Source organism: Strongylocentrotus purpuratus, unplaced genomic scaffold, assembly GCF_000002235.5.
Source record: "Strongylocentrotus purpuratus isolate Spur 01 unplaced genomic scaffold, Spur_5.0 spur5_scaffold_2, whole genome shotgun sequence".
Classification (NCBI taxonomy): Eukaryota; Metazoa; Echinodermata; class Echinoidea; order Camarodonta; family Strongylocentrotidae; genus Strongylocentrotus; species Strongylocentrotus purpuratus.
Window position 1 is genome coordinate 14,172,911 of NW_022145605.1, and position 261,660 is coordinate 14,434,570.

The following is a 261,660-nucleotide window of genomic DNA, read 5'->3' on the forward strand; positions in this document are numbered from 1 at the left end:
CTCACCACATTTTTGCATCGTTAGAATTAAGTTTTTTTGTTGACGTCATATACGCGCAGTAAAGTATATTATCGTACGTCACAACTTTTTGGTCGAGCAAGTTAATACTTAGTTCGCTCATATTCTTTCGGAGTTGCATTTGCCACAGAAGAAAGCACATATGAATGAGACCAAAAGAAGATTACTGACTTGAAAGGAGGCAAAATTGTGGTATAAAGGACATCCCATACCACCGAGTATCAGTGGAGGATCCAGGATTCCCTTAGGGGAGTGGGGGCCCGAGTCTGCAAAATGTAAACAAGATTCTCACTTTTTGAAGTTTTTTTGGCATGTTCGGGCTATCGTAATAAGCCGCAACGAGAAGGTGGGGGGGGGGGGGATAACATTTTCTTTCTTCTTTTTTTAATACTCGATGGACTTAAGATTTAGTGTGTACGGGGGGGCACGTGCCCCAGAACCCCTGGATCTGATACTGTGTTTTCGTAATGGAAAGGTAGCTTTCATAGACGGTTTGAGATTCTAATATACCAGGGACATCCCTGAGCATACCTTCTATTGTTTAAAATGCCCTATTCTCGACTTTTGCAAAACGGGATGAGGGGATAGGGGAGGGGTAATTCCCCTTGTCTCTCCATCGTCAGATCCGACGTGCATACGCTCGCCTGGCCTAATTTTCTTTTGTACGTTATATTTGGAGTCATTATGGTTTTACTTAAGACCATTTATTATACATGAATTGCAAGACTTTGCCTAATGGATGATCTGATCATGATGATCATATCCAGCTATTCGATGACTTCCAATAATATAATTTTGAGAAATACAAGCATATCGATTTCTTAAGTGGGTTCACTTTCTAAAAGATATTGAAACTGAGTAATGGCATTCATGAGCACGTTTTTATACATCCTAGATTCTACTCCATGGTTCCTTTTTAGAATTGCATTTGAATGTGTTTGCATCATTTAAAAAAAGGAACCTTATACGCATAGCTGCTATACAAGCCTTCAAAAAGCTTTTAAAATACACGCGTCTCATTGGATGAGAGAGAGATGTAAATATTATAGAAATATTCAATATCAAGCTATATTATTTACTTTGGAACCTTGAAACTGATATCAAGAGGACAAATTATTTGTAGAGAGATATGAAACTTCACAATCTGAAGTCGAAATTCTTATTTTTCCTATTTTATTTCACGCTTTTTGTGAAATTTCATATAATTCTGTTTGTGTGCTTTCCTATTACCAAGATTACTTTCAGAAATTAATGAAAGTAAATTCAGTACAGGCGTATATGTAATTTTGACCATGGAAATGTCAACATTTTCATGATAGCAAATACATTTTCCATTCATATCATGGACCAGCACAAGTTACTACAATATATCTTTAATACAATAATGTTACCCTCACTTTAAATCATTAATATACGACTTCAAATAAATGGAAACCCGAAGCTGTACTGTCTGTTTAAAAAAATAGACGTAGTAAAATGTAACAATGTTATGATAAATGTATAGTCATGTTAATGGTACCATGGAGCCATTTCGTGTCTTGAGTAAGTGTTAAGTTTCATGTGTCCTAGATTTTACCTTGATCAAGGCTTCTATCCCGCTTCTATACACTGTGTCCCGAAAAAAACTATACACTTTTGAAATGGCTGCCGAATAACAAATATATGATTCTAGGGGAAAAGTTATATATGTATGGAAAGCTCATATACTCATCTTTCATATGACACCAAAAGTTGCGAAAATAATTCATGCTTGGGTGAGCACTGCTCACTTTTGTAAAGGGTATGAAAATTAGGTTGCGCAGGAATTAGCCTTCCAATGTGTGAGAGGTAAATCCTTTGGAGCTTACGGAATTGAGGATGATATGACCAATTTATGATCAATTGTGATGAGTTTGGGTTTGCTGAGTGAAATGTTTGGTTTATGGGATTAACATTTTATGCATGAGTGAACAGGAATTGCATTTTTTATTGTAGCACTGTAACTTCCCTGTTAGACTCAGTGGTGTGTTCATGGGAGTCAGGATGGGGTGATGGTACATGTTGTTATTTCCATGTTACAAACTGTTATTCTCTTACATCTGTGACTTTGAATAAAAACCTTCACCCCACATTTCAATTATTGCAAGATTAGTTGAACATCTCATTGATTTATTCAATACCCGGGTAGGGATAATGTAAATCGAATATTCAAATACGGTTTGTTGAAAAAAGGAATGTCCAAGATGTCGGCTACTTATTCTTCAGGTAAATGGTAACTGAAATGTGGGGTGAAGGTTTTTATTCAAAGTCACAAATGTAAAAAATAACAGTTTGTAACATGGAAATTACAACATGTACCATCACCCCATCCTGACTCTCATGAACACACCACTGAGTCTACCAGGGAAAGTTACAATGCTACAATAGAAAAATGAAATTCCTGTTCCGTGCATAAAAGTTTGGTTTAATAAACCATGGAATTCACTCCGTCAGCAAATCATGAATTTATCATATCACCCTCAATGTTGTAAGCTCCAAAGGATTTACCTCTCACACATTGGAAGGCTAATTCCTGCGCAACCTAATTTTCATACCCTTTACAAAAGTGAGCAGTGCTCACCCAAGCATGAATTATTTTCAAACTTGTTGGTGTCATATGAAAGTTGAGTTTATGGGCTTTCCATACATATACAACTTTTTCCCCTAGAATCATATATTTTTTATTCGGCAGCCATTTCAAAAGTGTATAGTTTTTTTCGGGACACACTGTATAATTGAACTCTGATGACTTCTAATTGTGCTGGTACTACTTAAGAGCAATTTTTTTTTATAGTGAAGATTACAAGCGGACGTACAACGTCTGGGTAGATAGTTTATTCCTCAGCACTACATCCTGACTTATGGATCCTGCTGAGTATCGTCGTAGAAGTAGAAGTAGAAGTACAAAATAATTTGGAAGCTTTCTCAATTTGTGTGTGCCAGGGAGAATATATTATAAACGTTTTCTTCGTGTAAAGGATTGCTCTTCGAATCCACTCCTTTCGAAGTAATACAAGAAAAATTTAAAAATTTTGGACCCAACTGTTGTGCCACATGTGTTGGCAGTCCCATATATATACTCATTTCTGTATAAAGCACAGTGTGATTTACAATGGGAATGAGTCATTTTTTGTCATTTTCATTACCCCCAAACCTCACAAAATTCACAAATTCCTCTATGCAACGGAATCAACCTTTCTAGAAAAACTTCGAGACAGTTTTATTAACCTGTTGACTCCTAAATTCTCTCATTCCCATAGACTTAATACAGGAGTCACCCGGTTCCCGTTAGCAATGGGTTAAAATGCTTGACCAGCTCTCAACTTCATTAAGCTAACAAGACCGATAACAGACCGAACAATCACCTACATTACACTGTTTTGCCAATATTCGGTTGGTATGGGATGGGTTGGCGGTTTAATTAAATTCATACTGAGACGAGTTACCTAGGCTTAGGAACGAATCCATAATTTTAATACTCTGTTTTGTACTTCGCATGATTCCCCCGCAATTGTTTCCTTTTGACATCTGATTTTCTTAACGTTCTTTTTTCGTTATTTACGTGACCCAGAATTTAGTAAAATTATTCCACATATCCTGGAAGGTTTAAACCGAATTGGAGCGAAAAATTACAAAAATTACAAAATTATTTTTTACTTAAAGGGATAGTTGAGTTCTGTTTTCAGACCGTAAATACCTTCAAAGTGCATGGTTATTGCTCTTATTCTTATCTATGACATTTATAGTGCCCTTTTAGAACCTAAAATTGCTATGAAGGTAATTTTAGACCCCAAAATGTTTGAAATTTAGCCAATACCGTCATACCAATTCAGCTCCACTTAAAAAAACCATGGTGACCGTTAATTAATTATTTAATTAAAAGTAACAATACATGAGCCGGCTAATTGTGAGTGATATAAGCAACACGAAAATGCCAACAAGAAAGCCAACATAGGCATTGGCTGAAATACGACGTAAAAGGCGTTATTTCGTTTTTTTCTAACGGTTTTTTCAAATTTTTCAAAATATCTAATATTTGTGGTGGTACACAAGTATTAGAAATCGTAGTATTTCAGCCGTCTCTGAACCGATTTTGATCAAACAAAGATGATTTTGTCATTTGAATATTATGTTCTTTTAAATTTGACACTCAGTTTTTCATTATCTCACAACAAAATTATTTTGTGTAGCGCCCTCTGCAACAGAACTCAACTACCCCTTTAAGTGTTGTTTAGTGACTGTGACGTTAAATTCTGCTGAAGTGACCCCAACAGTAGGCTTAAAGAAAGGACGACGACATCCAAGTTGAGATACGTGCATAAAATGCAGTTCATCTGTAATATCAATAAAACAAACAAGCAATCATAAGCATGTGTACAAATTCACATGAATAAACAAACATCTATTGTATCGCACAACTAGCTTGCCATAAATGACCTCAATATGTATAACTGAGTAAAGAAAACCTTCAAGAATAAACTATGTGAGTAAAGCTCACTTGTGCAAACACAAACTGTATAACTGCCTCATTTATCTTATTCTAATGAACTGTCTCAAATTCTACCTTTGTTTACAAATATAACCCTTACAAATCATACCTCTCTATCTTGTAGGTTAACATCATACACAAATAAACCCTTGACCAGCCTTATTTCCTGCCTCTATCTTACACTCTTTACTTGGTTCCTGAACTAAATTTCTATTTGCTTCTACACCCTTGACATTCTTTATAACCAAGGAAAACAATTCATACTCTTGTTTCATGTCAATTATCATCACTCATTACACACAAATCTAGATTATCCTCAACACAAACTGATATATGCACAAATTGTGCATTCACACACGTTATCCTACGTTTGTCTATATGTGGTGCTACATGCACAGACAACATTTTAACGTACTTTTCATCTTAAAATTACAGAAAACTAGATTTATATCTTGTGCCATTTTTGGCCTCATACAAACAATTAAAGATTGATTTATACAAATAACAGCTTTATAGTACTTACAACATTGGGCTTGTCTCGATTGTCGGGGATTACTGATGGAATCACTGTCCACAAAACATTTCAAATTTCGTGACTTTTAGGCTGGCGAACTACAAACGCCCTCTTACGACCAAATGAAATTATGGTTAATCTGAACCGACGTCATGACAGAAAACTTTCTAAATCTTACATCCCGGCCCCTTAAATGCGTAGCCACAGCAAAGCATTTATCCAAATAACTTCAACTTCCATTCAAATTGTCTAACTTTTCTGTTAATAAAACACAACTAAACATTTAGAATTTACACTCAACTCTGCATAGCACATTCCATTAATTTCATTTACACAATGTAGTACATTACAGTAAATGCCTTTAGAGTGAATTTATAGCCTATACACAACAAACACTTGTCGTCTAAAAATGTATACCGACAGGTCAATTAAAGTAACATTGGGCAAAACGATCAGTTGCCTTAATAGAGTACACATTAACTAAATCTCAACACAATTGTTGACACTCTGTAGCAAATAACAATAACAAGGATTGTTAAAGTCCTTGACATTCCTTACACACTTTGAGTTATCTAGTGAATTACCAAAGGAAAATACGAAATATATCAGCTCAAACATAATGATTCTACATGTACCTCTATGCACTAGAGCTGCTAACTACTCAGAACTGTGTATTTCAGTACTCGATTCTTGAAACTAAACCCCCTTTTTTGTGAGTTTTCAAGCAAAATTCAGTAGCCCACCACTAAGTACAACAGGGTTACACACAAAAAATGATTTTCAAATTCAGAAAATGGTGCTTCTGTGATTAAACTTTCTCATCATTCGCAATCTTGAGTAAATTGTCAATTTACTTCCGGTATACAAAACTTTAGTTCAACTATCCCCTTCATATCAAATATCCTCTTTTGGGTCTATGCATCAAATATCAACACAATTCGGTTCTTTAAAGTTTCAACTTGAACTAGACACTACATATTTGTATGCTCATGCATTGACCAAATAACATGTTATCATGACAAATGATTCTCATTTGTAGTGGTCAAATATTTAACTCCTGCTCTTAGGAAAAAACATGTAAGAAATTACGTATGAATATCGTTCGAACAAAAAAATCTTTCAGCAATAGTCTCAGTTCAATACTGAAATGAATACATGTATTCTGAAGTCCATTATAGTCTTTCTTCAAGTATTGACTAATAAACATAATATGACATAGTCTATAACAAGGCTGAAATGTTTATTACTCTTCAAGAGTAGAGTTCACTGTCCTCAAATATAACGTGCCCGATTTACCTCAAGGGCACAATGTTACCGCAAATAGTCTTGTATAAAGTCTGAGGACTGTTTTTATCAATTTCTTGCGCTTAAACAAGTTTGTTGCTGTAAACGAGTTCTGTCTTGCGTCGACGTCAGTCTAACTTGAATATGATGATCAGGATCTTTCGCTTGTCACGGATCAGGATAATCGCGACATAAAAAATTCACAAGAGGCGGCGCTAGGCTCTCACCTCGCACGTTTAATTCATCGTGCATCAAATATAATTATCTCACATAAGAAACTAATGCTCCAATTTAGTCGTTCTTCGCTGTGGATCCATTTAAATTGAGATCGCTCTCCACGGTTCACCAATTTACGCTCTTTGCTTCTTCCAAAACTGAAACATGATGATCAGGATCTTACGCTCGTCACGGATCAGGAAAATTGCGACACAAAAATTCACAAGAGGCGGCGCTAGGCTCTCACCTCGCACGTTTAATTCACCGTGCATCAATATAATTATCTCACATAAGAAATGAATGCTCCAATTAGTCGCTGTGGTTCACCAATACGCTATCTGCTTCTTCCAAAAGACATAGTTTCTGCACAGGCCTGACTAGGATACCGGTGCTATGTTTCAGCTTCACCGATCGGACGAGCTTGTCCTTCCCAGGATAGGTTTCGATTACTCTTCCCGTCAACCACTTGTTCCTCGGCAGATTGTCGATAATCAGCACGATGTCACCTTCCTCCAGATTTCTCGTCTCTTTCAGCCACTTCTGCCGCTGTTGTAAGGAAGGTAGGTATTCCTTCACCCACCTGCGCCAAAATAAGTCTGCCAGGTATTGAATCTGCCGCCAGCGTCGACGTCCATACAGATCATGTTTCTGGAACACATCAGGTGGTAGAGCATTTTTTGACCTCAGGAGCAGCAGATGATTTGGTGTGAGAGGCTCTGCATCCCTTGCGTCATCAGATGTTATGGTGAGTGGACGCCCATTGATAATTGCCTCTACTAGACACATAAGAGTCGTTAAGCCCTCATCATTCAGAACCTGCTGCTTCATGACTGCATTCAAGACCTTTCTCGTAGTTCTGATTTGTCTTTCCCATGATCCACCCATATGGGATGCTCTCGGTGGATTGAATTTCCAATCAATTCCTTGTTGAAGGAGATTATTGTGGATCTTCTCCTGGTTCCATCGTTTCAATCCCTCCCTCAGTTCACGTTCAGCACCTATGAAATTTGTACCATTGTCGGATCTGATAATCTCTGGTTGTCCTCTGCGTGAAATAAATCTGTGAAGGGCATTCAGAAATGAATCCGTCTCCAATGAATGCAGTACCTCTATGTGTATTGCTCTTATAACCAGACAAGTGAATATACATCCATATCTCTTCACAGAGCTCCTTCCTTGTCTCACCATGTATGGGCCAAAGCAGTCAACTCCCACGTTACTGAATGGAGGTTTTTCTGGTACCACTCTATCTGCCGGCAAATCTGCCATCTTCTGTTCCACTGGTTTTGCACGTTGACGTTTACATGTGAAACACTTGTGTAGTACATGACGAACTGCTAACCTCCCTCTGATTATCCAAAATCGTTGTCTGAGTAGGGATAGCACATACTCCTTCCCTGAGTGACCACACATAATGTGGTAATGTCTCACCAAAAGCTGTACTACATGATGCTTGGAAGGCAAAATCACTGGGTGTTTTGTCTGCTCTTCTAGTGGTGCATTGTGTAGTCTTCCTCCAACACATATCAATCCTTCGTCTGTGAGTTTCACGCTCAATTTAGATAGTGGGCTGGATTTTGCTATTCGAGTGGGTGACCGTTGTGTAGTCTTATTTTGCTGTAAGACTCTGTACTCCTCAGCATAGGTCTGTTGCTGAACGTATCTGACAATTGCTTCTTCAGCTACAGTCATCTCATCAACTGTTACTGGCTGCTTCATATCCAGTAAATTCATATCTTTGCGTGCCTTTCTTCTCAAGCACTCCTTGACCTTCAGGATCCATGCAATACCTTTCTTCAGCCGGAACCAGGACGAGTAACTTTCAAGGAGTCTATCTGTCGCCTTGACTTCAGATTCGGCTGCAGCAAACACTCCAGTCTTGTCTTGCTTTACCTCTGGGTCATGCTCTAAGCTAGACTCATTCACTGTCAAGCTTTTAGGCCAATCGCATTCTTCTGACCACAAAAATTTTGGCCCTTCTTTCCATCGTCCAGTCAATTCCTCAGCTGTCAGTCCACGCGAGGCATCATCGGCTGGATTGACATCAGTGTTAACATGTCGCCACTGCCTTGGTTCAGATCCCTCATGAATGGTTGTAATTCTGTTTGCTACAAACGTATGGAAACGTTTATCCTCATTCTTCACATAATGAAGTACTATTGAACTGTCAGTCCAAAACACTGACTCTTGGAGCGGCAGATCCAGTTCCCGTTGTATCATACTGTCTATAGTGACAGAGAGTGTAGCCGCCATCAGTTCAAGCCGTGGGATTGTCATCCTCTTCAGGGGTGCAAGACGTGACCTTGCAAATAGTATGCTGCAGTGCACCTGACCCTCAACATCCTTCATCCGCAGGTAGGAAACGACTCCATAGGCTTTCTCTGAAGCATCTGCAAAGTGATGTAGCTTATACTCTGCTACCTTGCCAAAGTCATGTGGTTTGATGCATCTGTTGACCTGGAATTCAGTCATCTTGGGTAGTTCCTGTAACCATTCATTCCATCTCTCTATTTCCTTGCTTGGAATCTCCTCATCCCATGCAAGTTTAAGTCTGGTTAGTTCCTGCAAGATCATCTTAGCCTTTAGGATGAAAGGACTGGCGTAACCGAGAGGGTCGTAGATGGAAGATACAACACTCAAGATACCCCTCCTGGTTTGGGGTTTGTCCTTGGGTCTAAGTTTGTACAGCAAACAATCAGTTTCTACATCCCAGCTGATTCCAAGTGCTCTCTCGACTGGAAGAGCATCATGATTGAGATCCAGACCCCTCACATCTTTAGCTCTCTCTTCTTCTGGTATGGATTGCAGGACAAATGGGTTGTTACTGACCCATTTGGTTAATCTGAAGCCTCCTTCACTGAGCAAGACCATCAAGTCCGCAGCAAGTTTCACCGCTGTTTCTTCATTCTCAACTGACACCAGGCAGTCGTCCACATAGAAGTTCTCGAGAATGGCCTTAGATGCTTCCACTTTACCATTACCATCACCGTTTCTTGCTGTCTGACGAAGTGCATGGCTGCACACACTTGGGCTCCACGTACCTCCGAAGAGGTGGACGCACATCCGGTAGACCAGCGGTTCCTTGTTGAAGTCTCCGTCCTTCCACCACAAGAATCTCAACACGTCTCGATCTTCTGGAGGTACCCTCACTTGGTGGAACATTGCCTCTATATCTGACATGAGTGCTACTGGTTGCTGGCGGAATCTAAGCAAAACTCCCATCAAATTGTTGATAAGGTCCGGCCCCTGTAACACTGCATCATTCAAAGATACCCCTTGGTGCTTGGCCGCACAATCGAACACGATTCGCATCTTGTCAGGTTTTTGGGGATTCAAGACTGGATGGTGGGGCAAATACCAAACAGGGGTGTCCTTGGGTTGCCTAGTCTCCTCACTAACTTCCTCTGCATAGCCTTTCCTGAGGAGATCCTCTATGCCCTGTTTGTAGTTCACATACATTGCTTGATCTCTTTGCAATCTCCTTGCCAACGATTTCAAACGCTGTTCTGCACTCCACTTGTTATCAGGCAAGTTAGGTGGTCTCCTTCTGAAGGGCACCGGTAGTTGGAAATGTGCACCTTCCCGCTGGATGTCCCTCTCCCATATTTCCATTACCTTCTTGTCATTGACTGACATTGCCTTGTCTTTCTTAAGCACATCTGTAGCTTCGATCTTCCAGAATTGGCTGACTTGTTCCTCCAGTCTATCATTACTGTCAATGAAGCTAGATGTAGCTTTGGGTACACCATCTGAACTGGAACCTACAGGTCCACTCACTGACCAACCCAATTTGGTCCTAACAGCATAAGGGCCATGCTGTCCTCGTCTCACCTCGATAGGTATCAAGGCTTCAGGTGAATCCTGCCCTATCAACAGTCCAACTTCATGTCGTTCAATGATCGGGAGGTTGATTCCTTCTAAGTGATGATATCCTGAAATGTCATCCACATTGGCAATGTGTGTGTCTCTGATATTAATGGCGTCTCTGGTATACACACAGGGTAGCTTCACACAGTCTGTATCTGGTCCCGTGTCTGCAATCAGACTAATCACTGAGGTCTCTATGGGGCTATTACGCTTCTCCAGTGTTGTCAGGCTTAAACTTTGCTTCCTTCCAGTAGCATTGAGTTCTCTGGCCAAAGTGGCTGTACAAAATGTACTGGTTGAACCAGAATCCAACAGTGCATATGTATTCACAAATACATTCTCTCCTTGAGCTCTAACCCTCACTGGAACAATGGGAAGCACACACCTTCCGGCCCCTGTGACACACTTCTTAACGAACCCATTCTGGACTTGATGGACTTCGTTGTTCTGGGTTTCAACTGGAGCCTGTGTCGTTGTCATCCTTCCTGCAGATGAAGATGCATCCTGTGCAAAATGGAGAAATTTTGTGTGTTTTCTCTGGCATCCTTGTACTGAGCATCTTCTATTCAATCTGCAAAACCTACTGGTGTGGCCAGATTGCAGGCAGTTGAAACACAGTCTGTTGTCCTGAGCAAACTGAAATCTCATCTCGGGTGCCATGGATTTAAAACTGTCGCACCCAAACAAGGAATGTTCTTGCCTACACTTCAGGCACTTCAGGTTGACTGCTACTTCTGTTACCTCTGTAGCGTACATGTAGTTACTTCTTGTACTCTTCTTGTTGAAAGCTGGGTTTGAAGTTTCAACTCTTTTTGTTGTTGCTGTCAGATCTCCAAAGACAGGATCATTGGCTTCCTCAGCAGCGTTGGAGACAAACCTTGCCATGTCCGAGATATCGGGAGAACGCTCCTGCTGTCTGATGTCTCTCACCAACTTTAACCATCTACCTTTAAGGTAATATGGAAGTCTCTCAGCCACCTTCAGCAACTCTCTCTGGCTACTAATTTCCTGCAGTAGATCCATTGCTCGAAGAGTTTCCATGCTGATCTTCAACTCATCTGCAAACTTCTGCAGCCCCTTCCGGTCATTCGCATGGCAGATTGGACCAGTGGTTATACGTTTGATCCAGGCTTCTCCTATCTTGTACTTGCTGCCAAAGCGTTCCACCAACAGCTCTCTGGCTCGTTGGTACCCATACAGTGGTTCCATGACCATACAGCACTGTATGATGCCCTTAACTTCTCCTTCACAGCAATGATATAACTTCATAAGTTTTGTCCCACTATCGAGTGAAGATCGACCAATTAAGTTGTCGAACGACATCATAAATTCATGGAAGTGCAAAGGACTCCCATCAAACTTCATCATCTCTACATTAGCCAGACTGATAGCTTCCAACCATCGTTGTTGCTGAACTTGGGTCTGCAGATAAAATTCTCGGTCGTCTCGTGGTTGATAAGCTTGACCTGAAATGGGAGATGAAGCCATTTGCTGAGCTGGAAAAGGAATAGTCTCTTGTAGGAGCGCAGGTTCCTTGACATCATGATTGCTGACATGATGATGATGTTCCGTAGCATGCTCTGCACTTTCATGCACCTGCTTGACATTCTGCTGACTGGAACTCCTATTCCCTATACTCGACACCTTACTGCCACTCCTGTGTTGCTCATACACGTCTTCTTCTGCCTCTGCTGCGCTGAGCTTGGCACGTAAGAGTAACTTAGCCTTCCTTTGCTTAAGGCGTATTTCTTCGAGTTCTATCTCTTGTTCTTCCTGGAGAACTGCTAATTCTGCTGCTATTGCAGCCCTCTTGGCCCTGGTCCTAAGTCCAGATGACGTGGTGGAACTCTTCCCAACCTGACTTGCAGAATCCTCTGGATTGACATCATCAACACCTACTTGACTCATGGTGACGAATGCTAAAGCTGTTATGAACTTTGTGTGACGTTAAATTCTGCTGAAGTGACCCCAACAGTAGGCTTAAAGAAAGGACGACGACATCCAAGTTGAGATACGTGCATAAAATGCAGTTCATCTGTAATATCAATAAAACAAACAAGCAATCATAAGCATGTGTACAAATTCACATGAATAAACAAACATCTATTGTATCGCACAACTAGCTTGCCATAAATGACCTCAATATGTATAACTGAGTAAAGAAAACCTTCAAGAATAAACTATGTGAGTAAAGCTCACTTGTGCAAACACAAACTGTATAACTGCCTCATTTATCTTATTCTAATGAACTGTCTCAAATTCTACCTTTGTTTACAAATATAACCCTTACAAATCATACCTCTCTATCTTGTAGGTTAACATCATACACAAATAAACCCTTGACCAGCCTTATTTCCTGCCTCTATCTTACACTCTTTACTTGGTTCCTGAACTAAATTCCTATTTGCTTCTACACCCTTGACATTCTTTATAACCAAGGAAAACAATTCATACTCTTGTTTCATGTCAATTATCATCACTCATTACACACAAATCTAGATTATCCTCAACACAAACTGATATATGCACAAATTGTGCATTCACACACGTTATCCTACGTTTGTCTATATGTGGTGCTACATGCACAGACAACATTTTAACGTACTTTTCATCTTAAAATTACAGAAAACTAGATTTATATCTTGTGCCATTTTTGGCCTCATACAAACAATTAAAGATTGATTTATACAAATAACAGCTTTATAGTACTTACAACATTGGGCTTGTCTCGATTGTCGGGGATTACTGATGGAATCACTGTCCACAAAACATTTCAAATTTCGTGACTTTTAGGCTGGCAAACTACAAACGCCCTCTTACGACCAAATGAAATTATGGTTAATCTGAACCGACGTCATGACAGAAAACTTTCTAAATCTTACAGTGACTATTAATTTTTAAATACATCATCATATATATATATATTTATATACCTCACTTAAGTAATCCAGCCATCTGATTGGTCGAAATTGCATTCATAAACTTCAACTGTTCCTGTAAAATTCCCGGTAACCATGCTTAAAACATTTAATATTTTTAATAACCATGGTTATTAAAAAAATAGGTCAGTCTCCATGGTTACCCCATAGGTTTACGTGTTAAAAAATGGTTTGAGCGATGGAGGATACCGTATGTGTGCGAATAATTGGTCGGTAATTTCAATACAATTGAATCTCGATCGATCTTACCGACAATTTTATCTTGCATTGTTGACATGAAGACGAAAATAAACTTCCAAAAACAAAAAAACAACATCTGCCGATAGATCTTGATCTAAGTTCGTGCCAATATGCATTGCAAAAGTAAAAGAAGAGTCCGTATATGGAGCTTTTGCGAAGCATTCATCACACGCGAAGCCGGTTTCAATCCATTTTAATGTATATATTGTACAAAACTGCCATGCATGTTAATAACGCGCGATGGCCGAGAGGTCTGAGGCGCTGACTTTAGATTCATCACCTTTTGTACGCAAGAGTTCGAATCTCATCTTCGACCAAAATTAAAAGTATTTTTTATTTTTTATTTTTTAGTCTATTTTTTTTCGGCATATAAAAGTATTAATGACTGCTTTAATATTCGAGAAATAGTTGTTTTTATACGCTCTCGGGAAGGTTACAATTGGGCTATTCCCCTCGGCACGCCTCGGGTAATAGCACAATTCTAACCTTCCCTTGAGCGTATAAAAACAACTATTTCTCTCAAAGCAGTCATTAATACTATAATATATGCTACGCAAATGTGTGTATAATAATGAATGAATGTGTATTATGAGTACTAGATTTACACCACACATGTGTGTGGGTTTGACGTGTGTGTGTGTGTGTGTGGGGGGGGGGGTTGCTTGTGTGCACGTTGGTCACTATACACACTGAGTTCACAACTAAATTGTTCATACCCTTACCAAGTTTTTTAATTTTAGATGTATGTGAAAAATCAACTTGGGCTGATTTATATATCAAAGCTTACATCTAAAAGTATTCAAAAATGCCCCAATTCAACCAGTTTACCTTTCGTTCCTGAGTTACATAAAACCGAAAAACATCATTTACAAGGGTATCAACAATTTAGCTGTTAACTGTAGGTCTACGGTCAGATGAACCCCCCCCCCCCCTCACACACACACACACACACGCACGCACGCACACGCACTCACGAACACACACGCACGCACGAGCACCCACGCACACACGTACACACCCGCATGGGCAAACAAAATAGGTTTTATAGACATGTCACCTTTTATTGCAAATTTGTTAGACATTACAACGATACATTATCATTATCAGTAGAAATCAAAGCTATGTCTCTCTCTCTCTCTCTCCCTCTCTCGCTCTTTCCCTCTTTTTCTTCATCTGTCTATTAACTTGTAAGCGTCATAGGCTTCGTTTCTTTGCAGATTGATGTTACAAATCTGATGCAGATTGATGACACAGTTGATATAAATAATAGCGTGGACAAAAATCTAAATTTGCCAAACGGTGTTGAATAATATGAATAAACCATACAATCTGCCTGATTGAGGGTACAATCAGAATCGAGTGGTTATATTTTATGCTTGTATACAACAGAAGTCCGAATGGTATACTGGTTAAGTAATTACTTTGCGAAAGAATCTGGAAGCAACTGGGAAATTATGATCACGGTGATTGATGTAGGCCAATACTGTGAGATTTTTGAAATAATCAAAAAGAAAAGAAATCGATTCAGTCTTGCTGCAAATCACATGAAATGTCTGGCTGTATTAGACAAACCACCTCTGGCCTTTGTCAGATTTTTTTCAGCTATTTCTTGCCATATTCCAAATATGAGGGCAATTGAAGAGCAAATATTTGCGGGGATATTTTCTGCTACAACATTCTCCCCGACTGACATGAAAGGGATAAGAAGGATCCCTAATTATTATTTTTCTTCATCTTTCACCAATACTCAACCTCAACTGAAACTCGATGTCTTTAAACAGAAATTCATAAAAATTATAACAAAAACAACAACAATGATAATAATGATGATAATAACAATAATAATAATAATAATAATATCAGTAACATTTACAATAACAATAACAATAATATTGATAGTAATAATTGTTAAAAACATAATGGGATAGGAAACTGGGATTGAGATTTAGGTTACAATTATTATGTTAATTAGTAAGCTCACGATGTGGTTATTCAGGGGAGGGGACTAATCTACGGAAGCCCATTAGTGCTACTAAATGATTTAATATTTAAGAGGAATTATCTGGCAGCGGCAAGCGCCGACAATTCCTCTTCAATTAACGGCCGCCGGATAATTCCTCTTTTAATTCACATGATGGCACTAATGGGCTTCCTTACTAATCAAATGTTGAGATTTTTTTTTCTGCGGAGAATTGCCTCCTTAGCAATTGCCTTACAACCTTTTCGTTATAATCATTTCCGTCATTTTTGTCTGAGGTTGGACGATCCATCGAGATTCAATTCACAGTACAACGTCCACGTTACATCCGGGACAAAAATTATCCGATGACGCCTTATGACATCACACAATGTATCTCTGTTTGCACATGCAACAGATTCTGTTTGCATGTATTATGGTATAAAACCATTGATGGGTAAATGTGAAAGAACTAATGAAATCCTCGAGGTACCTTATATCTGTATGAACATACAAACAACTTATTCATAAACACAGTCTATCTGTCGAAACTTCAGCAGGTCAGTAGTTTTCTCCCTCTTTGAATTTGTCTCAATTCTCAGGGAAATGAATTGCCTTCATCATTTAATTTACTGGAGAAGAGCATCATCCTCAAACAAAAAGAAAAGTCCCCGGAAGCTCGGGTTTTTTAGGTATTTAATTATGGTCAGATGAGCATCCAAGGGAACGCCCTAGGGCCCTTTGTGGGGTCTTGGGGCGGAGCCCCCGTAAGCTCTGTGGTTGTAGGAATCTAATTACGGACAGATGAGCATATTTTGATACCTCATTTGTGACATTGGCAGGTCACTAAGGTCAATAAATAGATAAATAAATAGTATTTATTTTTATATTTATTTATATATTTATTTACACGTCATTCATTCATTTATGCATTTATTTTTTCACCTATAATAACATAATGTTTGCAGCTGCGACATTTACATTTGCCTTATTTGAAGAATGAGACTAGAAAAGAGCCACACCCCAAAACTCATAGAAAAAAAACGATACAAATACATTCCATGAAATCATATTATTCTTGACACCTGCCATGACTACTTTCAAAAAATATTTCTTTGCTATTTTTTTGTTTAAAGACGTATGGTGTTAAACAAAACTTACTTTCAGAGCTTCGTTCCTAGCGCACAATAGGCATAATGTGGAATGTGGAAAAAGCCCCGTGATATATTCTGACTCGTCATTCTACTACTATATCACGCAACATTTTACATCTAACGAAAGGACCATTACCCTAAGATAAAACAGGCATGGCAAGAGGGCTACATATAGGTTTGGTACACGGCTCAGGGTCAGCAAATAGATTTCACAAGTTTTCACATTTGTTTAAAACCTGCAAGGGTATTTACTCTGTTTAAAGGTAATACAAAGTTTTGGTATTGGGTCGTGAATTTGGTTCAAATGAACAAATTGGAAGCATATGCGACCCTACAATATTCAGTGATCATCGTCGCGGTTGAAATCGAGTCTAAAGTTATGAAATTGTAAATAATAAACTCTTTATGTTGTATAGCTCCCTCTCAAGGTCAAGCCATTAAATTAGTTTTTAAAACAATGTTTCTTGACTAAAATCGACCGATAAGCTATTCCCGTTTGGAAATTATATATCACAACTACATATTCTGAGATTTTCATGGTCGCAGCTACCATCGTAGGGCCGTAGACGCTAATTGAAATGTATATCAACATTTACCTGGAGCACCGGTAAATTTTTATATTCAATTTTTCTCGAAAGCAGAAGTGTTTTAGGGGCTAAATTTTCTACTGCTTATATTACATCCACAGGGGTATCCAAATACATCAAAATTGTAAAGAATCACTATCCACCCATTTCCGAAATTTCCCAAAATTTTGTATTACCTTTAAAGGTCGGTTCCCAGACGTAAATAATCCTATCTGATTGACACACGTCTGTAAAAACACAATACACACACACACTCTCAGATTTTTTTTAGAAAGAAACTCGACAATCCGGCAACATCTCATCAATAATTAAGAAGGATTTGTTCTTCCATACTTTACTACCTTTGTAATTGATACAACGTAACCGAGGTCATTATATTATGATTCTAAACCCATGAATGCCAGCAATTTCAAAATCAATGAGAGTGCAGTGGGATCTATAGTAGCTATTAATCAGAGTAATGAATGGCCCAGCTATTGTTCGTCCTGTTCTATTGTAGCTAATTACTCTAATATAACTTGTGAAGCTTCAAACACGACGAACGATGACTAAAGGGAGATAAAATCAGTCCCCCCACACATGACTTTCTCTCTCTCTCTTTCACTTTATATATATATGTATATTTGTATATATTCAAACAATATTCACGTCGTTCTTTAAACGTGATTACATATTTCTGTGTACGAACTACCTTTTACACTTCTCATAATGAGAGTGGGCTCTAGTTAATCAGAGTAATAACTGGCCCAGTCATCTAGCCTCATTTGTTTGCTTGTGCCATAGTAGCAAATTAATTACTCTAATATAATGTGAAGGTTGCAACACGACGAACGATGACTAAAGGAATATGTGGATCAGTTCCCCCCAAACCTCTCTCTCTCTCTCTCTTTATATATGTATATATATATATATATATATTTATATTAAAACAATATTTACATCGTTCTTTAACGTAATTGCAGATTCCTGAGTACAAACTACTTTTAACACTTTTCATTTAATACCGTTCTTACATATGCATGAAAGTATCATAAAAGACTTTTTTTATTTTAAAGGAGGCAATTGATATTTGACAGCAGTACGAAAATTTTAACTCGACACAAATCGTTGTTCAAATTATTCATGGGAAAAGTCGGGTTTCTTCTTTTAAAAAAATACACTGTTAATCGGACGGCCCCTCACAAGAGTAATATCACTTGAACGCCTGCACCTTTGGGAAATGAAATGTATGATTTCGATTTGTTTTAGCCCTTTCACCAATAAATAACTTTCACGGCTTTTACACGTTCTTCAGGAACTTTCAGGTCATTGATAACATTGATAAATTAGATTTTCCAGGGTTAACTGAGCACTTTAATTTGATTTGATTTAAATGATATTCTATTTCTTTCCTCATAAAATTTACATTTCAAAAAATAATCACAGTTAGTAATACAAAACAAGATCTTCAATATAAAACACTACATAAATTACATCAATCAATAAATAATTAACATAGAAAAATCTCAAATTATACATTGTTATTAACTACTACATGAAAGAAAAAATGTACAATCAAAATAACATTTGAGGAAGGTATAAATGTCACAGTCCCACCCAATCACACACTCGCACAACCTCAACTCGCACCACACTATGTGACACCCCCCCCCCCCCCTCTAGCCCACCCTCCTCACACCAACATACACACACACTGCATGCACCCTGTTCCGGTTCGTACCCCTGTACAAGAGAGAATTATAAAAATAAAAAATAAATACCCACATCCATTAAAGTAAAAATGCATCGATTTGTTCCCATGTCTGTAAGTGCATCCCCAGTTTTCCCTTTTTGAAGGCTATTGTGTATTCCTCGTCTCTGTAATCTTGAGCATATGTACTACTTTCTGTACAGATGGCAGAGTTCCTTGTTTTCTAGAAATAAAAATGATATACTTTACAAGAAATATGATACAATTTATTACAAGTATTCTAGCAGTATTGCCGGATATTCCCATAAAAATGGGTTTCCAACCATCACTGTGATCTTCGATTAAATGTAACTTTTTAATTACCTCCTGCCACAATCTAAAAATAAATGTTGGAATGCCTCTACTTCCTGTCTACAAAAAGAACAAAAGTGGTCCGACTCAGAACCAAATTTAAAGAGCTCTCTTTTCGTATACAGCCTCGATACAGTAATTCGATAACTATTACAAAATAAATATGGAGATAGGGGGTCACCTTGTCTTACCCCTCTATTATTACGAAATATCCTGTTGAGTGTCCCCAGTCCATGACGCAACTGCTAACATTAGTGTAAAGGGTTTTAACCCAATTAAGAACACAAAACTTTACCGAACCTAAACTGTTCTAAAGCTTTAAATAAACGTTTATGGGAAATGCAGTCGAATGCGTTTGCAAAATCTACGACAATTAAAAATCCTACAGGCTGATACAAGGATCCGTTAAAAGATTGTATCATCAAGTAACCGAACCGCTTCGGATATTCCGATTTTTAACATAGCCCACCTGATCATTGTTAGGCAAATAACTACCGTTGGTGAAGGTGGTAGTTTGCCATCGCCTGAAACCAAAAGGTGATTATTTGCTTTTTATAAGATGATGACGTAAATCCTAATCAAATGATTGGTTGAAAGCGTACACGTGACCAGGCATTTATTTTGCCTAACGCGTAATTTGGGTAATGACCAATCATACCTATGGTAATGACCGGTCATTAACACATCTAGCTTGTTGTTGCTATCGTAACAAAGATACTGGCGAGAATGGCTGCCGCGGCATTTAAAGTGCCTACGTTTGAAATCCTTTCAACTGCACAAATGCAAGATTTATTTGATGGGACTGATTCTGCTAACTAGAAGAGCATTAAATTTGAAGCCTTTTTAGATGTAGACTGATTAATGTATGGACATTGGCCTGAATTTACAAAGGTTTAAATTCAGTAATAACCCATGGTCTAAAATCTGCGCAAAATAAGCGCAACACAAGTCAGAGGTCTAATATTAGACGCGCGCAAGGCAAGGTACGCCTCAATAGGCGGTGTCACACAGAAAAATCCCGACCCATCTTGAATAAACCAGATTTTAGAAATCTAGTTTTTTCTTCGCAGACAGAGGACTAGATGCGAGAACCAACAGCGCAGCTAGGAAGCAGCGAGTTGCGGGACCATAATGCAACAGCAGACCATGCAGAGATGGCGCTAGAGGGGGTAGTGCTCCTATTGCAGTATGGCTTTAAGATGAACAAAGGATTTCTCCACTCAAACAGATTAATCTCAACATTATATATCCTACAGTGTCCCCTCGTTTAGAGCCAAAGCTAGTTGAATAAAAACTAGTTATATATGTCTGTAATGTATAAATCTTCTGGCGCTCTAGAAATATTACTCAAAAGATGTTTAGCAGCGGTTAGATCGGGTAAATAGCATTCAGAGAATTTTTTTCCGGAAAGGTACCCAATCACACACTCAGGTGGAAAGTGGTAACATGAAGTAGTTTCTTGCTAAAGGACATTTGTTGCGATTTGAATCCTCAACCTCTTGTTTGAAAGTGATATAATTGAACCGTTTACCGTTATCCACGGAATGTCCCATACATTTACCAAGTATTATACAATTGTTTTATGGAATTGTGAATATTATACTTGGCATAAGGATATGAGTGTATCTGATGTTTTGTCTGATTCAAGCTCTAGTGGGGCTATCAGTTTGATACAGTCATCAGATACAATGAAACCTTAGATGTGGTCGGTAACACATGGGACCAAGTAGCTTGGACTTACCCAATACTGTAACCTATTTACGACGACATAAATATATTTGTGTTTATTTATTAATTATTTTGTTTTTCTTTTCTAGACTGGGGCGGGAATGAGCCAAACGGATATTATGGACTTGATAAATTACTGTCTTCGGGTAAATTTCGAAGACACGTCATTCATTAATAAGTGGAGAGATCGCGGATGTGAAGATTTCACCTTCAGATCAGTGTATCAGAAAGATCGTTAGTTAAAAGAAAGATTGTATGCAAAACCTTAGAACTTCATTTGTTGTTATACAATTTGCTAGAAAGGCTATCGAAATACATGAACGATAGGCCAACTATTAAATAATAATAATAATAATAATAATAGTTAGCTCTTATATAGCGCATTTAATTACCGAAGGTAATACCAATGCGCTTTACAAACATTTCAAAATCAAGATACAAATGTAAAAGACAATAGAAATAAAGACATGTATAGACATAATTACATATATAATCAAAAATTGCAAGTAAGTAGGCATACAGTATACATTAGAAAAATCTTTATAGTACAGCGGATAAGCTCCCAATATAATGAAAATTGTGCACTTTTTGAGAAAAGCATGAAACTTCTAGCATAGTTGGTTTAGACCATAAGATTTATTTTCAGATGTGGAGGGAAGTCAGATTTGACCTCGGATGACCCTGAGAGGTCAAATCCAAAATGGCCGCTATTCCTCATGGTCTAATGTACAAACACACTTAACTTTTGAACCAAATAGTCCAGAAAAACGTTTAAGGTGTCATTTCCAACTAACTTGGGGATGCCAATTCATTTGGTAATACTTTTGAGATCGCTTGAACTTAGGGTTTTGCATTTAGGTCAAGTTCATGGTCAAAATTGACTAAAAAATAGCAAGTTTTGAATGGTTACAAAAAGTTTTTCCATTTATTTGTCATTTGTTCTCTCCTATGTTCTCAATTTTTTTTAGGAATTTACGCATCTTAATCCTTTTCAGTGAGTTTATTTCACATTTTGATTTGACCTCTGATGACCCTGAGAGGTCAAATAAAAAATGGCCGCCAGTCCGCCGCATGGTCTAATAATTGTACAAACACGCTTAACTCATGAACCAAATAGTCCAGACGTTTAAGGTGTCATTTTCAACTAACCTGGGGATGCCAATTCATTTTGGTAATAATTTTGAGATCGCCAGAACTCAGGGCTTTTGCATTAAGTCAAGGTCAAGGTCAAAATTGACTAAAAAATAGCAAATGTTGAATGTTTACAAAAAAGTTTTCCCATTTTTTTGTCCCCTTATGTTCTCAAATTTCTTTAGGAGTGGTTCCCCTGCATAGTCTCCATCGTAATCAGTTAGTTTAATTCACTAATTATAGCACCAAACCATTATTTGTCTTGTAACTGACCATTTGCATATAGCATGGTCAGTGGGCAGCTAGCAGCGCTCAAAATAAACGGGGCGGTGGGCGATTCGCCCCCGTGAGCTACATAATCGCCCCCGTCAGGTTGCTCACGGGGGCGATTGCAAAATTAAAAATCGCGCGATTATAAAATAAAGATTATCTTTTCTGTTATAACTTATAGTTTAACACCATATTGAGTTTCAATTTTCAAACCTTAAACCAATGAAATGGAACTAAGATTAGCGTGCAAGATCTCTCGTTTCATGAGTAGGCCTATTATTACCGATTCAGCTCGCAGTGCAGTGCCGCCGTCAGCAGTGGTTATAGGCCTACTGCGCCGTTAGTAGCGGTGCGTGTGCACGCTGCCGCGCCATGTCTGCTGGAGCTGGAGGCGATCGCGCAAGGGCAGAAACATGGTCATGGCCTGGAGAAGTTTTTCGTTGTCAGTAAATAATGAACCTCGACCAGTAAATCAATATTAGGGACTTTTAGATTTGCACGTTGAGAATGTGGACTGCAACGTGTGACCTCCTTTTAAGGCACTGCCAGTGCTTAAAAGGACGTAACACGTCCATGTCCACGTCCACGCAAATCTAAAAGTCCCTTTTGAGGAGAAGAGGAAGATCAAAATGTCGTGGAATGATATGGTAACATGGGCAGATCTGCGGGGGGGGGGGGTTAGGGGGTTTAACCCCCTCCTCCCACCCCCCCCCCCCGGCCCCCTTGGGCTGCCAAGTGAAAATGTGATATTAAAGCGGGGGGGAGGGAGGGGGATGCTGGAGAGGAGGACTACTAATCTATTTTATTTTTTTTTAGGGGGCGGGGGGAAGTGAAGCGCCGTTTTAGCATGACTTTCTTTTTAACTCTTACTTTCACCTATCTCAGATATAACCCTAAGTTTTTGGTTGCTGCTTTATATGTAGTTGATAATGCATGATTAAAATAAAGAGAGAGAGAGAGAGAGAACCACCATCATGTTGCAATGGTTCAGGGTTCGTGTAATGTACATTTGAAACCATTTCTTAGCGTCTCAACCCTAAAAAAATAGCAAAACTATTTTTGAGGAAAAGCATTATACTGAATTAAATAAAGAATAATAGCTTTATATTGGATCATACTTATACTGATACGGGCTAAAGACAATGTGGTATTTGTATAGAGGTATTCCAAAATGACATTCTGATAATCAACATTATTTTGTTCTGGTATCATAATATACGCATAATACAACTGATCTTTATGATTTCTTAACGTGACATAGCTTCTCCTCCCTCTGCAAACAAAACAGAAAACAAGGTTATTTAATAAAAGGACCATGCGACAAATAATCATTGTGATTCAAATTGATGCAAGGATTTTTTTTTGAATAAGCAATGCTTTTCACCAGAATCTTCTTTGTAAAAACGACTTTTATAAATCTCAGCCATGCAATTCTGCCACTGTGCTGTAAGATCACTTTGAGATTAGGAGAAGTGTATTATGTAATGGGTATTTTAAATTGAATGGAACGTCTCAACTCAGTAAGCATGGCTGAGATTTGTAAAAGTTGTTTTTACAAAGAAGATTCAGGTGAATAGCAATGCTTATTCAAACAAATATTCGCATCAATATGAATCACAATCATTATTTGTCGCTTAATCCCTTTTATTGACCTTGTTTTCTTTTTCGTTTGCAAGGGGAGAAGAAGATATGTCACGTTAAAGACATCATAAAGATCAGTGTTGTATGCGTATATATTATATACACAGGCTAGTAACAGCTATGTAGCAGCTTGTAAATTTGTAAGAGGGAAAATGCTGATTGAAATGATAATGAAGAAATAGCAAATAATTGAGGAGTATCATAGGTACCAATTCAATGGATATTTGTATAAAAAAGAGCCCCCGTCAGTAATAAAAGAGCCCCCGTGAGAAGGCTCACGGGGGCTCTTTTTTTTTGGGGGGGGGAGAGCCCCCGTGGACAAACAATTAATTTGAGCCCTGGCAGCTAGGCAGTATACGGCAAAAATCTCAGTTCAAGGCAGGAAAACTGCTCCTTTCAATTACTGCTCAGTAATACTGGTAAGATGTTCTTTAAGTTACTTTGTGTTTTATTTGGTTCTAAGTAATTTAAAGGATCCCTACAGAGTTTGAGGAACAGGCCATAAAGCAAAATAACGGTTCTGCTAACACTAGACAACATCAGCATGACCAGCAACCTGGAGTGCAGTTAGCATTCTTGAGGATGGGAACTTCTGACAGTACTGAAAGAGATGGGGAATCCATTTCTAGAACAAAGTCAAGACCTACTAGTCATTGGCATAAGCGACATATCATGGACACCCAATTGGCTGAAACGGGGAGAAGGATTGAGACCCTAGGTGAGGAGCAGTACACAAAGTTTGTGACAGAAAGGCTAGAGCAGTGTACGACACCTGTCACACAAACACTTCATACGAACAAGTTGCCATTTTTCAGTCGGCAGCCGGCGAAGGTTATGTTAAAACAGAAGGCACAGCTTGCAGCACCTAATAGTGACTGTACGTGGTCTCTTTTTCAGGATGTACATCTCGTGTCAGACAAGGGATGGAGATATCTTCTCTCATGAAAACCAGGCAGCCCCGCCAGCTTTGCATGTTAACTGGAGGAAATGCGATTTGGAGTTCAAGCAGATCTACTTCGCTGCCTGGAATCAAATCTGCTCGAAAACAATAGTGCACCTGTGGCCCAAGCAATAATTATTGATGGTGAAGCTGTGGTTCAAATGCTCAATCCTGGAACATCAAGAACACTTCAAGAGTATGGAGAAAGAGTGTTTTTCCCATACATCTTTGCTCAACTCGAGAAAAGCATCCGCATCGACCTTGACTAGGGTGTATACTTACCTGCTAGCCTGAAAGCCTCAATAAGGCAGGAAAGGGGAAAGGGGACCAGGAAAAGGGTGGCTCCTTCTACTTTGCTGCCAAAAAGCTTGAAGGACTTCCTTCGAGTCAATGAGAACAAAACCGAATTGTTTGATTTCATGTCATGCGAAGTCGTTCATCTTCCTCTACCACAGGGCAAGGAACTGTATAATATGCAACAGATGGAAGTGGAGTACTCTGCTCTCCTGCTGAGTCACACTTAGCAGGCCTTGCCCCATGGGTGTAAAAGGGTAACCATAAGTACTGTTGGTACTGATGCGGTTGAACTGGCCGTGGCTTCATTCAGCAAGACAGCTCCTGATGCTGGATCGCTTTTGGTGTCAGATCAAGCTTTCGGTACATAGCTTTTCACAAAATCATGATGGTCGCCACCATGAGTCCGACACGATGTATGCCTCTCCCAATCTTTCATGCGTTCACCGGGTGTCACACTGTTTCTGCATTCAGAGGAAAAACTTAGAAGTCTTTCCCAGAGGTGAATGATTCCTTCAGTGAACTCCTGTACATGTCTAGGGCGGTCAGTGAAGGATCAATGTTACTGCCAGAGCGATTTGTGGTGCTGATACGACCGAACCAGTGAGAGCATACCTAGTGAATGATGCCAGGAAACAGCTCTTCGCACAGAAGTCTAGAAACCTGGAGAACATTCGTCCAACCCAGGCAGCACTCAAGCAGCACTTCAAGCGTACTTGCTACCAGGCCGACTGTTGGAACCAGATATTGGCCAAGAATCCAGAGATGCCAGAGCCATCTGACTTAGGCTGGACAAACGAAACTGGGTGGCAACCTCTTTGGACCACTCTCCCGGAAGCATCAAAATTGTGCCATGAGTAATCCACTGTCGCTGCAAGAAAGGATGCACTGAATATTGTGCTCTTGTTCTGGAGACTGTTAGATTTTGATCGTTACCATTAGGATATTCATAAGTTGTGGACAGTGCTAAATACATGTGGATATCTATACTCTATAGCTATGGTAATGAACAGGTTTTAGGTCGTATTTGGAATAGCTTTTTTGTAAATTTTCGTGCTATAACTGTAGCAGACACATTTGGTTAGCAAGAAAACAAGGCGTCCACCTTGTGCGTTCACAATGAATGTGCATTGTTACAAAATTCATTTTCGTCCAGTAAGCAGCGTAAGGTTAATCCACTTTCGTGTGCTTACGGTTAGCAGTGCTATGAAGTAGAAACTCATACGTAAGCACAGGACCAGCCGATAAGCAGCTATATACAATTTTGCCCTGGATAATCAAAGTGGTGGTACACGGGTCTTTTTATTAATTTATAAAATAATGGCCCCTTAAGTCTCAAAATAGAGGCAAAGTTTATTTTAAAAAAAGAAAACATCACTTTATTGACCTAATATGACCTTGAACTTGTCCTTATTGCAAATCCCTGAGTTTTGGCGATCTCTTAGTATTACGTAATGAATTGGCATTCCCAAGTTAGTTGGAAATAACACCTTAAACGTTTTTCTAGACTATTTGGTTCAAGTTCACGTTTGTACATTAGACCATGCGGACTGGCTGCCATTTTGGATTTGACCTCTCAGGGTCATCAGAGGTCACATCAAACTGTGAAATAAACTAACTGAAAAGGATTAAGATGGAGGACTCGGCAGGGGAACCATTCCTTAATAAATTTTAGAACATAGGGGAGAACAAATGACATATATATATAATGGGGATTTAACCTTTTGTAACCATTCAAAACTTGCTATTTTTAGTCAATTTTGACCTTGACCTTGACCTAAATGCAACACCCTGAGTTCTGGCGATCTCGAAAGTATTACCACATGAATTGGCATCCCCAATTTAGTTGGAAATGACACCTTAAACGTTTTTTGGGACTATTTGGTTCAAAAGTTACCGCGTTTGTACATTAGCCCATGCGGACTGGCGGCCATTTTGGATTTGACCTCTCAGGGTCATCAGAGGTCAAATCAAACTGTAAAATAAACTACCTGAAAAGAATTAAGGTGGTGGACTATGCAGGTGAACCATTCCTAAATATATTTGAGAACAAATGACAAATAAATGAGATTTAACCTTTTGTAACTATTCAAAACTTGCTATTTTTTAGTCAATTTTGACCTTGACCTTGACCTAAATGCAAAACCCTGAGTTCAGGTGATCTCAAAAGTATTACCAAATGAATTGGTATCCCCAAGTTAGTTGGAAATGACACCTTAAACGTTTTTCTGGTGTATTTGGTTCAAAAGTTAAGCGTGTTTGTACATTAGACCATGCGGACTAGCGGCCATTTTGGATTTGACCTCTCAACGTCATCAGAGGTCAAATCTGACTTCCCTCCACATCTGAAAATAAATCTTATGGTGAAAGCAAACTATGCTAGAAGTTTCATGCTTTTCTCAAAAAGTGCACAATTTTCTTGCTAAGCCGTATTCCAGAAAGAACACAAGACATATTTGTCAACATTTCATTTTAATTTTGCACTGGTTTGTACCATCTTTGTGACTGACTGAATGCGTAGCATAATGCCATGAAGAGTTTTTCAATGAATCTCGCAAAAAGCAGGATGTTTATTTATCTATTTATTTTTATTTATATTGTTGTATTGGGCCTTCCTCACCACTATAATAATTTTCAAATATTATATTACATGTATCACCTTTAATAGAAGCTACTATTATATGTTTGACTGAGCACGGAGAGTGCCAGGAAGAGAGTTCCAAAGGGTTGGTGCAGCACATTCAAAGGACCTGTCACCGAAAGATTTGGCTCTACTCCTATTTACTACTAGCAGGTTTTGCGAGGCAGATCTGAGTAATCTGGTTGGTAGATATTGGGCTATCAACTCGGATAGGTAGGCCTAAGTAGGAGCAAGGCCATGGATTGCTTTAAATGTGAGCAGGATATCTTTGTAGTGGATGCGTGAGGGAATAGGGGGGGGGGGGGGGGGGGCTGGTGGTTTTTGCCTGACATAGATTATTTTTTCTAACTCATTTCAATATGAAAATTTACAAGCACTAATTGTTGCCCAAAGATGAGACTATTCAGTCATTTCGCTGCTTAAATGTGGATATCTGTTCATGGGAGCCAAAATATTTGTGGTTGCCATAATATTGGAAAATCCGGGAGTGGGAGGGGAGGGGGGGGGGGGGCTGCGGCAGTCTGGCCCCATCTCGTCCACTTATATTGTCAATAAAAATCCAGGAATAAAAGATTTGCATATTAGTGAAAGTTTGATGAGAATCCGAAACGGACTAAGAAATTCACGACTTAAAAAAAAAAAAAAAAAAAAAAAAAAAATCTGAACGCAGATTGGCAACTTTGTGATTTGTCTTTCGAGTATTATTCCCCTTTCTTTTTACTAAAACCAAAAACTGGGGCGTTCATTATGATTATTGATGAAGAGGGGTGTGATGTGCCAAAATATGTATTTAGGAAAAGGTCTGATAACAAATTTTCTTGGAATATCTATTTATATTTTCTCATAAACTGCAAAAAAAAAAGGGGGGGAAGACTCTCGCATGGAGGCTAGATTAATTTGATAAATTATATTCCTTTTTCTTTATCGGATCGTTGAAAAATTGTATTTCCCCTTAAATTGATAATAATGTGTATAATGCGTTAATTCATGTGAAGCCCCACTGTCCTACTTGTAGCTACTTGCCTCCCTCTATTATAGAAAACTTCCCCAATCGGTGCCTGTTGGTCCCCCATGATCCTCTTTTTCTTATGTTAGTTGAGAGCTGAGTTGATGAGATAGCCACCTGTCAGTGACGTGGCTGGGTGGTCTAATCCCTTCTAGCTCGTGTAGCTAATACAAAATAGTAGCCATGTGTTCTAATAATTAGCTATTGTTTGCATGATTAATAACTATTTTGGCCAAATCAAGCATTTTGTGAATAAAATTGTGCACACATTTACTCCACGATCGACATTGTCATGCTTCTTGATTTACCAGTATTATTAAAATTGGAGAGAAGTATTGGGAATAACTTAAATGATATGTTGACATACAGAGTGACACAAAATCAAATACAAAAATTTGTAGGAAAAAAAAAATCGCGAATACAACTTGAGATGCAACGTCTTCTTAGTCGCGGGAAGGGGAGGATTATTCCCCGAGTTGTGTTATTGTGTTCCTGGTGCTTGAGAATATTATTACTATAGCTCAGGCCCATCAAAATGTCTGGCTAACTACACCACTGACTACTGCAAAATATATCGTTAAGATTCTTCATGTATCAAGGTTTTAAACTGAAATGAAGGCCTATAGATATAAAGCTTAAACTGATGTTTATTTCTACTAACTGATGAACAATTTGGAAGCATTTATAACATTTGAATTTTAATGAGATCTAATGAATAAAAAAAATGTTGACGCTCTCAAATGAGCCAAGCACTTCCTTGTTATAAACGATATGCACCCTTCAGATATTATCATTTTATTTTGTACTGTGGAAGACACCATAAATATTTTTGTTCGTCGCCGTCGGTTGAAAATAAAATAAAAGTCGAAAAGCAAGTGAAGGTCTCTAAGAGTCAACATGGCTGGTGATTATATGAGGCAGAAACTCACGACTTTTACAGAAGCTGTATTTCCCACACGAAATGCTGTAAAACGTCAGCATCACATGTTAAGACCAGGTGAGAAATCATTTGTTACGAAGCTGAAACTTTACGATTAAGCCCCATGCACTGTTCATTGTGTTTGCTGTATGAACTATGATACTTGATAGGTGACTAAAAATCTCGCGCTCTATAAACTCGGAGCTCCAAAGCTTGCATAGGAAAACGATTTGGCGCTTGTTCAGAAACGTATCCAAAAGTTGACCCTTAATTCCGGCGTGGAGATACCCGACTAAAACATACCCAAAATGAATTAAATAATCATTAAATGTCCAGATAAAGATCATGAGTTAAAAGTTGTTATAAAATGGCTCTAGTATTTTAAGCATCGTGATTGGTCAATACGCGTCACATGACATTGACAAATTTTGGATGCAAGCACTATTTTGCAGAAATGAGTGCAGAAAAAGCGCAACAAAAAGTTATATTGCACGGCGCGTACGTGACCATGGAGATCCAGTGCGCGCGCGTACGTGTAGTACGCGCTCCCTCGAGTGCATTGCAATTATTGTAGGCTACGCGTAGCTAATATTGTACGCTCCACCATGATCCCCAGCGCAACGTACGCGTAGCTTAGCTCTAGCTAACTAGCTAGATCAGAGCGGCCAGCGCCAGCGGGGTATTATTAAAAAGCAAATTTTTATTTTACTTTTGCCTTGGATTTAGGCCTGTTTTGACTTTTGGATTTTATAATGAAGCCAGGAATTTCAGCTGTCTGATGTAGACTCGTCTCTAGACCCACTGTATGGATTTTATTTTTAATCAAGGCAATGAATCCCATTGACTTTTTGGTAAGCCTGCAAGGTCTTAGTCTAGAAGTAGAACCAACATAACTCTAGATCTAGATCTAGATCGAACTCTCGTAGACTCTAACTTATTAGATCTAAAGTTTCGTTTGTTGCTATTTGTGTCGCTATTTTATAAAACAAATAACGCACTTGACCCTGTTGTGCAAAACGTAAATGCAGTAAATGCTCGGTTTCTTCAGATGGTTCGCACTGTCAACTCGCCGCAAGCGGCTCGTTGCACAGAGCGGCACCAATCTAAAGAAACCTCGCGCGTACTGCATTCACCGCTATTGCACTCTGGGCCGTGCGTTATTTGTATATTATGTTACCTGTTTTGTGTCAATTTTATTGTTATTTTTGGAGTATTTTTCGGAAAAACGATTAGGTCTATAATAGTATGGTGGTGTGACCCACACATAGGAGCATCACTATATCCTGGCTGTGTAGTAAAAGCTGTGCTTTTGATTCTCAACATATCAAACACCACTGTACAAAACTCAACTGATTTCACTCAAAATCAGTACTTTAGTGACAATTGATGACACCTAAATAGCAGTAAAATACATTTTTTTAAAACTTAGATCTACTGATGTTAAAAAGAATAATTTAAAAATTCAAATTGTAAGTCTAGTGTCAAACTTTGCTTACACTTACAGCTGCATCGACATGATTGGGTACAGTCCATGCAATATTGTGTGGTGTGTGTATTTGTGTGTGGGTCTAAAAATACCCGCCTCACAGCAAGCATGCAGTGCTAGAGGTTAATACGCATTGGCATTGACTCTCTGTGCTTTGCTGGAGTGGTGTGACCAAAGTTTGTGTGTGACCAAAGTTCACGTACTAACACTAAAAGTGCGTATAACAGGAGAACGTTACACGATGCCTGTGTGGGACTGAGACAACAAAATCTTTGAGCACCGTCGACAACTCCGAAGGTTAAAATGCGACATAAAAATGTGATAAGCTAGCTTTTTCACACTTTTTATCATAACAATTTTTTTTTTTTTTTAATATAAATGCCAGTTTATTTGAAGGATTGACTCTAAAAAAATAATGATAAAATTCAAATTTCTTACACAAAAAACGGAACCTGCGCGCCTGCTTCCACCGTACTTGTAAATTTCAATGAATCTATGGGTTTCGTAAGAATACAAATTTAAAACGGGACAGTGGCGAGACAAAGAGAGAAAAGAGCGAGAACTTGTGTATGGCTGACATATAAAAAGGAGACACATGATAAACTTTTTAAACAAACAAATAACATGCAGATAGAGACTAGTCTACATTGTCATGAACACATAAAAATGAAAAGTATTGTCTTTTATTTGCAAAATTTAACAAGGGTATTTTTTTCGAGCAAAATCTCAATGATAGAGAGAAATTATTATCTTTTTAAAAGTTTTAATATAGAGTTTGGCTTCTGATTGAAATTTATGTCCCTTTTTGGAATGTTTAAATATGTAACGCCCATCACAAGAGGGCAGTAAATATCATGCGTGAACTTAGGTCACACTTTTTGACAGACTTCGATAGTGGTAAGCCTTCCGATATTCTCGTCCTATCATTGGTTTGAAGTAAATACAGCCTTGGAATGTTATATAATCTGATTATATGATAAATTACGATTCTTATGACGTATGGAACACGATATATGTTGATCTGGATGTTTTGTAATGTGCAAGAAAAGAAAAATATCTGCGAACTTTGGTTACCCCTTCATATAGACATTTTCAGGGTTTCACGGCAAACCGCTGCAGAATAGACTTCTACGACTAGTAGTATTACAAGTGCATACTGATCCTGGGTTGAGGGGTGCAATTGTGCAACCCACCCTTGGTATGCACTTGTATTGTGCAGCGGTTTTCTGTGAAACCTGTGAAAAAGTGTATACTAATATCAACATTTTTCCAAAAAATACTAAAAAAAAACAACATGAAAATTGACACAAAACAGGTAATGAACATAACGACTTTTAGTCATGATCTTTATTTGGACATTTAATGAATATTTACTTCATTTTGGGTATGTTTTAGTAGGGTATCTCCACGCCGGACTTACGGGTCAAATTTTGGATAGGTTTCTGAACAAGCGCCCAAATATCAAGACTCACCGATGTTTCTATCAAAAGATACAGCCCCTCAAAAACTCTGCAATATTCATAGCATTTTGGTCAGAATGCACAAAAAAGTTGTTCACGCAGAGGTATAATTTTGCTCAAAAGCTGCACAGCTAATGCACAGCACGATATGCAAAGCGTGAAGTAAGGGTATTTTCAAACTGAAACTGCTTGTCATCCCTTGGGACTAGAGAAAAAATAAGTGCATGGATCAGTGAAAAAAATATGCTGGGGCTCGGGGCAAAATAGCCCCCGAAATGCCCAATAGAGCCCCCGAAAATCAGAAAAGAGCCCTGTAAATTTGCATAGAGTTCAATGTAAAACAAATTTTAGAATATTATTTTCATGCAGGCAAGCTTGAAAAGTAGCCTCAGAAAAAGAAATATTGATTTTTCCCTGGCATGGATATATTCTTTACAGCTGGCCCAACTTATCCCTCGTGGGAGCACTTCGTGAAATTGGTAAATCTTCGAGTTACCATGGAAACAATGTTTAAATCGCTGTTTTGAGCAAGATATTTTTAGAAATGTGGGGGTGGGCTCCTATGGGGAATATGGAGAAAAACCTGCTCTTTCATATGACACCTCACTTATTGAGTATCACCTTCAGGATCACGAGCAATATTGGTTTGAATCTCATTTTGGTAATAAAAACATCGACCAATTTAGCATGAGCACGCAATGCACATGGACTGCATAGGGATGTGTGCAATCTCTATGGGAAGGATTTTAGCACACAAAACAGAGTGCGCGATCAGACACCCTAATAATACTTGGGTCTATTTACATTTTGAAAGAATATGACGCAACCCGCTGTTTCGCTTTTGTATGCAGGCTCTGGAGCTCTGTCACCTTCTGCGGTGGAGCTCCCTAGAGTTAGCACTCTATGTGTTTCTATGTGTGTTCTGAAGGAGCCTGTATAGGGTTGAGAAATATGAAGAATTTAAAGATGATGGGGTGCCAAACTTTCCGCCCACTTGTACTTTTTATCTTCATATCATTCTAGGATCTACTTAAGGATTGCAAAATTTGATCCATGATTTCCTGTAGATGTTTTTTACAAAAGTTTATTCAAATCAATTAATACCATGCCAAATTGAAAGCAAAAATCATGATTTAAGAAAGTTCTAGTTGGCGTAGGTAGACATTTTTTTAAGCTATGATCACAAAATATTATGTCAGAATGCAATGCACTACAAATTAAATAAAATTATATAAACAACAAGTCTAAACGTCATTTTACAGCAGATTTATCCCAAATATTGACCTATAAAAGTCAAAGGCAAGTTAACTGCACCAGATGTAAAATAAAATATCAAACTGTCAGTTGGTAGGTCTATCATACTTTTCTTTCAGTTTTGAATTTTCGAAATTAAGATTTCCTGACCCTTGTCATTGAGTTCATATTTATTCAAAATAAATACAAAATACAGAAAGATATGCTGATCTTTTGTCAAAAGCTAATTTTTGGTGCCTCTTTGCCTTGATGTTTTTCAGATTTTCAAACTCTTATCAATTTTTTTGAGATATATATGGAAATGTGCATTTAGCATACTAAATATCAATATTTTTCTATTGTTTATTGCAGGAAATGAGTTAGTATCCAGCTTGCCTCTCCAGGTTTCTCTCTACTTCAATGCCTTCTTCTTCCCGATCTGGGTTGTAACCTGTGTTGTCATGCTGCAATTAAAGGTATCCATCTTAGTGATCTCTCCTACCATCCATAACTCGTTGGCTCAAAACTATACCAATAAAGGTTCTGCTCACAATTGCTGCAGTACACAGTAGCTGTTTATGGGTAGTTTGCGGGCCGAAACTCTTGTTAGAAGTTGGGCGTAACAGTGTCTGCAAAATGAGACTGCAATAGGCCCTGTACTTAACCTGCTCTGGACAAGGCTAGAGACTGGAAGATCTAGGCTCTACTCAAGGCTGTAGGAATTGTGGTAAAGTGTCAAATTAGAATCTGTGCTTGCAGACTATTTGATGGTGAAGAAGGAGGTGGGGGGGGGGGGGGGTGGCTTATTGTACTAGGCTTTCAATTTGTGCATCTTATAACACACATATCAGTGAGTATACATAGGACTTTTGTTGGGTTCAGCTACTTTTTTCAACTACACTTGCCATTCATTTAATACACAAAAACACCCATGGTTTTACTGCTGCATGCAAATGAGCCCAAAGTCACCTTAAATTTCTTGTACAACTGGAAATTTCAAACTAAGCTGATAGCTATATTTTGGCCAGGAGGGATTAGACCTCCCTGCATGGTCATTGGTCACTGACAGGTGGTTATCAATTAACATAAGAAAAAGAGGATCATGGGGGACCAATGGTCACCGATTAGGCATTGTTTGCTATAAAGATGGCACAAGTAGCTAGGCACAAGTAGCTATAAGTAGTGTAGTGGGGCTTTAAAAAAAATATATGATTTATATCCCAAACTTACCTAATTTTTCCATGTCTCATCCCTCTCTCTCCCCCTCCCTCCCTTTCTCTGACTCTCTTTCTCTTTTCCCATCCGTGGCTTCAGTTTGCCCATCTGAATCAGATCTATCAGTTTATCAGCATCACCATGTATGTGGTACTGACCGGTGTGGAGGTCATCAGACTCTACCTTGGTTACCTAGGCAACCTACAGGAAAGGGTAAGCTAATGATTGGGCGATCTGACATCTGCTCTAGCAACATTTCTCTCTGCTCTATTCGGTCAAAAGTTTAGGGTTAGGGTTGCATGCAGGTTTTTAACCTTTAGTTAGGTTTTGGGTTAGATTAGTTACACATACTATTTTGTAGGTAAAGTTTTGGATCCAGGGTTGAAGTCAGGACTTGGTCAGTGTATGACATTTCTGTGGAGCAATTGTCTTAGGAGCATGTGTCGTATGACCATTGATCGATGCCATGTGTATGGGTGTATCCAGGATTGATTGGAGCGGGGGGGGGGGGGGGGTAATTTTCCCATAGGAACATGATTTAGGAATCTATCTGCACTCCCAGACTTGCTCAATTGAGAAGGGGGTGTCAGGATAATTAGCAACAAAATTCCTGAACTTTTTTTAAATCTCTGCGTACTTATCCTTTCCTTTTTTTCTTAAAAGAAGGGAGAGGTAGCTTGGATGTTCTGCTAGTTTACACATCCCCCTACCCCAAAATCCTCCTTGCACTTTACACCACTAGATATTAGGGTTTGCTATGAATTGTTGTATCCCCTGTTTTCAGAGATCTTTTGATTTTACAAATTAGATATAATTACTTCGATAATGTAGCTTTTATGTATATTTTCAAGCTTTAGGTTAACTGCTCATCTCTATGTGTATAAATGGTTGCTTTGAATGTACAAATCTATATAATTAACATCAAGTTGTTATAAGATGTGTTGTTGACCCATGTTCAAGTAAAATCCAGTCAATGTTAATCCTATTTCATTTTTGGTTAATTAAATATCGGATCAGATCATGGCCTCCAAAAAACTTACCGTACTCTTATTCTTTCTTTTCTTACGCAGGTTCCAGAGCTGGCAGGTTTCTGGCTCCTGACGCTCATCCTCCAGTTCCCGCTCATCCTCTACCTCCTCATCGACTCCCGAGCGATGCCGTTTCCCATCGAGCGAGCGGTCCACATCATCTTCCTATCCTTCCTCGCCTTCGACGTGGTCGGGGGCTACTTTGCCCTGAAGCGGATGACCCACCACCAGGTGATGAAGTTCCATCTGCAGCAGTTTGATGACATTGAGTTGATGGAAGATTCGCCAGGGAGGTTCATGAACTCGCCTAACCTAGCAACGCAAAGATACAAACCTCTTAGATGACCTGACCTGAGTGTGAAAAAATGAACTGAGGAGTTTGATGACATTAAGTTGATGGAAGATTTGCCAGCGATGTTCATGAACTCGCCTGACATAGCAACGCAAAGATACAAACCTCTTAGATGACCTGACCTGACCTGAGTGTGAAAAAATGAACTGAGGAATGTTGGGGTTCAAGAGGTCAAAGATGAAGCTCGCATATTATTGTTTACCTGTCCCGGAAATACATCTTCTCTTTAAATGACAGTTTTAAGTGTAAATTGAATTTTTATTGTTTGATAGTTTAAGTTGATTAATTATGCACCGAACTATCAAAGTGTTTCAAGCACGATGTTATAAAACGTCAACTTCATTGCGTATTTAGTTTTTTGTCAATTTCTCAATTTCACCTTGCTAAAATGGCAATAATAAGGTAGTATACATTTAGGAGAACTGTATTTAGTGTTCACTTTCGGTTACTGTGCTCACTACAGTATCACAATTTTTTATTCATCTAGCAAGTAAGCAAAAAATTATAGTTACATGTATGTTATCGTTTTTATCATAATTTAAAACACATCATAAGATACATGATCTATTTGTGCCAATTAACTGTTCTTGTAATACATAGAGTGGGTACATGTGACTGATATTAAAAGAGACTTTTATTATGGCTCAAGGTAGGGTTATGCCTTGAAAATTTAAACATTCCAATGAACTATCAGAAATAGTAATGTAAATATGCGTGTAAATATTTGTAAGATTTTATAGCATTTATTTATTCTGTCGTTTTGTGAAATTTATCATCAAAATTTTTCAGTGTTTTGAATAAAGGCCTTATTTAACAATAATCTGTTTTAAAATGCTTTTGTGTTTTTTTATTTCAAACATACTTTAGATGAAGGACTGAATTAAAACAAGGTCAAAAGTAAGATAAAGCAATTGATAGAAATATATAGCAGGTTGTTTTAGTTACAAAGTGACAAACCAATGACAAAATGCACTGATAAAGTCAAATGGGATTCATGTATTGAAGATATTTAATAGATTGATATTTGAAATATATATTTATCGACAGTAATTCATTGTTCAGCTAAGAGCCTACTTCTATATGCACAAGGTTATGAAGAATTATGAGAATAATATAATAATAAGTGACAAACCAATGACAAAACGCACTGATAAAGTCAAATGGGATTCATGTATTGAAGATATTTAATAGATTGATATTTGAAATATATATTTATCGACAGTAATTCATTGTTCAGCTAAGAGCCTACTTCTCTATGCACAAGGTTATGAAGAATTATGAGAATAATATAAAAGGGTGATGGGAGAGGGAGAGAGGGGAGGGGGGGAGAGAAACAGAGTGAAAAAGAGAAAGGGATAGAAAGGCTGTGAAAGAGAGAGAGGGGGAGAGGGAGAAAGGGAATGGAAGAGCCAAAGAGAGAGGGAGTGAAAAAGAGAGACGTCTTGAACAGAATTGCAAGGACAAAACAAAAATCAATTTCTATACACTATTGTATTGCCGTTAAAATAGAGACCATGGTCAGGCAAAGTAATGCATGTATATCGCTGTTACGTTCGCCCTTCGCAAATTTTAGTATGAAACAATGTTATTTGAATTGCCTTGGGTTGGTTTCTTAAGATTCATTTGATCGTGCTCTGGATTGACTTTGCAAAAAAAAGGTAAATGTGCAAATGAGAGAGGAATATGGAGAGTGGGATTCAAAGGTGAGCATTTTTGCAGAGAGATATGCCTTTTCAGAAACAGAGCATATTACGTAAGCGCCGGTAAAACTCACTTAAAATACTTAGAATTTGACAATAAACCAACGAATTAACAATATTTTTAAATATGTCATATTATTAAAATCATTGAAGAGAAAAAAAAAGGATAAAGATGATGAAACGCTCTAAAGTCTGCTGCACTTTACTTTTCTTTATCTTTCTCTTCCTTACCCTCTCTCTCTCTATCTCTCTTCCTCTCTCTATCTCTATCTCCCCCTCTCTTTCTCTCTCTATCCATCTCTCTCCCTTCCTCCCTTCCTCTCTCTCTCTCTCTCTCTCTCTCTCTTCTCTCTCTCTCTCTCTCTCTCCCTCTCTCTTTCCCTACTTCCCTTTTTATCTTACTGAATTCTCTGGATATATCGTTGGACTAATCAGAAGTTTGGAGTAAGGTGTAGGTCCATTTTCATTGCTCCTGTTCGTATACAAATATTCGACCATGAGCCCCACTAAAGTGTTCTTCTGCAATGAATCCTCCCCCCCCCCCAAAAAAAAAAAAAAAAAAAAAAATGTGTTTGAAGACAAATAGAAATATTGATGAAAGAATACAAAATTTAGGTTTTCTGGGTATATAACAGAAAACCCAAATTATGTATTCTTTTATCTATATTCGTCTTCAAACACATTTATTTTTAAAATGCTTGCAGAAATGTGTTTTAAATGACATCCTCTTTCACATTATGATACAATTAACGTGAAATTTCGCCATCAAATTTGTTGGGGCTCCCAACACTTTAGATAACTTTTGAATGTACGTGAGTAATTACTTTTCTGAGCTGCAGATCGTATGTAAGCGTCAGCGTAACAATATCACTGCGCAGTGTGATAAGGCGCGCCTTTCTTTGTGAGGACTAGCTACGCGCAGAAAAACAATGCCCACTGCGCTTAATTTTCAGTGTGATCATTTGAGTGCGAAAAATGATCAATGAACCTTTCGAAATCATGCTGAAAAAATAATCTGCAAAATAAAGGGAAAATCATCAGCGTTTAAATTAATTTGCAAAGATGGCGGCAGTTGCATCAATGAACCGCCGTCGAGTGGAAACTCCAAGCATGAACGGGGATGCTGAGGCGGATTACGTATTGGCCGAGCAGGAGCTGGGTAAACTGCACCGGGAATATCGCATCCTCAAGGGCCAAAAAAGGTCATATCTTGAGGAGTCGCAAAACATCATCCGGAAACAAAAGTTAGTGATTACATTCATCATAGTTAGATACGATGTGGGGGGGGGGGGTGTAGTATGAGCACTAAATAAAAAAGAAAAAGAAAAGAAAAAGATAAATTTGTTGTTACCATCTTTATTTTAAAACTATTTTTTGGCACCTGACACCACTAGGTCTAACTTAGACCTATGAATGGGGTGACCAAAGTTCGCGGAGATATTTAAAAATATTAGGAAATGTGATATTCGATCAATGATTTCTCATATTTTACACGAATCTTGTCTATTATAATTAGATCAAGGCCTAGTATTACCAAATGTACGGCAAAGATCTTTACTATTGGTGCAACTAAAAAAAATCATATTTTTTCGGAAAGGACGCAAAAGACTGCAAAACTTGCCGATCTTTTGTCAATATTTTCATAATTTCACCCAACCATTCCATACAAAATTTCGACTCTTAGTAATCTTAGGTTCGTATCAGATTTTCGATTCTCACCTATTTCTTGAGATAGTGAACTAAGGACTAAGGTCACATCACCATATTATATTGAGAGAGAGAAAAAGACAGAAAGATAGAAAGAGACGGAGAAAGAGACGGAGAAAGAAACAGAGAGTGGGGCAAAGGATCTCCTTTGTTATGCTTTGTATCTCTCATTAGATTATAAATTGTAAGACTGTATCACCCCCTCCCCCCCCAAAAAAAAAGGGGGGTCTAGTCTAGTGTCTAATGAACTAATAATCATTAAGGGACAGCGTCAAGGAGATGGGGGAGGGGGGCAAGAGACGTCACCCCTGGATAAACTGCATGTAAATATTTTTTTCTTCTTTGTCATGTACAAAAGTGGTCACATCAAATCATTAAAGGATGAACGATCAGAAATGGACAAAATATTTTTTTTCTTCTTCTTTGTCATGTACAAAAGTGGTCACATCAAATCATTAAAGGATGAACGATCAGAAATGGACATGGACCTACGTCTCGCTACCAGCACTAAAGTGTGTGGCAAGGATGGTATTGACGAAGGGCTCATGAAGACACTGTTACAGAACTACATCGAGTATAAAACGCTCTGTCTCAGTGAGAAGGAAGAGATTCGTATGTTAGATAAACAGGTATGTAGGCAAAGTTCTAGAATAATGATTTTTGGGGGCTTGGGAAATTGTGGTTCTTCCTTTTTTTTCTCTATATGTAGCCTGCAAAACTTTATCAAAAATCCTGAACTACCCGAAGATATGTAAAATGAGAGTTATTTCTTATACCAATTTATTGTTATCCCATAATGCTAAAAAATAGATTTATTCGTTAATCTGTTCTTATTACCAAATTCGTGAAACTTATCAAATACATCTTCCATGTATTTTATTTATATCAAATTTTGATCAATCGAGTAAGACACGTTTTTAAAATGGACGTTATTATACTATTCTTACTGAATAACTATACCATAATCATGTTGACCACATGTATCTTTGCTTTGACATTACGTCTGTGATATAGCCAGGCCTAATTTCTTTTAAAAGAAAGAAATTCTGCTCTTCGATTCACAGGCTGCGAATGAATTTACGAATAAAAGCATTTTAAAAGGAATAAGTAAGTACATGTACATTAAGTGCTATTCTGTTGCTATGTCGGTTAGGCACGGATCTTTGAAGGAGCCCAGAGGAAGTACCATATGGAGACTAAAGGCCGATCTGAGATGATTCGTTACCAGCTTAATGCTCCCAAGCGAACCAGAGTTATGGAAAACAGACTCTACCGGGTAAGCTAGCTAGCCGCATACAAATTTCCCTTGGCAAGGCATCAATATGCATTTCCCACTCTAGACCCAGGTCAGGTGAATCAGGATAATTCCCTGCTCGCTTGAAGGAGATGGAAGCTGGATAATAGGATCGGGGTCTCGTCTATAACGTAGATCAGACGCTTTATCTCGGGGGGGGGGCAATATAAATCTGCAAATTGTTAATATGCCCGTTATTTAGCAAGCACATTGTTGAACGAATAGGAATTGCGACCCGGAAAAGATAATTTAAGTAAGAGGAGAAAGTCTTTAAAGTTGATATCTTACAAAATAATATGCACCGAAAAATTTGCTAAGTAACTTGACTCCGTTTCACTGGAGTTTGTTATTCTCTGCATGTGGCTGGACAGAAATATCTTTAATAGCAAAGAATGAAAGACAATCAGATAGATTGCTGTGTACAGATAATTGGCGAGTTTCTGAGTAATAATAGTTAGTGATTGCATGGTGAGACTCAACAGACTTTGTATAAATTAGTCCACAGTTACCTTCAACAAGGCGCTCCGTAAGAACAGCGATCTACGAGACAGGATCGAGGAGCTGAAACGGGAAGGGAGGTCCTACGACGGTCTCTACCGGAAGATGTGCTCTGAACAGAGTGACCTCAAGGTCGAGATGAATGACATCATCCAGCAATCTACCTCGGCATACGATTCAGGGTAACATCAGAAACACCTTCATCCGTAGTCCGTAGTAATGAAACAATAAACCAGGGGGCGTTTCATGAAACAATTAGTCCGACTAATATCATGTTCACCAACAATTTAGTCAGCGCTGACTAAATTTGACCAATCACAGGCCTGAAAAATAGTCGGTGACAAAAGAATTGTCGGTGAACATGATATTAGTCGGTGAAAACCACCGACTAATTGTTTCAAGAAACGCTCCCCAGGGCGTCGAGCAATTAATTATTCAGACCTGGGAAACTCCAAAAGAGTACTGGTAAATTGAAAAAAGCTTTGGTAAAAAATTTCATTGCAGCGAATTTTACCTTTTTTCTTATTGTCAATAAGAAAAAAGGTAAAATTCGCTGCAATGAAACGTCAACACAACTATTTGAAAAAAAAAGGCTTCAGTAAAAATTAAAAATGTTTGAAATGACTGATTTGATCTCAGTACAGTGAAACATCAATTTATGTAATACTCTCATGTCTAAAATCATATGAAAATTTACTTCTCAATTTCTAATCGCAATCGTAGCTTAATTAAGAGCGTTCGATGGCCACGAAAAAAAGTATTTTTATAGAAGAAAATATGCACTGAGCGATAGATACAAAATCACTATAATATTATGTATAACTAGAAATAACGAATTTAACTCGCGATTTCTATAGTTTATTAGGATTTGTGTTGAATAAGATGCAACTTCGAACATCAAACACAAGCGAAGCCCTTAATGCCCGATTTTAAATAGTTAAAGTCTTGGTCCAATGCTGATCACGTCTTAATCAATTTCTCTTCGTTTGGAAACGTCCATGCAGAGACGAAGCTCAAAACAAAATGGATGCTCTCCGTGAGAGGAACGAAAAGGAACAGAATATATTCAACGTCGAGATCAAATCTCTTCAGAGAATTGTGGATCATGAGAAGAAGCTGAAAGCGTTCAAGAACGTCAAGGCCCAGGATAGGGCTGAACATCTCAAGGCTACGAATAAAGAGCTTCAAAGAAGAAAACAGAGTAAGATAGTCATTCTGTAACGAACATGCTCTTGTGGTATCTTTTTAAAAGATGAATACGTTTAGGAACGTCTTCGGATGGTGACGTTAAAGGTCGGTCCTCAGACGTAAATAATCATAATCTGATTGATTGATACACGTCTGTAAAAATCCAATTACACACAAGGGAAAATTAGACAAAATTGTTATAATTACAAATATTTTGTATACCACTAATCATATTTTGATTACTGGTACAAACATGTTATTTTTCGAATGGTAAAACTCATTTGTAAAACTAAGGATTAACTATCATTTTATAATGAATATAAAGAAAAATTACAAGATCCTGAAGGAAAATTTATGAGGGAGGGCAGCGCCGGAGCATTTGGAAACTGTTTTAAAACCACTATTCCTCTACATTTATCCCCGAATTAGAGTTTAAATTTGAGAAAATTGTTTTCTTCTTATTCCCTTAATTTATCCTCTCTATTTTGTGGTGTTTTCACCTTCTTCAAGTTCGTATGCCAGTTTCTGTCCCCATTTAAATACGCTGCAGTTGGCGAACAAATTCCATCTACTTCTATCTCTAATGATGTGCCGAGGTAAAAAGAGTTTTCACTATTAATAAGAAGTCTTTTAAAACAATAAACCTTAAGACTTACGTCTAATAATGTTCCTTTTGTCTCCCCAGCGCATGGGCATGTTGACCCAGACGAGGCGAATATATGCACCCTGGAGCTGTCTTTTATTCGGCTCCGAGCGGCTACGGGCGAAGCAGACCTCGACAAACTCGTCCGTCAATTCATCTACCGAGAGGGACTCAATTTCGCTCTCTTCAATTACATCAACGAAGTCAACGACGACATCGAGCTTCTTCAAGAGCAGATCAAGAACACCGAGAATTTTAGGAAGAACTTTAAGAGCCACGGTATGACGTTGGTGGGAGAAAGGCTCAACATGGTGAAGCGATTGGAGGTGAGGTGACAAATTTTGGCTTTAGGGTCTTATAGGTCTTTTTTGTGAGTGAGAGAAAACGCTAAACAAGAATATGTTCATACAGTCAAACCTGCTTTAGTGACCACCTGTCTACAAAGACTGTCTACAAAGGCCACATTTTTTGTTTCCCTTGAAAATGGTTTCTCATTGAATCATGACTGTACTAAAGGAACCTGTCTACAAAGACCACTTTTTGTGTTTCCCTTGGGTGGTCGCTATATACAGGTTTGACTGTATTATATCGAGTAGTGAGACACAGTAACATTGCTAACACCGTGACCCCTCCCCTCTTCCAATCGAATCGGAAAGAGAGAGAAAGAAAGGGACACGGAAAATGCAACATGAAAAGAAGACCCACTCCCCTTACTCAACTGGCTTTTATCGCATCATGATTATGGCCGATCCCCCAATACAATCATGATTATGGCATTTTGTAGACTTGTCATTATTTCAAAAGAATTTTCACGTACTAAGAAATGTATGCTTACGGTTTTTCTATCAACTCAGTCATATTACTTGCATTTTTATATCAATTTCCTTTTGGGTCAGGAGAAGGCTAATTCTGTCACCAAGACGGCTAACGGTCTGGAAGGGAACGTCAAGAAAGTTCGTAAGCGCCTTCACCACCTGATGTCTGCAGTTGCGAGCATTGTCCGAAAACTGGGCTGCGACCAATCGCAAGTCGCCAGTCGGCTAGGAAGCCGAGACGGCATAACAGCGTTCGATGCCATGGCCTATCTGGGTCTGATTGAACAGACTATGAATCATTTGCTGCTAATCGAAAAATGCAGAGAACATAAGGCATGTTGATTTATTTTTTATTTTTAATCATTACAATATTAAGAATTTCGAAAATAAGACAAATCGTATGCTACAGACTGTGGGATTGTCATACAAGATTTCAAATTACATGTCATAATTCTAGTGTGGTCCATTCAGTTGATAGACTTTACTTTACTTATTTTTTTAAACAAAAATAGTACTTATATGATTAAATTATGTGCAACCGAAGCAACAGAAGTGCGCATCGGTAGTAGGACAATTAAATCAGCAAACAGTAAAAGGCAATATCAGGTGAACTTCACAGCTCGTATAATGATGTGGAAAACCTCAACTCTGTGGGTCTACATTAAACGATGATAGAAAGAAAAAGAAGTTTAGGTATTAGTATTAAAACATCTCGACGTGAAAAGATAATGAAAAGAATTTCTAAAAAATCTATGTTTGTATACTTCTAGGCCTATACGATTTATACTTTCGCTTTGATTTCACAGATATCCACCATGCCTAAACCTGACGATAAACCGGGTGGTAATCAAGATGGTCCTAAGGCTGCTGGGAGTGTGATCATGCCGAGGCGTGAACCCGTTCAGACTGTTGAGGTCACCATTAACCCACCTACAATCAGGTACATGCATGGATCATAATTATTTCTGTAAATTCACATCCGATTCCCTGTACTCAACAAAGAATAACAGCGAATACCATAATAATAGATTGTCGGCAAAGATAGAACTTGGCCTTAAAGTTATGTAAGTGAGCACAACAGGCAGTGGCGTAATGAGCAAAATCTTTTGGGGGGGGCAAACAAAATCCGGTATCATAAACAAGAATGATTTACAAAAAAGTGAGAAAATTACCCCGGAATATCATGTCATTTCAGCAACATAGATAACAGACCAACCAGGATCCGCCCCCCTCCCTGGATATCCCGACCAGGCACAACAAAGTTTATTTGTCAATTCTAATAATACTTAACAACTACATCTAACCCCCCTCCCCGAGCGTATCTTCTAGTTTGGGAAGTTGGGAAAGTATAACCTGAAAAAACCTCTTTATCCATGAAATGGACTCTTAATTTCAGTGGTGTGGCCCCAATTGAAAGGAACGAAAAAGAACGAAAGGTGATAACGAGATAAGAGAATGGGAAAATGACGGGACATTAAGACGATAGAGCCCCATCCGGTGCCCTCCCCTCTCACCTATATGGCCTTTTAAATGTGTTTAATTTTCCAGGTATCGGGCCGGTGCCCCCCCCCCCCATGATTCCAGAGGCCCCTCAGTGGCCGCCGGGATCATTCTACGCCAATGTTTAATCTGATAACATGATCAATTTTATTTCTTTTTATTTCAACAGAGATGAGGTGGACACGGTCGAGTGTTCTTCCTCTGCCGAGGTACTGAATACAAGCGATCAACCTCTCACTTTGGAGCAGGTTAAGAGGAAGGTCACCCGCAGACTGCAGAGGCTAGAAGCCCAGCAGAGCCGGACCAAGAGCAGCAGGAAACCAAGCCAACCAAAGGCCACACAGAAATCGACAGATGAATCAAAGAATGTCGCGTCGGCGTAATGGATGTCGTCCACATTACAGTGGTGCCTTTACAAAAGCTTTTACTACCTAGCAAAACATGGAGCTCGAGGGGGACTGGGGTGGGGGTGCATGAATGAGTTAGCCAGGAGGGCCAAGACTTGGGGGAAAGGGCCAAAGGGGAGTACACGATTGGTACATCATAGGAACATGATGAGTACATACGATGATGGAGGACCAATCTGCAAAACATGGAGGGCAGGGCAGTCGTGTTACTGTTTTATAGATCATGTGAAAATCAAGCATATCATGAACCGAATCATACATTCAAATGAATTCGACTCTGCGTTCTCTGCATTGTTTATTGAATAAAGTATATTGAATGTCAATGCACTCACCATTGCATGTTGTATTTTTTAGCTTCCTTGTGATTGTGGCGTTTGAAAAACAATTTTTGTTTTGTTTGTCCAGAGGAGGAGGGAATTGATGCCCTTCTTTCGATCATTGACATTCGCATCATTGAGAGAAAAAGAATAGTAAAAAAAGAATAAATTCGAACAATAATGATGTCCTCGATCATGAATGATGACATCAGGGGTTTGGAGTATCAAATCGGTTCATCGCTCGCAGTGCTCGGCCATTGTGGACCTTGATATTTTAGTTTCTCGTTATTAGAAAAAATGAATTCTGAAGAAGGAAAAAAAATCTTCGAAACTTTCAAAGGAAGGTAGATGAGATCCTTCATTGTATCATTAACCTAAAAGAGAGGTCCATGTTTATATGTACAGTGCGTCCCAGAAAAAAAGAAACCGAGAATCATCGATGTTTCATTATACCTCAATCACAATTATATTTAATAAATGACATATATTTGTAAAGCTTAGATCCCCTCTTTCGTTTGATGCAACTCATATGATGCATATTTCACGCATGAGTGATTAAAACAATTTGAAGAGAGGTTACCAAAAAGTCTTTTTGGCGGGTGGTATCTGAATTTCAAAGAGAATATTACATTTCTAGAAAGTTCATTATCTGCCCTTTCATAATTATGACACCTCAATCGAATTCGTTTTCACTGGCTGCCCGCCGTAGCGACAAACAGCGTTGACAAAAGACTTAACTCCGTGTCGTTAACGACCAGCCATGCATCAAGTCTTTCGTCTTCTTTGTGCATGGCTGATCGTCAACGAAACGGAGTTAAGTCTTTATTTGTCAACTCTGTTTGCTAGCATATAAGGTCACAACCATTACAAAATAGGATTGGCAAATAGTTGCTCATCTTCGCAAAGACTGTCGCTAATATTTGCTTACAGTCGCTAGTAGTCGCCAACTGCCTTTCGCAAACACTTTCGCCAACATTCGCTCAACTTTGTTGCTAATTGTCGCAAAACATCGCTTAAAGTCGCTAAATGTCGCAGAGGCGAACCCTGACCCTGACCCTGAACCCTGACCCTGACCCTGGCTCAGCCGTACATACACTACGTGCATGTTCTGTAATATTTACATGACTTATTCACATAATTGCGACTTAATTAATATTTTCCTATTGACATTACTGTTTACTAGGTTAATGATTATATTTATTTTGCAAACGAGTATTATTTCTGTAACTGTTCTGTATAAATGTTTTAAACGATGTAAATATGTTCATTCAGGGCCCCATGGAAGACCACTACTTGTTGGTGAATGGGCTACCCTGTCAAAATATTAGAAATAAATAAATAAATAAATAAATAGTCGCCAACATTCGTCAGAAAAATTGGCGAATCCAAAATCGCAACCGTTCAAGCATTCGCCGCTCAGTGAGATACCCCCCCCCCCACGTGTTCACATCAGAGAGCACAATTGCCCCGAGAAAACGAGTCAGTTTATTAGAGATGATAGCAACGATACAACTTTGTAGAAAAATATGGAATGTGCCGACTGATTGGTAAGCGTTATATACGTCATTCATATAATCAGTGATTGGTTACAAGTGTGTCACACAGAGGCAGCCCTCCCGGGGGGCTTCTTCTTCTTATCGAGTCACTACACAAGTCCCGTCCAGTGGTCCACACAGGCTTTGGCACGGCAATTAACGGCTTCCAGGTCATCTTGGGTGCATGGCTCTGGCAGGAGTGGGCAGACTAGCAGGTGTTCCATTGTCTGTTCCTGGCCGCATTCACATGCCGTTTGTTCGTCTCCTAGACCCCACCTCTGCATTAGGACTCTGCATCGACCGTAGCCAGTTCTTAGGCGGTTGAGGCTAAGCCAGGTAGGCCAAGTCTCACTGGAGCCGGTTGCGAGGGATTCCTTCGGGCTGAGGGAGAGTTTATGTGGAGTTGTCTGAAGGTGGTTAGACCACAAAGTCATCCTTTGGTTGTGAGGGCTAGTATTAAGAGGCTCTACCGAGTGCAGAAAGCTGTGTCTGGATTTGAGCCGCTTGCCCACTGGCTGTTGTTCGAAGAGTGGGTGGAGTGGATTGTTTTCTTGTTTGTCCTTTTCTTTCTGGGACAAGACCAACCTTCTGACGTGTGGAGGGGCAATACCGCAGAGCAGGTAGATGTCTTCTACTTTAGTTGGCCTTAGGCATCCAGTGATCGCTCTACAAGCTGAATTTAGAGCTGGGTCAATCTTGGGTGCATGGGCCGACCTACTCCATACTGGTGATGCATACTCCGCAGCAGAGAAGCAAAGCGCGAGGGCTGTCGTCCGGATTGTTGTGGCATCAGTCCCCCAGTTGGTGTTGGCTAGCTTCTTGAGGATGCTGTTGCGGGCTCCAACTTTTGCCTTTGTGTTGGCAATGTGGTTCTTGTAGGTAAGGGAGCGATCGAGTGTGACGCCTAAGTAGACTGGGTTGGGAGTGTGCTTCAGCCTTTTCCCATACCAGCTGATCCTTAGTTGATGGTTGGCATCCCTGTTCTTGAGGTGGAATGCGCTTATCTGAGTTTTATCAGGGTTAGCTCTCAGGTGGTTGGTCGCATAGTATGGGATGAGACCGGCCAGGGCATCACTGAGGGACTCCTCCAACTTCACAAAAGACTGGTTCTGGGTGGCGATGCAGAGATCATCGGCGTAGAGGAAGCTCCTGGTGTTTGGGTGGATCGGTTGGTCATTCGTGTACACGTTAAAGAGTAGAGGGGGCAGAGGGGGCAAAATGCCCCCCCCCCCCACTTTTTCAAGCACCCGAAAAGTGCCCCTTTAATTTTGTAAGAAGTGCCCCTTTTTAAATAGGAATATTGCCCCTTTTACTTTGAAAAGTGCCCCTATTAATTTGTAAAAGTGCCCCTTCCCCTTTTCACCTCTGATAAGTGCCCCTTTTATTTTCACACGTGCCCCTTTTCCTTCGACAAGTTCCCATTTTCCTTTGACTATTTATTTACGGTTGGGTAATGTTGGCCGCGTGATTTGACCTTTCGCGCAGATTGTTATGCGCAACTTATGAGTGTGCGCATGATTGTGTAAGTGTACGTGTACGTACGTGTGAAGGATTTATGAAACTTGAAACCAATTTGGAATTTTTAATGTTAATAATGTTAAGTGTTATATTGTTGAAATATTTATTTTTTAACTGCTGAAGATTGGAACTTACCAGATGATTATTGTTTAATTTGAACTTTTTGGACTGTTCAAGCACGAAATGACAAGGCGGCAGGAATGGCTACAGCGGGTAAGACAACTTGAATTCTTTAACTTTTACTGCAAAATCTTTAAACAATCAATGAATATGATGATGATTCACAGCATATTTTGTATGGCGCCATTTATCTGTTTCATAAAACATTCAAAGGGGCGAGCTCCTCCAATAAAGTTAGCATTTAAATGTCTGTAGGAAGATGTGAGTTTTGAGTGAAGCTTTGAAGTGGTCAAGGTTGTCAATTTCGCGAATAGATGATGGGAGGGAATTCCACAGGCGAGGAGCAATAGAGGAAAATGAATGAACTATATAAAACAAATATGCCTTTATTTGAGTCTCTGGGTTAAATTAAAATTATAATGGTCCCTCAACAGTGAGTGCAATAGTGCTATTTTACTTCGGGGCTATGCGCCTCAGCAAAATAGCACTATTGCAGCTCACCTTGGGCCGATAGAGTTTTAACCAGAGCCTCTCATAGTTATATAGACTCTACACTCTGTTTTTGCTCTTATTCAATGTTTATTTGACTATGCTAACCCTGCATGGTATAGTAACATAAACAAGTCAGATCGAAAGAAGTTGAAGATTATACAGAACAAAATGGTGAGATTTATCAACTGTTCTGGTCCAAGAACTCATGTTGGCTACAGCGAACTTTCTAAAGCTGGTTTTCTTGAAGTCGACCAAAGATCAAAACAACTCGTATTGCATCATGTGCATAAAATATATCATACTAGGTCGAATCATTATATTCGATCCAACTTCGATCTTGTTACTGACGTACATGATTATAATACAAGAAATAGACGATTCAACTTTAACTTACCTGAAAGAGTAGGTAGTATTGGAAATTCGTTTTATTACAATGCCATAAAACATTGGAATTCCCTTCCCAATGGTGTAAAAGAAATAGGAAACTATGATCATTTTAAGAGGAAATTAAAGGAATACCTAATACTTGACAGTCAGAGAAGAGAAGTGAATGACATGTTATATGATTGAAATTTTTATTCTTCTGTCGGTTCATACTTTTTCATGTTGTATATACTTATGTTTTCGTACGTTATAGAAATTCTACAAATTCATCATTATTTTCCTCTCCTTCCTTCTCCTCTTTTTCTTCTTCTCCTTCTTCTTTTTCTTCTTGTACTTAATATCATTTCTATCATCAGTTTAATGTTGTTATTATTATTATTATCTTTAATAAGTAGTTCTTTTAATTTTCTTATCTGTCTGTAAATATTACTATTTTAACTTATTAATTTTATACATGTCTGTAAGGGACCCTACTGGAAATAAGCTCTCGAGCTTTCGTGGGTTATCCTGTTCAAGTTGACTTTTTTTGGATCTGTTATTATTGCATATTGTTGTATGTTGGAAGCTTGTCGAATAAAAATCAATCAATCAATCAATTTGTATACAATGAGGTAGATACTGAAACAAAACAGTAGAATATTTTGATAGACCTATAATATCATCTTTTAACTAAAATGTATAGTTTTCCACAACGTAAAGCGGGTTTTTATAAATTATTAAAACGTAGCATATTATTGTAACAATATAGTTTGGTGGTTATGTTATCATTCATCTCTCCTCCCCCCCCTTGATCCCCCCCTCTCTCTCTCTCTCTCTATCACTCTTTTTTCTCTCTCTCTCTATCTTTCTTTCTCTCTCTCTCTCTCTCTCTCTCTCTCTCTCTCTGTCAGTCTGTCTTTTCTTTTCCCCCTTTTCATAAACAGTTTCTTCTCCTCCTTCCCCTTCTTAGTGCGCTGTCTCCTTATACCCTCCCCCTATTCATGACAAAGAAAACTATGTCCCTATGGTCCCCCTCTTTTAATGTCCCCCCCCCCCTTAAAAAAAATCATGTGGGCATCAGAAGGGGGCATCGATCCGCCGCCCTAGCCATCCCCTTTAAAGTGACTCGGTAACATTGTTGAAGGTTTATGAAAAAACTGCGTAATTTTTGTATGAAATGTTACTTATTATATTCCTTCTAGGCTTCTACTCTACTAACATGCAAACAATTCTCAAACCACAAAGATATTCATGGTTTTCTTTGAAGGCGTCACTGTGCAACATCCTTTAACAGTTAATTCTCCCAACCATTTTTGAATTTTCCCAACCGTTTTCCATGAAAATAAGACATACGACAGGCTTTTGAAAAAAAATTCAACACTTTTCATTCATCGCTATAATGTAACGATTTACATTCACCTAAAATGTAATTAAATTGTAAAAATACAGTTGAGAGAATTAAGGAATCGATCAGATCAATTTTCTCCAATTGTTATCATTAATAATGGTCTGTTTTCACTTGAACATTCAAATTATATTTAATTGTACATCTCCATGGATCTTGGAATGTAACAGTTTTCAAACACTATACCATATAAGTCCGTAACTCCATTTTATCCTTTCACCTCTCAGGGGCGGATCCAAAATTGCAGGGAAAAAGCTAAGAAATATATATATTTTGTTGTTGTCATTTGGTTTGGTTTATTGAAAAATCATATCAAACAAACAGCTCGCAGGTTGAAAATGTTCAATTTACAAACAAGTTAAAAATATAGAGAGATATAAACATATACAAAACTAAAATAAAATATTCACATAAAATAATGTTCAGCTTACGCATTCAAAAATGCAGAATGTACCACAGAGCATTTTAAGGTTCAAATTGTTCCCGTAAAGGCTTCGCGCTCGTAATTTCGTAAATTTCACGCCCCCCCCCCCACCCCCCACCCTGGAAAATCCTGGATCCTCCCCTGCCTCCTGACGCACTTGTATTTGACAAAACTTTCTAAAAAATCACACGCTGATTGGTCGAAAGTTTTTTGCATTGCATGTCAAATCTGACTCACCAAGGATATACAAAAAATGAACCATAACCCAAAGGAAATCATATAAAATCAACAAAAGTAGATCTTATTTTTATACATGTAGGTATGCATTCATCTGCAATTAAATTTCCTATAAATTAGGTGATTTTTTTTAACCTTTTAGAAATTCGCGAGCTTGCTAGCTCGGGCAGCGAGCGCCGATCTTTGCTCTCGATCGCTCGCGCATTTTCGCGGAATTAGAATTTTGATTGATTGTAATCATGGCGGACGAGGAGACGAAATCCCGAGACGATGTTGTGTCTCCTGTGAACGACAGCGACTTAGAAAGCCAAGATGACAAGGAAGAAGTATTTCTCCTGGAGAGTGACTCCGAAGATGATTCCGACAGTGAAAGGAAACCAGTGGATTCGGTGCAGGCGGAAAAAATAGAGCGGAAAATGCCGGGGATAAATCCGAGAATCGACCAGTCATTGTCAGACATAGTGGTGGGTATTGTTTTTGACATAACGTGTCCCCACATATCGCTATCTGTGTCAGTTCAAACAAGGAGTAACTCCTTGGTTCAAATCAACGTTTAAAGGGAAACTATGAAGTTCAATTTATTACTGTCCCGTTGATTTTTCTGACTCTTGATGTAAATGTGATTACTGCAAGATATCATTGGATTAAAGAGTACCATACCATAACATACATTTGATTCAGATCTAAAGTGAAAAACTTGAGTAGAGTAAAGGAGCCCGTAATCGGCCAGCTCCCGTTTTCGGCCGATTGGTTGGATGCAAGGTAAAATCACTCTAAAATACATCGCATAATAGCGTAACACATATCCCACACATACCATACCATGCCAGTGTCACTGAAGAACCACATTTGCAATGAAAAATATATCCTAAAATATCACATTTTAGCGATGTAATCGCCGGTCCCGCTACCCGAATCTGAAAAATTGAGTATCTTACGCGTGTCTGTAAGAAATATGGGTACCATAAAATGAGCTTTATTTCAAGTATTTTTCAGATTTAGAGCCCGATTTTGTGCTGGTCGCAAGCTCAAAAGTATCTCATCGCATGTATTAAATCAATGCAGCCGCACACCGCGACGCACACACGATATCTCTGTCTAATTCAGATTCCAACTTCCGATCACCGCTGTGCCTGTCTTCGGCCAGGCGAGCACCAGGGAGCTCAGGCGTGGGATACCTGCTCCGCCCGCTTGTGCTGTACATCAGCGCGGAAACGCACGGCGCGCGCGAGCGCTTCCTATTGACTTTGTACATGCGGCCGTAAACTGAAACGCTCGGCCGATAACCGGCTCCAAAACAGTGAAAATTGAAATGAATATTGTCATGGCAATTCGTGATTTTTTTCTGGGATTCTTTTTTTGTTTAAATAATAATAATATTTGCTTCATGATTTGAACAAGAAATGATAATAAATAGGAAGTAAAGAGTCCTAAAAATAGGATTTTGTCTTAAGTGGCCGAAAACGGGCTCCTTTACTCTAGAATCTAGAAATCTAGGTCTAGTTCTAGGATGATTATTCAGCATGTAGAACTTTCGGCGCTAGTTTGTAGTTTAGTTCCGTATCCATTTTTTTAGCAGTTTAATATCCATTCTTAGCAAATGAATTTTAGCCCAGTTTTTAACTAATTTAAATCGTAATCATATATTGCATTTTCCACCTGAATTTGGATCACATCCGACATCGGGAAACCTTCGTTTAGGGCTTCGAAGTCGACGTCGTCGCTCAGTACCATCTCTACGCTGTAGTCCTGCACCTCAAACTGAAGCTATCAGTCCAAAATTATGCAGACTTCTCTTATGCGCGATACCATAAACCATACGAGAAGTTTGCATAATTTTGTACGGATAGCTTTAGTTTGAGGTGCATGACTACAGTGTTGAGACGGTACTGAGCGACGACGTCGACATCGAAGCCCTAAACGAAGGTTTCCAGATGTCGATTGTGATCCAAATTCAGGTGGAAAATGCAATATATGATTATGATTAAAATGAGTTAAAAATTGGGCTAAAATTCCTTTGCTAAGAATGGATATTAAACTGCAAAAAAAAATGGATATGGAACTACACTAGCGCTGAACTTTCCGCATTGAGCGCTGTGCAATTAGTTTATGCTCTCCCTTTGGTTGAGCCGCTCGAGGGGCTTCAAATTTAAGTGAGAGAGATCTCTGAATTTAATTGAGAGAGGGCTCACTCAAGGCTCACACTACGAACATGACTGACAAAGAAAGCGGACAAAATATACAGTTCCTTAGGTAGACAAAGGAACATCCCTTCACTGCTATTATGTAAACATGTGTAGAACAGGTGTCACTTGCATATTCACCTTTTTACACAATAGCAGTGAAGGGATGTTCCTTTGTCTACCTGAGGAACTGTATATTTTGTCCGCTTTCTTTGTCTGTCATGTTCATAGTGTCACTTAATAAAGAGCGCAAAGCTGACAATGCCATTACGTAAATCATGTCATGCTTTAAACGGGCGACGCACTTCACACATAATTAACTGACGCACACTCACTGACTCAGCAAGAGAGCATACTGTAGGTACACACATAAAATAGAAAAATCAACCAACATTTCAGTACAACTTGCAAGTTTGTACCTTAAATATGATGAAAATGAGAATATAAATAGGCCTTGTCAGTAGTTTTGGGGTGTATAATTAGCAGACATTGGTCCAGCAGAGAACATTCCTAAGCAGAGGCTACGGAGAGGAAACATGAACATTTATATTTTGGATTATATTTTGGGCTAGTGACAAGTGTGCTTTCACACAGCCACTGCACTGCTTCATTCTGTCAAACGCCAAATGCGCCATTTTCATTGGTTTTTCTCATACTCACTCAATGGGCATAAACTCCACACATATCTTGCGTGCGAAGGAACGAAGCATGCCTCTAGCAACCCTTGCTCAAGTTACTGTCAGGAGATTACTCAAACCAGATTTGTTTTCCTTTTCTTGTGGGTCTACTGGGACATGTGCTGTGTGATTTTGTCAAACATTATTTTCAGCATTAAAAAAAAGTAGAAAAGGTATAAAACTGTAATGTATTGGCCATAGATGGCAGTATACATCTATCCTGACTTCACTGCTTGCACAATACTGTGATGAATTTGGTATAAATTCTCTTGTTCACCTAAACCTTGTTTTTAACCAGGATTCCACAAACTGAAATACAATAGTTTATGGATTATTCTGATATTTGTGGTAATTCTTGGAAGCCTTTAGTCATTTATTCATCCATTATAACAACAGGCAATTATGCATGTGGATTTTAACTTAATTTAATTGTTAAAACTTTAAACCTACCAAAATCCTAGGAAATTTAGGAGACTAGTGGGGCGTTGCAAAAAAGTTGAGTTACCATCGATTGCAAATATCAATTGCAACTTGCAATCAATCGCAACTTTCTTGCAATGCCCCATAAGAGTTTGCAATCATGCTTTGGTTCCAATCTAGAATCCTATATAATTATAAATAAATTACTACAGAGTTTTTACCACTGATAACCCTTTCTGAAATTCATTTCTTCTTCCTGAATTTCTGATTTCTCAAAGCTTTCATTTTTTATTCCCGGGAAATGAATAATATCTTTCCTTTTTGTATATGAGGTATAAGACTCTGAAATGTTATTATTTTTGTACTTTTTGTGTCATTTTCAGATCTAAATTGGGCCACATTTGGTGTATAAATTACAAATAAAATGTAAGAATTGTAATGTTCGCATTCATTTTATCTTGAGGCATACTGCCAGTTAATGTATGTGTTCATCACTGTACATTTAATGTACATGTAGGTCATGCTCCAAATGATACGGCTATCGGTTGTTTCATTATCAATATAATGCCATAGCTCACCAGCTTCTAACATGGATTGACAGTTTAGTGTACGATATCAGAAAGTTTCAGATATCTCAGACTCAAAAAGGAAGGAAAAAGAATGTCTACTGGAGAGGAAAGAGAAGATCTGTTAAAGGGGGGATAGGCTGATGGTTTGCTGCCCTCTCATGCTTGAACAGTGCTGTTAGTAGAATCAGAGTTAAGTGGCATGGACAAGTAAATTCTCTGAAGGGACTTGCGGTACACAAAGCTGACTGATTTGTGGGAGCTGTATTTCATTAGACTCTTCTCTAACGCGGCAGAACAAAATCAGACCAGCTGTTCTTCTCAGAATTTCAACCGATGGAGTTTTACTTTCACTTCTTCAAAAGAATAGAAATTCATGATATTTCTCAAACAGCTGGCTGTATATTTGTGGGTTTCTCGGCAAGGTTAATGGTCGTGATTTAATTTGTATGATTTTTTTTAAAACAGGAATCGTGTTGAAACAAATCTACTCATGAGTTTTCTGGAAATTCAAAAAACATGACCTGACCAATGTTTGCTTGGAAAATCAATTTTCATTGTCTTTAATATGATATGAATTTGGCAGCTGCCTAAACCACTAATTAATTAAAGCACACTTAATCAGTGAATTGTTCCATGGAGCCTACCGCTACAGTATCTAGTCAAATATAAAATCCATTAGTACGAAATTCAAATTTCCATAAACCATAGAATTAATGTTAACTTAATGATTTTCCATAGATTCTACAAATCTAACATTTCAGATTTCACAAAAAGGCCTATTCTTTGTCACTTTTTGTCCTAATCCTAATCCTAATAGGAGAATGTATCCCATTTCATTGAGGAAATATGAGTCATTATAGTGATAGAAATGGCTTGGAAATGCCAGCAACATCCAATTACTTGCGGGGCGAGACAGATAATGAAAGGAAAGAGGATGACATAAAACTTTCACATGTGGGACTGAGAATTGAATCTATTGAATGTGATTGGAGAGGATGTTTGCATTTTATTAAAACCACTCAATTTGTCTGCTATGCCTCAATGAGACTTGGCAGTCTGTGGGACAGTGGACAAGCTTAGAGAAAGAGACTATTCTCTATGTGCTGTTCGAATGAGTTTCAAAGTTTAAAACTTTCAAAACATTCATATGGATTGCTGATTTGTCCTCAATCTGCTTGATCAACGTAAGAGTGTTCCTCCTGACTTTAAAGTTATATTAGTATAAGTAGCAAAACAAGCTAAAAATGAAAATTGTAGATCATAGTCTCAATTGTTCCACATTTATTGCAAGATATACATGTGCCCAAAATTTCGACATTCTGTCCATAACTTTCAATATATCCTAGTGTATACATCAGAATGAAATTCCAATTCTATGCTCCAATTGCCATTCTGACATGCCGAAACATATCGTAGCTGTTATTTCCTCTGGGGATCGTGTAATTACAAACACGACAGCTGTGCATTTCTGTTTCACACATGCTAATTTACATCACAGCCCGGTATGTAATTTTTTTTTTTCTTCAAAGAGGCAAAACTTATAAATAATGTACAACGGCTTGAAATTGTTGAAAGAAACTTGATAAAAGGTTTTCAGAGGATCACCAAAACTCTACTCTGGCTTTAAAGGCCATCTGTAGTAGTTTGGCTAAGAGAGATTAGACCACCCAGGGTGGTCACTGACAGGTGGCTATCTCATCAACTCAGCTCTCATTAACAGAAGAAAAAGAGGATCATGGGGGACCAGTGGTCACCGATTAAGCATTGTTTTTCTATATAGAGGGAGCAAGTAGCTACAAGTAGTACAGTGGGGCTTTAAAGTACACATTTGAACGGTTGACTTTATCCTCCTTGTTGTATAGCGTTCAACATATACAAACAATTGATGTCCCCCCTGAGACTCGACCTTAAGTAATTGATTGTATGATGTGTATCTTGTCATGCACCCAAGGTATCATGAATGGGTGTCATCATGACAAAGGCTGAGTGGATGTTGGAAGGGAAATGAAGGTGTTAAGCTCTCGTGGGTCGAGTCAGGAAGCAATTGGCAGGATGGGTTGTCACACACACACACACACACGCACACACACTGGCCTAGCTAGAGCCGATGGCACCGTTGCTGATAGCTATGTTCACATGTGATTGTAGCAGTTTTAACTTTTAGTTTGCAAAACCTTGAACTTATATACAATAATCCACAATGGAGGGTTCACATTGGACGGAAAAAACCCTGAAGTATCCAACTACAAGTCGGACAAGCAGTCATTTTTAACTACAAGCTGGTGTAAACTCAAAGTTATTGCATCCACACACTGAACATAGCTTTGAAGTGAGGACCCCTCCCCCTACTTATAGTTATCACACTATCCTTAAAGCCTACATGTATATGCACTAGTTTGGCGAGGAAGGATTTGACCTCCCTGAGTGGTCACTGACAGGTGGTTAGCTCATCAAAATAAGCTCTCAGTTAACATAAGAAATCGGGGATCATGGGGGACCAACAGACAATGATTAGGCATTGTTTGCTATATAGAGGGCGCAAGTAGCTATAAGTAGTGCAGTTGGGCTTTAAGATCACACATGGTTTGTAACTTTGAGTTTACTTGCAAAACTTTCTGTAACCATGAGTGCATCTGCACGATCCCTAACTACAAGATAACTTTGAAGTTTAAGGCCACGACCTAAACTTAAAGTTAATTTACTTGGCTGTCGTGTTAACGTATCTATTGTTGTATAGCACACAGCTGGCCTTACTTTGTCGCAACCGCATCATGGGACTTACCTTGACACTAGGCAGGAATTCCTCTCGCAATCTCAGTCTTCAAGATTCAAGAAAGGAATGCGTTCTCAAAATATTGTTTTTGGTGGTAATAAACAGAGGAAGATAAAGATTAAAAGGATTAGACAGGATGAAAAAGGTCCTCCATGGTAATTGCAGTTTTAAATTTGTGAATTTATTCAAGGTTTAGTTATTTGTTATGTTTAAGGAAATCCAAAATATTCTTTATTTTGGTATCTCTTATAGTCTTGAATAGAACCACACCTATAGATTATTAGCACATAGCACTCTTACCCTGAGGTGAATTAAAAAGGCGATCAACTAATCAATTCCACTTTAATTTTCATTAAAAAGATAATAAGGCAAATTATAAAAAATGTCACACTACTGCATTTGCAAATAATATTTAGAATAGCAAAATGAGGCTGTGGTCAGTCAAAGATGAAAATAGTACAAGTACCTTGATATCATTTGTGTTACCTATGAGTTGAAAAATCAACACTCGAAACCATATTACTGCAGTTAGTGATTTCTTCTAAGACTGCCACAATAAATGCAAGATGTGTTCAAAATATGAATCAGGGAAGTACATGCTGTAAATTAGCTCATCTTTGATACATATGTTTCCAACAAAGTCGTAATGAGTGCTGTATGTTGTTTCCTCCTTTTTCCCCCTTTTCTCCATTTTTCCCTTTCTTTTCCCCTCCGGAATGATCTTAATACTGAAGATACAGCTGTAGATGTATGTTGTGTATAAAGTTCAAACTCTTGATGTGACCTCCTGGAGACCTGCAGAAAAAAAGAGGATGGATAGATTTCTCTTTTTAATTGATACAAAAAGAGAAAAGAGGACAGGAGGAAGGGAAAAGAGTATGCAATAGACTTGAAATTGTACTGTTAAAGCATCAGTTTGAGATACATGTAGAAAGAAAGAGAGAGAGAGAGAGGAGGGGGGGGGGGGAGTGGATATGGAGAATGGGGATATGTATGATTGGAAGGGGTTGAATATGGTTGAGGAAAAGATAAAATTATAAAAGAGTCCGTGTGAGAGAGGCAGAAGTGTTATACAATTTAATGATAACAAAGAGAAATTAATATAAAAAAAAGATGAGAGGTGGGTTAAGAAGAGCAGGGGGGGGGGGGGGGGGCAAAGAAAGAAAGAGAACAGGTGAGAGAATAAGAGTTAGAGGGAGATACATATACACTGTATGTAAGGGTAAGAAGGGAAGAGATCATGGAAAATTGAATTTCAGCGAGAGCGATAGGAAAGAAAGAGTTGTATAATGATGATACACCTGTCCGACGATCATCCCGAGAAGTGACAGCTTTCGAGTGAGTACGACTTCCTGCCAATTCTTGCCAAGATGTCAACTCCATGTTCTAGTTTGAGTGTTATATGGGCCTGAAATAGATGTCATTATTGGTATGTGCTGATAGATATGCTACTCACATGCATTAGTCATCTTGGACCCAACCCTCCATTCTTTGTTCATTTTTTTGACTTTTAGAATGGTAATCCAACATTTGCTGCGGCAACATTCACCTCAGGATTTTTTTCGTCAAAGATACAGGGTTAGGGCTAGGGTGTGATGGTTGTTATAGGGTTTAGGATTAGATTGGATTGGATCATTGGAGTTTTCGTTAGGACTTGAGTTAGTCACTAGTGAAAGAAGGATCCAAAATTTGTTCCCACATCATTCACAGTAGAATTTGTCTTGTCAAAGGTATGATGTCAGGGCTAGGGTAGCTGGTTTTGGGTTAATAGGTTTAGAGGAAGGGCTAGGGTTAGCTACCCCTGGACCTAATACAGTGTTTGATCCAGGGTTGAGCTAGGAATGTGCTCAGTCGATTAGAACATCAACCATTAGATGCTGTACAGGTAACAAAAAGTTGTTATAACAAAGTTGACACTTTTGATAAGAATTTAAATGTTACTGTCGTTATTAAGCTGAACATGGCACATTAAACACAATTGAAAGACGTTTGAGAAACAAACTCAAGGATAATTTTAGTATCCATTGTATTGCCTAGGTAGAAATAATGTTTGGATTTCGTAATATGTAGTGTTTTTTTTATTCAAATGTGTGCCCATTTAAAGAAGTGATGCACAAGACTCTTGATATTGTCTTTGGTTGATTTCTGAAAGTTGTGGCTATAATGTTAGTGCTGTTAAGTTGAGAGAGTAGAGGTCATTTGGAGTTAGTTTTATGACACAAATCTTGTGATTTAAAACATATCCTTTCTGTGACACATATCTGGTTATTATTGAATGATGTGTTTCCTGTCAACATTTATCACTAGTGAAGAAAGAGATGTCATAAAATGGTACAATGCAGTTTGATCTAATATCATTCTCTTCTGTATGTGAATTCTTTCTCAAATTTAAAAGTTCTTAAACAAACAATTTTTGTTATGCCTCCATCCACTGTTTAATTGTTGCCCAGTAATTGGAAATTGGTGATGCAGTCATGTTTATTCTCTCTCTTTCTGTAATTGCTCTGTTTAGTTTATATCAAAAAGGAAGAAAGGTAAAAATATTGAATTATTTTACATTTTGGTGCAGATAAGCGAAGCAAACTAACATCCTTAAAGTTTTGAATAGTTTACAGCTCACTTCAGAAAAAGGGAACATATTATTATTATTCTATTTAATGTTTGTTTGTTTGTTTGTTTGTTTGTTTGTCGTTTACTTTTAGCAGACACAGTATTGACCTGTAATTCCTTGTCAGTCCATCACTAGAGTGTGTGGGCTGTGCTGTACAACCAAAAAATAAGAGTTTCATTTGTGTAGGCATGGGCTTTGAAGTGGGAAGCCGTGAGAAGGCTCATAGGAAACAGGGTTTGCAAGTTTGCAATTTTATTTCATCGTTTGCAGATGGAGATTCCCTGGCTACTGCGCTCTTTAGCGTTGTGATGGAAAGATCTGATCTCTGACGGGAGTGATTTCATTAAATTGTGGTGATAGTGATCTAGGGAAGACAAGATATGTTTGGTTCATGCAAGTCAAAGTTGTTGTAGGTCTGCGAATCAAAAGTGATCTTTGTCACCTCCTCGAGACCTATGGTTTTGCTCAAGGTGCGTTTCCATTAGTCTGAGATTCCAAAGGAACCTACATTGTAATTCAGATCTTTGGACAGTAGTGTGCTTCCAAATTAGCCTACTTATTTGAATTAAGATGCAGTTGATGATATTTCACAGCTGACTTCAGAATGCACATAATCTTGGTCTAGTTTGTGTAATAGCCCAACATTTATCCAAACTTTGGGTCAATTCGTGGTAAAGATGCATACATTAGGCTTATTCCATTTTCCCAGCATGCACTAGCATCCACATTTGAAAATCGTGTCTATCACATGACATGACACAACAACAAAACCAATAACAACAACAACAACAACAACAATAATATTAACACTATCTTATTTCCCAATGGGAGCCTCATCATCCTGACTGCTGTTTTTCATAAGAGCCTTGCCATTATTAGTACCCCTAGCATGGCTACACCTTTAGGTACCCATTTAATGCCCCTGGGTGAAGAAGGGTAGATGTGGGTAAAATGCCTTGTCCAAGGATGTAAGCACCAAGCAAGGATTGAACTAGGGATTTCTTGCAGGCATTGCTCATCTTATGATAATGAAAACATGGAAGTTCAACTATAAAATGAACTTCATGTGAATGCAAATTTCATGGGAAATGCTGGATGGTCTAATTTCTCAAGCTCTATCTTGCTTGGACTAATGAGAAAGTACCTGCATAGGCTTCTAAACTCCTATGGAAAAGGTGGGGGCAGAGAAGGGCCTGTACAGAGTGAATGAGGGGGAAGTAGAAAAGATGGGGAGGAAAAGAAAAAGGATGGAAATTTAGGAGGAAAGGAGAGAAAATGGATGGCATGGAAACAGTAGAGAAATAATAAGAAATAGATAGAAAATAATATGGGAATGAGGAGGGGTCTGCAAGGACGGAACAAGGAAGAGAAATAGGGAGGAAATGAGGGCAAGATCTATAGAGACAGAGATAGCAAGAGATGGAGATAAGTTGAAACATCTGTAATAAAACCATTGGAATTAAGGAGATCTAATACCTCTTACTGTATACCAAATCTTTTTTTCTTTCTTTTTTTCTACAGAAGTTCAAAATGTTTTCCTTTTGTTAATTTGTTATATCTTTTTTTCATTGCAACTGTTAACAAGTACAAAACTTTTTTCAAATATAAAAGACATTTAAACCACATGGTGATATTATTTTTTTTCTTCTTAGGTTGTAGTGAGGTGTTATAGACTAGTAGATTTGAATCAATGACTTCCCTATCATACTTGTTGCTGAAACTTTAACACCATGTACATGTACATTTACATACAGGTATACCAACAGGGTTTAGACATTTGGTGCAATGTTGATATACTGTTTTGTTTCTGAGGCCAATGTATTGGGGGAGGGGGTATATGTTGTGAGGTGGTGTTTTCACTGTAATGTTTTGTTTCTGCTCTTAATTAGATTTCTGTCCTGTATATGTCTTTATTACAGAAGATAAAGACTCATCTTCAGGTATCATAGTTGTTTAATTAGACTATTTTAAGGTTCATGATAAGAATGATTCAATTTTGATATGAATTACCCAATAAAATATCAAAAACTTGGGGTCTGTTTAATTAGGGCAACTCTTGAGGGCTCTCTTACTACTCATTAGGGATGGTGGCGAAGCACCGCAAATTAGATTTGGCTTCACCAGAAGATTGCCTTCTCTCGAGAGAGCTGTAAAAAAGTCACGACCATTAGGCGGAGATTTCCTCCCATGATGCAAAGCAGTCTTGCATGATTTGATTAGTGTCTTGATGAAAGTGGTTTGTGATTTGACGGCTTGTTCAGAGGTGTGAAGAAACAAGACGCAAAAGATTACGCTAAGCCTCGCGTCCCCTCCTTCATGAGTGTGTGCTCATGAGGCCTGTCCTCATCAGCTCGAGATTGCCAAATATCCCACTATTTGAACTATCCTGATCGCAAATTATCCAGTTAATTTGCGTCTTCATCAGCCCAAAGTTGCAATTAGCGGGATATTTGGTTGAGATAATCATTCCAAGATATCTTGGTCTTGTTTCCAGAATATCCCGCTTTTTCCAAAATAGCGGGCTAATTTGCGCCCATCCGAGTTACCGGTAGTTTGTGATGAGAGTATGGGTCTGGTGAAGACGCAATTTCGAGCTTTAGGATAATATCCGAGTCTGAAAATAGGGGGTTATTTGGCAAACTCGAGCTGATGAAGACCGGACTATGGTGATCCAATATTTGACTCTGGTGACATTTGCTCAGGGCTTCACTTAAAAATAAAAGTTTGGTTATGGCTTGAGATTTAGGCTACATTTAAGGTTAGGGGATAGTGTTGAATTAGGTCTTAGGGTTTAGGGTAGGCCTAGGCCTAGGCTTATTCTTAGGCCTATAATGTTGGTTTACATTTAGGGTAGAGGGTTTGGGTAGGGTAGGCCTATAGTTAAAGTTAGGGTGAGAATTAGGGTATAAGTTGGATGAGGTTAGAGTTAGGGTATATACAGTACAATGTACATGTATAGCGTTGGGTCAAGAGTCAAGGTATGACAGAGCAGAGCAGTTTTTGGCAAGCGTATGATGTACAATCTTGTATATACATATCATCATGTATCATAGAATGTATTTATCGGTTTTACAGGCTTGCCATCATTTTTCAATATCACTCTTCGTCTTCCATGACGTAAATGCATTTATAGCACTTTGTGTTATCTCTTGACTGAAATTACCAACTGCGTGATTACGATTTGTTTATCTTCATCTCAATCTCTGGCAAAAGGTTAAAAGTGCATAACAAATTAGAGCAGTATTCTGTACATGTATGTAGTGTTTTATTAGGCGTAGTTAAGTTGATAAAAGCTAATTCATTAATGAGGAGGAGACTATGTAATGTACATTAATTAGCCTGAAATGATGATTTTCAAATTACAATGTATGTCTTACAAAAAAATGGATAGCTATACAATAAGTAAATTCTTTCTTTCTAGTCTAAACGCCATAAATGAAACAAAACATACCACAAAATACATGTTTGAGCACCATTTCTAATGAAAACTCAATAAACAAAATCAGGGTCCCAGGGATGTCATAACAATGGTATAAATGGGCAGAGCTTATACTGAGTGTGCACTGGTGATTGGCCAGCTGTCTTGTCAACTGACCTCTTCAAAACTTGCCCTTTTGTATTAGCTGTTGTTCTCCAGTCTGTATGCCTTTTCCGGGATACAATGTTTAAAAAACAATATTTGTACACGTTTTTGAACAGGTACATAGTCGCCCGAAGACAATTTACCACAATTATGGACAAATTATATATATATACATGGATGGAAAGATTTTCTCATGGAAAACATGAATAATTTGCTGAAAAATCATATAGATATTATGGAAAGGCGGAAAATGCTTTGTGGCTCGCTGGGTCTCGCATATGTGACGTCACAAATCATGACATTCTACGGAGGACCGCTGATGGCAGAAAATCTGGATCTCAAAATTCACATTTTTGAGAGATGATTACTGCGGGTGTGGGCCCCAAACATATTTTGAAGAGGGAAGTTGTTATATTTGATCAGTAAGGTTTCCCCTTTGCAATGATATGAATTTTGCATCAATTCAAAACACTTTTGGTTCTTCAGGTGACTAGTTTAAAGAGTATGTTATGCTTTCTATCTAATCAGTAAACATACTGACCTTTCATATGAAGGTAAGAGAGTATGATTCCTCCCCTTCCCAAACTAAGCAAGCACTAGTGATGACCTCATGCGCTGGAGCTATCATCACTCACATAGAGCAAGGTTTGTAGCCATAGATAAGCCCTATCAGCATGCCGTGAGGTCCCTCGATCTAGATCAGAATGCTCAACACGAGACCTAAACTTGCAGTACACCATCCTCTTTACTTTAAGGCTGGTCTTATGATACTTGCTCCTCCTATAATTGCTCTGTTGTTATTTCATGCACTATTAACCATATTCCTAACTTCTACCCTGGACCCAAGACTATACCTAACCATAGCCCTAAACCTAAACTTAACAGAAAACCCAATTTCAACCCTAACCCTAGCTTACTCTTTTAGTTTTCATGAAATATAGCCCAAACCAAGTGTTGCCTTATTACAAAAGTTGAGCCCTCTAACAGTATTTTCACTACATGGTCTTTTTAAAATGTTATAGTAGAGGTAAATTAGGTTTTTTATAGAACATTACCATAATTTTGTACATCAATAAAACATTCAGAATGGCAAAAGTGAAAACAAGATGTTACAATATAGCACATTATTTTAGAAATAATATTCATGACCTAAGGATTCAATAATAGTTTACACTTCTCAGGATAACTGTTGTGATAAATACTGGGCTCCCTGTAGCAAGGGTTTGGCCATTCAGAAAATCTATCATTTTCAGGTCATTTCAAATGCATATATCCTTCACGATGATGATTGATAAACATATCCTGTATTAAGATGGGGAAGTATTTCATACAGACATTTTATTTTGAATTCTTTTGATTAGGTAGATTAACACAGTATTTGAAGCCGCTAACTTGCGTAATTGTGAGGAAATTGAGCATGGGGGTTTGAAGTGGGAAGCTTTCATTTACTGTCTATATTTCTTTTTCAATGAAGGCAGCCTTTATAATAGATAAAGCAATACATCTTCTCAGAGTTAGAAGGGCATTTAACACAAGATTAATCCTCTTGGCTCTCAACAAATGATATTATGAAGACAAATTTAGCATTTCTCTTCCTCATAACAAAAGATTCAAATGGAGGACTCTTTATAATTCGAACAAATGAAGGTTAGAATCATATTGATCATGGAATATTACCATTACACTAGCATTCCTCGTCCTTATCACAATTACATTGTCATCATCATCATCATCAAAACAGTCCTCACCGTCATTAGCAACTCCAACCGCAAAAAATTGTCATCATCATCACCATCCACCACCACCATCATCAATTTAAACAAGAAATGTCATTCCTGAGAATCCTGACCCAATCCGTGGAGTGCCCCTTTTTATTTTGAAGGCCTGTTGAATACATCTAATCCTTCTTTCAACATTTATGTACATATTCTGAGTTACCTCCAGCTACTCAAGACCTGCTTTTAGAGCATTGTCAATAATAATAACATTAATAATGATAATATGTCTTGTTTACCCAGGGTAGCCTCATCAGTATAAATAATGTTCTCCCTAGGGGCCCCGCAATCATATAATTACCCCACTTTAATATAGGATGAACTTAGTTTCCCTCGAGATTTCCCCCCTTCCCTACTGCCTTTAGGTGTTCAATAGTTCGTTTACTGCTGTTTACTTTTACCATTCTAAAACCTAATACTGGTATGTCGAATATTGGACCATCTATTTCAAACCACACTTATCTGCAGTTGATCTGATTTTTATCATTGCACTTCTATATTTATTCTTGCTTGATTTGAAGGATGATGTGTTATCAAATACATTATTTCAAGTGATATTTTTGGAAGGTGTTTGCCTACTTTTAACTTTGATTTCTTGAGAATCTCTTGGGATGTCTTTGTTTCCTTTGATTTGTATCGTGTAGGAATTGAGATTTGAGTTAAAATGGGATAAATGAAGTCTTTTTTTTCTCCTTAGATGCAGAGGGATACTGATTAAAGGGATTGATAAAGTATATATGTGTATATTTATATATACCTTACAGCGTTACTAGACGGATATACATGTATGTAGTGAAAAAATGTGTCATTAAGTAGACATGGTCATTAGGAGGACATTTTCGTGTCCTGTTAACGATTGAACGATATAATTACTGCCCTCTACGAACGTTTGCAGGCAGAGAAAACTTAAAGGCCTCTCAAGAATCAATAGGTTTAATCGTTAGGCATTAGTTTAATTAGTTATATTGTTTTGAATTCAGGGTTAGGGTTAGGGTAATATACCAGTTTTTGTGATGTCCGGTTAATACAACATGTAGGGTTATATATTTTTAATGTGTTATTTTTTAAGGTGTTTTAACCTTTTGATGTGTTTCTTTGATTCTCTCTTTCTCTGATGAAGTAGTAAACAACTATCTGAAATTCCGAATTATACTGTTTACATCTTCTCAAGAAGATGCGTGTAAAAATACGATCAGCTGACGCTTTCGTCGCACTTGGAATATATCCCCATCAGAAAGTTTCGCGAGAGGGAAAAAATAGATCTGGTAATTCTGTTCCCCAGAGACTGGCACCACGCTAATCAGATGAGAAGGAAGATAGGGATTTGAGCCCGTATGGAATCAATGAAAACTGTGACCCTCATCCAGCTTAGCTTTTATTCCTTCCCGTTCCTCTTAGCCCTCATCTTCAATTGATAGGTTCTCACGGCAGTTCATTAACTGTTACTTTAATGTAGCGGTTTTAAACTCTGAAGTTATCTTGTAGGTCGGGACTGTACAGAAACTGTTAGTTTACTCAAAGTGAAACAACTATCTGAAAATTCAAATTTTTAAAATTCAGAACTTATCTTGTAGTTTGGGACATTACAGAAACTGTAAGTTTACTGTTACTCAAAGTTATAAACCACAACAATTTTAAGGCTAGCGCAACAAGTGCAAGCAGCTATGGATCCTCACTTGAAGTTATGTGGCGTGCTGATGCATTTAACTTGGAGGTTATGCCAGCTTGTGGTTAAATCAACTGCCTGCCCGGCTTGTAGTTAAATACTTTTTAAACACTTGTTCTTTTCAGTCCCGTGTGAACCCTAATCGTAAATAGTGGATTGATCGATGTTTCAAACTTTGAAGTTTTGTAAACTGAAAGTTTGAAAGTGCCGTGTGAACATGGCTAATATGACATCTTTCCTCTCTCTCGATCCATACCCTCTTACCCTAGTTTACTGTCCCACCAAGATCCTAGTTAGTCTAAGGAATAGTGTGAGTTTCAAGAAATGAAGAATTACCCTCAGGTTACAAACACATCTCATGAATAACAGGTGGGTTAACAGCTCAGAGGATATATTTTGTCGTTTTTAATGATACTTAATGGACGTTTTCTCCTTAATATGAAGTAGTATATGAAGTAGTATATTCCTTAATTTGCATACACTGTAAGTTTCCTTGCAGAGATTAGGCTATTAGCCTTTTATTGTCAAAGGATTCTCTCATACAATGTTGTATTTTTTGCTAGGACAATTACCACCCCCTCCCACTCCACCTGATAACTACCCTCACATTAAAACACACTTTACCTACATGTACATGTACATTTCAGAGGGGAAAGTTAACGAGTAAGTTAGTTATCCGGGGTGATTGCCGAGGGTTTGGGGATAATTGTCCGTGATTGATATTCTGGGGGCGGGGGTTAAGTCCTAATGATTAACTCATTAAATTTGTATTATTTCAAATGAGTGAATTTCTATATGAAAACTATGCTTAAACTAGTGATTCTCTACTCATACTATTTAATTTCTACTGTATATAATAAATGCAGCATGCTTTAAAACTATTTCATTTACCTACATGCATTGAGTCACATGGGACTAATAGACAATTAACCTTTACCACCTATCTTCTCTAATCTGATTTGTTGGATTATAGGTCACATGGTCCCCTTGTGAGTCTGTGGTGGTCTTCTCTTGCTTGGGAGTGTATTAATCACAACCATGTTTAAGGAGATGATAAAAATGGTTTCAAACTTCTCCCTTAGGATATCAAACCCCCACCCCCTGGTAATCTTCCGGTGGGTAATCTCTCCCCCCCCCCCTAGCCTCCAACCATCAAAACCATCACCCCACTCTGCACTCCACAGACAATATATTCACGGGGGGGGGGGGGGGGGGGGGGGAGGAGGGGAATTGCTGTAGAGAGTAGTAATTTTAATAATATTGGATATTTTTATAGCACATATATATCCACAATGCAAGGTGCTCAAGGCGCTCCAATATTACCCAGGCTCTGCTAGGCTACTGAAACCGTTGCTCACATCTTCAAGGAATTCATTCCTACCTGTACTTTTTTAATACCTGGGTGGAGAGAGGCAAATTTATATTAATGTCTTGCCAAGGGACATTAGTGCAGCGGCAGGACACGTTGAGTGGTCAAAACAAGACAACGAAATACATGACAAGTTTAAACTGATCTAGAAATAACCCAAATCATGTGAACCCTAGTAGAATCTAGGGAAATACTACCATCCAGAATGCCCTTCCCAATGTGAACCTCTTTAACATTTACGTTTAATGGTAAACACTTTCATGAACTCTCTACAGAAATCAGTTATATCCTAAACTGACAAGTCTTTCTCAGCCTCCTGTGAGTTGGAAAATAGTGGGGCACGTTCACATTCCGATTCCAACAGCAGGTCAGAATCGTGAATCGGGAGTGTGGACGGGCCTAACATGTTCACATGTGAGTCTATTTATTGATTTCCCTGGAGCGGTGAATACTGTCTGAATGAGAGGTGACAGCCACTGGGACCTCATTATCACACTTCCTAGTCCTATTACGGCTGGCACGACAACTCACTCATTACCATAAGCATGAATATGCATGAGCCAAGGTCTCCTAAACACGTTGGCACACACATGCTAGGATAAATGACTCATTGATATATTCGTGACTATGTATGAGCCAAGTAAAGTTCGCAGAACTGCACTTGTGTAGGTGAGAAAGACTCTTGTTCTATTTGTACCTATGTAGGGCCTTAAAGACTGAAAATTGCAATCCATATTAATTTTATTATAGTTGTTCCTGACAAAAACAGAGACAGCTAAAGTACTGTAAGAGGAGGTGCCTTGGCGTAGTGGTAGAGCAGTGGTCTCGTAACTGGAAAGATTAGGGTTCAAAACTAAGTGGATGCATGAGGGCCCTTTGCTAATAAATGCATTAGCCCTCATTACCAAGTATCTCAGTCCCCTGAATCCTGAAACATGAATCAAACGTTGTGGCGACATTTTTTTCAAAATATGAAACGATAGTAATTACAAATTTGAACTTGCAGTGTTTTCGACTCCTCTGGGCATCCCGGCCCACACTTGAAATTATAATTGGAAGAAGTCTTCGATGGGAAAAAGGGTGATTCCTCATTCTAAACCAAGCCATCCATGTTGTATCGTTGATTCAACATGGCGAAGAGAAAGTATGTATGCGCGGTACCGGCGGAGCAAATATGAATATTCATGATATAGAGCTCTGTTCGCTTGAAATTGCTGAATATGCAAGAGGTTGAGACTAATGTTTTAGATTTGGAATTGCACTTTGATCAATGTCATACTGAAATAAATAGAGTGGTTTCTTTCTTTCTTCCTCTTCCCTTCCCCCTCACCCCCCCCCCCCCTTTGCCCCTATTAATTATATTTATTTTGTTTTATAAATTGAAATATTTATTTATTCATTATTTATTTATTATTCATTTATCTATTTATTCATTTATTTAGTTAGTCATTTATTCATTTATTTATCATTCTAGTGTTAATTGTGAGTCAAACTGTATCACACATTTCCCAATAGTTCAGTGACAAAGTTGAAAAAAAAATGAGGTGAGAATGACAATGATCACTTCAGAATGTCAAACAGACACATTTATGCAATCCATATGGCAATGTTTTTACTCCATTCACACTCATAATATTCCAGACATCCGACTAATAGAATGGGGAGACTTATTCTCTCAATAATTATGAATATTCATGAGGTATGTCAAGGTCAGCCCAAACATGAATATTGATGAGTTATTGACAGGCGTTTGTCCATCGTTGAGCAGTGCAAGGAACAGGCTTTCAACTAGAGGGGGGAAGTGATCTAATATTCAAGAGAGGAAGAGAGGGAAACACGCAGGGCTTAGCAGTCCCCAACCCACTGAGGGATATGATGGCTTTACTATCTTGTGAATATTCATGAGCATAGGTAGCTGATTGGTTGGTTGCAAGAATGCAAGTGGTGGTGTAGTACATAATGACTATTCATAAGGACAAATTACTGATTGGTTCTAAGGGGTTTATTGCTCTATGAATATTCATTATTTAGGGAACTGATTGGTTCAAACTGATGTACTGTTGTATGACCACTAATGAGTTAAGCATCTGATTGGTTCAATGTGCTTTCTTCATGACTTTTCGTTGCCATAAGTTCTATTAGCTGATTGTTAGTTTTCATATGATGTAATTATCAGCTTAGTCAATGGATACTTTTTAATCTTATGCAGAGTTCCATTTACCCCCTCCCCCTTCACAGTACAACTTGAGATTCAAACAGTATTTTTTTTCTTTTTTTCTTTTCCAATAAATTACATTACTATTTGATTTGGTGAGAAGGAATACATGTATGTGGCAGTAGTACTAAGATTTCATGGTGTATTTATCATAATCACATAATGGATTGGTTTAGTCTGGGTTGATTTGGATTTAATTCAATTTTGGCGAAAATGTCCCCTTTTCCCCGAGCAAAAATTGCTTATGAATAAAATATTTACAAATTGAAATTTACTTTTTGTTTACAGTCATTATTGTCAATTTGTCAATTTGATTAATTTCATGTTGGTGATTTCAAAATTCTGCCCTCAATTTTACTTCCAAGTTCAAATTGTTTCTCTCATAATATGGGGTGAAATAGAAATGTAAATTGATTATTTGCATGAAAATCTGGAAACAACAGAATGTTAAAGAGTTTAAAATGAATTTATTATTCATTATGTTTATGGGATACTTGACCTTCAACTGTTTTATATTGACTTTTATTTTGAGTTTGTACTTTTTAAATGTGGGATGGAGGTGAAGGGAGTTTAATCAAAAAGAAATATGTTAAAAATACTAATAAAGAAAAATGAGGATAGAAATCCATAGAGATGGCTTTATTGATTTAATTATTTTCTCTAAAATAGTTTAATAAGCAGAACAGACAAAATGTTATGATAAACCAAAAACAATATCTCAAAAAACTATAAGTGTTTAAAGCTTGGTTTTTTTCCCATGAATATTCATACAAGATCAGTTTTACGCCTATGGGGTATAAAGGCAGGGAGTGATGGCCAAAGAAAAGAAAAAAAGAAGAAGATACACAAGACTTGAAAATGGAGACAGGAATACACATTTTGAAAGATGTTAATAACTGTCAATAACATTTGCACACTAATAATCAAGAGCAGACGAATTATCAATGTTATGATAAAAACAAAACAGTATCTCATAGAAGATCTACGAGCATGTTAAGCTTGCCTCATGAATATTCATGAGCTTGTAAGCAAGCCTATGGGATGTCAAGACGCACGGGGTGATAGCCAAAAGACTCTCCATGCGGGAAGGGGATAACGTCAACAAGGGGAAGGGGGCAACGTGACGCCTCTCAAAGACAGGCTCTCAGGATTAAGCCTCCCGCTCATAGATAGTCAGTCAGTCAGTCAGTGACTAGTAGTGGTGTCAACCTGTTTTCTATCCTTCACTTATTCTCTCTCTCTCTCCATATATATATCACAATTAACAGAAGAAGCAGAAGCATGTGAAACGCTATGAGAACAAGAACAGTGCCAAGTTTGTGACTGGACTAGATATAACATCGAAGGTAAGAATCAATTTTTTAAATCATTATTTTTAAATAACTGAGTTTTTCTGTGGTGTTTACTACTCGCACTGGTTTGGATGTGGGGCTTATAACAGCATGTAACTTAATTTTGCCAAAATGCCATTAACATTGAACTTCTTTTATAGTACCGTGTAAGTTTGAATGGAACTTTTTTTGTACACATAGGTCTATGATTGAAATGATAGGTTCTCTTGCCAGCCTACTAATCAATTTATTTTCTTTTGAGTTAGGAGGTCAGTGATAATTGGTAATTTTTTAAGCATTGTTTTTAGATTAAACATGTTTTGAAACTCAATGAAACATAACTGTTAAATGCACTTATGTGAAAACAACCAACTGTTATTCTTTATTGTATTGATTTGTCTTAATAATCTGAGCGTGTTACTTGTTAGTTTGCGGACAGAGAGTTTCCACCTCTTACCTTTTGATTCTATTCCACGTATTACTGTGTTAAAAATGTAAATTGTTGTTGGGATTTGAAAGAATTTTTTTTTCTATCAGAGTGCATTATAATAACAAAACACCACTGCAATATGATGGCTTTATATTTTCTCTGTTAATTCAGGGTAATTGGGTTCTACCATCAATAGCTTTTAATATTTTAATTTCAAAATTAAATAAATAACCTATGACTGAAGTTCAAAGTGAAATAACATATAAATACAGACCCATCATCTAAATAAGATAAATTGCCTTTACTTCCGTTAAGTTTGTGGATATTTACTGCAAGTTTTCTTTTCTATCCATTTGAAATTGTTTGAAATTGTGAAAATGAATTTAGTGCAGGTATAAATTTTCAGGCTAGTGCTATTTTTCAAGCTCTTTTCTGTATATAAGGAATCTGCCATTATGTTGGTTATTTTTTCAGGCACATTGGGTAGAACCAACTTGTAGCCCTTATAAAAGTAAAGTTTACTAAGTATGTATTATGTCCTTTGCTAACAGTAAAGTTAATTGGAGATCAGATACCTATTGCAGGGATCACAGTCACAACAATGACAGAAACCCATTAAGTCATAATCAAATAAAAACATTTCAAGTGTAACTGAGGATTTCTTTTAATCGTTGTAAAGATTTCAGGCTGACAATGAGTATTGTATTTATTGTACATATTGACTTTTTTTAAACCAGGGTGCCATTGCATAAAGACTTACTATCATAGTAACTTTGCCATCAATGGTAGCTACCATGGTAACGTTGCTCAAGAGCCAATCAAAATCCAGTATTCCATGAAAAGTTACCATAATAGCAAAGTTACTATTTATAATAGCAAGTTGTATGCAACGGCACCCAGAGGAGCCTTAATTGATGCTGTGTAAAAGTATATGATTAATATAACTTCTTGCTTCTCACCTAACAACTAACTCAAACGGTACAACGTTTTGCCCTGTGTGATTAATTAAGCGCAGTTCTTTGCCATGTGGAGGCATTCAAGAAAAAGAAAAAAGAAGAATAAGAAGAAGATTTAACACCCTTCTGGGTCCAAACAGACATTAAATAGTATATCTGTAAAGCGCTATATAAAAGCGGAATATTATCATTATTATTATTAGATACATCTTCTTTTTGATGATATTATTTCTAATTGATTATCACATGCAAGGCTTGTAATCTACTACATGATCCAAGTCATTTTCTTCAAATCCAACATTTGAAAATGAAAGTACAGGGGAACAAAGTTGTCAGCATGTCAACATCTAGCAGCACAGCAATCACAGCGTAAGCAGGGAAGGTCTAGGGCTTCTTGATGAGCTATTAAAATCTGCTAAAACAAGAATTAGGGAAATTAGATTAGGAGGTATTAGCTGTGGTGCCAGTGGGTCCGTCCCCAGCTACTACCAGGGAGTTAAGGTCTGTCATCGCACCACAGATCCGTAGAGCTAGCTGAGCTTCAGAATGATGTCAACTAGGTTACACCAATTGTTTATGGTTGTATGCGTATAGTTGTTGTCGTACATGAAAGGGCTTGCTCGTAATTTTAAGGAGGCTGCAGTGATTGTTAATGGTATTTCATTTATGCTTAGTGGCAGTCTACATGTATGTAAACTTTTTAAAATCACATTTTGGTTAATTACTCACAGTGCATGAGAGGCAGTATGCTTATTCGGCAAATAAGTGGAAGCAAGAAAATAATTATGTAGAATGTCTGTGATATGTATTTATATCTTAATTCTTGTCAAACCATTCAGGTAATGTTTTAATGAGGGGGGCTTGTGAACTTGGGAAGAAACATCTTTATAAATGAAAAAAATTGTTTTAAAAATTTGACAAAACTTGAAGATGTTCGTTTTTGAAAATCATAATATTATTTTGTACAATGTACATGTAAGCACTCTGGTTGAACATTCCAAACCTAGTAGTGATATAATAATTTTTCTGTCAATCAATAAATGCAACAAGTTATGGCATTGTTATCATGTAATTACTACTAAAATAAACATTTTTAAATCTTATGAAAAATGTAGAATAGTAGCCTGTCCCAAAATGGAATGTATGGAATGAACAATAAGATATACAATACAGTAAATGTAAGTATTATATTGAGCCCCCCTCCCCCAAAAAAACATTCCCTAACAAAACAACAAGCAGTTACCATAAAATGATTTTCCAGTTTTAAGTTTTTAGATCAGTCAATAAACTGTTTTACAAAGGGAAAGTATCACAATCTTACCCATACAATTGTTTTTCTTTTTATGCATGTATTCCTTTGTATTTTCTAATGTATAGATTGTACATTATTTTGTTTTTGTATGTTTTTTAAAAATTGGAATGGGGAAAAAATAGATAAACTTTGAAAATATTAGACCAAGCCTTTCCCTTTCCTAAGCTATAGCACAGAAACGTGGCAGCGCTTGTTTGATAACTGTATCAAGTAAACTCGACCGTATCCTTGCCATGAATCATACCGTGGAGGTCCATGATCATACAGGCAGGCAGGGTGCCTCATGTCTGCGTCCAATTCTCCAGGCTAACTTGTCAAAAATGGATGATTTATAGAATTCTCAAACTCTTAACAAGATGAGGAAACAGCTGCTTGAAGTCGGTAACGAGATCGGACCTTGGACAATTTTCCAATAATATCGAAGACTGGTTCATAGATTGTTTGAAATGTCTTGATTTTCTCAGAAATGAAATTATCCCAGCATGACGTCTGAAATTCATGTAGGTTTCTTTCACACAATTGTATCAGTAGTATGTCGAGTGACATGATTTATTTATTTTACTTCATTTATTGTTCAATGCCAGATTACTATTGGTAAATAGAGATTATTACTGGTTACCGGTAAGATTATTTTCATAAATGTACATTACACATACAATTCACTTGATAAATGAATGCATATCTGAGTAAATCATGCATTTAAAAAAGAAATCATTGTATAACTTGAAGAAATGATACATTAAATTCCACAAACAAATCAGTATTCTGTAAGCCTTTTATCCTATCTATTTTTCTTAAATGGCAAGATGTGATGTGGAAATAATTTAGTGTGCCTAATGATATTCCAATTGCAATCTCAGTTGTTCATGTATAGGTCTGTATTGTTAGTTGTTCCAATGGAAATTGCAAGAAGCAGAGCGAACAAAATCAGATAAAAAGAAAATATTAAAGTTAACTAAATATTTAAAAATTTGAGATCACTATCACATGGAAATATCAAATTGACTAGTAGGTAACACGACTGTGATGTAGTATCAGACAACTCTCTCAATTGCTCCTGTACAAGTAATTAATATAAAGTATATGATTTTTCTTAATTTTATTGCAGAACAGGATCCTTTAATAGGAGGACATCAAATGATTTGTTTATCCATAGTACTGTCTTGAGTAGATTATGAAAGTCACATAGAAGATGAATATAAATTTCGGATATTTTGATGAAGAACAAGCTGGAGAATTATCTAAAATAATGTCATTTTCAAAAGGCTGATTTCCTAGTTTGAAGTTCACATACATTTAATAGCATGTTCAGCTTTCAAACATGAACTTTCTTATCATCTGTTTTTAATATTCCTTTCAAACTTTCACCACCCTCCCCTCTCTCTCTCAATATTCTGCTTTCACATTTAATAAAACATGTCATAGTAGTTGGATTGCCTCTGAAACAAACCATACCCCATGAAAAATACAATACTGCTTAGCTAAGATAAGAAATCATGAGCTAGCTAGCTGGCAGACACGAGTCTAGCCTAGTCTGGCAGCCGTAACTCTGGCAGAGCTAGAGCACGGCTAGCTTTAGGACTCCTCTGTCAGCCAGCACAGCGGCACTGCTGCAAGGCACGGCAGCCAGGTCGTCTGTAAAACGAGATAGACAATCAGACTTCACCATGTCATCTGGGTGATACTTTGCAGGTTGTATCCCCTGTTTCTCTCTCTCTCTCTTCACACCAAATTCAAAGGAGTAAAATGATCCAAGTAACACTTACATTATGACATACCTTTTTGTATGTCCCACAGAAATCTTATTTGTATTTATGTAATATGTCGTTGTAATTTTCACACATTTCCAAAACATATGGAAAAGGCTATTGAAATTGCTTCTGACTCACTGTAGGAATATCGATTATTCAATAAAAAAATCTGATCTTGTTACACAGAATTTAAATTAGCATGGTAGCCAATATCCCTTCATCTTTAGATAAGTAATGTAATTATTGATCATGTGTAATTGGCCATTTCTGTTGCTTTTGTTGCTGTTTTTAACTTTTTGTTGTAATGATGATGATATTGTGGTGAGCCTAGCACTCATAATCACTAGTTAGTCTTTAGTGCCCTTCAAGGATTACCACCAATTCTCCAAACTTGCTACAGTTGTTAAACCAAAATAAAATAACTTAATCAATATGAACCTTTACCAGGTACACTAAGTTGAGACAAATTTTATGTACAGTGCTTTTTTTAAAATGGACATGAGTTTGATGGTTGATCAAAGTGAAGCTGTCTGTCAAGTGTGACATTCAGATGAAGTCAGTTTTTAATTTGGGATATTTCTTTGAAAATCCTCAAAAGAAATAGGAGCCTGTGACCTTTTCTGTAACCATTCCTCCTGACAGATGTTCAAAATCAAATACTCTAACCTTTCCTTTCTTTGTCAAGTTTCGAGACTAAAAAAAGATCATTGAAAGCTCTTTCAGCATCATATGACTCTTGTAGGTGTAGAAGGGAACTGTCATGAGATATTCACAACTTTGAACTAATTCTTAGTACTTGCCATGATTTCAGTTTTCATTAGAAGTTTTCCAAGAACTGTAAGTTCCACAAAGCTTTCTTCTTGTACTGTACTTAGTTTCTGTATAGCAATCGTTTTGTTTTTTAGTGCTGAGAGTTTTGTTCATTTGCAGCAATAGGGGAGTTTGGTCAAAAAATTTGTATGTACATGTACATTGTATAATTCATGCAAATCATATTGTTGTTAAGATATTTGATAGGAGTAATACTTCCCAGAAGAATTCAGAAACACAGACATTTCTTATTTTCTACAGCATAACTTAAGATTATCAAATATAACAAATTATTACAAATGATCAAATATCTTCATTTTTATGGATTCACAAAGAAATGCAAATTACTTTTTGTGTAACGGTACCAAAAAAAAATACATTGTGGGTGTTAGTCTCTGCGTATGCCTTCTGAGGATCCAAAGTGATTGTGAATGTTCTGTTCTTTGTGCTTTCATCATCCAACAAATTAAGTCGTAATTAGAAAAGCAGTGAAATGGATCTTATTTCATCTAATTAGAATTATCTTTATTGAGATCTAGATCTAGAAGTCATGTCTGATTTGTGTCCAATGTACCCCTGGGAAGTCCCAAGTTGATCAAAGACGTATGATGTCTAAATAAGAAACATATAACGGGCTGGAGCTCATTAATGTGATGAAATGAGAACATGACTTGGGTAGGGCAGCCTAAGCTTTACTACTCCATCTTGATTAGTGTTAGTCCAAAAATGAGAGTTCCTTATGCAAGGGACGAGGCCTCATTAAATACCATTTATATCGGTGTTAGAGCTTACAGTTGTCCCACATAATTTGCATGGTAAGCTTTGCTCAATATTCCATTGGCACAAATTTTCTTCTAAAGAAAGATGTTCTTGCTCCGGAAAGTAGTTGGGCTTTTCTCAGAGATGTCGGGCCATATTCTGCATTAGAAAAATTCATTCTAAGGTTAGAGTCCAGATCAATATTAAAAGAATTTGAACGAGGTCTATAAAGTGTTCCCTTTGACTTTCTTTCTCACATTGGGCTTCAATGAATAGATCTGTTCACTTATTTTATGCATACATTTTTAACATTAGTTTTTTTTTAACAATTAAAAAGCTTGCCAGAGGCTTGTTTGACATGGCAGCAACAATTGCATGCAATGTGAAAAACATTTGTTAGTATACCATATTGCATAGCAGGTAAATCAAATAGTTGGTCACCAATTTCACCAAGGGTTTGGAGAAGAAACACTCATAAATTGAAATACATTAGTGAACAGGTCTATAATTAAGAGAATGTAGCCCAATAGAAAATGCTAAGGGCAGGGCTTACATAATAATATTCATATTTCTCACGAGATCATTATGATTCATATCAATACCAAAAATTGCAATCTTGTTAAAAAATTATTTTTATAAAAACAATATTGTTGTTTGATATCAAAATATTTGCAAGCTTCAAAGAAACTTGTGACCCCTTTACTTCCCGGCAAAGTCTGGAAATGGGTAATAAAGGACATCCACTTCAGAGGGAAGTCCATCACAAAATCAATTTACTTTTAATTGTTTGTGAGAAATCTGATGAGATCATAAGAAAGTTATGATTTCTTATCTTGTAATCTACATCTAAATCTAAACTTTAATTGACAGTTCTTTGATATTCATGGTGAAATGCTCTCTTAATTTGTTTCTAACTGAGATTTTTGTATAAATATACCCTATTTCTGAATTGTGGATAAAGAATTAGATCTAATTCAGCAGGATGGGTATATGAACATGCCTCCTTTCTATTTTAAGGGTACAGACTTTGATCAAATAATATATTGAGAGAAAAATAGAAAGTTTAGTATATAATTTGTAGGGTAGATATATACATGAAGAGCACTGTTGTGCAAAAGTTTCTGGTTGTATATCGTTCTTACTTTTTCTTAGAGCATAGAGACATATTGTGATATGCGCTATATACATGTAAGTATGGTATATTATTATTATTACCAGTCTGTTATGGCTCTTTGTTTCAGACAATGATTTTATTTGATTATCAATAGAGTCTGTTTAAAGTTGGGATATTTGGCTCTGTCCGACCACTTAGTTTAAGAAGTGAATTTCAGATTAGGTTGAAGAGACTTTCTCAGAAGTTTCCATGTGCAATATTTCACAGTTCGCCTACACCAGACTTGTGGGAATAACATTTACGTGTACAAATTTCACAGGCAGCAAAACTCCTGGCACACTTTGAAATTACTCAGAACTTGCTGGAAAATGTTAAGTCCTGGTTCTGGTCAGGAATTTATGATGATGAATTTTCTTACGAGTTGGTTCTTCTGGAGTTGGTGGAGGGTTTGCGCATTGCGTAAGATTTGTCGGTCACTACCGCCAAGTGCACTCTTGGTGACCGATAACATCTTATGGTGGGTCAATTATTATATGAACAATGTCAAATTCCCCAAGAGAACACTTAATTGTATGTCTCTAGAATGAAATGCTGTCCGTCTTCCTCAGTACTGTGATCTCGGCATACATCCACAGCCTGAGGTCTCGGGGGCTCTTTAACCTTGCGGCAGGCAGGGTGAGTGGGTTGATGCACTCAGTACATGCACATGTATATCCACCTTTCTAATAATAATACAATCGAGAGTGTGAAATCTCACCCTCAGGGTAACATGTCCCAAAAGGCTTTCTTGATTAGTTTCTAATAATTTCCAACAGTTTTGGAGAAATCTAGACACTCTGTAGACAAATTTGAGATAAGAACCGTAATCTAATTTTTGGGTTTATTCGGAGCAGATGTGGTGAGAGGTGTGTGATGTCAATGCTGTGCTGTCACAAAGCTTCAACACTTGTTGTGTGTGTTGTGAAAGTGTGCTCAAGGCATGTATGCTGATTAAGAAAGAGATCTGGATCCGTTTGAGATTTCTGTTTCATTGTTTCATACAGCTGAAGATAGTTAAGGAAATGGGGTCAAGAAATTTATTTGCTGGATATTAAATACTTTTGCATCATAATCAGTTTGGCCAACTTTCAGAAAAGTTTCAGGATATCCAAATTAAATTTGAACTACATGTAGGTTGAATTCTTATAACCAACTGAAGTTTGTAGGCATTAAACACTTGCCAATCATTGTAACAACTGTCCTGCACAAACTTTTACCTACCCCTTAAACCCTGTCCTTTAAAACCCAGTTTGTTCTACAATGTGCTCCACCAACAATTAATCTGTGGTGAAAATAGAGTAAATGGACTCTGACCCCTAACTCTAACTTTATTTCTGAACCTACCTAAAATTCACAATCGCAAAATTAACATTAAACTTTGCCTTTAGCGAAATAAATCCAGAGCAAATGTCATCAAAGCAAAGGTTATAGAACTGCAAATCCTATAAAATCTGTGATGAAATAAACCTAGCGAAAATTATGTAATGCTGTACAGGGGTAATAGTGATTCTGTGCATCATATCACAACTTTATTAAAATATTATCAGTTAAAGATGGTTGTTTCTTACACAAAATAAACGTTAATGTATCAAGTGTGTTAAGAGCCAGAAAGGTGTTAATTATGTACAAAAATGACATGTTTTTGCATTCTTCTGACCCCAAAACAGATGTTCAGATAGAATTTCATATAATTTCTTTTTTATAAAGAGCTTTCACCAATTTTTCCTTTCATAAAAAAGATAGCATTGATTACATGAAAATCCTTTTGCATCGTGGATTACGTGAATTTCCTGACTGACATTAGGATGAGCCTGAGTCCATCCAAAATGACAAACTGATATACAAAAGACCTGAGGCAATAATCATCTTTGATATATCCTACAATGAATCTTAATTGAATTTATATGTTTTACTACTTGTGCTACTCCGTTGAGGATATGACAGCCCCTGCTGCACCCTGAAACTGAAACTATAGCACCCCAAGAAAAAAAAGATTGGAATATATTCACGTGACGGAATATTTCCCAAGGAAAGATTTGATTCACACCAGCCGTTATCTAATTTAGAGCTATCAGAAGACGCGATCGCAAGGCTTTAAAGCTTGTAATTGACCAATGAAAAGAGATTGGAATAATATGAGTAAGAGTGACTGAATGAGTTACAAGAGAGAGAGAGAAATATTGGGCTTAATTGTGTTCATTTTGGTAAATAGGTGAAATTATGTTATCAGGAAACGTCCGTACAAGCACAGCCGCACGCTTCCCTGCTACTCGGTACGCCGTGCCTATGCAATGTTTGGAAGTGTTTTAAGCCGGTAAATCTCGAAGAAATTAAGATTGTCATGATAACTTAAGTAGGTATAATAGAGAAGTTAAGGAAGCCTGAGGCAGATAAGTCGTGATGATAAGTCTCTCTTTGTAAAGGGAAGCTATTGATTAGCTTACTTTTACACCTCAGCACGCTCTGAAAGCGTTCCCACTCACCCTTAACATGGTAGCAGTTGTTCACACTCGTTCAAATTTACTTCTTCCCTAGTTAATTGTGCTTGTTATGTTTTTATTGAAATTCTTTAAAACTATATTGCATTTTTCAACCACATAACCATTTCAAAACAAGCCTTTTGAAAAGTGCATGTCAGTATTTAAAAAAACTATGCTGTTTATTGGTTTCTATTGAATTTTCGCTTTATGAGCTTAGAAGTGAGCAGTCAATTTAGCTGAAGAAAGTAATCCAAAACTTCACCTGATGCAGAAGCTTTGATTTTGAAAACCGCACTTTTGTATACTGTACGTGTGTGTAATTACAATTGTATCATTTCTTTGTCCCTTTTTAATAGGTGTTAGTTTTTGCATTGTGTGTAGGATCATCTATCTATAAGTTTTTGTAACTTTTTGATGATCCAACCACTTCGTAATTACCTTTAGAGCACTTTCGATTTTATTGGCTTATGCATATCTAAGAAATATTTGAATTGTATTCTTTGACTTTGCATGTTTTTCTGAAAGTTGTGAATAAATTCAATTTAATAGTGGTTGAATGTATTTTCACAACTTTGTAATCTTTATAATTTTTCTTTCTTTTCAGGAAGCCCGTAAGAAGAGAGAAGACAGGGCCAAGAGGTTTGGTGCATCAAGCAAAGATAAATCAGGAGAGAAAGAGGAGGAGGAGGAGGAACAGGAAGATATATCAAACGTTGTACTAGCCCCAGGATCTAAAATAGGTAACATGCTCTCTCTCTCTCTCTCTCTCTCTCTCTTTCTCTCTCTCGCTTTCTCTCTCTCTGCCTCTACCCCCTTCCACCCCCGTCTCTTCATCTTTCCCTTTCTTTCTTTCTCTTTCTCTCTCTCTCTCTCTACTCTTCTATTTCTCCCTCCCCCTTTTTTCTGCTCCTTTACCAACTCTCTCTATTTATCTGTCTTCCCCATTCTCACTTTCACTATAATGCATTCAAGTATTCTCTCCACTGCCTTTTCCCTTTTTCTTTCTCTCTCCATCTCTCTCTCTTTCTCTCTCTCCATCTCTCTCTCTCTCCCTCTCTCTCTCTCTCTTTCTCTCTCCATCTCTCTCTCTCTCTCTCTCTCTCTCTCCTTGCCTTTTTTTTTTTATTTTTTTTTACTCATTCCTAGATGCTAACTATGAATACATAATGAAAGAAAGTGAGAAACATGCCCTTCAATCGTTTATTCCCTAAAACAGAATTATCAAGACTCAGTAAAAAGGGGAATATGTCTTTTTGAACGGAACATATATTTGTGATATGTTTTTGAACAGGTAGGAAGAGACCAGAGGGAGACGTACTTACAAGTATTAATCATCATGAACAGCACGACCCGATAACATATTCAAAATAGCATATCTCCCTAACATTTAAATGCTTGATGAACCGTAACTAAATTGTGGATTCAGATTCTAGTTACTGATAAACGTCATGTTTAATAAGCTTAGTCTTGCAAGAATCGGGCAGTCTCTGAAAAACTTCCAAAAATGGGTAACATGTTAAGATCTTCAGAAGATAAGGAGATCTGTCAAATTATGAAAGGAAAAAATAAATCATATGAGTCAGTTTTTATGGGGTATAACAGAGATGAATATTGACATTAATGCTGTGACAGTGATAGGTGGATGTGCATAGAAAACAAATATTATTTCGGTTTGATCCAGATTAGAAATGACATCTTTCTTTTAATCCTTCCCGTTGTACCTCAATTCACCAACGCATCTCAAATAAAGGCATGTTCCCACTTGATAGAGTAAACTGGTGAGGCAAAAAAGAAAATATGTAAATTTTTAATAAATGGAAAGTGGGGATGAGGGAACATTACCTGCATGAAACAGGGCCCTCAAGTTTCTGGTAGATTTAAACTGGGCTCCACACTTTACTTTTTGTGTCAGTGACTCCAGATGACATGAGTCCCCTTTAAAAAATATTTTTTAAAAATTTAAGAGGGGGGGGGGGAGGGGCATGTGTTCCATGTACATGTTTTGATTTAATGGAGACCTTTTGTTTGTTCTTGTCCTCAGTCTTAAATGCATAAACAATTCTCTTTCACTCTTTTATTCATGATTTGGGGTTCTTGTCAAATGTTTGTGAATGACTTGTATTGTTTTATGGATTTAAATTTTGTTAATTATGTAGACTTTGTATTTATCAGTTTTTTCTGGGACTGTTTTTACAAACAGAGATGCCCTCTTTCGGGCTTTTTCATGCTTCATACTGTACAGAACATATCCTTTGCTTGGAACCAGAAGGGCATTAACTCATATACCGAGTTAACACCCTTCTGGCTCTCAACAGACGATAATCATGAGGCTCCAACATGCTTGGGTCACCTTTCAGGTCAATTGGATAAAGTTAAATGGCATCCTTGCACAAGGATATTCTATCAATGAACCAAAATAAAATGAATTTAAAACAAAACACTCTTCCACTTGTTTTGAATCAGATGGTAGTCCTGTTCGTTTTGAAGCACTTCATCTGATAGGCGTTGACGACATGAGTACCCAGGATATCTTCAGCTATTTCCAGAGCTATGATCCGTCCTCTATAGAATGGATCAACGACACATCATGTAAGTATACATATGTACATGTACATTTACTCTTTAATTTCACATACACCGGTAACAGCATTTATTATTCAATTCAACAACTCATAGTTAAGAGGTTGGTAACACATGTAGTAATCACTCCTTGAAGAAATTTGGATTCCAACTTTTAGATTTGGTGTTTAGTAGCCAAGGCTGAATTTTATAAAGTCAGCTGGAAGATTTAAAGGTATAAAGTTTAAGGTATAAATTCTTTAAAGTTCATAACAGATTTTGTGAAATGTCATGCACGCAATATGATACAAATCATATAACCTGGGCAAAGGCATGGGGAAATCAAGTTTTGGGGAATAAAAAGGGGAACTTGATGGGATTAAACTACATAGAGCGATTGGTAATTAGTGAGGACATGACGTCACAAACTAATAACCATCTTGGCAATTTGTGTTGTGATTCTCATTGTTCTATAGTTTTACATACTTTTTCAAAAATTCATAACTTTCTTATTAGGTATCCGGTTTTACTCAAACTTTTTCTGATTGGTTTGTCTGATTTTTCTGCTTTTATTGAAAGTAATAAGTTATTTTTCGAGTGGACTTGTCCTTTAAGTTTTGAGGACAAAGTGAACCTATACTTACATAAGTTTGTAATCCAAGCCCTTAGCACAAACATTTGACATAAAAGGCCCGAATTCACAAAGGAGGTTTAAATTTAACCCATGGTTTAAATCTTTATTTACATAACCCATTGTCAACAATTGGCGCAAAATAAGCGCGACACACTCAGAGGTCCAATATTAGACGCGCGCAAGGCAAGGTACGCTTAATATTTTGCGCTAATTTTTAAACCATGGGTTATATAAATGAGGGTTTAAACCATGGGTTAAGTTAAACCTCCTTTGTGAATTTGGGTCAAAGCCTGCAGCAAGTGTTCCCAGAGCAGATGCTAGATGAACAATGAAGTAGAAAGAGATACATGTATTAAGATCTATTAAAAATAGCCCAACTTTAATTCCTGTTGACAATGATTGCGAGGAGCAGATCTAGACTGTAGTAAGAAGGGGATGGGATGAGTAAGATGGAATGATCAATTAAAAGTGACGAGTGCGAGTCTAATTTTAGGCGGAGTTTGTGGAAGACGAGAGATTGTCATGCTGGGTTATATCCTGATAGTGAGAGCCTATTGACAGGTGGATTGGTAGAAATAGATTGACCAGTATATCTATGCTTGTCCCTGTGTTTAGGTTGTAGCAGGTGCGTACAGTACAGAAAATGAGAAGTAAACTTCATAGTGTTCATACGATGTTTACATGTAGCATAAAGCTATTGGCAATCGGTCAAGGTTATAATCTGTTAAGAGATTTTAGATGTAGTAAGCTGTGGATAAATTTTAAAATGTTACTCCTGTAAAAACCAAAAAAATTCATGGCATGTAGCTTTCACAAATTATTATGGATGGCTATTTTTTTAACGGCAAGAAACTTTTGTGAATTGCAAAAGTTGAGTGTTTCGCCAATTGTGATTCAGTCACTTTTGCAGCATGAATTTTTCATGAACTTTCATAAATTCATATGAACCACTCACAAAATGTTGACTATTTCATGCATATACAAATTTTTGTTTTTCATTGTTAATTTTAGTATGAATGACATGGCTCTATGTTGTAGCTATTTATGAAAATGTTAGCAATATTAAAGACTGTTAGATTTCCCGGAGACTATTTTCTCAAGAGTTGATTTCTACGAAAAATATTTTCTGCAGCTTACAGATTGGAATCATTATTTTGTTTTTAATTGTCCATTTTATGGGGTGGAAACGGCTGATGCTATACCTTTAAATAAACACCTTATGGATAAACATAAGAGTCTGAAATTATGTTGTAGTCGTCAAGTAGGAAAATGATACATGACATGGTAGTGCAACTGTTGGATTTTCATCGGGGGTAGAAGAAAAAATAATTGAATGTCTTCCGTTTCTCATCATCTGTGGTTTGTGTGGCTGAGCAAGCGTTCACTATTAAAAATAGAGAAAAAATGATAAGTTAATTGTGTGTGAGGAAAGTTATCTCTCTGTTAGCTAGAAATGCAGGGGACCCTACTTGTCTATGAAGGGGATGTATTCTAGTATTTAACTAAATATACCCTAAAACAAACAATGGTATGATCCTCTGATCATTGTCAGTGGTGGAAACAATGGAAAGTACATTTTGCCTGAGGGGATGACAGGTTCTTGCGTGCCAGTGCCACCTGTAGCTTCTAATGAGCTGTCAGAAAGAGTTTTGAGTTTAAGCCCTGAATGGCGCAAGACGACAGCCTCTAGAGGAAAACCGCTTTTGACGTCATCTCGGGGAGGAAACAATGCTTTCCGCAATGAAACTTGCTCCAAGAAATAACCTCTTTAGGATAGTAAGCAGAATAAAGGCATTCTATCTATCGTGAGATTAATGTTGTATCGAGAGATAAAGAGATGTGGAGGGGGACGTGGGGAGAGAGAGGGAGAGACAGAGAGGGGGAAGGGAGAGACAGAGAAAGAGAGGGGGAGAGGAGGAAATACAGAGAGGGGGAGGGGAGATACAGAGAGGGGGAGGGGAGAAAAGAGAGGGGGAAGGGGGAGACAGAGACAGAGAGAGAGAGAGAGGGAGAGGGGGGGAGATACAGAGAGGGGGAGGGGAGATACAGAGAGGGGGAGGGGAGAAAAGAGAGGGGGAAGGGAGAGAGAGAGAGAGAGAGAGAGAGAGGGAGAGGGGGGAGATACAGAGAGGGGGAGGGGAGAAAAGAGAGGGGGAAGGGAGAGACAGAGAGGGGAAGGGGAGAGACAGAAAGGGGGAAGGGAGCGACAGAGACAAAGCAGGGGGGGGGGGGAGAGGGAGGTACATACAGCGAGCAAGCGGGCCAGAAAAGAAAGAAATCTTGAAAGAGGGGGAAAAGGGAGTGAGTGAAAGCATTGCATGAACAAGAAAAAAGAAACAATCTGAAAGAGAAATAATCTGAAAGAAAGAATAAAGTCTCTCTCTTAATACTTGTAGTCTCTTGTAAAAAAGAAAGAAAGAAAAGAAAAGCAGTTGATTTGATTATTAGAATAACATCATTTTTATAATGTATATGATGATTTTTTTTTTTTTTTTTTAAATCAAGTTATAAAACAAATTCCAAGTATTGATTTAAATGAAGGCACACTGTATCTCTCAGAGTATATAAAAGCAACAGGTTTTTTTTTATATACAACTAGATAATTTGCTTACAGACTACCAGGTAGAATGTTGATATGTAATTGATGAGAACGATATACTCTACAGCATAAACACCTGATTTGAAGAAAAAATTTGAGCATTAATGTTTGAAGGTGTGTCCCTCAAAAGAATATGAAAGCACTGCTTTTTTAGATCGTGCAACTACATGTAGTTGGTTTATTCATTACGCTTATTTTGTTATGTATTTGATGAGAACGATAGATTCTACAGCATAAACACCTGATATGAAGGAGAAAAAATGTTGAGCGTTAATGTTTGAAGGTGCGTCCCCCGAGAGCATATGAAAGCAGCGCTCTTGTAGAGCGTGCAGAGGTCTCAACACCTGTCACCAGGGTGCATTTAGGGCTGTTTGAGTGGAACTTTGCTCCACTTGCTGCTCACTTCCAAAAACGCTCTTAGCTCTTGTGTTCATTCCTTTCATTACAATTAGTCAGTCATGTAAGCAGAGATTTTGAACGATGTCTCAAGAACCTTCCTATATCCTCCTTTAGTAGAAGATTGTATCTCAGTTCACCCTTCAGACCTAATCGTCATGGGGATGGCTTGTGACATTTTGCAAAAGTGCCCAGCTCCATGTTTGAATGTTTCGTGCTCCATTTCGAAAAACAATTTGTTATGTATGTTTTATGAAACTTCTCAACTTTGAATGCAAGATTTATTTGATAGACAAATGATGAATCTATTTCACAGTGTATAGCATACTTGCTTATTGAAAGTTGATACATACAGTCATGTATGCTTTTTTAGTCACTGGAGGTTACAATTGAAATTTGTTACTGCTTAGAGCCAGAGGGGTGTTAACAAATATACTTCTACAGTAAATCAACATCGTTCTAGCTCTCAGGAAAAACTTATTTTTCAAGGTCATTGATTCGTAAATAATTACTCGGTTGCAATCACTCTTTTGGATTTACCAACAATCATTTTAGGGTACACTTTATTTTAATTTCGGGGTAGATTCACCCCAGGTAAAATGTATGTATTTTTGCTCTTCTAACTTTTTGAATTATGTTCCTTATTCCTAAACAAGAGACTGCGAAACATCTGATATTGAGTTTGGAGTTTGTGTTTATCTAATTGAAAAGTCAGTTTTTCATTTTTAGTTTATATGTAGAAAAGTTCAGACCTTTGCTTACACTAGTTAAGTAATGCAATGTTTAGGGAAGAAAACTTGCAGATCAACAAGTTATATATCAATTATTTTAAGTATAATTTTGTTCAAACAACCACGAAACACAGCAGTAATACATGCTAATTTAAATTAAATAAACAACACAGGACATTGAACTTTTCAGGGCCAGTCCAATCAAGATGTTGAAGCTTTGACCCACCTTCAAAAAATGAAAGGTGTGTTGGGTACAGAAATCAAAGTGTGACTTCCCTCGTATGTCAGAAAGCAAGTCAAGTGCATGATGGGATTGAAAGGTCAAACATATCAATGTCGATCGGCGTAGAGCAATGAACTTATGTTTAACTTACCGAAAGAGAGGGGGGAAAAATTGTTGCAAAGATAAGAAGTGAGTTCCAAAGGCTTTTTTTCGACAAAACAAATAATGAATTGGAAAGTATCGTATTGCGCTTTTCTACGAGAGTTTGTTGCCATCAGTGGCGTAGACAGGGTGGAGATTTGACACGTTCTGTCAACAAAAAAATGATAGCATCAACTGGGAATGATTAATCCCCTGAATGTACATCATGTTTTGGGACCGAGAAAAGACGCAAACGTAATCACGTCTGTCATGAAATTGGATTTTCCTGTGTCATGTGATGTATAGATTGAATCACCTAATTTTATATACAATGCTTTAAACTGGGATAGTATGTGAATATATGACATATAAAACATATATACTCTTTTCAACTGAAGCACTGTAAAAGTGACCTTATGTAGCTTTGCTTTGGCTGTGGCTTTAGATTTTTATTGTACATTTACTTTGTGGAGGAAAAAATTAAAGAAATTGTGAATAATAGTACTTGAGACCTAATAACATGCCCTTTCCCAGAAGAAGTTTCAATTAACCCCCAAATGTAATACAACTTCACATCCGGCAAATTTTCATGATTGCTTGAAGTAGACGCTTGTTGCTATTTTAGAAACATACGCACCTCATGCAACTATATTCTTTCACAAGAGGGAAAAATATGTTTTATGAACCAAACTACACACTACATCTTTTTAGGGAAAGTTTATTTCTACAGATAGATTACAGGTCATGTGATAAAGTGGACTTTTTACTTTTTTACTAATTAAAAGTGGAAAACCACTACTTCAGGTATTGTGGAAAAACACTCTTCAGTCTTGAATGACATGGGAGTATGTACCGGTAAGTTTTATTAAAAATCATTTTAGGATGGAAAGCTCTGACGATAGACCCTTGAATAGAATGTATCCACCTACACGTATAGCTACTAAACCCATGATCTGTTTAGGCTAAGTTTGTAATAAGTGCTAAATGTGACTATCTCCGTGTGCAGGTATCTAGGCGAAGATTCGATTGGGGATTTCAGTGTAGATCGCGACTCCCAAGCCTATATACCCCAGTGATTCACACAGGGTCCCAAATTCACCCTCTAATTTTAAACTTTTGAGCAACTGCCTACCGGTTGTCTGATGTCATTATCATCTCCAATTGATTCTTTCCCATTTGGTCGAAGAAGAAGAAGCCGCAAGAAGAAGCCGCAAGAAGAAGCCGCAAGAAGAATGTGTCTCGCGTCTCGAGGTATCCAGTCTCCAATGTGAATTGATTGTGACATGTGCTCCAATGTGACTCACCTTTGCAGCTTAAAACTTTGCTCTTTTGATTGACATTTTTAATTCTTCAGTTCAAGCTCTTCATCTCTCTCTCTCTCTCTCTCTCTCTCTCTCTCTCTCTCTTGTTCTCTCCCTCTCCTTTTCTCACATTCTCCTTTTCTCACATTCTCTCCGGTTCTTTCACTCTGACTTTCAAACTCTCTCCTCTCCTCTGCCCATCTCTTCTGTCTGTCTGTATTAATAAATAAAAAAATATTACCACAAACATGCTTGAAAATGTAAACATTCCTATTCAATAAGCTTTTAAAATTGCCATTTGCAGCACATTAAATTTTGTGTTAATTTATTTATTCATTTCGTGGTTGTTGTTGTTGTTGTTAGGGGGGGGGGGGGTCTTTTCTAAAACTAAAGCTCTTTTTTTCTTTCTTCCTCTTTCTGTTTCTCTTGTGACAGACTGGCATTAAAACATGTTTTATTCTCTAATTGTCGGAAACGTTTAGAGTAAAAGATAATTTGTTGAGGAAGAATAAAGAAGTCAAGACCTGTTAGTTGAAGACCCGGTCGATCAGGTGGGTCTCTGGGGAATGTGACATAGGGGGGAAACAGGAAATGTAACAGATTTTAGACAGGAATTGTAAAGTGGCGGAGTGGGTTTCGATAGTCGGTTTGCGCCTGATAGGGGGTCGACGACACGGGGGTACTGGTTTTTATCTCCATGTTGACGTCAAGCTTGACATGTACCAAGCATGGTCTGGTGTATAGAATTGAGAATATTTTATGGGCTCCACACTGACTATTCTAATCCAGAATATGGATTTAAACTTATGAATTTTATATGTGCCTGGGTTCTCTATTTAAATTTTGAAATATGGGGTACAGAGTTAAAATTTGGGGGCCCATGTGATGCACTGTCAAATCCTGATTGCTTTTAAAGGGGAAGTCCACCCTGAAATTAAGTTAGTTTTAATAGGAGTAGAAAAATGAGAGAAACAAGTCAGTGAAAGTTTGAGCAAATTCCGATTAAAAATAAGGAAGTTAGGATTTTTGAAGTTGTGATCAATCAAACACAAATTGGCAACTCTATGACGTATCATGCGAGCTCAACTTCCATTTGCTCAGTACTAAAAAAATCTAAAATTTCATTTCCCCTCAAGAAAAATTTCAACCATACATGCACCCTAAATATAATAATTGCAAATATGTTTCTATACTCCCCCTGCAAGGAACAAATATATATTCCGTCATCAATAACGAAGAAAACATGATTTTATGGAATATTATGCACAAAGCAAATGAAGGAGAGCTCGTATGATAAGTCACAGAGTTGCCAATTTGTATTTGATTGATCACAACTTCAATAATTCATAACTTTCTTATTTTCATTCAGAATTTGCTCAAACTTTCACTCACCTGATTTTCTTATTATTCTGCCTCTATCGAAACAAACTTATTTTGGGGGTGGACTTTCCCTTTAAGCTTTGCAGAGTGAAGGATATAGAACAAATGAGAACGTGTATGGATTAACATGGATCCATTGAAGAGGAAAAAAAGACTTACAAACTTTTTTCTTTTTCTTTTTGAAGCCCTTACCCCTCCCCCCAACATAAAATAATAATAACAAGTTGCTGTATTGCTAGTTGTTACTACATGTAGACTCTGATTACATGTATATACATGTAGGACAATACTGAGAAAAGTTCTGCGCGAGTTAGGGTCCAATTATTTGACGGCTGGAAACTTTCATTAACCCAAACCACTTGTGAAATTTGCCATGTTTCTAGTTTCATAGTATGAGATCAATCATAGTTCATCCTCCAGATAAAGATCACAGTCTGTGGTCATCTGTGTATGAATTAGATATGACACTCACAGACACCATAATAGTATTAACAACAGATCATTGAACCTTCTTGACCATGTCCAAATCGTAAATCGTTCATTGATATCAAGCCATGAAGTAGTAAATGGCATTGAGTATGACATTTTGTAGTATGGCATAAATCTAGTTCATCCTCTAGAATCTAGATAAAGATCACACTCTGTGGTCATTTGTGTATCAATTAGATATGACACTTCCAAGACACTATGATAGTTTAAACAAATAGATCTAACAATTAGGTTATCTTCTTGACCATGTCAAAAGGGTAAACAGTACCTTTAATATCATGCCATGAAACCTAAATCATATCGTACAGTATATGAGACCAGTCATAGTTCATCCTCCAGATAAAGATCACAGTCTTTGGTCATCCGTGTATGGATTCGATATGACACTGCTTGAAGGCTTGTGGTCCTCTGGGAATCGGTCTGTAATCAGCAGCTCATTTGTACATGACATCATTACGATCTGGACATGTGTGTTGCATCGGGTAGAAGATGAATCACCAAAGATTGGTGTGATGATTAGGGGAGATACCAGACAAAAAGAGATCATTTTAGTAGAACTGATTCATGCTGTATCGTCTGCTGACAGCCAGAAAGGCTTAAGAGGTAGTATTGCTCATCTGGTTCTTAGCAGATGATTATTGAGAGAATGATCACCAACTACAAGAGATACCAAACATGAAGAGATGATTCTAGTATTACTGATTCATGCTGTATCCTCTGCTGAAAGCCAGAAGGGCATTTAGAGGCAATATTGCTCCTCTGGTTCTTAGCAGCAGATCATTATATTGAGCGAATGGTCACCAACTGAATCTGAACATCTGTGTTGCATCGGGTAGAAGATGAATCACCAAAGATTGGTGTGATGATTAGGGGAGATACCAGACAAAAAGAGATGATTTCGTAGAACTGATTCATGCTGTATCGTCTGCTGAGAGCCAGAAGGGCATGTAGGAAGTACAGTGAAACCTGTCTATATAAAGACCATCGAAGGGAGACAAGAAAAGTGGTCTTTATAGGCAGGTGGTCTTAATGTACAGGCTCCTTTAGTACATTTTTCAAGGAGAAGCCATTTTCAATGGAAACAAAGAATGTGGTCTCTGTAGACAGGTAGTCTTTCTATACAGGTGGTTGCTGAAGCAGGGTTGACTGTATTGCTCATCTGGTTTGCAAAAGATCATTATATTGAGCGAATGGTCACCCACTACAAAAAGTGATGGGAAATAACTATCCTCACTAAGTCGATATCGGGGCAATTATTTTCACAAGCCAATGGCAGAAGACTATTACATTATGTGATAGTTTTTACAATTACTATGACTGCCAGGATAGGATATATACATTAATCTGTCATTTGTCATTTGACCTCACTTTGACCTCCCTTTGACCAATTTTTTTGCAAGATTCTCTGTATGTGAGATATGACATACTTTATTCTTTAGTCTCTTTCAAATTCTTCTTTATTTTCATTCTACTATTCCTAACTTTTTCTCTTTCACCCCTTATCTCTATTATATCTAGTCCTCTCTTTTCTTCTCATTCCTTTTTATCTTCTTCTTCGTCATCTACTGAAGATAATTCTTGCAAACTTGTTATTGCTTGAATTTTACATTACATTTAAAATGACATTGTAATTCAAGTAAAATTCAAAATGTGAATTGAAGTTTTCAAAAGAGAATATAACAATGCATCAAATTAAAAACTGTTATCTGCCTCCCACTGAAAGCCTTGGCACATCACTAAACCAACTCCAACCCAACCAACAACATGGCTATTCTGGCTAATGTAATCTCTTTGTTTGTTGGGTCTGTTGTTAGGCTGGTGTTGGTTCCATCAGGGTGACTGGGACATAAGAAATAGGGATACTGCTGTCATGGATTTCAGCAATATTCATCCAGTTGAGCTATATTCTCTCTGAATAAGCCCTATAAGGCTATTACAATGACAGATACAGTGATTCCTCAGACACGACTCGATAGGATCACATCATCTGCTGAGGGCCAAAGAGGCATTAGACTCTGTCTTTAAGGATATGAGTTAACGTCTTTCTGGCTCTCAGGCGACGATATACGTTACATGATATTCATCTTTGTAGGTCAGACAGACAGACATCATGTCTCACATCCATTTGCTTAAGGACCTCTCTTTTTCTGTCTAGTATCCTGTGGCTTCTTCGGTAACATAGGACTTCAGATGGTTTTTTTAAGTTCTTTTGGTTGAAAATTGTATTCAAGGCTTCCAGTGATGGGCTCTCTAGACTAATTTTTCTATATTTGATTGTTGGGAATATATTGTGAACCATTAATTGTTTGAGTGTTGTCTAAAGCCCTTGAGACAATGGGCAAACAATAATCGGCAACTGGCAATCACATATACTCTAATAGAAAGGTCATGGGACAGATCTTAAATGGTTACAGAGAGTTAGTTAGGTCTTGCCAGAAAAATTTTCTATCGCTTATTTCATTTACATGACCATTTGCAACAGCCCAAGACCTTAATGCCTACCATACTTCTACAACTTATCAAGTCTTGCCTAGCAGTAATTCCCGAATCGCCATAACAGCACAGTGATCACATACATGTACTTATAATCGTAAACCTGCTAGTACAGAAGTTTATTGAATTCTTAGTCTGTATGCTATGTATTCTGAGGTATTTGGCTGACTTAGGTTATGTAATACTATATATGCAAGAAGCTGATAATTCCTGTAATAATATTTGACCGCACATGGATCCTGCGGGTGTTTACTACATAACGAGACCTGAGAGGGTGCAGAATGATTTGTTAATCTAATTGACACAAATTAAGTCATGATATGTCATTATGTTTCACAATAAACGATCAAGGAGAAAATCATATCCCTTCCAATTACAATCTGACACCGATTCCGCCAAATTTATGATTGCATTGAGACGGTGGCTTCCCCATTGTCTGATGTCGTTGAGAGACCTTTCTATTGATGCGATGTGGTGAGATAGAGTTCTCCCCGTGCCATCCTTCCGTGTGTTTAATCACAGTCTCCTTCGGTCAGACCTGACGACAGACATAAACAGGGCTACATGTTATGTAATTTGTTATTTTAGAAATGAACAAACAAACTTTAGGAATATTAGAAATGAACACATAAAACCAACTCTAGGAATACTAGGATCGAACATCTCTCTTCAAGAAGGGGTGATGGCCCATTTGTAGAGCAGTGGTGTCATAATCGCGCGGTCCCAGGTTCAAAACCAAGTTGATGCTCTACCTCATTACCAAGTCACTCGAGGATTACTTAAAGACTTCAATTCTCTGGCTGTTTAATGCAAGCATATATACACAATTGCTTTCTTAACAATCAGGTAAGACAAACCATCAGCTAACCAACCAAATAATAGGAATCATTCCTGTTTGAAAATTATGTTGTTGCTCGTACAAGAAATTGACATACACTTTTAGTGCCATAGCCGCGGCTTGATTCAGTGATGTTTGCATTCCTGTTAAATGATCAAACACTACTTTGCATACAATTACTAAAATATAAATGACAGAACTCAAAAGGACAACTTGTTGTCAAAGAAATTCATTGTGAATTTGAGTCATTGCCGAAAAATAATGTTTAATCAAAGTGCGAATTTGTCATTGAAGGTGTGGACATGTGGGGGATGGCGTGATAAGCAAATATTAATCGACTACGAGGGTAATGGTAGCCCCGAGATCACCGAGGCGATGATAGTTTGTATCCATTGCGCGAGTAAAGGAGGTTAATATTTGTTTTATATCCCACATCGGCAATAAGGTCTATTTAAAGTGAATTTTACATAACAATAAGAACTGATTCTGCAGACAGTTTAGCTTCAACTAGATTTTACAAAGCGCAACATGCATACATGTAATACAGTCGATGCGCGCTCATTTGACATTGACATTGACTTTGACATTTCGCATAACCTACTTTGCTATGCATATTCAATGGGCAACGGTGGGCAAGTGGGGTAGCAGCAAAAAATTACTTTACAATAAGTACTATCTCAGGTAGATAGCACTTATCTATACCTTTTTCGTGCTCTGTACAATCGCAATGCAAACAACTATACATGAGGGATATAATATTGTTTATGTAATGGAACTATTGTAGTCCATCATCTTTTAAGCACTCCTTTTTTAAACTACTGTATACATTAAAATCTGTATAGGTGACAGGAAAAGTGGTCTTCATAGGCAGATGGTCTTTATGTACAGGTTTCTTTGCGAAAAGGTTGTCAAGGGGGGAAATGTGGTCTTTATATAAAGGTTGTTGCTAAATTAGGGTTCTCTGTAAAAGACACGCAGACATATGTTTCCTTATCATTTCAATGATATACAGTATCTATAGCTTTACAAACATATAAGATAACAAAAAGTATATTTACAGTATGTATTATATCTCCATCTAAATCTAGGTATTGTTATCAGGGTTTTCATCGAAAATGCAATATCATGATGATTATCATTTTATAGGTCCAAGGTCCATGCTTTTTATTAGAAGTGGGAGTGACATGCATCAGTAAACATGCATTTTGTGCGCTGTCATGATAGGTATTTTGTTTATTCCATTTTTGTTTGTTATACTGACAACAAACTTTTTCCAGGTGACTAGTTTTTGACAATGAGGGCTATGTGCCTGAATTTATAGGAGTCATATGATTCAGGGAGTTTGGATGCTAGGTAGAGGATCAAACTTTATTGACACTCAAAGAGGTTGTCGGCAGCTTGGAAACGCACAGTGATTATAGATCAAAAGCTCTTTTAGCTCAAAATGTATGCTGTTTCATAAGAATAGACTATACAATGGTATCTGCAAGGATTATTTGTCTTTTTTTACGGACAAAATAAAATAAATCATCTTGTGTGTTTCTGAGTTGAAAATAATGTTGGTCAACCTAGCTGTTTGGAGGTACAATGTGAGATAATCTGGCAACATTTTTGATGTGGTGTTTTTCTGAATTTTCCACCACTGTAAACGTTTTCTAGAGCTCTTTTAGTATATGTTATTTTTTTTTCTTCTTTTTTTCAAAGTTATTTTTGCAAATTGTTAATAATTTTGTATATTTTTTTAGATATTTGTTTTTATATGGATGGGTTATTAATTTGTTTCACATGTTTTATAAAGAGTAATTTATGTATGTTTAATAATCCCTTCTTGTTCGTACAGGTAATATAGTATGGATGGACCCGCACTCGGCCGCCAGGGCCCTTCTAGGCATGAGCAAGCCTAGAGAAGGCTACTTCAAGCTGGGCCTGAAGAACCTAGCCCAGTCCAGGCATCTGTTAGAGCCAGAACCAGTCCAAGAACCTGAACCTAGGATAGAACTGGAATCAGAGCCGATGGAAGAGGGAGGAGGTAAGATCACCCTCAAACCCTGCGGAGGGGTCCATACTAATTTGTAATTTTTAAGGGTCCCTAGATTGAAATTTATTGGACCTTTATGCATGCCCAAGCCCCCCCCCCCCCCCATTTACATTTCAAATTTAGTGGTCCATATTTGAAATTTGTGGCTTATGAATAGCACCTGACCCTGTACTATTAGCCAAATTACTTAATTCCATACTTAATTCAATAGCTACAGTAAATGAAAAGAAACCAATCCAAAGTTTGTGTTTTTCATTTTGTCAGACTCAAATTCTGTATCTACAGTTATTTGCTCTAAAATATTTAAAATCTTGTCTGCGTGGACACATTATACATGTTAAGAAGTCTTTATCAAGATTTCTTGATAAAGTACATGTAGTTGGTATGCTTAAATATTTGTTCAACCTTTGTACTACATGCAGTATCATCTAATAGAAGGATTTCAATGTTTGTTTATGAATTGGGGAATTTACTGACAAAGATGGATATCAAATTTATTAACAATTTTTTTTTCGTTACTGCTCATGTAAGCTGTTTAGTTCAAATTGTTTGGATTGGAAGATGCTAAACATATCACTAAAAGCTGACTAATAGATCACTAAAAGGTGACTAATAGATCACTAAAAGGTGACTAATAGATCACTAAAAGGTGACTAATAGATCACTAAAAGGTGACTAAAATATCACTAGAAGGTGACTAATAGATCACTAAAAGGTGACTAAAATATCACTAGAAGGTGACTAAAATATCACTAGAAGGTGACTACAATATCACTAGAAGGTGACTAAAATATCAAAAAGATGACAGAAGCTCACTTAAAGGTTACTATAGAAATATCACTAAAAGTTGACTGAATATCACCAAAAGGTGACTAAAACATCACTAAAAGATGACTAAAATGTCACTAAACGGTGACTATAAAGATGTCACTTAACGGTGGCTAAGATATCATTAAAAGGTGGCTAAAATATCATTAAAAGGTTAAACTAAAACATCACTGATATGCGATTAAAAGATCACTAAAAGTTTTCATGTATGCTCATTGAGAATGAAATGTTGATACATGTACCGGTATTAGCATTGTTTAGTAAGGCTCGGTTTCATTTTTTCTCTTTAGATGAAGATGAAGACGGTGTAGATTTGGTTAGTGATCGAGAGACCGGTGAGAAGGTCCGACCACCTGCCGCCAGAATCATCCCCACCTCAACCACCAATTCACATTCAAACTATGGTAATTAAAATCCTTCTTTTAGTATTTTCCAGCTGATGGGTGGTACATTTGCTTTCAAATTTGTGTCTGAGTAAGACTAAACTGCTTTCTAGTTTTACTAATTTCATTAATTTTCATGAGAATGATATTCCCCATTATAATAAACGGAAATTCTTTTTGCCCAATTGATCGTGAGCCCGGCAGCCACTGAGCAGCGCCAGATCGACGTTGCTCTATCCCTTATTGTTGAGCGCCAAACAAGGTAGCAACAACTCCCATCTTTTAACGTCTTTTGGTATGACGCGGCCGGGGTTCGAATCCACGACCTCCCGGTTGTGTGGCGGACGCTCTACTGACTGAGCCAACACTCCGGTGTTTTACATTATGTAAAAGAATAAACAAAAGAATAAACACTTCATTAACGTTTTATTATTTTTGTAATTCTTTAATGTTTAACTTGTTAAATTTCTAATCTTTTAAGATTACTTCACAATCTACATCCATGTGAGTTACCTTGCAGTCTACTCTGCTCATGTTTGTACAAAAAGATTTCATCGAATTGCATATTTCTTAACTGAGATTTTGTCTCCAACCAACACCTAAAGTATATCATTGGAAATAAATTCTGACATGTCCCATTGCGAAAAATGGTTATTCTCCTTCTTAGAAACCTCTTTTGGGTCTTCATTAAAGTTCCTTTTCATTTCAAACTACACATCACATAGTATCAACATAAATTATAATGGATCATATAATAAAATATAAATGACGTGATATGTACACATGTCAACAACAAAATCAAAGGACTAGTTGTCAATCGTTGGTATTAAGAGATTACAGGCACCTGGCCAAATAAAAGAACAATATAAAACGCAACCTCTCATTCCTACCGACCTTTAATAATATTCAAAATGCTTGCCCACTTGGCAGCATGGATGACTAATTTGCGACTAAAATTTTGAATATTGAATTTGAATTTTTAATTTTTAATTTTTAATTTTTAATTTTTAATTTTTAATTTTTAATTTTTAATTTTTAATTTTTAATTTTCAATTTTTAATTTTTAATTTTTAATATTGAATTTCGAATTTTGAATGGATAATTATTACTATATTTTTGATGTTGCAGCAGGCAGAAGAGACGAAGGAATGGAGGGCATTCAGTTAGGAGACGAAGATCTGGGTCCAGTAGACATCACACACGAAGAGGCTCTCAGGAGAGGGAGAGATGAGATACTCATGCGGTATGCTACGAGGGGTAAGCTATTATCTCCATATTTCTGTTTGGACTTTATATACTGGAATTTGGCTCAGTTTGATAGCTTAGCAAATTGTATTCAATTCCATTCAATTCAATTCTTTTATTAATCCAAAAATTCACAAGAATATTGTACATGGAAACTTATTTTGGTCACACATTGTTAAATTACGTAATGTATATATGAGAAACTATTTTATTTGATTTGAATAGTGATCTATTAAGATTAAAACAATATATCTCTGTAATAAAAAAAAATGGGAAATGAGGATCCCCTCATCAAATAAATCTGATGATTTTATACCATCAAAACAGATCACCTTTTTTTCTATCCCAGATCCATTCAGCTGGCTTTAACCATATTTTATCTTTGTTTTTCAGATGATGTAAAAGAGAGCGGAGCCTACAAACACAGCCAATATTACATCAAGTATGGCAATCCTAACTTTGGTGGAATGAGGGGGATTATTACACAGTCGATGTAAGTAGACAAACACTCACTCAAACTCTACCACCCTTTCTCCACCTCCCTCTCTCTCTCTCTCCCTCTCCCTTTCCCTTACTCTCTCTCTCTCTCTCTCTGAAACTTATTCTCGCACACCATCTTTCACTCCCACTAACTCGCTCTCTCTTTCTCTCTCTCTCTCTCCCTCTCTTTCTCTCTCTCTCTCTCTCTCTCTCTCTTTCTATCTCTGATTATTTACATACGTGAAATGCTTGTGGATGTATACTATACACACACATACGTACATTTAAAAGAACTTTATTTACAATTTTTGTTTGTGTTCCTGCTTATTTAAAAGAATGTCTACATTTCTGCCATATACACGTATTATCGTACTCGTATGGTTACACATTAAATTGGATATTTAGTGACCCTTAAAGCGAAGACAAAGAAGTCAGCTATCATCCGAGTAATTCATTGAGCTGAGTTAACAGCTGCTGCCCTATACTTGGCACGTGGCACGGTTGATTCATTAACTCGCGACACAAAAATCAAAGTTTGCCCAAATTTCTCCCAAATTCGTTCCAAATGGGAGTTTCCTTCAATTTATCAAAAGGGATGATCCGATGTCCCATTTCCAGACAAAGATGCAGTTTGTTTCTGTGCCATGAATTATGGATGGGGCTAATGCATATACCCAAGGGATTATTGAGAATGTAGGGTGGGTGAACAAAGTTTATCTTGCAAATTGTCAGGCATTTGATGGTATTTTGACGGTATGATTTAATTGCTTTGATTCAATCAACCTTCATATCTTCAGTAAGTTAAAGACATGTAATTAAAACAGCACCATGATGTATTGCTCAAAAATGCCTATTTTAAGATATGTTCAAATACAATAAATTAGAGTTTTAGTCAAAAGGTGGGTTGCTTTTTGATGAAAATGTCCTTGGTTGATTAAATGGAATTTCTTAGTTTTTTCTTCTGATTGATAATTTGTTTTTTTGTACGTGTTCTTGTCCCAACAACCAATATGATGAATAAGACAATCTTGTGACTGATGTGCTACTTGAATGTGTATCATGGATACTGCCAAAACTAGACTTGATGGAGGAAAGATATATTTGCCTTTTAGGTAGTATTGAAAGACTGTTACACTTTTGAAACTGAACATGTAACCCTAGGTGTCTAACCTCAGATAAGGCAGAAATCAGATAACAGAGAAAATGCTGAAAATAGGGTTCTTCTTTACAGTAGAACTGTAGAAGCTAAGTAAAACATAACATCCAAGGTGGTTTTATTGGAGTATCCCTAAAGCGTTACATATCATTTAAAAGCTTGGAATCAGTAGTTTTCAGAAAAAATATTCCAAACAAAAATGGATCCCGGTGGTTTAGTGTCGGTTTCGAGCTGAGAGGCTGTTTTATCATCTGATACAAGCCAGGAGGGTGCTTGGAATCTGTAGTTTCCAGAAAAAAATATTCAAAACAAAAAAGAATTCCGGTGGTTTAGTGTTGGTTTCGAGCTAAGAGGCTGTTTTATCATCTGATACAAGCCAGGAGGGTGCTTACTCATACATGTTTGATCATACATAGAGTGAGTGCCCTTCTGGCTCTGAACAAACACTGCGGAAGCACCTTGTTTCAGAATGCAATAATGTACAGGATGAAATGTATGTTTGTATCTGTAGGAAACAGAAGATCCGGCAGGGCAAATACATCCCAGGACAGGCACGGAAGAGAAGGTACGAGGACGACTCCGATGGAGAGAGGGAGCTCGAGGAGGAATGGCCTAGGAAACGCAGAGTACCTGGTAAGTACCTGCATCATTTTCCGTTGTAGGAATTGCAGTATCCCTGGTTAGTTGATCGTGTCCCATGGTACCGTAAAAACAGGATGAATAGTCATGGATGAATACAATAAAACATTGAAAAAAGTTTGTTAACATGATGTTTGTTCATTTGGACCCAGAAAGGTGTTAACTCGTACTCTTTTACGCCCTTCTGGCTCAAAAAGATGATTTTTTTTTTTAAATACCCAGGAATGATGCATACCCTTTTCATTTCTTTTACTCATGATAAATGCAACAAAGATAATGGTCAGCATCATCATTTCCGGCGATAGGAAACTCTGCCAAACCTCTTTTCAATTCTTGCCCCTATTCACTCCATTCATTGCTCTTTAATATTCTCTGTTTTACATTGGGTAACGTTGGGTACCGAGTGTCACGTTTTGTGGTAGGTGATATTCTGTGTAATAAATCTTATTGAAAGGAGCACAAGGAAAGGTTAAGTAATGTTATCATGTTTGCATCTCTAGACTAAAGTAAGAAATGAAGAGTAATTATCTGGTAATTATCTGGTAAGAAATGAAGAGTATATTATCTGGTAATTAGGGGGAAGGTTAGATGTTTTCGTCTCGTCAAAATGATATCTAGAATACTAAGCCGTTTGCTAAAAGAGATTAAACCACACATGGAAAGTAATAGATTGGGACTACAGGAATTAGATCAATCAGGTCATATCCATCTACGGTCAGTTGACGGTGAACTGTTAATAAACCAAGTAGAGGAAAGATTTATAGCTTCAGGCTAAAAACATCTTTCATCGGCTCCTTAAGAGAATAGGTTGTTAATCCTAGTGCCAAGATTCTATCAAAGAGAGTCAGTTTTGTTTCGTGGAAAGAAATTAGTCTGTTTTTATTTTGCTGCATATTTTAGAGCTTTATTATTGCTGTGAAATTTATTGCTTTTGCCTAAGATTTGGGTAGCAGGAAGAAAATTAGGTGATAACATTGATTTTAATAGAATATAATTTCAGCCTTTTTAATTTGCGTTTGAATGACACAAGAGGAATCTTAGTAGTTTAAGATGATACACAGGTATGCAGTTGCAGTGCTTTGATTCTAGTCTAACACTAACCCTTAACTTAATCAAACACCCAATTCACAGTTGAAGCTTTATCCCTAAATCTGAGGTAAAATATAGCCCAGAGCAAGTGTTCAGTCACCCATTCACACCAAGAAATGTGCATGGGTGACTGGAAATGGACTTTGATCGGTTATGAGTGTAATATTAGTCATTGAAGCAAAGGCAAGGGTTAGGGGAATTTAATAGTCAACCCTCCATCTATTCTGAAACCAAATCGCAACCCTAAATCTTTATCTTTGACAGAAATAAAGCCCAGAGCGAAATTCAGGTCGCCCATTTCACACCAACAAGTGTGTATGGGTCACTGGAACTGGACTATATGATTGGCTATGAGTGTAATATTAGTCATTGAAGCATTGAAGCGAAGGTTAGGGACTGGTTAGGGACTGGGGCTTATTAGATTGGGTTTGGCGCCAGGCTGAATGGACCTAAGGGAGTTGGTGTGTAACTGTATGAGATCATTGGGGTATTTTTAGACCGGTGAGTTATCCTGTTTTACGGAGGTCTTGTTTGTGTAGTGGGTGTGCTTTAATTGCTATACCAAAGGCAAGGCTTTAGGTCATTTAGTTGACAGTGTAAGGTCTGGTATGGGGTGGGAAAGCTTAGATTGGACCATGACCTGGTTTATAATGTCATTGGCAGGTCGTGGGAGGTGGGGGCATCTTGAAAGCTGACCTGATGTGGAAATTATTAGTGTATGCAAGGTGGATATTATTATGCATATATATGCTCTACATTGTATCCATAAGGAATTAAGTGAAAGTGATATTGAGTTGGGGAATAACAGAAATTCTCACAGGATGAAACAAAACTTACCCAGCATGTTTAAGACTTCAAATAGATGATTCATGCTAAATGAATTTGGTAGAAATTGTGTAATTGATAGCTGAGTGATGAGCAGAGAAAGATGAGGAAATGGGTGTATTGTACCAGCTCACTGTAAATACCACATGCTGCTCCCTTTTTTTTATTTTGCTTTTTATTGAATCTGTCACGTTTTCATTTATTTATTTTTTCATTAGTCTAGGGATTCAAACATCCTATTAGAATACACGTGTACATGTAAGAGAAGGGATTCAGAATTGATTGAAACTATCCTCTCTTTATTATGCACTTTCCTCACCGGAACTCAAGTTTATCTTAACTTGTCCCCAGTGTTTCAGAGAAGAAATGTCTGTGATGATGATCACATAAATGATCACATAAATATATTTACTGACATTTAGACTACTTGCATGGTTTGATAAACACACATCTTGCTTACCATCCTATCTTTCTAATTGCCTTCTTTCAGGGAGACTGGAGAGACGGTTAGGAGAACGAGAGACCAGTAGGCAGCACCGCTCACCTCTCCAACCACCACACAGCGAAGACGAGGCTGGCCGGAGCTCCGGGGACGATGATGAGGAGGAGGAGGAGGAGGAGGAAGGGGCCAACTTGGAGGCCGAAGTCAGGCATGCGTTGAGAGATGGGAACGAAGGCAGACATAAGGTGTCAAGAAGAATGTACGCTGATGAGATAGATGACGAGATTAAGAAGATAAGGTAAGATCATATGGAAAATAAAGAAGACTTTTGATAGCTGTGGCTCTACTCTTTCTTCCCCAGAACCCATTTCAGCACATCTTGTCTGTGATGTTATTCCCATCAGAAAAGCAAGTTTACTTAGATTCAAATCCTTTTTTTTCCATTCGTGACTGATTCATTCTTAAATAACTGCCCCCAAAGATGTACAATAATGGGATCTTGTGAGATTTCATTGTTTAGAGTTTTCCCACCTCTCCCTCCTATTCCTTCCAATATTGATGCACACATGAATGCTTAACTCTAAAATGCCTGTAAGAAAACCACTGTGAGCGATCTATCTGCCATCAAAGAGGTAGGAAGAATATCTGCGGAGTAGATTAAGTTTCAGCAAGGAATGAATAGAGAACCTTTATGTCTATAGTCTTTCTATATTCAGAGTTTCTCACCCTGCCCTCTCATATCTTCCGATATTGATGCACACATGTTTTAACTCTAAGATGCACTTTAAAAATACCATTGTCAGTTATTGTTAGTTAGGAAAAGAAAGCCTAAGATTCAGCAAGGAACAAAGAACCTTTGTGGTTATAATGTGTCTATATTTAGAGCTTCTCACCTATCGCTCATATTCCTTCCTTTGTTGTTTCCTGTCCTACCTGTTTTGAACCTTACACTGCTATCACTACACAATCAATATGAAACTGTCACGCTTCATTTGCGAATTGACTTATTAGTTATTACAATCATTCTGCTTATTTTACTCTAGCCAGCCTTGCAATTTCTGCAACCTTTTTAAATGGTAGCCAAGCTTTTCCCTCAGATTTAGTCAGCTGTATCATGTACATTTATCTTTGTACAATGAAGTTTGACTCTGCTCAAGCTGCACTTTTTCTATAAACATAATGTCAGATAAAAGATGTTGATACAAGATAGGTGGGGAGTTTATTAAGAACAAACGAGTTGGTGGACAGATTTATGGTGAAGTAGAGGAGATTGAATATGTCATTCTCCCGAGAGAGCCTCCTCTTCACACTGTCTTATATTTAGAATGTTAGAAGTGTGTTGAAATGTTGCTTTGAATGGTCATCTTCCTGTGGGTATGTGGAAGATAGTTAGCGAGTGAGATAACCATCCATCAAATAGTTAGTACAGTGTTGGAAGCTTGATGAAAACCATCTGTATGACTTCAGATTTTGGTTCGGTTTTCCTTTCTCTGTCTCCCCCTTCCACCCCACCCCAACTCTCTCCCTTCCTCCTTATTTCTTTCCAAGTCCTCCCCTCCCTCTTCCTCTACACTGTACCTCTCTAGCTTTTACTCCCCCCCTCTCTCTCTCACTCACTCTTCCTCACCCTCTCTATCTTCTCCTCTCAACCCCCTCTCCATCTTTATACCTATCTCCCTCTCTCTCTTTCTCTCTCTCTCTCTCTCTTTTCCCCTCACTCTTTATCCCCATCTCATCTCTTTCCCCTTCCCCTTTCAAGCTCTGTCACTCTTTCTTTCTTTCTCTTTTTCAATGTCTCTCCCCCTCCTTATTCTCTTCCCACGTACTCCCTCCTTTCCCTCCCCTCACCCCCTTCCTCTGCTGACCCCATCCCTCCCTCCTTCACTTCCTCCCTACTGCTTTCATCTCTTTCTCTCCCTTTTTCTTTGACTCCATCTCTTCTTCCTCTCTATTTTACTTTTATTTCTCCCTCTAACTCAAGTCTCTCCCTTTTCTATCCTTGTTTTTATTACATATTTTTGAGAGTAATCATACATGTGTTCGTGTTGGGTATACAGTGGATGTTGAATCAAAGACTGAACTGTCCCTTTCCTCCAATATATTTGTATAGCGTAAAACATGCATTTGAGTTGTAACAGGCAGCTCACTGCTGAGTACCCCTGCCTGCATTCACCCTGAGTTACACCTCGCGTGCTTGGCGCCAGGGACACCTAGCTAGCTAATATTTGTGGTGGAAATTGGGCTCATTTCCTCCACTTGAGCGCAAACCCATTAGGGAATATCCCGTCTGCCATGATACCAGGTCATGTGACCTGAATGTGTCGCTGTTGAAACATGAGCCTTTAACGGCGCTTTGCCGAGGATGTGCTGGCTGAGTTTACGACGAGTAAAAGTTCAATTGGGCAAATTACTTTTGACATTTACCTGTTTTGTGATGTTTTGCTTTATAGCAGAATGTCAGTGTAAATGCATTGGGAAATTGTTCCAACTGTACTTGCTTTTCTTGTTCAGTAGTCATCTCACTCTCTATCGCTCCCACCCTCTCTGTCTCTGTCTCTCTGTGTCTTTTTTCTCTCTCTGTCTGTCTCTCACTCCCTCGCTCTTTGTCTCTATATGTCTCTCTCTTTTTCTCTCTCCCTCTCTGTCTCTCTCCCTCCCTCTCTCTCTCTCTCTCTCTCTCTCTCTCTGTTTGTCTCTCTGTCTCTTTCTCTTTGTCATTCTCCCCACCCACCCTCATCTCTGTTTCTATCTTTGTCCATTTCAAGCACACTGTGTTAGGAACTGTCAGTTCCAATAATAATGCAACCATAATTTTGCATAGAAAATTGACTTAATTTGCATGGAATCTTTTTCTAAAATAACCTTAAACATATTTCCAATTTGATGATTCTAATGCTTATTATCATTTGTAAAAGTTCCTGTAATCAAACACTATGTTCGTGTAGTAACTCAACAGGAATTGATAGTGTAAGCTGATGTTTTGCTTTTTCTATTCATGCATCTCTTATCATGTTAGGACTGTAGATCAAAAGTTATTGAGCCAAACCGCAAAATGTGTGCAATCGCCCTGATAGGAAAGTGGAAATATCTGGTCAGTTCGAAAACATTTCCTCAATTTAATTAGAGTGAAACTGTCAATCAAGAATTGGAGCCATGCTGTGCGATGACTAAGTTCTTAATAAAAGTGAAGCGATAGATTCCCTTTCTTTTTCTGAATTCGAATTAGACACATCAACAGATTAAAAGGATATTGCAACAAATGGCAGTGGTAGGACTAGTCAAAGAAAGGCAAACTGCTTTTGTTCATCAGAAGAAATTGGAGTTTGTTGAAATCTTGTAGAAGTAAGGTAGAAAGAAATAAACTTAGAGAGAAATGACACAAAATGGGAAAAAAATATTAAGACTTGGCATCGGCTCAGACTCCATATTGAAAAGTACATTTTGAATGAGTTGAAGTGAGAAGTTACCATTCTAGATAGATTACATAGACATCCCCCCCCCCCCCCCCCCCCCCAGCCCTGAGAACAAATAACAGAGGGAAAACATTACATGTATTTGCAATGTATTTTTTTATTAAATGAAGTACCATCTGACTCTTCAAACAGCCTTTCAAAGTACTGAGTCGAAAATGAAAATGAAAAAAATGATTTAAATGGGACATACATGTACAAGGACGTGAAGTTTGAGCCGATATTTCCTAAGTAGCGTGCTTTCCCTTTGAGAAACCCAGATATTATGACAGCAGTAATGAAGGAGGATCTGTTACAAAGTGAAATAAGATACGGATATTAGGTTGGATAGATGTAGAGGAAGAGAGTGTGTGCGTGTGATGAGGCCTGCCTGCCTGCCTGGAGGGGGGAGTCTGCACAGAGAGAGTTTGTAGCCACTTGAGAGAGAGAGAGTTACGTCACCGGAAGTTGCTTCTGATTGGTCGGGCATTACACCGTGCTCCAAAATAGTTCCTTCCCATAGAGAATGTACACGAGAGGGAACTGGTTGGAGCCCCATAAGTTAACGTATGACCCATCTCGCATACGGGTAGATGCGCATGTCACAACTACCCTGATATGCTATGGGAGGGTTGGGATCTCTCGTAACAGTACTTAACAATATCCTCTCTTGTTCTTTGAAATAGCCGAATGAGTCTTTTGTTTCAATTGGATGTCAGCAAATATATGACTTGACAGCTCTGTGCACGAGTCCCTTGATTACAGACTGTTATGGGTTGCTGTAAATGGAGGAATTTCTTTTTCTCTTAACTTTGAAATACATACATTCAATAAATATTCATACAACAACTTGTTCATTTTATGTAGCAAAACCTGTATATAAAGGCTGCTTAAGGCTTTAAGGAAGAGATGACAAACAGTGTTTTTATAAGCAGGTTGTCTTTATGGACAGGTTGCTTTAGTGCATGATGTTTCAATAGGAAATAATCTTCAAGGAAAACATACAGGTGGTCTGAACTTCTGAAGAGATGGGTGGTTGCTAAAGCAGGTTTCACTGTACTCTGAAAATATTTTATGATGTGATAAGAGATGTGGTACCATAAACCAGGAAAATTTGTGGATTTTGCGAGAGGTCCAAATTTGCCAAAGTTGCATGCTTCAAACCAATCAAATCACAAAAAAAGATTTGTACAGTTTCAAAAAGCGCCTGACAAATAAGGCTGTCATTCACATTTCTAGAGTTTTATTTCATGGCAGTTCCTGGCTCGGCATTACTATGAATGGGAATTCTGTTTACATCAGATGCTTCAATAAACTCGGTTCAAATTGATTCAATTTGATCATTTTTTTCTTCTTCTTCTTCTTTCTTTTATGTACCACAGAGAAACCGTAGAGGTCCAGCAAGCCACCGAACAGGTCATGACCGATGCACGGGAGAGACTACGACAAACTCAAGGCCAAGGTCAAGAGAGGCTGTCGGTCAAGAGTCGTCTCGGAGCCCTCGTCGGTCATTCAATAACCCCTGCCCCGTCCATGGAGAACTTGAAGGTGATCCTGGACGTCAACGATCGCCTCTCCGATGCCTGGCAGAGCAGCGGAGATGAGGAGGGAGGCGAGTCATTCCACGAGGAAGTGGACTACGAGAGCGATGAGCTTGACCTCGGGAGTGACCTCAGGTCAAGGTTAAGTCGAAGGCAACCCGAGATGTCGCGGTTTAGACCCGGGTTCAGAGATTCTGACACAACACCAGCCTTCCTTGAGAATCTTCCTTCCCTTCAAATTGAGATCAGAGAAGAACTCTAAATATCACAATGACCTGACCTGACATGATGATCTTTCTCTAGGTCAACTGATTCATAGATCTTGATTCCAAGCAATGTTTAAGTTCATTCTTTTTATTTATAATTGAATGTCTTTTAAGGTGATCTGAGCATTATCCTGCCAAAATTACATTTCGGGGTCCTGTCTTAGAGTACAAGAGTTCTTATTGATTTGAATCTATTGTATTTTAGATGGACATTAATCACAGCTCTTTATAAAAGATAAAAAGTTTGTGGAGCTTTACATTACATCACAAGAATGTTTGGAGCTTCTTCTTTTTTTCTTTTTTTTCTTTTTCTTTTTTTCACAAGTTATCCAAGTTTGATGAGAGGGATTGTCTCAATAACAAAAAGCAGTTGTAATGAAAGAATGATCATTCTTACTAGGTTATTTTAGATGATATACCATTGTAAGATTGGTCATTTGGTTTATAGCTAGCGTATTTATTATACTGTTACTCTATGGAATACCTCTTCTTCTTTTTTTGTAAACATTTTTTAACAATTTTTTGTTGATCAATACTTTCTTCCATTATGAGTCAGTGCAATTAAATTGGATTCATTTAAAATCACAATGAATCAAGATTTTGATATTCAAATATATCCTTTTGTGAATAAAGCATTGTAAAATGAACGAGACGTACAATGTACATAGACCTAGGGATGCATTTTGTATAGATTCTAGATTTCATATCTTTCATACATTTTTCTGTATATAATGAGTAATAAAAATACTGAACCTCTTTTTGTAATATTTTGTATAAAAGATGAGGAAAAAGAAAATTCCTGATTGGGAATATGCAAGTAATTTTTGGTATTCTTTGTTAATCTGCAAAATTAGCAGTAATTTATGTTTGCATTTTGATTATTTCGTGATTTGTTTTACCTCATAGGTATAAAAGTTAGTATTCATTTATGCTTTAAGATAAGCTACCCGGTGACCTTTGGCTTTCCCTCCTATCTGAGGGACTTGGTTATTGGGGATTAATGCTCCTTACAAGAGAGAACTAGCATATTGACTTTGTTTGCAAACTTGGGACCTTTTGGTTACGATACCACTACATTACAGCAGATCATTAATTTGTCCTGCTTCCTAACATTAATTTTTTCTATTTTGGTCCATAGTTTCTTGATACTCCCTCCTTTTAACCACACATCCTTAAATGGTTTTGGTAGCTTACTTGTATCTTCAAAATATATTGGCATGTAACGACATGTCAGGACATGTCAGGACATGTCAGGAATGCAAATAGCATAATTGTTTACAAGAAAGAATTTATTACATATAGGAAGAACAATTATAAATACCCTATTACTTTACCTAGGCTTATTCTTGAGTAAATGAATATAACAAAAAATAAAAATAAATGATTTTTATTTGACCACCGATTTCTGAAATTAATCTGTTGTCAAAAGACAGTGTAGTCAAAAGACAGTGTAGTTTTGTAGATTGTCAGAACCCCGGTTTCTGAAATTAGTCTGTCGTCATGACGATGTAGTTTCGTAGAACTTTCGGGGAAGACTTCAGTGAAAGCTATGTGCCATGTTAAATCACGTTTTTGTTTTTAGAACTTGTGTGGAATAATTTGTTAAATACCTGAAATAAGAATCGGATTAAAATGGTGTGTGCAATCTACACCGCATTTCTTTTATTGCAGTAGGAGTCTATCATAACTGTTTAATACACATCAGTCAGCATCTTTGCATTCAAACATGTAGGTCACATTTTGACATCTTGAAATTTGAGTTCTTTTATCAATGTATATGTTCATTTACCCACGGAAATGGGTTGTTATCCAGCTTAATTTATCAAATTCAGTGAATCGCTTTCATTGAGTTATACCTTGGTTCGTACCATTTTATAATTAGTTTCTTACAGGATACTTCAAAGTATTGTAATTCTGTACTTTACATATTGTTTGTTCTTTAAAATATACCTCATGAGACTGTTTAATGGCTTGTTTTGGTTTTATTCTTTTTAAGGAGGATGAAAATTTAATTTTATGAAAGGTATGTCAAAGAATGATGATTGTAAATAAACAGCCAAGAGAACAAAACTTTCAGTGTGAAATCTGTATCTGTACATGTATATCTAAATTTATAATCATTATCACCATCGTAATCATTATCATCCTCATCATCATCATCATCATCATCATCATATTGGATGGAAAGAGTGAACGGGAGAGGAAGATTGTTGGAAAGGAGTGAATGGGATGAGATTGTTTCAGTTATCATTAAAAATTAAAGCCAAAACCTGTACAGAAAGACCATTCAAGGGAGACATAAATAGCAGTCTTTATACTCCTCATGTGGTCGTTGCAGACTGTACAGGTTTTCTCTAACACACTAACACATCAACACACTTTTAAGGCCAGAAAAATGTGTCTTTCTTTACAGGAAGACGCTAAAGCAGGTTTGTTTGACTACTTCATTTAAAAAAAAATATATCAATGAATGATTAAATGAAGAGATCAACATACACGGGGAAAGTAGAAAAGAAACTTAAATTTATTTTATATAATCTGTAAATCAAATATGAATAGATAATTTTACTGCTTTATCTATTAAACATAAACAATGCAAGTTGCAGATTGTATCAAACTAACCACAACATATTGACGAAAGACCTTCAGCTTATGAACCCACTTCATGGTACAATGCATAATTAAACGGACCAATACTTGCTATCGCCAATACTCCCAAATGCCCGGATGAAACCTCTTGAAAGTAATTTCAAGTCGCTCCCTGGACTTGCATACTTCCGGTGTACAGTGGCGAGCACGTATTATGCATACGCATTGTACGAACATGTACTTGCTTGTCTGAAAGCTATTACCAGGTTTCGCAGTTTTGTGATGGTAGAAAGATACTCCAAATCATATCGACAACCATATTGAATTAAACAATGAAAGCCCTTCTCTTAAATTTAAGTTTTTGCACTTGCCAACGAACGTTATTATTTTCTATGCTTCTCCTTGCTCTTGACCATCACAGATCCAAATATATTATTGTTAGTATATGTAACAATACATTTTTTGTAATGATCCACTCGCTGCGATTACGGTCGGAAAAGAAAGTACACATACACACAATCAAAGCCGGCATAAACAGCGCAAACATGGTAAATTGATCGGAAACGAATGTGTCACCAAACTATCCCGGAGTACATTTGATATGGGGCCTGACGGCAACATACGGGCGTTTTTTAATATATTGGCGATAGCAAGAATTGTATTGTGTCACTTTTGTGCCATTTTCCAAAGGCAGAGCGTTTAGTTTAGTTATGAGATGGAAAAACACTAGAAAACATTGCAATATCACTTTTGAAAGAACTTTGTTTACAAATGTATTAACAAATGTCAAGTTATATAAACCTAAATGACCGATTGTATTAAAATTCATTTTGTTTAGAAATAACAAAATGTTAAAATTGGAATACCGGTAGATTTTTTTCAAAGACACAAATAAAGTGAGTTTTTATACGTAATATATCACAGAGCTCCAAGTGCAAGGATTGCCAGAACTTGACACGTCATTTGCTTTTAATAGGCCTTAGTAGCAACTTACTGTTATACTGTCATGGTTTAATGTCCACTCATTTAAAACACTCCTGAGAATGCAAAAAAGATAATCTGAGTTTATACATGATATATACATATGATAATGAAAGTTACAGAAAGCCATCTCATTCTCAAAGAACACTTCTACATGCAGTTATAATACATTTCCCATCCAAACCATTGTTAACCCTTTTAATACTGTGCTTTTTCTTGAAACACACAAGTCCCAGATCTTTCTTACAGAAAATGTAACAGCGGCATTCAAAGGATTATCAGTGAGTACAAAAAAACAGCAACTATCCGTAAGCAGTCAGAGCTGATAGTGAATGAATAAGAAATTCATAATTGGCTTATACACCTCAAAATCATGCAGAATGTAGATGAGATATGAACAGATGGCAAAATGATCAAGAAACATGTTTTTACGACCCAATACTCAAACCTTAGCCAGAACAGTAGTATTTAACCTCCTTGGACCTAGTAGGTAAGGACCCAATCTGATATGCAAATTTTGGTCATTGCTATTACCCCCTGTGATGAAGTTGTATATTATACATGTGCATAGAATTTATAGTTTAACCCCTTAAAAATCCAAATTGCCCCATGACGATCATGACCTACAGGTTTAATAAGTACCGCTGATTGGTCTAGATTGTCTCCATACAGTGCATCAAGAATATTCCAGCTTAAAATATTTTAAAACTCATCAGCTCATGTACACATTATTTCAAACAATTACCTCTGCAAATCAATAACTTTTACTACAGCTTACAAGCGTAGTACACTCAAAACATAACGTCAGTAATAATATTGCAACTTTTCAATGGCTTCCGTCTCGTCACTCTGGCCAATCAAATTAGTGCAGTAGAAATATACTGATGATCAGCTTTTACCATACAGTCTTCATAAATTTAGAGCGCGGTTTCCACAAGCTTGAGATGGGCTGATCCACAAAGACATCCAACCCAGATAAACAGGTCTGAAGACATGACATTCTACAAATCTCTAGCATGGGGCTTGAATCCATGACCTGCAAGGAAGGATTCATGTAGCTTTGCCATACAGTCTCCATACAGTAGTCTCCAGATACTTCGCTTATGATGTAGATGGACCTCCATTAAGGCATCTTGTCCTGGTAAATTGGTCAACAGATGCAATGTCATGAAGGTTTCAGCATGAGACTTGAATCCATGTCCTTGCACAACAGACCACAGGACCACAGGGATCTGACCTCACTCCCTCTGATAATAAAGCATGTATGCCTTCTGTGAGAGTACATCGGATATCTGAGCAGTGTACACAGTCTCATCTGACACACACAGCCAGTGTGTATTCAGAGGTTCGTTCGGTTTGCTTGGTCCTCGGCGATATGTCATAAAATGTCCAGAGAACGCATTGCCGACGTGAACCACCGCTGAAGCGAGCTTGTATTTGGATTCTATGGGTTTGGAGCTGCAGAAAAATGATTTAAATCACAATAATATTATTTCTAACATTAACAACAAGTACTGTATTCATAGACAAAACAGCAAAATGATAGACATGAATCTTTAAGATTCAAGTTCTGGTAATCATACTTCATTTAGAGAGAAAGTGAGTACAAATCATTCCTAATTAATGAGTGGTGATAAATAAGGAACTAAAAATATTCTCTTTATTTCATTTTTGCAATTAATGTCACAAAAATTAATTTGTGATATACTGTATGAGATTTTCAAAATTTCACACCCACTCCATGCATATTACCTCTAATGCAATCTGATCATTGCACCCTTTTAGGGTCATGTAGTAAGATCATAATTTTTGTTGCTGCATTTTTATTTTTTTTTTATTATGGAATTACAACTTTACAGTAATATGTCAAAAGATCAGGTTAAAACTTTGAAAAGCTGCCTACTAGATTATTTGCGCATCATTGAAAAATAAGTAGACAACAAATTTTCTGTGCTTGAAAATGGAATGTGGATGTAAATTTTGGAGTAGGCAGATGATGAAGAAATTGTGTAAACAAATTTTGATTCAATACCTGTGACTGTTTGCATCTAGGTAGCCCTCTTTATCGTCTTCAAGAGTTGTATTCTCTGCGCTCATTCTTCTCTCCTCTTCCTCCTCCTCCTCCTCCCTCTCTTCTTCTTCCTGCTCTTCCTCTGCTGGTATCCATCCTCCTCCTACCAAGCGTAATGATGCAGGACGAGACGGAGACAGAAACCGGTCTCCGATGAAGGAGTGATTTGATGATGCACTGGATCTGAAATGTGAATCATGGATTATTGCAGGGCGAGTGCAAGGTGCAGTAAAGAGAGGAATACACGTAGCTGTTTAAGGGGTCCCGGCATTGAACAAGAACAGAATTGTCTATTTTTCCCTAACGGAGCTTCAAAATTCCAGGATCATTAAAGGAGGCTTTTTACACACACTATATATATATATATATATATATATATATATATATATATATATATAAAGCCACCACGGTTGACAATCCTCTTGATATGCTGTAAACACATGAACAAAAACATACTACTTATTTTTTTTTTGGGGGGGGGGGGGGAGGGGAGAGCCAATTCAATGAAATTCTCTGATTTTTAACAGATTTGAGTGATTAAAAAAAAATTGAGCTTTTCCCCGACTGTTTTCCAGGTATTCCTGAATTCATAGACTCCTTACTCTGGAGAAACATAGCTTGGACCTATCATTGGATCACCAAAATTATCTTTATGCATAATAATATTCAAGGCTCTTACTTTCTGCCTGTCACCGTTTTATGACCATTTGCGAGTGTCGTCTGTTGAACCAAGCGCAGTGACTTGGTGATCCCTATACTCCCACTTTTGCAGGTTGCGTTGACTGATGCCAGCCGGTATCTGCTCATGTCGAGGACCTCAGGGAACATGATGTGCTCCTCTCTCCTGAAAGGAAGACCGTCAGGTTGCCAGCCGACACGCTGGATGTGAATGCAAAGACACTGGGGTAGCTGGAGAAAGACATGAAGCAGTGAATGAAAGCGGGACTGCACTACTTGTAGCTACTTGCGCCCTCTATATAACAAACAATGCCTAAGCAGTATCGGTTCCCATCGGTTCCCATCGGTTCCCCATGATCCCTTTTTCTTATGTTAATTGAGAGCTGATATGATGAGATAACCACCTGTCAGTGACCATGCAGGGAGGCCTAATCCCTCCTGGCCAAACTAGTGCAGATAGGCTTTAATAACAATGTAAAGAACATAACAATTTTGGGGGTAATTTTGACTGAAACTGAACATCACTTCAGAATCATCATGACCATTCAGCATCCATTTTTCCCACGATGTGGGGTTGGACGTGCCATTTCCTGTGTGGCCCTTGCCCAAGTTTTCTGGTATCCAGCATCCGCCCGAAAGGGACCAGATACTTCATATACTGGTAGTAGTGAGTACTCATCTCATCTTGCTATTGGTCATCTGAGTTTGGAAGAATCATTTAAAATTGAAACTGAGTTGACACCCAAAAAGAATAGGAATTGAAACTGAACTGAAATCAAATTTTAATTGACTTAGAACTGAATTGGGACTGAAGTGGAACTGAATCAAAACCAAATTGGAAATTAATTATAACAGAATCGGAGACGTGCCTTAATCAGGAATTGATTACCGTCAAATACAATAACTTTCAAGTTAAGTCACTTCCAAACTAAGTAAAAGTGTTGAATACTCCTCTCTGCCTCACCTTACTAATAGTCATCTGTTTTTGGAAGACTCTTTTGCACTTTTCGCTCTTAGAACTGGCTTGGGGGCTCGTCTGTGGACTGGTCCCTGCACTCGTCTGCCTGTCCCCATCTCCTTGCCCCTTCCTCACCTCTCCTCCTCCTCCCCCCTCCTCCATCTTACTGCATTCTACACACTCCACGCCATGGACCAGCTCGATGTGGGTGAATCCGTCTAGGATACATTTCAACGAGAGGGTGCTGAGGAGAGACAGGGTAGGGATCGGCAGGGAGAGGCAGTCGAAGCTCGTGTAGGTCACAGGATTCTGAAAGAAAGAACAAAAGACCTTAAAAGTTTATACATGGCAAAATCACAGGATTGACAATCTCATCTTATCTGAGTCATTCTTAGTCTATCGTATCTTCTTCATCAACTTTGCATTATTTTCAAATGCTCTTATTCCACAACAGCTCTGATATACTCCTTGATGAACACAATTTTCCAAATTTATTAAAGGGATCGTTTAACAATGTTAAATATGAGATACAGGGTCCTACATATTACCAGTGTCTGTGATATGGTGTAATATTGAAGCCCTAAAAAAAAATCGCGCTTCAAAATGATAAAAAAGTGCCTCAAAAAAGTAAAAAACTTTGAGTGACCGGTTTTACCATACTCGTTTTCCCCAATAGACTGTAGTGTTATGGTTTTCAAAATTTGTAATTCCAATCATTAATATCTTGATAATCAGACAGGCGATCAGCTTGTAAAAGTCATGGAGTTCCTGACTGACCTAAAGGTTTATAATTATCATTGCAGCGTGAGCTAAATCAAGGATTATTTCTAAAGGATCTAAGACGAAGTTACCGGATCCCTTTAAGCTTTGGATCTATTTCTTTTACTCAAAAGACAAAATAAAGCACATCACATGAATCTACACAAATCAAAATTACATATGCAACTAAATATTAATGCTATATATACCAAGTAGTGACTACCGGTATACAATAGATTGAGCAGCTCCTAAGGAACATGCCCATGATGTTTCATACATATTTATGCGTCTTGTCCTTTAGGTGAAAAGGCCCGATCACCTCAGAATCAGAGCAAATACAGACTAATTGCAAGACTATCCCTGATCTAAAGCAGATGAGGCCTTAAATTATCTGGCTATCTTACCAAATAAAGACCCATATCATCCTGAAAAGTTTATTTTCATATGACAATTCCGGAACTAAATCTCAAAGAGCTTTTTGGTTTAAATTTCTGCACTTAATCATACTGAAATTTCTTCCAAAATCAGTTATAGTTGCAGTTTTTGAGCATCAAGTAACGCCTGGCTGGAATGCTCCCCAGGGAGTGGGTATTGTGCACACAATGTGTGCGGGCAAGTATTGAATCCAATGACCAGGGTAAAAGTATATCTGCGCTTAGAGACATCGTAGATGTATTAAGCGCTATATCAAAGCGGAATATTATCACTATTATTATTATCGTAGTTGGATCTTACAATGTGAGTGATTTTTACCTTGTATCCACATATTGTACATGATAGGTGATGAGCTAGGAGACCTCTGAAAGGTGAGTCCACATCTCTGATGGTCACACGTGGTAAGTTAGCTTTGATACTAGACCGCAACCCCGAGTGATTCACTCTGCCATTCGAGACATGCTTCTGTAAAAATAACATTTAAATTTTTTTAAAGTGGATTGGTGAATCTACACTTCTGATTGTCACTCAAAGAAGGTTAGCTTTGATACTGGGACTCAATCTGGAATGATTCACTCCACCATTTGAGACATACCTCTGTAAAAAATAAAGTTTAAATAAAAAAAGTGTGGACTGGTGAATCGACAATTCTGATTGTCACTCAAAGAGGGTTAGAAACTGGACCTCAATCTGGAATGATCCACTCTACCATTAGAGACATGCTTCTGGCCTTCTTTTTAAATACATCAATGATAATATTTGTTTGATGTTTTTCTTTCGAAAGGTGCTAATTGGTGAGTCTACATCTCTTTTGGTAACATGAGGTAGGTTAGCTTTGATACTAGACCTCAACCCTTAGTGATTCACTCCGCCATTTGAGACATGCTTCTGTAAAACATTAAGTGCAACTAATATCACCTCAGCTGCCATTAAATCATGCAAACTAATTGGAAGTACTTGAAATGTATTTTCCTGGAAGGAAAAATGTTACCCTCCAAATGGCTTTATAGATGAAAGTGTTCTCTGTCTTGGTTTTATAAAGGTACTATCCAAATTTTACAAATACACGTTTTGAAAAAGAAAAAGAAAATTGTTGATCTATATCTTACATGACCAAAGGAATTCATAGCTGAGCAAGATATTGACACTTATCCTTCCCTAATTCAATGGACTACTCTTCAAGTCAATATTTTTGCATACAGATATTTTGACAAGATAACAAGGACACAAACACTTGTCTGATTTTTCTATTTCTTGATATCTTATATAGGCTACTTTACGTTCCCACATGCACTGTCAGCTGCATTTTTGCTTTTTACAGATTCCTGACCCCACAAATCCTAAAAGTCCAGAAAATATTTGTGTCATTCGTGAGCATGGGCATTTTCTTGAACTTACCACAAGCTTTGGAGCTTCACTGAGGGGCAGAGGAGAGGGAGGTTGCTCTCTATCTTCACTTAACTCACTCAACAGAAACTGAAATAACTCATGAGCATCCTGTTGGTAAAAGAACATTAGATTGCATGCTATGTTACTTCTACAGACATTGCAAATTATCCCAAGAATTTAGAATGAAAGAGTATACAATTATGTACTTTTAATTTATATACAAAGATCAATGTCTCATCTCTAGTTAGAGGCATATTTTTTTCAAACAGTATTTTGATGAATAGGGAAATTGACCAACGTTTAAGTGCAGATCATTCCAAAAATGGATACAAACAGCAAACAGTCTTTTGACAAATCTACATACTTCAGTGACAACAAAACTATATATGCACTTCTAAAAACAGATATTGTTTTCATATTGCACAAATTAATCAAACATACTTTGCTCAGGTAGCTGAGCAAAACTACAAGGCTTAAAAATCCTTGGTTTATTAGCTAAATACTGCATCCAAACAAGTGATCGTGAAAGGCAAGAACCTGGAACTGGAAATTTTAATTCAGAGTTTCAGACCATGGTGAATACTTGTCTCGGTTAGAAAGATCCTAGATTTGGGATAGCAAATGTTAACCAGATGCATTCTTTTTGTTAAAAAAGTTGCAATTCTACATGCCACAACATTTTGCCAAGCTACTTTATTGAATATCTTTCATACAATACCATGAATAATGTCTCCTGCCTATTACGATAGAACATCCTAATACAGACCCATGTGTAGTTTGGTCCTCTGAAACCTACCTGTTGCTCTTGTCCTGATCTCCAGTTTCGATTATAGAGAGAATAAAGAACCTCATGGGGTGAGTAGATCGTTGCCGAGGAGTAATCATTTACACCTACAAGTATAAAATAAATAATAGTTTCATTCAATTAATTAATCAACCAATCTACAACACGATTAACAATTCAGAATTACTCTGAGTCACCTTCTCTACTGGAGAACACATACCAGGGGGGGGGGGGGGGGGGCATTTCACAAAACTTGTCATCAGTGACAGATGACAGTCTGTGTTATTAAGCTACTGAAATCCTTGCTTCTGATTGGTTATCAGCAGATTTGTCACTGATTTTTGTAATTTGTCATTGAAAAAAGGCTTTGTGAAACGGGCCCCAGAACCCAACATGAGCTCTGAAGACATGATTCACATGGCACAGTTTTCAATAAAAAAATCTGAATACCCCGGTATTCCTCCATCTAACACAGTGATTACAACAAGTTGAATTACCATGTTCAATCATGGTTTATTCCAGATTTACATCTCCATGTAGACCTTTTTTTGTTTACCCTGTTAAGAAGATTGCTCTTATGCGTCACATTCTGTCTGTTTCGCCGAGCGATGATTTTTGCTTGGTTTAGATTTTCTCTTTTTTGCTCTTATAAGCTACCATAGGTTAAGTTCGGCACTGTCGCCATGTTCTTCAGTCAACGCAGTGCACAGTCAGAAATGTAGTCCAGTTTGACTCATTTACCAGTTAACCCGTCAGTTGCCATTCAAGTATTTCCGACGAAGTTTTGTCCCGCCACAGAAGTGAGTGTTTAGATTAATATAAACTGGAATGTGAACTGATAAAAAGGAAAATAAGATAGTTTCAAGTTGAACTGTAAAATAGATTCTAAAAAACTGTATTTAACTCATTAGCATAATGCACGTGTGGCATTAATTCCAAGATGGCTGCGCCTAAAATGGCTGCACCCATAAGACGTACTTTTAGTCATGTGTTTTTCAGGTTAAATAATAATTGTCAAAACAGAATTACAGTAATAGGCAAATATTGTTTTAAGTCATTTATAGAGTAAACAGTGTATATATGTAGAAGTCCTAAAGATAAAGGATGTTTATATTTGTGCATGCTAGAATCTTGGATTTTATGCAGTTTGTTTGGGTGACAAAAGTTGGTCTGTGGAATTTGATTTAGCTTGCTTAAAAGTTGCAAGACACCATTTATTGACTAGGTGAAAGGTTAAGCTTTGCACCTCTGGCATGGTATTTAGAGTCAGAATTGAAGACAGTGTTTAATCATTTTTAAGAGTTAACGATGTAACTTGAAAGGCTTGCTGTAGTGCATGTGTGGATTACAGGAGTAGATTACAGATGTAAATTACAGGTGTAAATTACAAGTTATGCCAGATAGTTTATTTTGTATTGAAGTGTAATCTCTAGATTATTACTGGGAAGTTTTATGCAAGTCAGATATTTAAGTTTAATTCATCAAACAGGGTTAAATTGTATGAAGTCATTTTATAAGACAGTTTTTCTTAGGCGAGCAGAAATATGCAAATTAGGTGCCTGTCAAAGTCAGTGAAGGTCATACAATACATTTAAAGTGGCAATCCATTGTTGAGGTTTTTAGAAGGAATTTATGCTATGAAGATAGATGAGAATTATCAAGCTTGTGTATGGATGCAAGATAAAGATGTTTACAGTTATTTTGGTTCATGCAAATTGGCAGTGATCTGTTTAAAGGGAAGTCTGGTCGGTTTTAGAAACTCTGAAAGTATGAGTATTTGAAAGTAATGCATATTAGAAAATGCATAAGGTTTGTAACCATTGGTTACTCTGGATTTTTGTTAGTTAAAGGACGAGGTCAAGATTGACAGTTTATAGAACAAAAGCAAATGTGTTTAAATGAATCTTTATAGATACAGTTACTTGGTTTGTTCAGATAATTTGGATTATATATTGCATTCTTGTGTAACATGAATGATATACTAAATCTGTCATTGTTATTTTATCTGTCTTTACAGATCGAATAAATAAGCTTCACAGCTTAATATCTCCATTTACGGCTGGACTCTACAACTTCATTTTTCCCTTTCTTCAACTATTCACTGTCAACTTGTACAACGTCTAGCTTATATATGTAAGAGTGACAAAACACTTCAATGGGCGTTGTGGGACCACCAACAGCCATCTCCTCTTTTTCTCTTTTAACCCTTGTCAAAAAAATTCAGAAATCTGAGGACCGTACATTTTTCTTGCTTTTTGGAAAATTCTTGACTAAGTTGTCTCAAAGTTTTGGTCAAACACACCCCTTGCGCCTCCCCACCTACCCCCTCCACTGCAGTGAAAATAGTCTAGTGGCGACCCCAATACACCTACCTTCCAATGTGCGAGAGAGTCTGTAAGCCAGCTCATTGCCTCTCCCCTTGAAACACCCTCTCCTTAGGGCTCTATTGAGCCAGGCAAGGAACGCAGGACATGCTGCTAAGCTCTGTAGGACGGTGTTCAGGTAGCAGGTGTTACCAAGGTTCTCTAGACCAGCAACTTTTCCTGTGGGAAGAGGATTCAATAGGAAATGACAGATTAAAATAAAATGAAAATATTCATTTGATATTGCATCATTTGACTCTTACAGTGCAAGCAATGTTGCATCCAATGGATATCCAACTTCACATTTTATTAACAAACCTATCTTAAATTTTTTAATTTGTTGCTACCTATAAGCTGCGTTGATAGCTGGGTCATTCCATGTCAAATCACCCAATGGTTTTAACCCGACCATTTTTGATTTTGATGAAACTTAGTGTACTTGTTGAGTGTGATCTCACAGCACCAAATCCCAAATTTTAGGTCAATCGGGTGAGGGGTTTGGGAGATACGGCCCACCAAATTTTGAGATTTTTTCAAAAATGGGGGTGGCGGGCCTAACTTTGAACCCTTGTATTTCGGGACCTAATGGGTCAATCTTCACAAAATTTGTATTGTTGGAAAGGGTATTCAATAAGGATTCCAAATCTGCCATTTTGAAAATTCATACATGTTGGGGTACTTTGACTCTTGACCTAAGATTTGACCTTAAAATTGACCTTGTGGATCGCGTGACCTTGACAATATTTTTCATGAAATGTAATCTCTGACATGTTCACTAAAACATATACAAGTTTCAGAGATATAATATTTTTTGTTTAGGAGCAATAAGGATTGAAAGTATCGATACTTACAGATATTCACAATAAACCCTATTATAATGTATACAATACATGCACTATGCACAATACAACATACATCTTCCACATGCTTTTTTGTTATAGGCATATCCATTCTAAATGTCAGCAGTACTTGAATAGAAATAAAATGAGAAGTTCATATAGGCCTAAAGGGTTAACAGGATGTATGGCTTTAGGCCTCTGAGTCGGTTCTAGGATAATTACCCCCCTGGAAAATTCCCTAAAGCCTAAACCCCTCACCTAATTGACCTAAAATTTGGGATTTGGTGCTGTGAGATCACACTCAACAAGTACACTAAGTTTCATCAAAATCAAAAATGGTCAGGTTAAGATTTTCAGATTTTTTGGGTGATTTGACATGGAATGACCCAGCTGTCAAAGGCCAGGTGGAATAAAGGCGATAGTAAAACGTATTTAAAACATACCTTTTGCCTGTTCTTATTATTATGGGTCAAAATCGACATCCATGTTGAACATCTTTGCAAGCCGTATTTTAACTCACTGCGCATGACGTCATCTAAATCTCATCCCTTCTAGTCTACGCCGAAGGCAAAATGATTATGAAGAAAAACTGTGATAACGCCATTAAAAACGTGTAGCTCATGCACAGTTTTTCCTTCATAATCATTTTGGCTTCAGCGTAGACTAAAAGGGATGAGATTTAGATGACGTCATGCGCAGCGAGTTAAAATACGGCTTGCAAAGATTTTCAACATGGATGTCGATTTTGACCCATAATTTCCAAAAATGGGACCATTAAACGGATTATTTCAGTCAAGTTGGTAAGTGGAACCGATGTATTATAGCCTAGGTCTAATTTACAATATATGCACGAGGTAAAATGACATTTGGGAGGATTTTCGGGGCATAAAAATATGGCCATAAATGGCCATGGTGTTAGCAAGGGAATGCGTATAGTCGGCTTCCGTCTCTAAAGAGAGAGCCGACCCTACCCAAATACGAGGCTTAACGAACGAAAGAGACGGAAAATTTGGTCTACTTATAAATTAACTCCGGGAAGCTCTAACACCGGCGCCGCAGGCGTCGGAGCTTCGGATGGTTTCCTTGGTTTCTCTTGGGGGCTAGTAAAACAGCCGATTGGGTGATATTATCGTTAAATCTGCAAAGGGAGTACTTACAATTTTTACATCATAGGGTGCACGACTTCTCAGGGCTCAACTCCAATCACTTGAATGTATAATTTGAAGAAGTCTTCGATGGGAAAAAAAGGTTAATTCGGGGTACTACACCAACGATTCTTCCATGTCGCAGCGTTGATTCAAAATAGCGATGAGAAGGTACGCATGCGTGGCAGTGGCGAAGAAAATATGAATATTCAGGCTATCGAGCGCCGATTGCTCGAAATCGCTGAATATGCACGACTCGAACAAACAGAGCCCTTCTCAACCTCGTGCATATTCAGCGATTTCGAGCGATCGGCGCTCGATAGCCTGAATATTCATATTTTCTTCGTCACTCCCGGGCATGCGTACCTTCTCATCGCTATTTTGAATCAACGCTGCGACATTGAAGAATCGTTGGTGTAGTACCCCGAATTAACCCTTTTTTCCCATCGAAGACTTCTTCAAATTATACATTCAAGTGATTGGAATTGAGCCCTGAGGAGTCGTGCACCCTATGATGTAAAAATTATAAGTACTCCCTTTGCAGATTTAACGATAATATCACCCAATCGGCTGTTTTACTAGCCCCCAAGAAAAACCAAGGAAACCACCCGAAGCTCCGACGCCTGCGGCGCCGGTGTTGGAGCTTCCCGGAGTTACTTATAAATAAGCATTTGCTTACATTTTGTCAAGCTCTGTCATAACAGCTTGAGCATTTGATTTGTCAAGACGTTCACAGTTAAGCATCATGTTCATGCTCGTAAGAAAAAACCCAAAGGTACAGGAGTAGAATAACTTCACTTGAGAAGAAATTGGTTCCGAGATTTAACAGCAACTATTTAAATTTAACAAGGAGAACGTTACATGGTTAGCACAGTGATTCATCATAGACCTACCTGAACTGTACATACTACATGATGAGATATAGATTTTCTAGATCTAGGGAGGATATCTGATGATAGGGAAAAGCTTTTTTTCTAAGGCTTAACGCCACTATTGTTGAAACCATACATAACCAATTACTTGATGAAGGCAAGGAAACAAACAAGGTTTAGAATTTTCAGCAAGCATTTATTTAACTTCATGTGCACGCCCGCGGCTTTTTCGCTTTGTTGCCACGTCGGTTCAAAATCCTACATTAAATTACACAATATTTATTTGTCACCCTTTCTAGCTCCCATAGGAAAAAATAGGCAAAGACTTATTTTTGAAATAGTTAAACTGCGACCTAAAAAACATTATTTGTTCAGACAAGTTACATACATTGCGTCACTCATCTCTGACATACAGTCCCATCCACGCAAAAATAAGTTGGTAGACTAAGAATCAATTTATTTACTTCTTTTTCCGGATCTCTTGGAACTGCTTGGCCCTGGGCTCCATAGAATATACAACAAAGCAACAGCTGCAGTTACACCGATACCAATAATTGGCACAAGGCTCTCAGATTGCCTGTGGAAATTTTCATTTTCAAGACAAACTCATATCCGGAGATGTCGTGTTCGCACAAAATAGAATCTCATTTGTTTTGCATGTATTACCGTATAGTTGGCCACGCGGTACAACACTATTTGGCGATGACGAAATTTTATCATAATAATGCGTGAGATGCACAATGTATGTGATGAGATCATCGAAATCCAAGTAAGTAGAAGGATTTTCCGAGACCGCTGAATTGCACCGCCGTGCGCCATCTTGGATAGAACGAGTGTTGTGAAAGCGAACTGCGACTACGTGCTATGTGTATGCTCAACTTTCGTCTGCAAAATGCCATATTGTGCAGCTTTCAACTGCACCAATCGCCTTAAAAGAGGCTCTGGAATAACCTTTCATAGTTAAGTGATCACTTCATTAAAAACATGGCAAAAATAAACAGTTTGGCATGATAATCCGAAAGCAGAAAGCCACAGACTAAAGCGTGTATTTGTACATCGGTCCCATCTATTCATTTCCATGTTTGTGAACTGTTTTCGCTCGAGTTCAATGACATCAGCTATGAACTATCAAAAATATTGAATTCCACAGAGCTGCAAAGTATTATAAACCGATAATATCGAATACATGATATCCAGAGAATACTGTACTGTTTTGTGTTTTTTTTTTGTTTTGGGGGGGGGGGGGAATCATTGGGGCATAAGCAGGTCACTTTCTTTGTTTGACTTGGTGAAACTTGGTTCAAGTTACTTTGAAGATTAACTTGAACTTATGAACATGTTGCATCAATTGGTCAATCTTATTTATGTGTATTTTTTTACATAATATTTCACCATTGAAGAGATAAATATACTAATTCAAACAGACTATTTCATCTTCCCCTTCCCACTGAAATGACAGAATGTGCACTACAGGGATAATATGGTATACGATATTTATTACGATGTTTGCCCTATTGGTCTATTTTGTGTTTTTATACATCTAGGCTTACCCAGAGAGAAAGGAATTGTGTGATTCTATTATTGACACTAGCCTGTCTTCTGTCTGACAGGTCTGACATGTTTACCAACTGAAAGAGCTTGAGCTAAATGGAAGTTGCAACTTTCATCTGGAGTAAAAATCTGTTTTAAAAGTTTTCACTGAAATCAGATGAATCCATACATTGCTTCATGAACAAACCAAAGAGAGGGAAATACTGATTCATATGTATTATATCTTGTTGATGTCTAGTTTTTAATGAAGTATGTTCAAGTTTTGAGTGCTAAAAGGGAGAAAATCTTGCCTTTTGTACATTGTAGTCAGTCAAATGCAAATGTACATGTGATTATTTCTCTGTGTGTTAAAATGAATAAGAAATGTGCCGGTATAAACATAATGTGCCATGATTGCTTGCTTGAGGAGCGTTTTTTCCACACCATTGAGGATTTTTTTCTTCATATCCACCATTGCAATAGTTCATGGATGTTTTGATATGTACTGTATACATTCATGTAATACATAGCGCAATGCCAAGGTTTAAAAAAAAAACTTAATAAAGATGAAAGTATTCACAATTATGTGGAAAGACATGTGAATAGTTGCCACAATGTGTCATTACTTAACACTTCTTAGACAAATCTTTTATATGCCTATATGGGATGAAAATAATATCTGGCAGCTAAATGGTAGCCTCCCAAGGGAAAGAAAAGAAATAATATTAATATTCAGTGGGCCTACTTCTGCAGTGCCAAGAATCAAAGGGATAGAGAAAGAGAGAGGGGAGAGAGACGAAAAGAGAGAGGGGGAGAGTGAAAGTAAAAGGGGGAGAGAAAAATAGAAGGGGATAGAGAGAAAGAGAGAAAGAAAGGGAGAGTGAAAGAAAAAGAGAGGGAGAGAGAGAAGGGGATAGAGAGAAAGAGAGAAAGAAAGGGAGTGTGAAAGAAAAACAGAGGGAGGGAGAGAAGGGGATAGAGAGAGGGGGAGTGGGAAGAGAAACACAAAGACTGAGAATTTACGAGTGTGTGTAAAGAGAAAGTGGGAGTGATTTATATAGATAGAGCCTAAATAATTTGATATATTCTTTCTATCACAGAAAGAGACAAAACTAGCCTAATACCACAAATGATATTTAACCCTAAAATTTCAACTCCCCTACTGTCCAAGCTGCCGCTCTTATTCCAATATTCAAGTCATCAAACATCTGTATGGGACTTGGAAAAGGGCATAAACAATATATGTAAAGATATTTTTCACCAAAACTAACAATAAAACCCTGGTTTCTGGACGTCCCTTCCTAGGAGCTTGTACACAATACGTATGCGCAGGCGATTTCTTGTACTACGCAAAATGGCGGCGGGCGCACTTGAGCGGTGCCATTGCGCTGCGTGAAACGTGAACGGACACAATCCTTCTACTTGGTTTGAGTTCGTTGGATGAGATGCCGGAGATTTTGTGACGGGAACAATATCTGCCGGTGTGACCGCGTAGAATGTAACCCGCACCGATCGTCCGACTATTAGAGATCGATCAAGAGCGGACGATCGGTGCGGATTTTATCCGCGCAGAATGTCCGTGTCGGACATTCCGTTCGCGCCTCAAATGTCTGACGGACAATCTGTGCTGAAGAGGTCTCGCACCAATAGTCCTCCTGCCGCACCGAATGTCCGTACTCTAGTCCACACGTATACATAGTCAAAACAAACAGGGATGTACTCTCATGTCCCTGATACAAGTATAATTATACTTAATGCATGTAACGACTAGATAACCCATATTCAGCTTAACCAGCTAGCTAGGGATGAAACTACAGGCAGTGGCGGATCTAGTAGGGGGATGGGGGGGGGGGGGGAGGGTGCAAATTGTTAAAATTTCGAGGGCCAAAAAAAAAAAGGTGCTCATGCACTACCCCCCTCCCCCCAAGATCGCGGAAAAAGGCCTTTGCCTCTGCCCCCCCCCCCCCTTCTCGCCAAAAAAAAAAAGAGAGAGAGAAAGGAAAGGGAAAGAGGAGAGCTAAAATGGAAGACAAAAGAGGTAGAAAAAAGAAAAGGGTGAAAAGAAGCAGAGATCAGTTGCGATTAATCCCATCAACATCGTGTGGATCGGGGGAGGGGGCGAAAGGCCCCTGCCTCCCTCACCAAACTTAAATGAGAGAGGGTGAGAGAAGTATGGGGGGGGGGGGGAAGAGGAAGAAGAATGGTAGGGGAGATCAGTTACAATTTTTCTTTAAAGCAAAAAAGCCAGATATTAAAAGTTAGTCACTTTTTCCAATTTAGGTGCGACAAAATAATTATTGTTGGTGTTGTTGATTGTTGATGTATGGGAAAGGGTTCCAATGGGGTTCCAATGCACAATATGTCAATGTATTTGAAATTATGCTAGCCAAATATTGGTACGTAATGACGCCGGCAGTGGCGAAATGAGCAAAAACGTTTGGGGGGGGGGGGGGGGGAAAAAAAAAAACCGCACCACCCACTTTTTATGCAGGCCTCGCTGAACGTTTCTCTAAGTAGGTTGGGGGAGTGGTATTTACGATAAGGCAGAGCGTAGCGTTTATTGGCGTAGGGTCTAGGGCCTTTAACCCTCTGAACTACAACTTGTTGGCGGCAAAACTGATATCCCGCTTCTTTTCTTTTCTTCTTCCGTTTTTACCTCCCTTTATCTCTTCTTTTCCTTTTTCTTTCCCTTTTCATCATTCTCTCTTATTTTGTAATGGGGGGGGGGGTGACAGCTGGGATCCAAGACCCTTTCGGCGGCCCTTGATCTGCTTCTTCCCCCCCCCCCCTTTTTTTCCCCCTTCTTCTTCCTCTTCCTCTTCTTTCTTTCCCCTTCTCTCCTCTTTCCCTTTCCCTTCTTTTCCTTCTCTCTCTCTTTTTTTTTTGCGGGGGGGGGGGGGGGGCAAGGCCCTCCCGGCGCCCTGGATCCGCGTCTGCCTTTAGGGGGTATAGCTGCGCCTGCCGTCAGCTAGCTGAAAGTGTTAACAACTAAAAGCACAGTGTTAAATACTAAAAGTGAACCATGTAATCGTAATGAGGCAAGGTGGTATCGTGGATAAGTAACCGCCTAGTAAGTGGAAGGTATCGGGTTCGATCCCCAGCTAGTGTATTTTGTTTTAAAGCCTAAAAGCCAGATATTAAAAGTTAATCATTTTTCCAATTTTGGTGTGATAAAATAATTATTGTTGGTGTTGTTGATTGTTGATGTATGGGAAAGGGTTCCAATGCACAATATGTCAATGGATTCCTCAAAAAAACTTGAAAAAGGGCCTATGGTGAAGGGGGAGCAGCTGAGTGTAGGAAAAAGCTGTTAGGGAGCCCCTTTGGGGGGTCTTTTTTTTTTTTTTGGGGGGGGGGTCTTTTTTTTTTTTCTTTCTTGGAGGTCGTCAGCTAGCTGGCGGTCGTCAGCGTAGCCGGCGGCCGGTAGCGTTAGCCCCAAAACCATGTCCAATTTTTAAACTACATTCAAGAGTCCTTATTGCCAGGTTAAACAAGTTTTTTACATTTTCAGTACTACTTTCTTCCTTTTATTCACTCTGTACACTCCCATGCTAACTTTACAACATGAATTCAATGATGGGCAAGGTTTTACTTCTCATATGAAAGCGCCCAAACTTCGCGAGGTGAAACAAAGGGTCTTTCAATTCAAGTCTATTAAAGCCCAATATGGGCTAACAACTGGCCTGCATACCCGAGCAGAATCATTTTGTGCTCGACAAAGACACACAGCCTTGGGTAAAGAGGACCATTATTATTATTTTTTTTAGTTATATTTTTTCATTGACAGTATACTATTAAATATCAGGAATATTGGATGCTCTGTTTCAAATACAGTCCAGATTGCCGAGCAATGAATTATCTCATGCTTCTTGTCCTTAAACCATATCTAACTGGTTTTTAAAACGGTATCATTTTAATTTCCATTTCCCAGCATTATTTTGAACTGTCCCGAAATCGCTTTCCTTTTTTTAAATGAGACTACAGCCCCATTCTATCCTTTTTCTATTGGGATATTTAAAGTGCGTGTCCTCCATGCAGACAAGGAGAAAGACTTTCTCAGTACCTTTATGGACAATACATCAACATAATGCGGTCATTGTTGCAATGTCATGAATGCTATTATTACCTCTTATGTAATCCTCGCAATTGACAAAAATATTCCGTCAATGAAGGGAGGGTCGGGTTTTTTTCTTCAATTTATTAATTGATGCTGCAGGTGCAAGCTATTGAACACAGAATCGAATAGCCAAGCTTCCCTATTCATTTGTGCCCTGTTACAGAATTCGTAGCATATCCTAAATTGAATAGATCCGTGTTCTGTTCATTATGCTATGTCAGGGCAGTGGCCTATTGTCATATCACTTGAAGTTTAAGTCAGCAGATTGCAAAATAAATGAAAATAACATAAAACCTCACTATTATATCAGAAATATCAGTAACTGAAAGAAAACATTTACGGGCAATCTTGACAACATCGGACTGCAAAAATATGAATAATTATGCATCCCGAAATCGTTAAATCAGTAAATCAACATATTAAAGTCGTTAACATGCAGAAAGTGCTATAAGACCAAAAAGTGAGCCACTTAGTAGCAGTGAGGCAAAGTGGTCTTGCGGATAAGACTGATCGCTTCACAACGCAATATATGTATGTACTCGGGTTCGACTCCCAGCTTCTTCTTTATACCTCATGTTATTTTTTTTTCTTTACCCCATGATATTGACGTGTCCATCTCCTTTTTTTAAAGGGGACGCCCCCCCCCCCACCTCCTCAACAAAGGAGAAAATAACATTTGATACTCTTTCTTTAACAAGCGACTCTCTGAATTAGTTAGAATACGTTTTTTGCTACATCTACAAAAATAAGTATCAATATGAAAAAATACATGATGATTACCAGTGTGACACATTAGTCTAGTGGATAGGCAAACGCCTGGCAACTGGAAGGTATCGGGTTCGACTCCCAGCTAGTGCTTTTTTAATTTTTTTTTTATAAATCTTTGAAAAAGAAAAACTGACGTTAGAACCCATTTTCATCTCACTCATAGTTTGGTGTGATAAAATAATTATTGTTGGTGTTGTTGATGTATGGGAAAGGGTTCCAAACCACAATATGTCAATGGATTCCTCAAAAAAAACTTGAAAAAGGGCCTATGTTGAGGGGGAGCAGCTGAGTGTAGGAAAAAACTGTAATGGAGCCCCTTTGGAGGGGGTCCTTTTTTTTTGGGGGGGGAATCTTTTTTTTTGGGGGGGGGGTCTTTTTTTTTGGGGGGGGTCTTTTTTTTGGGGGGGTCTTTTTTTTAGCTGGCGGTCGTCAGCTAGCTGGCGGTCGTCAGCGTAGCCGGTGGCCGGTAGCGTTAGCCCCAAAGCCATGTCCAATTTTTAAACTACATTCAAGAGTCCCTTATTGCCAGGTTAAACAAGTTTTTTACATTTTCAGTACTACTTACATCCATTTATTCAATCTGTACACTCCCATGCTATCCTTTTCCAGTCTGTAAACAACTTTACAACATGAATTCAATGATGGGCAAGGTTTTACTCCTCATATGAAAGCGCCCAAACTTCGCGAGGTGAAACAAAGGGTCTTTCAATTCAAGTCTATTCAAGCCCAATATGGGCTAACAACTGGCCTGCATACCCGAGCAGAATCATTTTGTGCTCGACAAAGACACACAGCCTTGGGTAAAGAGGTCCATTATTATTATTTTTTTAAGTTATATTTTTTCATTGACAGTATACTATTAAATATCAGGAATATTGGATGCTCTGTTTCAAATACAGTCCAGATTGCCGAGCAATGAATTATCTCATGCTTCTTGTCCTTAAACCATATCTAACTGGTTTTTAAAACGGTATCATTTTAATTTCCATTTCCCAGCATTATTTTGAACCGTCTTGAACTGAAGTTGTTTTCCTTTCTTATATTTCGATACCATTACGTCATCTTTCATACGCCTTCCCGGCATGCACCTCGAGCATTGTATACGTTTCTGTAGATCAATGTAATGTGCATAGATAGCAATGTACCATACTTGGAACACAAGCCACCTTCAATCTCATATAGTGTAGTTGACGCAAATTAGGCTCCGTCTCATTTCATCTCTCTCGGAGCTTCTGATACCGATCATGTCGAATTATGATGTTTCGTTATTTTGGCACATCTGCTCCTACTTCTATAATATCAAGTTTTCGTTATATACACAAGGCTTATGTTTAGGAATGTCACTAGACGTGAAAAACTAAATGGGAGAGAGAGAGAGAGAGGGGGGGAGGGGGCGAGTTAGAGCGCGAGAGAATTATCACAATCTTTATTCCTAGATCGTGTAAGGGATTTCCTGACTACTTGCATATTTTGTAATGTTACTAATTTTTACATAAAGTTTTCACAATCTTTACTCTTTACCAATATATCAGATATAATGTATTATAAAGTACCGAAATGTCATGTCATACTGGCCAAGTTATCAAGGTTGCTGGTTCCAAACAATCTTGTTCTAAACAATCGTGTGATGATCACACAAGCCCCATACCTAGTATGTTTCATTTTGAAGAACTTCAGTTAGTGTTCTCGCTCATTAATTATTAACTCCATAATATCTCCTAGCATGATTTCATTTAAAATTGCCTAGCACCCCCTCCATTGAGCCTTAGAGTTATTAGCTCCATCTATCCCCTAGCAAGATTTCATTTAAACTTGCACTAACTACATCCAGCCTAGCACCCTCTCCATCTAGCCTAGCACCCCCTCCATTGAGCCTTAGAAATATTGACTCCATTTCAAAACTAATTTATGTATAATACACCTACGTGTTACTTTCAAGTTGCCTTTGATACCAGGTAAGGAAGTAATGTTCGATAATGTCAAAGTCTTCTGCAATATTTTGTCGTAAGTATTGAGATAAGACTGAGTATATGCAGTGCGTCCCATAAAAAAAGAAACTGAGAATTATCAATGTTTTATCATAACTTAATCACAATTATAAACAAAGAAAATGCAATAATTTTTCAATAATTCATTGCATTTCACCCCGGTCCCCAACAGGAAAAATTCCTCTGTAGGGCTCTGCATTATGGTTCATGGAATGCCCACATAGAGGATACTTTTATGTTGGGGGTCGGGACAAAATGCAATGAATTATTGTTAAGTAGATGCCTGAAACCCTTAGCTTACTGGGAATCTGCCCTTGACCAGTGGCGGATCCAGGGGGAGCCCGGGGAAAAAATCATAGAATTAATGATAGATATGATTCTATTGATATATTATAGAGGTAGAAAATCTAATGATAAGCTTGCTCTAAATAATAAAATAAATGTTTTTTTCTACAGCGAGAAAGACATGTACAAAGTTCATTGGTGTATAAACCATTGAAAAGACTGGAGCGACCATGTAAAACACACCGTTACATCAATCTCCAGAAATATTGGCATACTGTATAGAATAAAATGTTTTGTTTTTGATAGAATATTAGTTATGCTATATAATAGTCTAATCTTACCACATATATCCTATTGTAAAATTTTGTGGGCAACATCCAAGTGTGTGACTAATAATATTCTTTTGCTGCAAAAGAAATCAGTACGCTATTTTGTACCCGAGTTGGTTATCGTAACCATGCTACCCCACCTGAAATGCTTAAAGGGTGATGATATTTACTTCCTCCAAATTTCCATATTCATGTCCCGGGGGCCGGGGGTCTCAGTCATGTAGAAATACTGTAAGCATGCATGACCACAGGTCTTCCAGACACCCCGGAAACGAGGCTCTTTAAAGGTATAGACCAGTTTTGGAAACGCCCCCTCTCGAAAAATGAAATGGAAGCTCTTACTACCAATCATGTGAAAGAATATGTTTTTACTAATACGTGGTCATACAAATTTTGCCAAGAAACCGCCTACTAATTGATATATTTGGTAAATTATTTTATCTATTTGGACCTGATAGATATAACACACGTGTCGCGCACGTGTGCGTAGTCCCATTAACATCTTTCTGTGTACAGTGCTTATAACATTACCAAGACTGGGCCAATATTTCTTATCATTTGATGATTCCTGAACCTTGGAGGACACACCAATACTTAGCCTATATGCTTGATGATCAACCTTTTTTGATCGATTCCACCACGCCTCTTTCATAATGCAATCGCATGACCATAACTGGTCTTTATCTTTAAGTGATTCGCACGCTTCGCTTACTCACCACCGCCCCCAAAATAAGAATCTAGCTACGTGCCTGCAGTTAAATATATAGCTCAAGCCCGTACAAGCTTTTAAGGAGGGGGGAGGGGTTCTTATAGGGTTGCCACTTTTGAGCCAGAGGTGAGAGTGAATCATTGCGAGGGGTGTAATGAGCACTTAATTTTTTTTTCGTGAGAAAAAGTTTATCCGCGAATTAGCCGGCGAAAAGGCGGGGGGGGGTGGTGGGGGAGGTGGTGGTGAGCACTAATTTGTACGGGTGTAGCTACGATGTTGACTAAGTTAACGAAATAAATCTTAATATATTTATGTTGTCGAGGAAAATGACCTTGTGCCCATATCGCAAGTAGGCCTACTATACAGTGCGTCCCAGAAAAAACGAAACCGAGAATTAATCACAATTATAATTAATAAATGACACATATTTGTAAAGCATAGATCCTCCTCTTTCATTTGATGTAACTCATATGATGCATATTTAACGCGCGAGTGATTAAAACAAATTGAAGAGAGGGTACCAAAAAGTCATTTGGCGGGCGTTATCTGAATTTCAAAGAGAAAATCACATTTCTAGAAAGTTTATTTTCTGCCCTTTCATACGACACCTCAATCAGAAATAACAAAGTTCTGTTTGTTTAAATTAATGCTTGCATTTCCATAATTTGATGAAACGAATTGGTTTTTACTGGTTGCCTGCCATAGCAACGAGCAGACTCGACAAAAGACTTAACTACGTTTCGTTGACAATCAGCCATGCACAAAGAGGTCGAAAGAGCCCCCAGAAGCTTAGGGGTTTTGGGCATTAAATTTCCATCAGATTAGCATCCAGTGGACCGCCTTAGGGCCCTAGATAGGGTCCAGGGGGGGGGGGGCAAAGCCACCGGATGTTCAGGGGTCTTGTTATGCCGACATGTTTTGATCGAGTTATGAAATAAAATTATTTGAATTTAATTGAATTGAATGACAATACCCATTCGAAGACTCGAATCATATCACTTCCCCAAAACGACAGAACATAACTTTAGAGTCGATTTGATATTCGCAGAGAAATTTATTTTTAATTTTAATTTAAAGATAACCAGATAGAATGATTAAAAAAAATATATATTGGCTGCCATCAAAGCTGAATCACGAGACACACTGAGCTTAAATGTGCTAAATATTACTTTGATATGTATACAAAAATCATACTTTCCGTGCGCGTCTCAAATGTCTGACGGACAATCTGTGCGGAAGAGGTCTCGCATCAATAGTCCGCCTGCCGCACCGAATGTCCGTACTCTAGTCCACACGTATACATATTCAATACAAGTATAATTATACTTAATGAATGAAACGACTGGATAACCCACATTCAGCTTTGCCAGCTAGCTAGGGATGACACTACAGGTCTTCCCGGCGCGGATCCAGGGGGTGGGGGGGGGGGGGCGAGAGGGCCTTGACCCCCAACCGCCAACAAAAAATGAAGAGAGAGAGAGAGAAGGTAAAGCGGAGAGTAAGGGAAAGGAAGAAGAGGAAGAAGAAAAGAAAAGGGGAAAAGAAGGTGATCGGGGGGGGGGGGCGAAAGGCCTTTGCCTCCCAGGCTGTTGCCCCCCCCCCCCCAGCAAAAAGAAAAAGAGAGGGAAGAGAAGGTAAAGAAAAAAGGGAAAAGAGGAGATAAAAGGAAGGAAAGAAAAAAGAGGGATATCAGTTGCAGTTTTCCCGCGAACAAGTTGGGGATCGGGGGGGGGGCGGCAAATGGCTCTTGCCTCCCCCCTTCTACAGCAAACTTCAAAGAGAGAGAAAGGAAAAGAAGGAAAAGGGAAAGAAAAGAGAGGTACGGGAGATCAATTGTGTTTTTTCCCTCCAACGCGGTGTGGATCGGGGGCAAAAGGCCTTCGCCTACCCTCCCCTGGCCCCTCAGCAAACAAAAAGAGAGAGAAAGAGAGAGAAGGAGAGAAAAGAAGGGAAAGGGAAAGAAGAGAGAAGAGGAAAGGAAGAAGAAAGGAAAAAGGGGAAAAGAAGGAGATCGGTGGGGGGGGGGGTCGAAAGGGCCTTGCCGCCCATGCTGTTGCCTCCCCCCGCAAAACAAGAGAGAAGGAACGAAAGGGAAAGAACCAAAAGAAGAAAAGAAAAGAAGGGATATCAGTTGCAATTTTCATGCACACAAGATGTGGATCGCGGAGAAAGGCCCTTGCCTCTGCCCCCCCCCCCCCCCCCCACCACCCCCCCCCCCCCCCCCCTCCCTGCCAAAAAAAAAAAGAGAGAAAGAAGGGAAAGGGAAAGAGGAGAGCTAAAATAGAACACAAAAGAGGAAGAAGTAAAGAAAAGGGTAAAAAGAAGCAGAGATCAGTTGCAATTAATCCCACCAACATCATATGGATCGGGGGAGGGGGCGAAAGGCCCCTGCCTCCCTCATTAAAGTTAAATGAGAGAGAGAGAGAGAGAGAAGTAAGGGAAGGGAAAGGGGAAAAAAGAGGAAGAAGAAAGGTAGGGGAGATCAGTTGCAATTTTTCCCGATGTGTACCCCTCCCCCCCCCCCCCCCTCAGCAAAGAGAGAGAGAGAAAGAAAGGGAAAGAGGAGAGAAAGGGACAGAAAACAAAGAGGAAGAAAAGAAAAGGGGGAAAAGAATTAGGGAAGATCAGTTGCGATTTTCATTGGTTCTTCTATCATCATTGTACAACTATCGTACAAATCGTATTGTACAAATGTATTTATATATTCATTTATTTATTCCTGTTTGATAACAAAAATATGAATATAAACTCATAACAGCAACAAAATTAAATGCAGAAGGAAACTATCACAAAAATGATCATGCGAAGGCTAAATTGTTATGCGCAAATGGTCATTTTCGTCGACGACATAAATATACAAATTATTTCGTCAACTTAGTTAGCATCATAGCTATATATTTAAACGCAGGTGCGTAGCTAGGATCTTATTTTAGGGAGGGGCGGTATTGAGCAAGCGAATCACTTAAATAGCGCGCGTGGGGGAGGGGATGGGTGAAAGGCCTCCCGCGCGAAGCGCGGTAACTTAGACGTTTCATTAAATTATTATGAAAAGAAGACGATTTGTTGTACCGTTCTCGACTCTTAATCCTTGTCTGAATTCAGTTTCCCCATCCCACGCGCAGCGCGGAAGCTTAGACGTTTCATTAAGTTATTATAGAAAGAAGACGATTTGTTGTGTACCGTTCTCTACTCTTAACCCTAATTGTCTGAATTCAGTTTCTCCCCCTCTCGCGCGAAGTGCGGGAGCTTCAACGTTTCATTAAATTATTAGAAAAAGAAGACTATTCATTGTACTGACTCTAAATCATTGTCTGAATTTTCAAAAATGTTTCTTTGTCCGATAAAAAGTCACAGCTCGAAGGGGAAAACTTGCTGGCCGACCGACATAACAAAAATCCCACCGACTTCAACCCCACACCCCCCCCCTTTAGCGACGCCCCTGAATGTAGAGTGGCCTGAGCGGGTAGGCACAGGGCTTGGTTCTAAACCTACAGAGACACTTCGATGAAGACATCCTTATTTCATGATTGCGAGTGTTGAACTGCCCTGGACTTTACAACTTTAAACCTCCAGGGTTTATTTTGCATATATAGGTATTTATCAAATATCATAGGTAGCAAATAAAGGATGACTAAAAGAGGAATGAAATCAAACAGATAGGAGAGGATGATCGAGCATAATGATGTGCACCAATCTATAATGATAATGATAACCGAGCCCGGCCAAAATATGGGGGGGGGGGGGCTCAATGATATCCGAGCCTCTCACAAAATATCGGGGGGCTCCGTGATGTTATCCGAGCCCCACACAAATATCGGGGGGCTCCGTGATGTTATCCGAGCCCCACAAAAAACAATTGGGTGATATCTGAGCCCCACAAACATATGGGGGGGGGGCTCAAAGATATCTGAGCCCCCACCAAAATATGGGGGGGGGGCGCTCAATGATATCAGAGTCCCGCCAAAATATTTGGGGGTTTCAATGATAATTATCTGAGATCCACCAAATATATTTTTGGGGGTCAATGGTATGCGAGATCCGATGTCTGAGCCCCCCCCCCCCCCCCCTCCTCCCCAAATAAATATTTATAAAATGTTTATATTTGAATGGTAAGCCTGTAGATTATAGGTATACATGAGTTTCATGCCTAGAATATAATGATTGGGGAGGAGGGGGGGTTAATGATATCCGAGCCCCGCAATAAGTATCGGGGGCGGCTCAATGATATCTGAGCACCGCTTAAATATTGGGGGCTCAATGGTATCTTAGCCCCTAAGGACTCAATGATATCTAAGCCCCACCGACAAATTGGGGGGCTTAATGATATCTATAAGCCCCGCAAAATATTTTGCGGGGCTCAATGATATCTGAGCCCCCAAAGCCCCCCCCCCCCCCCCGTCCCTTAGCCTTTGTACTTGTCAATGAAGTCTACTTTTTGAAACTTAAAGGGATTGGGTAACTTTGTCTCAGGTTCTGAAACAAAATCCTGGAATGATAGTAAGGGCTAGTTCTGACCGGAAAACGACCCAAATATCGGATTATGGCTAGCTGCCCCAGGGCCTTGTCCTATATACGGATCAGGAAAACAAAACTTGTCAGGACCTGTGGAACGGCGGGGGGGGGGGGGGCTCAAGCCCCCCCCCCCACACTTTTGAAAAAGTATATTAAAGATAATTAAATAGAAAGAAATAGAAAAGAAAGTATGCTCATGTGACCGTAATTAAATGCCCATACCCCTGAGCTTCCGGGGGCTCTGCCCCCTTGATCCCACCTTGTGCCCTAAGGCTGGCCCCTGGATGCTCATCTGACCGTAATTTTAATGCCTAAAACCCCTGCGCTTCCGGGGGCTCCACCCCTTGGACCATACGTCGATTATTGACCTGCTAGTGTCATATGAATAAGGTATGAAAATATGCTCATCTGACCGTAATTAAATGCCCCTACACTCTGAGCATCCGCCAATTTGTGCTACGCTCTACCTTATCTTAAATACTCTAGCCTCCCCCACTCACTTTCAACCACATTTTCAATCACTTTTATTTTCCTGGATCACGAGTATATACTAGTAGTGAGTTGGTTGAAGAACGAAGCCACGTACAAAAGTATAATCGATTACAACAGTTTTGGGGCCGATATTCATAGAATAAAGGTTTTAAATAAAATATTCACTTCTACTTTCAAAAGGACTGGCCCATTTGCTTTAAAAAATTGTAGAGAGTTATTATTATGTAATATCTAGAAAAAATGTCTTCCACATGATTTACCGAGTTGCTTCCTTTTATCAAATATACACGTAAAACAAAATGAGGACAGACTGTGCGGATAGCAAACCGCACGGATCGTCCCTCGGACGATCCGTGCGAGTCACGGACGATCGATGCGAGCAGAAAACCCGCATGTTATGTCCGACGGACAAACGAAACTGGTAGGACAAACGGTGCGGTCACACCGGCCGTGATTTATCCATGGTTGTTGTACTAGATTTTTTTTCCATTTCATTTCTACTAACCTAATTGTGTGCCATCACAATCATGATTGTTTCATTTTCCCTTAAAGCAGGGGCGTAGCCAAGGGCGGTAGGGGCAGTAAGATGACATAGGACGAAAAAGGAGCAGACAAAGAAACATTTTTGAAAATTCTGACAAGTCGAGAACGGTACAACGAATCGTCTTCTTTCTCTAATAAATTAATGAAATGTCAAAGCTTCCGCGCATCGCTGGGGAGGGGGGGGGCAACTGAATTCAGACAAGGATTGGGAGTCGAGAAAGGTAAAACGAATCGTCTTCTTTGTCTAATAGTTTAATGAAACGTCAGAAGTTTACGCGCTACGCGCGGGCCGGGAAAAACTGAATTCAGACAAGGATTTTAGAGTCGAGAATAGAACAACGAATCATCTTCTTTCTCTAATAATTTAATGAACGTCAAAGTTTCGGCGCTTCGCGCGGGAGGGGAAAAAACTGAATTCAAACAAGGACTAAGAGACGAGAATGGTACAACGATTCGTCTTCTTTCTCTAATAAATTAATGAAATGTCAAAGCTTCCGCGCATCGCTGGGGAGGGGGGGGCAACTGAATTCAGACAAGGATTGGGAGTCGAGAAAGGTAAAACGAATCGTCTTCCTTGTCTAATAGTTTAATGAAACGTCAGAAGTTTACGCGCTACGCGCGGGCCGGGAAAAACTGAATTCAGACAAGGATTTTAGAGTCGAGAATAGAACAACGAATCATCTTCTTTCTCTAATAATTTAATGAACGTCAAAGTTTCCGCGCTTCGCGCGGGAGGGGAAAAAACTGAATTCAAACAAGGACTAAGAGACGAGAATGGTACAACGACTCGTCTTCTTCCTCTAATAATATAATGAACCGTCAAAGCTTACGCGCTACGCGCGGGCAGCGCAGGGGAAAATTGAATTTAGACAAGGAGTCGTGAATGGTACAAAGAATCGTCTCCTTTCCCTTATAATTTAATGAAACGTCAAAACTTCCTTGCTTCGCGCGGGAGGGGGGTGGGAACTCAATTCAGACAAGGATTAAGAGTCGAGAATGGAACAACGAATCATCTTCTTTCTCTAATAATTTAATGAAATGTCAAAGCTTCTGCGCTTTGCGCGGGGGGGGAACTCATTTCAGACAAGGATGCAGAGTTGATGGCGGTACAACGAATAGTCTATTTTCTCTAATAATTTAATGACACGTTAAGCTTCCGCGCAAAGCGCAGGAGGGGGATACTGAATTCAGACAAGGATTAAGAGTCGAGAATGAAACAACGAATCATCTTCTTTCTCTAATAAAAATTTCATCAAACTATCAAAGGTCAAAGCTTCCGTGCTTCGCGGGGGGGGGGGGAGGGGGGAGGGCGGCGGCTGAATTGAGTCAAGTTATAAGAGTCGAGAGTGGTACAACAAATCTTCTCTCTCTAATAATTAATGAAAGGTCAAAGCTTCCGCGTTTCGCGCGGGAGGGGGAAAACTGAATTTAGACAAGGATTAAGAGTCGAGAATGTTACAACGATTCGTCTTCTCTCTCTAATAATTTAATGAAATGTCAAAGCTTCCGCGTTTCACGCAGGAGGGGGAAAACTGAATTCAGACAAGGATTAAGAGTCTAGAACGGTGCAACGAATAGTCTTCTTTCTCTAATAATTTAATGAAAGGTCAAAGCTTCCACGCTTCGCGCGGGAGGGGGGGGGGAGAACTGCATTCAAACAAGGATTAAGAGTCGAGAATGTTACAACGATTCGTCTTCTTTCTCTAATAATTTAATGAAACGTCAAAGCTTCCGCGCTTTGCGCGGGAGGGGGAAAACTGAATTCAGACAAGGATTAAGAGTCTAGAATGGTACAACGAATCATCTCTCTCTAATAATTTCATTAAACTATAAAAGGTCAAAGCTTTCGCGCTTTGCGCGGGAGGGGGAAAACTGAATTCAGACAAGGAATACGAGTCGAGAATGGTACAACAAATCGTCTTCTTCCTCTAATATTTAATGAAACGTCGAAGATTCCGCGCTTCGCGCGGGAGGGGAAAACTGAATTCAGACAAGGATTAAGAGTCTAAAACGGTACAACGAGTCATCTTTCTCTAATAATTTCATTAGATTATAAAGGTCAAAGCTTTCGCGCTTTGCGCGGGAGGGGGAAAACTGAATTCAGGCAAGGAATATGAGTCGAGAATGGTACAACGAATCATCTTTCTCTAATAATTTTAATTCAAACTATAAAAGGTCAAAGCTTCCGCGCTCTGCGCGGGAGGTGGAACACTGAATTCAGACAAGGAATACGAGTCGAGAATGGTACAACAAATCGTTTTCTTTCTCTAATAATTTAATGAAACGTCAAAGCTTCCGCGCTTCGCGCAGGAGGGGGAAAACTGAATTTACACAAGGATTAAGAGTCTAGAACGGTACAACGAATAGTCTCATTTCTCTAATAATTAATGGAAGGTCAAAGCTTCCGCGCTTCGCGCATGATGGGGGGGGGGGGTGGCAGCGAGCTGCCCGAATATGCGTTTTTGATATCTTTTCTCGTTTATTTTGGTGATAAATAACACTTTCACATTATGATGCTCAAATTGTTGCTCGCTCACTAGCCGAATTGTGAAATCAGAAAATTACTTTTTCAGGCAAGAGGCTATAGCCCCCCCCCCCCCCCCCCCCCCCCCGATGAAAATGTCAAAAATTGTACCGGTATGGTGCTTCTAATATGACCTTGAAAAAACGGTCTGCGCAATTTTCAAATGTCCGGCCCCCTCTATTGGAAAATCCTGGATCCGCGCCTACCATCTAATTTAACAAGTAACATCCACTAATCATTCCCTACTTCCATTTAAGATTAATCACTAATCACTAACACATACGCTTCAACTCGACACATATTGAAAGGCTCCAAATTTTATATATAGTTGATCGTAGCATCTTAACAGAAACTGCTACGGTTAAAGTCCTGAACGATCTTCTCCTGGCCATAGACAAGGGTAATGAAGCCGTGCTCATCCTCCTGGATTATACGGCTGCATTTGACACCATCGACCATACCCTGTTACTTCATCGCCTGGAAAATGACTTTTTCATCACCGGAACTGTGCTTGATTGGATACGCTCATATCTCCACAATCGCAGTCAACGTGTGATCATCAACGACACGCCTTCTGCAACATTTCCACTGATCTGCGGCGTTCCTCAAGGTTCCGTAATCGGTCCACTTCTCTTCGTTCTCTACACCAGCCCACTGTCTAAGGTCATTAACTCTCACCATGGGATTCAACATGCGATGTACGCTGACGACACTCAGATTTATATAACTCTTAAGCCTAACGGGAAGGATGATGCGACTCGGAAACTCAGCAGTTGCCTTGAAGACATTAGGTTCTGGTCTTCTAACAATAGACTTTGCCTTAATAAACGAAAATCTGAAATGATCCACATTACTTCCAAATTCAGAAACACCGATTCCTTCCCCGACTTGGTTACCAGAGATGGCTCACTGAAGGGTAGTGAATACGTTCGAGACCTGGGTGTTTTAATCGACAAAAATCTTACTTTTCAACAGCACATTAAAAACGTATGTAAATCGGCATCTTTTGGAATCTTCAAAATTGGGAAAATTAGGAAACTATACTTGACCGGCCCACAACTGCAAAATTAACCCATGCATTTGTATCCTCCCACCTTGATTATTGTAATTCAATTTTTTCTGGTCTTCCGCAATCGTCCCTACTTCCACTTCAAAGAATTCAGAATACTGCTGCAAGGCTTGTTACTCTCTCGAGAAAGTTTGAGCACATAACCCCAATATTGCGTTCTCTTCATTGGCTTCCCATACACCATCGTATCACATTCAAAGTTCTTCTTCTTACATACAAAATTCTCCATGGCCAAGCCCCTAAATATCTTTCAGATTTGATTTCCTTACGTTCTTCTAGTTCTTTAAGACCTCTTCGATCATCATCAACCTTGCAGTTAACCCTCGGACCTCGTACCGCTACAAAATATGGCGACCGAGCTTTCTCAGTAAATGCCCCTATCCTTTAATTGGAAGGTCGTGGGTTCGAACCCCGGCCGCGTCATACCAAAAGACGTTAAAAGATGGGAGTTGTTGCTACCTTGTTTGGCGTTCAACAATAAGGGATAGAGCAACGTCGATCTGGCGCTGCTCAGTGGCTGCCGGGCTCACGATCAATTGGGCAAAAAGAATTTCCGTTTCGGTTTAATAAAATTTGGAGTGGACTATTAGATTATTATTATTATTATTATTATTATTATTATTACCAGCGCACTTTCATAATATTCATTCTCTCGACCAATTCAAGTCCTTGCTGAAAACGCACCTTTTTAATTCATAAATAATATTCTGCAGTTGTGAGTCGGTCAAAGGAGGTGCACACCGTCTTATTTTTTGTTTGTTCGATCCTATGTTTGATCCTATGTTTGACCTCTTGTATGTATGTTTGTTTGATCTCACTCTTATCTTATTTTTTATTATTATATATGCATGATTTATTGAATAAAGAACAGATGTATAAGTTGTGTGTTTATTATAAGTTTTGGTAAATAATTGTTAAGTCAGAATATGGTGCGCTTAGAGACACCAGTATTAAGCGCCTTATAAATATTGTTTATTATTATTATTATTAAAAAGGAAAAGTGGTTGACAATTTCCTGAAATATCAAGTTTTGATTTGTTTTGAACTGGGTAATAATTAAAAATTGTCTTGTCTTTGCTTAGCCATGTTAAATGAATTAGTAAATGTTTTAAAGTCCTTAAATTTTCATTCAACCACAAAAAAGAATTGTTTTATTTAAAAAAGAGTTTAATTTGGTGTTAATGAATATTCATAAATTATGTAAATATTTCTATAACGCACTGCATCGGTCCTTACTTTAAAAAGATAAGAATAATCAACATAAATTGTTTGAGTAATACGTATAATTTCTGATTTTGAGTTAAAATTACTAAATTAATACAAGCTGAAATTACTTAAAGTTCTTATGTATTTGATTTTACTTAAATATTCCACGTATGTTCTACTAAATTGAAAGTTTGAGTTAGCAAGACTTAAATTTAGTGCGTAAGTGGCAAAATTAATGTTTTCAAGTAAATTCTACATGGAAAAAATACGTAAAAATTACCAATGAACAAATTCTTTTTTACAGTGTGGTATTATCGGCGATTCATTCTTTTTTAGAATATTTACGCCTTTCACTTTTTTTTGGTACTATTTGTAAATTCATACTCTTCTCTTTTTTGTTGTTGATAATATAATCTCAGATCTACTGGTCCATGAAAACCCGCGGTACATTGCGCAATCTTCTCGGCCATCATTGGCCTAGGCAACTCCGGTGCTGGTGAGAGGATTCTGGGGTAGATCTCCAGAGTCTCTTGTTTGGGGTTTACCGTCCTAAATCCGCCTTTACTCTTTCTTACCTTTTCTCGGGTTTATAGGGTTAAATAAAAACATTGGCATATATGTTTGTCGGTAACTGATGGCTAGTTTTGTCGGGTAGTGAGCGCTATTTTCCCCCCTTTTTGACCCCGAACATTTGAAAATCAACACCACCCCCCCCCCCTTGAGCAAACAAAAAGTGATAAATTTATGGTCACAAAATATTTTGTTAAAACTTTTTTTGGGGGGCAGTGGGGGGGGGGGGGGGCATCGGGGGAACGGGCAAGGCCTGCTCGACTCCATTGGAATCCGCGCCTGTATAATACAACGTCTCGCGACGTGACAGATTTTTTCTCTAACTTCAAACCAATCAGAAGGCCTCGTTTTTTTTTCAAGGAAGTGCCGGTGGACATTTATGCGCCAAATGTGTTTCTCAAATTGCAAAAGATCCCTATTTGAGAGGGGGTAGGAGAAAGCAATTTTACGTCATATACTCCAGGAAGTGCCTGAAAATGGGCCCAATGTGGTTCTATAATAGCAAATGCTTCCTACTCAGGGAGGGGGTTCTGACCCCTCCCAGACCCACCCCGTTTGGTCGCTCCGCTCAACGCCTAGCTCTGTCGCTTCGATCCATCTTTTTTCTATTTTCACCCCCATACGATTTTGTGTCCCCCCGGTATGAAATTCCTGGATCCGCCACTGATGATGATGTTGATGATTGCATTGTCGATAATGATGATTATAAGAATATAACTAAAAGTAACGATAATAATGATGATGATGATAATAATAATATTTATTATTAAAACAAATAAAAAATGCTGCTGCATTATGATGATTATTAAAAAAACAGCCGTGGTCATGGGATTCTTATTCATTTCTTCATGCATGCACACAATTGCAATGTGTGAAACATCTTCAATGTTCTCCATTTATATGACATTTATCAGTTAATATTGCATGCAATAGGGAGTATAATGGCCACCCAAATAGTTTCAAATTTCAGGCGCCGGCTTTCATCCCCCCTTTCGTTGTTTTCCTCATTCCTTTATGCTGAAAATGATGAGGTACTATACAATGTAATTAAATCAAAAATATGATGTCTTCTTTTAGAAATGCTATTTCTTCTTTTTGTTATTCTTCTTTTTTCTTCTTTTCGTTCTTCTTCTAAGTTCTTGTTCTTCTTGTTCTTGTTTTTGTTTTTGTTCTTGTTATTCATATTCTTGTATGTTTCTTGTTGTTCTTGTTCTTCTTCATCTTCTGCTTTTTCTTCTTCTTGTTCTTCTTAATTGTTCTTCTTTTTGTTCTTGCTCTTGTTATTTTTGTTCTTGTTATTCTTAATTTTTCTTGTTCTTGTTCAAATGTTCTTCTTCTCGATGTCTCCTTCTCGTCTGTTTTTCCCTTTTTGTTTGCCAGCTTGAAGACACATCTATTGTGAGACTTACTTACTTGTGACGCGATGTAATCTGTGAAAACATTGTGATTTCTGCCGCTCAAAGTCAGATAATCAAAGATCAAAACGAGAGAAAGATCATCGGAAACTGCTCTAACTATCTAACCTCTGCTTACATGTAAGTGGGAAATAGAGTAAAAAACGTATATATGTTGAAAATACTGTTTTATCAATACAAAGTTGTAGGCACGTCTGAAATGGTGTTACTCATCCGTGCACTGAGCTCCTGCCGCGCCTCGCCCGCAGCCAGCGCCAGTACGCGTACGTGCCAGTGCAGTGAGTAGAAGAACGGGCGCTTGTTCAGAAACCTATCCAAATTAGACCCGTATCGCCGGCGTAGAAATACCCTACTAAAACATACCCAAAATGAAGTAAATATTCATTAAATGTTCAAACAGAGATCATGAATTAAAATTTGTTATGTTTATTACCTGTTTCATGTCAATTTTCTTGTTACTTTTGGAGTATTTTTGGGGAAAACAATGATATTAGTAGACCATTACACCGGGTTTCTTCTTCTTCTTCATCAGTAAATGCTACTTCATACAACAAAGATTACGCACTGCAGTGTGCTGTGTGCCATGTCCAAAATGTGTGTAGGCCTCAATCCAGGTGCAAAATATATATACAGTAGTGCAGTGGGTTCTTAACGGGTGAGGTCCAAGGGCAGAGCCCCAGGATGCTCTCAAGTTTTAGCATTTCAGAGCCTTCACAATAGCTGTCTTGAGTGATAGAAACACACACTATGATACAGAAACTTTCATTGATTGGGGTATTCATAACTTGTAGTTAAAGCTTTTACCAACCTTAAAATATAGTATTAGTAGGCAAGCTTTTGTCTACTCTTGTGAACTTTTTCAAGCCAAGTGATTATTCACACACTTTCTGTCTGCTGCCTCAAGATCACTGGGGCAAAGATAGGTCAGGGAGATAGATGACAATTAAAAGCCAGAGTACTTATTCAGGGAAGGACTAATCCTTTTCTTCCAGATGGTTTCTTTCACCTGTGTTGACCAGAATTGCTTTTCAAGCTCAATAATGTGGACATTATCCCATTGAATATTGAGTCCAGTATAAAGGGTGTGGTCTTTTATTGCTGAATGAGATGAAATGCTCAATCTTTTGTGCTCTTTTAAATTCGCTCCAGTAAACTCGGGCAATAGATACCAAAAAATTGTGTGAATAATCAAAAGTCAACTGGAGTGGACGTAAGCTTGCCTAAAATGCCTACTAAATTTTAGGGTTGCTGGTATAAGCTTAAATTACATGACAGTGATGAAACACACAAAGTTTTGAGAAGCCTTGTTTAAGATCATCTTCAAGTCTACATTAAACCAATTCCTTATAGGTCCTACTAAGCTACAGTAATCAGTTAAAAGTGAAAATTACATTGTGACTATAAGTGAACTCAAAAATTCAATATTTGTAGGAAAAGAAAATATCCAAAGATCTTCGTAAAAATGTTGTACATCTGTTTTTCAGGAAACAGTAAAGTCATTGGAGGGAGGGGTAATCTGCAGGCCCCGATTTAAAAAAAAAAAAATCCAGATTTTATTTTTCCTGATTTAAAAAAAAAAAAAAAAAAAATCCTGATTTTTTTTTTTAGTGCTCACTATCAACCCTGAATCTGCCATGGCAGGCAAGCCATGGTCAAAAGTATATTCTTCAGCTTTCAGACCCATATCAATTTCAAGATAAAATGTCCAAATGTGTTAACTGAATAGTTTAAAAGATGTGTTTTAATGTCTAGAAGGCTTAAATTGAGTCATTTTGATATAAATTTGTTTGATAATAGAGCTTATCCATTACAAGTTCTGTATTGTATAATTTTGATTCCCTCTTTCTTCTATATTTCAGATGCAGCATCTTTTGGCCAAGTTTGAGTATTCTTTGATCAGACCGTTCAACGATGTTATGGAACGCCTCTCTGGCATAGGCCTGACCACCGATCTGTATCTATGAACACTGTCTACTAGGATATTTTCGTTTCTTATTTTATCACTTACCAATACCATCAAAAACAGGAATCTCGATCACGCCTGGAGCTCATAATCTTCCCAGACCTTCAAGAGTATAGGACTAATTATCCTGTGGAAACTATATTGGAATTTTCCTTGGTGAATCTCCTCTCTTCCTTTGATTTGATGTCATGGCTGGGGCAAAGAACAAGCCAACCGGCCCCAGCAACTTTCTTTTGTGGTTACTCCATCGCATGTACACGGTAAGGATCACCATACTATGGGTCATGACCGTGCTTCTGGTGTGTGTGTTCCTGATCTGGGGCTACGTGGATCAGTTCTGTGAGCATTGTGTGGAGCTGGATAACCAGAAGCAAATGGCAGGAGGAGATGGGAGGATCCAGCAACGGGATCAGTGGCCGACAGCCAGCAGCAGTAAGTAGTTTTAATGATACAATTTAAAAAAGGAGAAAAACCTGCCCTTACTTTAATTCATTGCATGCGGTAACTGGGTGGCTCCTGTTTAAATCCCATCGGAACACGTTTATTCAGTAGCCAATGAGTTAAACAAAACTTAGATCTGTGATAACAAGCCGTATTATCGTATATAAGCCTGTTTTGCCACCAAGTTATTGAACAATTGAGCAATATCTGATTGGAGTTGTGAGTGATACACAAATATGAAATGAGTTTTGAAAGCTAATTTTGCCCCCCCCCCCCCCCAAAAAAAAAAAAAAAATTCCCTGTCAATAATAGTACTGGCAATTATTGTAGTTGTTACAATAAGAAATGAACTATCCTGTTGCAAATGTAGGTTCCCATGCTAAAAAGGTTATTGTTAGAAATCATTAACAATGCATTTATCCCTCTACAGACTCATGTATGACAGTGAATTTTGCCGAGGAGGGCAGTCAATCGCTTGTAGCATTGGCCAGTTATCCAGGCTCGGGCAACACCTGGCTGAGGCATCTATTGGAACACTCTACCGGCATTTATACAGGCAGTGTCTACATTGACAGGAGACTCAAAGAGGGCGGTATGTCATATGAAGAGATTTCATTGCCGCTTTTTTAAATAATTATTTTTTAATATCATTTATTTGAAACTAAAATGGCACGTGTGGATGAACCAAAGAGTATATGCTTGCAACAGAGCTCTTACACATAAATACTATCTGTGTATTTTAAAGTATCAATAATGGCATTACACTTTTATTATTATTTTTTTTAAATGCTGCATTTTAGTGAGTCGTATGTAAACAAGTGTTTAGTGGTAACCTCTCCAGAAACGCGACATGTGTACAGTGGCAACTCTTTCTGTTTCTCTTGGATGGCCATTCAAGAAAATTTTGAATGTATCTTCATTTATGCCTCTATATTATGTATTCTCTTGTATCTTATGAACTGATGGTTAGGGTAAAGAGAAGTCAGGTCTTGGTTTTCTTCTCCTTACATGTACATGTATCCTATATACAGTTTGGAGAACTGCAGTTGGTGCAGGTGTTGGTAGTACACATATATCAAAGAATAGGCAGGTTTACAGTGACATCACACAGTGGAATGTTTAAAGGGACTTGGTAACATTGTTCAGATGAGAGATAGTGGTGCTAAGATAGTGACTTCAATGCTAGATGTACAATTAAAGATAATCTGAAAATTTGAGTGAAAACGGATCATTATTCATGGTACAAATTGGGAAAAACTGATCTGATCGATTCCTTAATTCTCCCAACTATATTATTACAATTTAATTACATTTCAGGTGAATAGAAATCGTCACAAAGCAATAAAATGCCCCTACATTCCATTCCAGACATTAAAGTGTTAACAGATTTTTTATAGCCTGTTTTATGTCTTTTTTTCATGGAAAAACGGTTGGGAAAATTCAAAAATGGTTGTGAGAATTTACTGTTAATCACTGTTAGAGGGTGTCATACATCGACGCCTTCAAAGAAAACCTTAGATATCTTTGTGGTTTCAGAATTTTTTCAGGATTTTTTGCATGTCAGAGGGTTAGTACAGTAGAAGGAATACATGTATAGGTAAGTAACATTTTATACAAAAATTAAGCAATTTTTTCATCAACCTTCAACAATGTTACCAAGTCACTTTAACGTGGAGGTCAAGTACATCATCATCTTTATTTCTACCATTAGACTTCACATGAACTCAATCATCTTTGTCCTTGTGATCCTAGGTTTCCGCGGAGAGAGTGTCAACTTTATGAAGAAGAGTGTCCTTGGTGTGAAGATGCACCGATGCAGTAAGAATGAGCTGGGAAAGTTTGAGGCACTTATCCTTCTTGTCAGGAACCCGTATCATGCGATGATTTCAGAATGGCATAGATACCACTCCACTGGACATGTGAACAAAGTTGATGAAGATACATTCCACACGAAAGGTGAGTAGTCCTTTTGAGAATCCCTTCACTGTCTTACTAAAAAGCAGCTTCTAACTGAGAGTAAGTTTTTTTTTACCATGACTAAATAGTATACAAATAATACACAGCAGTGAGGGCATGAGTAAGAATTACACACACAAGGTACCTTTGGAACAGTCTCACATGCTCAAGGCTGTTTGAACTGTTTCGAAGAGACAGATAGTGGGTAATTTTACTAATGCCCGAACATAATGATGTGTATTATTTGTTTTTATAAAATGATGTTTTATTTGTTTTATAAAATGGTGTTTTATTTGTTTTATGAAATTATGTTTTTTGTTGTTTTATGAAATGATGTTTTATAATATGATTTTACTAATGGCCGGTCATTAGTAAAATTATGTGTTAGGCAAAATGAATGCCTGGTCACCTCTCAACCAATCATTTGATTAGGATCTGCTTCATCATCTTAAAATACATATGTACAATATTATTACCGCGCTATGATCTGAGAATGGCTTAGATACCACTCTACTGGCTATGTGAACAGAGCAGATGAAGACATAAACGTCTTGATTTAATCACAACACCACCAACTACAGTGAAACATGCTTTAGCATCTACCTGTATAGAAAGACCACATTTCTGTTTCTCTTGAATAGTGTTTCTCAATGCAACGAGAAACATAAAGACCACCTGCCTGTAAATTCTACTTTCCTTGTCTCCCTTGAGCGATCTTATATACAGGTTTCACTGTAGTCGTAAGGATCTCTTACATTGATTTGATTGAGTGAATGTTACTATTCTCAGTGATGTATCATATTTTGTTCTCTCTTTCCTTTGTGTGTGTAGAATGGGAGGACTTTGTCGAAGAGGAAAGCAGCCATTGGGAAAGAATGATGCGCAACTGCTTAAAGGACTCTCTTAAAACCAAGGTCGTGTTCTACGAAAACCTTCAAACAAACTTGGAATTTGAGCTTGCAAATCTTCATCTATTTCTCAGGGTACCTATCGATATTGAAAGATTAAAGTGCGTGAAGGGCAACTCCGAGGGGAAGTTTCACAGGGGGGCGGATCAAGAGTTTGACCCCTATACAGAAGAAATGGTTGCTAAAATCAACAAGAGGATCCTAAGTGCTGCTGTTGCACTCAAGGAGAGGGCAAATGTTAAATTTCCGGTGGATTATAGGAAATTACCCGGTTCATAGCACAGGTTTCTTGATGTGTAAAGGTGGATGCATGTTGAACTGTGGACCGCAAATTGTAGGTGCTATCTAATATTATCTACTTTAAGCTTTTGGATAATATGTTTTCTGCTACCAAATCCAAGATATTTCGTTCCTTAACTTAAAAAAAAAAAAAAAAGATATGGGAGCATGCGGCCTCACCCAGGCAGATGTTGAAACCCAGAATGCTTGGAGAAAAGCCATAAAGGAAATGGAACGTCATCCATCCCACAACTTGATGACTATGATGTCACTGACTTCATCACAGTTTTCAGTGTACCTGATGATTCTGTGAAGTTGACATAACCTCTATGGCTTGAATGAGAACGAATAAAAAAGAAAACGTTATATGTGATGATGTTGAATATTGATAATTTTTTTCCTTATTCTTGGAAACGTATGAGACAGCAAATGACCAAATACCTTTCGCCCTTCCCTCCATAAATCTTAGTTGCATAAATTCAGAGGATAAAACATGATGGATCATAATCTGTATAGTATTTGTTTAATGTTAATCTTTGTTCAGGAGGTCAAAGTCCAACATTAGTCTCATTCATTTTGATATCCTTTCATACGGTTACAGACAACGAATATCAGCTGGTGTAGAATGTATATTAAAAGGTTCATATTAACAAGAAGTTAATGCACTGTATATAAGCACTCCATACAAGCAAGCAAGACGTTGTTTCTTTTGTTGTTATCAAAGGCCTCTCGCAAATTGGCAACTTGCAAATTGGCAACTCAGATGCTCAGTACTTGTGTGAATAGTTACAGGGCCTTGCATATTTTTTTGTTATTGAATATATGGTTACAGTAGAGTGTATTGATTAAGTCAGTGGGGCCAAACGTAGAAGGATGCCAAACAAGAAATGGCCAACTCATTATTTTAATGAACACTCTAAATATCAGAATTATGGTCATTTATGATACTCAAACTGGGTTTTTAATTGTGACAGCACTTAAAAAATGCCATTTACGCCCATATTTTCTTATGTTCTTCCTCAACTTCTTTCCCAAATTCAGTTTATTCATTACGAATAGAACATAATATCTTCTTGTTACAAACATTCCAAGAAAATTAATCCACCTCTCAAAGTACAGTATTATTTTACACCAATTGTTAGATAGATCCCATTGTGATTTTCTGTAAAGATTGCAGGCATGTTCTTGTTTTCGTAAGAGTGGAATACGCAGTTAGTCGAGGGGGGGGGCGGAAGGAATATTTTTATCAGAAGTTTCTAGAGCAATTTCCCTTAAGCACCTCCCATTAAACAATACATAAATTTGTGTCCAGATGTACAACTTATTGGTAGAATTATATGTTAATAAGCTTCTTCTATATGTGCAGCAGTTTCGTAGTACTACACATACTTATTGTGTATGTTTGTGTGTGATGTCTTTTGTTCAATTGAGTGCATGCGTGTATGAATAATGAATTTTGTTATTTATTTCATTTTCATGTTCAGTGTTCCTATCATTTGACATTCTATACAAAGTCAGCAAACCAAATAACTAGAATAAACCATATGACTATTTTCAAAGGCACTCATTGCAATGAGTGGAGAGAAAAATAATCACTACGCATCTCTTTATGTACCTTCATGTAAATGTTTAAAACATTTTTATGCCTCCGCCCACCAAAGGTAAGAGACATTATGTTTACGGATTGTCCGTATGTGCGTATGTGTGTCCGCCTGCTTTCTGGTTAATGCAATATCTCAAGAACCACTTGAGATATGAACTTCAAAACTTGACGATAGTACTGGTATGTATCATCATGGGAAGAGTAACTAGATTAAAGGTCAAAGGTCACAGATCAATTTTTGAAATTCTAGATATAGCCTTGTTACCGCAACGTCTCAAGAACCACTAGAGATACAAGGCTCAAACTTGGTGATAGTATGTATCATCAACATAGGAAGATAATCCATTTGGGTTCAAAGTTCAAAGGTTACAGAGGTCAATTTAAGAAATGACATGCTTTAGTCTTGCTATTGCGATATCTCAAGAACCATTGTGATATGTCACTAATAATTCCAACCATTTTGTATACTGGATTTAGGACGAAGACATAGGAGATGCAGTCGCATTTGTCTTGTTTTATTATGCAATCATTATTTTTTCCTTTATGTAATCAACATTATTGTTATCATTCAGATTTGCATTTGCGGTAGTGGTGTCTAGTTGTCTTATCTGTATTTGTATATGTACAAATTGAAATGCCTTGCAATATTGTGAATTCCTTTTTTTTTCTGTCTGTCTCAAACAAAGTCAAGTAGCCTTTGGGCTTAGCTTAAGAAAAGCATGAAGTACAAGGGCTTATTTTGCAATTATTATTCTTTCACAGATTAGTTCTTATTACATGTATCAGTAAATTTGTACACTTTACTTTTCGTGTAGGAAGACATGAATGATTTAATGAATATGAGTAATACCCGGTCATAATATTCAGGATTTATATAGCACTTAATACATCTATGATGTCTTAAAGCACTTTACAGATACACTATTACTCTTGTAGTGTACCTTCTCTACTTCATGGAGAGCATTTGAACTAACGCTTCATTGATGTATTTTTCATAAAACTTTTTTATTAATATGGGCCATGGACATCAAGTTCTGGTTTGCCTGCACACAAATTATGCACATTCTCTACTCCCTGGGGAGCATTCTAAGCAGGCACCTTTAATACAACCACTCACAATGCTGAACAAACAGCAATGATTGTGAATATGCACCATTTTGTATGATTATACCCATGTGTGGGGAAAAGAAATAGTATTGTCATCTGTTTGTTTATTAAACAATGATATGATCTGAAATGTGAATATATATATATATATATATACAGAAGAGATCAATATATTTGATATTTTGAAATATCACTGAATATATGTAATGAGAGGTGGAAAGAAACTTTTTTAGGTAATGATTCCGAAATGTGAATATGTGAAAAGGATGGAAACGTGTAAATCAACTCAAAATCACCTTCTCGTTCTTTGCATTTTATCCTGACTGAAAGGCTGATGAACTGTGCTGTGAGCACATTAACATTTATTTTGTCATGTACGAAGCTTTAAATAAATATGTACAGTTATTGTGGGGTCTATTAATATATGGAGGATATAACATTTTCAGTTTCAAGAAGTAGTTAATCAGAATTTGTCAACTATTCTGTTTGTAACATTCATGGTCGAGCGAAAAATATTCATTTGTGACTGTGAGCTAGTGGATTTAAACTTTATTATCTTATGTTTCCACTTATCTACTAATGGTTGAAATTAATTCATGAGAATTTATTCAACTGTCTAATATTTTTACTAATCAATCTTTAATATTTAGAACTTTCTTTATATGCATGTATTGCCTTATTAATATTAAAGGCACTTTTTATTCCATTAACAAATTGGGTACATAAATAGGACAGACAAGCTGGACTAACAAATTATATTATCAGTTGATGTTGTTTCTGTTGAAGTAAGTCATGAGGTAGGGTTCATGTAATGAAGTTTTTGTTTTATAACTGAATTTATTGAGGAAAATCCCAGTTAGTATTTCCTTTATATTGGTGTATCATTTTATTGATATGTTTGAAATACTTGTAATTCTTTTACATGTATGTGTATTGTAATCAGTAAAAGGAATTTACAAAAATATTCAAATCCAACATTTTCAAAAGAATTTTAATTAAAGAAATTTTGGAAGTGTCTCTTGTGGATAAAATGATAAAGTTTGAACTTACACTATTTCTAAAGAAACAGAACCAAACTGCTTATTTTTTAAGTAGTCTTTATTGTATTTAACTTGTTTTTTATAGTAGTTATGAGGGTGGGTTTATCTAGTATTGTGCTCATCGTTAAACCTCAGAAATGGAATTTAAAAGCTTAGGGGCATTTTGTTTTTTTCCGTGCTTTATAATTTTAACATTCAGTATTACCTAAAAATTGTACATGTATTATCTTTCATGTACTATCGTGTCACACCTTGCTAAACGTGCTGAATAATGAATAAAGATTCATCATCAACTGGAGTATTGTTTCATGTTTTGTTGTTTTTAATGACTGAATCAGCGTATTGTGAGTCCATCGATTGAAGGGGCACTGAACAGATGGGGGGGGGGGGGGTCTTACTCTGAAAATGAAAAGCAAATTAAAAAGGTTACTGATTTAGGGGGTGGGGGATGCAGGAAGTTGTCCTAGCATTTCCTATTCTCATCTCTTTCCCTTTCTTGCTCTTTTGCTTTTCCTTTATTTTTGTTTTTCCTTTATTTTTGTTTTTCACCACTCGATTGGGAGGCATGTGACCCAACTACAATGTATACCTATGAACCTCCAGAAGCTCTGCTACTGGATGGAATCTTTTGATTTAAAAAAAAAATATACAGCCATAGTCCTTTGTCTTGGACACAATTATCAAGGGCCGCCCGACACCCCACCCTGTCTGAAATTCTTGTAATTTTTGTAATTTCTTTTTTTGTATCCCTTTGTCATTGAATTTTTTTTTTCTTTGTATGTGTGTTTTTAATGCCCAACCATATTCCTTTCTGACACAGTTTGTGCATTGGTTAGATATGGGTGAAATCGACCCCACTTTGGAGTCTATTGAGGGGGAGGGGGCTCAGGAACCACCACAAATACAAAGAAGAGGCAGGGAACAGTGCCCCGCTTTTTTTAAGTATCCCAAAAGTGCCTCTAATTACATAAGAAAAGTGCCCCTTTCACTTAAATCCCCCATTTTCTTTCAAATAGGTGCCCATTTCACAATCTTATCAGTGCCTCTAATTACCACCTCCGACCAGTGCCGTTATTAAAATCTGAGAGGTATTTTACTTGACAAGTGCTGCTTTTCCTTTGTATGAAGGGCCCCTTCCCCTTCTAATAAGTGCCCCCTTTCAACTCTGATTTAAGTGTCCCTTTTGATTTGACACGTGCCCCCTTTTCTTTCAAATGAGTGTCCCTTTTCCTTCCGCCCCCCTTTCCTTTTCAATAAGAACCCGGCCCCTTCCCCTTCTCATAAATGCCCCTATTAAAGTCTGAGAAAATGTATCTTATTAAAGATCTTTTCAGTCTCTAATGCAGATTGGGGTTCTCCTCTTTATAGGATGTTATTTTTCGCACTATATGTGACCTAGCTTACAAATTAAACTTTTTTTTTTACTATAGCTCGCTTCAGCTTCATACCCAACTGGAAAGTATCTAATTGGATCATGCTTTAAAAGAGAAAAACAAAGTAGGGGTATAAACCAATGTCTGCAAATCGTATATTTTCGCTTTGAGGTTTCCCTATGTAAGTGCCCCCTTTTTTTAGTGTGGTGATTTTGCTCTTGGTGTCCACTTTTGAAGACTCCGCCGCCCCTGGCTGAGGAAAATAGCACAAAAACAACAATTTCTGCGAGCGCGAGCAGTTGAGAACCCGACCTGCGCTATACTCTAGGTACCACAGAACTGCTACTGATACCCACTGCAGTTAGTTTAGCCAGAGCATTGATAAACTAGCGCCGTGTGTCGCGCGGCGCGTGCGGAAGTAATTTGCACACACGGAAGTACCGACTCTCCCTCCCTCTTTCTCCCTCGAAGAGAGACTTCATTTCTAACTTTCCTACCGTTAGTCCTCACAGTATTTAGTGACAAGATGCCGGTAAGTGTTATTCAAGACAGTTAAAACATTTTATTCTGATTTATTGCCCATGTTTTAGATGTTAAAAGCCTGAAATAGGCGTCTATATTGTGGCGAGATGGGTGTTCAGTCGCACTCGTAGAGTTTCGTGTAGTGTTGAGAATGAGAGATGATATTTATGATGCGATGAGGAAGAGAAGCCAGGAGGAGGAGGAGGATCGAGAAGGAGAACATGAAGAAGATAAAAGAGAAGGAAGAGGAGGAGGAGGAGAAGAGGGAGATAAAAATGTGAAGAAGAAAAAGATGCAGAACAAACATGAGAAGAAGAAGAAGAAAAAGAAGAGCTTCAGAAGAAGAAGATGAGGAAGAAGCTAGAAGAGGAAGAAGAAGCAGAAAAGAAGAGGAACTTGGAAGAATGGTGAGGAGAAGGAGAACAAGAGACAAATGAAAATATCCTGCATGGACTGTCAACTCTCAACTCTAGTCGTAACTTAACTTTAGTCAAACATCAATTAATCTTTCTGGAAATTCAGCTTCAGATTAGATGTGAAAGTATAGTGTTGTGTATCTTTCTGTCACAGTTGAATTACCCGAGAGAGAGAGAGAAATTGGCATCATGACATTTTAATGTGATACTGTGATACTGCAGCGTGTGTACATTTAACTCAGTGTTTATTAATTATTGCAGTATTTACCAAATTTGGTTTTCCCTTTGGCCAATATATTACTATTAACGGCAGTATAAATACAAGTATCTTGATTCCAATTAACATTAAAAGCATTTTTCATTTGTGATGGCCTTAATTCTTATTCTGATAACCTATTTTGACTCTCTGCATTTTCCCCAACTGTATTTCTTTAATATTGAAAAGCATTTTGATGGATGTACATGTTATTCGTAAATTAATTATACAATTTCATGCCAGTGGGGGACATTTTTAAACGTAGTTTCATTTTCTTCAAATCTAAGCAACAAGATACATGTGAATATGAATGTGACTCGCTTGTACCTGTATTTTGTATTTGTGTTTTAAATGACTTCAATGATTTGGTCAATGATATCCATGCAAATGATTTCTCTCATCCAGGCCTACCACTCACAGTTTACTGATGCCCAGCTCAAGATAGGGAACCTGGCTCTTCTGCCTCTTAGGACCAAGTTTAGAGGACCAGCGCCAACTAACAGTAGTAAGTTAATAATGATAATAAAGACCCTATCTGATAAAAATCCTGAATGAACATAAAATACAAATGAAAAAGGAATACCGGTAATATATATTTTCCCTTTCAGTATTGCACAAAAGCAAATGCAAACCTCATTTTCCGCACCTCTCCAAGTTACTGGTCAACAGGGGTCAAATTTGCCAAAGTTACAGTGACAGCTTTATATGTGGACCTGATTGGCTTGCCTACATAGCGGTGAGCCGTGCTTAATCAATGCAAAGTCATTGTGAATATGCGGACTCCACATAAGATGAAGTCAAGTTTTAGGTCGACGACATCCAATTTTTAAAGATTTAGATTTTGACTTTACAGAGAGCTGTTACTCTTCTGATAAGACACTAAAATGGCATTTAATTTATATTATTGTTATCTATGGCTTATAAGCTTTCTTCTGATATACAATTCATCTATTTCACTTTTTTTCACTATTTCTTTAATATTCTCGGTTTATATGCTTGATACATCACTGATGTCTCTTCTAAGTGGGACATGAATATATGATCCCGGCTTGCGCTCATCTGATCTCACTCTCCAGGTACCCATAATGCTTTCCAAGGGATGTGGAGGAGCCCTTGCCTTCTCATCTATTACGCCTCGTTTGTGGAACTCACTCCCTTCCTTTCTTTGTGAGAGTGATAGTCTAGAACATTTCTAATCATGCCTCCAAACTTGGCTGTTTCTGCAAAATTTGCAAATGTATTTTTTAATGACTTGAATTGAAGGAGCCTGCGCCTTTGAATGTTAACAAAAATGATTAATAATTATGGCCCTATATAAATGCTGTGAATCGTTGTCTGCCCAGTATTGTGTTATCGTTGCTCTCTCTGATCTCAATAAACAAGTTGACAGTTAGCCCATCTCTGCAATGACCCTGAATATCCACAGATCTTCAAAACATGAAGAGGTCCCACTTTGTACATTTTGAAATAACCACTCCTACAGCGATGGAGGTGCTAGATAAATAGCCTTTGTTTCCCCTTTTCAAAGAATACTTCCACCTGTGTATCATGGAGCGCACTGCTTGTGCATGAATGAATAATGATTAACTTTCATGAGCACGTATCCCATATTTTGTCTCTGTGTACCGTATTTCATAATTTGTTCTGCAATGCCCTTTATCTGCTCATGCTCAGACTGCAACCATGAACTGGCTTATTTGCCAATAAACTGCTGATGTATATTTTAGTCATTCAGGGCCCTATCTTACAAAGAGTTGATATTGATCCGAATCAATATCAAGTCCCTAAATCAATCACAAGTTTGCAGTCTCCCATCTCTTATGTACATAGTTGTGATTGATATCAATCACAAATAAGTTGCGATTGATATCAACTCTTTGTAATACAGGGCACAGATCTTCATTGTGTTTTTTTTTTTTTTTCTATTAAAGGTGATGATAGTGACATCATTGATGAGGCCCTGACCTATTTCAAGGCAAATGTTTTCTTCAAGAATTTTGAAATCAAGGTAAGCTAAATCAATCAATCGGTCAATCAATTGATCAATAAATTCACCATAAACCAATCCGCTAGGGGCGTTGCAACTGGACCCTAATTAAAATCATTCTCCATTTGGGAATTTCTCTGTCTCATCCCTGTATTTCCTGATGCTCATTTTGTTACATCTCAGCTAAGACAGTTTATTTTCCCCTGAAGATGATGTGGTTTAATCAAATTGTATTTTGACAGAGTGACGCTGACAGGGTGCTGATCTACATCACATTGTACATCACAGAATGTCTTAAGAAGATGCAAAAGGTAAGTTGAAACTCCCATTGAAGTCTTTCCCTTTACTGCATTCAGACTTCTGGAATTCATCATATAGCTGTAAGATTCTCGTATATTAGAATACAGCAATTAATTACATTTTGCATCATCTGAACATAAAGAGACATATATTAAACATGTTTGAGCATTGTTTCAAATTAAAACTCGATAAAGAATCAGGGGCCCATTGTAGACTGAATGTTTTATCGTATGAAAAAAAAACATATAATTGGGCGAGGCTTGTAATGGCTATTTATGAAAAAGTACATAAGAGTGATGATCAAATCAATTCGAGAAAGCCCAAACTAAAGGAGATGGCCGTACACCTATGTTGCTAATATAGCAAATGTATATTAAAATGAAAAGAAACATTTCTTGATTATAGGTCTTTCTATACAGGTTGCTTGCTAAAGCACATTAATTTTACTGTAATTTACATGCTGTCTCACTCCGTTTATCATTCTCTCAACTTTTCCCCCTTGCCAGTGTGCCTCTAGGAATGAGGCTCAGAAGGAGATGACCTCTCTAGCTATCGCTAAGTTCAGCATTCCTGGAGAAGCAGGCTTCCCTCTCAATGCCATCTACCTAAAACCAACCAATAGGGCAGAAGAAGGTATGTAGTGAAACCTGTGTATAAAGACCACTCGATGGTGACCAGAAAAGTGGTCTCTATATGAGCAGGTGGTCTTTATGACCAGGATTCCTTTTGATGAACAGTGAAAATCACTGTTTAAAGGAAACAAATTGTGTTTTTTATTGACAGGTGGTCTTTATGTAGTGGTGGTTGCTAAAGCAGGTTTACCTATGTTACCAACACCCCTCTCCCTAACAAAAGAGTCGGAGGGGGAAAGGGGGGGGGGGGGGGGGGGGAGTTGTTCAGCGGGGGAGAGGTGAGTGGTGTAGTTGGCCTAGGAGAAATTGCCATTCTGGTAGTTGTCCAAATATGGCCCAGGATATTTGAGGTTGCCTAAATGAAAAGAAAGTGAGTTAAAGATTCTGAAAGTCATACTGCACACAGTAATGTGTATAATTATACAACTACATGCACATGTGTCATGAAGAGTTAGTCCACACTCTCCAGCCATTTCTAATCATATTTCAAATATAATGACATTTGAATAGCATTCCTTTTCAATGGGACATTAGGTGTTATAATACGCTTTCAAGCAAACATAAAAATAATGAGAAAGTCAGCAAATTATCTGTCACCTGATGATAACTCGACCTCCTCTTAAATTTCCTTTTTCCCCCTTTCACATCCCCAGACCAAATGAGGGCGTACGTACAGCAGATTAGGCAGGAGACGGGCCAGCGCCTGGTAGACAAGGTGCTTGATCCAGCCACGAGCAGACCTAGCAAGTTCTGGATGTGCTTTACCAAGAGAAAATTCATGGACCGAAGCCTCTCTGGCCCAGGACAATGAGCAAAAATAGATATAAGGGCAACTCCAAGGTATTTTGTCCCATGCAATACCGACCACATCTAAGATTTCAGTATCTGATGACCTTCCATATCAAGCTGATAGCCATATAAGAGCTTGAATCAGACAGAACATCAAATAAAATGATGTTTTATGTCGATAGATGTTCACAATTCCATATTACAATTTTGTAATATTTGGTAACATGTGGGACTTGCCTTGGACTTGTTCTTAACTGCTTATTCATGAGAGACACGCATAGTGCACACACACACACACACACACACACGCATGAGATCAACTCCATATATTGGTTTATGATTTTTGGTAACATAATTTAACCTACGAATTATACAAATAATTGATTAGGGGTTGTTATGTACAATTTTGTAGTTATTGTGATTATCGTGTAGTGATACCAGGAAAAAAAAAGACTATTGACTAATAGTCGTATCAAGTAAATTTTTGTGTGTGATGGTATATAAATGGAAATTAGGCATATGAGGTTTGGAGCACAGAGCCTTCCCTTGTGACCATTCACCAAGAATTTAAAAAATTGTTTACAGTGTTGGTGAGAAAGTTTATTTACTGTGTAATTAAAGTGCTACGTAAAAAATATTACAAGCAGGAAGAACAGATATACAACGGTGCAGTAGTCCTGCATCTCGTGATATCAACTTTCATGTCAGAAATCTACATTCCCTTTAAATTTAGGTGTGCACTTTGTATGTCTCTAAAAAATAAGCTAAATTAAATAATTTTATATTGTCATCTTCCTTCATGTATTATTATTAAATAGCCTTTTTTTATTGATAGATAGCTAGGTTTGTTGTTTTGCGTCATATGGTTTAAGAAAATTGTATTTTCTAGGAAACATGATAATGCATTCTTTAGTGAACGTCAATGCGTTGTAGTTGACACTCATGCAAGACTTGGGAGATGTGGAACAGTAAAGGACTACCGGGTAGTTACATAGTTGAATATAATCAAAGTAAATACATGGAAATCCCAGTACATGTGTATCAAAGTCACTTGTAACACTTGCCTTCCCAGACAACAATGTTTTACATGGTTCCATAGATTTTTCTTTTGAAATGGTCAGTAAGCATTACATTTGGCATATAAATTGCGGATATTAGAACCTAAAAGATGAAAGAAATCGAAGAATGAAGTGTGTCATATGAATATTATTTTGTCTAACTATAAGCGTATGTGTATATTATTTGATGATGCATTTGCTGGTAATCACAATGTATAATGGAAAAAGCTTTTTTATGATGTGCAACAGTTCATATATATATATATACACAAATTACTCCCAATAAATCTGTAATTACTTCCTTTTCTTGCTATCATTAATATTTCCCTAATGTCATTCCAGTTATTTATGATTCTTTAACAAAAATTGCATATGGATCTAGGATGTTTCTGTCTGCTCACATTTTGTCACAAAATTAGTTACAGTTTTCAAAACTGTAACTTATTTTGTAATAAACTTATATAGACTCAAATAGGAATGCTTTAACCAAATAATGAAAGATTATCTGTATTGTAGTCAATATTTTCATGATTCATCCATGTATATTGGCGGTGTTTGACACTGTAGAGACCACACTTTGACGAAATTTTCCTAATTTCTTGTCGTCCAAAAGCATTGTCATCCATTAGGAAGAAGGAGGCCCCTAATTTCTTTTGGAAATTAAATTTAATTAAGTAGTTTGCATAAAATGTGTTTCTTCATAGTGTAGTCAATATTGTTACATTCTTGAGCAAGCAGTCTCATTATAATATAGTTAGAGATTAATTACTTGTTTGTATTGTTCCCCGAGCCGAGGGAGAAAGTTGTTCTGAACTACTTCTTTGTACAGAGATCTCTCCATATGTCAGTGATAACTTACTTTTCAAAATTGTATTTATATTAATCTCAATTTTGTATCAATGAAAGGAGAAATAAAGCACCAGTAAAGTATATAAGTACACACTCCTAAAGTAGACACCTGCTTTTATTATCTTGACCCCTCTATAAAATCTTGTCGAATTGAGGTGAAAAGTGTCCCTTTAAAGCTGTGTTTATCGGCATTATATTTATCATCATAGTCGGAATGGTAGTCATATCTATTTCTATGGAAGTAAAAGAAATATTGTCCTTTTCATTATTGCTGTAGTTATAAGAAGAAGAAAGAAAAAAAGAATATATGTATCATGATTATAATGATAATGATAAGGATGCTGGATATATATGTCACTGCATTGTAGATTTTCTTAAAATATTGCAAATTAAATGTACACTATTGTACTGATAGCTCTGTGAACATGTGGATGATTTGTCTTACAAAGGAAGAGTGTATGGGAGGGTAAGGTGTAGTCGGAGAGAGAGAGAGAGAGAGAGAGAGGAGAGGGAAAGAATGGAAGGAGTAGCTGGGAGAGAAGGGATATCTATCGGGCAGTCGAGATGGGGGTATAGCAGGGAGAAAATGAGGAGAAGGAGGTGTTAGAGAGAGAAGGGGAGGGGTGTCTGGGAGATATTTAGGGAGGGGGGGGGGGGGAGACAGTAAAATCAGCTGGCGACGCTATAGTCTGTATAAGATGAAGGGATACAGAGAAGGGTTAACAGGGAGAGAGAAACGTTGTAAGGGAGGTCTAGAGACTGGTAGTGAGTTTCTGGAAATTTAGGGGCTAGTTTAGTAGCGTCTATATGAGAAGAATTTGAGACATCTCTCAGGAATGTTTTCTGCTAAGGGTAAGTCCACACACCAGAGTCATCTTTTTTCTTTCTCCATATCTCTCTCTTGCATCTTTAACCTTCTTTTGTATATATGACGTCATTTGATATGTCGCCTCTCAAAACTGATCTTAATTTCTCTTCCTTGTTTCTCATAAGGAAAATAAATTGTTGTTTTGTCCTTTGTGACCGACCCAAGAATTTAGAAGAAAAAAATTGTTTAATGAATCAAAAAACATGAATTAAAGCTTCCGAAACTGAAAATATCAGCCCAAACGGAAGAAGAAAAAAAATACCTGACCAACCGACCAAGGTAAACATCTTTTTTTTGTTAGGCTAGATAATACACATCTTTCCTTCCCAGATGGGAATTCGCATTATGCACAAAGTTTTCGAATTGTAGACAAAGAATGTTGTGATAAATATACAAACTGTTTTTTTACTTTTGAAAAATGTCAGTATGTTTTAAAAAACAAAAAGCAAAACGAATATGGATCTGGAGATATCGGGGTTCGAACCCGAGGCCTCTCGCATGCAAAGCGAGCGCTCTACCGCTGAGCTATATCCCCTTGCCTGACCAATCATGAACATTGATCATTTTTATACTGTACATATTATGATTTACTTCACAATATTTCAAATATTGGGATAATATCCTATATTTTGAGCCGGTGTGGCCACATTCAATTTTAAAATTACATTAGACAATTTACAGTGTATACATCTCTTTTTATACTGCGAATTTTACCATTTTATCACGCACTGAGCAACGGTCAAAGGTCATCAGCAGCGTTCATCGAAACGGTTTACACGTTCCCATTCGTTTCAATTTGTGTTGGTTTTATTGTTCAATGACATGACGTGTGTAAACTGCCGATTATTTTTTGTTGATTAAAGAGATGGGGCCTTATCAGAGCGAATTCACAATTATATTTTAAACATGTTACTCTGATTATGGATGATAAACCACCACCTAGTAGGAGGTCATCTGGACACAGTGATAAATCGAAAAAATCTAGTAAAAAGAAGAAGAAAAGCAAGCACAACAAAGACCGCAACAAACGAAGCCCGGACGAAACAAATTCAGATAGTGCACTGGAAACGAGTAAGAAATTGTTTGTTTTATTGAATTAAAAAGATATTTATTTAAAAAACATCAACATGTGACAGATTTGGCCTTGGTGAGTTTGACAGACAAATGTCATTACACTTTGATTGAGTTATTGATTAAGTAGGCTAAACTAAAGACAAGTTTGATGTCCGTTTAAAATTTGTTGAAAAAATGAAACTAAAAAAAAAGTAGCCTAAACGGAGTATAAACTAAGCGTTACTAAGGGTCCTTCTTCTTTTTCGCTTGGCTTTCTCCTTCGAGAACTGCAGTTGGTGCAGATGTTGGTTCTATATTGCATACAAAAAGAATTGGGGAGTGTACAGACAGTATCAAACATCACGTGGAGGTCAAGTAAAAACTAAAAACTGAGACTGAGAGAGAAATTGTGAAAAAGTGAAGGGTTAATCAAATCAGAAAGTGAGGTGTGAGAGCAGAAGCCAATTAACATAGCCATGGCAGAGGTTTTGTAAAGCATTCACCCTTAATTTTGTTGTTACAATAATAATGCCTCTCCCAGCATCTTAGCCAGTGAACAGTGAGTGAGAAAGTTTTCTCAAGGCATAGACCTTCTACTAGCTATAAACGTTCTAGTGCAGTGTAGAGTGGAGGCTTTTTACTGGGTTGATGATACATGTAATTGATATACAACTTAAGAGGTGGTGGGGTATACACCTTCCAGTTGTTGCGCCTTGATAAGAACTGCCCGTCTTAGTCTAGGCGGGTGGATGGTTGATGGGGGAAGTTTATGCACACGGTCATGGTTGTTGGAAAGGAGCTGAACAGAAGACTTTGAATTTAAAGCTTCTTCTGTAAGCCTGTAAGGTTAGCTCTCAGCTCTTGTATGGCCTTTTTCACCACCAGCTTCCAGGTGTGGGGAGGAGGTGGAGAGCTGATAAGCTCTTCAAGAAGAAGGAGTTGGTATTGTGTGAGCTAGTCATCTAATCTCTTATTGGAGCATCGCCTGGCTCTCATACATGACTTTTTGTTTTGCTCGTGGGTTCGAGTCCTGCGCTGGGCAGACAAAAATGCAAAAATAATTAGATCTAGTACAGCTTTGAAGTTTGAAGTTTGAAGTTTATTTATTCCACATTTTACATAAAAAAACGGTTTATATATATATATATATATATATACATAAGCAAGTTTAGTGAAACTGCAATATATATATATATATATATATATATATATATATACATGTATTTTTTTTATACAGGTGTATATTATATAAGAGTAGATTTCACACAGGAAAAAAATTAAACAAAATAAAAGATTTCAAATCAAGTATAATGTACGGAAAATAAGTACCAAATTTGAGGTAAGCGCGTCCCTCCCCTCTCTCTCTACTTGATGCAGGCTCAGATTCAGGGGAAAACACTCCGTTACTTGGATTAGAAGGTTATTAACTGGAGGTCCTGTTTATAACTTTTGTAGGAGAGTCACACCATATGCTTGTTTAAAATATGCTAGGGTGTAAACCCAGTGTTTAGTTTGCCTGCATACAAATCTGGTAATCATTTTACAGAGCTTCGTGATAGGCTGCATAGCCCTTTGAACAAAATAAGAAGAACTCAGTGATACTCAAATGATATTCTTATTGCTCACTCATTTTGGAAGTTTTACTCAAGTAGATCACTTGAGTACATGTACATGTAAATCCATTACAAAATGCACACCCCTGAAACATGCGCAATTTTGGCTCGGTGTAAAAATGTCAGAGGAAAAAATGTCAGAGGTAAAAATGTCAGAGGTAAAAATGTCAGAGGTAAAAATGTCAGAGGAAAAAATGTCAGAGGTAAAAATGTCAGAGGTAAAAATGTCAGAGGTAAAAATGTCAGAGGAAAAAATGTCAGGTAAAAATGTCAGAGGTAAAAATGTTAGAGGTAAAAATGTCAGAGGTAAAAATGTCAGAGGTAAAAATGTCAGAGGTAAAAATGTCAGAGGTAAAAATGTCAGAGGTGAAAATGTCAGAGGTAAAAATGTCAGAGGTAAAAATGTCAGAGGAAAAAATGTCAGAGGAAAAAATGTCAGAGGTATAAATGTAAGAGGTATAAATTAAAAACAAAATCATGTGGCAAGTTTGTTATGGTTACACCCGGGTTATTAGGCTTATCGAAAAAGAACAGCGATGGATATTCTGCAGTTGTTATTTCACCGCTGCTTTATTTTCCACTTTCCCAGTTAAATTTATTTACCTTTCGGCCCCCAATGGTGACTTTTTGCCCGATTATTGCTGAAGGAAGACGAGGGGGGAGGGTATTTTTCTTCTGGGGCACGGTGACCCGGCTGCTCTCCCCCTTCCTCTTATATAATGCTTTGCTAATAAATCCTTCCGAACAGTGGTCAATGCTGAGGCAGAGCAGGCAGACTAATGGGACATGGTTTCTACTCCGAGTTTCGCGCCTTGCAAGCAATCATCAGGCAATTGATAGCATTCTTGAACATGATTATCCTACAACCTTGGTACAAATACCCCTAAAATAAGACTTAACTCATATCCTGCCATGAGACTGCTAGTGCGCTATTGTTATAGTGCTCTGTGCACAAAGCAGAGTAGCGGTGCCACGTTCATGCTAGCGAGCCACCGCTACTCTGCTTTGTGCACGCAAGGGCGCACATGTAATAACAGTCATTGTTCATGCCCATTGCACCGTTCCGAGTGCTTTTGCAGCGCTATTGAAAGTACCATCGCGTGCATCAGATTATCGGCTTTGGATTACGCGTCTTTGTATACAACAGTCAGATTGGATTTTCTCGAGTAATTTAGCAATTTGTTTTTTTGTAAAGATTTAATTCACATGCACTTGAACCAACCTTAAAATTAACTTGGCACACAGGAGATTTGTGGCTGGCACAATAGGGATTAGCACTGTGGCACTGGGTGCATTGTATGGGTGGCAGCTTAAGAGTTAACTAATAAAATACAATTAGAATTACTCATGAGTAATTCTTATTATATTGTATTCAGGTATTGTATTAGTTAAGTCTTATTTTGAGCGTATTTACCAAGGTTGCAGAGGAATCATGTAAGAATGCTTTCTTGTCTGATGATCGCTTGCAAGGCGTGAAACTCGGAGTAGCAACCATGCATGTCCCATTAGTCTACCTTATTCAATATTTATATACCGGTATATTATGCTTTTGTAAAAGCACATGGTACTGGTACACTGAGCAAACTTCTGGGGAAAAAGATTTCTAAAATCGAGAAGTTTGGCCATGTTTTATAGGCTGAGTTGTCGCTCCATGCATGGTGTAATTATTAAATAAAAAGAAAAGTCAGTACAGCCCCCAAAATAGGATCAGATATCTATGAACCCCCCCCCCCCCCACTTCTCCTTCACTTTTGAAGATTGTTGGACATTTTAACTGCGTGGCAATGACTACTATTATATGTAATTCCAATAAATGCATATTTCCGACAATTCCACTTTCTTGTGGGCTTGGTATTTTGATACTCTGAAACAAAGCAGAAAGCCATGTTATCAATGCTAACCGCACCATCACATTCCCGAAGTGCGCGCGTTGCAATAAAATATTGTCGATTACTATTGCGGTATTAAAGAGTCTGGGGGAAAATCAATAAGCAGCTTTGTTACTCCGATACAAAGCAGAAAGCCGCCGATGTTACATCAATTAAAGAGAAGGTTGAGTTCTGGGGAAAGGTGAACAATAATGTGTGAGCGTTTGTTATCATTCTTATTATGCAAGTGTGGAAGAATTAACATCAAAGAAAAAAGTTATTCCCTGAAAATCTATTTCAAATGACTTCATATCCCAGATATGACAAGTAACAGCTTTAAAATGAGGCCCGATTTGTATGCCATATGTTTGTGTAGTCCCATATCAATATCTCTCTGTGTACAGTGCTTGTTACTTTACCAAGAAAGGGCCAACGATTTTATCATTTTGATGACTCCAAAACCTTGCACTACATACCAATACTTAGATGTTTATGCTAGATGATCAACCTTTTCTGATTGCTTCCACACCGTTTCTTTCACAATGCAATCGCAAGACCAGAACTCAACTTTATCTTTAAAGTTTAAATGCCAACCGCACCATCACATTCCAGAGAAGCGCGCGCTTTGCAGAGGTTCGGTTTAAATTACATCGTTATTTATAATTGTCGGAGAGTTTAAAAATGGGATGAGCTTCTGAATCGAGACGGTCTTTTACTTTATGGAGCGGGTTTTTAGTTTTCGGAGCGAGTTTTTACTTTTCGGAGCGACTTCTTGATTTTCTTATTTTTACTCCACTTCTTTTGCCGCCATGAGGTGCTAAAGCTTTAGCAGAGTTCGGGGCGCCCAACCCTTATATGTAACTTTTCGTGATTCCTCGTGATTATATGTAACTATTTGTACTAAATGCACTACTCACTTTAACACTTGACTTTTGTCGAGAACTTTCATTTCTTCGTTTGGACTTTGTTCGTCTCTGGAACGTTACACGCGGATAGGTGCAGGCTGGCACCGGCCAAACCGGTCCGTTTCACAAACATTAACACATCAACCGATTCAAAATATCAACAAATGTTAGACATTCATACATATATGCAAGCCTGATCACACAACAAAATAAATTTCAAAATCTATTTTCCACATTGTATTATCCTCAGGAAATGTACGAAATACAACACACAGCCATTTATAAAATTTACATTATGGAAGAAAGGAATATAATAGACTAGCCCATGCAGTAGCAGTACGTCTCGACATTCAGTGTAATAAAAGTGCTGAGACATGATGATGGCACTCATTTTGTTTTGCCTGTACCTCTGACATTTTTACCTCTGACATTTTTTCCTCTGACATTTTTACCTCTGACATTTTTACCTCAGACATTTTTTCCTCTGACATTTTTACCTCTGACATTTTTACGTCTGACATTTTTTCCTCTGACATCTTTACCTCTGACATTTTTACCTCTGACATATTTTCCTCTGACATTTTTTCCTCTGACATTTTTACCTCTGACATTTTTTCCTCTGACATTTTTACCTCTGACATTTTTTCCTCTGACATTTTTTCCTCTGACATTTTTACCTCTGACATTTTTTCCTCTGACATTTTTACCTGGCACCGCAATTTTAACTAATCAATGAATTCTTCTACTTTGCGACTATGTAGAATATCGTTTTGTGTAGAAAATAAAAAGAATATGTCCAAAGTTTGCTGACATACAGTATAAGAAATGTGCCATTCGATTCATTATTTATCATATTCTACACAAAACACTATTCTACACAGTCGCAAAGTAAAAGAATTAATTAATCTATTACCGGTACATGAGCATAGCTTTATATGGACCATTTCATATTGTTGATCAAATTTTATATGTACCGGTATATACATGTAGGCATACATTAAGAAATGGTCCGACTTGAATTTACATACACCTGTATGGACATATAAGTTGTGAGCTTGTATCATCAGGATTGCAATTTCAAATTTACAAATCAAATATGTAGTTTGAAAGCTATTTTGTTGAACTCAAATTTTCTCAAGCTTTCACCAAGCAGCTCTCCAATTTTTAAAGATAGATTTCAATAAAACAGTGTCGAAGCTAGCTCGCTTTCAAGATAGCCTTGATTTGGAATTCTGTCATACGTCAGACAAACTAAACTTCAAATTATGTATTCTGGAACTGATTGTAGTCAATTAATGATAAACAGATAGTCAGATACATATATAATGCAAACACATGTGATTTTACACCTTTCCTGGTCATGAAATGTTATCTGTCCTGTAACATTGACAGTCATGAAAAATTATAAACTACTCTTTGGTGATTTTTGTTGTTGCGAGTATTGGAATCGTGATATACTTGTTGATGTCACTAATATGAATCCATTTAATTAAGTTACATAAATTAATTATCTATTTATTTATTTATTTATTTATTTATTTATTTATTTATTTATTTATTTATTTATTTATTTATTCATTCATTCATTCATTCATTCATTCATTCATTCATCCATCCATCCATCCATCCGTCCAGCCAGCCATCTATCCATCCATCCAGCCAGCCATCCATCCATCCATCCATCCATCTATCCATCCATTTATTTATTTACTTACCGTATTATATGTATACTTATTCATTCATTCATTTATTCAACTATTTAATTTCCAGGAGCAAAACATTGAACAACAACAATAATTTTGATTGTGTTCATGGATTATTATAACAAGAACAACAAGCAATTCTGGGGATTGCCGACGAGAAATATCATTTTCTGTTTAATTAAGGGGCCTCATTGGTTGTTTAAAAATGGCAAACAGACCATTAACAATTTATACATACATGAAGATACATAATCAAGCATGTACAATGTACAACAGGAAAGAAAAGAAAAATCATCACATGCACAATATTGGTGATAAAATGCATTTGTGCAAAATCATGGTTCTACATTTACAAGTCTGAGGATAAATAAAGGCAACTTCACAAATCGGAATATAGTTTACACAAATTCAATTCAGGTCAGACAACTCAATCATGTAGATTGGAAAATAAAGTTTGAAAAAATGGATATGAGATGTAGAATCGGTAATTAATGATGAGTTTTGAATCAATGTTACTTTACGGTTTACAATCTATCCAAAAACAACCTCTATCCTCAACATCCATTCAAGAGCAGTCTAACCCTTGTATTAAGTTCATTTCAATAGTTGCATGGAAGCAGAAAGATAAGAGAAAGAGAAACAGAATGGCGAGAGTTTGAATTAAATTGGACCAATAATAAGAAATTTATGAACGTTTGAAAATACGAGATCCCTCAGTCTATGGGAATCTCAAATAGTCAGTTTGGTCAGTGACATGTGACGTATAGCCGCGGATAACTCCCCCCGTTTGCCATTTACAAAAATATCTTTAATTTATGTTTTTCCTCCTAAGTGCAAAAATATATTGTGTATAGTAACATATTTCTGAATCTTTTATTCATTTACAGTGGCAGATCCAATGGTGCAAAGAGAGAGAGAGAGAGGGGGGGGGGGGGGGTGATGACGAAAAGAGCCAGAGAATCCTCATACATTACTGAATGTTATGCAAAAAGCATCCATGTCATAATGGACATAATTGGACAATAATTAATGAATGATTTAAAATTAACGCAAAGCATTGTTCACCAATCCCACTGCCTCTTTCTTTAAATTCTTCTGTTATCACGTTTTATTCACGACTTGTAAGAGCTACACTTGTAACTCTAAACCCTAAATAATATAGGAATAATAAAGCTTCCAGTCTCTACAACAAAAGCGAACCCTAAAAGAGCACAGAGTTTGTATTTAAATTGAGATATCGATGGAGGATAAGCCTATTTAGATTATTGATCATCGAAAGCGCTTACGCCGTCAGCGGCTCAGAAAGTATGTCTTTGAAAATACGATTACTCCAAAAAACTGTTGCTGGAGGCATCTTCCTCTTACCTTTCATACGAAATCTGTAACCCTTTGTTTGGCGACGAAGTGTCATCAAAAAGCATTAATCCCGACCCTTGTTCGTCCGTTATTTACAAACTCCATAGTTCTTACGCAATACGTCGCACCGGGGGGACACGTTTGTACAAGGTTTCTAATTCAAGGCACGGCTTTCAATTCTTGAAGGGGATTTGTCTTTTATTCGGACTGATATCGAAGGTTTGTTTTGTCCCGTAAGCAAACATCTCAAAATCGCTTCTGGTGTTGAGACCGTACAGATAAGCACCGTTATATTCAGGAGAAAACAAAGTGTACGCTCATAAAAGGATGCGCCATCTCCTTCAGCTACAGCCATACGGGCTATACTCCAAATGACCAAATCACTGTCACAGAGACGGGCACAGATGAAATCCTCGTCAATTTGCCATGTTTGTCATTAAATCAGTTCGGGAAATGGATTAGTCTTTTGATGGATTTGTGCGTATCAACTTAACATTTATTGCTCGTCTAACATTCTGTCCGATTCTTGAACGTGGTGCAATTTGGAGATCCACCGTAGACTGCATTTGGACGTAATGCACCATTTCGGCTCGTCAACCGTTTCCAGGGAATGTTGTCACGTAACTCCTTGAGACTTGGATGGTGTTCTACATTGTTGTTTCTGGACTCTGAACGAACATGTGCACGACGCATTTTGAATTATTATTAATTGCATCTATATTCCTATTTTCAAGGTATAAATACACGACCTGACAGCTCATATCTCAGACTAATTATCGTATTTGAACATTACTTGCACACGTCTTGCTATTGACCTGGGATATACAACTATAGTACATGGTTCGAGAAAAAGACATAATTTGGCAGCTCATCTTTCGTGTTTGAACATTTTTTGTTGAAGCCATCGTACATCTTGTTTTCAACTTGGGAGATACATGTTTTAGAGACAAAGAAAAATCTGACATCTCACCCAAGACTCTTGTATTATGTTTTTGCATTTGACCATTTTTGTGAACTTGTAAATCTTGTTTTCAATTTGGGATATACATGGTTCGAGATTAAGACAAAATCTGACAGCTTACCTCGTGTGTGTTTGAATTCGTAAAGAGACTATCGAAGAAACAGATATTTTACATTTTACATCATTTGGATTAGTGTGAGAATGTATCTTTTGGAGATAAAGACAACATCTGGCAACTCAATTTAGTTTCTTTTATCAAATGGAATCTGATATTATCTCTTCAACCACCATACTGCCATATATACAGTGGCTTACTCACATATTATCTCATTCTTTATGTATGCTTATCATAATGTTCATGTTTATCACTGTATTGTAATATTTCATGTATATATTTATATTGTAATACTCTGTAACCAGTGGAAAACAAATTTCCTGTAAAGGACAATAAATTATTATACTTACTTACTTATACTTATACTGTTTGAACGTGTAAAATAAGTTGCCGAAGTAGTGCATCGACCTCGAGACGTGCTGAACAAAAACATAACTCATAAGGTCGTGATGCCTTGCTTTGCCAATTTGATGTCGGTCTATTTTTATATTCATAAGCAAGTTGTAACCACCTGCCCCTTTTTCATGTCGAACCTGGTCATTTTTAAAGGGTGAACATTAAACCATCTAAACCGAGCGGTCATCACAACCTTGGCGGTTACTCTGCGGTTCACCGCATCATGTTCGACAACTCTGCTCTCTCCCAGCCAGGCATCAATAATCAATATCCTTCACAAAGCGTATCAATAGCATGATCACATAGCATTGGAACAGCTATTGTCTCCAGGAACATTTTGATGATTGTGTCGTGGTTTTTCGTCTGGAGAGTTTCAATAGACCCCTTTGCTTGTGACTCGTCACCCGTTACATTAGATCACGGCGATATTGATTCGTGACAAGATGGAGATGGAAAACATTTCTGACAATTGTTGTATGGTACTATAAATGAAGTCATGTACGCGGTCTGTTTCGCTACCAAGAATATGTACATGCATCCGCATCAATACTGAGTCATTCTGCTGTATACATTTGTAGCTGTCCGTTTGTACGGGTGACACCTCTTGCTTTTATTTTGTTGTATGGTGCCGTAAACCTCCGAGTGCCGGTTGTAATTGTTTCTATTTGTCTTTGTCTCTACATTATCATGCATCAAAGAAGCTCACCGCTCCTATAAACTTATTTGATTAATAGACAATGAATCGTTGTGGTATTCTGAAGTAAATGTTTTATCGCTCAAATTTTATTTGCAAATCGCACATACGGATGATATCAGTTTCCATCGGATATGGTGTGAAGAGTGAACAACTAGAATTGTCCGATTTCTGAAACGCTTTGGACTGTTACTAAACTTTGACGGTTCAGAGCAGATAGATTTGTTTATTTTGACGGGATATCACAGCAACTCACTCAGGATACTTTTATTTTGCAATGTACTTGATATGATGTGTGTTCTTCGATTACGACGATGATGCCGAAAGGAGAAGACACGGAGCCGCTGCGGCTCCCGGTCATTGACAATGATTTCCTGGTTGCTCTGCCCAGGAGAATTGAAGGATCGAGTCCGCAACCTAACTCAGCCTCTGGTCGTTCGAATGGCTCTCCACGTCACAGAGATGATATTAATCAAAGTGCGTTCAAATCCTCTATGTTTAGACGATATCATATACATGTGTATATACTATTGTACTAGCCGGTGGTGTATCCTCAATATGGCGGTGTATAGCCCATCCGTAAAACAAAACAATGTTCCTACTTGAGGGTGCCTTCTAGCCTGCGGCAACACAGGCATCCCCTACCCCCCCCTCTTTTTTCCCCCTTCAATTTCGTGTTCGTATTTTTACAACGATTAATATCTATGTATCATATCAGTCGTCGATGTTTTCGAGATCGAATATACAACATGCATAATGATAATTGCCTAAACGAAAACAGTTGTTTAATAATCGTACTGCATGAGAAGTTGATACTTTTCTGAATAAATGGGGATGACAGAGACGAACATGTAAATTCTATGTTTAAATATGAATTTACCCTCGCTTAGATTGAATAATTGATATAAAACATCTTCATTGTGATGCATTCTCATATGCCATATCTCTATGCGGTACCTTGTAAAATGACTTTTACATTCGCTTATTTTTCGTCTTGATGTGATGAAGTCAAGACACCACCCTATACACGTGTTCATTTACAAGTTCAGTTCATTTTATGGTGTTATGTAATTTTTTTCAATTCAGATAATTCGTCATGCAGAGAATTATAACTGTAAATGTTTAACGCTTCTAGGCAGTTGCTCAACATTGTTAAAGCTACATGTAGATGTGTAACTTTTCATTACTTTTTTAAATTTTATTTGCAGATCGAAATCGGATAACGCCTGACAACCGCGTCAATAAGAAAAACGGTTCACTTTTGTCACACCCTTCACAATCAAACAACAGCAAGTCCCTCACTTCGGTGTCCATTGGAACTCGGAAGAGCAACAGCAGCAGCGGTTCGGACATACGAACGCAGAACGAATACCTGGAGAAATGCGTCTCGGACATTTTCGAGAGGCAACGGCAACCTTCGGCGCTGTCCGTGCAGAGGAGTGGCAGCGGGAGCTCAAGAGCGACCACCGAAGATGGTCGGGGATCTTCGGAACTGGAGAACGAGGTGGATAACGTTTCGGCAACCCTCGACGAGTGTTTGAGATGGGACAATCCGTGCTCGAATCCCGAGGATGAAAAAGAGAGGATCCGAATTTACAAGGTGAATCGAAGGAAAAGATATCTGATGGACATTGTGAAGCAGAGACGGGATACGGAGGGTGTTCTGAAATTCGCTGTGGAACTTGCGTCCCTGGATCCGGGAAGTTAGTAGAAGATTCGCCCAAATTTTATTGTACTGTAAAGCACAATCAATTTATGCAATGTCTTCCGTGAAATTACAAAGTGAAAATAAATTTTGTGTTCATTTTTATTTATATATTATTAATTTTTGTGTATCATGCGTCTTGAAGTGGAATTTAGACTAAGGAAGAGTAGATAAATGAAAGTCTACATGTTGCACGTGAAAATATGAAAGAAAAGCTGGAACTTATTGAAATTATAAGACATATTTCATTATTCAGTAACGCTTCAACAGTCAACTACACGTACATGAATTCTGGAAGGCTCTTATCCACGTGACCGATAGCCCATTAGGCAGTCATGGCGTTCTTGCAGGCTTTTCTGAAACGTTTTATGTGGGTTCATAGGGCCGATATCCCATAAGACCGACACTCCACAAGACCGAGAGCTCACAAAGCCGATAGGCTACATGTTTGAGACAGATACGTCAGGCTCTTTGGCCTTCTAACAACTTTTCTGAGCGCTATCTGTCACGTGGACTGTCGGTCTCATGAGCTGTCGGTCTTCTAGGTCCCGTTTCACAAAGTCATTTTCCAATGACAAATGACAAAAATCAGTGACAAATCTGCTGCTTCTTTTACCAATCAGAAGCAAGGATTTCACTAGCTTATAACAAAAGCTGTCATTTTTCGCTGATCCAAGTTTTGTGAAATGGGGCCCTGGGATGTCCCGATTCTGGAATAATATGTTCTTGAAACAAGCGTAGTGGTTTGAAGAAAATGATTTAAAGCCTGTAGGTCGTAGTATTAGATTTCGGTATATTTCGGTTGGAAGGTAACTGGTCATTGTTTTATTCATTTCTGTGACGCTTTTGCTTGTGTGTGTGTGTGTGTGTGTGTGTGTTTATTTTTTCAACCGATTAAAAGCGTATTTTGCTGTGAGAAGTGCCAATGTATTTCTTAAATCAAATTTGAAATAACATTAATAAAGTATTTATTCAGGATTTAATGATAGACATTTATTCTATGTATTGTACTGCGCCAGGAGTGTCATTTTTGACAGACATGGCGCATTATAAATGTTCACTATTATTTATTTTATTATAAAGAATGAGAAGGGGAAAGAATTGTTAACTAGCGGTTTAGTTTATATAGGTCCATGTTTTCATCCTATACCGATACAAATCCGTGCCCTTTAAAGATATACTATGTCCCTTTTGCAGCCAACCTCAAATTCTGTAGAACTTTGCAGGAATTATGAATATGTCATGTATATCCTATCTCTGAAATTTAAACGTTAGCAGTGTCCTTATATTCAAATTATGCAAGAAAATCCGTTTACCTACTAGACTTCACTGTCAGACACTATTGTCAGTGTGGAGTGACTGACTGGCTTTTTCTTCTTCTTTGGTAATAACATACATACAATGAGCTGTAAAGAATTTGTCTACTACAATAACCCACTTCTTGTAATGGCCAAAATTAAACTGATTGAATCTTTGCGCAGCATAAAACGTACAACCATGCGGTACAATCGTCTGAAAATCAAGACTATTACTTTTACTATTACTATTGGCTCTATAGCTCCTAAGTCGATTTGACTAATAATAATCGTTATTTTCCCACTTAAAGACATATTCAAACCCCATTCTTTTAAGGGGAGTTCTAAATTAGTATTATCTTTCAAATGCCATTGGAATTTAACCTTTTCATTTTTTTGGCCTGCAAAAGGGACATAGTACCTTTAAGGGGCAAAATAGGGCCATTTAGGGTTTAACCTTTACTGCATCCTTTGAAAGTTTGAAGGCCCACATCTACTCCTCCATATATATGGCCAACGTATACACCTTTCTCTATGTTGTACCGTTCAGGATGTACAGTAACTTTGAACCTTTATTTCAATACGTTAAAACACATAATGCCTCCTCGGAGTTTAGCGTGTTTCAGGCAAACGATTTATGCACGATTTGCTAGTAATTTGCCAAGAACAAGTAGCACATTACCCTGTATAGCCATTTATTTTTATGCCCCAGACGTTACAGATTTTGTTGCAATGTAATTTATGCCCTTGATGTTACGGATTTTGTTGCAGAAGCCAAGCAGAATCTGAGTCGGATTTTAAGCAATCTTCTCACTCTTGTTTTGACATGTTCATGAATATTTGTTCTGTTTTATCATTTTATGTTGCCTGAATATTATTGTTGACGTTTTGTTTAAATGTGCAATACTATGCCACCTTGAAATGTACCGTTTGAAATTTATGTTTGAACAAATGTTTATCCCATATCCAAGTTCATATTGTCTTTCTGTTTATTCGTCCATTCTTAAAATATTAATTCCGCTTAAACATAAATTATTTATTTAGAGGCAGAGATTTTCGTTCAAATTGGTTCACAAGGTTTCTATTTATTGTCCATGCAAAGCAGTGGAAACTTGCAGCATCTTCGTGAAAACTGGTGCAACTCCCTCTAAGTTGGATCGATTAAAGCTCTCTTATTATCATGGCATAATCATCGCTTTTGACTTTTGAATTTGCCCTTTATTTTGATCTACTACACATTACATGACTGAAAAATCACAACAGATGGGGTATCAGTTTAAAAAGTAATGAACCCACTTACTAATGATACCAAACATAGCTATGATCATGCCATGACAAGAGAGATACATGTATAATCAATTAATTTTTTGAGGTGTTTAGATGTGTCGGTAAAACTTGTTCTTTAATGTTTGAAAGGCATGTAATGCTGTATACATTTATCTCCGTTCGTTTCATTTGTTCGGGAGGAGAGTAATTTGCATCTATGTACTTGAATTTGTATTTATGCAATTTCAATTCTTAATTATATAGTACCATATGATACGATTTGTCAAAAACATGGGACCGTCTTTAGCTTTTCGTCTTAACATGAACTACATGGACATAAATGTATAAAAGGAGAAGTTTTATTAGTGAATGTAGTAATGCCCTGTATAGTTCTATTTTTTCTAGCACGAAATACGGTAGAGTCCTTTTATAAAGGGACACTATGCTCTAGAAAGGTGTAGCTCCATCTCCGGTAAACCATGACCAGTTTTGTATTTACTGATCTCCGGTATACATGCTCCCTCTTTCCCTCTCTCTCTATCTCTCTATCTCTCTCTCTCTCTCTACCTCTCCCTCCCTTCTCTCTCTTCCTTCTCTCTCTCTCTCTCTCTCTCTCTCTCTCTCTCTCTCTCTCTCTCTTCTTTCTTTCTTTCCCTATCTTTCTCGCTCACTCCCCTTGTCTACCTCTGCCCTTTTTAAATATGGGGATATATTGGTATAAAATATTATGTCTTACAATAAGTCGCATTGTATTTGTGTTTTTATACGGTACATGTAGATACTGGCATCGATGTTCCTCTACAACTTTGTCCCTCTTTTTTTTTCTACATTGCAATTTGTATAATGTTCAAATTGATGTGCATTTACGTAGTCGATTGTCCATGCACAGTTCATTTATACATAATGAACAAAAAGTTTAGGTGTACGCTGTACACTACAATGCTAAATAAATGCCACAATGTGTCACGAATAATTTGCAAAGACTGTAGTTTTCATCATTTATTATTCGTTTTCATCACAAACAAATATTTACAATCTGCAGCATGATACAATTTATTATAACATGGAAAAACACAATCATCACGATCACAAACAGTACACACTAAATACTAAAAAATTGTATTTACATTATAATACACAATGAATTGCGAATGTATAGAAACATACTATATCTATCTACAACTTTCTACTTTTCTTTAAAATTTGGGAATCTCCTAAAAAATGATATGATTGATAAAAATAGTACGGAAAGCGTTTGAAAAATAAAGTTTTAAGTTAATTTCAATATATGGCCTTTTCAATAGGGTATTGAAATTACCCTAAGTTCATTTTCGAAAGTCTCTGTGACTGCTGAAATTAATTTTCCTAAATGTAATATTTTTGACTAAAAATATCAGCCTGATGGATCGGGGGGGGGGTATAATTGTTACGATAAATATATAAAGCCAATCTAGTGTCTCGGGCAAATCCTTTTTCAAACTAATGACGAAAATAATTAACCCCATCAAATATCAATAAATTCTATAATTTATTTTTTTAGGCAGTGATTTTTTTTCTAACTAATAAATTATCTGTAAAAAGATTACTAAGACTTTCTCCTAGAAATTCAATAATCATCCAAGTCTATGTTGGGGACGAACTAGGAAATGTGATGTGGTAGTCGAGTGATTTAAGCATCCAGTCACGGGCAGTACTAGAGACCTTTGGTACGACATTTCTCAACATTTTCCTATCTCTACCCAAAAATTCAATGGGTACCGAGAGGAAGGGGTTCGTTCCTTCAACGGTGTGAGCACCGAAATCGGTAGCCTGGAAACCAGGGATACATTAATTTTGAGCACCTTGGGCATCTTGCGTGGTGGATCATGACTTATACACGTATCCAATGTTATTGCTATTGATATTCATATCTGGTTCTAATATGATATTTATGGAATATGGAATGGATTAATATTTTCTCTCTTTGGATGAACCGAGAATGTTTGAGCATACAGAGGAATGTCTCCATCTCTTTGTTTCATACTCGAGTAAAATTGTATTAGATTTTTAGACGCTATTCTTCGAGTGTGGAATAATATCTTCACACTTTCTTATATTAATAATTACGATTGATATCAACTCTTTATAAGAAGCCCTGATCTCGTGAATTATAAACTATTTCAATTATTTTCACATACACATGCCAGTAATTACTTTTAGTTATTAATCTCTGTCTTAGGATTGAAGAAAAACATCCCTGAAAGTTTCAGAAAAACAAGGTTTACTACTTTGGAAAAAAAGAAAGAATTCATTTGATTTTCAGGGGGAAATATATTTAGTTAATTAATATACAGACATAAATAGTTTCAACTTCAAGCCAAGAAAATTAAAACAGGAGAGGGGTATTTTCAAAGTATCTTGAACGTTTGCATTGGATTATAATCAGCCAACAAAGTACAAAGAAAGAATACTTTAGAATCTCGATGCAGAAAAAAAGGTAAGCATGATCGTAAAATACGAAGGTATATAATTAAACGTGAGTTGACCCGATATATTGCCCCTATACAAAATAAGCATTGCATAATTAATTGAAGTTTAAGTTATAAAGACAAACCTACGTCAGTGGCGACCTGTATATAAACCTGTATATAAAGACCACGTGTCTTTCAAGATCTCATTTTCCTCTTGACTGTATTTCTCTTGGAATATGTATCCTGGGGAACCTGTATAGAAAGTCCACACAGTAATCTGCATGGAAAGATCACATAGTGACCTGTAGGACTATAGAAGAATCACCTGCCTATAAAGTACGCTTTTCACTTGCGTGGTCTTTATATACAGGTTTTACTTTATCACCATTCTAATCTATGAGTCATAACAATGCACTCCTTATTTCAGAACACCAGGGGCATCACTAATCATGTATGGATACAAACAATGTTCCTTGTTACCTATTCCAGAGTGTCAATGGACATTATGATCAAAAGTCCTCACACATCATTATTAGTCATTCTTTCTATTTGTTTTACCAATATGTGTTAACTCTCTTTTAGTATGTTTCGTGGAAGAAAATAGTATCTTTTCATGATTATTTCACCGTCGGTTAAATATCCCAGATGTTGGTTGGTTACACGAAGATTCGAGAATACGAATGGATGTGGTTCGGTCAAGTCTCCGTCGATGCACACAGCCAATGCTCGAGCAAGCGATGGTGCATAATTTCACTCCATGAAAGAAATGACCTGATATAATAATTCATAACGTCCAACATAGTAATTTTATGGAAATGTTTCATTACCATGGCAACACACATATTCGCCCTGATCAATTCACTTGCATGAATTTGACCGACACATAGTCCCTGGCCTCCATTTTGACGCCCACCTTGTACCATTTTATCGTCTCCTCGTCATGGTGATCGACCTCGCTGACGAATGTCTCCCTCACCGACTGGGGGAAGACGAACACCTTGGTGGAGTACTGCTTTGGGTTCGGCGCGTTGAGTCGGATGTACACGGTCTCCCTGTACCGGCGGCGGCGGTACGAGCTGTTGATGTAGCACTGCGTGAAAGTGCTGTAGTACCGACCGGGGTTGGTCTGACCGGGTACGAGTTGGACTGCGTCGCGGTAACGTCTTGGGTTCTCGATGTCGCACCGCATGCCGTAGCGGTATTCCTGATGCGCGGGGATACGCGATACGGTGACGGACTCGGAGTACTCGGGGTTCTTGGGTTGCCGATGTAAGGACTGGATGTCCTCGGAAAGTTGTTCGGTGTCGTCGTCGTGGTGGTGAAGGTGGCCGTTACCGTTTCGGGACCCCGAGTGGAGCCGGCTGGCAGGCACCTCTGTCTCTGTAACCTCCTGCATGATGATGGAGAACAAAATGTGAAAGATTGAATTTAATAACATCATTAAGATGCGAATCGTGAAACCATACAAGATACACGAAAGAGAAAAAAGAAGCTTTAAACAAGGGCTTCCCTGTTATGTCACTATTTTGCGCCAAGGAAATATGGCAAATATATCTTTTCCTTCGTTATTCTTCAAAATACGCCAAAAACAAAAACAAAAACAAAAACACGCGTACATAATTATATGCTCATTATATTATTATTCATAAACGTATTTCTTTATTTGTCCTTATCCACGTCGTATGGACCAAATTGGTCCGGAATCGAGGTGTTTTTGTAGAAACATGGAGGAGGAAAACAATGAACCATATGTATTTGTGTAAGAGGAATAATTTGACGATGGATGCGGACAGTCTCTATATTCAGGGATAATAAAGATGGTTGTTTGCAGTGTGATAGAGCAATGAAAGGGAGAGAACAACCCCAGTAATGTTCTTCGAAGAAAATATCAAATAAAAGTTCAATAAAACTCGATATTGAAAATTCAATGTCCTTTGAATATAGCTTCATTAAGAATATCATACTAAAAATGTAGTGTCCTTTGAAAATAATTATGATCATGATGATGGGGGAAGTCATTAGTCATGTAGCCTAATGCTTTTTTTTTTTCTCTCTCTCTATCCCACCCCATCTCTCTCTCTATCTATATTTCTCTCTCTTTTCTTCTACTTCTCACGCAAAGGATGGTTATACCAAATGATTCTCTTTATGTGGCATAGTCATACCATGACATGGTTAAAGACAATTATAACAGACTAATCCAATTATCGGCATTATAGATTTCTATGCACAGCTCAATATTATTCAGAGAAACATAACCCGACATTCAACCTTGGATGCATTTTCATGTAATTACAATGTAAATGCATCAATCAATTTGAAGAAAACAATTAACAGACAAAGGATATAGTTGGCAAGCACTCAAAGAAACATAACTGTCCATAAGCAGAAAAGGGGCCTTTGGTTTCACGGTATATTATTGTTTGGTAATGTTTGGTAAAATAAATTGTAGTAGTCGTGGTTGTAGAGTGGTGCTGATACTGGGGGTAGGGGTTACTAAAACATATGGCAGATGGTTTGGTGGTGTGTGAATGTGTGTGTGTGTGGGGGGAGGCAGGGAGGCGCTCCGTTTTCCATGGATCTGCAACCTTAATTTGTTGTTATTACATTACACGCATTGCCTCAACGAAACTGGAACAATTACGACATTAAGACATCATTTTCTCGCAGACGACATGAACGCATTCTCATAATAAAATGGTAATCAAAACCATTTTTTTCTACCTATGAATCAGAAGGCATTCTTTTAAAACCAAAAATCGATCACGAAACCCATTTGGCACCCGAGTGGGAAAAGAAAACTACGCCAAGGATAAGTCAATAGACACTCCATAGAGAATAATAGAATAGAGATAATTATGTGGGTGTGTGTTTGTATTGTATTTTCTTTCAGTCAAACATAGAGACATCGAGACCTTTCACCGAATATAGACATCTTTCTGATTCGTCACCGTTATGAAAGTAAGATTGTGTCGGGAAATATTTCCCGAGAGCTATTATCATTGTTAAGAAAACATAATCATTTTGGTTATCAAGCAATTTCTGTTCAACATCGAAATCTCGCAAATTTGGTACTTTCATTAAAGTTTGGAACATTTAAAAACGGAATTATCAACGTGTATTCTGAGAATGATCTCAAAACCATCTGATAAATCACCAGTAATTAATGAGTAAAGAACAGTTAAATCATACATTTCTTTAAATACTACATTGACAACATAGTGACGAAAGAACATCGTATAATTATGTTCATCATTAGTAAGCTCGTTCGCGTAAAAGATGCAGCTGCTATATATCAACGGAGTGGATGCATTTTAATTTTTCTCGCAGGATTACCTTTTAGTTGTCGCTGTTTTAATCTTATCTCACTCGCTCTGCTCTCAACTTAAATATCTTTTTATTTTTTTGTAAAAGAAAGGTCAAAGTAAGTATCTCCGCCGCTACAGGAGGTCACTAAAATAAACCAAAATGTAATAAACCAAAATGATAGATTTTGAGATGTGTGTTAAACTCATGCCGACCCCGGGGATGTTTCGACTTTCGATTACGCCAGACAGACAGATCTGAGCGGAGGAGGTGAATTTCATTTCCTGATTGGCGTTGAAGAATTAAAGACGGTGCTCCTTCTAACAGGGATCGTATACGTCACAATAAGAGAACAAAGGAGGATGAAACAAGCAAGATGACGACATGAGAAAGGAATCCTAGATATGTGTGAAGTGAAATCTATCTCCGTTGTGTAAATAGTGTACTTTGCCTATCTATTTTTAAGAGGAGAGACCGATAGGACACGACGTACTCAAACAGAGTCTTAACGGAGGGGTGTAGCTGGAGCTAATTTGAATTGAGGGGGAAAGGGGATGGGGGAGGGAAAGAGGGGGGGGGGGTCGGACTTAATTTACCGAAAACTATTTTTACACAGGCAAATGCAACAAAATAAAAACCAAGTAAAAAGAAATTAAAGAAGTAAGACATCAACAACTTTGGGGATTTTGACAAGAAGACTCTTAAAAATTCAAATTTTTCATGTAGAAAATTATGAAGCGTTACCATGGTGACCCAAATGGAGCTGAAGGGTCATGAAGGAGTTTCCCTTTTGAAGGATGATTGAAAAGGGATTGTTTCCTGTATTTCCTGACTGGTTTCAGAATGTGTTTTAAATGGATTTGGAGTGGAAAGTGGCATTTTGAGATGATACGGATTTTTTTTTTTTTAGAAACATGCCGCATGAAAGACTGTAGACTTGAAACTGAAAGTGGGAATTTGGGATTCATTTCGGCAAATGCCTCCAGTAAATGCCATAATTATTAATAAGGAAACAGCATTTTGAAATTGTGATATCTTTATTTTACATCTATACCCAATCCATATCAGAGTCTACGCCTCTCTTCTCTCTTTTCTATCTCTTTCTCTCTCTCTCTCTCTCTCTCTCCTTCTTCTTCCCTTTTTCCATCTGCCCCATTTTTTTTAGCATCATTGCCATGTTCCACCATGATAGTCACCCGTCTCTGAACTCTTTGAAGGAACCACAGAGGAAACGCCCTCCACCGTCAAAGAAACATTACTCCATTCGTGCTCGGTTACTACATTCGTATACATTTTAAAGGGGGAGTTCCCCCTCGGGCTGGCATCAAACTCATAAAGAGGGGGGGGGGGGGGGGGGTTGAAATCAAATCAATTTTTTGTTGGATTTTGATGACGTACTCTATATAATGGAGGGCCTATATCTTGTATAAGAACATGTATTAAACATATCGCACAGGTTCGAGAAAATATTCAGTCTAAGAAAGGAATGTATAAAAACGATCTCAACTATTTTCGAAAATCAACTCAAGGGGCACTTTCAATACCCTACTGTATGTCCCATAGAAATCATGTTCGGTTTACGTAAATTGTCGTGTTTGCACATTTCAATAGGTGACACACTGAACTAAAATTGCCTTATGTTGTATTTTCGAAAGCAGTTGAGATCGCTTGATAAACCAACAATATTATTGTCGGATATTATTATGTGGGCTATATACACTGATAGAACTTAGAAGACTTCTTCCGCGGCTACAATGATAATGGGAAAGCGGAGTCTGTTGTATATTAATTTTATCTGGCATGCCATCGATCAACGTTCATTAACTTTACATTCCGTTCACTGTAGTGCCGACATAACATATACAAGACACGACAGCATAGCTTTTACAAGGAGCTCGTACATCATTGCACAGGGTGGGGCATAAAAACAATACAAAGGCGCCACGACAGCTTACATCGAACAGAGCGATGTATGGTGCAGTTATAGACAAAAAGCACTTTGCGAATATATTCCTGAATGCTAATTATGCAAATGAAATTCATGCACCGCCGTCTTTATGAAGACAAGGTATATGTGTGAAGAAACTGCTCTTTAACATAATTATTGTCGATCCTAAAACAAACGATAAAAAGCAAACCTCCTCTTACAAACAGGCCTACCCACACAAGTCGTGTTGAATAAAACCTGTCGTTATTCTTAGGCCTTTCAACTTTCACTAACCACTTTCCAAAGTTACGGTTTATGTTCCTGATTTATCTGGTTTATATCTTTATTTTTTCTTCTCACTTTTCTCATCACAATGGAGAGGCACTGACGATCCGCATTGTTCTTTTGATGCACTGTGTACAAAAGGAATGCATTAACGTGTTATTTTAATGAGATAAATGATGTGTCCCGTCGCATCCTGCTAATGTATAGCTTACAAGATGACAACCGTTAGGTGACAGACATGATAAGTGAACAGGGTCAACGCGTATACCAGTCTTACCAGTGATACTGATTTAAAATCTATTTTACAACTGCATATTATTTGAAACAAAAGTGGATACTTATTTAAAGCAGTGCTTGGGCTTAGCATCACACTTTATAAGTGATTGATGTTACAGTAATCCGAGGTAAATGTCAAATGTATTCTTGAATTTTGACAGATCGCGCGTTATTAAGTGGTACATTTTCCTAAGCATGAAAATTTAAATGCGGGGAAAGGATGAAGAGGGGGTCTTGAGATTACGTTTTATCAGCATAGTAGGAAAAGGGGTTGCCATCCCCCCTTTTTCTGTCAATCCCGGAACCGCCATTGTCCAGCACCACCAGTTGGCCTTTTTTCTGGCACCATTGTTACGGAATATGAAATTTGTGGGTACGAGTACGATACAATTTTGTTATTTTGTACAATGTGTAAGCCCGTGAGCCCCTTCCCAACCAATTATGTGGAGCAAAAGAGTTGTATACGACGATGGCACTTGGGAGATGTAAGTTGGCCTAGCGGTAATATAGGGCGCTTTAGTAACGAGACGGTACGCACAGGAGACGGTAATGCGAGCGAAAAAAACAAACTGCGCATGCGCGATTCTGAATTCTCTCCGTCCCGTCGATTTTCGGAACGGTACTCGGCCAACATAGCGTTCGTTCCCTAAACACGACGTAAGAGAGAGAGCTGACAAATAATTTGTATCTAGATCTAACAATGCAGGGCCCTACTGAAGATAAAAACAGGGAATCTACTAGTGTTTCCAATGTCTGTTCGGTATCTATACCTCAATCTACAATAAATTGACGGTTTGGCCGTTTAGGCCTACTTTGGGGGCCCTTTTTCATCGTTATGCATGACGTGCCTGCACGCTGCGCACTACAGCCCACCGCCGGGTCTATTGCCCCTATTGCTCCGGCCAAGCCTCGAGGCCCAAGAGCACTAGCACCAAAATGCAGCAGGTGTGCAGTTCAGAGCGGCTTTGCGTCCCCGTCGCCTTTAGCAGACAGCGAAAGCGCTTAAACATCACGACGGTAACAAGAGTGCGAGACCCGTCACAGCTGGTTAAACACTCCGTCTCCTGTGCGTACCGTCTCGTTACTAAAGCGCCCTCTCTGAGGCTGTTCACACCGGCAGAGATAGCGCCCGCTAGACCGCGCTATCTCTGCGGTTTGGAAGGTACAACGTCGTTTCGGTCCGCCCAACAGCGAGCCACGGCGAGCCAAAACGGCGTGCCACTGGAGCACCTCTCGGGGGTGGTCCACGAGAGATTGCACGGTGTAGCGCGCGCTAGAAATAGCGCGCGCTAGACCGCGCTATCTCTCGTGGACCACCCCCAAGAGGTGCTCTAGTGGCACGCCGTTTTGGCTCGCCGTGGCTCGCTGTTGGGCGGACCGAAACGACGTTGTACCTTCCAAACCGCAGAGATAGCGCGGTCTAGCGCGCGCTATCTCTGCCGGTGTGAACGGCCTCATCGTCTTCGCCTACAAACTGACTCAGAGGACCCCGATGCGAGACTCTTTCGGTAAGTGGCGATAAAGGTTGGTCCCGAGACGTAAATAATCATATCTAAAAGATACACGTATGTATATCCCCCTTTTTCGTGGGGGGGGGGGGGGGTTACACACCCACACAGACACACCCACACACACACACAATAAATTCATGGCAAGCACCCCTCCCCCGCCCTCTCACATATCCTCTTCTTTCACCGTCATCGGGCAAGCCCCTGTAGCTGGTCCTTTGGGTGCATTTACAAGGAAGTAGCCGGTGTTTCTTACGGGGATTCAAGCATGATTCAAGTGAGACGTGACTCCCAGACGATGTTGCCGATGTTTTATTTGCTCGTGTTCTGGCGCGAAAATGAAGGTACAACATTCCTGCATGTATCACGAAATCTCTCTGAAAGAGGCCGTATCTCAAAACAACAACAAGGCCATCTTTTACCCTTCTTACAGTGACTGTGCTACTTTTACAAGTCTAAAGGTAAAGTTTGATGATAAGATAAAGTAAACAGGCTTTTCTTCCGAACCACTCCTAAAAAGTATACGGTAACGTAAATGCATATTACTCAGCAATCGTGGCCCTTTTTATTACAAACAATAATACGTGTTAAATATTTCAGATTGTAGTTCATCATTCGTGCTGCTGTAAACATAATGACGAGTCTTTTATTGTACACGTGAGTGGATGAAAGCTTACCCACAAAATTTAGGGTTGGTAGAAGCTTTAAAAAATACATTTTAGTCTATATTATTGTCTTTCGCTATTCACCATGAAATTTATTTACACCAACATCAACAGTGTAGACTGCGTCTTTTATCAATAAATACCATAATTTTTCTCCGATAAAAGATTCCGAATCACGAAGTCCACAATTTTGTGACTTGAGTCTGAATAGATTTTGTACAGTGCCCTCTCTTGTTCAACCATAGACAATGATAATAATTATGGTTGGAAAGCTAGAAACTATTATTAGTGTACATATACTATTGTGAAATAATAATGTTCATCATTCACAGAATCTTGTTTTGATTTTTGAAAAGTATGACACATTACACCGGGCATTATAATCGAATAAGAGAAAAATGTTTATAATTATGGGCGGTGACTCAATCAAAAGCTAACAGCATCAACTGCAGAGTTCGCTGACCTCGGTCACAGTATTAACACGAACTGGAGCTTGACCGTTATACTACGACACAAACATGACGGATCTAATAATGTTATTATCTCCAACACAGGACATAATGAAACTGATATTGAAGGCAATAACCGGTCATAACCCATGCATCTCAGCGCCATACCGGGTCTCATGTGAGTGGATTTAAGTGATAAGCATTCACTAACACCTTCAAGAAAAATAAGGCAATACCTTTGCATGCGAGGCGGAAAAAACAAAAACAGGTATATATTCTAGACAGCATGGAATAAGCCTCTGCTATATTGGAGAGCTGAAGATAGAGCCCAATGCTTGAATAACATGATCGCCAATGCATGACAATGTGATATAAAAAAAAAGAGGAAAGGATGATTAGTATAACAAAAACGAAGAAGCATTTCGGCTTTCGGTGAATGACATAAGCTTATAAGTTATATTTTCAACGAACTCAACCGGCCCTGAGCTAGGCATCTTTTATACTTTATACATGCAGTAGGTAATTTACAGCATATGAAATAAAGTTAATTCAATTTGTATACATTATCCATGAAAAAAGTCACTATAAAGAAATCTTACAAAAATGCATGATGTTTAGTGGGCTTGTATGGCGTTTATTTTGTGTGGCTCATAAAGGAAACAAAGATTACACGCTCTCCCCCTTTAAAGTGCAGCAAGGGTCCGCGAGTTTCTTGAAGTCACAAGCAGTGGGCAGTGCACGTGATTTTGTTCGATCCCTTTACCTATAGGGAGAAGATTTTTAATAACCAACCCTTCGTTTACACCGCACAGGATACCCAATTTAACAGCCCACTCGTAAAATGGGAGACCGAAGATAAAGATAGCATGAATTATAGAGAATGTTGAATTCTGGGATAGGAGACAAAAAAAAATGAGCTCTCTCATTCTCGCGACGTTAGTGTGGAAGGTTATTAAAAAGTATCCCTGTGTAGAAAATGCCGGCTCTTCAAATACCCTCATAATTCAAAAATATGACAAGAAATATTTGGACCAAACGTTCACGCCACATGCTTGTGAAGTCCCATATAATATACACACTTGTGTGTACAACGCATAGTATTTCAGCAATACAAGGTCAATTTATTATCATTTTGATGATTCTAAAACCTCACAAAAACACCAAGTCTTGTGTAGGCCTACTACATAATATTTTCCAATGGCTTCCACACAGTTTTCTGCATGCACGATGCAAGCGCATGACCCAAACTAAATTATTGCCTTTAAAGACGTGTCCACATACACCCCTCCCCCGCCGCCCTTCTTACCCACTTTACTCCGCTATGTTCCACTTTGGATATCCTTATGAACTGATTTTTATAAATAGCTCGGATCCTAATTTCATCCTCCGCAATTTTATCCCCCAATTAACATCGCTACTGGAACCGCTTCTAGGGCAGGAGTCATCAATTACCGACCGGTTTCCGAGTACTTTCGGAAGAATTTTAAAGATCCTAAATCTCTGCTCAATAGGCTGTAATGATTTTAGAGTAGATTTGGCTTCGCCTGTGTTCCCTATTTTACCGACAAGGATTTATAACTTATTGGTTATGAATATCTGATTTCATGAAGGAAATACACGTCACGGCAGTGGTAAAGCATACTTTCCGAAAGGAATTTGAGAAGGAATGTTTGAGATGATTTTCTTTCCGAGCTACTTAAAATCTAAACCCTAGATCTATTTAAACCATGTGTTGTAAATGAAATGACTCCACACATCCAGTGTATATAAAATAACATAATTGTTTCGACTATTCCTGAAATTACATTATGTATTTGCATCTAGTTTTGGAAATAAAACCAAAATCTGTCTTTAAACTTAATGGGCAATCCAACCCTTGTAATAAATTTATTTAAATGAAAGCAGAAATATCCAACACAATGGCCAAAGTTAGAAGGGAATCGGAATAATAATAACTAATAAGAAAGGTATGCATGTCATAAATAGGAGATCAAGTTGGCCGCTACTACATTACCGATTAGCAAATTTGAAGACCACATACCTACAGCGATTGCAACTTTAAGATTTCATAACTTTCAAATTTTGTGTACGATTTTATTCAAAATTTCAGCAGTATGCTTTTCTGATTTTTCTGCTTTCTTCAAGAGCAACTTGCTACATGAAGGTAGGATTTCCCTTTAAAGCTATCTTCGGTCAACGGACCAAGCACCTTCAGAAGGAAGGTGGAAATCAAATTAGTGGAAATTACGATCAAGGGCGAATCACAGTCGATTGTCTTCAATAGACATCGCACTGTCAATACGATTAGATTTTATTCATGTGTGCTATATGCATGAGGATATCCCATCAATCGACAACCAATAGACTCAACTGGGGGCTACGGATTGAAAAATTTAAGAACTATTTTTTGTTTTCATTTTAGAAGTAATGATGAATGCATCCGTAGCGTTTGAGGCTATCAAGACAACCATATCTTCATGCGCCAAACAAGAAAATGAAACATAAAAAACCCTTTAATTCATTTAATAATTTAATAATAATAATAATATAAACGGTGCTTATGAAGCGCTTATCACCAGTCAGAGCCAATCTTTTGTTTCAATTTTTGTCTCCTTTTTTCTCAAGTTCATTCTGGCTTTAATACTATTCAAACCCTCAACTTTTACCTGATATCTTATGCTATGGTCACATTACCCAAAAGTAGGCTGCTCGGCGGCCGAGCGGCGAGTTTTTAACAAATTCTGCCCGGCGGCTGCCCGGCCACCGAGCGACGGCCGCCCAGGCACCGCTCGTTTTTAGGGCATCGCTCGGTCGCCGCTGAAGTTTTAGCGCGGAGTTAAAATTTGGGCGGCGCCTGCTCATTTTTCACTCGCCGCCCAAAATACGCTCGGTGCCTGGGCGGTCGCCGCCCAGGCACCGACCTAATTGCTGGGCGATGCTTAATTCCAGCAGCGACCGAGCAGGCTACTGATCGGTCGGTCGCTGCTCTGATTTGTGACCATAGCTTAAATCAGTTTATTACCTTCGTGACAGACACAATGACACATTTATAAATGGGAATAAAGACTATATAAGTGGATAGAGATGTATTTAATTTTTAGTACCTTAAAAATATGAAGTGGTATAGAATAATGATAGCAACGTGTTCTGGTTGAAGGTTTTGTTGTTTTTGCTGTTAGTAGATTTAACCAATTAAAAATGATAGAGTATAAATCTAGCACATTTTAATACACCATCCGAATCACCTAAAAACATAATCGGAAACAATACATTTTTACGTCACATCCGCAAGGCAAGGTACAACACAATAAGATTAGATCTAAAATGAGTTTTAACCGCTTCCATTTTCTCATAAGGTTCGGATGTTGTCTGAATGTAATGAATGGGAGGAAATAGGTGATTTCAGTCAATTTTGACGTAAAATCAGGACATCGTCCTCACGATACTGGTCTAGACTCCCAACGCTTGGAGCTAGGTTAGCCTTTAACCACTTGTAATTATTGAAGAGGACCGAAAAACAAAATTAAAAATTTGATCTAAAAGTGCATGACTCGGTGTGTTTGTTTAATTTGGGGAATTCTTCTTTTTTTACCTTGGACTCATCATGCTCATGGGAATTTCTTTGGGGATGATGACTTGTGTTATGAATGAAAACGATGAGGTTCAAATGGCTGTCTGAATGACATCAATGAAAACAAAACACGATTGAAACAAACCGAACAGTTGATTTTAATTGTGACTGAAATAGAAATAAGACGAGAAATATCATCATAATCATTTATTGTTGTAATAATAAGTAGGTTGGTCTATGCATTTGTGGTATTTCAAAGCACCTTCTTCACACATCACTATGCCCCCCTCCCCCCAACATTATACAACACCAGCAACGACAACAACAACAGAGAAAGCTGAAGGTCATTCATGAATGAAAAATCTGATACACTTCCTGAAGTGCCATGACTGATATTTTATATTATTAATTTCAGTCACACAGACGTGACAGATAAGACAGATAGGAAGGAATGTTTCCCAACCGGGCAATACCATAGTTTGGGGGTCAGGGGTTAGCGGCGCTAACGCCCAGGCAGCGGGGCGCACTCGGCTCAACCCCAAATAGAAAATTACAATTTTGTTTTCTTTTATTATGAACCCCACAATAATTCTTGACCCAAACGTCAACTTGCTCAGGTCTGGCCATGCAGTCACAACAAGTTCACGGTCATAAATTAAATTGTCGTTTGGTGACCTCTAGAAAGATAACAGTGTATTAGATATGACAGGACGGCACTCGGGCGTAAGGCAGCGAGGAAAATTAAAATACCAATGAGATTGAGAGCATCTCCAGTCTCCACTAGACATTTTTGCAAGAATTGAATTTGAAGCTTGATGGTCTGAACAATATTGAAAAAATGTATTAAAAAAATATCGAAATTATTCCTTACAATGTTAATTCCTGTGTAAATTTATCAAGATGTTCTTCTTTCGCAGATAGGGATCAAGCGAATGTTGTTCTTGCGAAGAGCTTCATTCACAGATATGGATAAACTTCTAAGGATCACAGCCGCTTAGAAATACTGATATAAAAGAAAGCGAATGTCTACATATACATGCAGTTGAACCATGTAGTAGGTCCATGTTTAAATACATCATAATTATACACGATTCAATTTTCATGTTTTTGTAGGATCACAAATTGTTTGAATCTTCTAAATTTCAGGAGTATTTCAAATCAATATACGTTGATATTCGACTACACTTCATTCATATCGACTAATTCCGATTTTCGAGAAGAAAAAAAATGTGCTTATCAGCCCTTATCGTTTTTCTTTTCCTTTTCTTTATACCACTATCACACAGCCCTTATCCAAACTCCATCAATCATAAATAGGCAATATTGTGTTTTCTCTCGATTCCTTCCTCTTATCATTCCACTATCTTCTCTATGACTGCTTAAAGGGATAGTTGAGTTATGTTGCAGAGGGCGCTACACAAAAAACATACAATTTAAATGACTAAATCATCTTTGTTTGATCAAAATCGGTTCAGAGAGGGCTGAAATATCCATAAATATAACGATCTATAATACTTGTGTACCACCACAAATATTCGATAATTTGAAAAAGCCGTTGAAAAAACGAAATAGCCCCTTTCAGTACGTCGTATTCAGCCAATGCCGATGTTGGCCTTTTTGTTGTCTTTTTCGTGTTGGTTATAATACGCACAACCAGCCGGCTCATGTATTGTTATTTATAATTAATTAATTAATTAACGGTCACCGTATTTTTTGAAAGTGGAGCTGAATTGGTACGATCATATTGGCTAAATGTCACACATTTTGTGGTCTAAAATTACCTTCAATTCATAGCAATTTTAGGTCCTAAAAGGGCACAAGAAATGTCATAGATTAGAATAAGAGCAATAACCATGCACTTTGAAGGCATTTGCGGTCTGAAAACAGAACTCAACTATCCCTTTGACCTATATCATTATAATAACATGCGGCCATGAATTTAATTCCTTAATTATACATGTATATATAATGAGTCTGATAAAAAAAAATAGAGACCCTGAAACACCTATGCAGTCAGATTTCTGCCTAGACCTTCCGCCTTGTAATGTAAAACTTGTATATACACATTCACGGGTGAACGTGCAACATGTCACGTAATTTCGGGCCTAAGTGAAACAAATTTGACGACCGAAATTGAGCTGCGATTTTCATAACAAATCGCCATGGTTACCCAATTATACTGCTTTATAAGATGGATTGTTTAGTAGATGGATAGTGGATGGAAAGAACTCTTTGTGCACATAAAATAAGCACTAGACTGACTGATTTTGACTGAGGCACTGAGCTACATGGTAGAGAGCCTGGGTAGATCAGACAGATGGCAAATGTTAGCGGGTTAAAATCAAGTTGAGTCCCTTTACTTTGGTTTTAAAAAGGCAACATAAATCAGATTTGAAGTAGAACGACCAAAGTCCGTTTACTAACAATAGAGGGTATTGATTATCTTTTAAACATTCCAGAACGACAATTCAAAATGATTGCAAGGGTTAATGTGATATCAGTAAATCAAACATTATGAGAATACTAGTGCCCCCCCCCCCCAAGAGCAACCAGAAAACATGAGCTTTATTTCATCTCATTTCATAATGTTCTTTATTCAGTTTAAATAGCACGTACACAAATACCAAGATATATCAATTTGACACGCATGTATAGTTCCTTTTTCTAATGGGGGTGAGGGGGGGGGGGGGGGGGGTTACAGTCTTCTACATACGGATTCAGCATACTATTGCGAAGAGGAAATGCAGGGACAAAAATCTCACGACTATTTTCATTCGTTTTGGAGATGAAAGGGTAAGCAAATACGGAATGACAATAGTCGATGAAATGTCAACATTAATAAGAATAGGGGAGGAATAACCGGGATTCTTCCTCTTATACACTGCCTTTCTCTATATTTAAAGATTATCTCACGTGGCACGTAAACAGTGTTTTTTTAAAAATCAAATTGACCCAGTGAAACCAAGTTGGCCAAACTCTGTGTATAAATGACTCTGTGTATAGATGACTCTGTGTAACATCGAAACAAAATTGCAATCAACTGTACATTAATTTGAATCGACCAGTCTGATTGGTTCAGGGTCAGATGTTTAAACAAGACGTCCATCCAACAATGCTCTTGATTGGCCATTGTAATTTTGCGATTGACTGCAAATATCTAAATATTACACAGCCCCAGTTCTGTTGTCGGGCTTGTTGGTGTTGGTGTAACTGGGGAATAATCCATAACCCTTCCAGATGAGCAGGTTGAATTTCCGTTTTATGAACAAGGGTTTACATTGATATAAAGCATATAAAGCAAGGACAGGTGCATTCTATACAGCATCAAAAAAGAGGCCATTGTTGCCCGTCTTGTATATAGTTGACACTCCTTTCGCATACCTGTTTCGACTTTTCGCACGCCATTTTCTAAAGATGTCAATTCAAAGCACAAAAGACGAGAAATAAAAATGCCACCCATCTAATTCCTCATAAAAATGGCCTTCTAGTAACTAAATGCTGTAAGGCTTGGTTGTTTTTTCTTCCTTTTCTTTTCAATAAGTATGACTCATTCTAAAAATGGATGTAGTTTTGGTAGCATGGGCTGATAACAGAGGCGCGGGATATTACTATTGTCAAAATACAGCACTCTTTGTGAGAAAATGTGATCGGTTAGACGTAGAAAGCATATTTACCGTCTGACATCATATTGACATAAAATAACCCGCAAAATTGGGAACAGAGATGCATGAATAAACAGGAGAATGATTGCACTATGCGTTATTTGATCATGACGAGTTATTTGATCACGATGATGATGTATATGTGAGGCGTTACGTTTACTTGATACAGTCAATCAGGATATGCTTTCAAAGAGGAACAAGACTGCACGGGCGTGTCTAAAATATACAGTCTGTCTTTGAATAAGGCGGAAAAAAGATGGGGGCGGTGGCGAATCCAAAAAATGTAAAAATAATGGGCTGAATTCCGTCCCTTCCCAGACATGGGGTGAAACGCATCTGGGTAGTCCCATCGGCAGTAGCCTAAATGCAAGTTGAATTGAACAGAGTAGGAGCGGAGCTACACTGGCTTCACCCTATTGTTGGATACGCCACTGGGAAGGAGGGGGAGGGGAGATGGGAAGTATTTTTGTATTTTAGCCATATTTCCTGATAGAGAAGGGGCCATCTCAAGGAATAGATCAACAAATCGAACATGAATAATATGCCCATATTGTTACCAAAATATCTTGGGGAGGGGTGAGTTTGGAGAATTCTCTACGCAATAATTTCGTTCCTTCATGTTTGCTCATTCTCAATTCTCTACATTTTGAAGTGAAGTTACCAATCTCGTACACTTTACATTTTACAGACAACTGTTCATCGAAATCAATGTCTGGGAGTTATACTTAGCAAAATGTATTCGCAACAAAAGAAGTCACCGGTATTCCACATTCGCAACAACGTTGACGTCATTAGCAAACAAAATGCCAAAACGACTGCTATTAGCCTCATAACCGATTGTTGCTGCCCCAGATTGATAAAGCCAATACAATGTATGACATTCAATACCCTATGCCAGTTTATTATACTGGTAAAGGAAAAGGGATTGCATCAAAGAAAGCTAACGAGAGAAAGAGAGATTTCATAATGATTAAAACCAGTTTAGTGGAACGACTTTATAGGTACGCCAAGCTCATTAATCCATTATTCTCGAACTAAATTTAGCGATAATTGGGGGCAAAAGTTAGAAACACTATTAATTTTTAAATGATCATGAGTATGGTGAATGAACATAACAAAAAGTGCACAGGCTTGGTAAGATCCCATTTTAGGGAAACAAGTACATTGCACGAAAAACTGGCTTCAAGAACTAGGCCTGTCATGGTGATTTCAGTCTGCACTTATTCATACCAAGACGTTATAAAAAAAGAAATCACGTTTGCAATAACTTACAATAAATATCAAATTTAATTCTACTCAAATTGATTTCATTCCAGTCCTTTCAAATAACTAAAATTAGATTGTGCACGAATGAACTAATCTGCATTCCGAATTCTTTGTGCGATCGCTTTGCTCTGAGGAATTTCAAAAGTGATATTTTCCTTCCGTCAGAAATTTCTCCAGAGTTTTGAAGAATTCGTGTAAAAAATGTGGTCATCTCCATAAAAACGGTGACACCGCTGGCAAACTTTTGCGACTCCAATTACAAGATCGTGTCATAAAAATACTTTACGAAGAAAAGGCTGGCGGTATTGTATGGGGGACGAGAGTCCAGGGAATTTCTCAAACTTTTTTTGTTGTTATTTTGAAGTGACTCGGGGAATTATAATGTCTCTAGGCTCTCGAATCGGGTTTCAAAAACAGGTCGAAGAGAAAGAAAAATAATCTGACTGGACTTTTATAGGAGTCATGTTCATAAATTCACACACAAAGAGAGTCGGTAACATCGCTGTACGGACAGCCGGAAACAAATGGGTGTTTGTGTTGTCGAATCGATGAGAGATTTTTCAATCATATGAGATGATGTATTGTTTGTGACATGTGGACAAATTATGGAATTGAAGAAAGAAATGGATCGCCTTGAATGGGGAAACAAGTACCTTAGTCAGAGAACAAACAACACTATACACTCGACGATTACAAACATTATGCAACTTGTTACAACTAGTCATGCTAGTGACTCCTTTTATTAGGTGTTAGTAAACACCTGAACACATTTTAGGTGCTATACGTGAGAACTGCGTTAATACATCCTTACAAGCACCATAAACATTACAAAGGTGTCTCGTTATCAATCTAAATAAAGGGTCAGCCCTTGTGTGACAATTTCTGGATTAAAAGGAAAAAAATCGAGATAGATCCAGAAAAAAATAAAAGCCGAGGCAAACAGCTGTACAGGCTAATGTCAACAGATGACTAACGATCTCATGTATTAGCATATCAAGGAGAATGAATTTAATGAAGGGAATAATGCTATCGACAAAAAAAAATATTGGACAAAATACACCCCAACAATTTATCAATCTGTATCAGTGAACGACAGCTCAAATAAATTTGTCGACAGAAACCAATCATGGAAATGGCACATTTTCGAAAAAAAAGTAAAATGGCAGTGAATCGCTTAGAATTATTGTTTCATTTAGATATGTATTCTGATATTAGAACATCGTTCTGAGGTCCCTGACAGTGGAATACTTATAGGGTCTATCATTGAAAATCCTTTTGCTCGAATAAACTTGTCAACATATTCCAATCATGTAATCATCTTCATCTCGTCTCTGTCTGTCATTGAACATGTCAATCGCTCTTCATCAATCACCATGACAACGTATACATACCAATCAACCTCCGGAAGGAAACAAGGAGCAAGATACGGGGTCTGGTAATGTTCACCACCAGCTCCCAAAAGACATATCGACATGACTCGAGGAAATATTTATTGCTTTTACCTGTCTAGGAACTAACGTCTGCCAAGAGCCAGAAGGGCGTTAATTCACACATAAAATAAATGCCCTTCTGGCTCTGACTTTCTGAGCAGAGATGTTAATCATCCAAATTTATTATACTGTTATAACTCTGGTTATCTGTTATGGAAAAAAAGGTTATGTGTAGTGATATCTTTTCTCGGGATTATTTTGCAGACGTGGATATATAGGCCTACAGCGGGGTCACCCCTACTTCATGTTTATGGCAGAAGTGTTGACGATAAAATTGTGACAGTGGCTTTCTAAATGACCCAAAGGGTGTTGATGTTGATGTCATATTCTGAATACCACTAAATATAGATCTAGAGACTTGGAACACAATGATGGAAAATGAATTGAAATGGAGTGAAACCCCCCCCCCCCTCCCCGTGGGGGAAAATGATAGAGCCTATTATGGAAACTTGGGTAACAATCAAATACCGTATTCCCACGATGCCCTTTAAAATAGTTGATCATGAACATGACGTGCACTAACTATTATAATTTATCTTTTTCCTACTAAATCAATGCCTTCTCATCCCAAAGACCCGAACACATGAATACACGCACGAATGACTCCCATAAATCCTGTTTGAAATTCGACAATAAAAAATGAACCTATTCACACGAAGAAAAAAATCCAAATCAAATGGGAGGTATTGTACTAGTCTGCAGGCACAGACCCTAATCTGACAATTAATCAAAAAATCATTGTGCCTTGAGAAAAGTCTAGCCCAGCTACCTACTGGTTGTGTCAGGAGCAGCTACAGTACATGGCCTATGGTAGTCTTATAGTGCAGACTCGCTTTTACGACTGACCAGGGTTTGTGCTTGCAGACTAGTATTGTACTGTGATTTAAACTCCGAGAAAATCTATAATGATAAAGCTTCAAGGTTTCTGGAGAATCGGCAAATAATCTCATTTTTTATGAAATCAGGCCGGGCATGACGGGTTCCCATGTAGCTATTACAAGTAGTGTAAACAACATATAACACTCACAAGCTTTCTAACGTAAGCGTACAAAACTACATGACATATAAAAAAACATTATCGAAAATTCAAAAACCTTCAAATTTGTCATGACTGTGGTCAACAAGGGAGATCGGCTTGGGTAGACCAATGTTCGGTAATATCAGATGTAGTGCTTATTACAAGTCCTAATTTATAATTTTGGAGCGCATTTTCCCGATGTAAAGACCCCCTACTCGTTAAAAGCTTCTTGTGACACATACTGCCATTTCTTTTACGCATGCGACCTAATTCCGAAGTTTGGACGTCACAGATTTCAGATGTGAACGACCCCTCCCGAAAACAGACTTTCCTTTCATATTCACGTACAAGCTCAGCACCTGTTGTTGACTATCAATCGAGGATTTATTGAATACAATTTCCTCTTCTACTCCATGCACTTATTATTCAAAAACTCCCTCAAATCCTTGGCCTTTGATTTTCCTTCTTTCTCTCCCATTTTTCTTATCAATAATTTGCATTTCGGGATTTTCCACTCCCCTTCCACCGTAATCGCGAAAATATTTTCCTTTTCAATTTTCGAGGATTTTGTCTTTGAGAGAAATGTCAGACTGCCATTATGAAATATTAAAGAATTCACAGGTCAGAGAGCAGAATTGTATTGTTAGTTGTCACGCAATGTTCCTATAAAAACTTCCTCCTTTTCGAATACAGACCTTCTTCAATTGCCTTCTTTTTTTGCTTCCTCTCTAATAATAAATATTTATTGTTATTAAGTACTTGTTTATTTGCCTTTCTCGTATGTATCCCCTTCCACTTTCTTCTCCTTTTCTCCTTCTCCTTTTTCTTCCAATTCTCCTCTCTACACCCCTTCTCCTTCTTACCGTTCTATTTTTTTCTTCTTCTTGTTCTTCCTCCTCCTTTGTTTTAGTATGTCTTTTCATAATCTCTATTCTTTACACACCTATCCTTTCAGTATCAAGTCATTGTGTATTCGTTTACAACATGGTCATGGTTTTACAAGCATGACAAGTCGAAATTTTAGTTTCAATTTTGAGTATGCCAAGATGAAGTTCTCACGTAGTCCCAATAATAAAACCAAATATACATTGTTACATTTATACATGCACATTTTGGGGGCATTTTTTTGTGTACAAAGCAGTGCAAATGAGGAAATAAAAATGATGAGAATTTAGTAGCCATATACTCCTCCTTTTTACGATGAACGCCTTTATTGGACAGGGTACAATTTTTGATTTGAATATACTCACGCACCTACTCAAGCACAGTAGTTCTATTTACCTTCTGTATGCACGAATCTCTTTGTATTTACTCTGTAACTTTTGTGATTGCTCACACCCCCGCGTGTCATTACTGACATGCTAAGATCCGTCTTTTGATATCAGGATTATTTTGTTGCCTATATACTGTTGACTATATACTGTTGACATACAATATATCACTGCCTGGTGTGACGTAGATTGCAGACCTGGACAACACAATAGGTGGATGAAATTCGAGGAACAATAATTGTATGGAATGGTTTTTTTGTTCATCTTCTTTATTTTTCTCACTTTTATGATGCCCCTCTTCCTTTCCTTATGTCTCTTCTTTTTTGTTTAACCCGCCCGTTCTTCACCATTTAATTGGGTGGAATGTGCCCCCTTGCCCCCATAAACTACGCCAATGAAAGTATGGGTTTTTTGTCTTCTTTTTGTCTCGCTTTTATGATGCCCCTTTTCATTATCTCTCTTTCTAACCCGTCCGTTCTCTACAATTTAATGTGGGGAATGTGCCCCCTTGCCCCCATAACAACGCCAATGAAAGTACGAACGTGACTCTAACGTCTGTCCGTGGTATAAGACCGGAGAAAACAAAAACAAACATCACACCTATTATACAAAAGAGAAAGGGCAAATTTATCGACTCGCTGCTCTCACTGAACCCTCTTTTGTATTACAAAAGAAGAAACAAAGCATCAAGGCCACGGTCAAGCACATCAAATCACCCTTGACAGAGATTATTTCATGCTCGAGGGATCGGGAATCATAATAATAACTTTATCAGACGCATTTACCCAAGTTCATAGGAGATGGAGTTCTATTCCAAAATAATGGAAGTCCGTGTACTCAGGGAGTTACTAGCCCATGGTGTACTCGAGTCATTACGGTTTTTGTTTTCAAATGTTTACGAAAACCCAATGTGACGGCCCAAATTTTCTCATTTTTTAATACCAATGACGCACAGTAATGTGAGGAATTTTCACTCATTCCCAAACTACATTTGTACTAATTTTGTTTGTATATATGATGAATTCTCATGTCATGTATTCCATTATTTCCTCTCTCTTTTCCATTGTGACTCTGCTTCCCCTCACGCCCCCCCCCCCCCCTCCGTCCATCCCTTTTTGTCTCACCTCCCTCACTTCCTCCCTCTCTTCCTCCCTCTGTTCATCCCTCCTTCCCCTCTCTTTCCGACTATCACAACATGATTGCACCCTGAAAGAAAATCCCCCTTTTTAAATGGCCTTACATTATAATAGTTATAAATACCATTTGGAATAACATGCTTATCTTTATAATGTACACCAACGGAATACAAGAGCTTATTTAATTTGAAACACAATTCAATCATGACTTCGTGATAACCAAATTACAACGAGAAATTGTTCTTGACCTTTGAACACGGTTTAAATTATGTCTGTAAATAATTTTGTTTGTCTATTAAAGGTACTATGTCCCATTTGCAGGCCAAAAAAATGAAAAAGTTAAATTCCAACTGCATTTGAAAGATAATACTTATTTAGAACTTCCCTAAAAAAGGTGGGGCTTGAAAATGTCTTCAAGTGGGAAAATAATGACTATTAGTTGTCAAATCGACTTTAGGGCTATAGAGCCCAAAAGTATTAGTCTTGATTTTCAGACAATAATTGTACCGAATGGTCATACGTTTTATGCTGCGCAAAGATTCAATAAGTTTAATCTTGGCCATCACAAGAAGTGGGTTATTGATGTAAACAAATGCTCATGTACCCTTTACAACTCTTTTCATGTATGTTATTACCAAAGAAGAAAAAAGCCAGTCAGTCACTCAATAGTATAGTATTAATGACTGCTTTGAGAGAAATAGTTGTTTTATTACGCTCAAGGGAAGGTTAGAATTGTGCTATTCCCCGAGGCTTGCCGAGGGGAATAGCCCAATTGTAACCTTCCCGAGAGCGTATGAAAACAACTATTTCTCGAATATTAAAGCAGTCATTAATACTTTTATATGCCGAAAAAAAATAGACTAAAAAATAAAAAATAAAAAATAATTTACATTTTTGTCAAAGACGGGATTCGAACTCTTGCGTACAACAAGAGGTGTATCTTAAACCAACGCTTAGACCACTCGGCTATCGCGCGCCGTTAACATGCTTGGCAGTTTTTTCCAATATATACATTAAAATGGATTGAAAACGGCTCCGCGTGAGGGATGCTTCGCAAAAGCTCCATGAAACGGACCCTTCTTTTACTTTTGCAATGCATATTGGCACGAACTTAGATCAAGATCTATCGGCAGATGTTGTTTTTTTGTTTTTGACAGTTTATTTTCGTCTTCATGTCAACAATGCAAGATAAAATTGTCGGTAAGATCGATCGAGATTCAATTGTATTGAAATTGCCGACCAATTTTTCGCACACGTATGGTATCTTCCATCGCTCAAACCATTTTTTAACATGTAAACCTATGGGGTAACCATGGAGACTGACCTATTTTTTTAATAACCATGGTTATTAAAAATATTGAAATGTTTTAAGCATGGTTACCGGGAATTTTACAGGAGCAGTTGAAGTTTATGAATGCAATTCGACCAATCAGATGGCTGGATTTCTTAAGTGAGGTATATAATGTCTGACAGTGAAGTCTAGCAAGTAAACGGGTTTCCTTGCATAATTTGAATATGAGGACACTGCTAACGTTTAAATTTCACAGATAGGACATACATGACATATTCATAATTCCTACAAAGTTCTACAGAATTTGAGGTTGGCTGCAAAAGGGACATAGTACCTTTAAAACCAGTAAGGTTCAAATTACATCTTTCCGAAGGGCCATATACTATATGGCTATTAGTCTAGGGCCATCACGAAAGGTATAATAATAATAATAATATGGATATTTATATAGCGCCGGTATCCGCCAGGCTCTGACGCTCATGGCGCTGTACATACATGTATTACTATCACAAAAATTAACTAAAATAAAGTAAACTAAAACAACACAAATTATTACGCTACATTGACATGATTAAATAGCACTGTTTAGAAAGAGATGGGTTTTTAGAGCAACTTTGAAGGCATGAAGAAGAAACGAGATTTTTCAATTATCATGATCACCTGGGCATGCTATATTATTCATCGCGTAATGAAATCATTAAGATATGAATAACAGAATTAATATAACTGATCTATTAAAATATCATACTCACTCTATTGAAAAACATTGGTTCACATCAGTTCAATACTAGAATACAATGGTATAAGTCCATGCACCATACATGGTTCCTGGTTTAATATGCCAAACTACTTTTGACAGTTCTTTTTGAAGTTCTTTTGGAATGCTCCTTTATTTATTCAACCACTGCTGAAGTGCTTTTACTTCAACATTCAGCAATGAAAATACAAAGTATCTATAATACTAAAGACGAATGTGAACATAGCAACCGCCATCATAACAACCAAACATGGCGTTACCAAGAGAAGAAGAAGGAAAAAGAGCTGTAAAATGTTATTCAAAATCTCATATTATCAAGGTTAGCCAGGAAAAGCCAATATTCACATAAGTTTGAGTATGTGATGACTGTATCGTCCAGGGGTGTTTGCTTTCCACTCCAAAACTGACATAAAATTATGAACAGAAGTAGTCCATCATCTTACTATGAAAAAAGGTAAATTTGGTGACTTTTGTGAAAGGCGGCTTCACAAAGCTATTTTGTTACGAAATGTTATTTATCATCAAATAGTTAAATGTTGAAAATCTGAAATATAACAGGAGCGTTTTCAAGTTTTCAACGACCCCATCAAATCGATTCCAGGCACCCTGTAAAAACAAATTAGATTGTATTAATTTCAGCAGAAACCCATTTAGAAAATGGCAATAGCCCATTTATCGATGTCAAACCAATCATGCGATGAAAAAAGACCACAACTGTACTATGACCTCCCACGTCGCCATTTCTTTAATAGGCCCCGCCCATCTTAAAGTACTTATATCGTATTCTACAACACAGTGACTCAGTACAGCTGTCACAATACAAATCTCATAAAAATGTTGATAAGGGGATTACGGTCAAACAGAGCTTTATTCAACTAAAAACAAAAATCTCAATGGTCAATACATTATGCCGATTGTCCGATTAAGATGATAAGAGTATAATGTAAAGCCTACGATATTCGTAAATAAGCTGATAACGACTCAACGAGTATTTGACCAAGGATGAGAGGGGTATCATGAAGTTCGGACTGTCTGTTCATTAGAAGCCTGGTCCCTAAACAAACACAGAAGCAGCTCTTGATAATAATTATGTTTGTTCTGTAATCAAAAGGTATTGACCAGCACCAGCTGTAATTAAGTGCCAGCCGTATAATGGCATCAGCAGCATCGCAGTTTTATGACGAAGCACAACTTAAACAAAAATGTTTTGTTATTATTTTGTTCAACCATTTGTTACCCATCTTCCGTCTATGTATATATATACTTTGTGGTTTAATGTGAAAATAGTAATCAGTCAATGTAAATGAAACACGTTCCACACAACAGTTTTCATTTCATCCCAATGATCTATTTAAACAAAGCCTTGAATTATTGGCGTAGCTTCAGGTACGGGGTACCCCCATCGAATGACAGAGAGAGAGAGAGAGAGAGAGACAGAGAGAGAGAGAGAGAGAAGAGAGGGGGGGACATGAAGTAACCCCCTTCTAAACCCAACCTTCACCGTTCACTCGATGGAAAGTTTCTCTCGCATTTTATACTGAAATAACAAGAACGACGCCCCCCCCCCCCCCCATCCGATAGCTACTTCATGTCTTAAATGTTAACTCTAGAACATAGGACCTTGAGGGTAAAGGTCTGCTTACTGTTAGTAATATCTAAATAACATCTTATTCCACAAACCTCAGACAAAATATATTAAAGCCACTAACAATGACATACTAGTAACCACTAAGCCACAACATTGCTGTCACGGTGAGCTGTTGTCTGTGGTCATAATCAAATGATGCTGCTATTCAATCGAGAAATGAAACCATATTTCCTCGATATCTCTATTTGCTATCATCACTGGTGTCATGTTAAATTGGCAACATATTTGTCTGCTCGTGAACATGATAAGCTAGTATTGTTCTGCTCAAGAAGACTGGGTCTGACGATGACGACGACGATGACGATTTTGATGAACAGGCCACATAGATTGATAATGATTGCATGTAGGACGAATCTAAACATACTATTAAATATCAACTATAATTATAAAAGTATTATTTATTATTTTTTCTTCGAAATTTCACATTTGACATTGCTAACGGTTTGCTCATCAGCAGTATAATTATTCATTCGACGCAATAAAACATTACTATGGTAACTAAATCCACTTGTGGCATCACATAGAATGAAGGAAATTCTTCAGGTTAATCCCAATACCCCGTTAGTCAGGAAAGGATAATCATAGTGACACTGAAAACTTGATCTGTAACTATAGAGCGGTGGTATTAAAAGGGGTGTCGATATGTCATTTCAAAATAACCTACATTTCTTTTGACAATTTGAGTCGTCAATTATCTTTGGAGAGATGTTGGTGTTATCAACTGCGAGGGGAGATTAATCCCAAAACACATTACTCATTTGCACCGATGCGCTGGCATCGAAGCTAAGTCATCTTCCCGAATGTGACAAAAAGAATTTGCCTCAAAGACTTTGACAGTTGAGGAATTGTCATCGATACGTCACAAGTCATCCCAAACAAAGGACAGATGCCGAATCGTCTTCTTTTATTTTTAATTTGCAACGATGGTTGTGGATGGTGTATGATGGTTATGATGAAGATTTTTATGATAGTTTCGATTGAGATTATGATGGTGGTGAAGTGATGCTCATGACGATAAGTAGTGATGATGAAAGTTATGATGATTATGATGGGGATGATGGTGAATGGGATGGGTGGTAGTGGTGGTAGATTTCTCCCCTTTCCAGATGCAGCATTCTGCGAACTACACTTCTTATATAGTTAAAGCCTTGTTCAAGCCTCTTCACATAAGGCACCAAAACTAGACGACTATTCCAGCTTCTCTATATAGCCAGTACGAGGCGAACGACTGCACAGCCACTTAGTGTAGATATATGACTGAGAAATACCATCCTTTCATTTTTCCATTCAATAAATCTAATCAATATACAACCTTTAGAGTTTAGACATGCCGATCGATTGCTACAGAATTTGAGTCAATAGAAAAATTCTGAGTCAATGGATATAATTAGATCCTAAGCAGTGTTAAACCATGGACCTACTGGTTAAACACACATGATATGGATTATGGTTGCATTATCTATGCTTCTGTAGGTGTATGTACCGTCGGTCGGTCTAGGAGTTAGAGAGTCAATAAAACTCATCATCGCAATGATTTTATGCCAAGAACTGCTGTCTACACGAGACAGGTATATATATATATAGTTTGTGGTATGAACAATTTTTATATCAGAGATATTATGAGCAGTCAACTTATCATCGACTCCCAGTGATACTAATAGACTCTATGCCAAATATATACCATAACTTGAGATACATCAGTTATTACTAGTAGTTATGATCAGTGACATACCATACTGAAATGATAACGCAATTATATAAGTGATATATCGGCGGTGATATTTTAGTCATTATGACTGACATAATTTCACTGTTATCAGCAAGGGTGTCGATTTGTATCCGTGGTTGGGGGATGATAGGTGCCAAAATACTTTCGGCAATGGATCAAAGCAACCAAGAGGTAGAAGATGGTTCAATATGAAGAACATTCAGTGACTGGCTTTCAGGAATTCGTGCACACCCCCTCCCCCTGAACTTGCATGCACCCCCTCCCCAAATCAATCATGGTATCGATTTCAAATAGAGGAGGACTTATTATTCAGTCTTATGAACATAACAATCAAATTATCCATTAAAAAACAGCTTTCCTACCTCGATGTTAAAATTATCATCTCGTCGTATTTCCTTTAGCTTTTTCAGCTTATCCGGCGTGGAAGAGATGTGGAGAGCAGGGACGTGATCAGTACTCCATGTCGAACGGAAACTCTCCGGGACAGGCATGGCGAAGAAGCTGGTGAAACGTCCGCTGAAGTAGCTGCAGTTACTGTTATCACAAGACTCGCTACTCCTGGAAATGCTACAGCTAAATTCCTGTGTTTTGATCACTGATGCTGCTGCTGATGAAGACAACTCTGTGCAGTTTGTAGCAAATATCCTGCTTTCGCCTTGGGGAGCGCACTTCAAATCGCGTCTGACTTGCTCAAAGGGGAAGTGAGCGACTGATATGAAAGAAATTTGATTCGAGTGACGAGTATCGCGATACCTATGACAAAGCTGTCGTCTGCTCAGTGCTTTCCCGTTGACGTTACACAGTTCCCTCTTTGTGTGAGTGAGCACAGACAATGCAGGACGGTAAAAATAGGGGACTCCCAGTAGCAGCTGCTCTACAGTGTTTATCCAACGGAGGCGAGACCCGCACAAACTGTACGTGGGGGACGTTGGAGAACGCACAGCGGCATTCAATAAAGGATGGTGTTGATGTTGAGGTTGAGCGTTGCAGGAGTCGTGACCGTCTCCCCTAGCGACCGACGAAGCTCGCACGCGCGGAAGCGACGATTCCGCATCATCCAATAATAAACAGGAATTCCATTCGCCAAGCACGTCTTCGCCATCTCCGCTACTCGTGTCATCATAATTATCATTCTCCATAATTACGTTGCGTTGTATTGTGGCGACATGGCATTAAATCGCCATTCTAAACGTTAACGATCCCCTAATGATCCACCATACTTTCTCCTCCAGGCTAAAAACGCATGCCACCAGCCTAACGTGTTAACTCAATTGCACACCAAGGTAAAATGGACGAACTTTCACTTAAAACGCTGCTAGAACTGATACTAGAGCTAGCTGTCAACAATATCTTGTGTAGAAAAGGAACTGAGAAACTTCCGTCTTCAAACCCACTAGTCATTTTTTTTCTGTTTCTGTACAGCTGAATTGATTAAAGGGATTGGGTAACTTTGTCTCAGATTCTACAACAAAATCCTAGATTTAGCTCATGCTGCAATGATGTTATACATCTTTAGGTCAGTAAGGAACCCCATGTCTTTTACAAGCCGATCACCTGTCTGATTGATTATCAAGATATATTATTTATGATTGGAAAACGAAATCAAATTTTGCGTTTTCCTAACGGTTTTCATAACTTTGCAGTCTATTGGGGGAAAAGAGTATGGTAAAACCGGTAACTCAAAGATTTTTTACTTTTTTGAGGCACTTCATGATCATTTTGAAGCGTACTTTTTTCAGGGCTTCATTATTGCACCACATCACATACACTGATCACACGTATAAATATGGCCATGCATCTCATATTTAACATTGTTAAACGATGCCTTTAAAGGTCATTCATTACCTTTCGAAAGTCTGCTACGTATACATTGTGAAAGTAGGCCAAAGGTTTGACCAAGCGTGTTCACTTTAAAGGCTATTATCGGACAATAGATACCCAACTATATCACGAAAGAGTGAATAAATATATTACAGGCTGCATCTAAACAACCTCAGTGATATCAAAAGGAATAATGAACAGGAATGTGTGTGAAAGTAAAAATAGCTTGCATTTCTCTGTATTACCTAATAATGAACGCACTCGAGTACGCTTATATAATCACGATATTAAGCGGAACGTACACTAACAAGTAACAAGTTTTCCCAGTAAAATTTAAACCTATCTTAGTGGTATTGTCACCTGCCCATAGCGGTCATATACGTGTAAATAAATCTCCTGTTATACATAGGCCATCTGTTTACAATCATCACTTTTTCTTTTCCCCTTGGGTTGCCTTTAATATAGACAGATTATTTACTGTATCTGGATACGAATGTTAATTTTCAATCACCACTTATCTGTATAATCAAACGATTAATATCATTATGCCTACTTTAAATCAGTTGCTTTTGCGTCTATTCTCGTTTCATGAAAGTAATGAAAGCCTTTAACGCACTTTCAGTATACTGCCATGACAGCCCGGGTTTCAAGAGATTTCCTGTTACATACAATCATTATGACTTCTGTCTATCTTCTTTTAACTATCTGTCTCCCTCTCCCTCTATCTCTCTTCCCCTCTGCCCTTTTCTCTCTTTATTTCTCTCTCTCTCTCTCTCTCTCTCTCTCTCTCTCTCTCTCTTTGTGTTCTTTCATTGTCTACCCTTTTCTCTCTCCTTCTCCATTATTTCCCCTTCTCTTTCATTCCCTCTCGCTCTTATATTTTCTCTCTCTCTCTCTCTCTCTCTCTCTCTATATATATATAACTTTTTGTTCTATAACTTTCTACCCTTTCCTCTCCTTCTTTCCCTTTCTCGTTCTATTCCTCTCGCTATTTTGTTTTCTGTCTCGATCTCTCATACTCCCCATGTATCATACTAATCTATACATCTCATTCTCATCCCTTCCAAAGTTTCCTTGAGTAGTTACTTATATTAACATCACATTCGGATGATTGTAACATTTGAACATTTCAATACGTGACGCACAATGCTTTTACGATAACCTAGTTTCTCAAAAGTTTTTGCGATTGTGTTATACGATGATATGAAAGCAAGTTCTTGGTAAAACAACAAATTTATACATTAAAAAACCCTCATATCTATGAAGGAGACAAAGGAATAAAAACAGTCCTAACTGTATTCTGATATCTGAAGATTTTCAAAACGAAATTACCTGTGAAAGAATAGGCCTATAACTAACATTTTTAGAAACTTTTGTAATTAGTAGCTACAATAGCCATCAATTTCCTTCTCTCTTTGAATGGGCATTGTTCCGAGCCAGTTTTAGTAACTGTCCATAGCGAAATCCTTTTTTTTCCTTCTAAAAACAACTGAGCTCATAATCCAATCATCTTAAAATGGGAAAATCACGAGTCCACGATGTCTCCAAAATTGCAGAGAATCAACACCCCCACCAAAGATTTTGAATAAAGTATATCGTTTCAGTCGCAACGAATGTATGGAAAGAGAACCTAGAGTTTTGTTACTTTACCATGGTAACAAAGCCAGACAGATTAGAGGAAGTTGTTCATGAGAATGACTATGTCTTCCATTTCTTGGTTTTTGTAATAACTTTGTAGACTAATTAAGATCATGTTTTTAATAGGGTGACTACATCATGAGGATGTTTATGTTTCCTTGAAACTTGGTCAGAAATAGAGAATTAGTGCATTCGCGTGACATGCGTTGTCTAGACATCAAATTAACAGCAACAACAACAAAACACTTGAACAACGAAATCCATCTGAAAATGAAAAGAGTTCACAAAGTCAAAGAATGGAAGCGCATAAATACCTCCCACACTAATGATCGTGGAATTTCCGTCTATTGTGGAAATTTCCGACTTGTCTTTCTTAGAAATATAGTAAACAACAACAACGACCAAAAAAAGAAGGAATTATCACCAACAACGAAGCACTGAATTTACAAAAATATTTTGATAATAATAGGGGTTATATAATAAAGTTAAAGTATTTAAGCACGTTAACACTGCCCATACTGAGTAATCATAGGCATTAGGGAGTTCCTACCATTGTGGAAATTCTGTGATTTTGTGATATATAGACAACAAAATGAAGCAGCAACAAACACAGCAACAAACGCTGAAATCACAAAATCTTATTGACACTGACAACGGTTAACGAACCTTTAAAAAAATGGGCACAAATTAATAATCGTGTTTATCACAGGCTTCATTTCATTTTCTTGAAGAAAAAAACAACAACAAAAAGTATAGCATTGCGAAGTTAAAGAACGGACAGGCGTATTAATCATTGGCTTTCTCCCATTGTTGAATTTGTTTGAGTTATTAAAAATGTTTTTTTTTAATGTTTAACTGCTAGGAAAGCATGTTTATGCTTGTAAGCAAGCAACCAGATGTCCGACGGCGTTAAGTCCTCTCCGAGGGAACTGGTAATGAGGATTGGTTTCGAATCCAGGACCTCTCGGTTACGAGACCATGCACTGCTCTACCACTGAGCCATCGCGCCTCCTCCTTTGTGATTTGCGTTATTCAGACATTATTTTGACTCAGAGGAGGTAAAAAAAAAAATACTGAAATAACAAGGTTAACACGGATGAAGATTTGACGCTTGTAAATACTTCCCAAACTCATTAATCACTGATTAATACCTTCCACTGAGGAAGTTTGAGATTTGCGTTGTCTATAACAAAATTGACAAACCACTGAAAAAAGGAGATCTCTTTGACAAAAGTAGACATGACTATTAAACGAAGTCAAGAAGTAGACGCACGTAAACACTTCACATACTTATTAATCTTGTTAATCACGGGCTTCCTTCATTTGTGATATATGGAGACTATAGTAATAAAAACAAACACACATAAAAAAACAACAACAACAACAACAACCACAACAACAACACACTAGAACACACTTAATTTGACAAGGGTTAACGACGTTCAAGATTTGACATTCGTGAACGCTTTCCATAATAATTATAGGTTTCCTTCCTCTGTCATGTTTGCGGAAATGTTAGATTGTTCCCAGCTAACCACCATAAACACTGAACAAAGGTGGTCACGTAAACCGCCACTAAAATCACTAATTACCACGTCAACTTCCAAGCACTGACAGATACAGGCTACATGTTATTCAAATAATTAGTATGAGGAATACTACCCCCGGACAACGACACCCGGACGACGACATCCTCACTTTACCCCCCCCCCCCCCCTCACTACAAAAAGAATCCACCAACAAACAATATTATCCCCAGACAGTTACCTATACAGCTTGCCTTAACCATTGACTTAATTAATAAATTGATTGTATCAGGGTTATTTGTTGTCTGGGGATATCTGACCGGGGGAGTTGTCCGGGAGAAGTTAGCCAGGGTTGGTAGTGGTAGACAAACTGTTTCTAAAAATAGCTACTAATGGAATGTAGAGAAGATAACTAATTTGGATGCAATGTTTTCTATTCACTGTGTATCAGGTAGGGTTGGGTTGGGGTTAGGGTTACGTTAGTGGATATTTTTTTTAGAAGCAAGCCCTTACGACTGATTAAATAATGCTTATCGGTGATCGCCTAAGATGCATATAGTATAGTCCTAACTAGAACCGAAAAAGAATTGTTGTCACATGTTCTTATCTACAGAGGGAAGAGGGAAGAAGTCCAAATGTCCTGAATATTTATTGAAAATGTATTTTCCATGGAAGGCTCGACGAACGACATTTAACAATTTATACCTTTCCACAAACTATCGCACGGAAGAGATTTTTATGACATCGAGTTCATTTTGAATACCCGAAAGAAAAGCAATGATGAGTGTGCCACTTGAAATGACAGCTACTTGAAATAAAAATCACACTTTTCGGATAAATTTAGCACCACACAAATCTTTGCTAATATAAACACAAGTCACTCTCGTGATATTAATGATTAACATTCTCCAGATAGTCATGAAAATCATTCTCCAGACAACTATGTCACTCCTTGAGAAGGTAATGTGTTGGATTGATTTATAGAGCACTTGATAGGTTGTTATACGCACTGAACTCCCTTTTCACTGTAATCATCACAATATTTCAATACATTTTGTTAGCTCATCATGCTTATGATCATCATTAATTTGATTTCGATATCCTATGGATAATAATTATGATAGAGTATTTGAATTGACAGTTGTCCGGGCGTATGGGGTGGGGGGGGGGGGGGGGTGAGGGCGTGGTCATAGTCCTAGGGGGTATACGGTATTACTTGTCTGGAGTAATATCGTCAATGCCTATGGTATTTTTTGTCCTACAGAGTACAGTATTCCTTGAAATGTATTTATTTGTAATTCTCTCTGTTTGCTTGTTTGTTTGTTATCAAGCAATTGGCAAAAGAAAGAAAGAAATGATTCGCATATCCAAACTATAGTATCTAACACGATTTTCACTTTCTTTTCTTAACATGGAATTGCAGATTAAACAAAAAAAACACTGTTCTCCCCTGGTTCATCTTGCAACGATTCGGAGTTTAACGATCGAATGTTGCCTTCACATTTATGATCCGCATAACCGACTTTTTGTCACGTAATGAAACTACTCATCGAATCCTATGGGGGTACCCCCAAAATCAACAGCAAAAAATGAAGAAGAAGAAGAGAGAACAAGTCAGCCATGTTTTTCTTCTCCTAAGCTCAACATACCGATGAGGTAGTTCAATGTCCTTTCCGCAAAAGTCCAAAAGAAGTTTGGTGAAAGGAATACCTCTCCATGTGTGCTCCACATTGCACAACAGTGGCGTAGCCACAGGAGGTCACGGGGGCACGTACCCCCAAATTGAATGGATAAAAGGGGGTACAGGAAGGAGGGTAGAGAGAAGAGGAAAGGGAGAGAGAGAGAGAGAGAGAGAGAGAGGGGGGTAGACGATAGATTGTCGCATCTACCCCTAAACAGCCCTTGTAAACTCCCATTTCATTTTTCTGATTAAGACCTGTGCCCCTCCCCCTCCTATGACGCAAGTGCCCCTCAATGGCTGGACCCATGCTACACCACCAGAACAGAGTTATATACGATTCCATCTATAATTTGATAAATTTGCCATGGGTAGTAGGAGCATGGCCCTCCATCGTAATGGCGAACTTGATCAAGAACTCAATCAATATTTGTCTCGAGTATCCCGGGGGCCGCGGGAACAATCGAGACTTGGGATTGAAAAGAATGGTTTGTGTATTTATATCGAAGCCAAGAGAATGGTTAGCATAGAAATAGTGGGTAATAGCATAATAGGTAACAAGATGCACGAGGGCTATTAAAAAAATGCCGAGCAGATACCCCGAAGACAGGAAAAGTGTGCACAGGTGAAAAAGGAGGGAGAAGGGGGTTGAGGGTGGGGAGGGGAGAGGGATGAAGGGGATGAAGACTCTAATGTCACGTCGAATCATGAGGGTGTGCAAATATTTCTGAAAACAAATTTCGTGTTGACTATTTTCAAACAATGAAAAGATGATTTCAATTCTTACAAAATGATAATCTCCACCTCTCTCGCTCCTTTTCTTTCTTTCCATTTTTTAAAATTTATATCTATTACGCTTTCTCTCCCCTTTCATCCCTCTTCGCTCTTGCTCTCTTATCTCGGTTCCCCCTCTCTCTATCCCCCCCCCCTCTCTCTCTCTCTCACCCTCTTTAATCTTACCCACTCCCATATCTCCTCTTGAGACGTTTCCATCATTCTATCAGCAGGAAAATAGCTTGTTTCATTATCCCATTACCATAGCAACGGAGAATATTTAGGACATGGAGACCCAAGTCTTACAAACCTAACAAGAAAATTCGATTACGCTTCAATTTTCATCTTGATCTTAATCTTTTCCACCATCAGCATCCTGAATTGAAATACTTTCTATTCGAAAATGATAACTGATTGTAAACAAAAACATAGATTACATTTACATACATGGCGTCAAGGATTTAAGGTATTCCCAGTATCTAACCGATCAGATATGACCTGAATTTGTCTTCGCTTCTCCTCATCAGTATCGTCATCATTATTATTTGCATCATCGCTTATGTAATCATCATCACTATAAACTTATAATTAAAACAAATGTGCATGGTTAACTAATGACGAAGAATTTAACCATCAACAAAATACGGTCTTTAGAGTCAATATCATTTCTTTCATATCTTTCAAAGAACTGAGATATTGCAAAACCAATTCGTTTTATTAGCTGAATGAAAATGACTGAATTACAATTAATAAAAATGCTATAATCGTGATTATATACGGAGAACATTAATGTCCGACGCATAGGCCTATAAAGCAACGATCATTGTTCTATTTTCATGATGCAGTCGGAACAGGCTTATTCAATCTCAACATGCTAAACGTCATCATTCTTGTACGTGTGGACGCACATGTCACATGGAAGTTCAATAACGTGCCGACAAATTGATCAGGACAAAAGGCTTATATTTGCCGGCAGACTGTTTAATAGGCCGACCAAATCTTAAAAATCCATTATTCAAGGGAGATGCCCCTCCACCCCCTTCCCAACGGGACCAATAATACGAGACCCAGCTAGTGCAAGTTTTTATCTCAGATCGAAACTGTGATTTGTTACGTTTTTTCCGACAATAAACAGAACAAGTTGAAGGTTTTGAAAACCCATTCATCACACGGCTAAGATGGGCGAGTATATAGTGGCATAAAACATCTTGAATTGCCCATTAGAAACCAAGCCTTGACTTTAAGGAAGAAATATCTAGATTTAGACATTTTCAGTATTCTGATTGGCTCTAAAAGCGTGTGAAGGTGACTGGATTATTCCATTCCGGTCTTATTCAGTTAGGCTATATGAACGATTATTATGAATGGAAGAAAGAAAATGGTATAACATTAGTACAATTTTGAAAACGGTTTCTCTTCTATTCGAACTAAAGGTACCATGATATGAAATACTAGCACCCATCAAAACAAAAATTTGTCTGATTTTGTCAGCATATTTGACAGTGAAAATAGTCAAATAACTTTTAATCAAATCAATCATCTGAAAGGCCTTATTTTTAATATCGAAAGGACGGAGAAAACTTGTTCAAATATTTAATCCTGATATTGGGTATCACTATCTTCAATTGAGCAGTGTGTAGTCAACGGTCGACGCCCCCTCCCCCACACACATCTCGTGATCGAAATGTAAAATTAATAATAGATAATTAAGAAAGACATTTGAGTCAAGATTATATGAGATCATGTGCACGGAGAACGGAAAAGGAAAGGAGTGTTAAAATTATAAGTAGGAAAAGTATGAGTGAGAAATGAGAAACGAGGCCAAATTAAACATAATTGATATTGAACATTTAGAAATTGTTATAATGGTAACAGAATTTATTTGGAGAAAAATGTCAAATTCTGTGAGTTTACAGCAAAAGTCACAGACTACCTGAAATGATATTGAAAACTATGAATTGTTTAAAATAGGACATCTTATAAACTCTAAATGAAAATATAAACAAATTTAACAAATGATAAATAAATGAGGTAAATCATATTTTTACTCGTGTATCAATTCCATTTCACTTATCCAATGCGTTGTGAATATGTCTGGTCAGCATGCATATTTTGCATCTGGCATTTTATGGGAAACCATGATAATATATTTGAAGTATACAACTTGTGGTGAGAAAATGATTTGCCAGTCAATGTCAGAATGAATTCTGAGGTAAAAGCACAGCAGGGGACAGACAGCAATTATGTGAGGGCGTAACCACGTCTTTTTTTCCCTCTCTCTCGCTCCTCTCTCTCTCTCTCTCTCTCTCTCTCTCTCTCTCTTCCTCTCCTTTTCTCTCAGTCTCTCTCTCTTTCTATATCTCTATCTCTTCCTCCCTCCATCATTCTCACTCGCACGGTGATATATTTATTGTATTTGTTATTAAATTCTCTCTTGTTTAGAGAAGCGAGTACAATATTTTAAAACACACACACGATAAAACGTTAACATTTGTGGTATAATAGTTTCTTCATTTCTCAAAACAAATTATACAATTTGTCCTTAAATCAAGTATGATAATTGGACTACGCAAGGATGATCATATCGCCATTATTTTTCCCACCTGATCTACATGACATTGGCCTACTACTTTCACTCGGGCCGCTAGCTGAATTTCAAATTTAGCATCTAGAATAGAATTTAAAACATTTGGTAAATTTTCAAAGCAGACAGTAAACCCATTTATGAATACCACAAAATGTACACACCGAATACAGTGCTACTTCAAGCATCTGAAAATACGATGCGTTACGCCTCTCTAAACTAAAGAAGAAAGTGAAACTGACAGGCGATAAGAATAATCAAAATTGATATAGGACGTTTGAATCGGTCTGTTGACATTAACATTCATCTATTAGTTCCATCCCTGTATTCTTTCTTTTCTCATACTGTTTTAATTTCTACAATCCTACTAAAAGAAACTGGGCGGAAGAAGTATTGAGACTACCATGACTCAGAACAATCTCTTTTGGTTAGAGACAATTTTGTTTTTTTTAAAGATGAAATAAAGATGGCTGAAATAAGCTTGTGGGTGACCATCACGCTGTGAAGTCACGTGATCAAGCTCACCGTGAAGCCATGTGACCAGGCGGTGATTCACAAAAACGCATCACGAAAGTGAAAATGGCGCCCAGCTGCGATCGGCTGGTTTTCAGACCAAAGAAAATTTTGAAGATGAAACAAATCTTAAAATCAAAGAGAATTTAGTGACCCTTTGATGAAATAGGTTGAAGTCTCTGTTTGATTCGCTGAAATAATGTAGGAGGGCAGAGAATATTAAACAGTGTGATGCGTCAGAAAAATTTATATCAAATTCGGCGGAATTTCTGACGTCATACCATAACAAGAACGAAAATATAGTGGGATCCAATTTAATAAATGAAATAATATTTTATTTTGTTTAATTCAGATTGCAATAGCGAAATAAGTTGACAACAAATACAAATCGGTAATGAATAAATAACTAGTTAATGAATAATAAAAAGAAAAAAATGAGCTGTTTCTAAACTAAAGAATTATCTTATTGCATTTATCCATTGTCTATTTCATCAATGTGACCAAGACAATATTACTAGGTATGTTGAGAATGAAAGATGCCATGTTTTTCCTGTTTAATGTCGTGTTTTCTTCTTGGGGGAGACAAATATAAGGCTATATTACGCACAATTAGATAGGGATTTAAATTAAGGTTAGCTTCTGTATGTTCATCAATAAAATGTAAAACATTCATTATTGATAATGCTGGAGTACAAGGGTATATAGTAAATGCTAACTGACTCTCAGCTAGTCTGCTTCTTGTTTATATGTCTGAGAGAAACTTGGATTCCCAAGAAGCATGGTCCTAAAAGTGTACTAAAACATGGTGCTGAGTTAATGTGTGACTAACATTTCCGTCGTGTCGCGTATGATTCAGATGACATCACACGGCAAATGATGATTTACAGATGATGATGGACTAAATTTATAGAAACATCAAAGGAGAGATTTAAAATAAACAGGAAATATATAAGAAAAGCATGAGAGTTTTAACGGATGCGGAGAGGCACAAATACTACAAATGGGAACTCGGGGGAGGATGAGCGTTTGCAGTATAGAAATAAGGCAAACAAGTGAGAAAGAGAGGAAGAGAAAGAGTGGGTGAGATAAAGAGAGATGGAGAGAGAGAGAGAGAGAGAGAGAGAGAGAGGGGTGGGGGGGGGGGGGGGGGAGGAGTGTAAGGGAGGAGGAATAAGGGAAGGAGATATAAAGAGAAAGAGCGAGAGAGATGGGAGGAGAAAGAGAGAGGGGGGGCAGGGGATAGGTAGATAAACTGGAGGAGGAAACGATATAGATAAATAAAAATATAAAAGCGAAAACTAAGAAGAAGTAGGTTTGCCAAGAGCGTGTCATTCCAGATAAGAGCTTCACTTGAGCATGTTGGGGGGGGGGGGGGGTGAAGTAAAATGTTTTGTTGATTTTATTTTAATAATTTTGGAGACAAAACTGAAAATTACAAACATATGTATAATTTGAGAAGAAAAAAAATTGGTAACATTATGATGATTCTGATTCCAGGGCTGAAAGGCAAATTTGTCACAGTGTTCATTCTTGAATTCTAGTGCTTAATATTTTATCCCAATATTATGAATACTCGGATAAGATTAAGATGTTACATAACTTTCTTCGTTTCCCTATAAAGAATCAAACAAGACTATAAAGGGACGTTGAAAAGTCAAAATACACGTAACCACGCATTTCATCTTCTCTCTTTCTCTGCGACATCTCTGAAGTGTGACCATGCATGAGACTTAAAGAGCTTAATCCGCGGCTTAACACTTTATCTTCAAAGAAAGAGATTACGTGAACGAGCTATTAAGAGGGCGAAATCCTTTGTGCTCTAATCGGGATACCCAGAAGAATAAAACGCATAATGAATGGATTTACATTCCTAAGATACTGTAGATACGGTAGAATTCCCGCTGAGTTGTACACTAGAAAAGAAGCTATACGATCAAAAGCTAAGTGCTAACTCCAATATCTAATAATGAACCGAAATGGATCAGTTACAGTTAACATTTAGCAGTATAGATTACATTAGTAAATTACTGTTCTTACTTATCAGTAATCACTAATCATAATATTTGCCATTTTTGTTCTCTTGTCTGGTTTGAGAGTTATAATTTATATTAAAGCCCCACTGTAATACTTGTAGCTTCTTGCTCCCTCTAAATATAAAACTTCCCTAATCGGTGACTGTTGGTACCCCATGATCTCCTATTTCTTATGTTATTTGAGAGCTGAGTTGATGAAATAGCCACCTGTCAGTGACCTCGCTGTGTGGTCTAACCCATTCTGGCTAAACTAGTTCAGATGGCCTTTAAACGCATAAATATTACGGTGTAAGAATATTGACCGACTGCAAGTATAAAAATAACAAACAATGATGTCATTGATGGGACTCAGCACTATTCTAATGCGAGCTGATATGTTATGTATTGCATAAAATGAGGGAAAGCAATATTTTGGATATGTTGTAAAAAGACCGTGTCAAACATCAAACAATAATTATATACATACAATTTAATTAAATTTATTTTTAAAAAATCTTAAAGAGAAGAACAGTGAGGTACGATGGTTCACTAGTATTTCTTCAAACTAAAGAGGGCAGCATGCAAGTTGATTCCAATCGCTCCATCAAATGCATGAACAATGTAAATCATACAAGGTTCATGGTATAATGCGCTTCCAACAAATCCGGAGTTCGTCCCTCGCATGTATTGTTTTTTATGATAGAGGGCGACATAACGTTTGCAGGCAACCAAGCAAAGGGTTACAAATTTATTTCACTTCATACTCGCTCAGTGTTGCAGAGGCTGTCACGATTATTCATTTTATCATAATTTCAGAGAGCCCGAAAGGCAGGGCGTCATATTATGAGTAAGGCTCTCCTAGCTCTTAAAAGAACTACCTTTTTAATGTAAAAGAGTGTTTATCAAATCTTGTAGGATTCAAGTGAGGGATAATTTCATTTTTTGGAGCCTATCCACAACAGTGGAATACACTCGCAAGTAGGGGTTTGGATTACTTTGCAGGTGGATTCCTTTATATTTTCACTCCTCTAATCCCTAATATCACTCTGTAAGGAACACAATCGAAACTATTTTCGAAAAAATAAACTGTAGGGCAACTTCAATACACTACTATGTCCCACATAGAAATCATCTTCAGATTACGTAATAGGTCATTATCATGTTCGCAAACTTCAATTGGTGACGCACAAGGCTCTAAAATTCCAAAAGTAGTTGCTATCTTTATTTTTTCCCAGGGCTGTAGTTCGACCTCGACACTGATCAGCCAGGCGATGACCGTTAAATCCCCTATCTCCGCCCCCATCCCATGGTCGAGTGAATATCGGAAGTTTGCAGGTGTGAAAAGGGCAATGGGCCGAGAAAAAGATGCAAACCATTTCCAAATGTTCCTCTAAATAATTAAAATCACTTGGTGATCCGCGGTGGTTATCCGTTTGGATAGAAAAGGCGTTTTCCAAAATCAGTCTAGTAGGGCTAGGATGTGTGTAATGTCAATTCGTTTAGTTTCATCGTCATCACTTCATCATCTCCATCATCGTCTTCATCATTATTATCATCATCATCAATATCTCGAACATCACCCTATTCATTACCATCGTCATCAATATCACCATCATCATCTGTAACACTAGCATTATCCTCCTCATCATCGTCATCTTCTCCTCCTCCTGAGTCCTCCTTCTCATCTTCATCATTCCCATCGCTATCATCAGGATCATTATTAATCGCGGAAGAGGTTATTATTATCAGCCTCGCGGAAGAGGTCATTATTATCAGCAAAAACATCATCATCAACAGAACCGCTAACATCATCATCATCACTATCATCATCATCATCAACAATAACAACAACATCGTCAGACTTGAGCTAAGGGCTTTTTCGCTCCATTCAATTCGTCCTCGACACAAGATGACCCAGGCGATGACCGATAAATCCCCATCTCCGCCCCCATCACATGGTCGAATGAAGATTGGAAGTCTGCAGGTGTGAAGGAGTAATGGGCCAAGAACTCGATGCAAACCACTTCCAAATGTTCCTCGAAGAGATTCCAAACACTGCCGGTCGCAATCCGTCCACTATGGTGATCAATCTGGATAGATCATTATCAACACATCTTCACACTGAGTTACGAAGGCCTATCGGTACAAGCCAATTTGTATTACCTGGTATATAATCATCATCATCAACCTGCTTTTCCTCATCCTCCTCATCATCATCACTATCAATATCCTGTACCTTTATTTATTAATTCACTCATTGGTGCCATATTTCTTTTGCAGGCTGCCTTTTTTGGTCGATGTACTTTTAAAACGTTACAGTTAGAATGATAAAGCAGTTAAGGTTACAATACAAACAATGAGTAATAAAAGCCGACCCATTTAATTTAGCAAGACAGCTGAACCTGTAACAGGCAATGACCATGACAATGTCCAGGGTACATTTAACAGTATTAGAGGTACCATGATAATAGTGTTTATTTCCTTACATGTTATATTATTCTTTGCTCCCTATTATTTCTAATGAATACCTACATGAAAACTAAATTCTGCGCACCTTTCGCCCATAATAATAAAAGTTGCTTCGCATAGACGAAAACAGAAAAAGACAAAGATCTAATGTAAATGTCTTGCGTCTTGAATCGAAAGTTGCCAAAGATGATGCCAACGTCATATTTGGCAACCTTTGTCTTGCGTTATGACTTATGGTTGAGAAAAAATGTTGTATTCTTGCTTTCATGTGCCCTAAAATGGAAAAGCAATATGATTAAAATTCATATTGATTTCAGCACATTTTAAAGATAACATAATCTTAACAGTAATTGATGCTCAGATACAAGCAATGAGGAGAATTCAATTGTATGCCATGCAAGACAAATACAATAACAGACCAGAAACCAAATAAAATATCAATGATCAAAAAGAAGAAAATCAAGAACAAAATGTCATACAGCCTTGAGTACAGAACAGTGTACTGAACTTTAGAAAAAGGTATACAGGTATCGTAATGACAACTTTAAACATTTGGCTGAACATGCAGAAAATACTGACTCATATACAAACTTGACCTCCGGAAGTAATATATTGACCTTGCACTACCTGAGTATAAAAGTACGTCCCCCTAAGCCACACACATACACAGGTTGTTAGGTGAAAGTCTAATTATGATTCATATAGCGCAGGTACTTGTAAATATATACTGTGCCCAATACAAATTATCATTATCCCCAGGGCTGTATAGCTGAGCCACCACGATAAAGACGCTATTTGCGTTCAAGAAAATTTAATGTCTTCCTACCGGGTACCCGTTTACTTCACCTGGGTGGAGAGTGGCAAAGCAGGTAGATTACTTACAATTAAAGGTAAATTAGTGCCATGCCAATGGACATTAGTCATGTTATAGTGCCACGAGGGGACTTGAACCGCGAATCATGTGATCTACAGTCCGGAGACGTGTCCAGTTGACCACGACACATCTATCAAAGTTCAATCGAAATGATGACCATAATCGCATTTTGAGAGCTCTCAAGAAAACTTTTTGTTGTTGTTGTTGTTTTTTGTTGCTGAGGGGGGGGGGGCACTCCGTATTTCTGATCATGCTAATTGTACTCTTCTTTACATCCCCCCTCTCTCTCTCTCTACCCCCTTCTCTCTTTTTCTCTCCCACTTTTCCTTTTGCTTATAAAATTTGTTTATACTCAAACCTCGAAGTCTAGGCTAAATAAATAAACAAATCAAGTACTGAAAACTATGCCAAAATGATGAATAGTTCTTTTAAAAGGTGCAGTCAATTTAATTCATAAAACAAATCTCAACATTTCAGAAAAGTGAGACAAAATATATACCAGAATCTTATAGATTGAAGCCTTGAATTTTCATTCACTCAAGCAGTACGATTGACTGGGCAGAACGGAAGTCGTTCGCTATTGGAGTCTGGTGATAAGCAAGGCACCTGTGGTTTTGAAAAACAATCTCTTTGTTTCAACGTTATTTTAATTTTCTATGAATTTAAGAAGAAGCAAGGACGCTTTAGACAAAGAAAGTAAAATTTAAGCAAACAAATCGTAATCATGAAATTATACTCTTGTTTCATGTGTATTGTTTGAAAGCGAGACTCTATTAATATTAGATCTCACTTACAGCGAAGGCAGTATCATTTTTTAAATTGTAAACACCGCTATGTTCTCATTTTATTCTTATTTTATAAATCATGATAAACGCATAGTGAAAATAAATGTTGACCTTTTCAGGATAAACCATGAGCCTCATTCCAATATGATGCTTCTTTTGGAAAGATCACATAAATTATCTTGTTTCGTGTATTAATGTATTAATTTCATATTTGGATTTAACGTATTTGTACGTATTTCTTTACGAAATATAACCTACACAAATACATTAGGGATGATAGTTTTTAATTCCATGATTTTTATCAACTTTTCATCATTTACAGCTGCATTACTGTAGAGAGATTGTTTATTTGGTTATTACTATGTTATTTTTAATCTTAATTACTGGTGGATGGGGGAGGGGCGCAAATTTGAGGAGCAATGAGGCACCAGTCAATTTTCAGAACCCCTATTCTTATCCCCCTTTTCGCTCATAAGATAATGTACGTTTCTGAGAACTTTACACACCTTATATTCCTTTAAAAAAGTATAATCACCTACAAATTTGTCTACACTTATGTCCCCTATCTCAATAAAATGCACTTTTTTGCTCCATCATCCTGTATCGTAAAACACCAGACGCTCCAATCCACCCACCACCCAATCCCTATGAATTTATCCATCACTTTCCCCGCCAAAATCGAATTGCATTTGACACATTTGAAGACAACCTCAGGCAGCTGCGTCGTTCCCACTACACCAAAAAAAAAAAGAGAGAAAAAAGAAAGAAACGTCTACACACCTTCGAATATTGATGAGCTAATGGGAGCGTAGCTAGATCAATTTTAGTCAAGAAGGGGGGGGGGAGGCGGTTTAAGTTCAAACCTGCTAGTTCATCGATTCTTTTTCTGGATTTTGCCAACAAAACTCGAAATATTCAAAAAGTTGCAGACGGTATATGAGCAGGGGCGTTGGTAGAACATTTTGGATGGAGGGGTGGGGGATAGGGAGAGGAAGTGCCAGGACATCGAATCAGTTTACATAGACCTATATTTTGCCGACAAGGCTTTCAATTTACTCCAAATTTATGGACCGAAAATTTTAAATGGGAAGGGGTGTTATATCCCGGGGGGGGGGGGGCTTCAAGGATTTTTTTTTTTAAAAGGGGGTCAAATTAAAGATAGGAACTCGAGCAACAACTAATTATGTACAATTAACCCCAGCCCTAATATAATAAAATCTGAACAATAATTATTAACCAATTGAAAAATAATCTCTGTCTGACAATAAATAACAAACTAAGGGGTGGGGGAGGGGGAGTCCACCCATCCCCCTGCCTCAGCGACATTCGTGTTCACGACACGTGGAATATAAGCGTGGAGATGTTGATGTACCCACTGGGGCAACTAATTAAATAATCGTATGTGATGATGCTCCCATGTGTAAGGTATTATCCGACCGAACGTGTCGTTTCGTCGATACATGCCTAATCGTGTATGATAATTTGGTGTCTACGCTGTAATTCAGCCTGCCTCCAATGCGTATAATATTGTGCATAAGTGTATTTAAAGCCCCTCGTCACCCTAGTATCAACCTCATTTATATTTTGTGGTTAAAGTATTCTTAATTGTTGTTCTAGTGTAATTAAACTGTTGTTATTTAATTTGTGCCAAATGCGTATAATATTGTGCAAAAGTGTATCTAAATCTCCCGTCACCTTTTAACACCTTCTATATGATTTTTGTGGTTGAATTATCCTTTCTTTTGGTGAAATTAAACTATTGTTAAACCAATACGCATAGAATCATTTATATGAGAAATCGTTTATCTTAAACTCCCACACTCTAAAAAAAACGATTTGGGTAAAACGTTATTCTCGTTTCACCCCTTTTACATTTCGTGTTCTTAAACTTTTCTCGTGAACAAATTATTCAACCCTTGTTTAATCTTGCAAAATATATTTAGTATTATACTAACGTGTAAAAATCCATTCAAGAAGGGCATCGAAGACGCTTTCAATAAAGAAGTATTCATTAGAAAATACTCGTCATACGGTGTCTTTTACGATTTTCTTCAGCCTCTGAAAATTTCACTGAGAAAATACACACGACATAAGCCCCCCTCTGATTTTTTTTGGCACATAAACATTATCATTGAGAGAAAATATGCTATATTTCCCCAATGTTGCTTCAGGTCCTGCTTTCACTTCATAAAACGTGAAATGTTACAAATTAACTGTAATTCCGCATTTAATTGCAAAATTACGATCTAAAAATAACATCCCCGTCTCCTGCTCAATATGCTAAGGCAATTACAGGGAGATGTTATAACGTCATAACAGTAATTTATTCTCCAATCTGGTCTCTCTCTCTCTCTCTCTCTCTCCCCCTCTCTCTCCTTCTCTCCCTCTCCCTCACCCCTCTCCCTTTCCATCTTTTTTCCAACCCCAATCCCTCCTTCTTCTGTTTCCCCTTTCCACCCCTCTGCCTGCATGTTTGTCTCTCTGTCATGCTGTCTCTCTGTGTGTCTATCTCTCTCTCTCCCTCTCCCTAAACCCTCTCTCTTTCCATCTTTCTTTCCAATCCCTCTTTCTTCGGTTTCCCCTTTCCACTCCTCTGTCTGCCTCTTTGTCTCTATGTCATGCTGTCTCTCTCTCTCTCTGTCTGTCTCTCTGTCTATCTCTGTCTGTCTGTCTCTGTCTGTTTCTCTCTCTCTCTCTTTTTCCCTCTCTCTCTCTCTCTCTCTCTCTCTCTCTCTCTCTCTCTGCATGTCCCTTTAATATCCTAACTACCTGCACAAGCTTCTGTTTCTCCGTGCACAGTCCACACCGTGTCGCAAGGATATTACATTATTTTGAAACAGAAATACATAATGCCATAACCACGTGAGTGCATCGCTTTCCTGTAGTGTAAAGCTCCATACTTAGGACAATGTGGATGCAATATCTGAACAAAATAAATGAGATGCTACGAAAACAACGAACTTTCCATTATAATAAATTTTGATGGAGAAAATAATCTGTAAGTAAGGAACGTCAATTTCTACCATTCGTCATCAGGTTGTTTAAACAAACACCATCTCTTCCATAAGAAAGATAATATTACGAGAAAGAGACAGGAAGAGATTGAGAAGAGGATAGAAGAGAGAGCAGGGAAGTAGATGGAAGAGGGAGAGAGAGAGAGAGAGAGAGAGAGAGAGAGAGAGAGGGAGTGGGGGGGGGGGGTTAAGGCAGAGTAGACAGTAATATATTTATAACAAACATATCAGAAATGCTCATCCATTCTTTTCCCAAAACGAAGCAAACTCGAATTGAGAAACCCAATTTGAATAGATTATCATTATCTACAATGTCAACAGAATGGTCAAAAATCGTATCCAATCCTTACTCCCTAGCTTGCACCTTACTCAAGTTAATCTCTTCGTTTCGGCACCATCCACTTGCGGTCGAAACACTGATCACTGATTGCTTTGCCAGACCAGGGTGATAATGTCAAGTTCACAAAATGACCCAAAGGCCCCAAATAATTGAATCATACTGATTGCTAAACCACTGTTTGCTAACAAACACTACTCGTTTATAATCGTGTGAGGTTTGCATGGTTTAGGTTATTTGCCTTTCCCATTGTGAACTTGACCGATGCGGCTTCGTTTCTTTAGTGCACTTAATCTTATGTGCGTTTGTTAGTAAAGATAATCATTGAAATTTTCAGTTTCGGTTATTTTTCACTTAATTCCACAGAATATATTTTACAGCCATAAGGATGTATTTGGATGAGTGTCATCCAAACTAACATCAACGATGTGTAAAGATGCAGCAATTGAGGGGCACTGACATTTTAAATTGGGGGGGGGGGAGTATCAGTCCTGTTGTAGGAGGGTGAAGATGTGAGAGAGCAATGACTTTGAATAAGGAGGGGGGGGGGTAGAGTCGTGATATCTTCTTACTCCTATAGCTCCTGTTCTCAAATCTCCAACACGAGTCTTTCGCCATGGGGAGGGGGGGGGGGGGGTGCACGCCCTTTCCCCTTCAAATACGAGACTGTGTAAAACACTGATACATAAAGGGGGTTGGGTTGAATATATCTCTGATAATAATACTATACATAATAAAAGTTTGTGTTGATTGTGTATTAGTGAAGTCTACCTCTCTCGAACTACATTTTATGAATAACATGTTATTAACACATGAATAACAGTAAACTGTGTTTTTCTTCAAATAACTATTGATTCAGATGGATGATGATGGAAGGATTGGTTATGACGGCAGATCGTTGTAATAATATTTCTTTCTTTTTATCACCATGTCGATCTTATTACATTCAGCGGTAATAAACCAATGAGAGAGAAAAAAAGGCTTGTCATAATGATAGTCAAATATTAATGATATACAAGAAGGTTGATGCTATGTGAAATTTTCCTCGACTCTCAAATCATCTTCACGTCGCTCATGCACATTAGAAGATCTTAAAACTGTTGCCATGGGAACGAAATCCATCATTTTTTTTTCCAACTGGGTAAAGCTTTTAAAGAGCAACGATGCCCATACGTCGATCAATAAGTATAGCAGTGTATACAAATCCGGGTTCTAATACCAATTGAGAATACCAGCAACATGACAAAAAGGGGAAATTAAAATGTCAAATGTGGCATGTGCGTATCAGTAAGAATTTGTGACTAGAGAGAGAGAGAGAATAAAATTGTACACGATTGATCTTTTAGCTTTGGGCTTCATGAAATACAAAAATGAAGTTTGTCTTTGAAAGATTTTTGCAGTAAGCTAGCAGTCTGATGCGATGTCTGATAACATCATTATCATGTTTATAGGCGATTTAGAATTACATGTAACCACACATTGTCACATCTATAACGTCAAATATATATTTCTAAATGGTTAACTTAATGAAGCATTACCATATACCGCATTATCAACATCAATATCTGTTATTGGTTGATATTTTCTAATATTGTATTCTAATATTCGAATTGCGAACCACGATGATTTGCAAATGTCAGCGCGAACAAGACGAATGAAGTGGAAATAATATTGCTTCGAGTGATAATTTCTAGAAAGTGCATATTTTCAAATTTGTCCAATAAATGTCAACACTTCTTGACGTCAGATAATTTTCAATCAAACATACACTGCGGGGGGGGGGGGGGGGGGGGGGGGGACTGGGTAAGAAAATGTGTCGTCGCATTGAACAGGAATGATGGGCTCACTTTTTCCGACACAATGTTTAAGTGTATTTAATGCTATAAATGTGCTGAAAGTCTCTAATGTCCATAGGGGCTTAGAATTGCATGCCCCTCGGCTGTACTGATATGAAGAGATAAAGCTCACAAGATAAATCGCTTGATGCTAAGTCAGATTTATAAAAGCGTCTTCGATAAGACTGGATCACCCGTTCTATGCACGATTTGTATTAGGTCGAAAATGCCCCATTTTTTTCAAGTGCGATTTCTTATTCAGTTTGTCATAAATAGTAAATAGGAGCATAGAATAAAAATCTTAAATGAAAAAAAAAAAAGATTACAGACAGGCAAAGAGTATCAGTAAAATATAAAGGAACAACCGAGTTTCTTTTATTGAAAGCTCATATATCAGAAAAAATGAAAATAATATAAATATAATGATTAAATATCAATCGACAATTCCAATACTTCTTTTATGGACCTACTTGGCTATTATGCACATAATCGCCCAGTCTGATTACTATAGTTCTATTCAACAACAGTAAACATGTTGAGTGAATCATGCTCCGTGTGCCATTCATAGTTTCGACCGATAACTATCTCATCAGGTCGGTCAAGTTTTGGTCAGTCAATGTCCGCCACAACTTATGACATCACACTCATGTCGATGACGTAACAAATGTGCTTCATCATAGTCCATAGCAGCATGAGAATGCTAATTCATAGGTGATAAGTTTAAACATACACATATTTATTAAAACAAAAATGTTATGTCATCGTAGACCACAAAGTTAATGACGCAGAATATATGTTTTTCGTTATGAACCATTATACTACAGGCTGATCTACTTCGGGGGGAAAATTGGCCGTAGTTTTTGTTACATTTTTCTTTTTCTTTTCTTTTTCTTTCTATATACGCTTCAATGAAAATGAGGGGTGTGAATTTTCAATGCCCCCCCCCCCCACCGTTTCGAGCAATCCACCTTTGATGCAGATAGTATTGGGTATATGAATGCCAGCATCATAATCAATTTTACATGAGCTATACACAAATATATGAAAAAATGGAAGGAAATTGGAAGGACTTGTCGAATATCGAATCCTGGAGATGACAATCTCTTTTTTTTCAGGTCACATAGCTTGGGATTCCCTCGTTATGATATGTCCAATGGAATGTTATCGTTACATCTATTCTATTACGTCATTCAAAGAAGACCGTGCAACGGATCTCTGACGAGAATAGATGGACGGTGTATGAATGGAGGTATCAACATTATACAAAATGATTTACACAAAAAACAAGGAGACAAAAAATGAAGAAAAAGTGCAATATATTTTCGAAGTAAAAAAACCAACAACAATAGGCGTGTCTGCACTATCTCGAGATTGCCAAATATCCAGCTATTTGAATTATCCCGATCGCAAACTATCCAGCTTATTTGCGTCTTCATTAGACCGAAGTAGCAAATTAGCTGGATAGTTGGTCGGGATAATATCCCAAGATATCTCGGTCTAGTTTGCGGTTTTCCGTGTTTACTCGAGGTCAGTGGTTGCGAGGTCAGCGCTGAGCGGTATAGATCGCATGTGCGAACCGGAAATCGTTGTGCATGATGGGATCGGGATAATTGACTCCGTACTTCGGTCTAATGAAGACGGTCGCAAACTATCCCGCTAGTTCGGAAATAGAAGGATATTTTGCAACTAGACCGAGATATCTTGGGATATTATCCCGACCAACTATCCAGCTAATTTGCCACTTCGGTCTAATGAAGACGCAAATAGCTGGATAGTTTCGATCGGGATAGTTCAAAATAGCTGGATATTTGGCAATCTCGAGATAGTGAAGACGGGCCTTCTTTTTTAGAAGACGAAGAAGAAAATATAGGACTATTTGAGTGTCATGGTCAAAGCCTACACAAGATGACAATCTTCGTTCAGGTCAAATAGCTCGGGGATACCCTTCGTATGACATCTCTAATGGAATGTTATATCATTGCATCTGATCTATTATTACGTCATCAAACGTACAGACGACTAATCATCAGGAAACACCCTCGGTCAGGTAATACGGTCAACCGACAGGTTATCATGGCCTCGCTCTTCTCTATCAGACATCTTCTTCTTTTTCTTCTTCTCCCCTTTTTCTCCTCCTCCTTCTTCTTCCTCTTTAGTTTCTTCTGCTTCCTCTTTATCTTCTCCTTCTTCTCCTTCTTCTTCTTCTTCATTTCTTCTTCTTCTTCTTCATTTTCTTCTTCTTCTTTTTCTTCTTCTTCTCCTTCTTCTCCTTCTTCTTCTTCTTCATTTCTTCTTCTTCTTCTTCTTCTCTTCTTCTTCTTCTTCTTTTTCTTCTTCTTCTTCTTCTTCTTCTTCTCCTTCTTCTTCTTCTTCTTCTTCTTCTTCTTCTTCTTCTTCTTCTTCTTAAAATCCTAAGTAATCTGGGGCACACGTTTCAATGGAATGACGGGGGACTTGTTCCGAAAGGGTGCAGAGGGAGCACGTGCCCCTGGCAGCACTTGAACGGGGAGGGGGGGGGGGGCAATTGGGGTTGCCCTGGAAATCCCAAGATACGCCACTGTCTATATTCGTGAAACTCTGCCCAGCCTTTCATTGTTTTTGACCCCGTTCTCATTGCAAGATTGGAGCATTTGTTCTGGAATTAATATTCTACTAAAGTAATTTAGTTTCTAATTCAAATACTGAGGCTGCACTGAAGTGAAGATGTGTGATTCAGAGACTAAATATGAAGATAAGCTAAAGAACTTGACCACGAATAAGTTAATATCAGCATGATAAAGTCTGATAAAATTCCGCGATTATGAGTTTTCGATGTTCAATCAGTAAACTCATAATAGTGCAAATTGTGGATATGCACTATTAAAAGAATGCAAAATTACAACATCAAGCCAAGAAATCTTGACCATCTTATCACGGGTCACTATTCAAACACAGCTAGGAATATTGGATGATTCTTATCATCCATTTCGATTTAAAACAAGTCAAAAATTTACCATTTCTTTACAATGATTAGCAACATTTTGTATCCGTTTATGAAGTCTTCATTGTCATTCATTAGATTAAAATTCTTAAAAGTGATACAAACCATCAATCAAATATTTATGGTTGACATTTCTAGACGTACCCTGACGATTTGTCCCTTGATAAAATATTTCCAGGAGAGTCGAGTAATTACTTCGTTAAAAGCATCCACAAGAAAAATCAACATTAAGATATTAAACACTTCAACTATACTGTCAAAATGTTTAAACTATGTTGACAATAACCTAATGAATGACATCCATCAATGCTCCGTTTTTTGCTCGGGCATATTTTTCGTCAAAAGTAAAGGGTTAAGATTTGGGTCGCAATTGGGTTTAATGTTTAGCTTTGGTGTTATTGTCGGGGTTAGATATAGTTTAGGATCCAGGGATGAAGTTAAGAATTCGGTCACATTCGGAAATTACCGCAGAGCACTATTGTCGCAGGAGCAGGTTCATAAGTTCCTTAGTTCCTAAGTTCCTAGTAAGTTCATAAGGATCATCTTGACAACCATTAACTGCACATGAAAATCTCATACAAGTCATGTAAGATCTTCGGGTTATTCCTGCTGAAGGTGAACCATCTTTCCACAGCCTATTGCTTCCGTCTCGCAAAGACCTTCGCTTTCCTGCTTCGAGCTAAAATTAAAACTAGAAAAATCAACATGTACCGAGGAAAATCATTAGCTGACGGATGTACGCAGGTTACCCAAGGTACACCAGCGAATGATTAAAACCAGGGTTACACAGTGAAACAGGTGTAATCATCGGTTGAATTTCATTTTTTTTCCAAAAATGAAATACTCCTCTATCATTTAATAATAATATTAATTTTGTTCATCCAAGGAAGATTCAATGTTGTTATTCTTAAGAGGCCTGCAATTATTACCCAAACGACTGCCGGGGTACCCATTTACACCTGGGTGGAAAGTTGCAAATGTGCAATAATGTGTCTTGCCAAATGATGTTAGTGCCCTGCTGGGATTCGAACCCTCAATCCTTGGATTGAAAGTCAAGTGAATGAATATAGACCACGACACCTCCAAGACGATATTTTAGAAATTACGAACTTGCGGAATAACAAACCTTCTGTATAATGCACCTTCGGAATAATGCAACAAACAATCGAACTTATTTCATTTTCGGAATTATGAACCCCCTCGTATGTGAAGAGCCTTTGTTTCGGGATTATGAACCTTCGGAATTACGAACTTTCGGGGGAGGTGGGGGAGGGGGAGGGGGGGGGTTGAGGAAGCACGAGTAGCCCTGGATCATCACCTCTAAGCCTCCTTCCTATCCGTTTCTTTCAATTCCTAGGATCTTGTTCTTAGGTGAAGACAGAAAGAGTATTATTATCTGTCCTTCCAAGTCAAACCGAAGGTGTGTTCTTCTCCCTTGATTGCCGCATCGCGTCAACACGGACTAATTTCTCGTTCATTGCATCATGATTTGGGGTGGGGGCACCGGTTTTACTCCGTGGATGAACATGCAAAATGCAACGCCATTGTTGGGGTGAAGGGGATAGTCTGCAAGCACAGGCTCTAATTTGATTTAAAAATATTAGGTTTTTCAAAAGTCTTCAGCATTTTACAGAATCCTTTAATTAGAAATCGGATTGCAGGGCCCCGAGTATAACAGTGTTTTACTCACTGATGGGGTTACCCTGGGTAAATAAAACAAAATAAATAAAAAATAAATTATAATTCAATATTTTTCTTTGTCACCCTTTATTTTGTAATCCACGAATAATCAAAACGTCTGTTAATTCTTCTTAAGACAATAATAATCCTTTAACAACTTTCACGTTTTAAATCCGTTGTCCTTGTTCAAAATTGAACACGTTTGAGGTCGAGGAAATTGGGAAGATTGGTAAGGAAACAGAGGGGGTCAGTGTGGAGCCCGACGGTGCCTAGATGGGGACTACTTCTCATTACACTGGTCTAATTATAAGTGTCAATGAGGACAAGGTTTAGTTGGTTAAAGTTATGATATATGAATCTATCTTCTCTGCAGTAAAGCCACAAAAGATGATAGCAAAAAGGTCAACATTTTGACAAAAATGTAATCTGAAAATGCTGAATTTAAGGGGCGATGCTGAACTATTTTGAACTGCAAGGAGGGCAACCGTATTAGACCATTGGCAAATAACAAACATCCTAAATCTACCAATGGCATAATCAGCCTCAGTCTTGTCTTCAACTCTTAAAGTTTGCCAACAAGAGTATGATTGCTGACATAATTTTGTTTAATGGGGGGGGGGGTGGGAGGAGGGGGCACAGTGTTCAGACGCCCATTGCGTTGCGTGGCGCCAAGGTCTGATTATATCTCATTACATTGGAGTAATTACTATTAAGAGTTAATTAGGGCGAGGTTTCATTTGTTTTTAATTGAATAACAACGGATCGGTCGCACCCCATCATCATAATAACCGCCATTTTACGAACGGAATTATGCTGACGTGTTGCACTCTGTTGCAAAAAAGTCATCTCAACATTATGCACATGATAATTATGCGTAACTCTAAATTGAATGGCAAGGAGCACGGGTATATGGCAAATGAACTCCATGAAGTTGCATCAGTAAATCGGTGATCCTAATTAGAAATAATACCAGTAACCGGTACTCGTGCCTGACTTACGAGGTGATCTGTCGTTACCTTGCGACAGGTAATATTGTGCAGCATGCAGCCACGAGAAATAAACCAACTATCAATTTTCAAAAATAAATTAGGATGAGATTTAACTGGTTAATTGGCATGATTGGAGCTGAAAGATGCCTTGATCCTTTCTGCTCATCATCGTCGGGAGAGAGGTTAGTAGTTTTATGAAATAATCCCTCTTTTCATTAAACCTATCCACATAATTATCACGGCATGGAGATATCTTATATCTCCATGACCACGGTAACTCTAAACAGAGACAGAGGGTAACGTGCTGCCCCAGACGGCTAAATGGGAGAGAGAGAGAGAGAGAGAGAGAGAGAGAGAGAAGAGAGAGGGAGAGAGAGGGAGAGAGAGAGGGGGGAGAGGGTGGGGGAGGACAGTGGAAGGTAACATAAAAAGAAAATGATATACATGTAGCCAGCCCCTCCCGCCCCTACACAAACACACACACCCTCTCAACAGATGGCATTCTTTCTTCTCATTTCACCATTTCGCCCATTTATATAAGACACGTGCCCCCTCCCGACACCAGTATCCATCCTCAATTGCTAGACCAAATCTACCCCAACTGAACTTTATAACGTAATGACCCACAAAACAATAAAATATGGTTAAAGTAATTTTAATGTTGGCTACACCTATCAGGCGATTAGAATGCAAATAAATCTATATTTACTCTTCAACAATTAAGACATTCCTTGAAATTGTTGTTTAGGATGGCAACGTTAAAAAAAACAAATTTCTAAAACAGTAAAATTGCATTTGCGATGGCTATATGCTTGTACAGGTAGCGATGTCATAAATTTACAGAAGCAATTCTGTATGGTGTATGGAATTACATGTATATTTGGGGGGAAATGGCCTGAATTACGAAGGGATTTAGGAACAATGAGACCTAGCACAGCAATCACCGAGCTAGGTCTCCCTTCATTTTCCCCTCTCTCTCTCTCTCTCTCTCTCTCTCTCTCTCTCCCCCTCTCCCCTCTCTCTCTATATCATGTAATTATATCTCTTTCTGTCTCCCCTGCTATCTCGATCTCTCTGCTCATTATCCAATTATTAATTTCAATCGGTCATTCATTCAACAACAACAACTTAGATTTTTGTTTCTCCATCGAGAGTTAATTGTTCACCATTTCCTCATTATTAATGAGCTCATTGTACATCAAATACGCTGGACATAGGCATAAACAGAATTAGAAAATCGATCAGGAAACGAGCACTTTATAGTGTTTCCTTATTTAAATAGAAAAAAAGCTTATGAAACAGAGAGCATGAAAATACAATATACTGGCGATGATTGTATGTAATATAATGATTACGTGATAACAACCTTGAAATATACACGTATACCAGCCACTATAGTTTGCATTGCAGGCATAGACCCTTGTAATTTATACGTATTAAAGGGAAGTTCACCCTGATATTAAATTGGTTTAAATAGAAGCGGGCAAATAGAGAAACAGGCAAGTGAAAGTAATGAGCTAAACAAAAAACGATTAAAAATAAGAAAGTTGTGAATCTTTAAAGGTGTAATCAAGCAAACACAAAATGGCAACTCTCCCATGGATCTTGCGAGCTCCCACCCTTTGCCCTGGACTAGAACAAACTTCAAAAATATCTTTTTTCGCAATCTTATATTCAACCTACATAAATTATTAGGTAAGATTATGACTTCACCATATGGGGGGGGAAGTGGAAAATGCAGAGCCTGTATATGGCCTGCTTGTCATGGAATTATAATTTACCCAAGTACTGATGGAAAGATAGAAATAGAAATTGTTTTGTATAAGCTCCTTGTATACATCGGGAGGAGGGGGGGGGGGGGGTGACGAGGTAACACATCCACATAGTTTCAGCCAAGATGCTGTTCAAGATGCCAGTGCTTACACCAGTAGGTTACTTACATGGCCACAACCAAGGACACAACCAAGGATTTGCCATTCTCCCTATTATATATCCTTTGTGGTTATATAGATTTGTAGTATAGCCTCGAGTCCATGTTATAACGGCTCGGACTATCATTGAACACGGGCAAAACCATTATCTCTTTCTTTAGGCTCCGTCACCTCCTCAAAGCCATTAGCCATCATGATCAATACCTGAATTGATTGACTTAAAAGGGGATCTATTCCTTTAACGATACTATACTGACCAGTGAGTTAAATACGTGCCGGACAATTATAGGGCCAGTGTCCATGGACTATAAACCAAGATATCTAATCTATACGTAAGACGGTTAGTACAATCTAATATCTACATCATTAGCTTACAAGGTGATCCGTTGCTAATGTCCACTGTCTGGGGGAAAAACAGGTATCTTTTTAAAACATTTTGTTTCATCCCCAGGTCATTAGTAAAGATAATTATCAGAGAAGGGAGATGATCCCGGCCGCCTGGTATCAAATGTGTGTTGGGAATTACATCATGCTATATAAGGAAGAGAGAGAGAGAGAGAGAGAGCGAGAGAGAGAGAGAAAGAAAGAGAGAGAGAGAGAGAGATGGAGAGAAAGAGCAATCAGATAGCGGGCACGGAGGGATGGGGACAGATAGGCAAAAACAGAGGAATGGAGGAAAAGGGGTTAGAGCGGAGTAGGTGATTTCCATATGATCATTATAATGCGTTCTATTCATTTATAATGCTAACATAGCCACACTACATTTCCACCCCTTACTTTCAATACACCGAACACTGTCCAAAATTACATCAAAATTCATATTCAACTGAATACAAACATCATCTGGCGATAAGGTATATGACAGGGAACGAGTTAATTACATTACACCTGTTGCGTGCAACGCATACCTGTCTGGTGATTTAATATACTGATGTCGCGATGAGATAGATAAATCCCCGCGAGAATTGCTTCATCATAATTTAACAGCCATAGGGGCCTGTGCATGCAGATGTGAATAAATAATTGCGATCACACTCTTCGTCTAAGGTCTGGTTCAAATGGTTTATTATTGTACACGCCCTTTATTTTGTAAACAATATATGTCAATGAATATGGGTAAACAATAAACAAACGAAAACAGCATGCTGTGATAGAAATATAGTACAGACGGTCACTAGGCTGAAAAGTGTCGCATAACATACAAATGGAAGCGAAAGCCGGGAACATGTCGTCTCAATTGCAATGTACAATATTTATATTTCCAAGCATGCAGCATGTGTTGATATTTTTGCCATAAGAAACTACATCCCTATTAAGCTGTGTGTTAAAAATGCTCGCATGTGAAACGTGAAGTTGCAGAGTACACACTCCATGAGTGTGTGTGAGGTATTGGTTCTGAGACAGAGAGAGAGAGATTTGGTGTAGTGATGAACTTCAACTACCGACGAATGGAAATAGACTGAAAGTACGAATTACGAACCTGAATTATCTTTAAAGATTTTTGTTGTCGTTCGATTATTCATCTATCATTATTTCGCACTCGACTCAGCCAGGACACTTTTTTTTTTTTTTTTTTTGGTCTCGAAATTTGAAAATTGACATTTTGCTCCGTTGGGGGGGGGGGGGGGGTAAGGTCACATTTTTTAGGTCAGCCGGGAATAATTTTTTAATTTTTTTTATTATATTAAGAAAAAAAAAACCCAGGGGGGGGGGGGTTTGGTTTTTTTAGGGGGGTTTATACACATAAAATTACCAAAGGGGGGGGGGTTAACCCCCCCCCCCCCCCCTGCGTACGCGCCTGATTACAACACATTATCATTGGATGTACGGGAAAAACACAAAAGATACAATTTGATGATCTGTACTCCGTGAATAAACCTTTTAGAACTTTTCTCACAGATATACCAATGTATTGTAATGGCATATTTGTTTGTTTCCATCGATCATCCATAACATTGAGCAACAATAACAAACGCGCTCTGCGAATCCTCCTTATTATTACAAAACCAGATAGCGAATCACTGAATACAATAACTTCTCCAATCTTTCAATTCACGTTTTGCATGCGATACAATACACACAAGTATTAATTGACAAACATAACCTATTTCCTAATGAGGTGAAAGGTGCTTTGAAAACAATCTATTCATTCTCATTTGTGAGTTTTGACAACCAGATTAGCAAAATTAGCAAAGAAAAGGGCTACTAAAATTAACCATCCATTTTAAAGAGAATGTCAAAAATTGTTAGAGGTGGCAAATCATTTCCCCCTACATATAAGTATAGGCTAGTTACGATTGATATCACATTGGCTTCTTTGGAAATGTCTTCTTATTTTCATCCTATTTGATTTGATTGATACCTAAATAAATCTAACTGTGTCTGACCAAGAATAAAGCAAGATTTCAACGACAAGATCCCCAAACAGCACCTCAAGAAAATAGTCCAACTTTTCTGGAGATTTTCCAACACTGTGATTGACATTACAATTGATATAATCAAGGTAATTGAAATCTCATGCTATTTAAATCGTATCCCTTTGTTTTCAAGACGCGATGTCCAAAATAATACAGAAGAATTAGCTCTCACACCCATATTTTTGCTCATGTTTCTTTCAGGCTATTAGCGAAATAACCTTGATTCTTAATAGCGCCGTTATTGATTGATTGGTTGGGCAGTCCATCCCTGGATCTATTAAAAGGAACCAGGATTTCAGGAAAATGATTTTGGACCATCTCCAGTAAGAAGTTTAGTTTCCCCTTTCCCTCTATCTCTTTTCAAAGAGTGTGCCAACTAAACAGATAACGTATTTCCTTCTGCAAATATCATCTGTTATCACTCATCACCTGTGCATATTATATCCTCATGCAAACTTCGATGCAGCTTGATTTTGATGTGCCTATACGGTCAATTTGAGCAATACATTTCAAGGATTGAGGTTTTGGAGGCTAACGAAGGCTAAGTTATTGGACCACCTCCCCCTCTTTTTCTTCTCTCTCACTTTCTCCCCTCCCCCCCCCCCCCCCCCCCCCCCTCCCCTCCCCAACCGCTCTCCGTCTCTCTCGTATATGTCTCTGTCTGTCGCTCTGTCTCTGTCTCTCTCACTCTCTCTCTCTAGTTATGATCCTATCTTTCTCTTTCTCTCTCATTCCCTCTTATTAATCGTGATCGCTCATATTGTTTTATATCTGTCTTCCTCTCCGCTCTTCCTCTCTCTCTCTGTTCCTTCCTGTGTTATTGTTATTGGAGTAATTCCGAAGCTGTCCAATCTCTGTCTGTCCATCTTTATCACCCTTAATTATCACTCTCTCTCTCTCTCTCTCTCTCTCTAGCTTGGCGGGGGGGGGGGGGTACTCAAATTGCTGACACAAAAACAGATTGATGTGAATCATAATAACGACATTTCATAGAAGGGGCAAACGCATCGAAAGAGCCCCCCCAGCCCCCCCTCCCCCTCCTTCCGCTAACTATATACTTTGTATATACAATAAGCGAACCATATTGTTTCAATGTTAGAAATATAATGAAAATGATGACCAGAAATCTTACCGTGCATTTGACGACGATGCTTCTTGTTGTACCTTTAACTGCACCATGTTTTCCTATGTACGTTGAAATGCGATCCCTTGATAAATGGATGACCACAAATCCTCAATGTAAATATAACGAGGTGCGATAGTCCACAAATCACGTTAGATTTTTATGAAATATTTCCTCCAAAGATGAAAAATGTGCGTTTCTGTTGTAGCCTCACATGGGTATAAATTACATTACACAGGATGAAGCTAATTTGGTGCTGGAAGAAAGACGCTTTTCTCTTTTTAGTCGAGAGCGCTAGAAAAAAATCCTATCAGATTTGAAGACTCAGACCAGACGACAGCTTGTTTGCAAATGAATCGCGATCTACGCTTTGTTGATCGTCGCTGTTATTGTTATGCAGCGAGAAGAAGTAGGCGGTCGCAAGCACTACACGTGCTCAGGTCAGCTGATGACTAGTCTCGTCTTTCAGACTCTACTAGACTACAGCCCCTCCCCCCCCCCCCATTTATCAATCGTTCATTTATATCTACCTTCCTTCAAAATGATGTAACCGAAATTGAATATCATGACAAATTTCAAATTTCAATATTAACAGTAGAGGCTAGAATTAGCTGAGATGTTGGTGACTGCAGAGAATGAAGGCAGAGAGGGGGGGGGGGGGGGGAGGGGGGGGGGGGGGAGAGGAGAGAAGAAAAATATGACATATAAAAAAACATATAATGTGCCCCTCAAACGGTTCCCCATTTGAAATTTTCAATCGAATACGAATTTGTCCCCCTTTTTGGTTCGTTATGTTTGCTTGCTTGCTTGTCAGCGAGCTCTTTAGTGAAAATCCATAACATTATGATATTTTCCGGGGATATTTTGCCACATTTGCTTTTCAGTTCCCTCCTTTACAGAATTCCGGATCTGCCCTTGCCATCCTTAACTTATTACTTCTGAATGCTTTAAGCTCACTCTTCACCCGACGCATCTATAGGTATCTTATTAGTTCTTTCAGGTATTTTGGAGAAACTAATCATAATCACTATACTAATATACAAATAATGAATGGTTATGAGTTCAATAGTGCGAATATGTTTCATGAGTTGAATGATTAACATTCTATTGAACGAGGCGTCAGCCGAGTTGAATAGAATTAACGTTAATCTTTCAACGAATGAAAATATTTGCACTATTAAACGAATGAAAAACATTCATCATTTGTTTATACAACATCGAAGAAGACCTAATAGAACGTTAATCAACAAATTATGCTTTACTCCTTATAAAGATAAATTAAAGTTCGAGTCAAGCCTTCTCGATTACATGCAGATTGCCTTCGCGTCAGATACACGCAGGGATACGCGCACATGCAGCAGAGAGGTACGCAGTCTGCATATAACCAAAAATGCACGGCGCATATAACCAAAAATGCACGACCGTGCAATATACCATCTATTGAATATCATGTGACCAACAATCATCCAATCAAATGACAAGGATCCACGTAGGTGTTGTATAAACTACAATATTACAGTGAATGGGAGAGAAATGAGGTGGAAATAAGGAGTGAAGACTTAGACTACGTAGTCCACGTTTATGTATACGTGTAGTCTTATCTTGGTACACGAGTCTGTCGAAATGAGAATATTTTCCCTTTGTTACGGATTTTTTATCTTTTTGTCAAAAGTATGCCTGGTGTTTGTTGGACCAAACACGTTTTGTTGTTGCCAGTTTCCTGCTCTTTCATTCATGAGAGATAAAATATATTTGGGAATTTCAAGCCCTGGTGAAAAACGAAACAAGTATTTACATCAACTTTTGTTAAAGGTATATGTATCCCTTTTGCAGCCAACATCAAAATCTGTAGAACTTTGCAGGAATTATATGAACCTGTCACTTATGTCCTATCTGTGAGATTTAAACGTTAGCAGTGTCCTAGTATTCAAATTATGCAAGGACTCCCCGTTTACTTTCTAGACTTTACTGTCAGACACTATTGAGTGACTGACTGACTTCTTTTTTCTTTGGAAGTAGCATACATAATTATACAGTGAGCGGTAAAGGGTATATGAGCATTTGCCTACATCAATAACCCACTTCTTGTAATGGCCCTATTTAAACTGATTGAACATTTGCGCGAAGCAAAAAAAGTAAGACCATTCGATACAAGGTCTGAAAAGGGTCGGACTATTTAATTAAACGATCGCGATCGCTTAATTCGAATCGACATCTAACGGCCCTTAGTTTACCAAAACAAGACATTTTCAAGCCCTTTTGTTTTTAAGGGAAGTTCTAAATTAATGTTACCTTTCAATTGCTGTTGGAATTCAACCTTTTCATTTTCTAGGCCTGCGAATGGGACATCGTACCTTTAAACCGCAAAATTATGATTTCTGCTGGTCAACAGAACTATTTGAGAAGTAATTGTGAACACGATTATTCTCGCTTGATGTTGGGAGGTTAGGGCTAAATCAAAGGTTACAGACGATGAGCCTAATTTTTGTGACCAGTTTAATTATTAATACAAATTATTTTGTATAAGGTTGTTCTAATATTTTTTGTTATTTACAGGCTCTGGCCGAAGAATTCGTTCCACATATTTCATTAGAGATTATGGTTTTTGTGGTGGGTTTTTTAGAGCCCTATTTTCACTCCAAATATTCTATATTGAACACCAACGTAACTACAAATAAACGGTGGTTTTGAAGTTAATTGGGATGCACAAAGTCAGCGAGGTTGAGCAACGGTTATGCAGTGTGCTTGAGCCCCTCCCCCTTCATGTTCTTCAGGCCACTAACAAATAATTAAAGCTGTCCACTTCGTATCCAGTATGTATCCCTCCGCTTGAATTCAGGCCCGGCATTTAAACAAAATGCTACGATTTGCATTGAGACTAATTGGGGGGGGGGGGGGGCTGGGCTTTGATGGGGATTCTTATGTACACACATCATCTCCCCTAAAAGAGAGAATTCCTGCCCCCCCCCCCCCCCTTGTTTATAACTTTCCGGGTACGTCCCTGCTTTATGTATTATGATAATTCCACTAATAATTGTTAATATATCTGGCAATCGAATCTTTTAATTGAGATGTAGCAAGTGCTTTAGGAGTTTATAATTATCATATGGAGAGCAGATATTATTTTGTAAGTCTCCATAGGACGTTATGAGAAGGTTCTGAAGTAAACAATTATATTGTTAAAGATAGCAATTAGTGTTTTAGCCTGGGGAAGTTCTGTTGGGGCATTTAATGAGAAAATTTAAAGAGAAAGTACAATATAATCTGAAAAAGCACGAGATAATCAATAAAGCGATTGTGAATGCTGTGGTATAGTTTCTAATGCGTCATTTTCTGTATAGTTCCTTCCGCGGTGATATATATATCACTACTTAATAATGCGGATCTTTCTCATAGATACACAAATCTATTCTTTCGAGTCATACCCGTGAACTTGCAGGAAAACAACGGTTTTCCCCCAACGTCGGATAATCGGAATAAACGAAATGACTAAGATGGAATAAAATGAGGTAAACATATGGATTTGCCTCCGTTCTAAGAATGTTTATGATAAATGAAGAATATCATCGTGGTCATAATGTACCCAAAGAACAATGACATGCCCATAATCATTAACTCTGAAAAGTGCTTAATAACATCATCCGATATAACACCTAATAATATCATCGTGGTCATAATGTATTTAAATTATAACGCCAAGCCCACAACCATGAACTCGGAAAAGTGCTTGATAATATCATCCGATATAACATCTGCTAATAAAAGTTCCACGGAGCTTGTACAGTAGTAGGTTCATAAGATTCATGGTTCATATTTATTATCCATTTAACAATGGAAAATCGTGGTATTCACACGGCATATAAATACACAAATAAACTTTTACCTTCATACCAAAAGACGAATTCCATAAAATAATTTTGAGTTGACAGAAATCAAAATCAATTAAACAAAAATATATACATTTATGTTTGATTAACTAGATCGTGATAGGTTTCTGTTTTTTTTTTTTGTGTGTGTGTGTGTGGGGGGGGGGGGAGTAAAAGGTACATTTCTGTGAAAAATAGGCCGGCATTCTGAAGATAAAAAAAACAACTGCAATGAAAAAAAAAAATAAAACCAAACATAAATGTACTTGTCTGTTTTAATTCTGCCCATCGCAGCAAGTGCCGAATGTTTGTGAGCGTATAATCATGCGCGGATATGAGACAAACAAAAGGCATGCTTTTTTTTCATGTGAACGTGGGGGGGGGGGGGGGACGGGGGGGGGGGGGGGGGGGGGGGGGGGGGGGGGGGGGGAGTAGCTTTTCCCAGATTTCACGAGTAAACAAAAACAAACAAAATATGTAAAAATATGATTTTCTTCTCTCTCTCTCTCTCTCTCTCTCTCTCTCTCTCTTTCTCTCTCTCTCTCGAAAGAGATTTTCGGAGCCCCCCCCCCCCGGCATGAGAATCTTCGACCTATCCCTGTGTATAATGGCCGTTCCGACCATGTAACATACCATGTACAACAAAGATTGTCCAGGAAGCCGACATAAACTGCAGGTAACTTTTTCTTCAGCATGTTATTGTACTGATGTCTTTGATAATTACATTTCTCTAACAAAAAGCTTGACCGGTCGTCCTATATATCAATTTTAACGTACCGTATCAAGTTCACTTCTACATGTAGGCTGATCACAGTGCATGCATATACATTCTGCGTGCACGTCAGTGCACAGCAATAGCAAATCTATGCTGAGAAGCCATTTTTCAACTTATGATTTAAAAATTCAAAAAATATGTAACAACCATAATTTTTTCACAGATATTTCAGTCATTCTTTTAACCCCTATACTTAAAATCCTGTGGGTGTGGGTATTAGGGAAAGTATTTATTTTATTTTTTTTAAAAGGGATGTTTTGACACCGCGCAAATTGGGCCAGTGGGTGTGTGCAATCACCACGGACAATACTGCACTAAATATCCCGGCAGATTGGAAAAAACTCCCCTGTAAAAAATGGACTTGCCACCAATGTTTCATTCACTGGATTTCAATGACCTTACCATATATGTACCTGTGACCTTTCCCTAGCTACCCCAGCAACAGGTACATCGGAATTTTGTTTCTACACGAAGTTACATTGAGTTGAATGAATTTTCAGAAAATGCTCATAAATCCGTAAATATTGCCCGATTTTCAAATCCTAAACTGGTTTTCAGTAGTTTAACATCCATAGTTTCTTGCCACATGCTCCGATTTTTAATCCATCGAGTGAAACATTACTGGAAATTGCTGCGAAAGTTCAGCTCATCATTTTATTCAGCAAATGCAAGCATCTACAAAGCTCAAACTTTCTACAGTTGTTTTATATAGATCAGGAAGTTAGGTGAGAAGGAAAAAAAATATATAAACATTGTCTAATTTGCATAACGGTGTTGCGAATATGTAATTAGCTAATTATCAGCTCATTTGCATAATTAATTAGTTTTCATAAATCTTATTATATAAATGGATAGGGATTCATTAGTTGAAGCTTGCCACAAAGTTGTATCAAACAGACTCATTTAAAACTTGAGATATTGCATTTACGCATATTAATTAGCTGGACTTAGTCGTTTTTTGAACATTTCCAAACCTGCGGATTGGTGAAATTGAACAAAATGTGGTTTTTGTCAATCCGGTGCACCAAAATGCAACAAGTCTGGTTCTTGAATTTTATTTTTCATGCTTATTTCACTTTGGTTTCACAATACATATCATTTTTAAGACCATGTAATACTCTATTATGTCAAAAAAAACACCCTTAAACATGTAAAAAATCCATTTTTGCCATAATTTGCTATTTGCGGCAGGTTTTTGAATGATTTTACGATATCTTCAAAAGACCATATCTCAGGAATGCCTTGACAGAATTGGAAAATTTTTGCAGCAAAATAAATATATCATTGATATCTTTAATATGACACCAAAATAAAGAATGTCTTATGTGTATTATTTTTTTGAGTGCTCTACCTACTACATGTATAACCAGCACAAGTTCTGCAAAAGATAGTACAAATTTGAAGCCTATTTTACCCTCGAATTCTATGAAGATGACATAATGATTTGTTTGTACACAGGGATTTGGGCTTTTAACGACTTATTTACACTGCACACACGAAGTTCTATTATGTTAAATCCAAACCGCGTGGAAAAGTCTGTTTCCATAGCTGAAAATAAGTCTTCTTCTATGATTATTGTAAGTGCAGTTTCATTGTTTTTCAAGGCGGGGTTGCATGCAGTTTTCAAAAATCAAACCATGTTATGGTGTCATCTTGAAAACATTGGTGTGAAACCCGTGTAATCATGGTGTTTTCCGTAAAAACGTCTCCTTTAACTAAACTAGAAACTATATGAGCAATGTGGACATTTCTAAAATGTTTTGAACAAATTACAATAAACAGTTTTAACAGGATGTAGTTTATCGTATATAATTATTAAGGGTATGAATGTATTGTCATCATAGACACAAAGGTGCACATTCTGTGAAGATTATATTTTTCTGGTTGTCAATGGTCAGCGTGACTCAAATTCAATCAGCAAGCCCCTGTGAGAGTAAAAAAAAAACACTGTATTGTCATCTATCTTTTTGTTATTTTTCTACAAATTGTGCGAAGTATTTGCGGAAGTGCTTGGCATTCAATATAGGAACAAACACACTTTAACAACAAGACACACTATACATCAAGAGTGGAATACTTATACAGGGTGTCGGTCGGAGGTTGAGGAAGGGGGGGGGGGGGGCAGGGGGAAGTTGCCCCCACTTATCGATTTGTTTGTTTGCCCCCCCCCCCCCTCTCAAAAAAATACATAGGCTGATTGAGCACTGGTATTTTTTTTTATGTATTTTAAAAGATAATTCACACTGATAGCAAGTCATCAGCAGACAAAAATCAAGAACAGTTTGGTAAAAGTTTTAACAACTCGGATAAAAAATAATTGTTATCAATAGAAATCTGTGATATAGTGATATTTTGTATTGATTAAATGATATATTGATTGGTACGAAAAAGGCAAGTACATGTATAATAGAAGACCTAAGAAAATGAAGAAATATGAATTAACAGAAAAACTGGCAATTATTATCAAACAATGGTCAGAAGTTCTGATTTTTTTTTTCTCCCCCAGAACATATGAAAAAAAAATCATATAATTCCTATCGATGATACAAAATTCCCTTTCTTTATTTTCGCGAGAGTCCTTTTAATAGCACTTGCATTGATTTCAATATCTTGAAGATGATTTAGCATCGGGGAACAAAGAATTCTCACGCTAACAAATTAAAACTATGCCGTGAATTTTCATCACATTTATTATGCCAATGAGAGCGTATATATGGGCATCGAAAGGAGATGCTATATAGGACGTAGTCGTGACCTACAATAATTTCAGAACGTCGTATCAAGATAAAAAATGATTGAGTCCGATTTTATGATCATTTTTCATTTTTCTTTTAAAGTACGATTATCATGAACGGTCCAAAACCACAATACAGTTGTGTGAAAAGGTAAGGTTATATAATATGTTACGCATGATAAATTAGAAATGATATAGAGCGATGAATAATCCCACATAATATGATATCGGGGTCTGGTAATGTGAGACTAAAAGTCGCATTTTTGATTTCGCCCACGTCCGTTTTTCGTTCCATAAAAGGTAAACGGCACGCGACCCGCTCGGCCGAAGGTCTCCGATTTCACGCACTTTTTGCCTCTGGCCCAGGTATCCCGCCACGTTACGCGTGCTTCGTTTGTAACCCCATGACCCCCCCCCCCCCCCCCCCCCCCCTCCGACACCCTCCACTTACCCCTGCTTCTCTTACCCTTACCAAACCTGTACACACACATAATACTTGATAATCTTTCCATTATGCTTTTTTAAGATTCTTTTATGATGCTACTTTTGTATGTAGGCCTACTTCTTACAGTCATTTGCACACTGCTGTACTTTTATTGTTGTGGAAAATAGATGAAGTTATGAACTTAATAATGAAGATATCCCAAATTTAGGATTTGATTCGATAAATCTCCTACTCTGAGAAATAAAGAGAAGCTTGGCTTCAAAATTAAAGAATCGAATAGGCATATTCAATTTTAAAAAAATAAATCTATTTTTGAAAACCACGCGGGAACAAATGGTAAAATACAGAGACAATGGTATCATCATGGGTCCATGGTATCATACATAAGTAATACTGATGCTAATTAACAAACCAAGAATCATTACCGTCATATCATTTCAAAAGGCATTATGATAAATGTCAAATCATTCACAAATCGCAGATATGACTATCAAAATGAAGCACGGGAAAGGAATAAATGATGACTGTTACCATGGTAAAGTAGCACACCCTTATCCGCCTCAACTCACCTGACGCTCTTCCTTAGAAACAGAACAGAAAACATCTTAAAGGTATAGGAGTGTTTGACTGACACTATTCTGTAAACGGATGTTTATCAAATTTGTCTATATTGTCAATTTAGCGGTGAGAAATTGTGGTATTTACAGATTATATAGATATGTATTCATTATAACTATAATAATAGGTCCATTTATACAGCGCAGCAATTACATGAATATATTTTACTATGGTTAATAATTATGAAGTATCATATCATTTCCCAAGTTGTAGGTGAGCCTCCATAATAAGGCGCTAAAGTATTCAAGGAATTGTTTCGTACCGGGTACCCATTTACTTCATCAGGGTAGAAAGTCCCCTGATTTCTTTAGAATTAGATGTGATACTATAACAGTTGAACATTAATGTGGCAATTAGTGGGAAATTCATGCCTACTTTTTCAAGGAATTATTGTAATATTAAAGCGAGAGAGAGAAAGAGAGAGAGAGAGAGAGAGCGAGAAAGAGAGAGCGAGAGAGAGAGAGAGAGAGAGAGAGAGGAAGATAGGGCTCATTGGTAGAAAACGGAACTAGAAATGCAATCGTGTCAGAACGATGTGCGTGCAATGACGCCATGTTTCTACGTGTCAAACGAAAGAGCTTCTCTCGGACTATCCAGAGCAATTTGCACGAAGTCTGTAGCTTCTGTGATATTGGAGATAGGTAGGGCGAAAGAAAGGCATCAACAGTGACCTTGATGGGATGGTAGTGACTATGCCTACGAAGTTTGAAATAAATTGGGATAGGGGAAAGAACCTAGAAAGGGCTCGCAAGCACTGCGTGCACAAACCAATGGGATTTGGTGCATGTTTGACATTGCAATCAAGATCGTTCTGGGGGCCAAAAGCGTGAACCCGATATGCCCCATAGACAATGCGTGTAATGAATGGGCGGAAAACGTGCAGGATCTGTATTATGACCGGAGTTAAATTGTTTTTTCTCTCTCTCTTTACGTCTCTTTATGGGCCGTATTTGGTATCATTAGAAAGAGAATTTCATGGTTGTTATTGTAAACCACTCTCTTTTTTTCTATGATAATCCTATCGAAACACGTGGTGTAAAATAGATTTATAGGGCAAAATGGCGTCTTAAATGGCCCCCTTGACCAATTTCAAAAATCTGGCCAAGAGGTGCCCTGCGTATTGGAACTCGGCATGTCACTGCAAATTTTCAAGGAAAAAAAAGGACGTTTAAGGGGCGAAAAGCAGTCTGAAAAAATGACGTCATAGCCGATACGTGTTAGATTTGGGCGGAAACTCGGCGGAATTCGTAAAGTGACCCTTGTTCAAATGCGATTTACTCACAATTTTCTGTATGAACATATACCATACTTGGTATCATTCGAAAAGGCACTTCATTGCGGTCAGTTTGACACCATTGCCATCCGCGCGGAATGTATTGCACGCATTAAACGCGCTATTACATAATGCATAGTAAATTCATCATTTTTGACGATAACTTTGCGCTGACATATTCGAATTTTACTTAACTTGGCAGACAGTTGTCACGTATATGGATACATACATCTGCAAAGTTTCATTGAAATAGGTATAGAGATCGCCATTTTAGAGCAAGTTGAAGTTATTTTGGAATTTCCTCGAAAATGGCGAATTTGGAGGGCATTTTTCTCAAATTTGGTCAGTGTTAGGGTATATAATTTTGTATATGGCTGGAAAGGGCATATCTTCAAGTATCTAAATCCAAAAAAGGGTACGGGTTTGCCAAGCCATTATGGAGATACGGCCACAGAGAGAAAGCCAATTCCCAGAACTTTAGAGGGCGCTATTTATGTTGTGCAAAGCCATTGGAGCGTGAAATTTGGCATGGCTCTGTGCAATTATGAGATAAAGATACTGTAAGATTTAAATACAAAACGGAATTTATATGAGAAAGTTATGGCAGTTTTAGATTATTTAGGGGTCCATTTTTCAAGAACTTGAGAGATTTTTGACGGAGTCGGTTTTAGATTTGAATTTCGAGTATGAAGATGGCATTTTGAAGGTCAAGTCATATGTCGCAGATGAAAGAACATCTCTCAGACTATCTAGAGGAATTTGTTAGAAGTTTGTAGGATCTAGGATAGTGGAGATAGGAAGGAAGATATAAAGGCGTTAAAATGGACCAGAAACGGACAAAATGGCGCCTGGACGGTCATGCATGAGTGATTTCCAAAATCGAAGAATGTAGTGACCTTGATGAGATGTTAGAGACTATGCCTATGAAATTTGAAAGGAAAAGGACATGAGGAAAGCACCTAACTAGGAATCACAAACACTACGTGCAAAACGAATGCGATTTCCTGACGATAAGGATAAGGATAAGGAAAAGGACTAGAAATGCAATCGTGTCACAACGATGTGCGTGCAATGACGCCATGTTTCTACGTGTCAAACGAAAGAGCTTCTCTCGGACTATCCAGAGCGATTTGTACGAAGTCTGTAGCTTCTGTGATGTTAGAGATAGGTAGGGCGAGAGAAAGGCCTCAACAGTGACCTTGATGGGATGGTAGTGACTATATGCCTACGAAGTTTGAAAGAAATTGGGATAGGGGAAAGGACGTAGAAAGGGCTCGCAAGCACTGCGTGCAAAAACCAAGGGGATTTGGTGCATGTTCGTCATTGCAATACAGATCGTTCTGGGGGTCAAAAGCGTGAACCCGATATGCCCCATAGACAATGCGTGTAATGCATGAGCGGAAAACGTACAGGATCTGTATTATGACCGGAGTTAAATTGTTTTTTCTCTCTCTCTTTATGTCTTCTTATGGGCCGTATTTGGTATCATTAGAAAGAGAATTTCATGATTGTTATTGTAAACCACTCACTTTTTTCTATGATAATCCTATCGAAACACGTGATGTAAAATAGATTTATAAGACAAAATGGCGTCTTAAATGGCCCCATTGACCAATCTTAAAAATCCGGCCAAGAGGTGCCCTGCGTATTGGAACTCGGCATGTCACTGCAAATTTTCAAGGAAAAAAAAGGACGTTTAAGGGGCGAAAAGCAGTCCGAAAAAATGACGTCATAGCCGATACGTGTTAGATTCGGGCGGAAACTCGGCGGAATTCGTGTAGTGACCTTTGTTCAAATGCGATTTATTCACAATTTTCTGTGTGAACATATACTATACTTGGTATCATTCAAAAGGGCACTTCGTTGCGGTCAGTTTGACACCATTGTTATCTTCGCGCAATGTATTGCACGCATTAAACGCGCTATTACGTAATGCATAGCAAATTCATCATTTTTGGCGATAACTTTGCGCTGACATATTCGAATTTTACAAAACTTGGTGGACAGTTGTCACGTATATGGATACATATGTCTGCAAAGTTTCATTGATGTAGGTATAAAGATCGCCATTTTAGAGCAAGTTGAAGTTATTTTGGAATTTCCTCGAAAATGGCGAATTTGGAGGGCAATTTTCTCAAATTTGGTCAGTGATAGGGTATATAATTTTGTATATGGCTGGAATGGACATATCTTCAAGTATCTAAATCCAAAAAAGGGTACGGGTTTGCCAAGCCATAATGGAGATACGGCCACAGAAAGAAAGCCAATTCCCAGAACTTTAGAGGGCGCTATTTATGTTTTGCATAGCCATTTGAGCGTGAAATTTGGCATGGCTCTGTGCAATTATGAGATAAAGATACTGCGAGAAGATGAGACCTAACGGAATTGGTAAAAGAAAGTTATTGCAATTTTTAGATTTTTAGGGGTCCATTTTTCAAGAATTTGAGAGATTGTTGACGGAGTCGGTTTCAGATTTGAATTTTGAGTACGAAGATGGCATTTTCAAGGTCAGGTTATATGTAGCAGATGAAAGAACATCTCTTAGACTATCTAGAGGAATTTGTTAGAAGTTTGTAGGATCTAGGATAGTGGAGATAGGAAGGAATAAAATAAGGCCTTAAAATGGACCAGAAACGGACATAATGGCGCCTGGACGGTTATGCATGAGTGATTTCGAAAATCGAAGAATGTAGTGACCTTGATGAGATGTTAGAGACGATGCCTACGAAATTTGAAAGGAAAAGGACATGAGGAAAGCACCTTACTAGGAATCACAAGCACTACGTGCAAAACGAATGCGATTTCCGGACGATAAGGATAAGGAAAAGGAGAATATTAATTGGGCAGAATGTGAACGAAAACAAGGCAATGACGAAGGTTCGTCATTGCAAAAAGGAGAATATTAATGGGGCAGAATGTGAACGAAAACAAGGCAATGACGAAGATCGTCATTGCAACTATGTGTCTTCTGCTACCATTCAATACAGTGCCCTCTCTTGTTGAGTAATGGGATGGTTGTAAAGTGAATATTGTTATAGAACTAGTATTATTATTAAGAAGTTTATATGTTTATCTTTGTTCATATTATCATATGTGTATCATTGTTTATATCATCACATGTTTATCTTTGTTATACTATTGTTATATTGGTACTATGTAAATACGTTTGTACTCTCAAACCCCGAGAGGGGGTCGATAGAGTCAATACAAATCTTACAAATCTTATTCGCATAGAAGAAAGAGGGTGACGAGAGAGGGCGATATTAAAGAGAGAAAAGATAGAAAGATAGAAAATCAGTGGGAGAGAGAGAGAGAGAGAGAGAAAGAGAAAGAGAGAGAGGGGAGAGAGAGAGAGAGGGAGAGAGAGGAGAGAGAGGAGAGAGAGAGAGAGAGAGAGGGAGAGAGAGAAAGAGAGAGAGAGAGAGAGAGGAGAGAGAGAGAGGAGAGAGAGAGAGAGAGAGAAAGATAAAGAGAGAGAGGGAGAGAGAGAAAGAAAGAGAGAGAGAGACGGAGAGAGAGAGAAAGAGAGAGAGAGAGAGAGAGAGAGAGGGAGAGAGAGAAAGAGAGAGAGAGAGAGAGAGAGAGAGAAAGAGAAAGAAAAAGGTAAGTGTTGCAGATTTAGTAGTTAGAATACATGAGATAATACGAGGCTGTGACCGAGTGGAAAGTATATTTTGTTCATAAAATTCCGGTTCAAATGGTATATACACTCATTTAAAAAAGGTAGACGTTGCTTAAAATGACACTTAATTTAAAACGAGTCTTGATAGTGGGAAAGGAGCAAAGATCTGAACGACGGGGTGTTTCTTTGAACATGGATTATTATAATAAATAAATAATAATAATAATAGCCTAATAGTCCACTCCAAATTTTATTAAAACGAAACGGAAATTCTTTTTGCCCAAATTGATCGTGAGCCCGGCAGCCACTGAGCAGCGCCAGATCGACGTTGCTCTATCCCTTATTGTTGAACGCCAAACAAGGTAGCAACAACTCCCATCTTTTAACGTCTTTTGGTATAGGCCTATTTGTGTAAATCAGTGGCAGAGGGAGGGATTTTGTTTCTTTTCAGAATCTGAATATGTACTGGTCCTGGTCAAGATTGGCAATAGAAACTCGAATCTTTCCCTGCCGGGTGAAGTCCAAGGGCTGAGACCCTTGAAGCTCTTCATTTTGTTTAATGTCGACAAAAAAATGGTAATGTTCTTTTTGAAATTCACACAGCCCCTTTCATATCACGGAGGCGATTTAATTTTTTCCCCCTTTTATCTCTCCACTCTATCTCCTTTTCTCTTCTTCTTGGCCTCTTACCTTCTTTTTCTATTTCTTTTCTCTTTTTTCTCCCGTCGCTCTGTCTCCCCCCTTGAAAATAAAGCCGCCGGGGGGGGGGGGGGGGTGGATTTGGCCCCACCTGAATCCGCCACTGGTTCAAATAATCAATTACAGTGTATCCAAGTAAATAAAAAGTATTTGCGGTACATCATTTGTGAACAAACAAAATAGAAATAAAAGCAAATAAACAAATAGGCAAACAGACCGTAGTCAAATGATCGGGTAATTGACAACAAAAATTGATTGAATGAATTAATGATAAATGATTTATAATGACTAAATGATTGAATAAATTATTTGAATATGAATAAATACATGAATGAATAAATAAATTAATAATTTTTTGTAGTAACATAACTAATTCTGTTATATTCGAAACAAGATGAATAATGGCGTCGGCATAATTGCCGTTAGGCCTATTTTGCAAAGAAAATGATAATTGGTTCAAAGTATAGTGCTTCGAATACAAAGTAAACTTACGATGGTTTAATAATAATAACCTGCAGAATTTTAAATCGGAGCGAGATTAAAACCTCATGCCTTTCTTTCACGTTGTTCATATACCCGACACTACTGGGAGTAGATGATTTCCACAACAAAATTTACAGAAAGCAATTCGATATTTTCCAATCTTTTTGTTATTGTAATAGGTATGGTAAATTTATCGATTGTTAATAAATAATTCATTAACCGTCTGAACAAATTAAATAAGGGCTATTATTCATTATTGGGCGCGAAATTTCGAAGTCCTGAACCAACACATGAGCGAGGGGAAAAGAAGTAATCGAGCTTTAACAAATATTGCATCTAAATTAAAGCCCCTCTAAAGTGGTGGGAGCCCCCCAATTTGAGGTGTTTTTTGCGCCCCCTTGATATCCAAACTGGATACGTGCCCCCTCTGCCCTCGCCACCTCCCATAGATACGTCACTGTTTAAATTCTACCATCAGGTCAAAGTGAAGTTTTATGAGGGAAAGACAACCCGCATGTTGGCATCTTTATTTCTAGGGTGAGCGGGAGGAGGAGGGTAGCTATAGTGGTGCAGCCTCACCCCCCCCCCCCCCATCTCTTAAACCTTTAGTAACGAGCAGCAGTTTCCTCTTGCATTTTTTTAGCGCCTACACAGTTAAAAATTTAGTGAACATGTTGTTTAAAAGTTTAAACAACTGTTGATTAACGGGTGATCTGATCTAAGAGTTGTTTAAAATGTTAAGCAACTCGAGTTGTTTAAAGTTTAAACACTTAGTTGATCAACATTTTGAACAACTTGTTTAAAATCACAATTTAAACAACTGGTGTTGTTTAAAGACGGTTGTTTAAAACGGAGCTGTTGTTCAGTGGGGGTTGTTTACACCAACTGGGTTGTTTAAAGAAAGTTGTTTAAAAAGGAGCTGTTGTTCAGTGGGGGTTGTTTACACCAACTGGGTTGTTTAAAGAAAGTTGTTTAAAAAGGAGCTGTTGTTAAATAATAATAATAATATTGGATTCTTATATAGCGCACGTATCGACCTTGCAAGGTCCTCAAGGCGCTCCAACATTACCCGGCTATGCTAGGCTGCCAAAGGACATTAGTTCCGCGGCGGGACTCGAACCGTGGACCTTGTGATCGACAGTCCGGCGACGTTTCCACTCATCCACGACACGTCTACAGCTTGGTTGGCCATGATTTGAAACAAATCTTTTAGCCAACGCGCACTTTACTGGCACGTGACACATGACGTCATATGTAAACAACACTGTCTAAAAGCTCTCGTATAGTAAATAAAGCAGTCATTAAATTTTAAACAGCGAATGTTTAACAAAATTACTTTCGTTTCGAGCAACATTGTTTACAATTTGTTCAACTGTTGTTTAAGATAGTGTACAACTGTAAGTGAACATCACTTTTTTAAGCAGCGTTTTTACTGTGTAGGCGA

At 37.9% G+C, this 261,660-nt stretch overlaps 10 protein-coding genes and 1 non-coding gene across 14 annotated transcripts; 7 read left to right on the forward strand and 4 right to left on the reverse strand.

Moving 5' to 3' along the window:
- Positions 1-4,341: 4,341 nt before the first annotated feature.
- Positions 4,342-13,283, reverse strand: LOC115926682. The gene is made up of 2 exons (XM_030991744.1): positions 13,120-13,283; positions 4,342-12,441 (listed from the first exon to the last, which is right to left on the reverse strand). Exon 2 carries the CDS (start codon positions 12,312-12,314, stop codon positions 6,849-6,851), a length of 5,466 nt encoding a protein of 1,821 aa, XP_030847604.1. The 5' UTR covers positions 12,315-12,441; positions 13,120-13,283; the 3' UTR covers positions 4,342-6,848.
- A 16,510-nt stretch (positions 13,284-29,793) lies between these two features.
- On the forward strand, positions 29,794-37,488 carry LOC589782 (transmembrane protein 17). The gene is made up of 4 exons (XM_030991745.1): positions 29,794-29,972; positions 34,446-34,549; positions 35,388-35,501; positions 36,359-37,488. Exons 1-4 carry the CDS (start codon positions 29,873-29,875, stop codon positions 36,659-36,661), a joined length of 621 nt encoding a protein of 206 aa, XP_030847605.1. The 5' UTR covers positions 29,794-29,872; the 3' UTR covers positions 36,662-37,488.
- Positions 37,489-39,402: 1,914 nt separating this feature from the next.
- LOC115926390 (coiled-coil domain-containing protein 63-like) lies at positions 39,403-44,855 on the forward strand. The gene is made up of 7 exons (XM_030991062.1): positions 39,403-39,612; positions 40,434-40,704; positions 41,229-41,351; positions 41,868-42,049; positions 42,872-43,068; positions 43,741-44,024; positions 44,595-44,855. Exons 1-7 carry the CDS (start codon positions 39,431-39,433, stop codon positions 44,853-44,855), a joined length of 1,500 nt encoding a protein of 499 aa, XP_030846922.1. The 5' UTR covers positions 39,403-39,430.
- Positions 44,856-45,183: 328 nt separating this feature from the next.
- LOC115926381 lies at positions 45,184-46,695 on the forward strand. Its single transcript, XM_030991041.1, has 2 exons — positions 45,184-45,453; positions 46,183-46,695. The coding sequence occupies exons 1-2, from the start codon at positions 45,329-45,331 to the stop codon at positions 46,394-46,396; spliced, it is 339 nt and encodes a 112-aa protein (XP_030846901.1). The 5' UTR covers positions 45,184-45,328; the 3' UTR covers positions 46,397-46,695.
- Positions 46,696-53,027: 6,332 nt separating this feature from the next.
- LOC754170 (nuclear cap-binding protein subunit 3) lies at positions 53,028-113,889 on the forward strand. 2 transcript variants are annotated; one of them, XM_030991747.1, is made up of 11 exons: positions 53,028-53,295; positions 73,941-74,018; positions 84,259-84,394; positions 86,118-86,243; positions 99,279-99,467; positions 100,595-100,708; positions 101,819-101,944; positions 102,326-102,425; positions 104,080-104,201; positions 106,612-106,861; positions 111,395-113,889. In XM_030991747.1, exons 1-11 carry the CDS (start codon positions 53,071-53,073, stop codon positions 111,813-111,815), a joined length of 1,887 nt encoding a protein of 628 aa, XP_030847607.1. In that variant the 5' UTR covers positions 53,028-53,070; the 3' UTR covers positions 111,816-113,889. The 2 variants fall into 2 exon arrangements, with proteins under 2 accessions (XP_030847607.1, XP_030847606.1); XM_030991746.1 differs by having other exon boundaries at positions 53,030-53,295; positions 101,816-101,944.
- A 436-nt stretch (positions 113,890-114,325) lies between these two features.
- LOC579814 (ubiquitin carboxyl-terminal hydrolase 30) lies at positions 114,326-128,501 on the reverse strand. Its single transcript, XM_030991063.1, has 10 exons — positions 128,489-128,501; positions 128,147-128,287; positions 124,836-125,006; positions 122,476-122,570; positions 121,689-121,787; positions 120,609-120,755; positions 119,103-119,405; positions 118,140-118,369; positions 117,422-117,643; positions 114,326-116,847 (listed from the first exon to the last, which is right to left on the reverse strand). Exons 1-10 carry the CDS (start codon positions 128,499-128,501, stop codon positions 116,628-116,630), a joined length of 1,641 nt encoding a protein of 546 aa, XP_030846923.1. The 3' UTR covers positions 114,326-116,627.
- A 23,332-nt stretch (positions 128,502-151,833) lies between these two features.
- LOC115926684 (WSC domain-containing protein 2-like) lies at positions 151,834-159,334 on the forward strand. Its single transcript, XM_030991748.1, has 4 exons — positions 151,834-152,134; positions 152,574-152,735; positions 153,896-154,099; positions 154,931-159,334. The coding sequence occupies exons 1-4, from the start codon at positions 151,891-151,893 to the stop codon at positions 155,284-155,286; spliced, it is 966 nt and encodes a 321-aa protein (XP_030847608.1). The 5' UTR covers positions 151,834-151,890; the 3' UTR covers positions 155,287-159,334.
- A 1,477-nt stretch (positions 159,335-160,811) lies between these two features.
- LOC582320 (actin-related protein 2/3 complex subunit 3-B) lies at positions 160,812-167,642 on the forward strand. The gene is made up of 6 exons (XM_782276.5): positions 160,812-160,941; positions 162,009-162,108; positions 163,535-163,611; positions 163,833-163,901; positions 164,397-164,523; positions 165,176-167,642. The coding sequence occupies exons 1-6, from the start codon at positions 160,936-160,938 to the stop codon at positions 165,331-165,333; spliced, it is 537 nt and encodes a 178-aa protein (XP_787369.1). The 5' UTR covers positions 160,812-160,935; the 3' UTR covers positions 165,334-167,642.
- A 907-nt stretch (positions 167,643-168,549) lies between these two features.
- On the reverse strand, positions 168,550-168,621 carry TRNAA-UGC. Its single transcript has one exon. It is a non-coding gene; the product is annotated as a tRNA-Ala (tRNA).
- A 159-nt stretch (positions 168,622-168,780) lies between these two features.
- On the forward strand, positions 168,781-180,575 carry LOC100889151 (protein LIAT1). 3 transcript variants are annotated; one of them, XR_004065210.1, is made up of 2 exons: positions 168,781-169,233; positions 179,959-180,575. XR_004065210.1 is itself a non-coding variant. In XM_003726451.3 (2 exons), exons 1-2 carry the CDS (start codon positions 169,007-169,009, stop codon positions 180,456-180,458), a joined length of 651 nt encoding a protein of 216 aa, XP_003726499.2. In that variant the 5' UTR covers positions 168,811-169,006; the 3' UTR covers positions 180,459-180,575. The 3 variants fall into 3 exon arrangements, 2 of the variants coding, with proteins under 2 accessions (XP_003726499.2, XP_003726500.2); XM_003726451.3 differs by having other exon boundaries at positions 168,811-169,157; XM_003726452.3 differs by lacking the exon at positions 168,781-169,233 and adding an exon at positions 178,124-179,227.
- Positions 180,576-183,986: 3,411 nt separating this feature from the next.
- Positions 183,987-213,875, reverse strand: LOC115926685. The gene is made up of 2 exons (XM_030991749.1): positions 213,084-213,875; positions 183,987-186,856 (listed from the first exon to the last, which is right to left on the reverse strand). The coding sequence occupies exons 1-2, from the start codon at positions 213,858-213,860 to the stop codon at positions 186,320-186,322; spliced, it is 1,314 nt and encodes a 437-aa protein (XP_030847609.1). The 5' UTR covers positions 213,861-213,875; the 3' UTR covers positions 183,987-186,319.
- Positions 213,876-261,660: the final 47,785 nt, after the last annotated feature.

Bases quoted from the DNA above. Each gene is read 5' to 3' on its own strand.
- LOC582320 (XM_782276.5), top strand. The intron at 163,612-163,832 runs GTAAGCTAAATC...GTATTTTGACAG, and splicing joins TCAAGAATTTTGAAATCAAG to AGTGACGCTGACAGGGTGCT. The intron at 163,902-164,396 runs GTAAGTTGAAAC...CCCCCTTGCCAG, and splicing joins GTCTTAAGAAGATGCAAAAG to TGTGCCTCTAGGAATGAGGC.
- LOC115926685 (XM_030991749.1), bottom strand. From the start codon at position 213,860: ATGGAGAATGATAATTATGATGACACGAGTAGCGGAGATGGCGAAGAC. The intron at 186,857-213,083 runs GTAGGAAAGCTG...ATCATCATGCAG, and splicing joins ATGATAATTTTAACATCGAG to GAGGTTACAGAGACAGAGGT.
- LOC754170 (XM_030991746.1), top strand. From the start codon at position 53,071: ATGGCGGACGAGGAGACGAAATCCCGAGACGATGTTGTGTCTCCTGTG. The intron at 84,395-86,117 runs GTAACATGCTCT...GTTTTGAATCAG, and splicing joins AGCCCCAGGATCTAAAATAG to ATGGTAGTCCTGTTCGTTTT. The intron at 104,202-106,611 runs GTAAGTACCTGC...GCCTTCTTTCAG, and splicing joins TAGGAAACGCAGAGTACCTG to GGAGACTGGAGAGACGGTTA.
- LOC115926682 (XM_030991744.1), bottom strand. From the start codon at position 12,314: ATGAGTCAAGTAGGTGTTGATGATGTCAATCCAGAGGATTCTGCAAGT.
- LOC115926684 (XM_030991748.1), top strand. From the start codon at position 151,891: ATGGCTGGGGCAAAGAACAAGCCAACCGGCCCCAGCAACTTTCTTTTG. The intron at 152,135-152,573 runs GTAAGTAGTTTT...ATCCCTCTACAG, and splicing joins GTGGCCGACAGCCAGCAGCA to ACTCATGTATGACAGTGAAT. The intron at 152,736-153,895 runs GTATGTCATATG...TTGTGATCCTAG, and splicing joins CAGGAGACTCAAAGAGGGCG to GTTTCCGCGGAGAGAGTGTC.
- LOC589782 (XM_030991745.1), top strand. From the start codon at position 29,873: ATGGCTGGTGATTATATGAGGCAGAAACTCACGACTTTTACAGAAGCT. The intron at 29,973-34,445 runs GTGAGAAATCAT...TGTTTATTGCAG, and splicing joins GCATCACATGTTAAGACCAG to GAAATGAGTTAGTATCCAGC. The intron at 35,502-36,358 runs GTAAGCTAATGA...TTTCTTACGCAG, and splicing joins TAGGCAACCTACAGGAAAGG to GTTCCAGAGCTGGCAGGTTT.
- LOC115926390 (XM_030991062.1), top strand. From the start codon at position 39,431: ATGGCGGCAGTTGCATCAATGAACCGCCGTCGAGTGGAAACTCCAAGC. The intron at 41,352-41,867 runs GTAAGCTAGCTA...TGTATAAATTAG, and splicing joins TGGAAAACAGACTCTACCGG to TCCACAGTTACCTTCAACAA. The intron at 42,050-42,871 runs GTAACATCAGAA...ACGTCCATGCAG, and splicing joins ACCTCGGCATACGATTCAGG to AGACGAAGCTCAAAACAAAA.
- LOC579814 (XM_030991063.1), bottom strand. The intron at 125,007-128,146 runs GTAAATAAATTG...CTCTTCCCACAG, and splicing joins CAAGAGATCCGGAAAAAGAA to GAAAAGTTGCTGGTCTAGAG. The intron at 120,756-121,688 runs GTAAGTTCAAGA...TTATTTTTACAG, and splicing joins GTGAAGCTCCAAAGCTTGTG to AAGCATGTCTCGAATGGCAG.
- LOC100889151 (XM_003726452.3), top strand. From the start codon at position 179,065: ATGATGCCGAAAGGAGAAGACACGGAGCCGCTGCGGCTCCCGGTCATT. The intron at 179,228-179,958 runs GTGCGTTCAAAT...TTTTATTTGCAG, and splicing joins CAGAGATGATATTAATCAAA to ATCGAAATCGGATAACGCCT.
- LOC115926381 (XM_030991041.1), top strand. From the start codon at position 45,329: ATGCCTAAACCTGACGATAAACCGGGTGGTAATCAAGATGGTCCTAAG. The intron at 45,454-46,182 runs GTACATGCATGG...TTATTTCAACAG, and splicing joins ATTAACCCACCTACAATCAG to AGATGAGGTGGACACGGTCG.